Source organism: Macaca nemestrina, chromosome 1, assembly GCF_043159975.1.
Source record: "Macaca nemestrina isolate mMacNem1 chromosome 1, mMacNem.hap1, whole genome shotgun sequence".
Taxonomy (NCBI): domain Eukaryota; kingdom Metazoa; phylum Chordata; class Mammalia; order Primates; family Cercopithecidae; genus Macaca; species Macaca nemestrina.
In genome coordinates, this window is record NC_092125.1 from 144480050 (window position 1) to 144716255 (window position 236206).

A 236206-nucleotide genomic window follows, 5' to 3' on the forward strand; every position below is an offset into this window, starting at 1 on the left:
GAGGGGGTCTTGGAGAAACTCCAATCAGCCTGCCCACTGAGGTGGTGCCTCGGGAAATTCAGGACGTTTGCCGCAGAGAAGAGCCCTAGCCTGGCCCCTCCTCCTCCTGGGCGGAACCTGAGATTCAAAGTGCCTGGTGGGAAGCCCTCTAGCAGAGGGACTCTGGCCTTGCGAAAATCCCCGTTTCCCCTCTTTTTTTCCTTTTCACCCAATAAAACCCTGCTTCATTCACCCTTTAAACCGCCTGGAAGCCTAAATTTTCATGTCCATGGGATGGACAAGAACCCCGTCTTTAGCTGAACTAAGGAAAAGTCCTGCCACACTAGGGCTGTCAGAAAAAAATGCCATATACTGGGTGGCTTAAACAACAGAAATTTATTTTCTCACAGTTTTAGAGGGTGGGAAGTGTTCTCTCCTTGGGTTGCAGATGGCTGCCTACTTACTGTGTCCTCACCTGGCCTTTCCTCTTTGCTTTATCACAGACAAGAAGAGAAAAATCTCTTCTTCTTCTGATAAGGTTATTAATTCCATCAGGAGGTCCTTACCTTCATAAGCTAATTTAACCCTAATTACATCCCAAAGAGCCCATCTCCAAATACTGTCACACTGGAAGTTAGGGCTTCAACAGTCGAGTTTGGGGGAACATAAACACTCCATCTATAGCAATCAGGTAACCGTGGGTCATGTTCACCCAAAAGAATTCTAAATTCTTCTATGAATATTTGCCAATCTTATTTGAGTTTAGGGAAATCTTTTATTAGAGTTCTTAATTCAGCTTAATTCAGTACAAGATTTAAACTTTATAGGTCCCTTTATACCTGGATCATGAGAAGAAAGAATCTGTAGAAGTATCCACCAAAATAAGGCTGTTGAGACAAATAATTTGATAAAAGTTTATTGGAAGACAAATATGAGGATAAATCCTGGAAGACACACCAACACAGTTGGAAGTGTTTCAGAGTCTGTTACAAGTTGGAATGCTTTTATAGGAACATACAGGAAAGTTTAGAAGAAGGGAAGAGAACTCTTCATGTTAATATTTTTTACTCAGGGACAGGATGTTGCCATGAATTACAAGACCTCCCCAACGCAAGTACCTTTGGAAGCCTGTTTACTGTTAAAGTAAACTGTCAAATGTGACCTGTATCAGAGGTCCTTGGCATTTGGGGGTTTCAGGAGAGTTGTTGGGAAAAGCTGGAGGTCTGAGTAAGAGGAGGAAGGAGTATGAGAAGGTGTTGAAGCAGAGAAATCAGAAATATAAGGGGGAATAGAGAAAGCTGCATATAGGGAGGTAGATGTAGGCAAGGAAGAGAAGGATTTACTAATAAAATTAGTCATTTGTTACTACTTAATATTTTTCAAATTGCTCATTGGCTTTGACCAATGAATTTGTTAGTGAAGCAGATTTTTATTCAGAATTGCATTTGGAGACTGCTGCCTTTCAACCAAAAATGCTAACCATTGGGCTAGAGAAATTTTATCCTCTTTTTGAAGGTGCCTCTAAAATGAAGTTTTATTCGAGACAAATGTTCCTCAGAGTGGCTTCTGAAGGACCGAGTCATCTGTGGTGCTAAAAATTCCCCACCTCTACAAGCCTATATATCACTCATTTTTCTCCTCAGCTTCCTTAAATGACAAGAGCTAAGCCCTTTGGAGAGCTGGCAACAGGGATCCCTTTCCTGTATGTTGCTCACTTGCCTTGCTCAGGCTGCAAGCCTATTAAATGTTGCCTGATAAAAATTTCTGTTTGGTCTGGTGTTAATTTCTATTTACACAAGAGCCAAGAAATCAGGGGCCAAGCTGCTGTAACAAGATGACTTCATGAGATGGGTGACAGTCTGTAAGAAGGTAATACCTGTGAACCTCATGTCTGCTGCCTCCAACCTGAAAGCTGACCCTCTCCAAATATAGACCCAGTAATCTTTGCTCTCCAGCAGGAAGAACACTAGAAAAAAAAATGTTCTCTGCATGAAACCCAAGCTCTTAGGACAAAAATGTAAATGAAAGGAGATACTCATCTGGTTTTATTGGTAACTGACCCACAGCAAGATTTGTCCTAATGGATGCCAGTTACGTGAGGACTGAAAACTCACCATTCTATGAGGCCAGAAAAGTTCAATACACTAGAATGGTGGACTATCTGTAAGATAACAGAGAATTGAACTGAACGGTAATGCCATGCCAAAAATTATGCAAATTTAATTCATTTAAAAATACTACATATGCTCATGGAACTCTACATGACAGAATCTGCCTTAGGCTCCCGGTTGAAGGCATTCTGTTATAGAACAACAATATCTAGTTTAAAAAATTCACTGGAAAGGTTCAATCAAATATAAATTTAAAAATTTTAAATACATCTATAAACTGATCATAAAATGTGAATTTGAATAGAAACATAGAAAACCTGCCAATACTAAAAAAAGGGTTTAGAATAAATGGAGCAACACACCACGATCTAAAGTGAAAGCAAAGAAGTAAAAATATTAAATATCTATTGATCAATTTTTATTGGCCTACTGTATCCAATACAATGCCAATGAAAATTTCGTAGGAACTTCACAATATGATCCTAGTTTCCATTCAAAAATGGAAGGATGAGCCAAAATAATGTGCATTGGTCTGTTTTCATGCTGCTTATAAAGACATACCCAAGACTGGGCAAATTTACAAAAGAAAGAGGTTTAATTGGACTTATAATTCCACGTGGCTGGGGAAGCCTCACAGTCATGGCAGAAGGCAAGGAGGAGCAAATCACATCTTACATGGATGGTGTCAGGCAAAGAGAACTTGTGCAGGGCAACTCCCATTTTTAAAATCATCGGATTTCATGAGACCCATTTACTGTCACAAGAACAACATGGGAAAGACCTGCCCCCATAATTCAATCATCTCCCACCAGGTCCCTCCCACAATACATGGGAATTATGGGAGCTACAAGATGAGATTTGGGTGGGGACACAGAGCCAAACCATATCACAATGTATTGGAAAAAATTATAGTACCAGATAACACAATAAAATGTAAATTATAATCATTTTAAAGTATAGCACTGAGTATAATAAAAATCAGCAGACAATGGGACTAAATGGATGGTCCAGAAAACATTTCAAGACAAATAAGAACAACTATCTAGCCATTATATATTTAAAAAAATCTATTATACATACCTGACATTAAAATAAGTTCTTTAAATTTTTTAGTCAAAAAAATTTTATCTTATTGTAAATTGACAAAGTATAATTGTACATATTTATAAAGTGCTAAGTAATGTTATGTTCATTAATATGATGTGGAATAATTTAATTAACATTTTTGTGGTGAGAACATTTGAAATTTACTCATCTAGCAAGTTTGAAATATGCAATATACCATTATTGACCATGCAGTGCAACAAATTAAAAAAACACACACACACACACACACACACACACAAAACCTAATTGCTCCTGTCCAAATTAAACTCTTTATCCTTTAACCATCATCTCTCCATTTCTCCCACCATCACATTCTGGTAACCACCATTCTACTCTCTGCTTCTATTAATTCAATTGTTTCAGAGTCCACATACAGGTGGGAATGTGTGGTATTTGTCATTCTTTGCTTGGCTTATTTTGCCAAGTTCCATCCATGTTGTCTCAAATGGCAGAAATGACTTCTTTTTAAGGTTGGATAATATTCCGTTGTGTATATATACCACATTTTCTTTATCCATCCATCTGTTGATAGGCACTTAGGGAGATTCCACAACTTGGCTACTGTGAATAAATGCTGCAATGAACATGGAAGTGCAGACATCTCTTCAATGTACTGATTTCAATTTCTTTAGATATAGACTCAAAAGTGGGATTGCTGCACCATATGCTAATTGTATTTTTTTATTTTTTTTTAGAAACATCCACATCATTTTTGTAATGGCTGTACTAATTTGCATTCCCACCAATAGTGTATCAGGGTTCCCTTTACTCCATATCATCACCAACAATTGTTATCTTTCATCTTTTTGATAATAGCCATTCTGACAGGTGTGAGGTGATATCTTATTGTGGTTTTGATTTGCATTTTTCTGATGATTAGTGATGGCGAGCATTATTTCATGTATCTCTTGGCCATATGTATGTCTTCTTTTGAGAAATGTCTATTTAGTTCCTTGCCCATTTTTAAAATTGGGTTATTTATTTTCTTGCTAGTGAGTTGTTTGATCGTCTTATATGTTTTGGGTACTAAGCTGTTATCAGATACATGCTTTCCAAATATTTCCTCCCAATCCATAGGTTGTTTGTTCACCCTGTTTGTTGTTTCACTTTATGTATAGAAGCTTTTAGTTTGATGTAGTCTTATTTGTCTATTTTTGTTTTTGTTGCCTGAATTTTCTGGGTAAAATAAAAACATCATTGTTCTAATCAATGTCATATCATTTGTCTCACATATTTTCTTCTAGTCATTTTTCAATTTCAGGTTTTATATTTAAGTCTTTACTCCTTTTAAGTTCATTGTTAGATAGTGTGAGATAAGGGTCCAATTTTGTTCCTCTGCATGTGGATATTCAGCTTTCCCAACACTCTTTATTGAAGAAACTTTTCTTTTTCAACTGTGTATTCCCATCACCTTTGTTGAAAATCAATTGACTGTACATGGGTAGGTTCATTTCTGGATCCTCTATTCTGTTCCATTGAGCAAAGTGTCTATTTTTAGGCCAGTACCATACTGTTTTAATAACAATAGCTTTGTAGTATAGTTTGAAATCAGGTAGTATGATGCCTCCAGATTTCTTATAATCATGATTTCCTTGGCTATTTGGGAGTTTTTTGTAACTCAGTGTAAATTTTAGGATTTTTTTCTATTTTTGTGAAATAGACATTGGAATTTTGATAAGAATTGCAATGAACCCATACATTGCTTTGGGTAGCAATCTGGACATTTTAAACATACTAATTCTTCCAGTCCATGAATATGGAGTATCTTTCCATTTATTTATGTCTTCAATTTCTTTTATCAACATTTTTTAAGGTTTTAGTGTACAAGTCTTTCACCTCCTTTGTTAAATTTATTTCTAAGTATTTTGTTTTATTTTATTTTTTTTTTTGTAGCTATCATAAGTGAGATGGTTTTCTTGGTTTCTTTTTCAGATAGTTTGATGATAATATATAGAAATGCTACCTAATTCTTGGATGTTGATTTTGTATTCTGAAACTTTAATGTATTTATTTATTACTTCTGATAGTTTCTTGCTGAAGTTTTTGGGGTTATATATACATAGAATAATTAGCAAACAGCAAAAATCTCACTTTATTCTTTCCTATTTTGATGTTTTTTATTTCTTTCTCTTTCCTAATTGCTCTAGCAAGGTCATCCAATACTGTGTTGAATACAAATGGTGAAAATAAGCATCCTTGTTTTGTGCAAGATCTCAGATAAAAGGCTTTTAATTTTTCATCCTTGAGTATAATGTAAGCTACAGGATTATGGTATACTAAGATATTCTTTATTGTATAGAGTTACATTATTTCTATACCTACTTTATTGAGAATTTCATTATGAAAGGAAGCTGAATTTTATCAAATACTTTTTCTGCATTTAATAAAATGATCATATGGCTTTTGTCTTTCATTGTGTTGATAAGATGTATCACATTTATTGTTTTACATATATGGAACCATCTTTACTTCTCAGGGATAAATCCCACTTGGTCGTGTTGCGTGATACTTTTAATGTGTTGTTGAATTTGGTTTGTTTATATTGTGTTGAGGACTTTTACGTGTGTATTCATCAAGGATATTGGCCTATAATTTTCTTCTCTTGTAATATCCCTGTTCAACTGTGGTATCAGGGTAATGCTGGACTTGTAAAAAGAGTTTAAAAGTATTCCCTTCCCTTCAATATTTTGGAAGAGTTTGAGAAGAATTGGTATTAATTCTTCTTTAAATGTTTGGTAGATTGCAACAGTAAAGACATCACATCCTAGGATTTTCTTTGATGGGAGACTTATTATTGCTGATTGAATATCCTTACATGTTATTGGTCTATTAAGGTTTTCTATTTCTTCATAATTCAATCTTGGTAGGTTGCATGTGTCTAGGAATGTATCCATTTCTCCTAGGTTATCCACTTTTTTGGCATATAGTTGTTCATGGTAGTCTTTTCTGATCACTTGTATTTCTGTACTATGAGTTGTAATGTCTCCTCTTTCATTGTGATTTTGAGTCTTCTCTTCTTTTTAGTATAGATAAATATTTGTTGATTTTATCTTCTTTAAAAGCCAATTCTTAGTTTTATTGATCTTTTATATTGTTTTTCTAGTTTCTATTTTATTTATTTCTGCCTGGTCTTTATTAATTCCTTCAGCTAACTTTGGGCTTAGTTTATTCTGCTTTTTCTACTTTCTGGTGGAGTAACATTGAGTTGTTTATTATAGATTTTTTTTTTTATATAGTTTCTGTTTCTATAAACTTTTCTGTTAGAACTATTTTTGCTGGATTCTATAAGCTTTAATATGTTGTGTTTCCATATTTATTCATCTCAAGATATTTTTAAATTTTTCTTTTAATTTGATCATTGACCCATTGGTTGTTCAGGAGCATGTTGTTTGATTTCCATATTATTCCTGTTATTGACTCTAGTTTTATACCATTGTTGTCTGAAAAGATACTTGGTATGATTTAAAATTTCTTAAATTTGTAAGACTTGTTTTGCAGCCTAATGTGTGATCTATTTTAGAGATGATCCATGTGTGATTGTGAAGAATATGTGTTATGTTGCTGTTGGGTGGAATGTTCTGTATATGTTTATTAAGTTAACTTGGTCTAAAGTATTATTCAAGTCCCATGTTTCCATATTAATTTTCTGTTTGGATGATTTGTCCATTGTTGAAAGTGGAGCACTAAAGTCCTCTACTGTTATTGTATTGCAATCTTTCTCTACCTTCAGATCATTTAATATTTGCTTTATACATTTAGATGCTTTGATGTTGAGTGAATATATAATCGACCCTTCAACAATACAAGGGCTAGGGACAACTTCTCACCACACAATCAAAAATCTATGTATAACTTTTGACTTCCCCAAAACTTAACTACTAATATCCTACTATTGACGAGAAGCCTTACCAATAATATAAACAAATGATTTACGCATATTTTATAGATGTATTATATGCTGTATCCTTATAATGAAGTAAGCTAGAGAAAACAAAATGTTATTAAGAAAATCATAAGGCCGGGCGCGGTGGCTCACGCCTGTAATCCCAGCACTTTGGGAGGCCGAGGCAGGCGGATCACAAGGTCAGGAGATCGAGACCGCAGTGAAACCCCGTCTCTACTAAAAATACAAAAAATTAGCCGGGCGCGGTGGCGGGCGCCTGTAGTCCCAGCTACTCAGGAGGCTGAGGCAGGAGAATGGCGTGAACCCGGGAGGCGGAGCTTGCAGTGAGCTGAGATCAGGCCACCGCACTCCAGCCTGGGCGACAGAGCGAGACTCCATCTCAAAAAAAAAAAGAAAAAAAAAAAAAAGAAAATCATAAGAAGGGTGAACATAGTGGCTTATGCCTATTATTCTAATACTTTGGGAAGCCAGGATGGGAGGATCTCTTGAAACCAGGAGTTCAACACTAGCCTGGCCAACAAAGCAAGACTCCTTCTCTACAAAGAAAAAAAATAACTGGATACAAAGGTGTGTGCCAGTAGTCCTAGCTACTTGGGAGGCTGAGGTAGGAGGATCACTTGAGTCCAGGAGTTCAAGGCTGCAGTGAGCTGATTATGTCACTGTACTCCAGCCTTGGGAATGGTAAGACCCTGTCTCTTAAATCTTTTTTTTTTTTTTTTTTTTTTTTTTGAGACGGAGTCTCACGCTGTTGCCCAGGCTGGAGTGCAGTGGCGCGATCTCGGCTCACTGCAAGCTCCGCCTCCTGGGTTCACGCCATTCTCCTGCCTCAGCCTCCTGTAGCTAGGACTACAGGCGCCCGCCACCGCGCCCGGCTAATTTTTTGTATTTTTAGTAGAGACGGGGTTTCACTGTGGTCTCGATCTCCTGACCTTGTGATCCGCCCGCCTCGGCCTCCCAAAGTGCTGGGATTACAGGCTTGAGCCACCGCGCCCGGCAAATCTTTTTAAGAAAATAATAAAGAAGAAAAAATTTATTTACTGTTCATTAAGTAGAAGTGGATAATCATAAAGATCTCCATCATTATTGGAAATACTTTTTCTTTCTTCCTCTCTTGCTGTCTTTCTTTGAGTCTTCATGAATTTATGTGGTAGTATGTATTGAATCATTTCTGTTTTTGTTTTGTGCGTCTACTATAGACTTTTGCTTTGTGATTACTATGAATATAAAACATTTAACTTATAACAGTCTATTTCAAGCTGATAACAACTTGGATTTCATGCAACAACTCTAATTTTACTCACCCCACCATACACACATTTTGTTTTGGATGTCAGAATTTCCATCATTTTGTAATATGTATCCCTTGATCATTTATTTTAGCTATAGATGCTATTAATCGTTTTGTTTAAAAATAGCTCACATGCTTCTCCTAAGTAAGAAGGTGGGCATCTTTTCTCTTGCGTGAGACCATGGGGAAGGCTTTTTGGCTGAGTGGAACCACTGTTTGGCCTCCTGAGTTAAGCAAAACTAGCTATTATTCTTCACCAAAATGCACAGAAGAGGGTGTCTCCCTGCCTAGGCAGGTCTTCAGGATCCGCTCTGATAACAGGGTTGAAGAGGAGCCATCTAGGGAGTCGAGCCAGTTTGAACTTCCCACTGGGCTTCTGAAAGCAACCAAATCAGGTTTGTGCATGGGCTACACTGGTTCCCGATAACTCCAGTTGGGCATCACAGCTGGCAGAAACACAGAGGTACACCAAAGACTGCAAGCTGGTCACTGTGAACTTCCCACCGTGCTTCTGAAAGCAAGCAGCTCAGCTTTATGCATGGGCTCTGCTGGTGGCTGATATCTCCAACTGGGCATCACAGCTGGCAGGAACACAGAGGTACCACCAAAGACTGCTACTCCCAGTGTTTTCCATGTGGTTAGACTGGAGTGAGCTTCTTGGAAAAACTCTCGGAATGCTAGGGAAGCTGACGGACCACCTCCAATTTTCTTTTTCCTCTGTAAAAACCATGGACCCAGGCTGGACGCGGTAGGTCACTCCTGTAATACCAGCACTTTGGGAGGCCGAGGTGGGCAGATGACGAGGTCAGGACATCGAGACCATCCTGGCTAACACGGTGAAACCCCATCTCTACCACAGATACAAAAAACTAGCCGGGCGAGGTGGTGGGCACCTGTGGTCCCAGCTACTCGGGAGGCTGAGGCAGGAGAATGGCGTGAACCCGGGAGGCGGAGCTTGCAGTGAGCTGAGATCGCGCCACTGCACTACAGCCTGGGCGACAGAGGGAGACCCCGTCTCAAAAAAAAAAAAAGGGGGGACCCAAGGAATTCCCTCTTTGTGGTATTGTACTTACTGACGTGAGGGAATAGGAGGGGCAGCATGGTCAAAGTGAGGCCATTTTTCTTACCCTTCTAATTCAGTTTTACCGACCCTCAGGTGTTTTAGGCTTGTTTCTAAGTACTGTACTGGGACTTTCACAAACATCTTGCAGTCTGTGGTTAGTTGCTTCTTGAAATTTCTGAAGGGGAGAGTGAAGCCTGAAATATATTTCATCATCTCCCTGATCTCATTTCTCAAAATAAATTCTTGATGAATAAAAGTTTCCATGATTACTGGGTATATACCCAAAGGATTATAAATCAATCTAGCATAAAGACACATGCACACATATATTTATTGCAGCACTATTTACAATAGCAAGGACTTGGAACCAACCCAAATGTCCATCAGTGATAGACTGGATAAAGAAAATGTGGCACAGATACACCATGGAATACTTGATAGGTACAGCAAACCACCATGGCACATGTATACCTATGTAACAAAACTGCAGGTTCTGCACATGTATTCCAGAACTTAAAGTAAAAAGAAAGAAAACACACACACAAAAATAGATTTCTTTAGTTCAAGGGCATTAAGTAGAAATCTGTTTTCAGTTTCATTAGCTCTGGTGGTAGACATCAAGTCTCCATCTTGGAATTAAATGTCTTATGAATGTGTAAAGACAGAAAAAAAAAATTTTGGTGAACATTTTCTTGAATAACTTTGTGTTTCTAATGTGATAATCTGTATGTTATCTTTAAACCACTTAAAGTATCTTTGGGCTGAAAAAGGAAGACAGACAAAGATCTGTTTCAGTTCTGAAATTCTACGATATCACACTTCAAGCTTTTTCCTTAAATAGCCTTAAGAGCCCTTAAGACACTTTTTTTTTCCCCTGAAGTCAATGGAGATGTCATATCTTTTATCCATTAAGGATCTTTTTAAATTATCCACTAGTTATCCAATACCAAACTTTATGATAATTGTCAGTAACCAATTCACTATCAATTTTAGATGTATACAGTGTGACAAGACATGAAGTAAAACTCTTCTCCCAGGGCTCATAACCTGCCTTGGAAGGCAAACACTGAAGGCTGCCCTAAATTTCTTTTGTAAATAGTAATAATATTGGAATATTCACACAAAGTCACTACTTTAAAGACAAAAAAAAATTAGGGTGGTCTATAAATTATGTAGGCTTGTTAAAACAAATATTGCTGCCGTAGAAAGAAGGTAGGATCACTAGTGGAAACAAGGGTGAGAAAGAACAGTGGAGAAAGAAGAGAGAAATCTGCATTCAAAAATCAATTCTACAACCTACTAGTTGCTTCACCTCAGAAAGTTACTTACCTTTTAAGCATCATTCTTCTCACATATTTGTTGTGAGAATGATGAAAAAATATATGAAAAACACTTATTATAACTGGGTTCTTTTACCTTAACACTGAAATAACCAGACTCTTAATACAGAATTTTTAAAAAAGAAGTGTCCATGGTATAGAAATGGCTTAGGATTGAACAGAAAGACAAGCAACACCTGTCCTAAAGCAAGATGCTATCAGCTTGAATTCCTTTGAACTCTCCATTCCAGTCACAGCTGGGTTGAGAGGAGATATTGAGAAGATGAGTCAGTGTATCAGATGCATCTGACACAGTTCACCCCTTCAGCACTCTGATCACTGTGCCCGCCCTACATTAAATTCAGTCTACCAAGTCCTGAAGTTCATAACCAGCTACAGTTCTACAAAAAACTTAATACACAGGAGTTGGTGGCACATACCACAATTTGCTCCTGCAACTTCAATCAAAGGCAGAATTGACATTCATCATATCCCTCCCCTACCACTCATTTTATATTTCCTTCCCTTTGTCATCACAAGAAGTAGACATCTCATTTAAACTATTTTAACAACATTAATCTTATTTCTTCTAACTATATTTTTGTACCCATATTTCAAAAAACTAAAAGAGTGGAATTGGAATATTTCTAATACAAAGAAATGATAAATGCTTGAGGTGAAGGATATCCCAATTATCCTGATTTGATCATTGCATATTTTATTTTTGTATCAAAATATCACATGTAACCCATAAATGCATACTATTATGTATCCAGAAAGAATAAAAATTAAGAAAATGCACATTGACTTGTGTGCATAATACACTCTTCTTCATGGCAAACCTAAAAAGAAAATATAACTTGAAAATACTTTAGTATTTAACATTTTGAGTACTATGAGGTCAGCTTATTCCCTTATAAAAGAGGAATAAGCTCCATATAGCACGTTCTGTTTATTTACTGATGTTTTTAAAGAGTGCACACATCTTTAATGCTTGCTTTTCATAACAGCTGTATTGTCATAGCACAGAGTCAGACTAATCCCACGAAGTCTGTTCAGTGGCATGTTATGATCAACTAGAATTTGTTTCACTTTGTTGAATATAGTCAGGAAAATAATTTTAGTTAGGAAAAAAATATTTCAAGATTTTTTTGTAATAACATTAGCTTATAAGAACCAATGATCAGTATTTATCCAATTCGGTATAAAATCTAATAAGGAAGTCGTTTTTAGAACCTGCTTTATTTATTTAACATTTCACTTTCTATGTGCCTATTTCTATTTCAATTAAGTCTTCATAATTTATTTTGGATACAATTGTCATATTTATTTTCACACATTTTTATTTGTCCAAGTACTCATGAGAGAATGGATCAAATTCAGCAAACAGTTTGATGATTCTCATAAGATTTTTATTATTTAAAGAGTGCCAGTTGAGGCGAGGCGCCAAGATGGCCGAATAGGAACAGTACCGGTCGGCAGCTCCCAGCCAGACCTATTCGGAAGGTAGCTGATTTCTGCATTTCAACTGAGGTACCGAGTTCATCCCATTGGGACTGGTTAGGCAGTGGATCCAACCAACTGAGGGCGAACAGAAGCAGAGTGGGGCGTCGCCACACCTGGGAAGTGCAAGAAGCCAGGGACTTCCCACCCGCAGCCAAGGGAACTATGCAAAGAGCGGGGAACTGATAACCCATGGACACATTTATTAACATTCCTTCCTCCTCTGGATGAGAAGGCCCACGAGTATCTGTAAGCTCAGGCATCCAAACACTGTTATTAACATAAACCTCAACCGGGGGTTCCAACCATGTGACAGCCCTAATCAAATATAGTGTCGATGATCAGTTAAACCAGCTGTTTAATTTGTTACAACAAACTGTAAGAAAAAGAAATTTCCCATTTTGTATTACTCATATTCTAGCACACCCTAATTTACCATGGCCTTTAGCTAAAGCAAATGAACAAGCTGACTTGCTGCTATCACCTGCATTCATGGAAGCACAAGAACTTCATGCCTTGACTCGTGTAAATGCAACAGGATTAAAAAATAAATTTGATATCACACGAAAACAGGCAAAAAGTATTGTACAACATTGCACCCAGTCAGATTCTACACCTGCCCACTCAGGAGGCAGGAGTTACTCCCAGAGGTCTAAGTCCTAATGTGTTATGGCAAACGGATGCCATGCATGTACCTTCATTTGGAAAATTGTCATTTGTCCATGTGACAGTTGATACTTATTCACATTTCACATGGGCAACCTGCTAGAGAGGAGAAAGTACTTTCCGTGTTAAAAGACATTTATTACCTTGTTTTGCTGTCATGGGAGTTCAAAAAAAAAAAAAAAATTAAAATGGACAATGGGCCAGAATACTATAGAAAAGCATTTCAAAAATTCTTAAATCAGTGAAAAATTACACATACAACAGGAATTCCCTGTAATTCCCAAAGACAGGCCACAATTGAAGGAACTAATAGAATACTCAAAGCTCAATTGGTTAAACAAAAAAAAAAGGAAAAGACAGTAAGGAGTATAACACTCTCCAGATGCAACTTAATCTAGTATTCTATACTTTAAACTTTGTAAACATTTATAGAAATTAGACCATCACCCCTGCAGAACAACATCTTACTGGTAAAACGAACAGCCCACAAGAACGAAAACTGATTTGGTGGAAAGATAATACAAATAAAACGTGGGAAATAGGGAAGGTGATAACATGGGGGAGAGGTTTTGCTTTTATTTCCCCAGGAAAAAAAGAGCTTCCAGTTTAGATACCTACAACTTACAGATAAAGTTGTCAACCACCAAGAAAGCAGAGCCACGGACTTGGGCCCAATTAAAGAAGCTGACACAGTTAGCTGAAAAAAGCCTAAAGAACACAAGGGTAATGCAAACTCCAGATAATATGCTGCTTGCAGCCTTGATGATTGTATCAATGGTGGTAAGTCTCCCCCCGCCTGCGGGAGCAACTGCAGCTAATTATACCTGTTAGGCATATGTCCCCTTCCCACCTTTAATTAGGCCTGTCACATGGTTGGAAACCCTGGTTGAGGTTTATGTTAATAGTAGTGTTTGGATGCCTGAGCCTACAGGTACTCGTGGGCCCTCTCACCCAGAGGAGGAAGGAATGTTAATAAATGTGTCCATGGGTTATCAGTTCCTCGCTCTTTGCATAGGGCCAGCTATCAGTTGCCTAAAAGGCTACCGACAACATTGGCTAGCTAAGATTCCAGGTCATAATCAAAGACCAGTATCCTGTCATTTATTTTCTGGATGAAGCCCAGATCATTCACAAAGTTTGGTTCAATTGGAACAGTGTAAGGCCAGAAAACAGAGGTGTCAACAACCTCAATATTGGTCAACGGATTTAGAAATATTGATTTGGAAGGATCGCATCGCTGATCACGCTGTGGTACTGCAAAATAATTCCTATGGAACTGTTCTTGATTAGGCCCCTAAGGGGACCTTTGCAGTTAATTGTACCAATCAGAATGATAGATGCAAGACAGGACTAAACCAAGAACTATACTATCAAAGAGATGACACCATTTACACTGAAAAACCTGCTCATTTTCCCGTGATTTGGACCAATTTTGGTATGGCCAGCCCACATCCAAAAATGATAAATCCAATCACAGACCCTAAACATCCCGAATCATGAAAGTTAATGATGGCCCAATCTCATATTCAGGTTTGGAAAAACAATATTATATTAATAGAGAAGGTGGGAGACATCCTCAGTTTTCTTCCAACCAAACAATACCCATTCAGAGTTGTGTCAAGCCTCCTTTTATGTTAATGGTCAGAAATATTAATATTCGACCTAATTATCAAACTATTACTGTCAAAACTGTCGCCTTTTCACCTGTATTGGTTGCACATTTGGTGTAAAAACATCTGTGTTGCTGGTGAGGGCTAGAGAAGGAGTTTGGATACCGGTTTCCCTCAATAGACCTTGGGAAGTCTCTCCTTCCATTCATATCGTCACAGAAATGTTAAGGGAGTGTTTACCAAAACAAAAAGATTTATTTTTACCCTTATAATGGTCATTATGGGCCTTATTACAGTCAAAGGTACTGCTGTGGCTGCTGGAATTGCTTTACACTCCTCTGCTCAAACTGTGGAATATGTACATGATTGGCAAAAAAAACTTCCTCAAAATTGTGGAATTCTCAGGTCAAAATAGTTCAAAAATTGGCAAACCAAATTAATGATCTTAAACTATCATTTGGATGAGAGCTAGGCTCACAAGCTTGGAATATCTTTTTCAGTTACAGTATGTCTGGAATATGACAGATTTTTGTATTACACTCCAAGCCTATAATGAGTCTGAGCATCACTGGGACATGGTTAGATGCCAGCTACAAGGAAGAGAAGATAATCTTACTTTAGACATTTCAAAATTAAAAGAACAAATTTGCGAGGCATCAAAAGCCCATTTAAATTTGGTGCCAGGAACTGAGGCAATCGTGAAAAGTGCTGATGGTCTTAAAAATCTTTTTTATTTTATTTTAATTATACTTTAAGTTCTAGGGTACATGTGCACAATGTGCAGGATTGTTACATAGGTATACATGTGCCATGTTGGTGTGCTGCACCCGTTAACTCGTTATTTACATTAGGTATATCTACTAATGCTATCCCCTCCCCCTCCCCCCACCCCACAACAGGCCCCAGTGCGTGATGTTCCCTATGCTGTGTCCAAGTGTTCTCATTGTTCAATTCCGACCTATGAGTGAAAACATGTGGTGTTTGGTTTTCTGTCCTTGCCATAGTTTGCTCAGAATGATGATTTCCAGCTTCATCCATGTCCCTACAAAGGACATGAACTCATTCTTTTTTATGGCTGCATAGTATTCCATGGTGTATATGTGCCACGTTTCCTTAATCCAGTCTATCATTGATGGACATTTGGGTTGGTTCCAAGTCTTTGCTATTGTGAATAGTGCCACAATGAACATACGTGTGCATGTGTCTTTATAGCAGCATGATTTATAATCCTTTGGGTATATACCCAGTAATGGGATGGCTGGGTCAAATGGTACTTCTAGTTCTAGATCCTTGAGGAACCACCACACTGTCTTCCACAATGGTTGAACTAGTTTACAGTCCCACCAACGGTGTAAAAGTGTTCCTATTTCTCCACATCCTCTCCAGCACCTGTTGTTTCCTGACTTTTTAATGATCACCATTCTAACTGGTGTGAGATGGTATCTCATTGTGGTTTTGATTCACATTTCTCTGATGACTAGTGATAATAAGCATTTTTTAGTGTGTCTGTTGGCTGCATAAATGTCTTCTTTTGAGAAGTGTCTGTTCATATCCTTCACCTACTTTTTGACGGGGTTGTTTGTTTTTTCTTGTAAGTCTGTTTGAGTTCTTTGTAGATTCTGGATATTAGCCATTTGCAGATGAGCAGACTGCAAAAATTTTCTCCCATTCTGCAGGTTGCCTGTTCACTCTGATGGTAGTTTCTTTTGCTGTGCAGAAGCTCTTTAGTTTAATTAGATCCCATTTGTCAATTTTGGCTTTTGTTGCCATTGCTTTTGGTGTTTTAGTCATGAAGTCCTTGCCCATGCCTATGTCCTGAATGGTATTGCCTAGGTTTTCTCCTAGGGTTTTTATGGTTTTAGGTCTACCATTTAAGTCTTTAATCCATCTTGAATTAATTTTTGTGTAGGGTGTAAGGAAGGGATCCAGTTTCAGCTTTCCACATATGGCTAGCCAATTTTCCCAGCACCATTTATTAAATAGGGAATCCTTTCCCCATTTCTTTTTTTTTTTTTTTTTTTTGTCAGGTTTGTCAAAGGTCAGATGGTTGTAGATGGGTGGTATTATTTCTGAGGGCCCTGTTCTGTTCCATTGGTCTATATCTGTTTTGGTACCAGTACCATGCTGTTTTGGTTACTGTAGCCTTGTGGTATAGCTTGAAGTCAGGTAGTGTGATGTCTCCAGCTTTGTTCTTTTGACTTAGGATTGTCTTGGCAATGCTGGCTTTTTTGGTTCCATATGAACTTTAAAGTAATTTTTTCCAATTCTGTGAAGAAAGTCATTGACAGCTTGATGGGGATGGCATTGACTCTATAAATTACCTTGGGCAGTAGGGCCATTTTCACAATATTGATTCTTCCTATCCATGAGCATGGAATGTTCTTCCATTTGTTTGTGTCTTCTTTTACATCATTGATCAGTGGTTTGCAGTTCTCCCTGAAGAGGTCCTTCACATCCCTTGTAAGTTCAGTTCCTAGGTATTTTATTCTCTTTGAAGCAATTGTGAATGGGAGTTCACTCATGATTTGGCTGTTTATCTGTTATTAGTGTACAGGAATGCTTGTGATTTTTGCATGTTGATTTTGTATCCTGAGACTTTGCTGAAGTTGCTTATCAGCTTAAGGAGATTTTGGGCTGAGATGATGGGGTTTTCTAAATATACAATCATGTCATCTGCAAACAGGCACAATTTGACTTCCTCTTTTCCTAATTGAATACCCTTTATTTCTTTCTCCTGCCTGATTGCCCTGGCCAGAACTTCCAACACTATGTTGAATAGCAGTGGTGAGAGAGGGCATCCCTGTCTTGTGCCACTTTTCTAGGGGAATGCTTCCAGTTTTTGGCCATTCAGTATGATATTGGCTGTGGGTTTGTCATACACATAGCTCTTACTATTTTGAGATACATCCCATCAATACCTAGTTTATTGAGCATTTTTAGCATGAAGGGCTGTTGAATTTTGTCGAAGGCCCTTTCTGCATCTATTGAGATAATCATGTGGTTTTTGTCATTGGTTCTGTTTATATGCTGGATTATGTTTATCAATTTGTGTATGTTGAACCAGCCTTGCATCCCAGGGATGAAGCTGACTTGATCCTGGCAGATAAACTTTTTGATGTGCTGCTGGATTTGGTTTGCTTCTATTTTATTGAGGATTTTTGCATCAATGTTCATCAGGAATATTGGTCTAAAATTCTCTTTTTTTGTTGTAGCTCTGCCAGGCTTTGGTATCAGGATGATGCTGGCCTCATAAAATGAGTTAGGGAGGATTCCCTCTTTTCCTATTGATTGGAATAGTTTCAGAAGGAATGGTACCAGCTCTGCTTTGTCCCTCTAGTAGAATTTGGTTGTGAATCCATCTGGTCCTGGACTTTTTTTTTGGTTGGTAGGCTATTAATTATTGCCTCAATTTCAGAGCCTGTTATTGGTCTATTCAGGAATTTAACTTCTTCTGGGTTTAGTCTCGGGAGGGTGTATTTGTCCAAGATTTTATCCATTTCTTCTAGATTTTCTAGTTTATTTGCATAGGGGTGTTTATAGTATTCTCTGATGGTAGTTTATATTTCTGTGGAATCAGTGGTGTTATCCCCTTTATCATTTTTTATTGCATTTATTTGATTCTTCTCTCTTTTCTTCTTTATGAATCTTGCTAGCAGTCTATCAATTTTGTTGATCTTTTCAAAAAACCAGCTTCTGGATTAACTAATTTTTGAAGGGTTTTTTTTTTGTGCCTCTATCTCCTTCAGTTCTGCTCTGATCTTAGCTACTTCTTGCCTTCTGCTAGCTTTTGAATGTGTTTGCTCTTACTTCTCTAGTTCTTTCAATTGTGATGTTAGGGTGTCAATTTTCGATCTTTCCTGCTTTCTCTTGTGGGCATTTAGTGCAACAAATTTCCCTCTACACACTGCTTTAAATGTGTCCCAGAGATTCTAGTATGTTGTATCTTTTTTCTCATTGGTTTCAAAGAACATCTTTATTTCTGCCTTCATTTCCTTATGTACCCAGTAGTTATTCAGGAGAAAGTGGTTCAGTTTCCTTGTAGTTGAGCAGTTTTGAGTGAGTTTCTTTATCCTGAGTTCTAGTTTGATTACACTGTGGTCTGACAGACAGTTTGTTGTGATTCCTGTTCTTTTACATTTGCTGAGGAGTGCTTTACTTCCAATTATGTGGTCAATTTTGGAATAAGTGGGATGTGGTGCTAAGAAGAATGTATATTCTGTTGATTTGGGGTGGAGAGTTCTGTAGGTGTCTATTAGGTCCGCTTGGTGCAGAGCTGAGTTCAATTCTTGAATATCCTTGTTAACTTTCTGTCTTGTGGATCTCTCTAATGTTGACAGTGGGGTTTTAAAGTCTCCCATTATTATTGTGTAGGAGTCTAAGTCTCTCTGTATGTCTCTAAGGACTTGCTTTATGAATCTGGGTGCTCCTGTATTAGGTGCATATATATTTAGGATAGTTAGCTCTTCTTGCTGAATTAATCCCTTTACCATTATGTAATGGCCTTCTTTGTCTCTTTTGATCTTTACTGGTTTAAAGTCTGTTTTATCAAAGACTAGGATTGCAACCCCTGCTTTTTTTTTTTTTTTTTTTTTTTTTTTTTTGCTTTCCATTTGCTTGGTAGATCTTCCTCCATCCCTTTATTTCAAGCCTATATGTGTCTCTGCACGTGAGATGGGTCTCCTGAATACAGCACACTAATGAGTCTTGACTCTTTATCGAATTTGCCAGTCTGTGTCTTTTAATTGGAGGATTTAGCCCATTTACATTTAAGGTTAATATTCTTATGTGTGAATTTGATCCTGTCGTTATGATATTAGCTGGTTATTTTGCTCATTATTTGATGCAGCTTCTTCCTAGCATTGATGGTCTTTACAATTTGGCATGTTTTTGCAGGGGCTGGTACCAGTTGTTTCTTTCCATGTTTAGTACTTCCTTCAGAAGCTCTTGTAAGGCAGGCCTGGTGGTGACAAAATCCCTCAGCATTTGTTTGTCTGTAAAGGATTTTATTTCTCCTACACTTACGAAGCTTAGTTTGGCCAAATATGAAATTCTGGGTTCAAAATCTTTTCTTTAAGAATGTTGAATATTGACCCCCACTCTCTTCTGGATCTTCTGCCGAGAGATCCGCTGTTAGTCTAATGGGCTTCCCTTTGTGGGTAACCTGACCTCTCTCTGACTGCCCTTAACATTTTTTCCTTCATTTCAACTTTGGTGAATCTGACAATTATGTGTCTTGGAGTTGCTCTTCTTGAGTAGTATCTTTGTGGTGGTCTCTTTATTTCCTGAATTTGAATGTTGGCCTGCCTTGCTAGGTTGGGGAAGTTCTCCTGGATAATATCCTGAATAGTGTTTTCCAACTTGGTTCCATTCTCCCTGTCACTTTCAGGTATACCAATCAGACATAGATTTGGTCTTTTCACATAGTCCCATATTTCTTGGAGGCTTTGTTCGTTTCTTTTTTCTCTTTTTTCTCTAAACTTCTCTTCTTGCTTCATTTCATTCATTTGATCTTCAATCACGGATACTCTTTCTTCCACTTGATCAAATCAGTTACTGAAACTTGTGCATGCGTCACGTAGTTCTTGTGCCATGGTTTTCAGCTCCATCAGGTCATTTAAGGTCTTCTCTATGCTGTGTATTCTAGTTAGCCATTCAATTCAATGCCAGACAAAAGTTCAGTGAGGATTTTGGAGAAATTGGCCACCCATTCTAAAATGTATACGGAAATGCAAGGCCAAAAATAATCAAGAAAATTTTGAAATAGAAGAGCCAGAGTAGTTAAGATAGGATGGCATTAGTGGAAACATAGACTATTAGGTCAATGCAACAACTTACTGGGGAGCCTGGAAACAGACTTAAGCATGTATGGAGAGATAATTGCAACTACAAGTAAAGACAATCTCAATAAATGGTGGTGGGCCAATGTAATTTTCATATGAGAAAGAAATAAAAACTGATTCTTATTTCCCAGCAATCATAAAAATAAATTCCTGGTGGAGTGTAGATCACAATAGCAAAACAAAAGAATTTTTTGGAAATTATCAGTGTTTATGTTTATGTTATGAAAATATCAAAGCATATGTTTATGCTTTCCAGATTAGGATATTGGACAAAGGATACTAATAAAAAACAAAAAGTGATCCATTTAACTACATTAAAATTAGATCTCCTGTTTATGGAAAGACATTATTAACAGATCAAAAGATATACAAAAGATTAGAAATACATTAGCTAGATAGAGATAATCTCAAATTCATAATATATGAAGCCATCTCCAAATAAAGTAACAAAGAAAACACAAAACCCATTAGAAAAGCAAGCAAGAATCTCAAAATAGGCAAATCAAAGGCAGGATATCTAAATAAGCAAATAACATGAAAATGTGCTTACCCTCCCTCATTAATTGTCAGTGATTAGAAATATTCTTTTAAAACTAAACCTACAATTAAAACTAGATACACACCAGAATGGCACTGCTGGTAAAGGCAAAAATTGGGACAATCATATTGAAAAACTTTTAATATTCTGGCCAGGTGTGGTGGCTCATGTCTGTAATCCCAATGCTTTGGGAAGCCAAGACTAGTGGATTGCTTAAGGCCAGAAACTCATAAGCAGCCTGGGCAACATCGTGAGATCCTGTCTCTACGAAATCTAAAAAATAAATAATTAACCAATAGTCCCAATCTTCTGTAACCTATGATCATGCCACTGCACTCCAGCCTGGGTCTGGGTGACAGAGACTTTGTCTCTGAAAAAAAAAAAAAAGGCAAAAAGTTGATATTTGATATAATCTACATGAAATGAAAAATGCATATCGTATACTTGAATAACTTCAGTCCTAGGTATAGGAAGTAAAATATTATCAGAGAACCCAACAGCTTAGATGAAATTAAATCAGAATGTTGAGCCAAAGAAGCTCAATATAAAATATCCTGTTTAATTCAATTTATATAAAGACAAAAAAAAAAAAAAAGATAATGGTGCTAACACCATAGGGTCAGATAAAAGTTTCTGCATTGGTTATCTGTGAGCTGCATGAAAAATTACAAATCAGAAAATTTGAAAACTTAGGCACTTGAAATATCAAATCAAAGTTTCTGAAGATCATAAAAGTCCAGATGTGGTTTAGCTGTGACCTCTGCTTTAGGTCATCTCACAGGCTACAATCAAGGTGACAGCAATACCACACCCTGAAATTTTTTTTACTTAGTTTGGAGTTTATAATTTACTATGATAAATATAAATTTCTTAATCTCTACATAATAAATGGAAAATTTTGTCCTTGAACCTATTTCAGAAACCACCAAAACCAGCTGTTCAGCATGATCTGTTATCATCTTGGCATCACTATGCCAGTCTAATGCTAGGCGGTACAGTTTGCAGAAACCCACTTCCGATACTTTCTATGTAAACAGGTTAGTTTAGTGAGCAAGGGAACTCTCAGGAGATTTGAAAGGCAGAAGCAGAGCCAATGGCATTATTCTTGGGTAGTTATGGCTTCATACACATTAGGTTCAGATATGGAGCTTGGCAGATAGACATATCCAGTTCCACTTGGGCTGTCAGATGGACCTTTGGACTTCTCCACAAGCTCCAGCTTTCCTACCCCCAGCGGTGCTGCAGGCTGAGGTGCTTAGTGACTGTTTATCCCACCAAATGTCTCCTTATCAGACCTTCACACCCCAGTTCTTCCATGCATGTTCGTCTTACATTCTCAAAATTCCTACATGAAACACATTCTTTCCATAATGATTGATGGTGGCTTTGTTTCCCTGACCAAATCCAGATTGATCTCCCAATATTATATAAGGATAAAATTCTAATAGAGAATGATTTCAACATTTATGAAAGTGTTCACTGTTCTGCGCCCCTACACTTTTCCAACAGTACAAGCACTGGACAAAAACAGATGAGTCATCTGACTAGAAGATGATGTCTATAAAGCCATGGTCTGACAATATTGATTTAGACCATTTTTATTCTACATAGATACACAATACTATGTAAGTTCTTTGTATATCCTGTCATCGTGAACAGACATTTTATAAATGTGTATGAAATATCAAAACAGGCCAGGCACAGTGCTCATATCTGTAATCCCAGCAGTTTGGGAGGATGAGGCAGGTAGATTGCTTGAGTCCAGGAGTTTGAGACCAGCCTGGACTATGTGGTGAAACTCCATCTCCACAAAAAAATACAAAAAACAAACAAACCAAAAAAATGCTGGGTATAGTAACACGCAGCTGTGGTCCCAGCTACTAGGGAGACTGAGGCAGGAGGATCACTTGAGCCCAGCTGCAGTGAGCCGTGGTTGCACCACTGTACTTTAGCCTGGGCAACAGAGTGAGACCCTGTCTCAAAAAAAAAAAAATCAAAACAGAAATTAGGTGATGTATTAATGATGACAACATAAAAGATCACACATTCACACATTATAACAAATTTTATGCTCTGAAAACATTTTTAGAAAGAGCATATATTTACCTATATTTGGGAAATGTGTCTTGATATTAAATAATTGAAAGTGTTACATTTTCAATGTTCAAAATAGGCTAAGACTTTTATGTACCTTATCTTATATCACTCTCACTAAACTATATGAATTGGATATTGATGTGCTCAATGAGAAGACGACAAAATAAGTCATGGAGTGCTCACAAAGCTGAGGAGTGGCAAAGTTGCTTTCCATTTGTGATATGACAGCACCTCCCTCTAGTGGTGACACCATGCTTTTCCTCCATATTCCTGATGTGACAAAGCTCAAAGTCACAGATTTGATGCCCTTTATTCTTATTTTTTGCTTCCAAATCATTTATCCTCTTCCTTTAGCTTTTTCTTACAGTATGAACACTAGACAAAAACAGTTAAGTCATTTGACTAGTATATTGTGTCAATAAATCATGGTCTGACAACATTTATTTTTATTTATTTTCCAACTTTTAAGTTCAGGGGTACATGTGCAAGCATTGTATAGGTAAATTCATGTCACAGGGATTTGGTGTATAAATGATTTTATCACCCAGGTAATTAGCATAGTACTTGATAGGGAGTTTTCAACCCTCACTCTCCTCCCTCAACCCTCAAGAAGGCCCTGGTGTCTGTTGTTCCTTTCTTTGTGTCCTTATGTAATAAATATTTAGCTCCAACTTATAAGCGAGAACTTGTGGTATTTGGATTTATGTTCCTGTGTTAGTTTGTTTAGGATAATGAACTCCATCTATGTTGCTGCAAAGGATACAATCTCAATCTTTTTATGGCTGCATAGTATTCTGACAATACTTATTTAGACCATATTTATTTTATACAGATCCAAATGCTATGTAATTTATTTTATGTCCTCTCATCCTGAACAGACATTTTATAGATATATGTGAAATATCAAAAGAGACATTAGGCAAAGTACTAATGATACCAACATAAAAGATAACATTATTACATATTTTGTGCTCTGAAAACATTTTCAGAAGAAGCATACATTTAAATATTAAGTTTGGGAAATGTGTTTTAACACTTAATTAAAAGTGTCACTAAATTTTCAAAGTTCAAAATGAGCCTTTAATAATGTGTTAAGACTTTTATGTACATTATCCCAATTCAGCCTCGCAAAACAATATAAATTAGGTATTGATGTGCTTATTGAGAAGATGATGAAATGAGGCATAGAGAACTCACAAAGCTGATGACTGGCAGAGTTGCTTTCCATATGCTATATGCCAGCACCTTTCTCAAGCGTCGACACCATGCTTTTCCTCCATATTCCTAATTTGACAGAGCTGGAAGTGACAGATTTGATGCCCTTCTTCCTCTTCATTGTTGCTTCCTGGGTAACTTACCCTCTTTCTTCAGCTCCTCAACCAGAAAACCACAAAACAACAACAAAACAAACACATAAAGTGAAGCACATGTCATTAGGCTGTACTACTCAAAACTCCCTTGCACCAGGCATCCTGGATCTCCCAAGCCCTTTATTTACTGAATATTTTAACAGTTGACCCTTTCTCTCCTTACCACTACTCTTGTTGATCTTTGGGCCCTTTCAGATATGGTAGACAAGCTTCTCCCCAGCCTGTCAGTTCCTTGACCTCCTAATAGCTGAAAGTCTTTTCCATCATCTCACTTCAGCCTGAAACTTTTCCTTACCAGTAACTAAACCTCTTCCATAATCTCAATATCAAGTGTCCCACACAATCAGTCCCTCTCATGACAGCCTGCTTCATGCTGATAGGTCGAATGGTCAATTCTCCATTCTCATTTTATTTTATGTCTCAGCAATATGACAAAGATAATCATCCCCCATCTTCCTAGATTCTTGTGAACTTTAGAAACTATGAGAGAATAAATGTTTCCGTTCCCTACATTTGGAGGGTATTTCTTATGCAATATAAGAAAATTAATATAGAGACTTTTACTTGACTTGGAAGAGCATAGATTGTTATGGTCTGCTTTTTTTTTTAGACGGAATCTCGCCCTGTCACACAGGCTGGAATGCAATGGTACAATCTCGGCTCACTGCAACCTTCGCCTCCCAGATTCAAGCGATTCTCCTGCCTCAGCCTCCCGAGTAGCTGGAATTATAGGCACATGCCCCCACGCTGGCTAATTTTTTGTATCTTTAGTAGAGATGGGGTTTCACCACGTTGGCCAGGCTGGTCTCAAACTCATGATGGCGTGATCCGTCCGCCTCGGCCTCCCAAAGTGCTGGAACTACAGGCGTGAACTACAGGCTATTGTCTGCTTTTTGTCTTTACATAAACTGAAACATACACCATGTTTTGCTTTATAATTGACTTCCTTAATATGTATTAAAATATATGTGAAAACTTTTGGGGGTTCTGTAATAATATTTCACTAAAGATACTTAGGAGTGGAAGTATTCAGTATATAGTATGCATTTTTTTCACCTCATAGTACACAATATCAAATAGATTTTTAATATGATTGTCAAAATTTATACTCTCATCAGCAATATTAAGACCCCCCAATGCTCCATATTCTTGCCATCATTTAGATATGTCAGCCTTTTGGATTATAGTCATTCTAGTGGGTGTATGTAGATTTCATTCACAGTTTAATTTGATTTTCCTTGAGAATAAAAGACAGTTACGGAAGTTGAACATCTGTTCATGTTTGCTGTTCATCAGGATATCCTGTTTTGGGTGAACTTATTTAAGACTTTTACTTCTATTTTTTTGTTGATTTGAAGACTGCATTACATATGCTAATTATATGTATATAATATGTTTTTAATCTTTGATTTGCCTTTTCAATCTCTTAATTATGTCTTTGTCAGTTCTCAATTTTAATGTAGTTAAACATATTGACTTTTTTGTTTACACTAATATTATAGTTCTGTATCATGTTTCCCAATCTGGAGAAATAATGTCATTGACTTTTTCTTTTTCTAAAATTTTGATTGTTTTATCTTTCACATTTAGATCTATAATCCACTTGGAATTGACTTGTGTTTAATGTCAGGAGGGTAAGAACAAGGTTTTATTTCTTTCTAACATGTGTATAGAAGGCCTAACACCATTTATTGAGAAGATTCTCCTTTCACTATCATTACCATAAATCAACTCACTATATGTATAAGTCTGGCGATTACATTGAATATATAGATATATTTGTGGGAAAATTAGACTCATAAAATAGTCTTCCAATCCATAATCATGACATGTTCCATCATTTATTAGCCCTTTTTATTCTCTCAGAAATATTGCATAGTTTTCAGTGTATAGTCCTTGGCATATTGTGTTACATTTATTTCTATATTTTGTTAGATAAGTAACTTACTTTGAAGCATAAATACACATATAGAAAAGTGGACACATCATAAATATACAGCTCTGTGGATTTGAACAAACTAAATATATTCAAATGCCAGCACCCAAAGAAAATTCAGAATATAACAGTTGCCATGAAGTCCTCTTCATGCTCTACCACTTCCTCCTACACCCATCAAGACTACTATCCTGCTTTGGTACTTTAGGCAAACGGAATCTTAGAGTACATATTTCTTAGTATCCAGTATCTTTTACTCAATAGTAAACATGTAAGATTGGTAGATAGTTTTGTGTTTAGCTGTAGGTCAATTATTCTCATTGCTCTATAGTATTTATTATATGAATATATCATGAATTATTTATCACTCAACTCTTGATGAACACTTGAGTACTTTCACTTTTACGTCTAACTCTGGTGTCCGTGGTTACGCAGAGTTTTCCATTATATTCCTATGTCATTTGGTAGTTTTCCAGGGCCAGCTGAGATGATGCTGCATCACTGACGAATCCTTTCCAATAGGACTTTCCCAACCATAATGAAGAAGACCTCTCAGTTTGGGGTTGGTAGTTTAACATAAGATAGAATTGGACATGGTGCCTCATCTACCCTCACTCCCAAATGTAAGACAATTGAGAAAGCACATTTAAGTGTAGTAGATTTAGTTAAAGATGTACGTGTTGGAAGTTTTCTTCCTAAGATTTCTCTGCCCATCATAATTTTGAGGGTAACCACAACCCTTCATTTCACAATAGCCCAGCCGACTTCTACCTTGCTAGTTTCAATCTGTCCTCTCCCATATTCTATCCCTTTCCCTCTACTCACTATCCTGTTTTTCGAAACCAACAAAATTTTTTAACAAAGCAATTTAACAGTCATTTTTTCTTGCTTAGGTATCTGCTGATACTTAAATTCTTGGAGCTATACCTCTTCTCCAATAGGCATTTCAAGTTTGTTTCCAAAAACATACATTTCCCTCTGTATCAGGAATTTTGGAGCCTGACATTAATATTAAACAATGAACCTTATTTTTTGCATTTTTATAATACATTATCCAAATAGCCATTCTGCTACAAGTGAAAAGGAAATTCTATGGAAAACCTATGGGAGTTCCACATAGTGCACAGACACCATTGTTTTGGAAACTTTGTGGCAAAATATGTCACAACAGAGGCATGAGCTTAAATCAAAGTAGGCATTTTGAGAGCCCTGAGGTTTAGGTGAATTTTTAGCAGAGCATCAGCTGCACATGCCATGAAATGTCCTGGCAGTTGAAACACAGGTAGCCCCAGTGGAAGAATGTTGGGTCTGAAGGCAACTGCAGGTACTTCAGGTACAGTGGTTTATTTAATCCTCAGCAGACGGCTCTTATGAAGAGTTCTATAGATTTATTAAGATAAAGTTATTGTTCTACAAGAACAGAAAAGGAGTGGGTCTTAGAAATAAGCCTATTATGTAAGTAGCTATTCATTGATTTCAGTTTTAATCTCAATCACAGTCACAGGAAACATTTCTGGCTGCCTTGGATTGACCAAAGAGCTTTTCTTTGGTCCAGAAACCCTTTATGCAAGACCATATACAATACTGTTTTAAACACAATGACTGGAAGTGCATGCAACTTGCTGGGGACAGAGGAGAAACACCTTTCTTTTGCAGTTGTTTTCAATAGCAAGTGTTTAAGGCACCACTTCTTGAAATCTTTTCACAAAGAGGCTGGTCATTTTAGGAAGCTGGGGATTTGCTGGGTACACAGTTTCAGTTCCACAAGATGGAAAAGTCCTAGGCTGTTTGTTGTACAGCAATGTGAACACACTTAACACTACTGAACTGTACACTTAAAACTGGTTATGACGGTAAAGTGTATGTAATATGTAAAGTTCGTTAGAGAAAAATTTTAAAGGAAAAAAGTTAATGCATCAACAAATTGATTGTGAAATTTAAATTTGAATTTAAATGTAGAAAACTACCGAATAATAATGAGACTAAAAAAGAGGTTTTTATACATACAGCAAGAAGCCATGATTGAAAACGAAGACAGTCAACTAAAAATGGCATCTATAAATCAGTGTATATTTGACACACATCCAGTCCAAATCCAGTGCTGGTGCAACTTCAAAACGTGATCCTAATTTTCACTCAGAAAAATTGGTTAATAATAGGAGCCAAAACAATGTATTGGAAAAGAATTAGCTCCAGTGTTAAAACACAATATAAATGAGTCATTTTAGTGTAGTGCTGAGTTTGCTAGAATAAACAGAAAATAGAACAGAATAGATTATTGAGAAACAAATTTAAGTGTATATAAGAACAACTGTCAGGCTATATTTTTTTAGTTCACACATAATAATTGTACATATCTATGGGACATAGAGTGATATTTTGACACATATATATAATGTGTAATGATCAAATCAGAGTAATTGGCATATTCATTGTGAGAAACCATTTTAAATGGCCCATTTTCAAGACACAATAAATCTAAGTACTGGCAGGTAAATGGAACAAATCACATGGCTCATGCACCTAGAAGGTCACAATAAGCAAACAGAATGTAGATGAGGCATCAGTACATAAAAGGGAAGAAAGTTTTGTTATTGGGAAATCGAAACTTAAGTGGGAAAGGGGAAGGAGTATAACCTTATAAGGGGGATAATGAAACTTAGGCGATGTTTGGGAAGATTTTAACCCCATAGTACTCAACCAACAAGGAACTGGGGAAGGGACTTGCATGCTAGGAGATAAATTACCTGTTGTAACTGCCCCATGTGTGCCTGTCTACCAGGTGCCTGATCTTGCAACACCATTATTAAAAGTCTCACTTTCGCTGTTCTTCATGCCTCTAAGTCCATTCTTTAGGTTTGGACGGGTGAGTGTGTTTCTCACATTCATCACCTCAAACATTTATCATTTCTTTGTGTTAGATAGATTCAAAATCCTCTCTCCTAGTATTTTGAAAATATATAATAAATTATTGTTAACTATATTCACCCTACAGTACTATAGCACACTAAAACTTATTCCCCGTATCTAGCTATAATATTGTATCTGTTAACCAACCTCTCCCTACTGTCCTCTCCCCTCTAGCTTTCCCAGCCTCTAATAATCACAGTTCTAATCTCTATTTCCATAAGCTCAACTTATTTTAGCTTTCATATGCATGAGTATTTCTCTTTCTGTGCCTGGCTTATTTCATTTTGATAATGTAGGCTCATCCGTGTTGTCATGAATGACAGGATTTCATTTTTTATGACTGAATACTAATCCATTGCATAGCTACACTACACTGACTTTATGCATTCATTTGCAGATTGATATTTAGGTTGATACAGTATCAGCTATTTTGATTAGTGCTGCAATAAACACGGAGTGAATATATTTCTTCTGCATACAAATTTCCTTTTTACCTTTTATTTTAGGTTTCTTTTAGGTTATGTGCAGTTTTCTTATATAGCTAAACTGCATGTCATGGGATTTTAGTGTACAGATTATTTCATCACCCAGGTAATAGGCATGGTATGCAATAGGTAGTTTTTCAATCCTCTCCCTCCTCTCAACCTCCACCCTCAAGGTGGCCCCAATGTCTGTTGTTTCCTTCTTCCCTTTGGATAAAGACTTAATAGTGGAAAAAACTGAATCATATGGTAGTTCCATCTTTTTAGTTTTTTTTGAGAAAGGTCCACACTGTTTTTCATATGGCTTTACTAATTTACTTTCCCACTAATAAGAGTTCTCTTTTCTCCTCATCTTTATTAGTATTTAGCATTTTTTATAATAGCCATTCTAACTGAGGAGAAATGATATACCATTGTGGTTTTGATTTGCATTTCACTGATGATTAGTGAGGTTTAGCATTTCTTTAAATTTTACTTTAAGTTCTGGGATACATGTGCAGGACATGCAAGTTTGTTACATAGGTATATATGTGCCATGATGGTTCGCTGCACCTATCAAGCCATTATCTAGGTTTTAAGCCCTGCATGCATTAGGTATTTGTTCTAATACTCTCCCTCCCTTGCCTACCACCCCCCAAACAGGGGCCAATGTGTGATGTTCCCCTCCCTGTGTCCATGTGTTCTCATTGTTCAACTCCCCTTATAAGTGAGAACATGTGGTGTTTGATTTTCTGTTCATGTGTTAGTTTGCCAAGGATGATGGTTTCCAGCTTCATTCATGTCCCTGCAAAGAACAAGAACTCATGCTTTTTTATGTCTGCATAGTATTCCAGGATGTGTATGTGCCACATTTTCTTTATCCAGTCTATTATTGATAGGCATTTGGATTGCTTACAAGTCTTTGCTATAGTAAATAGTGCTGCAATAAACATAGGTGTGCACGTGTCTTTATAGTAAAATAATTTATAATCCTTTTGGTATATACCCAGTAATGGGATTGCTGGGTCAAATGATATTTCTGGTTCTAGATCCTTGAGGAGTAACCACACTGTCTTCCACAATAGTTGAACTAATTTACACTCCCACCAATAGTGTAAAAGCATCCTATTTCTCTACATCCTCTCCAGCATCTGTTGTTTCCTGACTTTTTAATGATCGCCATTCTAACTGGCGTGAGATGGTATCTCATTGTGGTTTTGATTTGCATTTTTCTAATGATCAGTGATGACGAGCCTTTTCTCATAGGTTTGTTAGCCACATAAATGTCTTCTTTTGAGATGTATGTGTTCATATCCTCTGCCCACTTTTTGATGGGGTTGTTTTTTTCTTGTAAATTTGTTTAAGTTCCTTGTAGATCCTGGATACTAGACCTTTGTCAGATGGACAGGTTGCAAAAATTTTCTCCCATTCTGTAGGTTGTCTGTTCAATCTGATGATAGTTTGTTTAGCTGTGCAGGAGCTCTTGAGTTTAATTAGATCCCATTTGTCAATTTTGGCCTTTGTTGCCATCGCTTTTGGTGTTTTAGTCATGAAGTCTTTGCCCATGCCTATATCCTGAATGGTATGGCCTAGGTCTTCTTCTAGGGTTTTTATGGTTTTGGGTTTTACATTTAAGTCATTAATCCATCTTGAGTTGATTTTTGTGTAAGGTTTGAGGAAGGGGTCCAGTTTCAGTTTTCTGCATATGGCTAGCCAGTTTTCCCAGCACCATTTATTAAATAGGGAATCCTTTTCCCATTGCTTGCTTTTGTCAGGTTTGTCGAAGATCAGATGGTTGCAGTTGTGGGTATTGTTTCTGAGGCCTCTGTTCTCTTCCATTGGTCTATATATGTGTTTTGGTAGCATAATATGCTGTTTTAGTTACTATAGCCTTGTAGTATACTTTGAAGTCAGATAGCGTGATGCCTCCAGCTTTGTTCTTTTTGCTTGGTATTGTCTTGGATATACAGGCTCTTTTTTGGTTCTGTATGCAATTTGAAGTAGTCTTTCTAGCTCTGTGAAGAAAGTCAATAGTAGCTTCATGGGAATAGCACTGAATCTGAAATTTTACTTTGGGCAGTATGGCCATTTTCATGATATTGATTCTTCCTATCCATAAGCATGGAATGTTTTTCCATTTGTTTGTGTACTCTCTTATTTCCTTGAGCAGTGGTTTATAGTTCTCCATGAAGAGGTCCTTCACATCCCTTGTAAGTTGGATTCCCAGGTACTTCATTCTCTTTGTAGCAATTATGAATGGGAGTTCACTCATGATTTGGCGCTCTGCTTGTCTATTATTGGTGAATAGGAATGCTTGTGATTTTTGCACAATGATTTTGTATCCTGAGATTTGCTGAAGTTGCTTGTCAGCTTAAAGAGATTTTGGGCTGAGATGTTGGGGTTTTCTAAATATACAATCATGTCGTCTGCAAATAGAGACAATTTGACCTCCTCTGTTCCTCTTTGAATGCCGTTTATTTATTTCTCTTGCCTGATTGCCCTGGCCAGAACTTCTAATATTATGTTAATTAGGAGTGGTGAGAGAGGGCATCCTTGTCTTATGCCAGTATGCAAAGGGAATGCTTCTAGCTTTTACCCGTTCAGTATGCTGTTGGCTATGGATTTGTCATAAATAGCTCTTATTATTTTGTCATATGTTCCATCAATACCTAGTTTATTGAGAGTTTTAGCATGAAAGGGTGTTGAATTTTATTGAAGGCCTTTTCCACATCTATTGAGATAATTATGTGGTTCTGTTAATGTGATGGATTACGTTTATTGATTTGCATATGCTGAACCAGCCTTGCATCACAGAGATGAAGCCAACTTAATCTTGGCGGATAAGCTTTTTGATGTGCTGCTGGATTTGGTTTGCCAGTATTTTATTGAAGATTTTCACATCGATGTTCATCAGGGATGTTGGCCTGAAATTTTCTTTTTTTGTTGTGACTCTGCCAAGTTTTGGAATCAGGATGATGTTGGCTTCATAAAATAAGTTAGGGAGGAGTCCCTCTTTTTCTATTGTTTGGAACAGTTTCAGAAGGAATGGTACCAGCTCCTCTTTGTACCTCTGGTAGAATTCAGCTGTGAATCTGTCTGGTCCTGGGCTTTTATTGGTTGGTAGGCTATTAATTATTGCCTCAATTTCAAAAGTTGTTATTGGTCTGTTCAAGGATTTGACTTCTTCCTGGTTTAGTCTTGGGAGGGTATATGTGTCCAGGAATGTATCCATTTCTTCTAGATTTTCTGGTTTATTTGTCTAGAGGTGTTTATAGTATTCTCTGATGGTAGTTTGTATTTCTGTGGGATCAGTGGTGATATCCCCTTTATCGTTTTTTATTGTGTCTATTTGATTCTTCTCTCTTCTTTTATTAATCTGGCTAGTTTCTATCTATTTTGTTAACTTTTTGAAAAAAACAGCTCCTGGATTCATTGATTTTTGAAGGGTTTTTTGATTCTCTATCTCCTTCAGTTCTGCTCTGATCTTAGTTATTTCTTGCCTTCTGCTAGCTTTTGAATTTGTTTGCCCTTGCTTCTCTAGTTATTTTAATTGTGATGTTAGGGTGTCAATTTTATATCTTTCTTGCTTTCTGACATGGCCATTTAGTGCTATAAATTTCTCTCTTAACACTGCTTTAGCTGGGTCCCAGAGATTCTGCTATGTTGTCTCTTCATTCTCATTGGTTTCAAAGAACTTCTTTATTTTGGCTTTAATTTCATTATTTACCCACTAGTTATTCAGGAGCAGGTTGTTGAATTTCCCTGTAGTTCTGCAGTTTTGAATGAGGTTCTTAATCCTGAGTTCTAATTTGATTGCACTGTGGTCTGAGAGACTGTTTGTTATGATTCCCAATATTTTGCATTTGCTGAGGAGTGTTGATTTCAGAATAAGTACTACGTGGTGCTGAGAAGAATGTATATTCTGTTGATTTAGAGTAGAGAGTTCTGTAGATGTCTATTAGGTCTGCTTGGTCATGAGCTGAGTTCAAGTCCTGAATATTCTTGTTAATTTTCAATCTCGTTGATCTGTCTAATATGGACAGTGGGCTGTTAAAGTCTCCAACTATAATTGCGTGGGAGTCTAAGTCTCTTTTTAGGTCTGTAACAACTTGTTTTATGAATCTGGGTGCTCCTGTATTGGGTGCACATATATTAGGATAGTTAGCTCTTCTTGTTGCATTGATCCCTTTACCATTATGTAATCCCTTTATTTGTCTTTTTTGATCTTTGTTGGTTTTAAGTCTGTTTGGTCAGAGACTAGGATTGCAACCTCTGCTTTTTTTTTTTCTTTCCATTTGCTTGGCAAATTTTTCTCCATCCCTTTATTTTGAGCTTCTATGCGTCTTTGCATGTGCAATGGGTCTCCTGAATACAGCACACCAATGGGTCTTGACTCTTTATCCAATTTGCCAGTCTGTGTCTTTTAATTGGGGCATTTACCCCATTTACATTTAAGGCTAATATTGTTCTGTGTGAATTTGATCCTGTCATTATGATGCTACCTGGTTATTTTGCACATTAGTTGATGCAGTTTCTCCATGGTGTTGATGGTCCCTATATTTTGGTATGTTTTTGCAGTGGCTGATAACAGTTTTTCCTTTCCATATTTAGTGCTTCCTTCAGGAGCTCTTGTAAGGCAGGCCTGGTGGTGACAAAATCCTTTAGCATTTGCTTGTCTGGAAAGGATTTTATTTCTCCTTCACTTATGAAGCTTAGTTTGGCTGGATATGAAATTCGGGGTTGAAGATTCTTTTCTTTAAGAATATTGAATATTGGCACCCACTCTCTACAGGCTTGTAGGGTTTCTGTAGAAAGATCCACTGTTAGCCTGATGGGCTTCCCTTTGTAGGTTACCTGACCTTTTTCTCTGGCTGCCCTTAATGTGTGTTTCTGTGTTTCAACCTTGGAGAATCTGATGATTATGTGTCTTGGGGTACGAGGAGTACGCAGTGGTGTTCTCTATATTCCCTGAATTTGAATGTTGGCCTGTCTTGCTGTCCTCCTGGATTATATCCTGAAGTGCATTTTCCAACTTGGTTTCATTCTCCCCATCACTTTTGGGTACACCAATCAATCGGTCTTTTTACAGTCAATTTGGTCTTTTCACAGTCCCACATTTCTTGGAGGCTTTGTTCCTTCTTTTTTATTCTTTTTTTTCCTCTAATCTTGTCTTCAGACCTTATATTAGTAAGTTAATCTTCAATCTCTGATATCTTTTCTTCCACTATTGATTTGGCTATTGATACTTTTGTAAGCTTCAGGAAGTTCTTGTGCTGTGTTTTTCAGCTTCATCAGGTCATTTATGTTCTTTTCTAAACTGGTTATTTTAGCTTGCAGTTCCCATAACCTTTTATCAAGGTTCTTAGCTTCCTTGCATTGGGTTAGAACATGCTCCTTTAGTCCATAGGAGTTTGTTATTACCCACCTTCTGAAGCCTACTTCTGTTAATTTGTCAAACTCATTCTCTGTCCAGTTTTGTGCCCTTGCTGGAGAGGAGTTGGGATCATTTAGAGGAGAAGAGGCATTCTGGTTTTTGGAATTTTCAGCATTTTTGTGCTGGTTTTTCCTCATCTTTGTGGATTTGTCTACCTTTGATTTTGAGACTGGTGACCTTTGGACTGGGTTTTGTGGGGTGGGGGTTGTTTTTGTTGATGTTGATGTTACTGCTTTCTGTTAGTTTTTCTTCTCACGATTAGGCCTCTCTTCTGCAAGTCTGTTGCAGTTTGCTAGAGGTCCACTCCAGACCCTGTTTGCCCAGTATCACCAGCAGAGGCTGCAGAACAGCAAGGATTGCTGCCTGCTCCTTCCTCCAAAAGCTATGCCCCAGGGGGGCACCAGTCTGATGCCTGCCAGAACTCTCCAGTATGAGGTGTCTGTCAATCCCTGTTGGGAGGTCTCTCCTAGTCAGGGACCCACTTGAGGAGGCAGTCTGTTCCTTAGCAGAGCTCGAGCATTGTGCTGGAAGAACCCTCCTTGTCAGTATCTGCTGCTCTCTTCAGAGCCAGCAGGCAGGAACATTTAAATCTGCTGAAGCTGTGCCCACATCTGCCCCTTGCCCCAGGTGCTCTGTCCCAGGGGGATGGCAGTTTTTTATCTATAAGCTCCTGACTGGGGCTGTTGCCTTTCTTTCAGAGATGCTCTGTCCTGTGAGGAGGAATCTAGAGACGCAGTCTGGCCATAGCTACTTTGCAGTGCTGTGTTGAGTTCCACCCAGTCCAAATTCCCAGCCTCCTTAGAACTATCAGGAGAAAAACCACCTACTCAAGCCGCACTAATGGTGGATGCGCCCCTGTCCCCACTGGGCTCCATTTTCCCAGGTCAGCTTCAGACTGCTGTGCTGGCAGTGAGAATTTCAAGCCAGTGGTTCTTAGCTTGCTGGGCTCTGTGGGAGTGGAACCCACTGAGTAAGACCACTTAGCTCCCTGGCTTCAGCCTCCTTTCCAGGGGAGTGAATGGTTCTGTCTTGCTGGGGTTCCAGACACCACTAGGGTACAAAGAAAAAAATATTCCTGCAGCTAGCTTGGTGTTTTCCCAAACAACTGCCCAGTTTTGTGCTTGAAACCCAGGGTCCTGATGATGTAGGCACAACAAGGAATATCCTTGTCTGCAGATTGCAAAAACCATGGGAAAAGCATAGTATCTGGGCTGGATAGCATAGTCCTTCAGGGCTCCCCTTGGCTGAAGGAGGGAGGACTCTGGCTCCTCTCACTTCCCAGGTGAGTCAATGCCCCCACCCTGCTTCTCCATGGGCTGCACCCACTGCCTAATCAGTCCCAAGGAGATGAACAGGGTACCTCAGTTGGAAATGCAGAAATCACCTTCTGTGTTGGTCTCACTGGGAGCTGCAGACTGGAGCTGTTCCTATTTGGTCATCTTGCCAGATCTAAGACATGTTGAGCATTTTTTATATACTTGTTAGCCATTTGTATGTCTTCTTTTGAGAAATATCTATTCAGATATTTTGCCCATTTTTTAAAAAAGATTGTTTGTTTGCTTTTGAGTTGAGACCCTTGTATATTCTGAATATTAGTCCTTTTCAATTGAATAGCTTGCAAATACATTATCCCATTACATAAGATGCCTCTTCATTCTGTTGATTTTTTTCCTTTGCTGCACAAAAGCCTTTTAGTTTAACAGTCTCATTTGTCTATTTTTGCTTTTGTTGAGTGTGCTATTGAAGTTTTACCCATCAAATTTTTTCCTGGACAAATGTCTGCAAGTGTTTTCCCTATGTTTTTCTGTAGTAGTTTTATAGCTTGGGGTCTTACATTTAAATATTTAATCCATTTTGAATTGATTTTTGCATATAGCATATTAATATCCATGTTTCCCAGCACCAGTTAAAAACATACATTCCCCAATGTATATTGCTGGCCTCTGTGTCAAAAATAAGGTGACTTTAAATATGTAAATTTTTTTCTGAATTCTCTATTCTGTTCCATTGCTCTTATGTGTCTGTTTTTACTGTCAGGTCATTTTTCATAAAACTAAAACTCAACCCATTTCACATAGGTGACATGAACAGAAATTCCTCATGGGTAAAAGTTTGAAATCTTCCAATGCGCAATCTTGGGCTACATATTTCAGTGTTCAGTGCTCCATTCTTCCACTCCTCTCCAGACCTTTGCTTTTATGCTTTGAGTGTAAGTCAGTTTTACCCACTAGAGTAAGTCCAGTTTAGGGTAGTGGCTGTGTCTAATTAATCTTCATACACTTCTCAGCACCTACTACAGTGTTGTGCATACAGTATATTTGCTCTCTATACACACACGTGCATATGGTTGTTTTTCTAGCTTGCAGGTCCTATTTCTATTTGATATGAGACTCAGTGACCCCAGCTGAATCACTGAATCCCTCTTGCTATCACTCTACAGCCAGCCACATAGAGCTCTTTGTGTGAAAATAAGCTTATTATCAAAACATTCCACACCTGAAATTGAGTCTGTTCATTGGATGCTAATATTGAGACTGCTAGGCATATATACATTAATTATTGTGTCATGTAATAATACTAAACTGTGAATTAATTTGATCCGTGACTATCTACTAGAAGGATTCCCTAGACTGCAAACCAAGTGAACTGAAAAGTGAGGAAATGATGCTTCCTCATCCCCACCATCTAAATGAAAAATTCCCTAGAAAATGTTTCCCAGCTGTCTGACATAAAACAAAAGGCACAAAAACTGTCCCCAACACATTGCACTAAGCAGAAAAGAGTAGTTTTCTTAACATCTAGTCTATTTCCCAGAAATGAAGAGCTTATCCCTGCTTTCACTTTCAATTTGGGGCAGTTTTGGTAGTTTGAGTCTTTCTGAGAATTTGTCCATTATGTCTAATTTAATGTGTTGGCATACAGTTTTTGATAGCACTACCTTAAAATCTTTTTTTATTTTTGTAGGTCAGAAGTAATGTCCCCTTTTCATTCTCGATTTTAGTAATTTGAGTCTCCTGTTCTTCTGTTGGGTTTTTTGGTTTTGTTTTGGCCAGTCTAAAAAAACAGTTTTGTTTTGCCAATTTTGTTGATCTCTTCTAAGAACAGCTTTTGGTTTTATTGATTTTCTCTACTTTTGCCTTCTATTCTCTATCTCATTAATTTCTACTCTTAATTTCCAGAGTTCTTTATTATTTTCTTCTTTCTTCTAGCTTCAGATTCAGTTTGCTTTTCATTTACTAGCATCTTAAGGTAAAAGATTAGGTTATTGATTTGAGTTCTGATATTTTCTTACTAATTGCTCTAGAGCTTATCGTATATATAATTTATGAGAATGTATCTCACATTTATGCTAAATCAGTTCCAATGAGACAATTTTTACTCTTGTAAGTCTAAAATACTAGTTTTTCTCACTTTTTTGATATTATTAAATGCGTTAAATATATGTTCAAGCAATATATTGTTATAATTAATTCATACAATTTTATGTCTTTTAAAGAAGCTGAAGGGGAAAGTATAAATGTATAGAGCTTGTTATATTAAGTTACAGTTTCAGGTTCTCTTAATGTATTCCTGGGGGTTCAAGTTAACATCTGCTGTCATTTCTTTATTCCAATGCAGCTTTGCTCCTACTGTCCTCTCTTGTCCTGTTCTTGTTAAGTATATCACGTTTCTATATGTTATGGGCCTGAAACACAATTATATACATATTGTTTTATATAAGTGTCTTATAAAAATTAGTTAAAAAGAGAAATAAGAAGAAACATGCATTTATACTGTCTTTTATAACTATATAATTATCTTACTGGGGCTCTTTGCTTGTCCATGTGGATGGGTATTGCCATCTGGAGTCATCTGCTTTCTGCCTGAAAATCTTCTTTTATTAATAGTATTTCTTGTAAAGTCAATTATCCAGTAGCAAATTTTATTTGTTTCCAGGCTTGAATCTCCCCCTGGTTCACACTCTTTTTCAAAAAAGTCAGTTTCTGTGGGAAAAGCTTTGGAGCTCTGATTTTATGGACTGCCTCTCTCTCTCTCTCTCTCTGGAAAATATCTCTGAGCCACGACCCATTCGACTGGGCAGAGGTGATGGCTTCTGCTCTTTTCCAATTGCCCCTCCCAACATGGAAAAACCACCCTACAAGTGAACCAGAGTGAGGGTGACAGGCCAGGGTTTCTCATTCTGCCATTCCCGAGCTAGAGCTGAAATCTTCTTGCAAAAATTATAACTGAGAATATTATTAGGTGAAAGAGATCTGACCTGACTCTATCTTACTTCTAACCTCCAAGCTGTCCTTGTTCAACCCTGAGCATAGGCCGAACTGACATTGGAAGGACTTTAGTCAGCCCTTTCCCAAAATAAAACCCCTTCTTCCCTGAGGACTAGACTGACTTTGCGAGACTAACAAATCAGTCATGAGATTAGAAATTATGGTCTGGGAGTCATGCAGCTAGAGGCCACAAGATTCCAGACCTCTCCAATTGCCATCCAGGTCAATAAACTGGTTCATCTGGTCTTGTGGCCCCCATCAGGAACCAACTCATGCAAGAGGACAGCTTTGATGCCCTGTGATTTCATCCCCAACCCAGCCAATCAGCACTCCCCACTTCCCAACCTCCTACCCGCCAAATTATCCTCAAATGTCCTCCAAATGTTTCTGAGGGTCTCCACATTTTCAGGGAGACCGATTTGAGTAATAATAAAACTCGAGACTCCCATACAGCCAGCTCTGTGTGAATTAAACTCTTTCTCTACTGCAATTCCCCTGTCTTGATAAATCAGCTCTACCTAGGCAACAGGCAAGGAGAACCTGTTGGACAATTACAGAACCTCTGCTCTATGAGTGGGACTGGGAGAGGTTGGGAGCCCTTGACTTCTGGCCACACTCACCAGAAATTTCGTCTTTACAACTCACTATTGGAGGGGATGAAAAATTCTGGTGGACTAGCACTCCTGATGGGATATGTTATCCCTGCTTAGAATGTGAGAGAAGAGGCAGTCCCACCTTCTTTCCATAGCCCCCAGTAGTGGACCTTTTGTCAACTCGAACTGAAAATGAGGATGAAAAGGCCTGAGGGTCAAGTGCCACAGACTCTTGTTATTCCTACCAGAGTTGTAGGAGTGCTCCTTCAATAGATGTTTCATTGTGACGTATGCTTCCAGGACAATTTGCAGAGATTTTAAATGGTTCAAATAATTTTGACAGATGTAAGAATGTTATGCTCTAAGAAGTAAAAGACTTTAAAGTAGTTTTAATATAAAGGAGCTACAGTGTTAAGGAAGGATAGAAAGAGTTTAGATAAAATTATTTTATAAAATGTGAATGAGAAAAGACACTATATCTGCATTTTATATACATCTAATATATAATTGTAATGTGTAAGTAAGAAACACTTCGCTGGGCCTGGTGGCTCACACTTGTAATCCCAGCACTTTGGGAGGCCAAGGTGGGTGGATCTCCTGAGGTCAGAAGTTCAAGACCAGCCTGACCAACATGGAGAAACCCCATCTCTACTAAAACTACAAAATTAGCCGGGCATAGTGGTGCATGTCTGTAGTTCCAGCTACCTGGGAGGCTGAGGCAGGAGAATCGCTTGAACCTGGGAGGTGGAGGTTGCAGTGAGCCAAGATTGTGTCACTGCACTCCAGCCTGGAAAACAAGACTGAAACTCCATCTCGAAAAAAAAAAAGAAAGAAAAAAGAAAAAAAGAAATGCTCACACAAGGTTGGGTCTGGTGGCTCACACCTATAATCCCAGCAATTTGGGAGGCTGCGGCAGGGGGATCATTTGAAGGAAGGAGTTCAAGACCAACCTAAGCAACAAAGTGAAACCACGTCACTATAAATATATTTTTTTAAATGAAATGTTCACTCAGGCTTTTTACTATTTTATTTGTTTTTGCTGCAAAATAGAGATAATGCCACTTATTCTGTATGTTAGAAGTTTTTATTGAATTAGACACAAAATGCTAACAGCTCTTAGAAAACAATCTATAAAAATAAAATCACACTATAATGAATTTAAAAATAAAAAACCTGTAAATAAAATATTTCCACAAGTTTTCACTTAGCAAACAAGCAGCATAGTGAAGTAGTTCAAGAAGGTATGGGATCATGAGTGCCTGGGTTCAGATTAGTTACAGTGCTATGATTTTAGACAACTAATAAAGTCTTTCTGTGCTCAGTTTCTATAAAACCATGAGGAAATATTATGAGTTTTCAGTTGTGTGATTCATGTAAAGCCATCAGTACTGAGCCTGGAACATGAGTACAACACATGGAGCCCCCTCCTGACTGTGTGCTGGGCATTAACTGCCAGGGGCTAGGCATTCATGAGAGGGCTAAACATGCCCTTTCCTTATGTACTGCACCTCTCAAAGAATAGGCAGCTCCATTGTGAGTGTGTCTATTATTTTAGGAAATTGTATCTGAAAATTAACGTGATGCCTCCTCATTCTAAGATTCTCAAACTGACTCAATCCATGAGACACGTATCATTGTATTCAAAAGCTAATGGACATTTTGTTAGACAACAAATGGTTTCTAAGGTTTCCAACAACAACCAAAACAAACAAACAAACAAAAAAATAAACTTTGAAACTTTTGGTTGAGCAATCATTAAACCCTCCCACTGGCACACTCCAGTAATTCCATTTATGGTAGTGGAGTCAGTGACTTGAACGAAGTACTTTCAGTTTCATATTACTCTAAATCCATTACAAATCTGCTAAATTTCTAAATATTACATAACTGAGGAAATCCCAGACCTACAACGTTGGAACAGTGAAATATTAGTCCAAGGATCCAGTGAGAGACACAGAAGTGCTAGAAGCCACTCCTCGTGAACTAAGGAGAAAAAGAACAGGTAAGAACTTTTGCTACTTCTCATTAATCAGCTTTCTCTCTAGCTCCAAAGGATCTCAGCTCAGGGATATGGAACCTATAATGTTGTGGCAGGGATGGGAAGGAATTTATAAAAGTCAGTTCGTTTTCTTAAACATCACCAGAACCAAATTAGGCTGCAGATGAGCCTGAAGCAGGACACAGGTCAGATGAAATCCTGGTGTTATCAGGGACAGCATGGCCCTAAGTGCCACTACAGTGCTTGTGTTGCCTACAGCACCAGTAGACAGGGGCAATCAAGACTCCCTGGGTTCAGATTAGTCATAGTGCTATGAGCTTAGATAACTGATAAAGTCTTTCTGTGCCTTGGTTTCTACAAAATCATAGGGAAATACTTGTTATGAGATTTAAGTAGTGCAATTCATGTAAACCAGTCAGCACTGAGCCTGGAACATGAGTACAATGCATGGAGCCCCCTCCTGACTCTGTGCTCGGCATTAAGTGCCAGGGACTAGGTGTTCATGAAAGTGTAAAACATGCCCTTTCCTCACTTATTGCACCTCTAAAAGAATAGGCAGCTCCATTGTGAATTGTCTCTTGTTATAGGAAATTATATCTAAAAATTAATGTGATGCCTCCTCATTCTACAACTCTCAAACAGCTAATCTTGAGATACATTTCATTTTTTTCAATACCTAATGGACATGTTCTTAAAACAATAAATGGTCTCTAAGATCTCTTCCAACAAAAAACCTTGAAACTTCACTTTAAACCCTCCTACTAGCAGAATCCAGAAATTGCGTTTATGGTTATTGAGTCAGTGCCTTGAAAGAAGTACTTTCAGTTTCATTAGGCTCTGAAGCCATTACAATTGTTGCTTAACTTCTAACTATTTGATCACTGAGGAAAATCCAGAAAGCTACACAACACTGGAGGGGTAAAATAAAAGTCTAGCGATCCAGTGAAAGAAAAGAGAAGTGACAGAAACAACTTTACCTGGACTGAAGAGAAAAGCACAGATCCTATTGCTTCCTCTCCAGCTCTGAAGTACCTCAGCTCAGGGACGTGGAGCCTATAACGTTGTGGCAAGGTTGGGAAGAAATTTATAAAAATCAGTTCCTTTTCTTAAAAATGACCAGGACCAAATTAGGCTGCAGCTGAGCCTGACGTGGGACACAGGTCAGATGAAATCCTGGTGTTATCAGAAGCAGCATGGCTCTAAGTGCCACTACGGCAGACAGGAACTAAACTGAGAGTTTGAAATGCACTAGGATAGTCTTTCTCTTTGTTGACATTGTCTGTGTTGACTAGGGACATGATTACATTTCCACTGTTAGTGATGGAGCTTGCTGAATCCTACTTCTATGCAGCTAAGAAATGGAAAGAGTTACAAATGGGTTCTTTTCATGAGAAGGAAAGAAGAGCAAATGAGAAGCAGAGTAAGCACCCCACTGACACGGTTAAAGACAAAGAAAAAACTGAAACCCATCATGAAAGCAGTATACTTTTTATTACGCTTTTGAACTTTGTTTCAGAATGGATTACTTTCTTTAGAAATAGTCCAGACTCACTAATTTCCTAGTGCCCACTGATGCCCTGTCGCTTAGAAGTGAAATTCAACCCCACTGCTTCACTAAAGTGCTTCCAATTTTGTTTTCTTTTAGTAGAGAGTGGAGCCTAACGTGTGTCCTCTTTAATTCTCCTGTAATGCATCTCTAGAGAAAATATCTTTGCTTACTTTAACCTCTCCATGCACTCAGACTACTTTGATCCTGCCTTCTGGAAAGTCTTCCCCTGAATTCCTTGTCAAGACACTAGTCTCATTCATGGCCTTCCGGTCTGTCTGTCTGTCTCTCTCTCTCTCTCTCTCTCTCTCTCTCACACACACACACACACACACACACACTCCCAGCCCCTTAGCTTCCTCTTCTCCACTCCTACTATTCCTCCTCTTTCTGTTTCTCTTTCTCCTACCCTACCAAATGGAAAACAGAACAAAACAGAAATCCTAAAGCTGCATCGCTGGAAATATATTTTATTTGAACAACTTCCTAGGTAGCTCTCTTTATCTGCCTCTTGATCTTTTAATTCTTATTGCATTTTCTGGGGAGAAACATTCAGTATTTGCAATTTTGAATTAATACCCTCACTGAGTTAGAGGCTACCTTATCGTGACTCTAATGAAACTGAAATTTCATGGCGCATTTTGGGAGGCCGAGGCGGGCGGATCACAAGGTCAGGAGATCGAGACCATCCTGGCTAACACGGTGAAACCCCATCTCTACTAAAAAATACAAAAAATTAGCCGGGCGCAGTGGCAGGCACCTGTAGTCCCAGCTACTCCAGAGGCTGAGGCAGGAGAATGGCGTAAACCCGGGAGGTGGAGCTTGCAGTGAGCAGAGATCCGGCCACTACACTCCAGCCTGGGCGACAGAGCAAGACTCCGTCTCAAAAAAAAAAAAAATTCATGGCACTTCTCTTGGACACGCCCCTTCAGAGCCCTCCGAAGGTTCCCTAGCCATGTATTTCACATGTTTGTATAGTTCTATAAAGTTTACAAAAGTATGTTACATTGTTTCCACTTCCAGAATGGCACTGTGAGAAGCTTTGTCAATCCTCATTGCAGTGAAATAAGCATAACCAGTTGAAGATGGAGGAAGGAACACATTTAAAAATCTTTGAAAATTATTCTAAGGGTAAACATCAAACTATGAACACTGATTCACTGTGTTGGATGTCTATTCACTGTAAGAATTAATAAGTAAATCAATATTGAATTCCTTACAAATAGCTGGGATGCAAAATAAATCCTCTAAATCCTATTCTATCTTCCATTAATTGACTAGTGAAAATATTTAATAAGAATCCAAAAAGAAAGTTTTCTACAATAAATTAAATGAAATATTTGGGTTGTGAGAGTAGTTGAGTGTTGATAAGTCACTGTCATGCTAACATTTTTTGTAATGAGTTACTTTGACTATACTTCCATAACTTTCTCAAATGATACAGATTTTGCCTCATCTCTCTTGCTGTCACACACAAAACTTTTGGCCATACTGGGAAATCTTATTATTATCCCTTATAGTTGCAAAACACTAGAAATTTTCATTTATTTCACCTCCTCTCTTGCAGACAAGGGAACACCCTGGACATGGCATCAGAGATCCACATGACAGGCCCAATGTGCCTCATTGAGAACACTAATGGGCGACTGATGGCGAATCCAGAAGCTCTGAAGATCCTGTCTGCCATTACACAACCTGTGGTGGTGGTGGCGATTGTGGGCCTCTATCGCACAGGGAAATCCTACCTGATGAACAAGCTGGCTGGAAAGAAAAAGGGTGAGTGGCATGAGCAAAGATCTGCCAAGTCCCTTCTGTCCATCTACACAGTCAGCATCCATTACAAGGGTGTGAGGAGAGAAAGAGATGAGGATGATTACTGAAAGCTAACTTTCCATTCACAGTCGGGCTCCTTATCTTCATGCTATTCCAGGGGATAAGATTCAATTCATTAATTATTCCATGATACCTTAGTTTCCCTTTCAAAAGCACAAATAATGCCTTTCCTGAAAGGAGTAAGACGGTAATAAAAATAATTAGTGTACAGAAAAATAACTATAATAAACTATACAATGTTTATTATAATTTTTATGCAATATCAGAGAGTTTACAGTGATCTTTAAGGTTGAAAAAATGTTTCAGTCTGTATTGGATATTCTTTTCTATTGTTGTAAAAAATAAACATAAAATTTAGCCTCATAACCATTTTTAAGTGTACAGCTCTGTGGCATTAATGACATTCACACTATTATACAACTGTCACCTCCATCCATATCTAGAACTCTTTCATCTTGCCTAACAGAAACTCTGTACTAATTAAACAAAAGCTCCACATAAACCCATTGCTTGCCATCATTCTACATTCTATCTCTATGAATTGGACTACTACAGAAACCTCATATAAGTGGAATCATTCAATATTTGTCCTTTTATGACTGGCTTATTTCAATTCATATGTCTTCAAGGTTCATCAGTGTGTTAGCACATGTCAAAACTCTTCCTTTCTAAGGCTTAGTAATTGTACGTGTATACTAATTTGTTTATCTCTTCATCTGTCAATGGCCACTTGGATTGCTTCCACCTTTGTCTGTTATAAATAAGGCTAATAGGAACATGGGTGTCTGAATATCTGTTCAAGTCCCTGCTATCACTTCCTTTAGGAATATATCCGGAAGGGGAATTGCTGGCTCATGCAGTCATTCCATGTTAACTTTTTTTTTTTTAAGAAATCACTATACCATTTTCCACAATTACTATACTGTTTTACATTCCCAACAGAAATGTACAAGGAAATGTACAAGAAATGTACTCTGCATCCTCACCAACATTTTTTATTTTCAGTGTTTTTTTTTTTTTTTTTGATAGTGCCCATATGAATGGATGTTAAGTAGTATCTCGTTGTGGTTTTGATTTTCATTTCCCTAATGACTAGTGATATTGAGCATATTTTCATGCGCTTATTGGTAACTTGAATATCTTCTTTGGGAGAATGTCTATTCAAGTCCTTTGTTCATTTATTAATCTGGTTTTTATTTGCGTTGCTTTGTAAATTTTTTTATATTTTCTAGATATCAATCCCTTATCATATACATGTTTAGCAAATCTTTTCTTACATTCTATGTGATGCCTTTTTTAACTCTGTCCGTAGTGTCCGTTAATACACAAAAGTTTTAAATTTTGCTGAAGTCCCACTAATCTATGTTTTCCTTTATTGTCTATAGTTTTGGTTTCTTATTAAAAAAAAAATCACCAAATCCAATATGTAAAACTTTTACCCTTTGTTTTCTTCTACAACTTTTATAATGTTAACTCTAATGTTCAGTTATTTGATCCATTTTGAGTTCATATTTGTAAGTTATAAGGTAACAGCCCAACTTTTTGTTTTTTGTTTGTTTTTTTTTTTTTTTGAGACAGAGTCTTGCTCTGTTGCCCAGGCAGGAGTGCAGTGGCATGATCTCGGCTCACTGCAAGCTCCACCTCCCAGGTTCACGCCATTCTCCTGCCTCAGCGTCCCGAGTAGCTGGGACTACAAGCGCCAGCCACCATGCCCAGCTAATTTTTTGTATTTTTAGTACAGACGGGGTTTCACCTTGTTAGCCAGGATGGTCTCGATCTCCAGACCTCGTGATCCGCCCACTTCAGTCTCCCAAAGTGCTAGGATTACAGGCATGAGAAACTGTGCCCGGCCAACAGCTCAACTTTTTAAGGAGATACCTCATTTCCTCAACATCATTTGTTAAGGAGACTCTCCTTTCTTCATTAAATGATCTTGACACTGGTACTGGAAATCATCGACCATATGTGTCAGAGTTTATTCATGGGCTGTCTTTTCTATTCCATTGGTTTATATGTCAGTCTTTATACAGGTACCATACATGGTTTTGTAATATGTTTCAGAACTCAGAAACTGTGAGACTCCAACTTTGCTCTTCCTTTTTAAGATTATTTTCATCATTAGGGGATCTCTGGAAATTTCATATGAAAGTTAGGATGGATTTTCTATTTATACAAAGTAATTGGAATGTTGGTAGGGATTACATCAAACCTGTACATCACTTTGGGTAGTAGTGACATCTTAAGAATATTGAGTCTTCCAATCCATAAACACAGGATGTCTTTCTAATAAGTTATGTCACCTATAATTTCTTTAAAGGATGTTTGAAGTTTTCACTCTACAAGTCTTTCACCTGCTTGGTTAAACTTATTCCTAGGTAGTGTATTCTTTCAATGCTGTTAAATGGGATTGTTTTCAAAATTTCCTTTTCTTTTTGTTTGGAAAGGAAATTAGAATTTCCTTTCTAATTCTATTTTTTACACTAGCAACTGATTTCTCCACATTGACTTTGTATGCTACAACTTTGGTGAATTGTTTTAAGAGTTCTAATCTTTTTCTGTGGAATATTTAATGTTTTCTACAAATTACATATTATCATCAGCAGACAGAGATAATTTTACTTTTTCATTACCAATTAGGGTACCTCCTTTATGCTTTTCTTGTATAATTACTCTGGATAGGACTTGCAGTGTTCTGTGGAACACAATTAACAAAAGTAGGCACCCTTTCTTGTTCCTGATATAGGAAAAGCTATGATGCTTCACCATTAAATGTGAAGTGAGCTGTGGATTTTTAATATATGGCCTTTATTATGTTGAGGTACTTTCTATTTTTACTTTGTTGATTATTTTTATCATGAAAGTCTCCTGAATTTTTCCATGCATTAGATATTCGAATTTCCTATTTCTTTGATTGTAAGTAAGTAAGGTGAATAGTGATTGTTGTTTCGGTTCTCTCTCTTAACCTTAAATATGTTACCTTTTCCTTCAATTGCCAGAACTGCCTGTTACTAGATCTTCATCTCTGGTCTCCTCTCTCCCTTGCAGGCTTCTCTCTGGGCTCCACAGTGCAGTCTCACACTAAAGGAATCTGGATGTGGTGTGTGCCCCATCCCAAGAAGCCAGGCCACGTCCTAGTTCTGCTAGACACCGAGGGTCTGGGAGATGTAGAGAAGGTGAGACTCAAGGATCCAATTGTGGAGTGAGCCCCTCTTCTCTGAATATTTTATGCACCATTTAATTGTTTATTAACCATTAACTATAGGCTGTAATATGTGGGGTTTAACACAGATGCATAAAGGGAGCACAAATAATCCCAGTATCATGAGTCTTATCCTGCAGAGAACTTTAGTTAAGAATTTGGTTGCTAAAGCCTCGTGACTTTGTATTTAAACTTAAATTCTGTCACTAATTCAGTAGCCTGAGAAAATTGACTTATTTTAGCCTCAGCATTCCAACCTTCAAAATGTATGGAAAAGACCTATGTTGGCCACATAGTATTATTTTGAATATTTAATAAGATAATACATTTCAGGTGTATATTAATTACTTGATAAAATAGCAACTAATAGTATCAATCTTATATGTGAATTTTGTTATTGAAAAAAAAAGAGAAAATTTTAAATTTAAATTGTACTTCAGGCCTTAAAATGCCCACCAACCTTGAATTTTAATTTTGCAATTATCTGTTGATGATCATTAGACCTAGTAAGAATCATAGTAACCCAAAAACACTGGTCAAAAAACTACCCAAAGCCACATCCTACTGAGAATAATTTTTGAATTGTCTTCCTTTAATAGGTCATTAGTGTTAAAAAAAAACAAACAAACAAACAAACAAAAAAAACCTCTAACATATGAACATTGTTTTACTACTGTTACTCTGGAAAGTGCTGTGACGATGAAACTTGCTCCTGACTCCAGTGTGTCTTGACTTCCAGGGTGACAACCAGAATGACTCCTGGATCTTCGCCCTGGCCATCCTCCTGAGCAGCACCTTCGTGTACAATAGCATGGGAACCATCAACCAGCAGGCCATGGACCAACTGCAGTATCCTTTGTGACCCAGAACAGCACCAAGGTCAGAGGGGACACCTGTAGTCATAAACAAGCTGCCTGACTATGAATCCTCATGAATCAAGCTCAAGAGGAGAAAACAAAAAATAATGCAAGTACGAGGAGCGATCCCATGTATCCACTTTAGAAATGACATTTAGGTTAGGAGCAAAGGAAAATGGAAGGTTTGGGAATGTGTTGAACTAATATGGGATGAGGTCCCTGTTCATTTTGTCACATTTCCTTAGTTAGCTACTCAGCTATGTGACAGAGCTGACACATCGAATCCGATCAAAATCCTCACCTGATGAGAATGAGAATGAGGATTCAGCTGACTTTGTGAGCTTCTTCCCAGACTTTGTGTGGACACTGAGAGATTTCTCCCTGGACTTAGAAGCAGATGGACAACCCATCACAGCAGATGAGTACCTGACATACTCCCTGAAGCTGAAGCAAGGTAACGGAGAGCTTCAACTGATAAATGAGGATGAGAAAACAAAAGAAATTATCATTTTTCAGTTTACTATTGCTAGTTTTCCCAAATTTGCAGTTTTCTATGTCTTCTGCTGGCTATTCCTAGAGAGATTAATGCTTGTTGAATATCCAGATTAATAGATGTTATTTTAAATTACATTTGTCATTGTTCTAGAACAAGTTTCTTGTTCTTTCACCTTTGTGTATGCTGTGATTAGGTTAATTTTATCTCCCTGCATAGGGTTTGTGATCTTCTACTTAGCCATAGAGTATGGAGTACAATAGATATTTTTTAAAAGAACATAGACTAAAACATGAACCGTATGCTAGTCCAAGCACTGGAAAACTACAGCCCAAGACACATCATGGCCAATCCTGCCTGCCAGCTATCTTTGTAAACAGGGTTTTCTTGGAATAATGCTACGCCCATTCATTTACATATTGTCTAAAGCTGTAGTCATGCTCCAATAACAGAGTTCAGTACTTGGAAAAGAGACCACCCAGCCTGAAGAGCCTAAAATATTTACTATTTGGCCCTTTACAGAAACACTTATATTAGGCAATTTTATAATTTTTTTACGTTTCTCTAGGTACCAGTGAAAAAGATAAAAATTTTAATCTGCCCCGACTCTGTATCCGGAAGTTCTTCCCAAAGAAGAAATGCTTTGTCTTTGATCGCCCCGTTCACCGCAAGAAGCTTGCCCAGCTTGAGAAACTACATGATGAAGAGCTGGACCCCGAATTTGTGCAACAAGTAGCAGACTTCTGTTCCTACATCTTTAGCAATTCCAAAACTAAAACTCTTTCAGGAGGCATCAAGGTCAACGGGCCTCGTAAGTCCCCTTCCTAGTACTTCTGCTCATTGTTTAAAACTAGAGGAGCATAGAATAACTTCCACCTAGTTTAAGCTTTGAAAAATCCCAGTCTACTGCTATATTTTGTTAAATTCTAGATGGCACCAATGTTTGTAATATATATTGTTACTCAAATTTCCAGTCTAGGAAAAGGCCAAAGGAAAAAAAGTTCTACTGCTTAAAATTGCCCTATGTAAACACAACTGTAAATAATTTAAATAGGGAAAATTTAAAAGTCAATTCACACGGCTGTAATTCAAGGACTTATATCTACATGTACTTATTGGCTAGCACACTGAAAAGCACATATGCAACATTTCCAGCATTACAGAAAGCGCTTTTGAACAATACTGTGATAAAATAATCCAAATGGAGGACTCCTTTTTATTGGAATAGTGTCATTTGTTTCATACATATTGATCGAATGCTTACTGAGAATAGACTGAAAATATAGACATAAATGAAATAGATATGGTTCCTGCCCTAATGGTGCTTGGGGTTAAAACGGATGCAAACATTCAATTAAGTCTATGTAATCTAATACAAGAACTCTCAAATGTTGGTATGCATACATATCTTCTGAGGATCTTACGAAACAGAAAAGTCTAATTCAATAGATCTTGGACAGGGTCTGAGAGTCTGTATTTCTAGCAAGCTTCCAGGTGATACTGAGGACATTGATGCTGTGAGAAAAATAGGTGGTATTTGACATGCTCAGAATTACACGGAATAGAGACTTTCTTTACCACAAGAAACATTATCATTTGTTTTCCATATGCAGGTCTAGAGAGCCTGGTGCTGACCTATGTCAATGCCATCAGCAGTGGCGATCTGCCCTGCATGGAGAACGCAGTCCTGGCCTTGGCCCAGATAGAGAACTCAGCTGCAGTGCAAAAGGCTGTTGCCCACTACGAACAGCAGATGGGCCAGAAGGTGCAGCTGCCCACGGAAACCCTCCAGGAGCTGCTGGACCTGCACAGGGACAGTGAGAGAGAGGCCATTGAAGTCTTCATCAGGAGTTCCTTCAAAGATGTGGACCATCTATTTCAAAAAGAGTTAGCGGTAATTTTTGTCTCAAATTTACACGGTTTAGGATCATGGAAGCCAAAGTAGGAAAAGGAAAGAAAACGAGTATTTATTCTGATAGAAGTAATTCCTCCCAGCTTCCATAATGGTGAAAACAACAGATTTGTAATCGCATCAATCAGAAGCACCAATTGTATTATTACAGACCCAAAGTTCTAAAACATTTTTTCCTGAATAATTTTCCCTTTACTTATGCATATAACGGACAACCAGAGATTCTAATAAAATTACCTGCCCACTCTTCTCAGACTGATTTGATATTCTAGCCAAACACAAAGAAAATTTTTATCCTAATTATCTTGAACACGCTTCTGATCAGCCACATTTATTCCATATGAAATCATCAGTCCAATATGCAAAAGCAGAGTTTTCCTCTAACGGTTGACATAAAGCTGTCAATCTCAGCCCTGAATCTCACCTCCAAAAAGAAAGCGACTTCAGTAGAAAGTGGGGTCAGGAGGAAGAGTGTGCTCCTGCTGAGGAGTCTGTCAGTTTCTCCAGAGTCATTGACTTTTTATTTTCAGAAGTCTTTCCCAAAATTCTGAGGTCAAGCTCACACCCTTTTCCCTGTTACTCTTTTTACTTCCTATTTTTACATTAAAGGCCCAGCTAGAAAAAAAGCGGGATGACTTTTGTAAACAGAATCAGGAAGCATCATCAGGTCGTTGCTCAGCTTTACTTCAGGACATTTTCAGTCCTCTAGAAGAAGAAGTGAAGATGGGAATTTATTCAAAACCAGGGGGCTATCGTCTCTTTATTCAGAAGCTACAAGACCTGAAGAAAAAGTACCATGAGGAACCAAGGAAGGGGATACAGGTAACCAAGATTTATCTGTCAGTTATGGAAATCTGCTGACCTGCCTCCTACAAACACCAAGGTGACCAAGTCTTGTTGCACACAGGTGTGCTTTTTTGTTTGCATAACATTCATGCTTTTATTCAATAACAAATGCAAAGAGACTGTTATACCAAATATGTCCTAGGTGCTCATCAAACAGAGTACAGTCAATTAACTATTGAGTTATAAATTCAATTACCAGATGAAGCACAAAGTTATTATTGTCATCATTACAGCTGGGCTTTTCCTGTTGCGAGAGAGAGGAACCTAATGATGGCTGCTTAGACAAAAATAGTAATTCATTGATTTAGGCTGCAAACTGGCTTTACAGGACAGGTGGGTCTAAGGTTTCAAATCCCCACAGTTTCCTCCCTCCCATCCTCCCTCTATCTGAGTCACTCTGATATTTGCTTTCTCAAAGATGGCTTCATTCCCCAGCAGGCTCAGCCCATCTGGGACCACAGCATTACCAGTTCCAAACTTAGAGCCCTTAATCTAAACAGGACAGAGACCATCTTTTTCCCAGTATCTATATTAGCCTACTAAAAATGACTGCTAAGTAGGATGCTCTGATCAGCTTGCCAGGAGCATGTGCCTATCACTCGGACAGGGAATTTGGTCACCAAGAACAACAGGGTCAAGAGGAAGAATTCCCAGAGGAAAGGATGGCAGGAAGACGAACAGGAACACCTGCTTCCAGCCATTTCCTACTGCTCACTCTGTGTTCTCTGGGTCCTAAGGCTGAAGAGATTCTGCAGACATACTTGAAATCCAAGGAGTCTATGACTGATGCAATTCTACAGACAGACCAGACTCTCACAGAAAAGGAAAAGGAGATTGAAGGTAAGGAGTGAGTTAAGAGATTAGATGGCCTCAAAAGCTCTAAAAATTGAAATAACTTGACTAGATAAACATGAGACGGTTTAACTAGAGCAGGATCCACAAAGGTGTGTCTTATTTGCTGAGGTCGTCTCTGAGTAGGGCATCTGCAGTCAACAACAACGACAGGTAAGTGTAGAAGGAAGAATGAGGCAACAAGATAACCCCACACAAATTTTTCTTCTTCCTTTTCCTCCACAGTGGAACGTGTAAAAGCTGAGTCTGCACAGGCTTCAACAAAAATGTTGCAGGAAATACAAAGAAAGAATGAGCAGATGATGGAACAGAAGGAGAGGAGTTATCAGGAACACTTGAAACAACTGACTGAGAAGATGGAGAGGGACAGGGCCCAGTTGCTGAAAGAGCAAGAGAGGACCCTCGCTCTTAAACTTCAGGTATCTAATTGCATCACCTCGAGGTTTCTGTGTTTCTGTTTTCTGTCTATTCTCCCTGATCACAAACTTAGTGTGGCAGGGAGAACATGAAGTCCAGGGGAAGGACCCTGCTTGCTTGCTTGTACTTTTCAATTCCTGTCTGTCCGGCCTGAACTGGCTACTGCCAAGTCTGGTCACTAAAAGATTTTTATTTGCAGTTGTGTAACATTCAGTCATTTATCAGTATATCCTTCAATTCAAGGCAGCTATTATCTGCCAGGCATTATTAAAATATCTGTATCTTGGCCGGGCGCGGTGACTCACACCTCTAATCCCAGCACTTTGGGAGGCCGAGGCAGGCAGATCACGAGGTCAGGAGATCCAGACCATCCTGGCTAACATGGTGAAATCCCGTCTCTACTAAAAATAAAAAAAAAATTAGCTGGGCGTGGTGGTGGGCACCTGTAGTCCCAGCTACTGGGGAGACTGAGGCAGGAGAATGGCATGAACCCGGGAGGCAGACCTTGCAGTGAGCCGAGGATCGTGCCACTGCACTCCAGTCTGGGCAACAGAGGGAGCCTCCGTCTAAAAAAAGAGAAAAATCTGTATCTCTTCTTAATACCATATGAAGAAAGAACTATATCCTTATTACTTAAAAGAAGAAACAAACATTCCAAAAAGAATAAATAATTAAGTTCACACAGCTAGTAAATACATTGGAGCTGTCTTCATCACTTAGTGGAATCCACAATGATTATTTTTTTCTGTGACACCTAGTAGGAAATTAAATTTATGAAAACCTTTATGAGCAGAAAGGCTCCTAACCCTCACACCTGTGTGATACTCTGCTAATTCTGACCACTTTTTATGTCCTGCTCCCAGTTTGTTTTGAGTTGTGAGCTATGTGCAGAAACTCAGTGTCGTCAGTCTGGCACTCGGATTTCTTACCTATCTTCGGCTACCCCTGACACCAAGGTGTGGCAGCTTAGATCAAATTTCCTAATGCATGATTCATATACCTTATGAGATTTTGAGGATACTTTGCTTATTTCTGTGTTATGTCATATACATAATAGTGTAAGGAACATGGCTGTGCTTTGATCAAGGATAAGCCAAAGTACGATGTTTATACCTTGCATGACTCAGTGAGTCTAGAGCACAGGCATATAACTCCACTTGTCATCATAGCCATGTAGACATAACATAGAGAAGCTCACCACTATAGCCATAACATAGGGAAGGCCATCACTTGGCTCTAAGCCACTATTGTCTATAAAAGGTATAATTCCCTGTTGACACTGTGCAGGTGCTGGTGCCCAAAGAGAAAGCCAAAACTGTCCGTCTTTGCAGACAGACAGAGGGGAACCAGGACACAGCTCAGCCCACTCATGCCTAGAGAGAGAGAGAGAGTTAAGCTGCTGACCTGGAAGGCAGGGGAGAGCCGGCTGCATAGCTGTGTGGGGGGCTGCGGGGCTAAGCAGCCAAGGCAGGGCAGACAGTGTAGACAGCTAGTGTGAGAAAGCTGTTGATAAGAGCTGGTGCTGAATAAAATCATATTCACCTGCCTACGGCCCCCCGAATGGTCTTTCTTCTCATCTGCCCACGCCCTCCCAACCTCAACATGACCTGTGGCATAGTCGTGAACCTGACAAATAACATATGTATAGGTAGGTATGTAAAAGAATGCATAGATAAGAGTTGAAGCCAAACATATGATCAAAACTGCCCACCAAGCTATATACAATTAATGGGGGGAAAATCAAGGCTGGTAATTTAGGTTCATCAAACATAGCAAAATGTATAAGCTAAAACTCTCTCTTAGGTAAAGGAGTCCCAGGAGAAGAAATCCTGAGCCTGGATGCCCAAGCAAAAGTATAATGAAAATTAAGGCTAGAGAATATTTTAAGAGAAAATTAAATAACAAATCATTGAATATGGAAACCAGATAGAATATTTCAATTTGCCTGATGCTACACTTTACTCAGCCTCCGTTTGTCCCTTTTTAGGAACAGGAGCGACTGCTAAAAGAGGGATTTCAAACAGAAAGCAGAAAAATGCAAAATGAGATACAGGATCTCCAGAAGAAAATGAGACAACGAAGGACATGTACCATAAGCTAAAGACCAGAGCCTTCCTGTCACCCCTACCCAAGGCATAATTGAAACAATTTTAGAATTTGGAACAAGCGTCACTACGTTTGATAACAATTAGATCTTGCATCATAACACCAAAATTATAAAGGCATGCAGTACAGTGATCAAAATCATGTTTTTCCTTTAAAAAAAAAAAGACTGTAAATTGTGCAACAAAGATGCATTTACCTCTGTATCAACTCAGGAAATCTCATAAGCTGGTACCACTCAGGAGAAGTTTATTCTTCCAGATGACCAGCAGTAGACAAATGGATACTGAGCAGAGTCTTAGGTAAAGTCTTGGGAAATATCTGGGCATTGATCTGGCCAAGTCTACAATGTCCCAATATCAAGGACAACCACCCTAGCTTCTTAGTGAAGACAATGTACAGTTATCCATTAGATCAAGGCTACACAGTCTATGAGCAATAATGTGATTTCTGGACATTGCCCATGTATTATCCTCACTGATTATTTCAAGCTAAAGCAAACTACCTTATACAGAGATCTAGAATCTCTTGATGTTCTCCAGAGGAAGGTGGAAGAAACCATGGGCAGGAGTAGGAATTGAGTGATAAACAAATGGGCTAAAGAAGAAAACTTTTCTTCTTGTTCAGTTCATCCAAATTATAACTTCAATGGGACACTTTAGACCATTAGACAATTGACACTGGATTAAGCAAAGTTACATAATGTCAAATACACACTGTATTTATGATAATGTATAATTTGCAAAGATGGACTTTAAAAGATGATGTGTAGCCAAACTGAAATAATTCAATTACTTATTGTTTAGAATGCTAAAGCTTATGCTAGTCTTTTCTAATTCTTAACAGTCATACTTGAAATCTTGCTGAGTTTCCCCAGAAGAGAATATGGGATTTTTTTGACATTTTTGACCCATTTAATAATGCTCTTGTGTTTACCTAGTATGTGTAGACTTTATCTCATGTGTCAAAAGTCCTAGGAAAGTGACTGATGTTTCTTATAGCAATTAAAAATTATTTTTGAACTGAAAATACAATGTATTTCACTAGGCTTCTTATTTCTGATTTTCTTTTTTTGCAGTTCTTTTTATCAGAAAATAAGGTTTTAGTCTATAGCAATAGTTGGCAATCTTTTCTGTAAATACCAGATAGTAACAATTTATGGCTTTGCAGGTCATACAGTCTCTGTCTGAAGTACTCAGCTCTGCATGTAGTGCAAATGCAGCCATAGAAAATACAAAAACCAATAGGTGTGGCTATGTTCCAGTCAATTTTTACTTTCAATAACCAGGTGGCACCCATAAGCCATCGTTTGCAGAACTCTGTTTTACAGAAACATTGGTCAAAGTTTTACATACCTGCCTTGTGTTACTCACATGTATAAAAATCATATGGATGAAATTATATATATTAGAATCTTGAAAAAACTATGTGGTTATTCAAAAGAACATAGTAAGAAAAAAAGCAGGGAAGCAACTAATGCCATTAAATCCACATTAATAATCCTGTCTTTCCTAATTGCTTTGCTTAGAGGCCTTTTGTTACCTTGAACTACCTCTAATTCAATCACATGGCAAATGCCTCCTTTCACAATAGAGCGTGGGGCTGCCGAGCACTGTTTCTTCGTTGAACTGAAACTTCATAGAAGACCAGATGAGACCACAGAATACTAGATGAAACATTCATGTAGATATGCTTGATATTTTCTTCCAAGCTCCATTGCTACAAAGGTGTAAATAAAATACATTTTTATGAGTTGAAGTAACTTCACAGTAGAAAATAATAACTCTGCCTTCAAAAGCAAATAATGGTTTCTTTGTTAATCAATAAAGCATCAGAAAACGAAGAATTAGCAAAATTGAGTTACTTCCTCCCCAGTTTGGTAGCATTAATATTTAGACCAAATTCTGGCCGGGTGCTGTGGCTCGAACCTGTAATCCCAGCACTTTGGGAGGCCGAGGAGGGCGGATCACGAGGTCAGGAGATCCAGACCATCCTGGTTAATACAGTGAAACCCCGTCTCTACTAAAAATACAAAAAAATTAGCCGGGCGTGGTGGCGGGCCCCTGTAGTCCCAGCTACTCAGGAGCCTGAGGCAGGAAAATGGCGTGAATCCGGGAGGTGGAGCTTGCAGTTAGCCGAGATCGCGCCACTGCACTGCAGCCTGGGCAACACAGCAAGACTCCATCTAAATATATATATATATATGTGTGTGTGTGTGTGTGTGTATACACATACATACACACACACCACATTCCAAACCGTCTGACTTGGTTAGTACTTTTCTCTAACATATGCCAAAATAGAATCAAGCTCTCTCCAGGGAGGCATGTTGCTTTCCTATCCTTAGGCCCTCCAATGGTGTGCAAGGATGCAGGCTACGGTGAGTGGGGCCAGGCAGTCATCAGCCCCCTGGATGGCATGCTTGGGTCCCACTAGCAGGTGACCTGGGCCTGTTGTCAGACTTCCTGATGTGTGCACACGCCTGCAGCAGCAGTTGAGGCAGCATAATCCCCAGGCCCTGGGCAGCATGTTTGCGTGGTGGGTGGTGTGAGAGCCTGTCCTCAGGACACAGAACAGTGTCTGGGCAGACCAGCTCCAGAACCTTTGGAGGCACATGCAGATGCTTGGTGGCCCTGCTTCGGGTGGAAGGTTGAGAGGGTTGCTGTCAGTGGCAGTGGCCCCAGGCAAGTGGCTTTCAGAAACTGAGGAGTGTGCATTTGGGCCCCCTTTGTCCAGGGGGCAGCCTCCCTGCTGTGGTGCACTGCCTGTTCCTTACTGCACCACTGGATTCAGCCCACGGGACAAAGTTGCAGCGCGCTGGATGGAAATGAAGAGATGTCAGCAGGGCTCCAGGGACGTGGAGATGCTGGGGCTGTTGGGCCCCAGAGCAGGACACAGTCTGGTGGGGGCTGGGCTCTCAAAATAGTGCTGCCGGGTAGCTCCTTGAGTCTTGGCAGTGTTCCTTACCTAAACCAATGGAGGCCGTTTGCCTGATTGCAATGGAAAGCCAAACAAGGAACACAAGGGTTTTGTAGAGGGAAAGGTTTATTTTTAGTCGACTAGCAAGGAGATGGGGAAAATGTTCAGATTTGTCTCTCAGATCTGGGGGTTGAGGCAGGTCTTATAGACAGAGGGTAATGAGGTGTGATCTGACTGCATTGCACCATGAGGTGATGTCAGGCCTGGATCTGATCAGATCACAGATTAAGCCCTGAGGTGTCCCCTTCTTAAATCAGCCCTGCTCCCTGGTCCAAGCACTTAGGTTTCACCGTGGTTGCATGCTGAGTGTGTGTGGGCATGCCCACGTAACATAACTGGAAACCAAGAGTCCGTGGCAACTGTAAAACAATGCATTATTTTATTACACAAACTTGAACCACACTGGGCTGATTCTGCATTTCAAATCCCCTTTTTTTCATTGTTCATTTCTCAATCTTGAGGGAGAATGGGCGACAAGCACTCTAGTACTTCCTGTTGATTAGGGCACGGGCCTTGGTTAGAGAAATAAAATTGTTTAGCACGGTGTTGTACGACCTCCCTGATATCAGGGTTATGTTTCAGAAGGAGTTGTTTGATTCAATTTTAGGAAAATGCATAAAGTGTTAACAACTTAAACATTATTTCTTCCAGAGAACAGAAAGAATGCTCAGGTTTTATAGCCAAAGTTCCCATGCAGGTTCCCAGTCAGGTCTGTTCATTCAATTGAGAATTAAATCTCGAAACCCACTTAGTTCTGATTGGTCAACCCAGCTGAGTTCTAATTGGTCAATACAGCTAAGCCCTGATGGCAGAGGCAGGAGAGCTGAAAAGCCCCAAAATAATAAGGTATGTGTTTTGGGTGAACTCAGAACGTGTGTGTGACCCCTTGTTAGCAAATGGCCTCTTGGCTCAACTTTAAATGTAAGCCCAGTTAGCCACTCAGGATGCATCTTGAAAGATGGGCTCAAACTTGTTGGCAGACAGCATTGCATTTCATCACAGCATGGAAGTGATTAGCTACGTGCTTCAGGTTTATGTGGTATCTTCTAGGGACTCTGGTGGCACAGTAGTGGCCAATTGAGCAACTAGAGCCATTTACTTACAAAAGGCACTCAGGTACCTGTTAGATTCTAATCAAAGCCTCCTAGGTTATGTTGATTCTGGTTCCTGTCTGGAATAAATTTAAAGTTTCATGGGTTAGGTCAGCATGATCCAAGTCTCTTGCAGATATTTGTTAAAACAGGCTAGAAGAGCTGGGCGCAGTGGCTCACACCTGTAATCCCAGCACACAGGGAGGCCGAAGCAGGTGGATCACCTGACCAACGTGGAGAAGCCGCATCTCTGCTAAAAATACAAAACCAGTGGAGCGTGGTGGCGCATGCCTGTAATCCAAGCTACTCAGGAGGCTGAGGCAGGAGAATCGCTTGAACCCGAGAGGAGGAAGTTGCAGTGAGCGAGATCCCACCATTGCACTCCACCCTGGGCAACAAGAGTGAAACTCCATCTCAAAACAAAACAAAACAAACAAAAAAATAACAGGCTAGAACAATTTGAAAGAGTACCCAAATGATTAGCCCAAATAGAAGGATCATTAATATTTGTAGGATGGAACACAGAAGGTATCCTAGACTAGAGACAAAAGCCAGCTGAAAATAGGTGGGAATTGTACATTCAAGCCAGGAAGTCCAGCCAGGAGGCTTTTTGAAGTCTCCCTTTCAGAGATTTGGTTAACTTTAGGATCGTAGATGTTTCCAATTCAATGTAGCTGGATGTATTTACCCAGGTGCAGCAGTAAATGTTAGCAACAGCACCAACATCACCCTGTACAGCAAGGAGAGAGTCTAAGACAATGTCGTTGTCTAGGACCACATGAGCAAGGGAGTTTGGGATTTCTGCTGTGCTCTGATGGTTTGGCCAGTGGAACAGGTCATTCTATTAACAGTACAAGAAAGATTTCTGACCCTATATTCATTCCAAGCAGGGCATAGTCCAAACTCGGACCCCAGTAACCTTCCTCATCTAGCTGCTTTGCTAGAGTTAATCCTTCTGGGTAAATCACATCCTTGGTAATATCCCCAACTATAATCTAAGAGATTGTCATTAGTGTTCAGTTGTGTCTCCAGGATTCTCAGGTAGCTCCTCAGGTAGCAGTGGTGAGACTAGCTGAATAGATTAAAAATTGGGTTATTCATTTCTGTAGCCAAATCTCCTGGTGAGGATAACTTAAGTATTATTTTTGCCTTTTGGGAGAAGGAAATATGGGCCTGAGAGGTTTCTAAGAAGTCTCTTTAGGCTGAAGTGCTTCGTCACTATTTCTTCATCCCACCAAATATTCCCTTATCAGACCTTAAACTCCCAGCTCTCCCATATCCTGTTTGTCCTATATACTTAAAATTCCCACATGAAACACCTTCTTTCCATAATGATTGATGGTGGCTTTGTTTCCATGACCAAATCCAGACTGATTCACTGACATTTTGTATAATAATATAATTCTAATAGAGAATGATTCCAACATTCCCGAAAGTGCTCACTGTTCTGTGCCCCTACACTTTTCCCACAATATGAGCATTGGGTAAAAACAGATGAGTGATTAGACTAGAAGATGGTGTCTATAAAGCCATGGACTGACGACATTGATTTAGACCATTTTTATTCTATACAGATATACATCGCTATGTAACTTCTTCATATATTCTCTCATCCTGAACACATGTTTTATAAATATGTATGAAATTTCAAAACAGGCCTGGCATTGGTGCCTTATGCCTATAATGCCAGCACTTTGGGAGGCCAAGGCAGGTGGATCGCTTGAATCTAGGAGTTTGAGACCAGCCTGGGAAACACGGCAAGACCCCATCTCTACAGAAAAAAAAAAAACAAAAAAATTAGTCAGAGGTTGTTGGGCATGCCTGTGGTCCCAGCTACTCAACAGGCTTAGGGAGGAGGATCACTTGAGCTGCAGAGGCAGAGGTTGCAGGGAGCTGAGGTTGCACCACCGCACTCCAGCCTGGGTGACAGAGCCAGACTCTGTCTCAAAAAAAAAAAAAAAAAAACCCAGAAATTAGGAAACATAGTAATGATAACAACATAAAAGATCACACAGTCACACCTTATTACAAATTTTATGCTCTGGAAACCTTTTTAGAAATAACATATATTTAAATATCATGTTTAGGAAATGTGTTGATATTTAATACTTAATTGAAAGTTTTACTAAATTTTCAGTGTTCAAAATAAGACTTCTATGTACATTATTTCATTTCAGCCTCACTAAACAATATGAATTGGATATTGATGGGCTCATTGAGATGATGAAATAAGGCATAGAAAGCTCACAAACTGAGGAGTGGCTGAGAGGCTAGCATCTCCCTTTGGTGGCGACATCTTGCTTTTCCTCTATATTCCTAATGTGACAGAGCTCGAAGTGACATAGATTAGATACCCTTCTTCCTTCTTATCTTTGCTTCCAAATCGTTTATTCTCTTTCTTTAGTTTCTAAATCTTCCAGAAAGCCACAAAACAACAATACACATAAAGTGAAACACATGTTATCAGGCTATATTACTCACGACTCCCTCTCTCTAGGCATTCTGGATCTCCCAACCCCTTTATTCACTGAATATTTTAGCAGCTGACTCTTCCTCTCTTTATCACTACTCTTGTTGTTAATTTTTGGGGCCTTTCACATGCGGTAGACAAGCATCTAATACCCCAGTCTCTCAGTTCCTTGACCTCTGAGAAAGTCTTTTCTATCATCTCACCTCAGCCTCAACATTTTCTTTACAGTAACTAAACCTCCTCCATAATCTCACTGTCAAGCATCCCACACTGTAGAGGACTACGTGCTCACAAACAGGGTGTTCCCGATAAGTCCTGCTCTCGCAAACGAAGCAGGGCGTTCCCGACAAGTCCTGCTCTTGCAAACGAAGCAGGGCGTTGGGGGCCTGTTTATATGCAAATATCTTGAAAATCCGGAAAGTCAGGGAAAGGTCAGAAAAACAACAATGTGTCTTGTGACTTGGCAACATTCCACAAACGACTGTATAAAATAAAGGACAGCGCGCCATTTAAGGCGGCCGCCATGTTTGTCTTGTCTTGTGTTGTCTTGTGTGTTCATTCCTTTGTTTAGGAAACACGCGGACCCCAACACCACACAATCAGCCCCTCTCATGACCTGCCTGCTCCATGTTGATATGTCAAATGCTCGATTCTCCATTCTCATGTTATGTCTCAGCAATACGACAAAGATAATCATCCCTTCCTTCTTCAGGCGTTTCATATTTCAGGCTGCTTATATAGCACACAGTCTTTGTTTTTCTCTATCTCATTGACCATTCTTTTTCAATTTACTTTTCTGAATTATTTCTACTTCTTAATTTCTAAATATCATAGCTCTTCAGTTTTTGAGCCCGTTTTTTTTCTTTAATCCACTCTCTTGGCTTCGGCAAATCTCTATTTAACATGTCCAAATTTACATCTCTAACTTCACTGCCTGTTTAGCGTTCCCACGCTGATGTCCAATAAATATCTCAAGTTTTACATATCAAAACTCTGATTCTCCTGTGATCTTAAACTTCATCCTCCCACAGTCTCCCCTATCTTGGCAAATATATTTCCTTTAACCCCATCCTTGATCCCTATTTTCCTCTCTGTCCTCAAGTTCAATTCAATAGCAAGTCCTGTTACCTCTAAATTGGAAATACATCTAGAGTTGAATAGAACCTCACCCTTTCTAGTCTAAGTCTATGTTGTCATTCACCTGGAATTCCACACTGGACTCCTAATTTGCTGTGTTCACTTTTGCCCTTCTAAATCTACTCCAGTCTTAGTGACTTTTACTTTTTTAAAAGTAAAATGAAAAACAATATACATAAGGAAAAATAACCAAATTATAATCTTACAGTAGATGATTTTTGAGAAGTACATCTGTCTCGCACCATCATGTAAGGAACTAAATCAAGGAACTAAATTTTGCCAAATACCCTCAGAATCTTAGTTATAGCATCACCCAAATTTCCACCTTGCTAGCCCATGTGCTTTATTGCTTGCTGACTCTCTCTGTGTGTCTCCCTCTTTCTCACTAGCTTACACACTCTTTTACTCTCTCTACCCTTTCTTTTTTATCTCCCTCTCTCTTTCATGGCTTGCTCACACTGATGAAGGAAGTTATCATGGCAGAAATTTCACATGGCAAACAATTGGGGATGACCTTTAGTTGATAGCCATAAAGGAACTGAGGACCTTAGTCTAACAACTTAATGATAAAATGAATCCTGCCAATGACCATGAGACTGAGTTTGGGGAGTGGATTCTTCCCCAGGAGGCACTTTGATTGCAGCCTGTGAGAAACCACAAAGAAGACACAGCTAAACCTTGTCTAGAATCTTGTGAACTTTAGAAAATATGAGACAATCAGTGCTGTTTCAAGTCACTACATTTGGGAGCATATTTCTTATGCAATAGCAGATACTAATACAGAAATGTTATCTGACTTGGAACATCACAGATTGTTATTGTCTGCTTTTTTCTTTATATAAACTGAAATATATACTATGTTTTGTTTTTTGTTTGACTTCTTTAACTCAATATTATGTGTTAAAATTCATGCAAGCTTTTGGGTTCTACAATAATATTTCACTACAGATAACTAGGAGTGGAATTATTAAATATATAGTATGTATTTTTCACCTTATAGTAGATAATACCAAATAGTTTTTTAATACAATTGTCACAATTTATACTCTCACCAGCAATGTGTAAGAATTCCCAATGCTGCACACTTTCATCATCACCTGGATAGGTCAGCCTTTTGAATTGGAGTCATCCTAGTGGGTACTTGTAGATTTTATTCACAGTCTAATTTGCTTTTCCTTGAGAATGAGAGATAATTAAGGAAGTTGAGCCCCTGTTCATGTCCACTGTTCATTAGGATATCTTCTTTGGGATGAGACTGTTTAAGACTTTTCTTCTATTTCTAGTGAATTGTCCTTTTTTTCTTGATTTGAAGACTGCTTTATATATTCCATTCATGTGTATATACATATTTAATTTTTTTAAACTTTAATCTTTTTTTAATCTTTGTCTTTCAGTCTCTTCATTGTATTTTTGGTTAAATAGCAGTTCTCAATTATAATACAGTTAAAGATATTGATTTTTTTATTTAAACTGAATAGTTTTGTATCACATTTCCCAACTGGGAAAACCTGAAAATAATGTCTTTGATTTTTTTTCTGAAAGTTTGATTGTTTTGATTTCCACAACTATATCTATAATCCATCTATAATTGATTGGTTTTTAATGTCAGGAGGGTAGGAACCAAGTTTAATTACTTTTTAACATGTGTATAGTAAAGACTTAATGACGGCAGCCATGGCTCATCTAGAGTGGTTGCTGCCGTGACACTTGCTGCACTGGGGAGGTGTGGCCAGGACTGCATACTCCATGGAGCTGGTGGGAGCCAGAAACAGGTGGAAGACCTGCCTGCTTCTGAATTGGTAGGGTGGGAGCCTCACGTTCCCTAGGTGCAGCTGCAGCTGCCCAGCCATGGCTTCAAGCCTGGACATCCCTGTGCTCTTGGGGACTGGGAGGAGGCATGAGCTCCAGGTACAGCTACAGCCACCCAAGCCACAGCTGCAGACCCAGGCATCGCTGCACTCCCAGGGGCCAGGGAAGTCCCCCTTGCCCCTGCGGGCTTGGAAATGCCTGCTCCTGCTTCCAGGCCTCTCCCTGCTCTTGTGCCTGCTCTGATCTGGAGCAAAATTGAGGCCAAGACTGAGTATTATTGCAACCTGGTCGGGTGTGCACACACTTAGGGCAACCCTGACATACTAGCCTCTGCTGCCTTGTGCACCACCAAGCACCAGACTTTGTGCCCCACCAAGCACCAGATGGAGACTGAGGCAGGGCTGAGGGCAGCTCAGTGCTGGCTTACAGGCACTCTTTGGCAGGAACAGCCTGGGTTATATAAGCAACAGCAGGAGGCAGACAGGCTCTAGGGTAGAAGCAGGTAGGCCCTTGGTGAAGCCCCACCTTCAAGCCAGGGAAGGCCTGAAGCCTGGAAGCTGGGCTGCCAGTCCTGCAGACCAGAGTGAGAACTTATGTTGCTTTTTCCAGGCCCACCCATGGCCACTCATGGACCAATCAGCACACACTTCCTCCCCACTGAAGCCCATAAAAACCCTGGGCTCAGCCAGACTTGAGATGACAGAATGACCTGCCTGTGGAGAGGAGCTACCCCCTCCAGGTTCTCCTCTCTGCTGAGAGCTGAGCAGACTTGGGACTACCAGCTGCAGCAAGGAGCTACCTACTCCAGGGTCTCCTCTCTGCTGAGAGCTGAACACTCATCAGGACATCCCAGTTGTGGAGAGAAGCCACCCACTGTGGGTTTCCTCTGAGCTGTTCTACTTCTCAATAAAGCTCCTCTATGTCTTCCTTACCCTTCATTTGTCTAGGTACCTCATTCTTCCTGGAAACAGGATAAAAACTAGGGACTCGCCAAATGGCAGAACTGAAAGAGCTGTAACACAAACGGGGCTGAAACACCCCCCTTGCTCACCATGTTGTGGGCAACAAGAAGGAGAGAAGAGAGAAGGAGAGAAGAGCTGTGGCCCCTTGGGGATCCCAGACCTAGAAGTTCCCCAAGCCAGGGCTGTGATAACCTCTCTGGAGCTCAACACTTCCTGGTGACTCCAAGCTTCTGGCACCACCACATTCCCTGGTACCAGCCGTGGAAACTGCTTGTGGTTCACCTGGTCCAGTTTCATCCTCTCAGGGAGTCAGCGCCCATGCCAGTCCCCGGAGCTGCCCACCCTGCCACAAAGCATGCCTGGCTATGAGCAGTGGCTGGACCCCAGGCTCACTCACTCACACACCCCTCCCCACTCAGCTCACTCTTGGCAGGCATGAGATCCAGGAGCGTAGCGTAAGCCAAGTGCAACCTGCCAGGCTGAAGGAGTGGAACAAGTCCAGTGAGCCCAAGAAAAACTCAGGCAAAGGATCCACTGGCCACAGAGGTTTCCAGCTGGTGAAGTGATAACCCAAGAATCCCGTGATACTAACACCATTTATTGAAAAGATTATCCTTTCACTATAGTTTCTATTAATCAACTCGCTCTACGTATGAGTCTTGCAATTACATTGAATCTATAGATAAATTTGTGGAGAAATGAGATTCATAAAATAATCAGTCTTCCAATCCCTAATCATGACATGTCCTACCATTTATTAACCCCTTTAATTCTCTCAGAAATACTGCATAGTTGATGGTGTACAGTTCTTGCATATTTTGTTAGACTTATTTCTAGATTTTGTTAGATGACTTAAGTAAACTACTTTGGAGCATAAATGTACATGTAGAAAAGTGGACACATCATCAATATATAGCTCCATGGATTTGCACAAATGAAACATATCCAGAATGCCAGCACTCAAAGAAAATTCAGAATATAACAGTTGCCATGAAGCCCTTCTCATGCTTCCAAGCAGGGTCTACCACCTCCTCCTACACCCACGAAGATTACTATCCTGTTTTGGTACTTTATATAAATGAAATCATAAAATACGTATTTTTTAGTATCCAGTACCCTTTACTCAATAGTAGATTGAGTAAATGTAAGATTGAGTAAATGTAAGATTGGTCAATATTTTTGTGTTTAACTGTAGGTCAATTATTCTCATTGTTGTGTAGTATTTATTATATGAATATATCATAAATAACCTATTCAACTCTGTTTTTTTGAGAAAAAGTCTCACCCTGTCACCCAGGCTGGAGTGAAGTGGCACTATCTCTGCTCACTGCAATCTCTGCCTCCCAGTACAAGCAATTCTTGTGCCTCAGCCTCCCAAGTAGCTGGGATTACAGCCATGTGCCATCACACCTGGCTAAGGCTAATTTTTGTACTTTTAGTAGAGACAGGGTTTCACTGTGCTGCCCAGGTTTGTCTCAAACTCCTGGCCTCCAGTGATTCACCTGCCTCGACCTCCCAAAGTGCTGGAATTACAGGCATGCACCCCCACATTCATCCCCACTCAACTCTTGATGAGCATTTGAGTACTTTCACTTTTATGTCTATTATAGTAGTGTTATGAGCATTCTTGTGCACATCTTTTAGTTCACAAATGTTCAGTTCCTCATGTGTGTGTATTTAGAAATGGATTTCTATAAATGCATATGTTCAGCATTAGAAGTTTCATAGCAGTTTCATAGCAGTGCTAGGTCATATTTACATGAGTAATGTATGAACATTCTAGGTGCTCCACAAGCTCATCAAGCCTCAGTATAGTTTGCCTTTTTTCCACTCGGCAGATGTGTAGTGGTAACACATTATGGTTTTTCATGACTCATATATTTAATAATTTTTATGACTCAACAGTGTTATTTACAGACCACATTCATATAATCTTATATTTCTTTTGTTAAGAAAAATTATTTTATCTATGTATGGATGTATCTCTTCTTTTTATTTTTCTCTTCCCCTTTATTTTTCCCATTCTTTCCTTTCTCTCTCCCTCCTCCCTTCCTCCCTTTTCTCCCTCCCTCCTTTCCATCTTCCTTTTCTCCTTCCTTTCCGTTTAAGAAAAATTTTAAGTTCAGGAGTACATGTGCAGGTTTGTTACATAGACAAACTTGTGTCATGGGGGGTTTTAGTACAGATTATTTCATCACCCAGGTATTAAACCTAGTACTCATTAGTTATTTTTCCTGATCCTCTCCCTCCATCCCACCCTCCACTCTCTGATAGGGCCCAGTGTGTGTGCTCCCCTCTGTGTTCTCATCATTTAGCCCCCACTTACAAGTGAGAACATGGGGTAATTGGTTTTCTGTTCCTGTGTTAGTTTGCTAAGGATAATGGCCTCCAGCAATCTCTTAATATTCTTTCCCACATAATCATTTGTATGTGTGCATATGTGTGTACTTGAATAGCTGTTTAATATGAATACAACATTTGTGCTTTTTCATTGAAACATATGGAGGCAGGCCAGGCATGGTGGCTCAAGCCTGCAATCCTAGCACTTTGAAGTGCCACGGGAGATGGATTACTAGAGCCCAGGAGTTCAAGACATCTTGGGCAACATGCCAAAAACCCTTCTCTACAAAAAATACAAAAATTAGCCACGTGCCTGTGGTCCCAGTTACCTGGGAGGCTAAGATAGGAGGATGATTGAGCCCAGGAGGCAGAGGTTGCAGTGAGCTAAGATCATGCCACTGTACTCCACCTAGGTGACAGAGCAAGACAAAGAAAAGAAAGGAAGGAAGGAAGGAAGGAAGGAAGGAAGGAAGGAAGGAAGGAAGGAAGGAAGGAAGGAAGGAAGGAAGGAAGGAAGGAAGGAAGGAGGGAAGGGAGGGAAAGAAAGAAAGAAAGAAAGAAAGAAAGAAAGAAAGAAAGAAAGAAAGAAAGAAAGAAAGAAAGAAAGAAAGAGAAAGAAAGAAAGGAAGGAAGGAAGGAAGGAAGGAAGGAAGGAAGGAAGGAAGGAAGGAAGGAAGGAGAAAAAGAAAAGAGTTTTTAATATTTCAATTTGTCTAAGATCATCCCTATTTTTTGCCACCACCTCATCTCTAGCTCATCTTCCAGTGCTTATCTCAAAGCCAAACCATGAATGAGTCTCCAGGACATTCTGACTTCCACATGAGACATAACAACAAACTTAGAACAGTGCAAGAATTGTAGCATGTGCCTCCACTCCCTTCCCTGAGAATTCACTTTCAGAGCTGACTTTATTTGCTAATGCATAATGGACTCATTTGCTCTGCTAAAATCAAGTATTGGAGCAAAAACAAAATACTCACTCAAATAGCTAAACTGCATGCCCTCCCAAAAGAAAGAGTAGGTTAAGCAGACATTTCCCTCATACTTCTATGACGTTTGGGTGGTTTTCCAGGGCTAGCTGAGAAAATGCTGTGTCACTGACTGATCCCTTCCGATACGCCTTTTCCAATCATGATGAAGAAGACCTCTCAGTTTGGGGTTGGCAGTTTAATCTGAGATAGAGCTGGACATGGTACCTCATCTAACCCTCACTCCCAAATGTAAGACAATTGAAATAGCACATTCGAGTGTAGGAGATTTTGTTAAAGATGTGGGTGTGGAAAGTTTGTTCCCTAAGATTTCTTTGATCTCCAGGAGGTTGAGGCAGGAGAATCACTTGAACCCAGGAGGCGGACGTTGCGGTGAGCCAAGATCATATCATTGCATTCCAGCCTGGGCAACAAGAGCGAAACTCCATCTCAAAAAAAAAAAAAAAACAAAAAAAACACTTCGATCTTGTAACCTGGAGGAGAACCACAAGCCCTTCACTCCACAATAGCCCAGCCCAGCCCACTTCTACCTTGCTAGTTCCCATCTGTCCTCTCATGTCCCATGTTCTATCCTCTTCCCTCTACTCACTACCTGGTTTTTCAAAACAAACAAAATTTCTTTCACAAAGAAATTTAACAGTCATTTTTTCTTGCTTAGGTTTCTGCTGATACTTAAATTCTTGGAGTCCCATCTCTGTTTCAACAGTCATTTTAAATCTGCTTACAGACACACATATTTCCCTTTCTATCAGAAATTTGGGGACCAGATATTAATACATTTAATTTTTTTTTGGCTTTTTATAATATGCCAGCCCAATAATCATTCTGCTACAAGTGAAAAGGAAACTGTATAAAACCTGTGAGAGTTCCAAATAGTGCACAGTTGGTTTGGAAACTCTGCAGCAAAATAGATCACACACACAAAAACAACAACAACAGCAGCAACAAAAAACAGGCATGCGGCTTAAATTAAATTGTGTATTTTGAGGACTCTGAGGATTTAGGTACCATGGTTTTATATTTTTAATCAGGCTCTTCATTAGGAAAAAGAGCTAATGCATGATGGGATTAATACCTAGGTGATGGGTTGATAGGTGCAGCAAACCACCATAGCACAGATTTACCTGTGTAACAAACCTGCACATCCCGCACATGTACCCCAGAACTTAAAAATAAAAATTAAAAAGTTTAAGCTCTTGTTCTGCTAGAACTGAAAAGGAGTAGATACAAGTTTCTATACAATAGAAACAAGTCTATTATGGGGCCAAGCACAGTGGCTCAGCATCTGTAATCCCAACACTTTGGGAGGTCAAGGCAGGAGGATCACTTAAGTACCAAAGTCCCATTTGTCTATTTTTGCTTTTGTTGGGTGCACTGCTGAAGTCTTACCCATAGAATATTTGCCTAAACCAACGTCCTGAAGCGTTTCCCCATGGTTTCCTCTAGTATTAATAGTTTTATCGTTGCCCAGCACCATTTATGAAGAGGGTGTCCTGTATGTCTTTGGACTCCTTGTCAAAAATAAGTTGGCTATAATATGTGGATTTATTTCTGATTTCTCTCTTCTGTTCTGCTGGTCTATGTGTCTGTTTTTATTGTCAGGTCATTTTTTAGAAATCCAAAATTTAATCCATTTCACATAAGTGACATCAGGGTAAATTCCTCATGAGTAAAAGTTTCAAATGTTCCAATTTGTAATCTGAGGCTACATATTTTGGTGTTCAGTGCTCTTCTCTTCCTATTCTCTCTAATCCTTTGATTTTATAATTTGGGTGCAAGTCACTCTTACCCACTGGAGTAAGGAGTAAGAGTGACTCACTGAGGGCAGTGGTTGTGTCTAATTAGTCTTCATACCCTCAGCATCCAGCCCAGTGCTGTGCACACAGAACGTTGCTCTCTTTACGCACACATGCATGTTGTTGATTGTTTTCCTAACTTGCAGGTCATGTCCCCATTCTATACAAGACTAAGCAACCCCAGCTGAATCAATGAATCTCTGCTGCTATGTACCCTAGAGCATGCTGCCTGGAGTTCTTTATGTAAAAAGCAGCTTACTATAAAAACATACCATACCTGAAATTCAGAGTCTGTTCATGGAATACTAATATTTGGGGCAATCTTTGAAACACTAAGCATACATACATAAATTATTGTATTGTATAATAATACTAAATTATGAATTAATTTGATCTGTGACCATCTATTAGAAGGATACAAGGATTCCATAGACAGCAAACCAAGTAAACTGGAAAGTGGAAATGTTGCTTCTGCCTACCTACCATTTAAAAGAAAAAGCCCCTAGAAAAATTTTCAAGCAGTCTCATGTAAAAACAAAATGCATAAAAACTGTTCCCACCTCATTGTAATACACAGAAAAGAGCAGTTTTCTTAACATCTAGGCTATCTCCCAAAAATGAAGAGCTTGTCCCTGCTTCCACTTTCAATCTGACATGTGTCCAAAATAAAAATTGTTTCAAGTTGTTCTGAATCGATATCAGAAATCCTTCACTCACAACAAAAAGTGGAAGAGAGCCTGAGACTTTTCATTTATAAGTACTAATCAGACTTTACAGTTACAAAGAGTAAAGGGAGAGACATATAGCACCAGAATGTTTCAGTCCACCTTGGCAGAATATAGAACCACCTATGAACCCAATTTGATCCTCTTAAACACACCGATTCATCATTTGAAGAAACCTCAAATCAATCAACTGTCAGGGCCTTGTGGCCTGATAAACTGGTATTAAAAAGCCATTAAACAGCTGGTTGCAATGGTTCATCCCTGTAGTTCCAGCACTTTGGGAGGCCGAGATGGGCAGATCACCTGAGGTCAGGAGTTTGAGACCAGCCTGGCCAAAGTGGTGAAACCTCGTCTCTACTAAAAATACAAAAATTATCCAGGCATGGTGGCACACACCTGTAATCCCAACTACTCGGGAGGCTCAGGCAAGAGAATCGCTGGAACCCAACAGGCGAAGGTTGCAGTGAGCTGAGATTGTATCCTGGGCTACCGAGCTAGACTCCGTCTCAAAAAAAAAAAAATTTAAAACTCATTAAACATATTTAAACTGTATTTACTGGTCTTTAAAATGCAAATAATACTACCTACATCATAAGCAGGTACTGAAGAATGGAATTAACTAATAACACCTGTAAAGAATTTAGCACAATGTCTACGAAATGCATTTTACTTCTTATTGTAACACTAACTCAGGCTTCATTGCCTCAAGGAAGCCTATATACTATGAGATAAAAATGTGGTAAAGATAATTATCTAAATATATATTCTTTTTGAGCTGAAATGTTTAAACAGCTTATTTAGAAAACATGTCATTTTATACCTATTAGTGGAGGTAAGATTAAAAATCCTGATTCTACCTGGTTGGGGAGGAGGTGAAAGATGTGATAAACACTTGAAGGAGTGGGAGGGACTGCATATATTTACAGAGGAAAATTCTACAACATATCTCAAAAATCTTGAAAACGAGCATAACGTTTAACCAACATGTTCACTTCAACAGTTTTGATTTATTCAATTAACAAATACTTATTAAAGGCTCATTATGTGTCAAGCACTGATTTGAGGTGCTACAGAAGATTGAGCAGTTAGACAAAAAATATCTGCCTTCAAGGGACAAAACATTCTAGCAAGTAATAAACAAAAATATAAAACATATAGAATATCAAATAACCACAACTTTCATGCAGAAAAGTGAAGCAGAGATAAGGGAGCGAAAGAGCTGGCAATTTAGAGTATAGCAATTTGACACAGGGGATGAGAAATAACATCAATGAGATGGCAGTTCAGGGAAGACCTAAAGTAGTAAGGAGGAAAGTCACCTGGATATCTAGAGAAACAGCATAAGTAGCAATAGGAACAGCAGGTGTATAGGCCTAAGACATGAACATGCCCAGCATGTTTGAGAGAGGCCAGGAGGGACATGTTACAGAATGGGTATATCAATCCCATAAACCTTGTAGTCTCTTATGCAGATACAGGTTTTATATTACTTAATACAACATGCTATAAGCCTGAGATGAGTCCAGGCCTCCTTTGAACTGCCCAGCACTGCCACAACTGGGATGAGAAGAGAGTTTGACAAGATGAGTCAGTGTCCAAATGCATCAGTGCATCAGATGCATCTGATACAGTTCACCCTTCATCATTCTGATCACTGTGCCCTATATTAAACTCAATCCATTGTCAATACTTCATGTTAGTGACCAGCTGCAATTTATAAAGGACCTAACACACAGGAGTTAACAGCACACACCCCAGACTTCACTCCTGCAAATTGTATCAAGGCCATAATTGATACTCATCGTCTCCCTCCTCTACCATCCATTCCAGATTTTCCTCTCCTGATCATTGCCACAAGCAGTTATCCCATTTAGACTTTTTTTTTTAAGTTGAGCTGTGTGCTTAAAGCACTCCTTCTATAAGACTAACACAAAAAGAAAACATGACTTGAAAGATACTGAATTATTCAACAACTTCAATAAACTCAGCTTATTCTCTGGTGAAAAATTGAATGATTTCCATAATACAAGACAGAATCTAAAATAAAAAAAAAGAAAGAAAAATGAGAGAGGTACATGGAATGAGTACCACACAACACAGTCTACTTACTTATAAATGATTTATTAAAAGTGCATGCAAAGAAGTTCCATAACAAGATGGCCAAATAGGAACAGCTCCAGTCTGCAGCTCCCAGAGTGATCAATGCAGAAGACAGGTGATTTCTGCATTTCCAAATGAGGTACCTGGTTCATCTCATTGGGACTGGTTGGACAGTGGGTGCAGCCCACAGAGGGTGAGCTGAAGCAGGGCCAGGTATCACCTCACCCAGGAAGCACAACAGGCTGGGGGATTTCCCTTTCCTAGCCAAAGGAAGCCGTGACAGGCTGTACCTGGAAAAAACGGGACACTCCCGCCCAAATACTGTACTTTTTCACACCAGGATATTATATCCCGCAGCTGACTCAGTGGTTCCTGTGCCCACAGAGCCTTGCTCACTGCTAGCAAAACAGTCTGAGATTGACATGAGAGGCAGCAGCCTGGCAGGGGGAGGGGCATCCACCATTGCTGAGGCGTGAGTAGGTAAACAAAGTGGCTGGGGAAGCTCGAACTGGGAAGAGCCACCACAGCTCAGCAAGGCCTGCTGCCTCTGAACAAAAGTCAGCAGAAACTTTTGCAGACTTAAACGTTCCTGTCTGAAGCTCCAAAGAGAGCAGTGGTTCGCCCAGCATGGTGTTTGAGTTCTGAGAACGGACAGACTGCCTCCTCAATTGGGTCCCTGACCCCGATTTAGCCTAACTGGGAGACACCTCCCAGTAGGGGCTGACTGACACCTCATACAGGCGGGTGCCCCTCTGGGAAAAGGCTTCCAGAGGAAGGATCAGGCAGCAGTATGCACTGTTCTGCAATATTTGCTGTTCTGCAGCCTCCACTGGTGATACCCAGGCAAACAGGGTCTGGAGTGGACCTCCAGCAAACTCTAACAGACCTGCAGCTGAGGGACCTGACTGTTAGAAGGAAAACTAACAAACAGAAAGCAATAGTATCAACACCAAAAAAAAGACATCCACACCAAAACCCCATCTGTAGGTCACCAATATCAAAGACCAAAGGTAGACAAAAACCACAAATATGGGGAGAAACCAGAGCAGAAAAGCTGAAAATTCTTAAAACCAGAGCACTTCTTCTCCTCCAAAGGATCACAGTTCCTCACCAGCAACAGAACAAAGCTGGACACATAATGACTTTGATGAGCTGACAGAAGTAGGTTTCAGAAGGTCAGTAATAACAAACTTCTCTGAGCTAAAGGAGGATGTTCGAACCCATCAGAAGGAAGATAAAACCCTTGAAAAAAGATTAGATGAATGGCTAACTAGAATAAACAGTGTAGACAAGATCTTAAATGACCTGATGGAGCTGAAAATCATGGCAAGAGAACTACGTGATGCATGCACAAATTTCAACAGCAGATTCGATCAAGTGGAAGAAAGGGTATCAGTGATTGAAGAGCAGATTAATGAAATAAAGCGAGCAGACAAGTTTAGAGAAAAAAGAGTAAAAAGAAACAAACAAAGCCTCCATGAAATATGGTGAAAAGATCAAATCTATGTTTGATTTGCATACCTGAAAGTGACGGAGAGAATGGAACCAAATTGGAAAACATTCTTCAGGATATTATCCAGAAGAACTTCCCCAACTGAGCAAGGCAGGTCAACATTCAAATTCAGGAAATACAGAGAACACCAAAAAGATACTCCTTGAGAAGAGTAACTCCAAGACACATAATTGTCAGATTCACCAAAGATGAAATGAAGGAAAAAATGTTAAGGGCAGCCAGAGAGAAAGGTCAGGTTACCCACAAAGGGAAACCCATCAGACTAACAGCAGACCTCTTGGCAGAAACTCTACAAGTCGGAAGAGAATGGGGGCCAATATTCAACATTCTTAAAGAAAAGAATTTTCAATCCAGAATTTCATATCCAGCCAAACAAAGCTTCATGAGTGAAAGAGAAATAAAATCCTTTACAAACAAGCAAATGCTGAGAGGTTTTGTCACCACCAGGCCTGCCTTACAAGAGCTCCTGAAGGAAGTGCTAAACATGGAAAGGAACAACTGGTACTAGCCACTGCAAAAACATGCCAAATTGTAAAGACCATTGATGCTAGGAAGAAACTGCAACAACTAACAAGCAAAATAACCAGCTAATATCATAATGACAGGGTCAAATTCACACAGAACAATATTAACCTTAAATGTAAATGGGCTAAATGCTCCAATTAGATGACACAGACTGGCAAATTGCATAAAGAACCAAGACCCATCAGTGTGTTGTATTCAGGAGACCAATCTCACGTGCACAGACACACATAGGCTCAAAATAAAGGGATGGAGGAAGATCTACCAAGCAGATGGAAAGCAAAAAAAAAAAGCAGGGGTTGCAATCCTAGTCTCTGGTGAAACAGACTTTAAACCAACAAAGATCAAAAGAGGCAAAGAAGGCCATTACATAATGGTAAAGGGATTAATTCAACCAGAAAAGCTAACTATCCTAAATATATATGCACTCAATACAGGAGCACCCAAATTCATAAAACAAGTCCTTAGAGACCTACAAAGAGACTTAGACTCCCACACAATAATAAGGGGAGATCTTAACATCTTACTGTCAATATTAGACAGATCAACAAGACAGAAGGTTAACAAGGATATCCAGGACTTGAACTCTGCTCTGCACCAAGCGGACCTAATAGACACCTACAGAACTCTCCACCCCAAATCAACAGAATATACATTCTTCTCAGCACCACATCTCACTTATTCCAAAATTGACCACATAATTGGAAGTAAAGCACTCCTCAGCAAATGTAAAAGAAAAGGAATCACAACAAACTGTCTGTCAGACCACACTGCAATCAAATTAGAACTCAGGATAAAGAAACTCACTCAAAATTGCTCCACTACATGGAAACTGAACAACCCGCTCCTGAATGACTACTGGGTACATAATGAAATGAAGGCAGAAATAAAGATGTTCTTTGAAACCAGTGAGGACAATGACACAATGGACCAGAATCTCTGGGACACATTTAAAGCAGTGTGTAGAGGGAAATTTATAGCACTAAATGCCCACAAGAGAAAGCAGGAAAGATCTAAATTGACACCCTAACATCACAATTAAAAGAACTAGAGAAGCAAGAGCAAACACATTCGAAAGCTAGCAGAAGGCAAGAAATAACTAAGATCAGAGCAGAACTGAAGGAGATAGAGACACAAAAAATCAGTGAATCCAGGAGTTGTTTTTTGAAAAGATCAACAAAATTGATAGAACTCTACCAATACTAATAAAGAAGAAAAGAGAGAAGAATCAAATAGATGCAATAAAAAATGATAAAGGGGATATCACCACCGATCCCACAGAAATACAAACTACCATCAGAGAATACTATAAACACCTCTACACAAATAAACTGGAAAATCGAGAAGAAACGGATAAATTCCTAGACACATACACCCTCCCAAGACTAAACTAGGAAGAAGTTGAATTTCTGAATAGACCAATAACAGGCTCTGAAATTGAGGCAAAAATTAATAGCTTACCAACCAAAAAAAGTCCAGGACCAGATGAATTCACAACCGAATTCTACCAGAGGTACTAAGAGGAGCTGGTACCATTCCTTCTGAAACTATTCCAATTAATAGAAAAAGAAGGAATCCTCCCTAACTCATTTTATAAGGCCGGCATCATTCTGCTACCAAAGCCTGCCAGAGACAAAAAAAAAGAGAATTTTAAGCCAATATCCCTGATGAACATCAATGTGAAAATCCTCAATAAAATGCCAGCAAACTGAATCCAGCAACACATGAAAAAGCTTATCCTCCATAATCAAGCCGGCTTCATCTCTGGGATGCAAGGCTGTTCCAACATACGCCAATCAATAAAAGTAATCCATCACATAAACAGAACAAACAACCAAAACCACACGATTATCTCAATAGATGCAGAAAAGGCCTTTGACAAAATTCAACAGCCCTTCATGATAAAACTCTCAATAAACTAGGTATCGATGGAACATATTTCAAAATAGTAAGAGCTATTTATGACAAACCCACAGCCAATATCATACTGAATGTCCAAAAACTGGAAGCATTCCCTTTGAAAACTGGCACAAAACAGGGACGCCCACTCTCACCACTGCTATTCAACACAGTGTTGGAAGTTCTGCCCAGGCCAATCAGGCAAGAGAAAGAAATAAAGGGTATTCAATTAGGAAAAGAGGAAGTCAAATTTTCCCTGTTTGCAGATGACATGATTGTATATCTAGAAAACCCCATAGTCTCAGCTCAAAATCTCCTTAAGTTGATAAGCAACTCCAGCAAAGTCTCAGGATACAAAATCAATATGCAAAAATCACAAGCATTCCTATACACCAAGAACAGACAAACAGAGACCAAATCATGAGTGAACTCCCATTCACAATTGCTTCAAAGAGAATAAAATACCTAGGAATCCAACTTACAAGGGATGTGAAGGACCTCTTCAAGAACTACGAACCACTACTCAATGAAATAAAAGAGGAAACAAACAAATGGAAGAACATTCCATGCTGATGGATAGGAAGAATGAATATCATGAAAATGGCCATACTGCCAAAGGTAATTTATAGATTCAATGCCATCCCCATCAAACTACCAATGATTTTCTTCACAGAATTGGAAAAAACTACTTTAAAGTTCCTATGGAACCAAAAAAGAGCCCACATTGCCAAGACAATCCTAAGCAAAAAGAACAAAGCTGGAGGCATCACACTACCTGAATTCAAACTATCCTACAAGGCTACAGTAACCAAAACAGCATGGTACTGGTACCAAAACAGAGATACAGACCAATGGAACAGAACAGAGACCTCAGAAATAACACCACACATCTAAAAACTGTCTGATCTTTGACAAACCTGACAAAAACAAGCAAAGGGGAAAAGATTGCCTATTTAATAAATGGTGCTGGGAAAACTGGCTAGCCATGTATAGAAAGCTGAAGCTGGATCCCTTCCTTACACCTTATATAAAAATTAATTCAAGATGGATTAAAGACTTAAATGTTAGACCTAAAATCATAAACATCCTAGAAGAAAACCTAGGCAATACCATTCAGGGCATAGGCATGGACAAGGACTTCATGACTAAAACACCAAAAGCAATGGCATCAAAAGCCAAAATTGACAAATGGGATCTAGTTAAACTAAAGAGCTTCTGCATAGCAAAAGAAATTACCATGAGAGTGAACAGACAACCTACAGAATGGGAGAAAATTTTTATAATCTACCCATCTGATGAAGGGCTAATACCCAGAATCTACAAAGAACTTAAACTAATTTACAAGAAAAAAACAAAAAACTCCATCAAAAAGTGGGCAAAGGATATGAACAGACACTTCTCCAAAGAAGACATTTATGCAGCCAACAGACACATGAAAAAATGCTCATCATCACTAGTCATCAGAGAAATGCAAATCCAAACCACAATGAGATACCATCTCACACCAGTTAGAATGGCAATCATTAAAAAGGAAACAGCAGACGCTGGAGAGGATGTGAAGAAATAGGAATGCTTTTAAACTGTTGGTGGGAGTGTAAGCTAGTTCAACCATTGTGGAAGACAGTGTGGTGATTCCTCAAGGATCTAGAACTAGAAATACCATTTGACCCAGCCATCCCATTACTGGGTATATACTTAAAGGATTATAAATCATGCTATTATAAAGACACATGCAGACATGTGTTTATTGCAGCACTATTCACAATAGCAAAGACTTGGAACCAACCCAAATGTCCATCAATGATAGATTGGATTAGGAAAATGTGGCACATATACACCATGGCATACTATGCAGCCATAAAAAAGGATGAGTTCCTGTCTTTTGCAGGGATATGGATGAAGCTGGAAACCATCATTCTGAGCAAACTGTCACAGGGACAAAAAATCTAATACCGCATTCTCTCACTCACAGGCTGGAATTGAACAATGAGAACACTGGGATACAGGGTGGAGAACATTACACACCAGGGCCTGTCTTGGGGTGGGGGCAAGGGGAAGGATAGCATTAGGAGAAATACCTAATGTAAATGACGAGTTAATGGGTGCACTAAACCAACATGACACATGTATACCTATGTAACAAACCTGCACATTGTGCACATGTACCCTAGAACTTAAAGTATAATTTTAAAAGTGCATGCAATCCTTTGTCTTTACTTTTCATAATAGCTATATTTATGAAAGCATTATAGCTTTCATAAAAGCTATAATGTCATAATAGCTACTGTCCACAAACACTGTTCAATAGAATGCTGCAAATATCCAGAACATATATATTCCACTTTATCCCAGAAACATTGCTTTCAGGTGTCAAGAAATGAAAACATTTACAAACTTTCATGGTTTTCTATAATACCTTCAACTCATAATAATCATTAATTGATTAGTATTTGTCCAATCTCATGAAAAACTTATAATACTAGAGTAGTATTTTGGGGTCTGTCTTTTTCCCAAATATTTTTATATTTTTTATTTTGATTAATTCATTTTACTCTATTTTGAATACAGATGACACATTTGTCTTTTTTTGATTTTGGCATTTTTCCAAATAGTCACGTAAAAATGAATAATATTCAGCAAGTAGTTTCATGATTCTTATGAAATATCCATTATTCCAGGAATGTCAGTTTCAATCATAACCTCATGTAGAGCAAGCCTCAGTTAAAATACAATAATTGCCACTATTCATTCAAAATGATAACAAATATTCTTCAAGACTTTGATAAGTGCTTTTATTTGATTTACATTGAATTAAAAAAACTCAAGCCTTCATATGCTCCGTGGAGTCTTTAACATATTTTGAGAGTTCTTCTATATTCATTCAGTTGGATTATCATGCCTTGTAAATAAATTTGTCCTTGTAAACATTATTTACTAACTAAATACCACATGCACACTTTTGGTTCTGAGATATACTAACTAAGATCTCTTAATAGTTTGAACATTTTAAAATTCGTGAATAATGTTTATTATCTCAGCGACAAATGCACAAGTAAGTAGTCCCAACACAGAGTGCTGCAATCCCTCACCTTAAAAAGCTTCAAGAATGACACCAAAGGATTCCACCAGTCCTGAATCAACCGTCTACCATTTCCCAGTAGATAGGCGGAGAAAATCAGATATTAACTATTAATATTTGCTTCTTAAAGGCACATATCCATGTTACACTTGCAAGAACAGGTCTAAAGAGTCTGTTACATATTGTTTTCCCTCCCAGAAGGAGACACAGAATTCCAGCTGTTAACTATGCAGCCATGAAAAGGAACGAGATCATGTCCTTTGCAGGGGCATGGATGGAGATGGAAGTTGGAAGCCATTATCCTCAGCAAACTAACGCAGAAACAAAAAGCCAAACACCATATGTTCTCACTTATAAGTGGGAGCCGAATAATGAGAACACATGGACACATGGTGGGGAATATACACACTGGGACCTGTTGGGGGGGTTTTGGGAAGGGACAGCATTAGGAAGAGTAGCTAAGGTATGCTGGGCTCAGTAGCTATGTGATGGGATGATCTGTGCAGGAAATGACCATGGCACCCATTTACCTGTGTAACAAACCTGCACATCCTGCACATGTACCCCTGAACTTAAAATAAGAGTTGAAATATTTAAAAAATTTAAATAATAAACTAGAAAAAAAAGTGTATGGCCTAAGAAGGACTTTACACAAATATACTGTGGCTCTGTAAAATAATTTCTCTTTTTTAAGAAACACACAATGAATTTTTTAGGTATAAAGAGCCATTATATCTGTCACTAACTCTTGAATAGTTCAGAAAGAAAGAAAATAAATTTAAAATAATAACATTTGGGGAACTGAGGAAAAGATTGTACAGAAACTTTGTACTATTTTGCTGCTTTTCTCAAGTCTAAAATTATATCAAAATAAAACTTCATAAGACATTATAAAGCTGAGAATGCTCCCTTTTGTCCTCAGTGTGTTGACTGTGTTTATGAGGAAGGGGTATCAAATTTTATCAAATGCTTTTCCTGGGTATATTGAGATGATTATATGGTTTTTGTCTTTCATTCTGTTGACATGGTGTTTTATATTAACTCATTTTCACATGTTAAACCATACTCGCTTTCATGGGATAAATCCCACTTCATGTAAGTCTTGGTATATATTTCTGGGATTTGGTTTGCTAGAATTTTATTGAGGATTTTTGCATCCTTTTTCATAAAACATAATGATCTACACTTTAATTGTGATGTCTTTTGGTTTCATAGCATTGTAATATTGCCTCAAACTGAATGGGAAATTGTACTCTTCTATTTTTGGTCAAGTTTGTAAGAAACTTGTATAAATTCTTCTTTAGCTGTTTAGTAGAAGTAGCCAGTGAAGTCATTTGGGGCTGTAATTTTCTTGTGGTAGTTTTATGATTAATAATTGATATGGTTTAGCTCTGTGTCCCCAACCAAATCTCACCTTAAATTGTAATAATCCCCATGTGTCAAGGGCAGGACCAGGTGGAGATAATTGAATCACAGGGTGGTTTCTTCCACACTGTTCTCATGATAGTGAGTGAGTTCTCGTAAGATCTAATGGTTTCATAAGGGACTTCCCCATTTGCTCTGTTCTCATTCTCTCTCCAGCCTTATGCCATGATTGTAAGTTTCCTGAGGCCTCCCCAGCCATGTGGAACTCTGAGTCAATTAAACCTCTTTTCTTTACAAATTACCCAGTCTCAGGTATTTTACCATAGCAGCACAAAAATGGACGAATACGTAATTCAATCTCTTTACTTGTTACTTTTACTCAGATGAACTATTTCTTCTTGAGATAGCTTTGGTAGTTTGTGTCTTTCTAGGAATTTGCCTATTTTGCATAATTTAATTTGTGGACATACTGTTGTTCATAGTATTACCTTATAATCTTCTTTATTTCTGTAAGGTCAGTAGTGATGCCTCCTGTTTCATTTTCAGTTTTAGTTTTTTAAGTATTCTGTTGTTTTTCTGGATTGTTTCATTTTGTTTTGTTTCATTTTGGCCAGTCTAACTAAAAACTTTGTCGATTTTGTTGATCTTTTCTAAAAACAGCTTCTGGTTTTATCGACTTTCTCTACTTTTTTATTCTATTCTCTATTTCATTGGTTTCTACTCTGTTAATTTCCAAAACTTTTCATTTTCTTCTTTCTGCTTGCTTCAGATTTAGTTTTTTGTTTTTTTTTTTTAACCAGTGTCTGAAGGTAAAAGACTAGGTTATTGATTTGAGACCTATTATTTTTTAGTAATTGTTCTAGGCATTATGATATACATAACTTACCAAAGGATGCTTGAAATTTATGCTAAATTAATTCCTGTGAGATCCTGAATTATTATACTAATAACTCTATAACTATTGGCTCTTCCCTCTGTTGGTACTATTATTATTACATATATTAAATCTATATATGTTACAAATTCAATAATACACTGTTATGATTATTAAATCACAGTATTTTATGTCTTTTAAGGAAGCAGAAGGAAAAGGTATAAATTTATAGAGTTTTACATTTTTATTTTCTTACTTACAAGTTCTCCTTATTTCTAGAGGTTCAAATTAACATCTGCTATTGTTTCTTTATTCCAATATACCTTTGCTCCCACCTTTTCTCTTTGTGTCACTCTTGTTAAGTATAATACATTTCTATATGTTATAGGCCTTGAAATATACTTATATACATACTCTTTTATACAATAAAGTACTTATTTTTTAAAAATAAGTTATAAGGAGAAAGGAAAAAATATACATTTATGCTATCTTTTGTAATTACATAATTCCCTTACTATTTGTCCAGGTGGATTTGTATTACCATTTGAAAAGGTAACTTGCTTTCTGCTTGAAAATCTTCTTTTAGTATTGCTCATAGAGTAGACCAGCTAGCAATAACCTTTCTCAAGTATCAATGCTTGAATTTTTCCACATGTTGTTTCAACCAAAGTCGGTATTTTGGGGAATAGCTTCCAAGCCCTTTGATTTTATGAATGGCCTCTTTTCCTGGGCAAAACCTCTGAGCCATGGCCCCTTGTACTGGACAGGGATGGGAGCCTCTGGTCTTCTTTGCTTGTCTCTCCAAGCATGGAAACTCCACCCTACAAGTGAACCACAGTGAAGGGATCAGGAGGTGTTCTCAGGCTGAGAAGCCTGGGTTAAACCTTTTACTCTATGACTGGGGTGGGGGAGGTTGAAAGCCCTTGACATCTGGTCATGCTCACCAGGAATTTAGTTTCTACAACTTGGTGTTGGAGGGAATGAGAAATGCTCATAGACTGCCCCTCCTAATGGGATATTTTATCCCTGACGGGAAGATGAAAGAAGAGGGAACACAGGCTTCTTGGTCATATCCACCTGTAGTGGAACGTTTGACAATCTGCATTGAAGGTGGGGAAGAAGCAGGCTGTAGAACAAGTACCATGGACCCTTGCTATTGTTACCATAGTTGTAGGGGTCTTCTTGAATAGATGTTTTGTTGTTTGATATATGTTTTTAGGACAATTTGCAGGATTTCAAATGGTTCAAATGATTATGACAAAAGTAACAATGATATACTCTGAAAAAAATAAGTTAAAAGACTTTGGCGGGGCATGGTGGCTCATGCCTGTAATCCTAGCACTTTGGGAAGCTGAGGTGGGTGGATCACTTGAGGTCAGGAGTGTGAGACCAGCCTGGCCAACATGGTAAAACCCATTTCTACGAAAAAACACAGAAACCAACCAGGCATGGTGGCATGTGCCTGTAATCCCAGCTGCGTGGGAGGCTGAGGCAGGAGAATCACTGGAGGCGGAGGCTGCACTGAGCCAAGATTGCAACACTGCACTCCAGCCTCCAGCCTGGGGGACAGAGTGAGACTCCATCTCAAAAAAAAAAAAAAAAAAAAATACTTTAAAGTAGTTTTAATAATGACGAAGCTAAAGAGTTCAGGAAGAATAGGAAGAGTTTGAATAAAATTATTTCATAAAATATGATCAAGAGAGAACAATATATCTCATTTCATATATACCTAATGTATACTTTTTAATGTGTATGTAACTAACAAATAAATGCTCACAAGGGTTTTTTACAATTTCTTGTTTTTACTGTAAAATAGAGTTTATACCACCTATTCTGCATGTAAGTAGTCACGAATGAAAGAGACACATAACATATGAAACTCTTAGAAAACAATTTATGAAAAATCAAATTACAGTATACTAAATAAAAAGAGGAAAGTCATCTATAAATTAAATATTTTTACAATTATTCACTCACCAAACAAAGGCAGCACAGTAAGGTGGTTCAAGAAGAGGGTTTGCGATCAAGACTCCCTGGGTTCAGATTAGTTATAGTGCTATGAACTTAGACAACTGATAAAGTCTTTCTATGCCTTGGTTTCTAAAAATCATAGGGAAATACTTGTTAGGAGATTTAAGTAGCGTAATTCATGTAAACCAGTCAGCACTGAGCCTGGAACATGAGTACAATGCATGGAGCCCCCTCCTGACTCTGTGCTCGGCATTAAGTGCCAGGGACTAGGTGTTCATGAGAGTGTAAAACATGCCCTTTCCTCACTTATTGCACCTCTAAAAGAATAGGCAGCTCCATTGTGAATTGTCTCTTGTTATAGGAAATTATATCTAAAAATTAATGTGATGCCTCCTCATTCTACAACTCTCAAACAGATCTCTAATCTTGAGATACATTTCATTTTTTTCAATACCTAATGGACATGTTCTTAAAACAATAAATGGTCTCTAAGATCTCTTCCAACAAAAAACCTTGAAACTTCACTTTAAACCCTCCTACTAGCAGAATCCAGAAATTGCATTTATGGTTATTGAGTCAGTGCCTTGAAAGAAGTACTTTCAGTTTCACTAGGCTCTGAAGCCATTACAATTGTTGCTTAACTTCTAACTATTTGATCACTGAGGAAAATCCAGAAAGCTACATAACACTGGAGGGGTAAAATAAAAGTCCAGCGATCCAGTGAAAGAAAAGAGAAGTGACAGAAACAACTTTATCTTGACTGAAGAGAAAAGCACAGGTAAGAACTCCTATTGCTTCTTCTCCAGCTCTGAAGTGCCTCAGCTCAGGGACGGACGTGGAGCCTATAACATTGTGGCAAGGATGGGAAGGAATTTATAAAAGTCAGTTCGTTTTCTTAAAAATGACCAGGACCAAATTAGGCTGCAGCTGAGCCTGACGTGGGACACAGGTCAGATGAAATCCTGGTGTTATCAGAAGCAGCATGGCTCTAAGTGCCACTACGGCAGACAGGAACTAAACAGAGTTTGAAATGCACTAGGATAGTCTTTCTCTTTGTTGACATTGTCTGTGTTGACTAGGGACATAATTACATCTCCATTGTCAGTGATGGAGCTTGCTGAATCCTGCTCCTATGCAGCTAAGAAATGGAAAGAGCTACAAATGGGTTCTTTTCACCAGAAGGAAAGAACAGCAAAGGTAATGCAGAGTAAGCAGCCCACTGACAGGGTTATAGACAAAGGAAAAACTGAAACCCAGCACCAAAGAGGAGGAAGATTCATGAAAACAGCATTTGTTTCAGATTGCTTCTCTAGAAATAATCCAGGCTAAAGAGTTTCCTCTCCTTTCCTTCCTTTTTTTTTTTTTTTTTTTTTTTTTTTTTTTTTAAGAGAGAAAGAGAGAGAGAGAGAGAGAGAGGGCGGTGGCCTAGTTTTCCTATGCGGAATTTCCTCTGGAGAATTTACAGGAGAATTTCCTGTAATGCATCACTACTAAAGCCAGTATCTTTGCCGCCCTGCTAGTTTTTTTTGTATTTTTAGTAGAGACGGGGTTTCACCATGTTAGCCAGGATAGTCTCGATCTCCTGACCTCGTGATCCACCCACCTCGGCCTCCCAAAGTGCTGGGATTACAGGCTTGAGCCACCGCGCCCGGCCTATCTTTGCTTACTGTAACCTCTCCCATGCACTCAGACAACTCAGATCCCACCTTCCGGAAAGGCCTTCCCTGAATTCCTTGGCAAAACAATAGCCTCATTCATCACCTTGTCTGACAGCTCCCTTGTTGGCGCTTTCTCTTTCTCTCTCTCTCTCTCATCTTTCCAGCCCTTTGTCCTCCTCCTCCCCACTTCTGTTTCTCCTCTTCCCATTTCTCTTTCTCCTACTCTACAAAATGGAAAAACAGAACAAAACAGAAAACCTAAAGCTGCATTGCTGGAAATATATTTTCTTTTAACAACTTCCTATGTAGCTCTCTTTATGTACCTCCTGGTCTTTCAATCCTTATTTCATGGATTTTTTGTTTGTTTGTTTTGTTGTTGTTGTTTTGTGTGTGTGTGTGTGTGTGTGTGTGTGTGTGTGTGTGTGTGTGTGTATGTGTGTGTTTCTTAGGAACATTCAGTATTGGCAGTTTTGCATTTATACCCACACTAGAGGCTACCTTATTGTGACGCTAATGAAGCTTAAGTTTCAGGGCCCCTCTCTTGCATGTGCCCCTTCAAAGCCCTTGGAAAGGTCCCTAGGCATGTGTTTCACATGGTTATGTAGTTCTATAAAATTTGCAAAAGTATGTTACATTGGTTCCACTTCCAGAACGGCACTGTGAGAAGCTTTATGGATCTTCATTGCAGGGAAGTAAGCATAACCAGTTGAAAATGGAGGAAGGAACACATTTAAAAATCTCTGGAAATTGTCTTAAGGGCATACCTCAACCAATGAAAAATTTACTCATGGGGTTCTTTATTCACCATAAGAATTCATGAATAAACAAATCAATATTGAATTTCTTACATATAGCCAAGATGTAAAAAAAATTCTCTATGTCCTATTTTATCTTCTATTTATTGTCTAGTGTAAATTTTTTAATAAGAATCCAAGGGAAGGTTTTCCACAATAAGGTCGCAAGAGTAGTTGACTGTTGATAAGTTGCTGTCATACCAATATTTAATCTGATGATAATATTTCCATAATTTTTTAAAATGATACAGATTTTCCCTCATCTCTCTCACTGACACACACAAAACTTTTGGCCATCTTGCGGAATTTTGTGACTCTATCCTCTAAATGCAAAAGACTGGAAATTCTAATTCATTCCAACTCCTCCCTTGCAGAGAAGAGAACAACGCCCTGGACATGGCTCCAGAGATCCACATGACAGGCCCAATGTGCCTCATTGAGAACACTAATGGGGAACTGGTGGCGAATCCAGAAGCTCTGAAGATCCTGTCTGCCATTACACAGCCTGTGGTGGTGGTGGCAATTGTGGGCCTCTACCGCACAGGCAAATCCTACCTGATGAACAAGCTGGCTGGGAAGAATATCGGTGAGTGGCATGAGCAAAGCTCTGCAAAGTCCCTTCTGTCCCACCACACAGTCAGCATCCATTATGAGGATGTGAGGAGAGGAAGCTGGCGCTGGGAATGATAGGCTAACTTTCCATTCACAGTTGGGCTCCTTATCTTCACTCTTCTAGGGGTTAAGAGTCAGCTCGTGACTGTTCTGAAGGTAGTGAGTTATCTCAATTGATTGTTCACCATGAGTTACAGTTGAACTCCTTGTTCTACTCTTTCCCCTCACCCTTCTCACTACTGACTGCACTTGGCTAGTCTTTTTTTTTTTTTTTTTTTTTTTTCTTTTTCTTGAGACAAGGTCTTGCTCTGTCTCCCAGGCTGCAGTACAGTGGCAAGATCTCAGCTCACCACAGTCTTGACTTCCTGGGCTCAAGCAATCCTCTCACCTCAGCCTCCTGAGTAGGTAGGACTACAGGTGCATGCCACCACACCCGGCTAATTTTTGTTTTTTTTTTGTAGAAACAGGGTTTCACCATGTTGCCCATGCAAAGAACTTTTTAATCTTCCCCAAGAGAAACTCTGTGCCAATTAAACAAAAGGCCCAAAAACCCCCATCTCCTACCACAATTCTACATTCCATCTCTATTAATTTGACTACTCTAGGAATGTTATATAAGTGGAATTCATTCAATATTTGTCCTTTGGTGACTGGCTTATTCTAATTTACATAATGTCTTCAAGGTTCAGTGTGGTAGCATGTGTCAAAATTCTTCCTTTTTTTTTTTTGGCCGGGCGCGGTGGCTCAAGCCTGTAATCCCAGCACTTTGGGAGGCCGAGAAGGGTGGATCACGAGGTCAGGAGATCGAGACCATCCTGGCGAACACCGTGAAACCCCGTCTCTACTAAAAAATACAAAAAAAAAACTAGCGGGGCGAGGTGGCGGGCGCCTGTAGTCCCAGCTACTCGGGAGGCTGAGGCAGGAGAATGGCGTAAACCTGGGAGGCGGAGCTTGCAGTGAGCTGAGATCCGGCCACTGCACTCCAGCCCGGGCTACAGAGCGAGACTCCGCCTCAAAAAAAATAAATAAATAAAAATAAATTTTAAAAAATTCTTCCTTTTTGGCCAGGCACTTACGCCTGTAATCCCAGCACTTTGGGAGGCCAATGCAGGCAGATCACCTGAAGTCGGGAGTTCAAGACCAGCCTGACCAATGTGGAGAAACCCTATCTCTACTAAAAATACAAAATTAGCTGGGCATGGTGGCACATGCCTATAATCCCAGCTACTTGCGAGGCTGGGGCAGGAGAATCGCTTGAATCTGGGAGACAGAGGTTGTGGTAAGCCAAGATTGTGCCTTTGCACTCCAGCCTGGGCATAGAGTGAAATTCTGTCTCAAAAATAAAGAAAGAGAGAAAAAATTCTTCGTTTTCAAGGCTAAGTAACTGTATGTGTATACTAATTTATCTGTTCGCCTGTCAGTTGACACTTGGGTTGCTTCCACCTTTTGGCTATTATAAATAATGCTGATAGGATCATGGGTGTCTAAATATCTGTTCAAGTCCCTGCTTTCACTCCTTTTAGGTATACACCCAGAAGCGGAATTGCTGGCTCATATAGTCATTCCACGTTAAATTTTTTAAGGAATTGCCATATCATTTTCCACAGTGACTGCACCATTTAGCATTCCCAACCGAAATGCACAAGGGTTCTAATTTCTCTTCAAATTCACCAACATTTGTTATTTATTGTGGGATCTGGTCAACAGACTGCAATGCAATGGGGCTCTCTCTTTGTTCCCAGGTGGATCGGCAGGTTGAGAAATAATAAACACACACAAGATAGTGAAAGCTGGGTCCAGGGGGGTTACCACCTTCTGGTCCTGGGATGCCGCCAATGCACTGGATACGCCAGCATTTATCATTAAGTTTAGTGAGGGCGGGGGTAGGTTAGTGAGGGATTTAGGGCCATTTGATTACGAGGTGAGATGGTCACATGGGGATGTGATTTTTTTCTTTAACATAACATCTGTATGCAGAAGTACAATATACAGAGATAAGAATTTACAATATAGTGCGCACATCAGTAATTTCTAACAGAGCCTTAAAACAAAACACAGTCTTTCCATAACCTATGATTAGCAAGATAATAATCAGCAGTAACAGTTGCAGCAAAAGCTGGTTACAAACAATCCATAGAAACAAGATGTGAAGCTAGACAACTCATTAGACCAGAAATTCTCAGAAGGGAGTATGCCTTAACCCTAAAGAGGCCCAGAAGAGCCGTGGCAAGATGAGGGCGTTTATAGCCCCATCTTATCCATATGGACAGGCGCCCCTCATGCATCCATTTATAGGTTCTCCACAAGGGTCACATTCCATTCCCAGAGCTATGAACATCTGCTTTTCTGGGATAGGAATCTTGGTGATGTTAAACCTCCCTGACTGCACGTCCATTCATAGGCTCTCTGCAGAGGGAAGCACATCACGTGCTGTTGGCTCATTCTGGCAGTCCAACCTGGCATTGTCTTTACACAATCCTGCATGCAATTTTGTATTTACAATGATCAGGAGCATTTCATCTTTTATTCGGTAGCAATAGTTTCAGGGGGTCTCCCTACAGTTATTTTAATTTTTTTTTTTTTTTTTTTTTTTGAGACACAGTCTCACTCTGTCACCCAGGCTGGAGTACAGTGGCAAGATCCCAGCTCACAGCAACCTCCACCTCCTGGGTTCAAGCGATTCTCCTGCCTCAGTCTCCCAAGTAGCAGAGATTACAGGTGCCTGCTGCCATGCATGGTTCAGTTTTGTATTTTTAGTAGAAATGGGGTTTCTCCATGTTTGCCAGGCCAGTCTCAAACTCCTGACCTCAGGTAATCCACCTGCCTTGGTCTCCCAAAGTGCTGGGATTTTAGGCTTGAGCCACTGCGCCTGGCCCTTTTCAATTTTTTTGATAGTCACCATACTAATGGATGTGAAGTAGTATCTCACTATGGTTTTAATTTGCATTTCCCTAACAACTAGTAATGTTGAACATCTTTTCAGGTGCTTATTGGCCGTTCTTTAGAGAAATGTCAATTCAAGTTCTTTGTTTACTTTTTAATCTGTTTGTGTTGCATTGTAGGAATTCTTTATATTTGCTAGATATCAATTCCTTATCAGATACATGTTTAGCAAATGTTTTCTTCCATTCCATGTGTTGCCTTTTTTATGCTGTTGATAGTGTCATTTGATACACAGGAGTTTTTAATTTTGATGAAGTCAAAGTTATCTGTTTTTTCCTTTCACTGTCTGTTTTTTCCCATTTGTTTTCTCCCATGAGTTTTATAGTTTTAGCTCTAATGGTTAGTTCTTTGATCCATTTTGAGTTACTTTTTGGATTGTGTAAGCTAACAGTCCAACTTTTTTTTTTGTTTTTTGTTTTTTTTTGGCATGTGAGCATGTGAATACCCAGTTTTCCCAATGTCATTTGTTGTAGAGACTCCTCTTTCTGCACTGAATGATCTTAGCACCCATGTTGAAAATTATTTGACTATAGATATGAGAGTTCATTTCTAGGTTCTCTACTCCATTGGTTGATAATAGTGTTTAAGCCAATACCAAACTGTGCTGATTATCCTGGTTTTATAGTAAGTTTCAGAACTCAGAAACTGTGAGCCTCTGACTTTCTTCTTTCTTTTTGAGATTATTTTGACAATTTGGAGAACTCTTGAAATTTCATATGAAAGTTAGTGTGGATATTTTTTATATTTTTATTTATTAAAAAAGTCATTGGAATTTTGATAGGGATTGCATTGAATCTGTATGTCACTTTTACAGGATGTCTTTCTAATTATTTATCTCTTGCTTAATTTCTTTTAAGAATGTTTGGCCAAGTGCAGTGGTTCACACCTGTAATCCCAGCACTTTGGGAGGCTGAGACCAGCAGATCACTTGAGCTCAAGAATTTGAGACCAACCTGGACAACACGATGAAACCCCATCTCTACAAAATATACAAAAATTAGACAGGACTAGTGGCACATGCCTGTAGTCTCAGCTACTGGGAGGCTGAGGTGGCAAGATTGCTTGAGCCTTGGAGGTCAAGGCTACAGTGAGCAGTGATCACAGTCCAGCCTGGATGACACAGTGACACTCTGTATCAAAAAAAGAGTTTTGTAATTTTCATTATACAAGTCATTGCCCTCTATGGTTAAGTTTTTTGGGTTGGTTTGTTTGTTTGTTTGTTTTGTGACAGAGTCTCACTCTGTCGCCAGGCTGGAGTGCCGTGGAGCAATCTCAGCTCACTGCAACCTCCGCCTCCTGGGTTCAGGCAATTCTCATGCCTCAGGCACCCGAGTAGGTGGGATTACAGGCGCCCACCACCACACCCAGCTAACTTTTTTTTGTATTTTTAGTAGAGATAGGGTTTCACCACGTTGGCCAGATGGTTTCGATCTCCTGACCTTGTGATCCACCCACCTTGGCCTCCCAAAGTGCTAGGATTACAAGCGTGAGCCACTGTGCCCGGTCAATTTTATTCTTAAGTAGTTTGCCCTTTTGGTGGTATGTTTAATGGGATTGCTTTCAGAATTTCCTTTTTGGATTGTTCATTGCTACTGTATAGAAATGCAGCTGATTTCTACATGTTAATTTTGTATGCTGCAACTTTGCTGAATTCTTTTTATTAGTTCTAACAGTTCTGTGTAATATTTAACGTTTTCTACAGAGATCATATCATCAATGAATACAGATTATTTTACATCTTCCTTTCCAATTTAGATGCTTTCTGTTTCCTTTTCTCACCTAATTATGCTGGATAGGACCTTTAGTACTTTGTGGAAAAGAAGTGGCAAAAGTGGGCATCCTTTCCTTGTTCCCATATTAGAGGAAAATTTTCAGTCTTCACCATTGAGTATGAAGTGGGCTATGAATTTTTCATATATGTCCTTTATATTTTTATATTGTTGAGGTAATTTTTTTCTATTTCCCTACCCTTCTTCTTTTTTTTTTTTTTTTTTTTTTTTTTTAAAGACAGAGTCTTGCTCTGTTGCCCACGCTGGAGTGCAGTGGTGCTATCTCGGCTCACTGCAACCTCCACCTCCTGGGTTCAAGTGATTCTCCTGCCTCAGTTTTTTTCTATTTCTAACTTGTTGATTGTTTTTATCACGAAAGGTCCTGAATCCATTTATATACTGGATATTCAAATTTTTCTATTTTTCTGATTATAAGTAAGGTAAGTACGGATTGTGGTTTTGGTTATCTCTCTTAACATTAATTATGATGCTACATTTGCCTCAATTTCCAGAAGTACCTGCTATTAAACCTCCAGCCCTTCTTATTCCATCTCTTCTTTACAGGCTTCTCTCTGGGCTCCACAGTGGAATCTCACACCAAAGGAATCTGGATGTGGTGTGTGCCTCACCCCAAGAAGCCAGAACACACCCTAGTCCTGCTTGACACTGAGGGCCTGGGAGATGTAAAGAAGGTAAGGGTCAAAGATTCAATTTTGGAATAAGCCTCTCCTCTCTGAATATTTTAAGCACCATTTAGTTTTTTCTTAAAGAAGTATTTGCATTTAACTATAATTTGTCTTTTCATTTCCGTGTACATGTCATAAGGCCAAACTTAGCAAAAAAAAAGTTCATAAGACAGAATCCTAGAAGAGCATGTTGGTCAACACACAGTATTCTACTAACTGTAGGTTGTAAGCTATGTGAGTTAACACAGATGCATGAAGAGAGCACAAATAAATCCAATGTCTTGAGTCCTATCCTGCAGAGAACTTATAATTCAGTAGCCTGAGCAAATTTAAATTATACTTCAGGCCTTAGAATGCCCACCAACCTTGAATGTTTATTTTGCAATTATCTGCCAATGATCATAAGAGGACCTAGTGAGAATCAGCTGAGTAACAATTATTTTGTTTGAATTTGGGTTCTTTTCCTGGGTCATTAGTCTTAAAAGAAAACTCTAACTTATGATATACTTATACTACTGTTACTCTGGAAAGAGCTGTGACGATGAAACTTGTTCCTGACTCCAGTGTGTCTTGACTTCCAGGGTGACAACCAGAATGACTCCTGGATCTTCGCCCTGGCCATCCTCCTGAGCAGCACCTTCGTGTACAATAGCATGGGAACCATCAACCAGCAGGCCATGGACCAACTGCAGTATCCTTTGTGACCCAGAACAGCACCAAGGTCAGAGGGGACACCTGTATTCATAAACCAGCTGCCTGACTGAATCCTCATGAATCAAGCTCAAGAGGAGAAAACAAAAAATAATGCAAGTACGAGGAGCGATCCCATGTGTCCACTTTAGAAATGACACTTAGGTTAGGAGCAAAGGAAAATGGAAAGTTTGGGAATGTGTTGAACTAATATGGGATGAGGTCCCTGTTCATTTTGTCACATTTCCTTAGTTAGCTACTCAGCTATGTGACAGAGCTGACACATCGAATCCGATCAAAATCCTCACCTGATGAGAATGAGAATGAGGATTCAGCTGACTTTGTGAGCTTCTTCCCAGACTTTGTGTGGACACTGAGAGATTTCTCCCTGGACTTAGAAGCAGATGGACAACCCATCACAGCAGATGAGTACCTGGAGTATTCCCTGAAGCTAACACAAGGTAACAGGGACGTACCATTGATAAATGAGGATGACAAAACACTGGAAATTATCATTTTTTAGTTTACTATTGATAGTTTTCTCACATTTATAGTTTTCTATATCTCTAGCTTGCTATTCTTAAGAATTAATGCTTGCTATTAGCAATCGAAAAGGTTTTTTGAAAAAAGGAAAAAAGGAATGAATGCTTGCTGAATATCTAAATTAATAGATTAGATTTTAAATTATATTCTCCCGTGTTCTAAAATAAGTTTCTTTTTCTTTCATTTTCCCCTATTGTATAATTTAGGTAAATTTTATCACCTTATGTAGGGTTTGTGATTCTGTATTTACCCATAAAATATGAAGGCAATGGATATTTATTTAAAGAACATAGATTAAACATGAACAGTGTACTAGTCCAAATGTTGGCAAACTGCAGCCTAAGACAAATGATGGCCAATTCTGCCTGCCAGCTGTCTTTCTAAATGAGGTTTTTTGGGAAGAATGCTCTGCCCATTCATTTACATATTGTCTAAAGCTGTTGTCACGCTCCAATAACAGAGTTGAGTACTTGGAAAAGAGACCACCTAGCCTGCAGAGCCTAAAATACTTACTATTTGACCCTTTATAGAAACACTTATATTAGGCAAATTTCTTTATTATGTTTTTCTAGGTACCAGTGAAAAAGATAAAAATTTTAATCTGCCCCGACTCTGTATCCGGAAGTTCTTCCCAAAGAAGAAATGCTTTGTCTTTGATCACCCCGTTCACTGCAAGAAGCTTGCCCAGCTCGAGAAACTACATGATGAAGAGCTGGACCCCGAATTTGTGCAACAAGTAGCAGACTTTTGTTCCTACATCTTTAGCAATTCCAAAACTAAAACTCTTTCAGGAGGCATCAAGGTCAACGGGCCTCGTAAGTCCCCTTCCTAGTACTTCTGCTCATTGTTAAAACTAAAGGATGGCCAGGCATGATGGCTCACACCTGTAATATCAGCACTATGGGAGGCCGAGGAGGGCAGATCACTTGAGGCCAGGAGTTTGAGACCAACCTAGCCCACATGGCAAAACCATGTTTCTACTAAACATACAAAAGAAATTAGACAGGCATGGTGGCACATGCCTGTAATCCCAGCTACTTGGGAGGCTGAGGCAGGAGAATTGCTTGAACCTGGGAGGCAGAGGTTGCAGTGAGATGAGATCACGCCACTGCACTCCAGCATGGGTGACAGAGGAAAAAAAAATATGAAAGGAGCATGGAATAACTCCACCTAGTTTTAGCATTGAAAAATCCCAATCTACTGCTACATTTGTGTTAAACTCTAGATGACACCAACATTTCTAATAGATTTTGTTGGTCAACTTTCTTGGTGGGATAGGATAGGAAAAGCAAAGGAAAAAAGTTTTATTACTGAAAATTGCCACAGTAAACTGGGCCTGTACTGTACAGTAGCCATTAGACAAGTGGGACTATCTAAATGTAAATGTAAATCAATTAATATAAGGAAAAATTAATATCAATTCACATGGCTATATTTCAGGGGCTTATATTTACATGTTCTTAGTGGCTAGCTTACTGAACAGCACATACAGAACACTTCCATCATTACAGAAAGTTTACTTTGACAATGCTGTGCTAAAATAAACCAAATGGAGGACTCCTTTTGACTAGGAGAGTATCATTTGTTCCATAAGTATTGATCAAATGCTACTGTGAATAGGCTGAGGATACAGTCATAAATGAAATAGCTATGCGTTCCTTTTCTGATGGTGCTTGGGGCTGAAATGGATGCAAACATTCAACTAACACAGGCCTATGTCATTTAGAACAAGGATTCTCAAATGTCAGTATGCATACATATCATCTGGGGATCTTACCCAAAGAGAAAAGTCTAATTCAGTAGATCTGGGACAGAGGCTGACAATAGGCATTTCCAGCAAGCTTCCAGTTGATTCTGAGGACCTTGATGCTGTGAGGAAAACAGGTGGAAATTGACGTGTTCAGAATTACACAGAATACAGAATTTTCTTTAGTACAAGAAACATTATCGTTTGTTCTCTATATGTAGGTCTAGAAAGCCTGGTGCTGACCTATATTGATGCTATCAGCAGTGGGGATCTGCCCTGCATGGAGAACGCAATCCTGGCCTTGGCCCAGATAGAGAACTCAGTTGCAGTGCAAAAAGCCATTGCTCACTACGACCAGCAGATGGGCCAGAAAGTGCAGCTGCCCACGGAAACCCTCCAGGAGCTGCTAGACATGCACAGAGTCAGTGAGAGGGAGGCCACTGAAGTATTTATGAAGAACTCTTTCAAGGATGTGGACCATCTGTTTCAAAAGAAATTAGCGGTAATTTTTCTGTCACGTTTACATGAATTTAGATTTTGGAAGGTAAAGTACTACTAAGAAATGAAATTGTTATTTATTTTGAGAGAAATAATTATTCTAGATTTTAAAATGGTGACAACTAGCTCTTGGTAATCATAATAATCAGAAAAAAACAATTTTATGACTTCAGACTCAAAGTTTAAAAACATTGCTTATCAATAAAGGGTCTTCCCTTTATTAAATTCATGTAACTGACAATCAGAGCTTCTAATCAAATTACATGCCCACTCTTCTCAGACTGATTTGATATTCTAGCCAAATGCAAAGAAAATTTTCTTCTTAGTTATCTTGAGCAGGGTTCTGTTCAACCACATTTATTCCATATGAAATCATTAGTCCAATATGCAAAAGCAGAGTTTTCCTCTAACAGTTGACATAAAGCTGTCAATCTCAGCCCTGAATCTCACCTCCAAAAAGAAAGCGACTTCAGTAGAAAGTGGGGTCAGGAGGAAGAGTGTGCTCCTGCTGAGGAGTCTGTCAGTTTCTCCAGAGTCATTGACTTTTTATTTTCAGAAGTCTTTCCCAAAATTCTGAGGTCAAGCTCACATCCTTTTCCCTGTTATTCTTTTTACTTCGTGCTTTTACATTAAAGGTCCAGCTAGTAAAAAAGCGGGATGACTTTTGTAAACAGAATCAGGAAGTATCATCAGATCGTTGCTCAGCTTTACTTCAGGACATTTTCAGCCCTCTAGAAGAGGAAGTGAAGATGGGAATTTATTCGAAACCAGGGGGCTATCGTCTCTTTATTCAGAAGCTACAAGACCTGAAGAAAAAGTACCATGAGGAACCAAGGAAGGGGATACAGGTAACCAAGATTCATCTGTCAATTATGGAAATCTGCTGACCTGCCTCCTACAAACACTAAGGTGACCAAGTCTCGTTGCACACAGGTGTGCTTTTTTGTCTGTATAACATTCATGCTTTCATTCAATAACATATGCAGGGAGACTGTTACACCAGATATGTCCCAGGTGCTCATCAAAGGAAGTGCAGTCAGCGGGTGCAGTGGCTCAAGCCTGTAATCCTAACACTTTGGGGGGCAGAGGCAGGCAGATTGCTTGAGCTCAGGAGTTTAAGACCAGCCTGAGCAACATGGCGAAACCTGTCTCTCGTAAGAATATAAAAATTAGCCGGGCACTGTGGCACATGCCTGTAGTCCCAGCTACTCAGAAGGTTGAGGCAGGAGAATTGCTTGGGCCTGGGAGGTTCAGTGAACCAAGACTGCACCATAGCACTCTAGCCTGGGCAACAGAGCCAGACTCTTTCTTTCAAAAATTAGTTAATTAGGCCGGGCACAGTGACTCATGCCTGTAATCCCAGCACTTTGAGAGGCCGAGGCAGGCAGATTATGAGGTCAAGAGATCAAGACCATCCTGCCCAACATGGTGAAACCCCATCTCTACTAAAAATACAAAAATTAGCTGAGCGTGGTGGCGGGTGCTTGTAATTCCAGCTACTTGGGAGGCTGAGGCAGGAGAATCACTTGAACCCAGGAGGCGGAGGTTGCAGTGAGCTGAGATCGTGCCACTGCACTCCAGCCTGGCAACAGAGCAAGATTCTGTCTCAAAAAAAAAAGGTAGTTACTTAATTAGAGAGTGTAGTCAATTAACTATTGAGTTATAAATTCAATTATCAGATTAACCACCAAGTTGTTGTCATGATCATTACAGCTGAATTTTTTTCTGTTCCAAGAGACAAAAACCCAATGATGGTTGCTTAAAAAAAAATTGGTAATTCATCGTTTTAGGTTTCAAACTGGATTTAAAGGACATCTGGATCCAAGATTTCAAATAATGTCATGATCTGTCTCTCTGCCTGATGTCCTCCCTGCATCCCCACAATTCTCTCCCTCTCTTCCTCCCTCTATCTGAATCACTCTGACTTGCTCTCTCAAGGAGGGCTTCATTCTCCAGTCAGCTCAGCCCATATGGAACCACAGCATTAAATTTAGAGCCCTCAATTTGAAAAGAACAGGGAATCTTATTTCCCAGTATCTATATCATCCTCCTAAATAAGATTCTGCTAAGTAAGGTCATCTGATTGGCCAGTTTGGAGCATGTATCTGGCCCTGTGATAGGGAATCTTGACCACCAGGCACACCAAGAGGAAGAATTCTCAGAAGAAAAGATGGTTGACAGACGAACAGGAACACCTGCTTACAGCCATTTCCTACTTCTCACTCTGTGTTCTCTGGGTCCTAAGGCTGAAGAGATTCTGCAGACATACTTGAAATCCAAGGAGTCTGTGACTGATGCAATTCTACAGACAGACAAGATTCTCACAAAAAAGGAAAAGGAGATTGAAGGTGAGGAGCAAGTCAAAGGATCAGCTTATCCTAAAGCTTTTCAAATTTTAAATAATTTGACTGGATAAACCTAACTTCCATAAACTAAAGCAAGACGTGTCTTACTTATTGAGGTCATCTCTGAGTAGGTCATATGCAGTCAGCAGCAACAATGGCAAGTAAGTTTATAACAAAGAATGAGGTAATAAGATAACCCCACACAAACTTTTTTTCTTCCTTTTCCTCCACAGTGGAACATGCAAAAGCTGAATCTGCACAGGCTTCAGCAAAAATGGTGGAGGAAATGCAAATAATGTATCAGCAGATGATGGAAGAGAAAGAGAAGAGTTATCAGGAACATGTGAAACAACTGACTGAGAAGATAGAGAGGGAGAGGGCCCAGTTGCTGGAAGAGCAAGAGAGGACCCTCACTAGTAAACTTCAGGTATCCAAATGCATCACCTTGTTGTTTGTTTTTCTGTTTTCTGTCTGTTCTTCCTGATCACAAACTTAGTATAGCAGAGAGAACATAAAGCCCAGGGGAAGGATTCTGCTTGCTCACTTGTACCTTCTTGTTTCTGTCTATCTGACTTGAAGTGGCCACTGCCTACATGTGGTCACTAAAACTTTATTTGCAGCATGTCACATTCAGTCCTTTTTTAGTATATCCTTCCACTTATGACTCTCATATACTAGGCATCATAAAAATGCCTTATCTATATCTCTTGCTTAATACCATATGAAGTGAGAACTTCATCCCAATTACTTAGGAGAGGAAACAGAGGTTCAGAAAATATTAAATAACTTTTATAGTGTCACACAGCTAGTAAATATCTGACCCATCTTCATCACTTCATGGAATCCACAGTAATATTTTTTCTATCCCATCTAGTATGACTTTGGCTCTAAGATAACTTTTATGAGCAGAAGGACTCCCTAACCCTCACACCTGTAGGGCAGTCTACCACTCCTGTCTGTTTTCTGTGCCCTACTCACAGCTTGTGTTGAGTTGGGAGCTATGTGCAGAAATTATATATGTTAAGTCTGGCACTTGGATTTCCTTGCCTATCTTCTGCTACCCCTGCCAACAGGGAGTAGAGACTTAGACCAAATTTCCTGATCTAAGATTCATATACCTCATCAGATTTTGAGAGTACCTTATTTCTGTATTATGTGTATATATAATAATATGTATGTAAGCAGGTGTTTTAAAAAGTCTATAATGCATAGGGAAGACTTGAAGTCAAATATATTAAGATTGACCACAAAGGTTTTGTAATAGGGGGAAAAAAGCAAGAACTCTTTTGGCTATAGAAAACCCAGGAATGCATGTGGAAACTAGATAGCTTATAGAGATTTACTTAATGTTACACTTATTTAGTCTCCATTTGTCCCTTTTTAGGAACAGGCCCGACTACTGAAGGAGAGATGCCAAGGTGAAAGTACCCAACTTCAAAATGAGATACAAAAGCTACAGAAGACCCTGGAAAAAAAAACCAAGAGATATATGTCCCATAAGCTAAAGATCTAAACAACAGAGCTTTTCTGTCACCCTGACCCAAGGCATAACTGAAACAATTTTAGAATTTGGGACAAGTGTCACTATATTTGATAATAATTAGATCTTTTTTTTTTTTTTCTCTCTTGAAAAGTTTATTAACATAAGTAACAATAAATCATTCAACTTTTCGGTCTTCAGGAAGTTTCAGTTTTAAGGATTAATTTCGGAAGTCCTCATGTAAACAAATCAGGCATGAATAAAGCCCTTATAATGAACTTTTCAAATAAATTTTTAAAATATCTTTTTTCTTGGGATAACAATAAGAGTATTAAACATGATAGTACTAACTTTTCTTATTTTTATTAAAATTAGCTCTTCAAGATTGTTATTAACAAATCTTGATTTTTATTACTGTGCTAGGGCAAGATTTTAATCACTAAGTTCTTCCTCATCACTGAAATATGTGCTTTTCTTTATCCTTGGGCGTCTTGAATCATCTGATGTTGAGGGGCCTCCTGAACTGGGTTTCCATTTTTTTTGTTCTTCTTCAATTTTGGCTTGCTGGAATGCTATGGCCTGACTGAGGCTGTCAAGAGCAGGATCCTCCCCTTCATCTTCACTTTCTTCTACTTCCTCAATTTCTTCTTCTGGTTCAGGAGCTTTCTTTTTTTTCTTTTTTTCTTTCTTCTTTGGAGGCTCATGTTCTCCAAGCATATTTTTCGGACAGGCGTAACTTAAGTGTCCACTTTCCCCACATTCATAACACTTAGATTTATCAAAGTAGTTTCGCCTTCGGATGAACTCAGCTGCTCTTCCATTGTCAATAGCAATGCTTGCTTTTATCACTCTGCCAAATAACTGTTTGTTGTTTATTGCCCTGGTACAGTTTTGTGCAGAGTCTTTATCCAAAAATAAAATAAATGTAACCCCTTTACTCTTCCTGGTATCTTTATCTTTCATTATGGTAACCTTTACAACTTTGCCGTACTTGGAAAATATCCGGTACAAGTCATTGTTTGTCAGGGAAAAGGGCAAGTTGGATACATACACTGTGCTCTTACTTGGAGCCAATCCACCACTCATTTCTTCACGTGGGTTGGGCCTGGGAGACCAGAAGAGTGCGAGCCCTCAGCTCAGCTGGGGCTCAACCCCGACTCTTCGTAGCCGCTCGCAGCGGCCTTGGCATCACAAGTCCTGGGAGGGGTCAGGCGCGGGGACCAGATGGTAGCAGCCACGGTGCCTCTTCCCGGTTGTTTCAGATCCGGGCCCCGAAGGCAATAATCTTGCATCATAACACTAAAAGTTTACAAGAACATGCAGTTCAATTATCAAAACTATGTTTTTTCCTTAAAAAGATTGTAAATTGTGCAACAAAGATTGCATTTACCTCCGTACCAACAGAGGAGGGGTCATGAGTTGCTGCCATTCAGAAGTTTATTCTTCCAGATGACCAGTGGATACTGAGGAAAGTCTTAGGTAAAAATCTTGGGACATATTTGGGCACTGGTTTGGCTAAGTGTACAATGGGTCCCAATATCAGAAACAACCATCCAAGCTTACTAGGGAAGACAGTGTACAGTTTTCCATTATATCAAGGCTACAAGGTCTATAAGCAATAATGTGATTTCTGGACATTGCCCAGGGATAATTCTCACTGACAGATCTCAAGCTAAAGCAAACCACCTTATACAAAAATCTAGAATCTTATATTTTCCATAGGAAGGTAGAAGAAATCATTAGCATTGAGTAGGAATTGAATCATAAACAAATGGGCTAATGAAGAAATATTTTCTTTCTTCTTCAGTTCATCTAGATTATAACCTTAATGTGACACTTTAGACCTTTAGACAGTTGACACTGAATTAAATAATCACATCATAATAATTATTCACTGTGTAATTTTAGTGATGTATAACTTGCAATGATGCACTTTGATGATAGAGAATATGTCAGAAAATTGAACTAACTTAATTATTTGATTGTTTTAATCCTAAAGCATAGGCTAGTCTTTTCCTAATTCTTAAAGGTCATACTTGAAATCCTGCCAATTTCCCCCAAAGGGAATATGGAATTTTTTTGACTTTTTTTTGAACAATAAAATAATTATCTTGTTATTACTTAGTATATGTAGACTTCATCCCCATTATCAAAAGTCCTAGGTAAGTGGTTGACATTTCTTACAGCAATTACAGATTATTTTTGAACTAGAAATAAACTAACCTAGAAATAAAATAAGTTTCACTAGTTTTTTTATTTCCTTTTTTTTTTTTTTTAGTTTTTCACCAAAAAATAAGGTTTGAGTCTTTATAGCTGTGGTTGGCTAACTTTTCTGTAAAATACCAGATGGTGATTATTTATGGTTTTGCAGGTCAACTGTCTCAACTACTAAACTCTGCATATAGTACAAATGCAGCCATAGACAATACATAAGTAAATGGGTGGGGCTATGTACCAATAACCCTTAATTTTCAAAAACAAGTGGCACACACAAGCTATAGTTTGCAGACTTTTGCTTTATAGAAACATTGGTCAAAGTTTCATTATATACCTGCCTTATTTTACATACATTTATAAGAATCATAAGGATTAGATTGTATATGTTAGAATCTTAAATAATTATGTAGTGTTTCAAAATATTACATGATGAATCCCGAGAGGACCCACAGACCCTCTGAAGGAAGCCGACTGCTCCTGCAGGACCCAGGAAACACTCCAAATATTCTGACTGCCCCAACTGCAGAAGTGGGAAAAGGAGACTCTCCTCACTGGAACACAAACCCCCACTGGAGAAGCTGAAGGTCTGTGTGCAGGAGAAGTTTCTGACTTTAGCTGAAGCTGAGTCAAGTTAGAGAGCCAAGCAAAATACAGGGGTAGAGGAAGCAGCTGGAAGGCCCTGGGAGCTTGCTGGGTCCCCAGCAGCCCATTCCTGCCTGACACTATGGGGATCTATCAGGAGGTCAGCCAGAGGAGCCTCTCGCCAGAACTCAGGGAAGTCACAAATCCAGCATGCAAACTTCACAGGAGGGTGAAGAACAAAAGTCCTTTTCTTTCTCAGCTGGGAGGTGGAAAGCCTCAGGCAAATTTTCAAGCCCCCTTGCCCTCTGCCTGGAAACAGACTCAGGGCTGTTGGTGGGTGTGGGGGAAGTGGGAGTGAGACCAGCCTTCCAGTTTGCATCAGAGCTGGGTGAGGCCTGTGACTGCCAGCTTCCTCCACTCCCCTGACAACCTGCATGACTCAGCAGAGGCAGCCATAATCCTCCTAGGTACACAACTCCAGTGACCTGGGAATCTCTCTCCCACCCTCCACAGCAGCCACAGCAAGACCCACCCATGGATAGTCTGAGCTCAGACACTCCTAGCCCCGCCCCAACCTGATGGTCCTTCTCTATCCACCCTGGTAGCAGAAGACAAAGGGCATTTAATCTTGGGAGTTCTAGGACGCTGCCCACCATCACTCCCTCTCCCACTGATGCTTTCTGGAAAGTGCCACCTCCTCGCAGGAGACCAACAAGCACAAAAATAGAGCATTAAATCACCAAAGCCAAGGATCCTCATGGAGTCCATTTCACCCTCCACCACCTCCACCGGAACAAGGGCTGGTATTGTAGCAGGATGAGCTGCAAACAAAACTCCTCAGACACTGAGTTAAAGAAGGAAGGGCTTTATTTGGCTGGGGGCATTGGCAAGATTCCTGTCTCAAGTGTTGAGCTCCCGGAGTGAGCAATTCCTGTCCCTTTTAAGGGCTCACAACTCTAAGGGGGTGTGTGTGAGAGGGTCATGATCGATTGAGCAAGCAGTGGGTACATGACTGGGGGCTGCATGCACCAGTAATTAGATCGGAACAAAACAAGATAGGGATTTTCACAGTGCATTTCTATACAATGTCCGTAATCTATTGATAACATAACTCATTAGGTCAGGGGTTGATCTTTAACTACCAGGCCCAGGGTGTGGCACCGGGCCATCTGCCTGTGGATTTCATTTCTGCCTTTTAGTTTTTACCTCTTTTTTCTTTGGAGGCAGAAATTGGGCATAAGACAATATGAGGGGTGGTCTCCTCCCATATTTCCCCCTTTTGAGACTCTCACTCATTTTATTAGTGGGAGTTGTCACTTTCATTTTCACTACCCATGTCTTCTTGCAAGACAGATCGATAGTGATTCATATAGTATACTTGTGCTGAAGCATTTTGGTGAACTAAGGTAGTGATGAAGCTTTTTATCATTTGAAGAAGTGCAGGTATCAAACAAGGGAGCAGTAGGTAGGTTCCTATTATTATTATAACTCCTATTAAAAGAGTTTTAAATCCTCCTAGTGCTGGGAACCATTTTCCAAACATGTCCCCAGGATCAAATCCATGCCACACTTGCATGGGCACATGTGCCAGTTTTGTCATATCTCTAACTATGTCTTCAACTACTTGCCCTTGATCATCTATTTGTAGACAGCAATTAGTAAGGTTAAATTTCCCACAGACCCTTCCTTCAGCTGCTAGCAAGTAGCTGAGAGCCAGTCTATTTTGATAGGTATTATTTCTCATCTGAGTTTCTTGCAGGGCCAGAACAGTGAAGGCTTTGCCAGTTTTATTAGTGATTACTTGTAAGACAACTTTTAACCATATGATTTGGTTGATCATATAAATGGGGGTCCGGTATCCCCATGAGCTGTCTTGTGCCCAAGTAGCAGGGCCATAATATTGTATGATTCTCTCAGGGAGCTATTCACCATCTTTCCACTTTCCTATAGCTATGCTTCTCTTTTCACGGGACGCATAGACAGGGAAGCCCAGGAGTTCACCTGTTTTTATGGGCAGTAGGAAGAAAGATGGTTTAATAGTGCCAATAACACAACTACCTGCCCACTAGTCAAGTAATCTGGCATAAGCTCTATGCCTACATATCCAGTATAATCCAGTGGGTGCTGTCCATTCCCGGTGGGACTCTAGGTGGGTCCACACAGTTTGCAACTTTGGAAATTTGCTAAATGGATTCCTCTCTGTTTGATTTGAACTCCACCAAGTGACTGTTTTTGTGGTACCATTATACAGTTTCTGTCTCAGACAACTAAGTCGTCCTACGGGATGAGTGAATTCTTTTTCTTCTCTAGCTATGCAATATTGTCCAATAATTGAGGCTTTTAGGACCCAGAAATTATCAGGTTGATTCTTTTCAGCTGGAATTCATCAGGAACTGGGTCTGTAGGTACTAATTCTCGAGCTTCCCATGGCCATTGATCTCCCATTACAGTTCCTCCACATATATAACATGAAGTGATATTGAGAGACTGGGCTACATGCTTGGCTAATTGCAAAAACACATTTCTTGTTTTTCCTGGAATTTCTAGTACTGGTACATTTAGTTCATCATAGAAAGTTTGAAACACTGGTTCCGGAGAGCATTTGTAAACTTATCCTCAAACCAAGATATAGTCCGGCCCCATCGATTCCTAAGGTCACACGCTCCCCTTTTTTCCAGCGAGGATCAAGGGGATTGTTTATTACTAGCTCTAAGGGGTTACATTGTCCCTTAGTACAGGAAGGGCCATTTTTTCCTTTCTGAAGGTGAACTGGATCCTTTTCATTTTTTATCCAAGTGGCCCAAATGACACAAGACTAGTATCCACATTCATTTCCACACAGTCCTAATTCATGACAAATGTACCTATTTTCGGTCATATAGCCTTTCTCCCAACTAAAAGAGCCACATCCCTTTCCTAACTTATTGCTATTAATAATGGCACAGGCATCAAATTTCAAGATTATCGTTTGGGCACCCCTTTTTCTTCTGTTCTGGCTAATACTTTACTTGCATCATTTATGAGTCCCCACCAGTCTTCAGTCCTTAATCTTACTTCAAAAACTGTGGACATGGGAGGCTCAGAGGGGTCATAACATACATACCTTGTACTGAGTGTCATTATATAAACATATTCCTTTTAAAGTTCCTAGGCATTCATAGTAACTATAGAACAGAAAGATTGTTTTAACTAGTTGTCCTACCTTGGTAACCTCATGTATACACTGAGAGCAGTCTTCCACGCGGGGAAAATCAGTGGAAGTTTTCACTATACGAGTCCAAATTATAAGGAAAATGAGTCCTACGATGATTCTCCTCATGTTTCAGCCATGCGTAGACCAGTCAGCTTCTGGGTGTGACTGGAGCAGGGCTTGTCGTCCTCCTCAGAGTCACTTTGCAGGGGTTGTCCGGGCTCAGTTTTGCCTCCCAGGTTTCATCGGCTGCAGGTTTCACATGGCTGTGGTGGATCCAGGTTGGGATTCCTTCTACCTTTACAGCCGTGGGGGTGGTCAGGATGATGGTCTAAGGTCGTTTCCACCGTGGCTGCAAAGGGGCTACATTCCAGTCCTTGATCCACACACGATCACCTGGAGAGAAAGGGTGAACTGGGGAGAATAAGCTGATGGGACATCTCTCATTTACCCAAGTTGAGATTGTTTGTGCAATTTTTCCTAAAGCCTGTAGCTGTCGCTGTAATTCAATTTCACCTAACTCTCGGGGAGTGCCTGGAAGCCCCCATAGTATAGAAGGAGGCCTATGATACAGTATTTCATAAGGGGAGTAGCCTGTTTTCTTAGAAGGAGTGCATCTAATTTTAAACAATACTATAAGAAGGGCCTTTATCCACTTTAATCCTGTTTCCTGACATATTTTCCCTAAACTATTTTTGACAGTCCGATTCATTTGCTCCACCTTTCCTGAACTTTGAGGTCGGTAGGTGGCATGTAGCTTCCAAGTGATTCCTAATGCTTTTGCTGTCTTCTGTACTAACTCAGTCACAAATGCCGGCCTGTTATCTGAGCTGATTCGTAAGGGCAGTCCAAACCTAGGAATAAGATCTCAGAGAAGCACACGGGTTACCTCATAGGCCTTTTCAGTTCGTGTTGGATAAGCCGCCACCCACCCAGAGTAAGTACACACAAGAACCGGCAAATACTTGTTACCTTCACATTTTGGCATTTCTGTGAAATCCACCTGAAGATCCTCGAAAGGAGCCGCTCCATAAGCTTGTATGCTGGGTGGAACACTGGGGCCTTGCCTCGCATTGTACTGTCGGCAAGTAACACACTGTTGTGCTACTGCTTCGGCAAGGGCTGGCAAGTGCGAGATGTAGAAGTACCGACCTAACAATTTTTCAAGTGACTCTTGACCTAGGTGAGTGGTTTCGTGCATGGCCAATACTACTGTGGCTCCCAGCAACTATGGCACAGCTATCCTCCCATCTGGCAGTCTGATCCATCCTCCTTTTATTACTTGCCCCCCTTCTGCTTGGAAGAAGTCTTTTTCTTCCTTAGAATAGGTAGGTACCAGGTCAGGTGTTTGAGGGAGTAAGGGGGCTACTACTGATGCCTGGTAAGGGGTAGATGCTGCTTTTCGAGTTTCTGAATCAGCTCGAGAGTCTCCTAAGTCCACTGAGATGGAGGCTTGCTGGTGTCCCCTGCAGTGCATGACTGCCACCGCCTGAGGTTTCCACACTGCCTCTAATAATCGTAGAATTTCTTGTTGATGTTTTATGTCCTTTCCCCCAGAGTTTAACAGACCCTTTTCCTTATATAATGCTCCATGCACTTGGAGGGTTAGAAAGGCATATCGAGACTCAGTGTAGATGTTTACCATCTTACCTTCACTGAGTTCTAGAGCCCGAGTTAAAGCAATGAGCTCAGCCTTCTGGGCTGAAATGCCCTGTGGCAACGGTTTGGCTTCAATGACAGTATCCAAAGTTACCACCTCATATCCTGCCCATCTTTCTCCTTGTGGGTTAATGAAGCTGCTCCCGTCCACGTATAACTCCCAGCCTACTGATGTTCATGACTGGTCCTGAATGTCAGGTCTGCTAGAATGAATTGAGTCCAACACCTCAACACAGTTATGCTCAACTGGGCTCTCTGATACTGGGAGCAGGCTGGTGGGGTTTAGGGTGTTACAGACTTCAACAGTTATGTGGGAATTTTCACATAGCAAGCTTTGGTACTTGGTTAATGTAGCATTTGTTAGCCAATGATGTCCTTTGGTATTCATCAAAGTTACCACAGCATGGGGAGCCTTTATATTCAAGTTTTGCCCAAGGGTTAGTTTATCTGCTTCTTGTGCTAACAGGGCTGTTGCTGGCAGGGCCCTTAGACATGGTGGCCAGCCTTTGGAAACCCCATCTAGTTGTTTTGAGAGATAGGCCACTAGCCTTGGCCAGGGCCCCACAGTCTGGGTTAAAACTCCAACTGCCATTTTTTCTCTTTCTGACACAAAGAGTGTAAAGGGCTTTGTCAAATTGGGTAGTCCTAGGGCTGGGGCCAACAAAACTTTTTCCTTTAACTTATAAAAGGCTTGCTGTTGTAGAGACCCCCATTCAAAAGGCTCCCGGTCACCCTACTTTGTAACCCCGTACAAAGGTTTGGCTAGTACTGCAAAGTTTGGAATCCATAATCTGCAAAACCCCACAGCTCCTAGGAATTCCCTTACTTGCCTTCTGGTTTTAGGTTCCGGTAGGCTGCAGATGACCTGCTTTCTTTCTGACCCCAGGCTGCACTCCCCTTTCTGAATAGTGCATCCCAGGTAGCGTACCTGTTGTCTGCAGATCTGAGCTTTCTTCTTGGACATCTTATACCCACAGTCCTCCAGGTGCTGAAGCAGGGCATCAGTCCCTTTTGCGCACCTAACTGCCATGGAGTGTCCCAGCAGAAGGTCGTCCACGTACAGGAGCAAGACGCAGCCTAGGTCTTTAGCAGGAAACTTTTGCAGGTCTCGAGCCAGGGCCTCCCCAAAGATAATAGGGGAGTTCTTGAACCCTTGGGGAAGCCAGGTCCAAGTGTACTGAGTAGTGGCACCTGACTCCCGATCTTCCCACTGAAAGGCAAACAGCTTCTGGCTCTCAGGAGCTATTCTGATGCTAAAGAAGGCATCTTTTAACTCCAGACAGGTAAACCAGCTGTCCTCAGCTGGCAGCAGCCCTAACAATGTGTAAGGGTTAGGAACTGTTGGGTGCAGAGTCACTGTAGCTTGGTTGACCAAGCGCAAGTCCTGTACTGGCTGGTAGTCCTTGGTCCCTGGCTTAGGGACAGGCAGGAGGGGGGTGTTCCACGGAGACTGGCAAGGAACTATAATTCCATAGGCTTTCAAGCACCTGAGATGAACCTGGATTCCTTCGAGAGCTTCTCTGGGAACTGGATACTGCTTTTGTCTAATTGGTTGGGTCCCAGGCTTAACTTCTATGAGTACGGGGGCTTGGTTGACCGCCAGTCCCGGAGGGTTATCCTCTGCCCATACTCGGGGCCATCACTTAGCCAGAGCTGGTTTTATCTCTTGGCCTGGCTTGGTTAGACAAAGTCTCCATCTTTTTTCCCGGGGGACCGTAAGGGCGATGATAACTCTGTTCCCGGTAACTTTAGCTGTAAAGAGCCCTGTTTTGTAAAGGAGATGGTGGCTCTCAGCTTGCTAAGCAAGTCTCTTCCCAGCAAGGGCAAGGAACAACCAGGCATGTACAAGAACTGGTGAACTATCTCATGTCCCCCCACCGAGCAGGCCCGTGGTATACAGAAAGCCTGCTTACTGGAAACTCCTGTTGCTCCAATTATATCAATGGGTTTCCTGGATAAGGGGGCGACCGGGGTGGTCACTACTGAATGTTCAGCACCAGTATCGACCAAAAACTTAATGTCCTTGCCCCCAGTTGTAATCCTGACCGTGGGCTCCTTGGGGGCATTTGAGCCTGGTCCCCTTCAGTCCAGTAACCCTTCAGCCAGATTTAACAAAGCTCCCTCGTCTTTATCTGAGGTATTTTGTTCCAAACCATCTTGCTTTTCCTTCAGTTGGGGACACTTATCTTTTCAATGTCCTATTTCCTTACAATAGGCGCATTGGTTACATTGCAAGCATGCGCGATTAAACTAGGTATTCTTCCCTGAACCCCTCTTTCCCTTTCCTTTTGGTGGAATTCCCTTTAATGGCCACGGCCAGTAAGTTAGCGTTTCACCTAGCCTGGCATTCACCTTCCTTACGGCTTTCTCTGTGGCTTGTTTCATCTCTATTCACAAACACTTGATTGGCTATTTCCAGTAACTGTGAGGTATTCATATCCACAAACCCAGCCTGTTTCTGCAATATTCTTCTGATATCATCTGCGCTTTGACTAACTAAGGCCATGTTAATCATACGCTGATTTTCACAGCTATCTGGATCAAAAGGAGTTTACATACCGTAAGCCTCACACAGTCTTTCATAGAATTGCGCTGGACCCTCCTCTTTTCCTCGGATGACCTCAGAGACCTTATTTACATTTGTAGCCTTTTGAGCCCCTTTCTTTAGACCTTCTATTAATGCCTCACGGTACCGTCTTAGCCTCTCCATGTCTGGTCCCTCGTTCGGGTCCCATTGGGGGTCTGTTCCTGGCAGTTGAATTCTTATATATTCTTGGGAGTTTTGGTAATCAGCTGGGACGTGCTCCTCTAGTCACTTAGTTGCCGCCTGGAGCACTCTTCGCCTTTCATCTGTATTAAAGAGATACATGAGCAGCTGGTGGCAATCAGCCCAAGTAGGATTATGAGTCTGTATAATAGTTTGGAGCAAGTCAACTAAAGCTTGAGGCTTTTCAGTGTAAGATGGAGTATTATTTTTCCAAGTGAGGAGGTCAGCAGAGGTGAAAGGTTGAAAGGCATGCTACCCCAGTATATCGCTGCTCTCTCAGGGGCATTTGGATTCCAGTTTTGGGCTGCAAGTGAGCTGCCAAGGGAGGAGTTTCTCCCGCAGCTTCACTTCCTCTCTTGTCTACTCTGGGTGGTCTAGGGGTGTGGTCATCTGGTGGAGGTGGAGGTGCTGTGGGCTCAGGGGTGGGGAGCCCTACCTCCTGATAAAGAGGGGGTATTGCTGGTACCAGTTCCTGCCATGATTCTTCTGGTGTTGGGTCGGACAGGACTTTTTGGTGCTGACTTCCCTCGGCAGGTGGAGCAAGGACCTTCCTTAACTAACTGTCCCTTTGCTACTAGTACTGCTTCTGCCTGTCCTCTTAACCACTGTGAGGGGTTCAAAACTAGCTGTAACAAAGAATCTATATATGGGAACTGATCTGGGTACCCTGACTAACAGGTTACCCTGTGCCGTGCCTTCACGACAAGGGACCTGTCCAGGCTTCCTTCTGATGGCCAACCCACCTCTAATGCTGGCCAGTCTATCTCACACAAAGTTCTAAGTTTTCCCAGTGTCATGATGACTCCACAGTCTCCCTTAAATCCCTTTTTGAAATTTTTCAACATAGTTCCTAGTGGGGTGGGCTTACTTTGTGCCTGACCCATGTTTCCTCGAGACAAAACACCATGCTCACACCACACACACAACACAAAACAAAGAATGGGTAAAAAGGGCACACACACACTTTTACAGTTCATGCCAAACCAGAATCAAAAACTAAAATCAGAATATCAAGAAATCTAAGCCAGGTCAAAACCAAAACCACAGTATCAAGCAATCCAAGTCAAGTCAAAAACCAAAACCAAAGTGCCAGTACAGACGCACCGTGGGTGATCAGGCCACGCTTCCACTGAAATGGAGTAGGCAAGTTCCCAAGACCAGTCCTGTCAAGCAATTTAAACCAAGTCAAAACCAAAACCAAAGTGCCAATAAAGGCACGCTATGGGCGATCAGGCCACGCTTCCACTCATATGGAGTAGGCAAGTTCTCAAGACTAGTCTTACCAAGTTTCAGAAGTCCAGACTCCAAGTACCAGTTCCTTCCTGGTGTTCAGCCACTGCATTGATCCTCCATGGTGGCCTGCTACACACTGCTCTGGCGAGGCATCCCACAGGGGCAAATGCCTACCCAGGAGTGCTCTCAGGATCCGCATCGCTCAGGCTGGTCAGAGTCCCCCGCTGGGATGTTCCATAGGGCAGGCTTAAGCCACCTAAGGAGCTGCCTTGACCATCCACCAATCACCTCACTTCCCGGTCAGGGAACCAAGAAATGTAGCAGGACAAGCCACAGACAAAACTCCTCAGACACTGCGTTAAAGAAGGAAGGGCTTTATTCAGCTGGGAGCTTCAGCAAGACTCACATCTCCAACAACTGGGCTCCCCAAGTGAGCAATTCCTGTCCCTTTTTAAGGGCTCACAACTCGAAGAGGGTCCATGTGAGAGGGTCGTGATCAATTGAGCAAGCAGGGGGCACATGACTGGGGGCTGCATGCACAGCTAATTAGAATGGAACAGAACAGGACAGGGACCTTCACAGTGCTTTACCATAAAATGTCTGTAGTCTATAGATAACATAACCTTAGGTCAGGGGTCGATCTTTAACTACAAGACCCAGGGTGTGGCGCCGGGCTGTCTGCTTGTGGATTTCATTTCTGCCTTTTAATTTTTACTTCTTCTTTCTTTGGAGGCAGAAATTGGGCATAAGACAATATGAGGGGTGGTTTCCTCCCTTAGTATCCATGGCTGAGAGACCCATAGATGGTCCACATCACAGGACTCTGTACAGACAACTCCCAGTACCAGCCTGGAGCTGGGTAGACACACTGGCTGGCTAGACTCAGAAGAGAGACAACAATCACTGCAGTTTGGCTCACAGGAGCCATACCCATAGGAAAAGGGGGAGAGTACTACATCAAGGGAACACCCCATGGGACAAAAGAATCTGAACAACAGCCTTCAGCCTTAGACCTTCCCTCTGACAGAGCCTACCCAAATGAGAAGGAACCAAAAAACCAGCTCTGGTAATATGATAAAACAAGGCCCTTCAACACCCCCCAAAAATCATCCTGGTTCACCAGCAATGGATCCAAACCAAGAAGAAATTCCGATTTATCTGAAAAAGAATTCAGGAGGTTAGTTACTAAGCTAATCAGGGAGGGACCAGAGAAAGGTGAAGCCCAATGCAAGGAAATCCAAAAAATGATTCAAGAAGTGAAGGGATAAATATTCAATAAAATAGACAACTTAGAGAAAAACAATCCACAATTCAGGAAACTTTGGAAACACTTTTAGATGTGCAAAATGCCCTGGAAAGTCTCAGCAATAGAATTGAACAAGTAGAAGAAAGAAATTCAGAGCTCAAAGACAAGGTCTTTGAATTAACCCAATCCAAAAAAGACAAAGAAAAAAGAATAAGAAAATATGAACAAATCCTCCAAGAAGCCTGGGATTATGTTAAATGACCAAACCTAAGAATAATGGGTGTTCCTGGGCAAGAAGAGAATTCTAAAAGCTTGGAAAACATATTTGGGGGAATAATCGAGGAAAACTTCCCCAACCTAGCTAGAGACCTAGACGTGCAAATACAAGAAGCACAAAAAACACCTGGGAAATTCATCACAAAAAAATCTTTACCTAGGCACATTGTCATCAGGTTATCCAAAGTTAAGACGAAGGAAGAAAATCTTAAGAATTCAAAGTTAAGACAAAGGAAAAAAATCTTACCTGGTGAAACAGAAGCACCAGGTAACCTATAAAGGAAAACCTATCAGATTAACAGCAGATTTCTCAGCAGAAACCCTACAAGCCAGAAAGCATTGGGGCCCTATCTTCAGCCTCTTCAAACAAAACAATTATCAGCCAAGAATATTGTATCCAGCAAAACTAAGCATCATATGTGAAGGAAAGAAAGAGTCATTTTTAGACCAAAAAAAAATGCTGAGAGAATTCACCATTACCAAGCCACCACTGTAAGAACTGCTAAAAGGAAGTTAAATTGTGAAACAAATTCTGGAAACACATCAAAACAGAACCTCTTTAAAGCATAAATCACATAGGACCTCCAAAACAAAAATACAAGGTAAAAAGCAAAAGCAAAAAACAAAACAAAACAAAAAACAAAGTACACAGGCAACAATGAGCATAATGAACACAACGATTACCTCACATTTCAATACTAACATTGAATGTAAATCACCTAAATGCTCCACTTAAAAGATACAGAACTGCAGAAAGGATAAGAATTCACCAATCAACTATCCACTGTCTTCAGGAGACTCGCCTAACACATAAGGACTCACATAAAGTTAAAGGTGTGGGAAAAGGCATTTCATGCAAATGGACACCAAAAGCGAGCAGAGGTAGCTATTCTTATATCAAGCAAAACAAACTTTAAAGCAACAGTGGTTAAAAGAGACAAAGAGGGACATTATATAATGATAAAAGGCCTTGTCCAACAGGAAAATATCACAATCCTAAACATATATGCACCTAACACTGGAGCTCCAAATTTATAAAATAATTACTAATAGACCTAAGAAATGAGACAGACAGTAATACAATAATAGTGGAGAACTTCAATACTCCACTGACAGCACTAGACAGGTCATCAAGATATAAAAACAACAAATAAATAATGGATTAACTGTACTTTGGAACAAATGGACTTAACAGATACATACAGAAAATTTCTTCCAACAACCTCAAAATACACATTCTATTCAACAGCCCATGGAGCTTTCTCCAAAATGGACCACATGATAGGCCATAAAATGAGCCTCAATAAATTTTAAAAAATTAAAATTATATCAAGCATACTCTCAGACCACAGTGCAATAAAACTGGAAATCAACTCCAAAGGGAACCTTCAAAACCATGCAAATACATGGAAATTAAATAACTTGCTCCTGAAAGAGCATTGGGTCAAAAACAAAATCAAGATGGAAATTAAAAAATTCTTCAAACTGAATGACAATAATGACACAACCTATCAACACCTCTGGGATACAGCAAAGGCAGTGCTAAGAAGAAAGTTCATAGCCCTAAACACCTACATCAGAAAGTCTGAAAGAGCACAAACACACAATCTAAGGTCACACCCCAAAGAACTAGAGAAACAAGAACAAACCAAACCCAAACCCAAACCCAGCAGAAGAAAGGAAGTAACCAAGATCAGAGAAATAAATGAAATTGAAAAAAAAAAATTACAAAGATAAATGAAACAAAAACCTGGTCCTTTGAAAAGATAAATAACATTGATAGACCATTAGCAAGATTAGCTAAGAAAAGAAGAGAGAAAATCCAAATAACTTCAGTAAGAAACAAAACAGGAGGTATTAAAACTGACACCACTGAAATACAAAAAATCATTCAAGGCTACTATAAACACCTGTACGCACATAAACTAGAAAACCTAGAAGAGATGGATAAATTCCTGGAAAAATACAACCCACCTAGCTTAAATCAGGAAGAATAAGATACCCTGAACAGACGAATAACAAGCAGCGAGACTGAAGTAGTAATTTAAAAATTACCAACAAAAAAGGTCCAGGACTAGAAGGATTCACAGCAGAATTCTACCAGATATTCAAAGAATTGGTACCAATCCTTTCAACACTACTCCACAAGCTAGAGAAAGAAGGAACCCTTCCTAATTCATTCTATAAAGCCAGCATCATCCTAATATCAAAACGAGGAAAGGACACAACCAAAAAAGAAAACTACAGACCGACATCCTGGATGAACATAGACGCTAAAATCCTTAACAAAATACTAGCTAACCAAATCCAACAACATATTGTTACGGGCGGGTCTTTGTTCTTAGAGCTCCCAAGATGGGGTGGGCCACTCCCAAGATGGCAGCAGACCTTTTGTTCTCTGACCTGGGGTTCTTAGCCTCACAGATTCCAAGGAATGGAACCTTGGGCCATGTGGTGAGTGTTATAGCTCTATTAGAAGCCGTGGGTCATGGAAGAGAACCGTGGAACCCAGCAACTAGTGTTCAGCTCAAATAGGACGAACCCTGGGCCCTTAGCCATACAGGAACAATGCCGAGTCCAACCAGGCTCAACCAGGAGCGGCAATGGGCGCCTCACTGGATGTTCCTTGTACGCCGATTTTGCTGAGAGTTTTAATCATAAAGGGATGCTTGATTTTGTTGAATGCTTTTTCTGCATCTATTGAGATGATCATGTGATTTTTGTTTTTAATTCTGTTTATGTGATGTATCACATTTACTGACTTGCATATGTTATATCATCTGTGCATCCTTGGTATGAAACCTACTTGATCATGGTGGATTATCTTTTTAATATTGAGATATAGGACTAGCTGGATTTCCTAGGTCAACTAAGAATTCCTAAGCCTAGCTGGGAAAGGTGACCACACCCACCTTTAAACATGGGGCTTGTAACTCAGCTCACACCTGACCAATGAGGTAGTAAAAAGGGCTCACTAACATACAAATTAGGCTAAAGCAGGAGGTAAAGAAATAGTCAAATCATATATCGCCTGAGAGCACAGGGGGAGGGACAATGATCAGGATATAAACCCAGGCATTCAAGCAGGGAGCAGCAACCCCCTTTGGGTCCCCTCCCACTGTATGGGAGCTCTGTTTTCACTCAATTAAATCTTGCAACTGCACATTCTTCTGGTCCATGTTTGTTCCAGCTTGAGCTGAGCTATCGCTCGCCGTCCACCGCTGCTGATCACCGCCGTTGCAGACCCGCCGCTGACTTCTACCCCTCCAGATCCAGCAGGTTGTCCAGCAGCAGAGTAAACAGACAACCCACAGAGTGGGAGAAAATCTTCACAATCTATACATCTGACAAAGGACTAATATCCAGAATCCACAATGAACTCAAACAAATCAGTAAGAAAAAAACAAAGAAACCCATCAAAAAGTGGGCTAAGGACATGAATAGACAATTCTCAAAAGAAGACATACAAATGGCCAATAATCATATGGAAAAATGCTCAGCATAACTAATGATCAGGGAAATGCGAATCAAAACCACAATGCAATACCATCTTACTCCTACAAGAATGGCCATAATCAAAAAATCATAAAACAGTAGATGTAGGCATGGATGCAGTGAACAGGAATGCTTCTGCACTGCTGGTGGGAATGTAAACTAGTACAGCAACTATGGGAAACAATGTGGAGATTTCTTAAAGAACTAAGAATTGAACTACCAGCAATTTGATCCAGCAATCCCACTACTGGGTATCTACCCAGAGGAAAAGAAGTCATTATTGGAAAAAGACACTTGCACATGCATGTTTATAGCAGCACAATTCACAATTGCAAAATCATGGAATCAACCCAAATGCTCATCAATCAATGACTGGGTAAAGAAACTGTGGTACATATATACAATGGAATACTATGCAGCCATAAAGAGGAATGAATTAACAGCATTTACAGTAACCTGGAGGAGATTGGAGACTATTATTCTAAGTGAAGTAACCCAGGAAAGGAAAACCGAACATCGTATGTTCTCACTAATATGTGGGAGCTAAGCTATGAAGATGCAAAGGAATAAGAATGATACAATGGACTTTGGGGACTTGGGGGGGAAGAGTGGGAGGGGGGCGAGGGATAAAAGACCACAAATATGGTGCAGTGTATACTGCTCAGGTGATGGTTGCACCAAAGTCTCACAAATCACCACTGAAGAAATTACTCATGTAACCAAACACCACCTGTACCCCAGTAACTTATGGAAAAAATAAATAAATATCACATGATGAGAAAAAAGCAGGAAACCAGTTATGCCATTCAATCCACATTAATAACTCTTTCCTGATTGCTTTGGGGCCTTTTTTTTTTTATCATGAACTCCCTCCTCTCCCATCAAATGGAAATGCCTCTTCACAGTTGAGCATGGTGCTGCCAAGCAGTATTTCTTCACCTGAACTGAAACTTTATTAGGGGACCAGTAAAGACCACAACATATAGATGGTATGTTTTTGTAGATAGGCTTTGATATGGTTTGGCTGTGTTCCCACCCAAATCTTATCTTTAATTGTACTCCCATAATTCCCACGTGTTGTTGGAGGGATGCAGTGGGAGATAATTTCAATCATAGGGGCGGTTTCCTCCATACTGTTCTCATGGCAGTGACTATGTCTCACGAGATCTGATGGGTTTATCAGGGGTTTCTGCTTTTGCATCTTCCTCATTTTCTCTTGCTGCCACCATGTAAGAAGAGTCTTTCACTTCCTGCCATGATTCTGAGGCCTCCCCAGCCGTGTGGAACTGTAAGTCCAATTAAACCTCTTTTTCTTCCCAGTCTCAGCTATATCTTTCTCAGCAGCATGAAAACAGACTAATACATACTTTATCTTTTCTTTTTCAAGCTGTATTGCTACAAAGGATTAAATAAAATACATTTTTTATCATTGAAGAAACTTCACAGTAGAAAAATTTCACTCTGCCTTCAAAACCAAATAATAGTTTCTTTATCAACCATTTAAAATAAGAAAATTGAAACTCAGCAAAATTAAGTTACTTCCTCCTTAGTTTGGTAGCATGATGTCCCTACCCGATTCCATATCATCTGACTTCTGATTTAGGGCTTTTCTTTAATATCTCCAGGAATCAAATAAAGCTCTCTCTCCAAGGAGGCATGTTGCTTTCACCAGTGCTCCTCAATCCTGATAGGCATTAAAATCACCTTATTAAGTATAAAGATTCCCTGGCCCCTACCCTTCCTCTGACTTTCTGACATAGTAGGTCTGAGAGTGTCATTGAGTGCAACAATGACAAGAAAATGGCAATGCAATGCTGTGCTTTTCTTGCATCGTTCCTGGATCTACAACCAGGAATATTGACCATTGGGAGCCTGATTAAGTTGGCTCTGGAGTCCTTTTGGAATGACCCTGTAGCTTTCTCTATCTATATGACAAGGTGCTTCAAGTTTCCCTTATTCATTTCCTGCCTGTGTGCTGAAGCTACCACAGCTTAAGGCCTACAATTGCTGGCCTGTATGGTATGTGTCTCTACGCCAAAAAATATTTTCAGTTTACAGAAGTATTTCTTCTCTTGTTTGAGTAGTAAGTTGCTAGTTTTCCTTCTCTGAGTTTAGTGAAAGGAAATACAAGCTCCTCTGATCTATAGGGAAGGAGACATCAAATACTGAGATCCTGACAAAAAAAAAAAAAAATATATATATATATATATATATATATATATATATATATATATATATAAGAAATCCCTCAGTGAAACCTGTCCAATCAGTCTTATAAATGACCAGGCTCAAGAATCAACTAAGCCAAATAAAGTGATTCTACCAAAAAATTTTTTAAAAACATAAAGATTTAAGAAATACTTTTAATCTTTGATGCATTAAATAGTAAAACTGAAAATCAACATTTCAACATTCTGACAACTCTATGTATGTAACTTCTACAACTCACACAAATGGACTAATTTCTGAAAAAAGCACAAACAGGCAACTAAAACTCACCCAAGTTAAAATAGATAACCTGAACTCTCATATAATTTCTAAAGCAACTGAAATGGAGTAAAAAAGTTAAGAATCTGAAAAACAAATCTCCACATCCAGATGGTTCCTCTTGACTGGCAAATCCTACTAAGCATTTTTTTAAATAATACCAATTCTTTTTTTTTTCTTTTTTTTTTTTTTTGAGACAGAGTCTCGCTCTGTCGCCCAGGCTGGAGGGCAGTGGCTGGATCTCAGCTCACTGCAAGCTCCGCCTCACGGGCTTACGCCATTCTCCTGCCTCAGCCTCCCTAGTAGCTGGGACTACAGGCGCCCGCCACCTCGCCTGGCGAGTTTTTTTTTTTTTTTTTTTGTATTTTTTTAGTAGAGACGGGGTTTCACCGTGTTAGCCAGGATGGTCTCGATCTCCTGACCTCGTGATCCACCCGTCTTGGCCTCCCAAAGTGCTGGGATTACAGGCTTGGGCCACCGCGCCCAGCCTTTGAGACGGAGTCTCGCTCTGTAGCCCAGGCTGGAGTGCAGTGGCTGGATCTCAGCTCATTGCAAGCTCGGCCTCCTGGGTTTACGTCATTCTCCTGCCTCAGCCTCCCAAGTAGCTAGGACTACAGGCGCCCGCCACCTTGCCCGGCTAGTTTTTTTGTATTTTTTAGTAAAGACGGGGTTTCACCGTGTTAGCCAGGATGGTCTCGATCTCCTGACCTCGTGATCCACCCATCTCAGCCTCCCAAAGTGCTGAGATTACAGGCTTGAGCCACCGCGCCCAGCCAATAATACCAATTCTTAATAACTTCTTTCAAAAAATACAAAAGGGAACATTTCCCAATTCATTATATGAGCACAGCATTATCCTGATAACAAAATTAAACAAAGACAGTACAAAAAAACTACAGACCATTATCCCTCATAAACATAGATGCAAAAATCCTCGACAAACTATTAGCAAATCAAATCCAGCAATATACAAAAATAATGCACACCAATCCAGTGGGATTCATCCTGCGGATGTAAAGTAATTCAAAAATCAACTAGTGTAATTCACCACACTAAATGTCTAAAGAAGGGAAAAAAAATCACATGATTATATAAATAGATAAAGGAGAAGCTTGATAAAATATGACATTCATATGAAAACTCAGCAAATAGGAGAGGAAATGAAATTCTTCAAACTGATAAAGGGCATCTGCAAAAACTCTACAGCTAACATCATACTTGATAAAAGGCTGAATCTTTTGCCCCTCAGATCTAGGAACAATGCAAGAATGTTCACTCTCACCACTCCCACTCAACATTACACTGGAAGTGTTAGTACAATTGGAAGTGTTAGTACAACTTGGCAAGAAAAGGATATAAAAGGCATATAGATCAGAAAGCATCAAATAAAACTGTCCTTATTTGCAGGCAACATGATTGCCTATGTAGAAAATCCCAGGTAATCTACAGTGAAACTCTTAGAACTAATAAATGAATTTAATACAGTCAAAAGATACAAGGTCAGCACATAAAATCAACCTTCAACAGTTTCTGTATATAAGCAAAGAACAACTGGAAACCAAAGTTTTAAAAATGATACTATTTACAACACCTACAAAAAAAAGGAAATAAATAGATATAAATCTAACAAAGCATCAACAGGATCTGTATACTAAAAACTACTAAACTATACTACTAAAATATACTAAAAGACCAAGAGACTGTCAGGATGGATCACAATTCCTGTATCTGCTTAGATTCCATCACCCTGTAGTTCTTATAATGTTCCTTCTACTCACAGTAGAAAAGAAGGTTCAAGACCTTTTTTCTAGAATTAGCCTTAACAAAGACTAACTTTAATGTTCTCCCATGTCTTATTATATAGATTTCCCCCCCAGTCTAACTCTAAAACAGTCCTTTTAGGAAGTTAGTTAAGACTACATAGAAAACAACAATTGCTTAGGCTAGAGGAATTTATTCATTGAAGATATTTGTTATCTATAAGATACTCCGCCAAGGACTAGGAAACGTGGTTGTGTTTCTCTCTTAAAGAGCTAAAAGTCTATGCTGAATACATATATTAAATAAATGAAAGAAAGTTAAATACCCAGGAAATTGACGGGAGAGCATATCTATGATTTAGGGAGTTAATCTAATCCCCCTATACCAAGATAGTTCACACAGCTCTTTAGTGTGTCTTAGTCCTATTTCACCTTATCAGTCAATTCGAGAAAAGAAAGAAAGAGGGAAAGGAAGGAAAGGGAAGGGAGGGGAGGGGAGGGGAGGGAAGGGAGGGGAGGGGAGGGGAGGGAAGGGAAGGGAAAGAAAGGAGGAAGGAAGGAATAGAAAGAAAGAAAGAGAAATCCAGTCAGGCATGGTAGTGTGTGCCTGTAGTTCCAGATACTCGAGAAGCTAAGGAGGAAGGATTGCATAAGGCCAGGAAGTCGAGACCAGCCTGGACAACAGAGCAAGACTTGCCTCTTAAAAAAAAAAAATGTCCTTGAAAATCTCTAAGGAGGCTGAGCATGGTGGTGCATGCGCGTAATCTCGGCACTTTGGAAGGCTGAGGCAGGAGGATTGTTTGAGCCTAGGAGTTCGAGGCTGCCATGAGCTATGATCCCACCACTGCACGCCAGCCTGGGCAACACAGCAATGAGACCCTGTCTCTAAAAAATAAAAAACAAATTTAAACAAATAAAAATTGGGAGAAGGGAGACAGCAAAAGAAAGAACTTATTACTTTGACCCAAACACAACCTTAAAATAATAATAGATACGAGCCTTGGCCATGTTGCCCAGGCTGATCTTGAACTCCTGGGCTCAAGCCAGCCTCCCACTTCGGCTTCCCAAAATGCTGGGATTACAGTTATGAGCCACTGCACCTGGCCCCAAACACAACTTTAATAGAGCATCAGGCAGTCAGCATCCCTCCAGTTGAATGTACTGGATAAGTGAAAGAAATTAAGAAAGCCATGAGCACCACCTAGTGACCAGAATTTTTATTTTTCTCACAATATTTTATCACTACCTTATTTTACTGATGAGTTTGTTTAAACTTACTGCCTGTCTCCCCTCCCTACTAGAAAATAAGGTCCAGCGGGCAGGGTCTTTGTCTTTTTGTTCCTCACGGCATCAGTAAAGTCTAGAAAGGTTGCCAGGCACATATATATACAATAAATAATTTTTTTTAAATGAATGAACATCTTACATACACTTTATTATCCCAACTCCATTCCTAACACTTCTCCCTGAAAGTTTACCATTTAATTATTAAACATCATATTATTTCACGAGTTTGATAATTATGTATATTCTTGTGCTATTTATAATAGAATCTTCTCCCTCTACTCCCCACAAAGGATTTAATCAGTATCCCCTCTTTAAAGACCTAGAGAAGCTGGTGTTGATCAATATTCCTAACATTGCTCTAGGGATCTAACTGGCATGAAGCATGTAGCACTAACTTTGGCCCAGCATTGTGAACACTTCTGCAGTAAACATGGGGGTGAAGACATCCCTTTGATATACTGATTTCCTTTCTTTGGGGTATATACCCACTAGTGGGATTCCTGGATGATATGGTAGCTCTGTTTTTAGGTTTTTGTTTTGTTTTGTTTTTCAGGAACCTCCAAACTATTCTCCATAGTAGCTGTACTAATTTACATTCCTACCAACAGTGTATGAGGCTTCCCTTTTCTCCACATCCTTGCTAGGATTTGTTATTGCCTGTCTTTTGAATCTAAGCCATTTTAACTGGGGCGAGATGATATCTCATTGTAGTTTTGATGTGTAATTTGAATATTTTGAACCAACCTTGCACCCCAGAAATAAAGCCTTTTGGTTATGGTGGATTAGCTTTTTGGTGTGTTGCTGGATTTGATTTGTTAGTATTTTGCTGAGGACTTTTGTGTCTGTAGTCATCAGGGATGTTGGCCTGAAGTTTTCTTTTTTTGCTGTGTCTCTGCCAGGTTTTGATATCAGACTGATGCTGACCTCATGTGTTAGTAAGGAGTCCCTCCTGCTTGATTTTTCTGGAATAATTTCAGTAGGATTATTGACAGCTCTTCTTTATACATCTGGTAGAATTTGGCTGTGAATCCATCTGGTCCACAGGTTTTTCTTGTTGGTAGGTATTTTATTACTGATTCAACTTGGAGCCCATTATTGGTGTGTTCAGGATTTCAATTTCTTCCTGGTTCATTCTTGAGAGGCTATATGTTTCTGGGAATTTATCCATTTCTTCTAGGTTTTCTAGTTTGTGTGCATAGAGGAGTTCATAATAGTGTCTGGGTATTTTTTTTTTTTTTTCTGTAAGGTCAATGGTAGTGTCACATTTGTCGTTTCTGATCGTGTTTATTTGGATCTTCTTTTTCCTTATTTATCTAATAGTCTTCCAATCTTATTTATTCTTCCAAAGAAACAACTTTTGGTTTCATTGATCTTTGTATGGATTTTGCACCTCAGTTTCATTCAGTCAGCTTAATTTTGGTCATATCTTTTCTGTTGCTAGCTTTGGAGTTGATGTGCTCTTGTTTTTCTAGTTCCTGTAGGTGTAATGTTAGGTTGTTCGTTTGAGATCTTTCTAACTTCTTGATGTAGGTGTTTAGCACTATAACTTTCTTCTTACACCTGCTTTAACTGTGTTCCAGAGATTCTGATATGTTGTATCTTTTTTTTCACTAGTTTGAAAGACTTTTTTGATTTCTACCTTAATTTCATTGTTTACCCAAATGTCACCCAGGAGCAGACTGTTTAATTTCCATGTAATTGTATAGTATTGAGAGATATTCTGGGTTTTGATTTCTGTTTTTATTGTGCTATACTCCTAGAGTGTGGCTGGTATTATTTCAGTTTTTTTTCAGTTTGTTGAGAATTGCGTTATGGTTGAGCATGTGGTCAACCGTAGGGTATGTGCCATGTACAGATGAGAGGAATGTATATTCTGCCGCCAAACTGATTTGTAAAGTCAAAATTCATTTTCCCCTTTTAAAAATTTTTCAAAGACTGTAAAGATTATCTGACTGATTCAAATCACAAATTCTAACAGTTAAGTTGCTATCAATCCAGCCAAACGTGTATGTGGATAGACAGACAACAGATAAATAAGATGCATATTTACCCTGATCAGCCTTTCCATGGATTAAGTGTACAATTTCTATTATCTTTTTGAAATAGTTGAACTAATGTCTGTATAGCTATTATTATCTGGCTAGGAAACATTAGTTTAATATTCTGATACACACACATAAATATTGCATTTAAAATAGTTACATGAGACTGAAAACTGAACATAATTCTTTAGAGCAGGATTATAAGGTGGAAAAGTCTTTAGGAACTTACAAACCCACACTTAGTTGTCTTGTTTCCTAGAGCAGGTCCTTCTTAGTACCACTGTAGTGTTATAAGATAAAGGAAAATGTAGTCCTGCCTCCTTGACTCTTAGTACCTAGAAGTCACAGATACCTCTTCAGCAGCATTTTCAGATAATGAGGCATTGCTACTGTCATCCAACTTGTTTTCCTCCCTCACTCCTCTATTGTCACCTGGAAGACTCATGTAAAAGTAAAGCAGAATGCCTTTGGGAATCAAACTAGAATAGTAGTCAGTAAACAATTACAGGCAAACTGTGACTACACTTCAGGAAACAAATGTAAAAGAGTTAAGCAAAATTGAAGTTGATTTCTTTAACCACAAATATAGATAGTTGGTCCAGAGCTGGAGTGGTGGCTCCATGATGTCAGGGCTCAGGATCGTTCTCTCTCATTCTATTGTACTAGATCATCTGATCATCTTGAACTTGTAGATTCCATATGGTGGTCCAAGAGGGCTGCAGGCATCTTAGACTTGTACCCAGCACCCAAACTGGCAGGTAAACTGCAAAACCAAGAGAACAAGAAGGGCCTACCACTCTTTTAAGACATTTCATAGCAGCTGCACATACAGCTCCCATTTATATGCCATTGGTCACAATTTGGTCATACAGCCAACCTAGCCATAACAGAGGATGGAAATGCATTCTTTGTATCATGCACCCAGGTACACTGCTGAAACTTGGGGACTCTATTACTACAGATTTAAAAAGGGATTGTGACCCCAAAAAAAGTTTTTTTAAAAAATAGAAGACAGTATCAAATAGTGGGGGATAAATAGCAGCCCCATCCTAAAGTTTCTCTTTCCCTTTTTTGTAACGACCAATGTTACAGTACTTATTAAGGACTGAGTACTCTCCTAAGTATTGTTGGTTTTGTTTTGGTTGTTTGATTGATTCATTAAATCCTTACAATAACACTCTGGGTAAGGTTCTATTATTTACGTTTTACAATTGAGGAAATTGAAGCACAGAGAAATGAAATAACTTGCCCAAGGTAACACAGCTAGAAAATTGCAGAGGTGGAATTTGAACCAGGCAATTTGACTTATCCATTATGCTATACCACCTTCTCTCTGCTATATTTCAATATATTTTTAGTTCTTTAGATGAGGCAAGGAAAAAGGCCTAATCTACATAATTTTTTATTCAGAAAATAAGGGTAATTTTTTATTCAGAAAACAAGGGTATAAGGGTAATATAAGGGTAATATTAGGGTATAAGGGTAATTTTTTTTATTCAGAAAACAAGATATAAGGGTAATATACCTATTAGCTAGTAATGTCTTTTTCTTTTTCTTTCTTTCTTTTTTTTTTTTTTTTTTTTGAGACAGAGTCTCACTCTGTCGACCAGGCTGAAGTACAGTGGCACAATCTCGGCTCACTGCAACCTCTGCCTCCCAGGTGCAAGCGATTCTCCTGCCTCAGCCTCCTGCGTAGCTGGGATTACAGGCGCGCGCCATCACGCCAGGCTAATTTTTTGCATTTTTAGTAGAGCCGGGGTTTCACCACGTTGGTCAGGCTGGTCTCGAACTCCTGACCTGATGATCCACCCACCCGCCTTGGCCTCCCAAAGTGCTGGGATTACAGGCGTGAGCCACCCTGCCCGACCAATTAGCTAGTAATTTCAAGGACTCACTTATAGGGCCTTTTTCTACATTCAGGGCCTTTTCAACTCCTATTTCCCTTTCCAGAATCATTTTTGCAAGTCTGCTTCCTTATCATTCAATTCTGAATTCTAATGTCACGTCCTCAAAAAAGACTTTCTGACCATCCTATTTAAATTTACAGCTATCTCCACCCATCATTTTTTCTTTCATAGCACTTGTCACCCTCTAAAATCATTTTTTATACTTACTTGTCTATTGCTTGTCTCTCCCTACCAGAATGTAAGGTTTAAGACACATGTTTTCTCTACCTCATTCTTCCCAGTTGCCTCAGCATCTATGTATGCAATTCGTATTTGGTAAATATGAGAAAAATAAAAATACCCCTTGGTGTCACCAACGGAACTGACACTTCAGTGTTGTTAGGAATTGGCTGTGGTGTTCCCCTGTTAAAACATAACAATCTCACAAAACACTAACATTATACTGAGAGGTGACAATGTGCTAGCAGCCCTCACTCTCAGCGCCTCCTTGGCCTCCGGCCTCGGCGTCCACTCTGGCAGGGCTTGAGGAGCCCTTCACCCCGCCACGGCACCGTGGGAGCCCCTTTCTGGGCTGGCTGAGGCCTGAGCGTCCTCCCTCTGCTTGTGGGGACGTATGGAGGGAGAAGACGCGTGGATGGGAACTGGGGATGCGCTCGCCGTCAGGTGTGAGTTCCCGGGCCCCCGCACAGGCGCGGGCTCTGGCTCAGCATCCCCCACACGGAGCAGCCACCGGCACCACAGGCCCAGGGCAGTGAGGGGCTTAGCACCCGGGCCAGCAGCTGCAGAGGTTGCGCCCGGGCCCCAAGCAGTGCCGACCCGCCAGCGCTGCACTCAAAATCTCACCGGGTTTAGCTGCCTCCCGGCGGGGCAGGGCTTGGGACCTGCAGCCCGCCATGTCTGAGCTCCCCGCCATGTCTGAGCTCCCCATCTGCGGTGGGCTCCCACCTCCCCAACGGGCGCCGCCCCCTGCTCCGTGGTGCCGGGTCCCATGGACAGCCCAAGGGCTGAGGAGTGCAGGCGCCGCTCCCAAGGGGCGGGCAGCTCTGCCTGCATCCCTGGTGCAGGATCCACTAGGTGAAGCCAGCTGGGCGGGGATGGGGAACTTTTATATCTAGCCAGAGGATTGTATGCACATCAATCAGCACTCTGTGTCTAGCTCAGGGTTTGTAAATACACCAATCAGTACTCTGTGTCTAGCTCAAGGTTTGTGAATACACTCTGTATCTAGCTAATCTACTGGGGACTTGGAGGACTACCACTCTATGATTGTGTCTGGCTCAAGGATTGTAAAGGCACCAACCAGCACTCTGTCTAGCTCAGGGTAAATACACCAATCAGTACTCTGTGTCTAGCTCAAGGTTTGTAAATACACCAATTGGTACTCCCTATCTAGCTAACTCTGTATCTAGCTAACTAGCACTCTGTGACTGGGTGTCTAGCTCAAGGATTGTAAACGCACCAATCAGCACTCTGTCAAAACGGACCAATCAACTCTCTGTAAAGTGGACCAGTCAGCTCTCTTTAAAATGGACCAATCAGCAGGATGTGGGTGTGTTGGGGTCCCTGCCTGGGGTGGTGGAGAATGAAAGAACACACAAAAGACAAAGACACACAGAGAACATGGCGGCCGCGCTCAGAGCCTCTGCCTCACTTTATTTATACTCCATAAACCCCACGTCAGCAGAAAGAATGCAATGCAAAACAAACTTTCTTTTCCCAGATGTAACCTTCTACTCAGTTCTTTGTTTCTATGCTCTTCCTTATCTGCCCGCCTTCTTGGCGCCTATGGGAGTTCATTAAAAGTTCAATTGGAGATACTGTCCTTGAGCCCTATCTATTCTCAGCATACTGTTTTCAAAGGCCCCTGCATGGGTGGGGCCAGATAAGCAAATAAAAGCAGGCTGCCGGACCAGCAGTGGCAACCCAGGTCCACTTCCACACTGTGGAAGCTTTGTTCTTTTGCTCTTTGCAATAAGCCTTGCTGCTGCTCACTCTGTGAGTCCATGCTGCCTTTGTGAGCTGTAACACTCACCAGCAAAGGTCTGCAGCTTCACTCCTGACAGGGAGACCACAATCCACCAGAAGGAAAAAGCTCCAGACACATCTGAACCTCTGAAGGAACAAACTCCAGACACACCATCTTTAAGAACTGTAACACTCACCGTGAGGGTCTGCGGCTTCATTCTTGAAGTCGGTGAGACCAAGAACCCACCAAGTTCGGACACAGTACCAGGTCATTCTGTGATCGTAATGAAGTGAGACAACAAACAAGATCACACTATTTTTGCCTAACCAGATTTTTAAGAAGGTCACTGTGGAAACTACAAAAATATCAAACTATCCTCCTCCCCCAGCTAATATGATTGTTGCTTCTTTACTGATTACAGCTTTAGCCTTGCACTTTTCCTCCCACCTAAAGGTAAGATGTAGTATGATCCCCAATGGCAGCGGACCCCACAGCCACTGCGCACTGAGACACTCCACAGCCAATCCCAAGCCACATCAGGATCGCCCCTGCCTGTACACAATAATTTCTCTATGCACCTAATCATCTTCTGAAACTCCCTGTACCTAGCTGAAGAGTATATTCCTTTAATCAATGATTACTTTTGTTCCCTCCTTTAGAACTGAAAAACAATGCTAAGGCCTCTCCCACTCCCTCTAGCCTCTCATCCTCTTAAAATAGAAGAGGAAAAAAATCCAAACATAAAACTCAATTTTTAACAAAAACTCTCCTTTCGCTGACACTGCCCTCCCCAAATAAGTCACCAGTGGGTTCCTTCCTTGTTTTCCTAGAGACTTTTCTTTTTTGCATTTTAGTGTCATTTTTCTTCCTCCTTCAGTCTGACATGTCCCTTTCATTCTTAGTTTGCTGATCAAACTCATATTAAGGAAAATAAGTTCCTTTCCGCTTTTTAACCCCTCACCCCCATCTCAAATGACAAATGCATCTAGGAATCCCTTTTCACACTCACTCTGGCATTGCCCTCTCTCAGGAACCTTCCAAAGTTATTCTAACCCGACCCCTCCACTTGTACAAGCCCAGCGGCCCCATAGCTTGCCCATCCTTGCAAACCAGTACTCATCCTATAACCTGCCCCAACCCGATCAATCCCATATATCCGATTCCAGCCCTGGGCCCAAATTCCATACCCATATCCAAGTCCGCGCCCCACTAACTCCAGTCCCGCACCTATGCTTGCCTGAACCAGCACGTGATCCCGGCCGACTCCACAGCCAATGAGTTCCCCGAGTCCACACCCATAGCCAATCCCCGGCCACGTCCAGGCCCGCCTCCATCTTATCCCCTTCCTCACTCAAGCCCAACCCGCGGCCCCCACCCCTTCCCTCCTCCATTTCCATCCGGTCCGCGATCGCGGCGGACCCCACAGTCAACGCGCGCCGTGAGTCACACTCCACAGCCAATCCCTGGCCACATCCGGGCTCGCCCCCGGCCCGCCCCATTGTTCCCACAAGCCCGGAACCCACCAAATCCCGCCCCTCCCCTCCCAAAAAAACACCCCTTATCCAGTCTTTTCCAGCCTAGAGATCACAGCGTAGCCCTCGGCCAAAGCGCGCACTGAGTGCAAACCCCAGAGTCAGTCCGTGTCCCGGCTCCGCCCCCCGCGTCCGAATCCCGCCCAGCCAGGCCCTCAAGCCCAGGCGGGTCTCGAGCCTGGAGAGGCGAGGTTCCCGCACCAGATAGGTGAGTGGGGCGGGCGCGCGGAGCGGCTCGGCGCGGCGCTTCAGTGCGGACTGACGAGGGCCTTTCCGGCCTGCGGGGCGAGGGGACGGAGGCCGGGCTGCTTTTGCCTGAGTCACGCGAGAGCCGCCTGCTGGGGCGGCTGCAGGGAGTCGGCCCTGGATTAACAGTTTGAGGGGAAGGCGCCGAGGTGACTGGCCTCCAAGAGGGATCCCCTAGACCCGGTCACCGTCTTGGCGCTTTTACTCTTGATTTCGCTGTTTGGGCTTTTAGAAGGTAGTCTGAGAAGAGTGACTTTGGGACTCTTAATTTAAAAATCCAAAAGACGCTGACGCCTATAATCCCAGCACTTTAGGAGGCCGAGGCGGTCGGATCATGACGTCAGGAGATCAGTTAGCCATCCTGGCTAACACGGTGAAACACCGTCTCTGCTAAAAATACAAAAAATTAGCTGGGCGTCGTGGTGGGCGCCTATAGTCCCAGCTACTCGGGAGGCTGAGGCAGGAGAATGGCGTGAGCCCGTGGGCGGAGCTTGCAGTGAGCCGAGATTGCGCCACTGCACTCCAGTCTGGGCGACAGAGCGAGACTCCGTCTCAAAAAAAAAAAAAAAAAAATCCAAAAGGAGGATACCAAGGCTGTTAGGTTGCCTTATAAATGAAGCTTAGCAGAATCCAACATCTGTAGTTAAAAGAGAAAAGTAGTCAAGTCTGTTGCTTTGGGAGTCAAGTGGCGCAGAAATGGCCTTCCTTCGCTTCTCCCACGCGTGGCTCCTTTGCGGCCACCTGAGGAGGACTGGGGCTGCAGGTCAGCCCTTAGCAAGTCTGACCTCGGGAGCTAAAACCGAATTCCTGGTATCACCCAGGCAGCCACACTGCTTTCCCTCTGGAGAAGTTTATAGTTACACGAATCCCATTTTCGTAGAACAGGTTTTCAGCAGTTTCAGGCTGGTGTCTCCTTAAATCATGTGCTGCCCAACTTTGGCCAATTCTTTCCGCTGTTCTAAAGACGTAGCTTTGAAGTCCATCCTTCCACAGTACTCCCCCGTCCAGGACTTTGTTCACCGCCTAGATTCCCTGTGTTGTCTCAGTGAACCTTATAAACATTCTAGAAGCAAACTAACAAGGTAGAGTATGAAAGGAAAATCAGTTTTCCAGTGGTCGGACTCTTGTAACAGTGTGGGCGGCGCATTATTAGCTGTAGCCCTTTTTGCCTCATGTTAATCTTGCTTGAACTTGCAGTTAACACAGATGTTCTGGGCTTTGTCAAATTAAATCTCTTCCTACCTCTCCTCCCCATGTGTAAAGTATAAATTGATCATTTGGATTTAAGTCTGGAGCTTTAAGCTTCATAAGATTTATTTTGACTGCCTTGTCTGCCTTTTAGCCTTATATTCGGCCCTCAAAAATTCACCAGCTTTCTCAGCTTCAGGCCACCCCCAAATCTGCCAAGCATGCCCTCTGAATCTTCATTTTAAACAGTCTAACCCATTGATAATAATTCAACAGTTTCATTTGTATAGATCGTGCGTTTTGGAATGTGGACTTTATGCATAATATGCTATAATTAGGTCACATAGATCATCCTGATTCATAAGTTGCCAGGTTTTCTTCACAGAAGTTGTTTTTAGGGAGAAAAATACAATGAAAATATTGTTTAGAATTAAGAGCCATATACCTTTTTATTTTCTTCTATCTTTTTGGTGACATCTAAATTTAATGTATTTATCTCATTGGTGAATATATATATGCAGTGTTGATTGCATTAGAAAATGCTGCTCAAAATGTGTTTACTTAATAAAATACCTGGTACCTAGAGAGTATGGCTCACCCAGTCTGGGGTGAAATCTCCCAGAAGCTGCACTCCAAGCTCACTTGCTTTTATTATTAGCACATTACCTCCATCATGCGGTGTACTTCCTGGCAACTGACCCAGCTCTTCCTTTCTCTTCCATTGACCAAAGTTTCAACTGTTCTCTTTTGGGACAGTTGTGCCATAATCAGCAAATTCCATTGTATCTTTATGTCTTTAGAGGGTTCCCTCTACCTGCTTGCTTTAACTCAAACCTTATTAATTTATTCATCTATTGTGAAAAATGGAGAAACTGAGGCCCAGCAGGAGTCCATAACTTGACTACAGATAGACACTTCTTAAGATTGAATTCGACTTTAATTTCTTAATGTGGTGAATCACATTAATAGGTGTCTTATATAAACCCAACCCCCCTTGGTCATGATGTATTATTCTTCTTGTATACTACTGGGTTTGATTTGTTAGCATTTTATGTAGAAGTTCTATTTAGTTTCCATAGATTAGGTCTCTTTTCTCTAAGGTTTGATAACTGTTAGACGAAATGCCATCCACTGATATAGCAGCCTTATACTTAAGAGGCTTAAGAGAACAACATTCTCAGAGTAAAACCTTATGAGAAATAGAGAACAACAGTCTCAGAGTAAAACCTTATGAGAAATATCTATTTGCCTGAATGTTTTTAGAAAACTGGGTTTTCTTTCCACTTCCAAGTAGCAGTATTATTATAATAGAGTTTCATTGCCTTAATCTTCCTCCATTTACCCATGATGGATATCAATTTCCTTACAGGTAGAGAAGCAATTCAGAATGCATGCCTATCATGCCACTGGAATCCACTAAAATGGCTTGCGGGAATTGTTGGAGGAAGTACCTTCAGAATAACCTAAGATTCACTTTATAGTCTTTCTATTTATCAAGGACCTACTATCATTCATCTTTTCAAATAACTTTTTAAATAATTGTTCCTAACAACTTTAATTTACTGTTACAAATTGTGCTTTTACTAGTGACTGTTATCCAGAGGATTCTGAAATTTGAGTCGTTCCTAGGTTGAAATACTCTGGATTTTATGGCTGCTAGAAATGGAACTTTCACTTACTGAAATTTAATGCTCTTGACTAAATTAAAGCCTTGGTTTCTGAATTAAGAATATTCTTACAGGCCGGGCGCGGTGGCTCAAGCCTGTAATCCCAGCACTTTGGGAGGCCGAGACGGGCGGATCACGAGGTCAGGAGATCGAGACCATCCTGGCTAACAGGGTGAAACCCCGTCTCTACTAAAAAATACAAAAAACTAGCCGGGCGAGGTGGCGGGCGCCTGTAGTCCCAGCTACTTGGGAGGCTGAGGCAGGAGAATGGCGTAAACCCGGGAGGCGGAGCTTGCAGTGAGCCGAGATCGCGCCACTGCACTCCAGCCTGGGTGACAGAGCCAGACTCCGTCTCAAAAAAAAAAAAAAAGAATATTCTTACAGCTCTCTAGTTTGAAATGATGTGAATATAAATTTGTATAAGGAAGAATACATTTATTAGAATGCTTCCAGTGATGAGAGATTATATCATAGAAAGAAAACTTGAAAGAAAGTAAGCTCACTTATCAAAAATGTTTGCTTGGATTTTACGTAAGCTTATGATATACCAGCTGGCTGTAAGTGTCTGATAATGATGTACCCATCATATATTTATTCCTCTTCTCAACTTTTCTTTTATTTAATAGCATGTTTTTGGCCCAGAGGAGCCTCTGCTTTCCTAGTGGTAGAGCAAAATTCCTGAAGACAATTTCTTCTTCCAAAATCCTCGGATTCTCTGCTTCTGCTGTAGGTATTGCTTACTTACAGATAAATTATTGTACATATTCTGCACTGTCCAAAAAATACGTAATTCTTTATGTAATTCTTCAGATGCTTTTTTACAAATATTTTATTGAAATGAACATTTCTATTATATATGATGGAGGTGTCTCTTGTCGTTGACTAGAATTAACATTCACTGAGCAACTGCTTGCCTGTCTGTGGATCAGGCAATGTGCTGGTCATTATATATTCATTACCTCATTTTGTCTTCACAAAAGTGTTCAAGTTATGAATGTAAGTCCAGTGGCATGGGAAAAAAGTAGGAGAGGATATCTCAGGAGGACTGCTCAGGGATGGGAAAAGGTTTAAAAACCATAACCACCAAATACAATGCATACATCTGCTTTAGGAACTTTATTCAGTCAACCAAAATGCATTTTTTAAAGACAATCAGAGAGATAAGAATGTGGACTGGGTATTAGATGATAACAAGAAATTATTGTTGGTGAGGTGTGGTAATGAAATTGCAGTTATATAAGCGGCAGTACTTTTGAGATAATATGCCAAGTATGTAGGAGTGTAATGACTTAAGGTCTAAGATTTGCTTTAAAGTTACTCAGCAATTAAAGAAAAAAAAAAGGAGGCAAAATCTTGAGAATTACTGAATCTGGGTAGTGTGCATATGAGTGTTTTATATTAGGTTAAAATATATGAAATTGCTACTTTTTGTATGAAAATTCCATTTTTGGCATATGAAGTGCCATTTTTGTCATACATGGTTGAATATTGGCAATTTTGTGTTCAACCTAATTCTAATCTCTCAGCTGGTTTAAAATTTTCTCAGTGGTTCAAAATTTTCATAAAAAGCATCATCAGTGTCTTCTATATGTAAATCCTATGAATTCTACCTCATAACTGTTTTGAATTCTCTCCTCTTTAATGCCACCGTGACCACCTTTTTCAGACCCTCTCCCAACATAGAAGTTGGTTGAAGCCAAGGAAGTGGGTGTGCTTCGCCAAGGTGGTCATATGAAACCGTGGCACTAAAAGGGCATTTGTGTGCAGAATCCTCATTTGTGGAACTTTTATTAGACTACGTATGCCAGGGCCCACCATTATGCATTCTGATTCTACATATCTGAAATGTATTTTGAAAAATCTTTCCAGGTGATTCTGATGTATGTCCCAGGCAAGAACCACTAACAATGCATTATTCAAACTTGTGGACTATTTGGGATAGCACTAAATCCTCTCCATGCCTAGCAGTGGAATGGTTGGGTTGTGTGGTAGCTTTATGTTTAATTAAGTAACTGCCAAAGTGTTTGTATCATTTTAACTACACTGAAAAACTGTCTATAGTTCATCAGAGGCTTTGCATTTAAAATAATTGCACAGGGATAAAGAGATAAATATTCTTCCTATTGCTGGGCAAATGAAAAACACTGGCCAGTGTTACAAAAGCAACAGTGATAAGTTTAAATTAAGAAAGAGTTGTCAGAACCAGCCAGGTAAGTTACTGTGAACCTACTTAGAATATTCGTTTCATTCACATCATCCTTAATGTCATTGAAAACCTACCGGGAAGGTTACCTCCAAGTGAGGGAATAGAATGGAGGATAGACTGTGCTTTCCTGTATTACTTGCTTTTTTACAAAAACATTTTACGTATTCTCTAATTTTAAAGACTGTTTTGAATACTAAAGGAAAAATGTAGGTGAGGCACGGTGGCTCACACCTGCAGTCCCAGCACTTTGGGAGGCTGAGGCCAGTGGATCGCTTGAGACAAGGAGTTCAAGACCAGCCTGGGCAACATGGCAAAACCCCATCTCTATTAAACATACAAAACATTAGCTGGGCACACTCCTGTAGTCCCAGCTACTTGTGAGGCTGAGGTGGGGGAATCACCTGAGCCCAGGAAGTTGAGGCTGCAGTGAGCTATGTTTGCACCACTGCTCTCCAGTCTAGGTGATAGGAGTGATATGCTGTCTCAAAAAAAAAAAAAAAAGAAAGAAAGAAAGAAAAGAAAAACATGTACTGCTATACAACAAGAAGAGAAAAAAAAAAGAGAGAGAAACTCAGAATGAAAATCTTTTTTGGTCCTGTCTTTTAGCACCTAGATCTTAAAGAGTTAGAAATTGGAAGGTAATTTTATATTATCCTCTAGTGCCAGAGTGCCAGTGAATGTTGATGGATAGATGACTGATAGAAAGAGAAGGAAGGAAAGAAGCAAAGAAGATTTCACAAATGAGTTTTGACAAATGTGTGACATGCGTCCATGCTGAATAGTTTCCCTAGGAAGTCTTATATAAAGAAGAATTTGTGAGGATAAGCAGTTGATAGATTATTAATGAAAGAAGAATAGAAAACCAGATGGAATACAAATTGCAATCTGGGCCAGGTGTGGTTGCTCACGCCTGTAATCCCACCACTTTGGGAGGCCGAGACTGGCAGATCACTTGCGGTCAGGAGTTTGAGACCAGCCCAGCCAACATGGTGAAACCCCATCTCTACTAAAAATACAAAATTTAGCCGGGTGTGGTAGTGGGCACCTGTAATCCCAGCTAGTAGGGAGGCTGAGGCAGGAGTATCACTTGAACCCAGGAAGCAGAGGTTGCAGTGAGCTGACAGCGGGCCACTGCACTCCAGCCTGAGTGACAGAGTGAGACTCCGTCTCAAACAAAACAAAAAAAATTGCAATCTGAAGGACTAAACCTGAAATGAAGGTTAGTCTAACAAAGGGTGACATGTGATAGAGGGGGTGTCAAGAGAGTATGTGGGAACTCCCTGTACTTTCTGTTCAATTTTGCCACGAACCTAAAATTGCACTAAAAAATAGCCTGTTTTTTTTTTTTCTTCTTTTTTTGAGACGGAGTCTCACACTGTCGCCTAGGCTGGAGTGCAGTGGCACAATCTCAGCTCACTGCAACCTCTGCCTCCCGGGTTCACGCCATTCTCCTGCGTCAGCCTCCCGAGTAGCTGGGACTACAGGCACCTGCCACCACACCTGGCTAATTTTTTGTATTTTTAGTAGAGATGGGGTTTCACCGTGTTAGCCATGATGGTCTCGATCTCCTGACTTCATGATCCGCCCGCCTCGGCCTCCCAAAGTACTGGGGTTACAGGCGTGAGCCACCGTGCCTGGACCTAAAATGGTCTATTAATTTTTTTTTTAAGAGATTCTAAAATTTAAATGTCCACCAGAGAACCACAAAAGCAACACTGGACAAAACCTTTTCCTTAGGTCTGTCCTTCCTTAGAAGTCAACCCTCTCTCTCTCTCTCTTTTTTTTTTTTTTTCCATACAGAGTCTTCCTCTTGCTGCCCAGGCTTGAGTATAATGACACAATCTCAGCTCACTGCAGCCTCTGCCTCTCAGGTTCAAGCGATTCTCCTGCCTCAGCCTCCTGAGTAGCTGGGACTATAGGTGCCCACCACCACTCCCAGCCAATTTTTGTATTTTTTGTAGAGACGGGGTTTTGCCATGTTGGCCAGGCTGGTCTCAAACTCCTGGGCTCAAGCGATCCACCCTCCTCAACCTCCCAAAGTGCTGAGATTACAGGCATGAGTCACTGCGTCCACCCCAACCCTCTCTTTTGACGTAAAAGTATTACCTTTTGTACATTTAGTCCATACCCAACATTTCTTTGCCTCCTTTAGTGCAGAGTTACTCATCCTACTTGTATCTAAGAGAATCTTTTCTACTTTCTGAGTGGGCACTAGTTTTGGAGTGTATATATTGTATGCCATGAACTATATTTTTCCGCTTATGGCTTTGCCTCATTTAATTACCATAGCACTTACGTGGGGCAGGTATTCATTTTCCTGCTTAGCAAATAAGGAAACTGAATTTCAGAGACATCAGGTAAACTGCCTACTTCACACACTAGGAGTTTTGATGTTTACTTTTGAACTAAGATCTATCTGGCTTGAAAGCTCTTTGCATTAAACAACCTTGAACAACATACTTAGAACATAGGTGTATTTTTAGCATCAGAACATGGCGTGTGTGAGGGACTGAGCACAGACTTGCCCAGATTCAGACTTACCAATCTTCCTGTTTCGTGTGCCCAGCAGAAACAACCTGTTTCTCAGCCTCAAACCCAAACTTCCAGTTGCCCTGATTGGTTCAGCCTGACTCTGTCCAACTCTGATTTAATTATAGCTGTCATTGGGGGGACTGAGATTACACAGTGTAGGCAAGCCAAAGGGCCCCAGGCCTATTGATATGGGTGAGGACAATACTCACACACTCCCTTCACTTACTCACTTTTCCAAGGTCTTGACTTAAACCCAGTTTTTTTTGAGAGAATAAATCAGACTTTTTGTTCTCTGCTTGCCCTGACTCCATTTCTGGCATTCCAGCCATGTGTTTACCTATGTTATCAGCTCTCAGGTTTAGAGAAAGCCTTGTTTCCAATAAGCTTGTTTCTCTGAAGTAATTGTTAAAAGATAATTTTCGGAAAAAGGTTAAATCATGACTCATACAAATATAAAAATGAGCATGTGCCAAAGATTTTTATTTTACTCATGTGATATAAGGTAACCAGACAGAAGTTATAACCAGTACAGAGGGAAAGTCACAAAGCACAAATTTATATGTAGTAAAGGAATTGGATTGCAAATGAAGGCAAATCTGTTTTTTCTACAGGGTGGAGGGAAGGTAATCAAACTGCTAGAACCAGAGTTTGCATGCCTATCACTTAGCTTCAATTTACAAAAGTGCAAAATAACTCAAAGGCAAATTCTAGCCCCGCAAATATCAGCTCTAAAGCTGTGCTGTGGCCAGTGCATAGTTTTCTACTGAAGTACAATTTTTCCCCAAATATATTATCTCTCAGAGGGAGTCCAAAGTGTTTCCCTTTCACTCAGCAGATCTGTTCAGTCAACAGATGTTAAAATAGTTACAGCATATCAGGCACAAATAATTCTTTATAAAATAAAGTAACAAAATATATGTTGTTTCAAAGTTCCAATTAAGACCAGCCATGGTAGCTCACCCTTATAATTCCAACACTTTGGGAGGCCGAAGCAGGCGGATCACTTGGGCTAGGAGTTCGATACCAGCATGGCCAACATGGTGAAACCCTCTCTACTAAAAATACAAAAATTAGCCAGGTGTGGTGGCGCATGCCTGTAATCCAAGCTACTCAGGTGGCTGAGGCACAAGAATCACTTGAGCCTGGGAGGCAGAGGTTGCAGTGAGCCAAGATTGCACCACTGCACTCCAGCCTGGGCGACTGTGTGGGACTCTGTCTACAAAAACAAACAAACAAAAAAGCTACAACAAAAGGGTTCCTGTTAATTATACACACTTTTGAGCTTAATATAATTGCATTTTTTCTTTATGTATCTTTAAGCATCTTTCCCTGCTTTACATTTCGACTTCTGAGTTTTACTTTCATTTCTTCCACCATTACAGGAATATTCTGTTTTCCTCTGCCATCTAGTGGTAAAAGAAAGTAATTTTCCTGGTTTTTTGAATGGATAGTCATCCCTTAAAAAGCATCCAGATTGTGCAGTAGTGCTAGCGACTTCGCAGTTCAGTCCTCGTACCCGACAGCCGCCACTGGTGCTGAGTTGCTAGGAAGCCCCTGTCAGCGAGCTCCTTGGAGCTTGAACCCATTGTCACCCCTCCGACTCACCGGCAAAAAAAAAAAAAATGGTTGAAGCAGATCGCCCGGGAAAGCTCTTCATTGGTGGGCTTAATACGGAAACAAATGAGAAAGCTCTTGAAACAGTATTTGGCAAATATGGACGAATAGTGGAAGTACTCTTGATAAAAGACCGTGAAACTAACAAATCAAGAGGATTTGCTTTTGTCACCTTTGAAAGCCCAGCAGATGCTAAGGATGCAGCCAGAGACATGAATGGAAAGTCATTAGATGGAAAAGCCATCAAAGTGGAACAAGCCACCAAACCATCATTTGAAAGAGGTAGACATGGACCGCCCCCACCTCCAAGAAGTAGAGGTCCTCCACGAGGTTTTAGAGCTGGAAGAGGAGGAAGTGGAGGAACCAGGGGACCTCCTTCACGAGGAGGACACATGGATGACGGTGGATATTCCATGCATTTTAACATGAGTTCTTCCAGGGGACCACTCCCAGTGAAAAGAGGACCACCACCAAGAAGTGGGGGTCCTTCTCCTAAGAGATCTGCACCTTCAGGACTAGTTCGCAGCAGCAGTGGCATGGGAGGAAGAGCTCCTCTATCACGTGGAAGAGATAGTTACGGAGGTCCACCTCGAAGGGAACCGCTCCCCTCTCGTAGAGATGTTTATTTGTACCCAAGAGATGATGGGTATTCTACTAAAGACAGCTATTCAAGCAGAGATTACCCAAGTTCTCGTGATACAAGAGATTATGCACCACCACCACGAGATTATACTTACCGTGATTATGGTCATTCCAGTTCACGTGATGACTATCCATCAAGAGGCTATGGCGATAGAGATGGATATGGTCGTGATCGTGACTATTCAGATCATCCAAGTGGAGGTTCCTACAGAGATTCATATGAGAGTTATGGTAACTCACGTAGTGCCCCACCTACACGAGGGCCCCCGCCATCTTATGGTGGAAGCAGTCGCTATGATGATTATAGCAGTTCACGTGATGGATATGGTGGAAGTCGGGACAATTACTCAAGCAGCCGAAGTGATCTCTACTCAAGTGGTTGTGATCGGGTTGGCAGACAAGAAAGAGGGCTTCCCCCTTCTGTAGAAAGGGGGTACCCTTCTCCACGTGATTCCTACAGCAGTTCAAGCCGGGGAGCACCAAGAGGTGGTGGCCCTGGAGGAAGCCGATCTGATAGAGGGGGAGGCAGAAGCAGATACTAGAAACAAACAAAACTTTGGACCAAAATCCCAGTTCAAAGAAACAGACAAAAAAAAAAAGTGGAAACTATTCTATCATTACTACCCAAGGACTGCTAAAAGGGAAAATTGTGTTACCTTTTTTAAATTCCCTGTTAAGTTCCCCTCCCTAAGTTTTATGTTCTTGTGAGGAAAAAGGTAAAACATGTTTAATTTTATTTGACTTTATGACACTGCTTTTCAACAAGCAAATGTTAAATGTGTTAAGCCTTGCTGTACTAGTAACTTTGTAACTTCTAACTTTCCAAGTAGAAGTGTCCCTAAAGACCACTTCCTATCTGGTTTTTCCCAGTAAATGAGGCAAGCAATTTTAAGATCTTCCATAAAACATCTAGCCATCTGAAATGGAGAGATGAATTGTTCTGCCTATACAAGCAAGCTAGCTATTAAGAGGGTCGTTGGGGTATGCTACCCATAAGATTTCATGGTGTTTTCCAACGGAAATCTCAATGTTCTTAGTATGCAAAACCTGAAATCAGATGCCTATGTAAGGAAATTGCTATTCACCCAGTAAACCCAAAAAAAGCAAATGGATAATGCTGGCCATTTTGCCTTTCTGACATTTCCTTGGGAATCTGCAAGAACCTCCCCTTTCCCCTCCCACAATAAGACCATTTAAGTGTGTCTTTAAACAACTGCAGAATACTAAATAAAAAGTTTGGCCAGAACCAACCATGAAGCTGCAAAGGTGCTTGGTCTGTTTCAAATTTTTGCAACTCTAGTGTCTCACTTTTAAAGGAACAGTTTGATTGCAAAGGAGAAAATAGTTAAGTAATAAAGTTATCTCCAACTTCCGAAAGGCTTATGACTTCTAAAAAGTGAATCTATCAGCATTCCACATCAGATTTAAAGCATCAAATGCCTATGAAACAGCAAAGATGGTTGAGGATTATGCTCATTATGGTTGTGGATTGCTGCTGATTGATTCACAGTAGATAAAGCTGGCAGTAAGAGAAATCAAATGCTAAGAGTTGTTGAAGCAGAAGGCGGCTGATTGTCAGTAAGTCAGTACAGTTGCATAAGCAGTGCTGTCAGAATTGGTTTGGTGCAGGCAATAGATTTTGCCTTCAGGGGTTCCTGTGGATCTCAGGAAGGCATCAGTGTTGATTAACACTCATAACTAAGGAGTGAGTGGTAGTTACTTAAAACGAGTAATTGACCAAATGGAAAAGGGGAAGTAATTAAGGAAATTGGTAAGTGGAGGAAGTTCTTGTGGTCCTTTACATAGATTTTACAGCTTTGGGTTTCATTTTGTTTAGCTAAAGTCATGGGGACAACTCTTCAATTTAGAGCTTAAAAATGGTAGCTCTATCTAGTGAAGTGTCTGTCAGTAAGTGAAACATTTTTTGGTGGTGGCTTATCCAGAAACAGTTTAGTTGTAGAATACAACTTATGAGTGACATCTGGAAAGTAACAACCATGCTAAGATGGCAAACACACTGGAAACAATTGGGCCACTTGGCTTTCTTTTGCTGTATTGTTTTATAAGCCTACTTTACCTCCCAGTCTTGGAAACAAGTTTTAGTTTATTGCTTTGGACACTAGAGCCAATAGTATAATGTTCTCAAAGGAAACAGACTTGAGTTGTTGGATTGGAGGAACTAATTGAACTTCTAATTTTTTTTTTTTTTGTCGTTAACTATGGCACTGTCATGTTTTAACATTTGCAGCTAAGGATAGTAAGTACAACATTTTTAACTTTCGTTTGACAGACTACTACTAATCACAGACCACTAGGGTAATGACCAAATTTATGTGGTTGTTGCACTTCCCAACCCTTCCATATTCTTATAATTACTTGGGTTACAGCTTCTGTGAGGACCTTTTGGCCCTTGAGATATCCTAAATATTTAAGATATTTAGATATCCTAAATATAGTATAGGATATAGAGATTATACCAAATATGAATGAATATTGTTCAAGGAGTATGTTAAAATGACGAGACACCAGTTTTGATAGTTTACTGACCTAGCAGATGTGTGGAAAAAGAATCAGATCTTGATTCTTCTGGGTCTATACTGGTTGTAAAACAATGATATAGAAAATGTTTTCCTTGTTTAACTGGTAGTTGAACATAGAACTTGGGTATTATAGATCACTTCTCACTTTTTGGAATGTTTTCTATTGAAACTTTAACATGGCAAAAAAAAAAAAAAAATCCAAAATCTATGAGATAATTTTGTTAAAGTTGGCTTGCTTGGGGAGATGCTTGGTCCAGAGAGAGAAAAGAGGGCATGATTTCAGAATACTCTGGCAGCTTTTTAAATTCAGCTTTATCAAGTTACAGTAAACTGTATCCGTTTAGAATTACAACTCAATGGTTATTTTGACAGATGTATATGCCATGAAGCCACTGTCACCATCAACATGCACAATACTTCCGTCGCCCCCAAAAGATTCCTCAAGTTCCTTTGCAGTCCATCCCTCACGCTGCTGATTTGTCTTTGTCACCATGTATTAGTTTGCTTCGTGGTGTTGTTTAGTACTTTATATAAATGGGATTGTGTAGCATGTACTTTTTTGTTTATGGTTTCTTTCACACACATAATGACTTTGAAATTCACCAGGTTGCAGTGTATTAGTAGCTTATTCCTTTTATTGCTGAGTAGTATCCCATTATGTGAATATGCCATTATTTGTTTTTCTACTTGCCTGTTGATGGACCTTGGGATTGTTTCCAGTTTGGGGCTACTGTGAATAAAACTGTTAGGAACATTTGTGTACATGCCACTGTGTAGACGTAGGTTTTCCTTTCTCTTGGGTAAATACTTAACAGTAAAATGGTTGGGTTGCATGGCAGATTTATGTTTAATATTTAAGTAACTGCCAAACTGTTTGTTTTCCAAAGGGACTATACCCTTTTATATTCCCACCAGGGTTGTGTAGAGTTCCAGCTGCCCAGCATTCCTGCCAACACTCAGTGTTCAGCCATTCTGATGGGAATCTAGTGGTATCTCATTGTGGTTTTATTTTCATTTCCCCAGGTGACTAATGCTTGTAAGCATCTTTTAAGTACTTTTTGGCCAGTTGTATATCTTCTGTGAAGTTGTTGTCAAATCTTTTGCCCACTTTTAATTGGATTGTTTGTCTTATTGAGTTGTAAAATTTGTTTATATATACTGTATTAAAGTCCTTTGTAAGATACATATTCGTAAATACTTTTCTTTCATTCTATGGCTCAGAATCTGGCAACTTTTTAAGAGATATTTGAGCCCACTGAATGATATATAGATTTTATAGTTTTTTCAAGTCAAGCCATAATAATAACTAACGTTTTTTGAGTGTTCATCTTACAGTCCCTCTATGGTCATGAAGGTGGGAGATGTGACTCTATTTAGTCTCAAGTAGATAGTACAAACTGAGATAGTGGGTACAAATGGAGATGAAGTAAAGCCCTGTGATGTTCAAGTTCCTGGTTTCTGTTACCCTTCAGTCTGGCTGGACCTCTGCCTTTCCCATGGTAACATGAGCGTTCTAATGAATTCTCCCTTTTCACCTAAATTGTTTCAGATTGAGTTTCTGTCACGCAACTAAGAGATCTGATTACTATAGCTTTGGAACTTCTAAAGCATTTTATGCACTTGCCTCTTCCCCACTGTTCAACCTGAAGCATGTACTCTGCCCTTTAGCAAAAATCACAGCTCCGCCAGGTGTGGTGGCTCATGCCTGCAATCCCAGCACTTTGAGAGGCCAAGGCAAGAGGATTGTGTGAAGCCAGGAGTTTGAGTCCAGCTTGGGCAAAGCAAGACCCTCTCTACAAATGAATGTTTAAAAAAAAAAAACAAAAAAAAAAACAAGGCTAGGCATGGAGGCTCACACCGGTAATCCCAGCACTTTGAGAGGCCAAGTCAGAAGGATCACTTGAACCCAGGAGTTTGAGACCAGCCCGGGCAACATAGCAATATTCTATCTCTACCAAAAAAAAAAAAAATTAAGAACAAAATTAGCCAGATCGTGGTGTCATATACCTGTAGTCCCAGCTGTTGAGGAGGCTGAGGTGGGAGGATGACTTGAACTTGGGCAGTTGAGGGTGCAGTGAGCCATGATTGTACCACTGCACTCTAGCCTGAACAACGGAGCAAGACTGTCTCAAAAAAATAAAAATTAAAATTAACCAGGCATATTGGCACACATATATCATCCTAGCTACTTGGGAGGCTGAGGTGGAGATCACCTTAGCCAGGAGGTTGAGGCTGCAGTAAGCTATGAGATGGTTGCACTGCACTCCAGCCTGGGTGACAGAGCGAGACCCTGTCTCAAAAAAAGAGACACCACAACTCCACCCGCAGAAGTAATAAAATCTCATGGAAGCATGAGCAGCCAACACAATTATATAGCAGGAAAGAAAAAGCAAAAAAGCTAGGAAGGAATACAACAAAGTTTCTTTTTAAGATCTGTATTTAAACAAAGACACTTAGGAAGTGGTACAAGTGCTAAGGAATGAATTAATACTAAATGTCATCAGTGTGATGGTTGGAACATCAAAATATATATAAGATATATATTATACATACATGTGTATATTATATACATATGTACATATGTGTATGTATTATATATACACATATCTATATATAATACAGTTATGCTTCACTTAAAAACTGGGATACATTCTGTGATCATAGAGTGCACTTACACAAACCTAGATGGTATATAGCCTGCTACACACCTAGGCTATATGGCATAAACGATTGCTCTTTGGCTACAAATCTATACAGCATGTTACTGTACTTAATATTATAGGCAACTGTGTAACATCATGGTATTTGCATATCTAAACATAGAAAAGGTACAGAAAAATGCAGTGAGATAAGAAAATGGTACATCTGTGTAGAGCACTTTCCATGAATAGAGCTTGCAGGAATGGAAGTTGCTCTGGGTGAGTCAGTGAGTGAGTAGAGAGTGAATGTGAAGGCCTAGGACATTACTGTACACTACTGTAGACGTTATGAACACTGTACTTATGCTATATGAAATTTATTAAAACTTTTTTTTGCCGAGTGCAGTGGCTCATGCCTATAATGCCAGCACTTTGGGAGGCCGAGGCAGGTGGATCACCTGAGGTCAGGAGTTAAAAACCAGCCTGGCCAACGTGGTGAAACCTCGTCTCCACTGAAAGTAGAAAAATTAGGAAGGGCACGGTGGCTCACGTCTATAATCCAGCACTTTGGGAGGCCAAGTAGGGTGGATCACCTGAGGTCAGGAGTTTGAGAACAGCCTGGCCAACATGGTGAAACCCCATCTCTATTAAAAATACAAAAATTAGCCAGGCCTAGTGGCAGTTTCCTGTAATCCCAGCTACTCGGGAGGCTGAGATAGGAGAATCACTTGAACCCGGGAGGTGGAGGTTGCAGTGAGCCGAGATTGCGCCATTGCATTCCAACCTGGGTAACAAGAGTGAAACTTCGTCTCAAAAAAATAAATAAATAAATTTTTTAAATACAAAAAGTTGCTGAGCATGGTGGCACACGCCTGTAGTCCCAGCTATTCAGGAAGCTGAGGCAGGAGAATCACTTGAACCCAGGAGGCAGAGGTTTAGTGAGCCAAGATCGCACCACTGCTCTCTAGCCTGGGCAACGGAGTGAGACTCCGTCTCAAAAAAAACAAAACAAAACGAAAAATCTTTTTTCTTCAATAATAAATAGAAGACAAATTCACCTACTGTAACTTTTTTACCTTATAAGCTTTTTAAATGTTTAATTTTTGACTCATAATAACACACAAACTATACAAAATATTTTATATCCTTATTCTATAAACTTTTTTCTATTTTTAGAAATTTTATTTCATTTTTTCACTTTTTTTGTGTTAAAAACTAAGACACATATGTTAGCCTAGTCCTACCCAGAACTGGATCATCAATATCGCTGTGTTCTACCTCCACGTCTTGTCCCAGTGGAAGGTCTTCAGGGGCAATAACATGTATGTAGCTGTCATTGCTATGATAACAATGTCTTCTTTTAGAATATCCTGAAGGACCTGCCTGAGGCTGTTTTACAGTCAATGTTTTTTTTTTTTTTTTAGTAAGGGTACACTCTAAAATAATAATAAAAGGTATGGTATAGTAAATACATAAGCCAGTAACATAGTTGCTTGTTATCAGTATCGAGTACTATGTACTGTATGTAATTTTATGTTCTAGACTTTTATATGACTGGCACTGCAATAGGTTTGTTTATACCAGCATCATCACAAACACATGACTAATGCATCGTGCCACAATGTTACAATGGCTCCACTAGGCAAGTAGGAATTTGTTTTGTTTTGTTTTGTTTGAGAGGGAGTCTGGCTCTGTTACTCAGACTGAGGTGCAGTGGTGTGATCTCGGCTCACTGCAATCTCCGCCTCCCGGGTGCAATTCTCCTGCCTCAGCCTCCAGAGTAGCTGGGACTACAGGCGCATGCCACTGTGCCCAGCTAATTTTTGTATTTTTATTAGAGACAGGGTTTCACCATATTGGCCAGGCTGGTCTCGAACTCCTGACCTTGTGATCCACCCGCCTCAGCCTCCCAAAGTGCTGGGATTATAGGCATGAGCCACTGCACCCGGCTGCAAGCAGGAATTTTTACCTCCATATAGTCTTTTGTTTGTTTGTTTTTGAGATGGAGTCTCTCTCTGTCACCCAGGCTGGAGTGCAGTGGCATGATCCCAGCTCACTGCAACCTCTGCCTCCTGGGTTCAAGTGATTCTCCTGCCACAGCCTCCTGAGTAGCTGGGACTACAGGCACTTGCCACCACGCTTAGTTAATATTTGCATTTTTCATAGAGACAGGGTTTTACCATGTTCGCTGGGATGGTCTCAAACTCCTGACCTCAGGTGGTCCGCCCACCCCGGCCTCCCAAAGTGCTGAGACTACAGGCATGAGCCACCATGCTCAGCCTGCTTCGTATAGTCTTATGGGACTACCATCATATATGCGATCTGTCATTGACTAAATGTGTTGAGGCAGCACATCACATGGCTCTGTTGTATATATAATGTAAAGCTTCAATAAATGTTCATCAAAAGTGAATGTGTTTAGTTTGATAGAACCAGATGACTATAACATTGAGGATATTATCTTTCTTGTGATAATTAGTAGTTTTGTTACAATAGAGTACTCACCTTCCACATCAAACTTTAAAATGAGGGGGAAAAGAGCAGAGACCATATTATTAAAATGCACAGTAGAAACACCAAAATGCAGGGCTGCATGCTGTGGCTCATTCCTGTAATATCAGCACTTTGGGAGGCCGAGGTGGGCAGATCATGAAGTCAGGAGATCGAGACCATCCTGGCTAATGTGGTAAAACCCCATCTATACTAAAAATATGAAAAATTAGCCGGGCATGGTGGCACATGCCAGTAGTCCTGTGTCCGGAATTTATTCCTTCCTGTGGGTTCTTGGTCTCGCTTACTTCAAGAATGCAGCTGTGGACCCTCACAGTGAGTGTTACAGCTCTTAAAGATGGTGTGTCCGGAGTTTGTTCCTTCAGATATGTCCAGAGTTTCTTCCTTCCAGTGGGTTGGTAGTCTCGCTGACTTCAAGAAGGAAGCGGCAGACCCTCGCAGTGAGTGTTACAGCTCTTAAAGGTGGTGCGAACCCAGAGAGTGAGCAGCAGCAAGATTTATTATGAAGAGTGAAATAACAAAGCTTCCACAGCATGGAAGGGGACTTGGGTGGGTTGCCTCTGCTGGCTGGGGTGGCAGGTTTTATTCCCTTATTTGGCCCCACCCACATCCTGCTGATTGGTCCATTTTACAGAGTGCTGATAGGTCCATTTTACAAAACGCTGATTGATGCGTTTACAATACTTTAGCTAGACACAGAGTGCTGATTTGGTGCATTTACAATCCTTTAGCAAGACCCAGAGCACTGATTGGTGTGTTTTTACAGAGTGCTGATTGGTGCATTTACAATCCTTTAGCTAGACACAGAGCACCAATTGGTGCATTTATAATCCTCTAGCTAGACAGAAAAGTTATCCAAGTCCCCACTCAACCCAGGAAGTCCACCTAACTTCACCTCTCAATCCCAGCTACCCAGGAGGCTGAGTCAGGGGAATCACTTGAACCCAAGAGGCAAAGGTTGCAATGAGTTGAGATCGTGCCACTGCACTACAGCCTGGCCAACAGCGAGACTCTGTCTCAAAAAAAAACACCAAAATGCATTGCAAGACAACAAGACACTGGAAATAACAAATGCCCAGCAACAGGGGAATGAATGAGTAAAATATGGTACAAAAACAATCAAAAATATACATTGTAATTAAAAGTGAAATTTTTATGACTCAGAAAATTCATAAAATACTTAAGATACAGTACTTTGTTAAGAGACAATTTAAAATATTTTTTAAATGACATATGATTGCAACTACAAATCCCTACTTCATAGATCTAAAAGACAGTAACAGTTTGGGCCCCCCAGCATCCAGGCCCCCCATGAAAGGGGTGCTCACTTCTGCTCTTCGTGGTCCTGAAGTATGATATCCATCTGCTTCCCAAGCCTGCTTCTCTGTTTTCTCCTCTCCCCTCTCCAACCATGAGCTTTGCGTTTTCTATGTCTGGCCTTTTCTTGCACTTATTATTACTGTTACTAATATTAAACTTTTTGGCTGTAACCTTGGCTTCTCTGGATGAAGACTTGTTTCACAGCCCATACTACACAGATATCCACAGCCTCAATTCCCCCAGTTCAGGCCATCATTTAGGACGACTTTTTCTGTACCTGTCCCATCTCACCTGCCTCAGATCTTATGAGAAGAGTCCTAAAAATATATATAATTGAAACTTTGATGTACTAGGGTCTTAAGATCATGGGTTCAACATATACTATTAGTGTTTTTCATCTGTCCAAACTAGACTTAATCTTTTCCTTACCTTTGTCAAGATTGCCACCTGGTGGTGAATTTCTAGAACTTCATTGTTTTAGCTTCAAGTTAGCAAAAGTAAGGTTAAAAGATGCTACCTTTGATTTCACTAGCAGTTTTGCGTTAATAACATGAAATATAGACCTTTAATCGCCCTGGTAGCCAAAGTCATATAACAGGGTTAGCGGATCCAAAAGTTATACAAGCCTTATAGACATTCCCTTACTTGCATGGGACTCATGCCCTGATTTCCCCATAGGATTCCAGGTTTATTTTAATTACCTGATACTGGATCTGCTCTGAAAAGTAGTTCTTACTTAGACAGTGAGCGTTTGCATCTGCTGCTGAATCTTGGTGACTCCAAACATTGTATAGTGTCTTGTAAACTTTCACCAGTGTGTTAGTTCCCTCAGGTTGCCTTAACAAAGTACTACAAACTAGGTGGCTTATTAAATAACAGCAGTTTATTCCCTCAGTGTTCAGGAGACTAAAAGTCTCAGATAAGTATCAGCAGGTCCGGTTCCTTCTGAGGGCTGTGAATAAGACTGTTCTATACCCCTCAACCCCACTATCATCTGGTGATTGCCTGGAAATCTCTGCCTTCCTTGGCTGGCAGGAGCATCACCTTAGTCTGTGCCTTCATCGTCACACAGGGTCTATGTCTATGTCCAGATGTCACCTTTTTGTAAGACCACCAGTCATACTGGATTAGGGTTCACGCTAATGACCTCATCTTAACTAATTACATCTGCAGTAACCCTATATCCACATAAGATTACATCCAGAGGAATTGGGAGTTAGGACTTCAACATATGAAACTAAGGGGGGACATGGTGCAACCCATAACAACCATGTATCTCATTATACCGCCAGACTTCATTTCTGCCATGTTGTTTTTCACAATTATTTGCTGCTCTTCCCTGCTGGACAGTTACATTTCCTTGCCGCACTGATGGGAAGCTTAGCCGTGAAATTGCTCTACCCAATAAAATATGAAAAGAAGCGATGTGTGCACATCCTAACAGAATCTTTTAAGAGCCTCTTCCTTCTGCCATGAAACAGGCAGTGTTCCAGGTGGAGGCTGTTTCATCAGCCTATGTCTCAGAATGACAGTGACACAGACCAGGGCAGCAGCTGAACCTCAGTGGATATGTAGTATAAGCAAGAAAACCTTTATGATTTTAGGCCACCAAGACTTTGGGGTCATTTATCACTGAAGCATAAATTAACTTTAGCTGACTGACACAGCTAACTGACACTATAATTTCACCCTGTAATGTGAGTGAGGTTTTTTAAAAAAATTCATCAGATAATTATTAAAAACTTGCTATGTGCTAGGCATATAACTATATGTTGGCCACTGTGATGGTGTCGCCTTGGCTATGCCATGGTACCCAGATATTTGCCAAACATCAGTCTAGGTATTGCTGTGAAGGGGTATTTTAGATGAGATTAACGTTTAAATCAGTAGACTTTCAGTAAAGCCAATTACCATCCATAATATGGGTGAGCCTCATTCAGTGGAAGACCTTAAGAGGAAAAGACTGAGGTCCTCAAGGAAGAGGGAGTTCTTCTGACTCCAGTTACAGCATCAGTTCTTCCCTGAGTCTCCAACTTGCTCTGCAGATTTCAGATTTGCCAGCCCTCACAAACACATAAGCAAATTCCTTAAAATAAATGTATGTATAGCTCACATTTATTTCAATGTTTCATATTAGAAGTGTTTCAGTCTTTATTTAGAAGTATAGCAACGTTTTTGTGACCAGAAATATGCTGTAGAAACTGAACTCTTATTTATCTCAATTAGCCTATGGTAAAATTGGTCATGCTGTATATCATTTTGCTTAAAGTTGCAGTTTCCAAGAACCTATATGACACTTTTAAGTGATGACTTGCTGTACTGCATTTAATGGAAGCACATAGGAGAAGCACCTGACCCTGACTCGTGGAACCAAAGAAGGCTTTCAGGAGAGAATGCAGTCAAATTTGAGAACTGCACGTGGCAGGTGGAATACGAGTTAGCCAAGTGCAAGGAAGGGTGGTGGGGACCAGGAATTGGACTGAGTAGAGAACATACATTCTCAACAAGGGCATGACCTACCCCAGGAGAAGAAAATGGATGCTTGGCAGACAAGATAAATGTTAGCTATCACACCGTTTTGTCACCATCCAAAGCTCAATCCTACCTGACAAAATTGCATTCCTCTTAATATTTAATTGAGGGGAGGGAAGATGACTAGGAAAAAAATTCTAAGAAAGTCTCCTTAGGTGGGCAATGATTAAAAAAAAAAAAAAAACATTGAGAAACGTTGGTATAGAAAGAGCATTTGGGCATAGCAAAGATCACACATGAAACTACTGAAATGAGAGAGAACATGGACTATTTGAAAAATTAGAATGGGTGTGGCATAGAATTGGGAGGGAAGAGGAAGCAGGAGGAACAATGAGAGAAGAGGCCGGTCTAGAAACAAATTTTAAAGAAAATTAAACCTGAAAGTGCATTTCAACCTCAATTACCTAAATAATTTTAAGTAAAGTTGGACTTTGCGTCTAAATTATCTACAGCACATCATCCTCACTTTTTTATGTATAAATCATCCTTTGTGTTTGTGGTCTCTACTGAATGAATTAAGCTTTAAACATTGTTTTAGAGACAGAAAAGAGCATTTGTTAAGATATATGTTTCTATCTATCATGCTAGAACTTGGTAGTTGTACAACTGTTGTCTCTGGAATGGCATCAGGTTCAGGTGGGTAATTATAATGCTATTCGAGCAAGCGTTTTAACTTCTAGAGAATTTTCATGTGATTTACTTCACTGGAGTTTCAAAGACTAAAAATATGAGACTAAAAAAGGTATTTTTCTTGGTCCCATTATTTAGAATAGAATGAGAACAATGGTCTATTTAATAACCATGATCGTTATCTTCTTCCCAGATTGAATTAAAATTACATTAATATTCTATTAGAAAATTCTTTGAAAAAAAAAATTCTTTGCAAAAAATTCTTTGCTGTCAATCATTTTTTTATTTCTACCAGCTTGTTAACAATGAACTCAAAGCTAATTCAATACTTTTGAGAGATAGTATAAAACTCAATTTTAGAATCTAAAGAACTAAAAAATTGTATGCTATGTGATAATTTTAATTCCTATTTTTCTACCACAACCTTAGCTTGCTTGGTATAAGTAAGCTCATCCTAAATTTATAATATACTTTTAAGAGGCAGCATTCTAGTAATAATTTTAGAAGGTCTTATTATATAAAAGACAGTATAAAATTATATAATAGTTCTGAGTATGGATTCTGGAGTCAGACTGTCTGGGTTCAGATCCTGAGTTGAACTTGCTTGGGTTTAAATATTACTGGCTTTCATAAACTTGAGCAGATGTGAAAAGCTGTGTGATGTTAACCTCTCTGTACCTCTGTGCCTCATAGTTTGAACTATGTAATACGACTACTACATATTTTTTAAATATACGTTAATAATGAGGTAATTATGTAAAGCACTTAGAACAGTACCTAGTACATACTCAGTACTCAATAATGTTAGCAATAATTACGGAACCCCTTAGTGAGCAGCTTTAAAACCATTTGTTGAGTCTTTCCTATATGTCATACAAGGAACTTACTTGTGAAACTCTTAGTACGTCTTACCTAAAATGATCTTCAGAGCATGGCTGAAGATATTTTTTTGAACTGACTTTTAAAATATTATTATTGTTCTCTTTACTACATTACAAGCCTTCAAACTGATTAGCTTTCTAGGGTAGGATGATACTTTTTGTCCTTAGGTGAGAAGATGAACATCTAAATTTCATTTTTAAAAAAGCATTCCTTCCAGCCAAGCATGGTAGCTCACACCTGTAATCCCAAACTTTGAGAGGCCAAGGTAGGAGGATCATTTGAGGCCAGGAATTTGAGGCCAACCTGGGCAACACCACAAGACCCTGTCTCTATAAAAAATACAAACAAACAACAACAAAAACAAAATAGTTTGACACAGTGGGATATGCCTATAGTCCCAGCTACTCAGGAGACTGAGACAGGAGGATTGCTTGAGCCTGGGCAGTTGAAGTTGCAGTGAGCCAGGATCACACCACTGCATTCCAACCTGGGCAACCATGTCTGAGAAAAAAAAAAAGGCATTCCTTCAGTAGTAGGTGGGAGATGAATTCCTCTTCAGAATTTTGTGTTGGAATCTAAGATTTATCTTTATGGAACTACTATTTACATGGGAACAGTAGGGGAAAGGAAGAAAAGTGACCCATGATTCACTGGCATTTTAAAATTTTGACTAAGGCAATTCCTTGTCAATATTTATGTATTTCAGAAAATGTCATTGAAATTCACAAATGCAAAACGGATTGAAGGACTTGATGGTAATATGTGGTGAGTATCTTAAAATAAATAATAATAATTTAGTGAGGTTTTCCTACATATTTGCACATCTTTAGATGGGAGTTTTTTTGCCCCATCTATAAATAAAGGTCCTCATTTAATTCATCCATTAAATGAAAATGGAAGGAAGTTAGCAATCCATATACTGAATTGTTCATTTGGCACATGTGCTATGCCCTGTGCTGGACACTGGACATATGGGATAGAAAAGGACAATGCTAATGCCCTCATGGAACTTACCTTCCAATCCAGGAACTTTTCTTATTAGTTCTGTTCTCTAATAGTTGATGAAAGAACTTAGCAGCAGCTGGAATTGTTGAGAAAATATATATATATGGTTAAAATATGGGTAGCATGAAACTGAGGTTTGTAAGGGACATTGGATTCATAAATTCAGCCATCATTCTATTTGGTAAACTGATTTTGTGGGTGGTAAATTTTTGTTGGAAACTCGTTTTTTAAAACCTATAGGACTAAACTAGGGTCTTATTTGTCAGTTTTGTGATAAGACTATAAGATGTAAAAAAGCAAACTTTATAATTGTAGAACTTATTAATGTTAGTATTTTTTTCAATCTTAGGATTGAATTTACCAAATTGGCTGCAGACCCTTCTGTTGTGAATCTTGGCCAAGGCTTTCCAGATATATCCCCTCCTACATATGTAAAAGAAGAATTATCAAAGATTTCAGCAATCGATAGCCTGAATCAGTATACACGAGGCTTTGTAAGTATATCAAGACCATATGGGGCGTGAGCTTTTATTTTATATTAGGGTGTGTGTGTGTGTGTGTGTGCGCATGTGCACTTCTGTCATTCATATGTAAGTGACTTCCTGGGACCAGCTGTCCCATCCTAGCAACACAGAAACTTCTGCCCTTGCCCTATGTCCTGGGATGAGCCTTCCTCTACTTCCAGCTCTTCTACACTTTTCTTTTGGCCCTTACTTTACTGTTGCTCCAAGATAGGATCCTATGGCAACAAGATAAGGAACAATATTCTCTTGAGATATGTCTTTTCTATCTCATCAACATTTATGCAGCCTCAGCACTGACCCTTTATTTAATATACTCTATACCCAACTAGTTACCTTTTTCCTCCCTGTCCCAGCTCACTCCCATCCTTCTGTAATTAAATGCCTAGGATAGCCAAAGATTTTCTAAATCAAATGTACCTTTGAACTGTAGACTTATATCTGTTGTGCCAAGAGCCATGCAGTTATCATATGTATGACCACTTGTCTTTTCCTTTCATGATATTGTGGGAAATGGGGAGGGGAATGGTATAGGAGGAAGCCTTTTTGGCTTTTATAGTGGTCTAACTATAAAAATCTATAGAAGGATTTTGCTTTGGGAATAGCACAGGGAAAAGCAGTGAAACTTACCTGTGTCACAGGGTTTGACACTGGTGAGAATCCCTGCTCTTCATAGACTCTCAATCCCTGGCCCACCCTACAGACCTCCATCTCAGACCTACTCAACATAACTCACTCCCCAGTCTATACAAATCCATAATGAAAGGCTAGAAATAAACCAACAATAGAGAAAATTAATGAAACCAAAAGCTGGTTCTTTGAAAAGAACAGTAAGTAAAAGTTTTACCTAGATTGACCAATAAAAAAGAGAAAACTCAAAGTACCATATGAAGAATGAAAGAAGGAATATAATTACTGATCATGCAGACCTGAAAGCAATAATAGGATAATATTAGGTATAATTTTATGTTAATACATTGACAACTTGGATGAAATGAACAGATTATTTAAAAGATACAGGAGGGGTGCAAGCAAGATGGCCGAATAGGAACAGCTCCAGCCTCCAGCTCCCAGCGCCAGCGACACAGAAGACGGGCGATTTCTGCATTTTCAACTGAGGTACCGGGTTCATCTCACTGGGGAGTACCAGACAATTGGTGCTGGTCAGCTTGTGCAGCCCGACCAGTGAGAGCTGAAGCAGGGCGAGGCATCACCTCACCTGGGAAGCGCAAGGGGGAAGGGAATCCCTTTAGAAACTGAGACACACAACACCTGGAAAATTGGGTAACTCCCACCCTAATACTGCCCTTTACCAAGAGTCTTAGCAAACAGCACACCAGGAGATTATATCCCACACCTGGCCGGGAGGGTCCCATGCCCACGGAGCCTCCCTCACTGCTAGCACAGCACTCTGAGATCTAACTGCAAGGCAGCAGCGAGGCTGAGGGAGGGGTGCCCGCCATTGCTGAGACTTAAGTAGGTAAACAAAGCCTCCGGGAAGCTCGAACTGGGTGGAGCCCACCGCAGCTCAAGGAGGCCTACCTGTCTCTGTAGACTCCACCTCTGGGGACAGGGCATAGCAAAAAAAAAAAAAAAAAAGGCAGCAGAAACCTCTGCAGATGTTAATAACCCTGTCTGACAGCTTTGAAGAGAGCAGTGGATCTCCCAGCACAGAGGCTGAGATCTGAGAACAGTCTGCCTGCTCAAGTGGGTCCCTGACCCCTGAGTAGCCTAACTGGGGGACATCCCCCACTAGGTGCAGACTGACACCTCACACAGCAGGGTACACCCCTGAGACGAAGCTTCCAGAGCAAGAATCAAACAGCAACACTCGCTGTACAGCAGTATTCTATCTTCTGCAGCCTCCGCTACTGATAACCAGGCAAACAGAGTCTGGAGTGGACCTCAAGCAATCTCCAACAGACCTAGAGCTGAGGGTCCTGACTGTTAGAAGGAAAACTAACAAACAGAAAGGACACCCACACCAAAACCCCATCAGTACGTCACCAGCATCAAAGAAAGACCAAAAGCAGATAAAACCACAAAGATGGGGAAAAACCAGGGCAGAAAAGCTGGAAATTCAAAAAATTCAAAAAATCAGAGCACATCTGCCCCTCCAAAGGAACGCTACTCATCGCTAGCAACAGATCAAAGCTGGATGGAGAATGACTTTGACGAGTTGAGAGAAGAAGGCTTCAGTCCATCAAACTTCTCAGAGCTAAAGGAGGAACTACGTACCCAGTGCAAAGAAACTAAAAATCTTGAAAAAAGAATGGAAGAATGGATAACTTGAATAGTCAATGCAGAGAAGGCCATAAATAAACTGACAGAGATAAAAACCATGACACGAGAAATACGTGACAAATGCACAAGCTTCAGTAACCAACTCGATCAACTGGAAGAAAGAGTATCAATGATTAAAGATCAAATGAATCAAATGAAGTGAGAAGAGAAGTCTAGAGAAAAAAAAGGAAAAAGAAATCAGCAAAGCCTCCAAGAAATATGGGATTATGTGAAAAGACCAAATCTACGTCTGATTGGTGTGCCTGAAAGTGATGGGGAAAATGGAACCAAGTTGGAAAACACTCTGCAGGATATCATCCAAGAGAACTTCCCCAACCTAGTAAGGCAGGACAACATTCAAATTCAGAAATACAAAGAACGCCACAAAGATACTGCTCGAGAAGAGCAACTCCAAGACACATAATTGTCAGATTCACCAAAGTTGAAATGAAGGAAAAACTGTTAAGGGCAGCCAGAGAGAAAGGCCGGGTTACCCACAAAGGGAAGCCCATCAGATTAACAGCAGATCTCTCAGCAGAAACTCTACAAGCTAGAAGAGAGTGGGGGCCAAGAAAAGAATTTTCAACCCAGAATTTCATATCCGGCCAAATTAAGTTTCATCAGTGAAGGAGAAATAAAATCCTTTGCAGACAAGCAAATGCTTAGAGATTTTGTCACCACCAGGCCTGCCCTACAAGAGACCCTGAAGGAAGCACTAAACATGGAAAGGAACAACCGGTACCATCCATTGCAAAAACATGCCAAAATGTAAAGACCATCAATGCTAGGAAGAAACTGCATCAACTAACAAGCAAAATAACCAGCTAATATCACAATGACAGGATCAAGTTCATGCATAATAATATTAACCTTAAATGTAAATGGACTAAATGGTCCAATTAAAAGACACAGACTGGCAAATTGGATAAAGAGTCAAGACCCATCAGTTTGCTGTATTCAGGAGACCCATCTCACATGCAGAGATATACATAGGCTCAAAATAAAGGGATGGAGGAAGATCTACCAAGCAAATGGAGAACAAAAAAAGCAAGGGTTGCAATACTAGTCTCTGATAAAACAGACTTTAAACCATCAAAGATCAAAAGAGACAAAGAAGGCCATTACATAATGGTAAAGGGATCAATTCAACAGGAAGAGCTAACTATCCTCAATATATATGCGCCCAATACAGGAGCACCCAGATTCATAAAGCAAGTCCTTAGAGACTTACAAAGAGACTTGGACTCCCATACAATAATAATGGGGGACTTCAACACCCCACTGTCAACATTAGACAGATCAATGAGACAGAAAGTTAACAAGGATATCCAGGAATTGAACTCAACTCTGCAACAAGTGGACCTAATAGACATCTATAGAACTCTCCACCCCAAATCAACAGAATATACATTCGTCTCAGCACCACATCGCACTTATTCCAAAATTGATCACATAGTTGGAAGTAAAGCACTCCTCAACAAATGTACAAGAACAGAAATTATAACAAACTATTGCTCAGACTACAGTGCAATCAAACTAGAACTCAGGACTAAGAAAATCAATCAAAACCACTCAACTACATGGAAACTGAACAACCTGCTCCTGAATGACTACTGGGTACATAACGAAATGAAGGCAGAAATAAAGATGTTGTTTGAAACCAATGAGAACAAAGATACAATATACCAGAATCTCTGGGACACATTTAAAGCAATGTGTAGAGGGAAATTTATAGCACTAAATGCCCACAAGAGAAAGCAGGAAAGATCTAAAATTGACACCCTAACATCACAATTAAAAGAACTAGAGAAGCAAGAGCAAACACATTCAAAAGCTAGCAGAAGGCAAGAAATAACTAAGATCAGAGCAGAACTGATGGAGATAGAGACACAAAAAACCCTTCAAAAATTCAATGAATCCAGGAGCTGGTTTTTTGAAAAGATCAACAAAATTGATAGACTGCTAGTCAGACTAATAAAGAAGAAAAGAGAAAAGAATCAAATAGACACAATAAAAAATGATAAAGGGACTATCACCACCGACCCCACAGAAATACAAACTACCATCACAGAATACTATAAACACCTCTATGCAAATAAACTAGAAAACCTAGAAGAAATGTATAATTTCCTGGACACTTACACTCTCCCAAGACTAAACCAGGAAGAAGTTGAATCCGTGAATAGACCAATAACAGGCTCTGAAATTGAGGCAATAATTAATAGCCTACCAACCAAAAAAAGTCCAGGACCAGACGGATTCACAGCCGAATTCTACCAGAGGTACAAGGAGGAGCTGGTACCATTCCTTCTGAAACTATTCCAATCAATAGAAAAAGGGAATCCTCCCTAACTCATTTTATGAGGCCAACATCATCCTGATACCAAAGCCTGGCAGAGACACAACAAAAAAAGAGAAATTTAGATCAATATCCCTGATGAACATCGATGCAAAAATCCTCAATAAAATGCTGGCAAACCAAATCCAGCAGCACATCAAAAAGCTTATCCACCATGATCAAGTGGGCTTCATCCCTGGGATGCAAGGCTGGTTCAACATATACAAATCAATAAACGTAATCCAGCATATAAACAGAACCAAAGACAAAAACCACATGATTGTCTCAATAGATGCAGAAAAGGCCTTTGACAAAATTCAACAGCCCTTCATGCTAAAAACTCTCAATAAATTCGGTATTGATGGAACGTATCTCAAAATAGTAAGAGCTATTTATGACAAACCCACAGCCAATATCATACTGAATGGGCAAAAACTGGAAGCATTCCCTTTGAAAACTGGCACAAGACAGGGATGCCCTCTCTCACCACTCCTATTCAACATAGTGTTGGAAGTTCTGGCTAGGGCAATCAGGCAAGAGAAAGAAATAAAGGGTATTCAGTTAGGAAAATAAGAAGTCAAATTGTCCCTGTTTGCAGATGACATGGTCGTATATTTAGAAAACCCCATCATCTCAGCCCAAAATCTCCTTAAGCTGAGAAGCAACTTCAGTAAAGTCTCAGGATACAAAATCAATGTGCAAAAATCACAGGCATTCTTATACCGGTAACAAACAAACAGGGAGCCAAATCATGAATGAACTTCCATTCCCAAAATTGACAAATGGGATCTAATTAAACTAAAGAGCTTCTGCACAGCAAAAGAAACTACCATCAGAGTGAACAGGCAACCTACAGAATGGGAAAAAATTTTTGCAATGTACTCATCTGACAAAGAGCTAATATCCAGAACCTAGAAAGAACTCAATCAAATTTACAAGAAAAAAACAACCCCATCAAAAAGTGGGCAAAGGTTATGAATAGACATTTCTCAAAATAAGACATCCATACAGCCAACAGGCACATGAAAAAATGCTCATCATCACTGGCCATCAGAGAAATGCAATCAAAACCACAATGAGATACCATCTCACACCAGTTAGAATGGCAATCATTAAAAAGTCAGGAAACAGCAAGTGCTAGAGAGGATGTGGAGAAATAGGAACACTTTTACACTGTTGGTGGGATTGTAAACTGGTTCAACGATTGTGGAAAACAGTGTGGCAATTCCTCAAGAATCTAGAACTAGAAATACCATATGACCCAGCCATCCCATTACTGGGTATATACCCAAAGGATTATAAATCATGCTGCTATAAAGACACATGCACACGTATGTTTATTGTGGCACTATTCACAATAGCAAAGACTTGGAATCAACCCAAATGTCCATCAGTGACAGACTGGATTAAGAAAATGTGGCACATATACACAGAAAATGTGGAATATTATGCACTTATAATAAAGGATGAGTTCATGTCCTTTGTAGGGACGTGGATGCAGCTGGAAACCATCATTCTCAGAAAACTATCGCAAGAACAGAAAACGAAACACCGCATGTTGTCACTCAGAGATGGGAATTGAACAATGAGATCACTTGGACTCCGGAAGGGGAACATCACACACCAGGGCCTATTATGGGGAGCGGGGAGGGGGTAAGGATGGCATTGGGAGTTATACCTGATGTAAATGATGAGTTGATGGGTGCTGATGAGTTGATGGGTGCAGCATACCAACATGGCACAAGTATACATATGTAACAAACCTGCACGTCGTGCACATGTATCCTAGAACTTAAAGTATAAAAATAAATAAATAAATAAATAAAATTTTAAAAAATAAAAAAAAAAGATACAAATTACCTAAACTGACACAAGGAGAGATGAAAAATGCAACTAGCCCTATGTCAATGAAAGAAAATGAATTTGTGGCCAGGCACAGTGGCTCACACCTGTAATCCCAGCAATTTGGGAGGCTGAGGTGGGTGGATCACGAGGTCAGGAGATGGAGACCATCCTGGCTAACATGATGAAACCCCGTCTCTACTAAAAATACAAAAAATTAGCCAGGTGTGGTGGCGGGTACCTGTAGTCCCAGCTACTTGGGAGGCTGAGGCAGAAGAATGACGTGAACCTGGGAGGCGGAGCTTGCAGTGAGCTGAGATCACTCCACTGCACTCCAGCCTGGGTGACAGAATGAGACTCTGTCTCAAAAAAAAAAAAAAAAAAAAAAGAAAATGAATTTGTAATTAAAGTCTTCCTGCAAATAAACTGCAATACCTAGATGGCTTATTAGTGAATTCTACCAAGCATTTAAGGAAGAACTATTAAGTTGGTTCAAAAGTAATTACGGTTTTTCCATTAATTTTAATGACAAAAACACAATTACTTTTGCACCAACCTAATAATACCAATTCTGCACATTCAGAAAATGGAGCAGGATGGAAAACTTTTACTTATTGATCAACAATTTTTGTAATTTGAAAAATAAATGCCTAATGGTTCTGTCTGACCTTTTTTTTTTTTTTTTTTTTTTTTGAGACGGAGTCTCGCTCTGTCGCCCAGGCTGGAGTGCAGTGGCGCGATCTCGGCTCACTGCAAGCTCCGCCTCCCGGGTTCACGCCATTCTCCTGCCTCAGCCTCCCGAGTAGCTGGGACTACAGGCGCCCACTACCGCGCCCGGCTAATTTTTTGTATTTTTAGTAGAGACGGGGTTTCACCGTGGTCTCGATCTCCTGACCTTGTGATCCGCCCGCCTCGGCCTCCCAAAGTGCTGGGATTACAGGCGTGAGCCACCGCGCCCGGCCCTGTCTGACCTTTTAATCAGGGGTTTTGTATCAGGGTAATGCTGGTCTCATAAAATTAGTTTCAGCATTACCCTGATACAAAAACTGATTTTAAAAATGCCAGAGAAAGAAAGAAAGAAAACTCCAGTTCAATATCTCTCATGAACATAGAAACAAAAATTGTGAAATTTTAGTAAATCAAATCCAGATGTGTGCATGCGTGTGTGTGTGTGCCCCTGTGTATAAAGATATAAAAAGTAATACATCCTGACCAAGTAAGGTTTACCATAGGAATACAGGGTTAGTTTTAATATCCAAAAATTAATCATTGCAATTATGCTATATTATCAGAAAAAAAAGATCATCTTACGTAGTATATATAGAAAACACATCTGACAAAATTCAACTCTCATTTATAATAAAAGTTTTCAGCCAATTAGGAATAGAATGGAGCTTTCTCACTCTCAGCAAAGGAATCTATGAGAAACCTACAGATTACACCTGTAATGCACATAATGTAGCAAGATTGAAAAGACAGCAAAGATGTCCACTCTGACCACTGTTATTCATCAGGGTACTGGAGTCCTGTGAGATATAAAGATACATAGATTAGAGAGAAGAAAAATGTAAACTCATTTTCAGAAAACATGACTATGTACATAGAATATCCTAAGGAATTCTAAAAGAGAAAAAAAAGCCTGCTATAACTAATAAATGAATTGAGCAAGGTCACAGGACACAAAGCCAATACACAAAAATCAGTTGTATTTCTATATATTAAAATGAACAATTAGAAAGTAAATTTTTTTAAATACTATTTATAGTAGTATCCCAAAACACAAAACATTTAAGAATAAATTTTTTAAAATATATCCAAGATCTGTACAATGAAATCTATAAAACATTACTTAGAGAAATTAAGCAATACCTAAATAAATTGGGAATGATGTTCATGGATTGAGAGACTAAATATTGTCTGTCAGTTTTCTCAAATTGGTCTATAGCGGGGTTTTGCAATCTATGGCCTATGGGTCCAATCTGTCAGATTTTGTAAATAAAGTTTTATTAGAACACAACCATGCCCACTTATTTATTAATACGTATATTCTAGTTTTTGTAAATACATAGGTATGTACATGTCTATGTGTTTTTATATTGGTATAAGCACTGAGAGTGGTGTTGCACTATCACCAGGCTATGGACATCGGTCACCTCAGGGGGATGGGAATGAAATAATATTGAGGAGGGATTGTAATTTTTTACACATCTTTGCCTAGTTTTACTTATTACATGAAGCATAAATTATTTTTGTATTTAAATTTTTAATTTTAAAAACACAAACATTTATCATTCTAAGAAATGTGTATAGTGTTTACAGTTGCTTTTCAGATCTCCTTTTGCTAGAATTCGTTAGACCTGCTATTAGAGTAAAATTCAAAGGGACTCAGTTTATTGCTCCAGAGCCCAAAGTGCTTTCAAACAAAGGCACATGACCTGCATTTGCATTCTTACTCTCAGGGGATAGAAAATCAGGATGGTACTTCAAAAGCAAAATGAGGAGGTAGATGCTGGACGGAAAGCAACAAGAAATATTGACTTAAATACCAAATAAAACAAGGAGAGGGAAAGGGAAAGGAAGAAAGAAAAGGAAAGAAGGGGAGAGAACCTAGAAGAGAACTTAGGGAGAGCTAATCCAGGAGTCTTCAGATCCCCTACTTGCCTCAGACTATACCTTCATAATCCCTTCACTTCACCTATGAAAGTAGTTACCTTGGATAACCACTGCTCTCTTGACTATCAATGTGAGTAGCGTCTCACTTCCTTCTAACATTTGCTATCACATCAACACTAGTGTTCGTGTCTTTGGTGAATTTGTTTTTGTTCTCTCTCCCTAGTCCATTGGTTGGTGTAATCATCTCTCCATCAATCAGGAAGAGCCAAGGAGGGGGTGTACAGTTAACGTGGGGTTTTTTTACTTATTTTAACTGGGAAACAAATCCAACTCTTTTCAATATGATTTAATTACTGTCAAAAAATATGAAAGGTTCATTTTTATTCAAAGCAAATACTTTGAAATTATATAATCCCAAATCCTTTATTTAGTAAGAAGTTTTAATCATTAGCAAGCCTTCATGACCAATAGTGTGGGAATCCTCTAAATGCAGTAAATTTTAAAAAATTCATTGCCATTAAAAAATATAAATTTTCTTTGGGTAATTATAAACATCAAATCCAAATTTTAAAAATTCTTACATTTTAGAGCCATATTACCTCAAACAATAGGTCCCATATTTAAATTCAAGGTTTTGTTCTTATTTTTAATCCAATAGGGCCATCCATCACTTGTGAAAGCTCTGTCCTACCTGTATGAAAAGCTTTATCAAAAGCAAATCGATTCAAATAAAGAAATCCTTGTGACAGTAGGAGCATATGGATCTCTTTTTAACACCTTTCAAGCATTAATTGATGAGGGAGATGAAGTAAGTATGTTAACATTATCATAATACCTATGTTGAATCAATTATCATTTGTCCCACCTTTGAATCTTTTGTTTATATTATGCTGTTTTCTCTTTTTATTTTTAATTATGTTTTAAGTATAATGCATGTACAATAAAGTTCACAAATCTTAAATGTACAGCTGGATAAATTACTGTGTAAATTTCTGTGTAACTACAACCAGATAAAGATAATACATTTCCAGTACCCAGAAAGCTCCTTTGTTCCTCTTCATAGTCTATATTCTCCCAGAGGTAACTACTCTTCTGTCTTCTATAACCATAGACTTGTTTTGACTGCTCTTTTACTTGATAGGAATAGAATTATACAATGTATATATACTCTTGGGTCTAGATTCATTCATTTATTTTTGTGTCTGTCAGATTCATCCATTTTCTTGCATATAATTTATTCTTATTTTTATAGCCTATTTAAATAAGGGCAGATGGAAGGGACTAACACTGCTGGGGAAAAAGAATCTTTTGTTTTCATTGCTAAAATAACCTTTAATCTTAACTTGGTCTACAAGTTTTTGATTAATGTCTTTGTGTGCCCAGTAATTGTATAAGCCATCTCATATGAAGATTTTTTTTTTTTCTTTTTTTTTTTGGAGACAGAGCCCCGCTTTGTTGCCCAGGCTGGAGTACAGTGGTGCAATCTTGGCTCACTGCAACCTCCACCTCACGGGTTCAAGTGATTCTCCTGCCCCAGCCTACTGAGTAGCTGAGATTACAGGCGTCCGCCACCAAGCCCAGCTAATTTTTGTATATTTAGGAGAGATGGGATTTTGCCATGTTGGCCAGACTGGTCTCAAACTCCTGACCTCAGGTGATCCATCTGCCTCAGCCTCCCAAAGTGCTGGGATTACAAGCGTAAGCCACCACACCTGGCTGAGGATGTATTAATATGACAGGAAGGTAAAATGATTTTGCTATTTAGTACTGTGATGTATAACCAACTTTTGGCACCTACCTCAGTCATCTCTACCCGTATTTCCCATTATCATTCCAATACCCTTGCTTTAATACTTTTTGCCTCTTTCATTTATTCACAAAATACAGAGGATCCAATATATGCTAAGCACTGTGAGATAGAAGATTTTTTTAAAGATAGATTCTGTGCAGAAGGAATTCTCTGACTAGTAGAGAACACAGACTTGCAAATGGATTAAGAGGAACATTGTGTGTTAGCCAATAGTGGAGAATGTATAACTTACAGTAGTGACAAAAGGAAGAGGCAATCACATCTGCTAAGTCTGGAAAGCTCCAGAGAGATATTGCTTACACTGGGACTGAAGAACGAGTATTTATCCTGATCTATATTGTTAACTTTCTTTGAACTCTCATAGCCCTTTATCATACCACTTTTAGGAAAGATGCTGCTATCTGCTTTGTGTTATGTTATTCTTTTGCAACTTTGATTCCCTCCACTGTGCCAGACAAGATGTTTAAGGAAACATGTTAAGGAAGTTCACAGTTTCATATACATAATCTCCTTTAATCCTATAACATAGTTTTGTCTCATACTTCAATGTTGTTAATCCTTTGTTGCTTCTTTCTCTGCACTATGTTGGGAGTATTGTAAGGCTTAGCCCTTAGCCTTCTTTCCTCTATTCTTTCTTCCTTCATCAACTTATCTAGTATTTTGAAACCGCATACATGTCACTTACTATCATACTGACCTATTTATTGTTTCTTTATCGCATTTATTACTATCTGAAATTATCTAATGTCCTTATTTGTTTCTCTGTTCATTGTAAGCCTCTCTCAGTAGGATGTAAGTTCTAGGAGAACTTTATAGCTTTATTGCCAGCACCTAAAATAGTGAGGACTCAATAAATACTCTCAAAAAAAAAAAAAAAAAAGAGAGAGAGAGAGAGAGGAATTGTTCACATCATAAAAGTGAAGAAATCAAGGTGAAGAGTAGCAGGTATATTCCTCCCACTCCACTGCCCTGCCTCTCCAATTTATTTTCCTTTATTGTGCTCTCACTTTGTATTGAGTTTTATATTTCCCACTAGAGTCACAAAGATAGGTTGTTTTAGTCCCTGAGAACTTCACAGATGAGGCTGGGTGTGGTGGCTCAGGCCTGTTATCCCAGCAGTTTGAGAGGCCCAGGCAAGCAGATCACCTGAGGTCAGGAGTTCAAGACCAGCCTGGGCAACGGCGAAACCCCGTCTCTACTAAAAATGCAAAAATTGACCATGCTTTTGAGAAGAGAGAAACATTTCTACTCTCATGATGATGCTTTTAAATTAGCACTTTATACCAGGGAACATTACAGTGTTCTCTTTCCACATAGCCTGCTGTCTGTCACTGCTTATACATCACTTACATTCTAGATTTTATTTTCTAATTTGAAATATAAAGAAATGCTTAATCGTTTTGGCTGGAATATCTCTTTGAGAATGTGATAGTCCCATTCTCCAGGTAAATCTACCTCTGCATATATGAAATTTTATATGCAATTTCAAATACTCCCACTGCATGCTTATTTATAGATCTCCCTAAGATACCAAGGAGTCCAATTAAGACTACCTGGACAAGTTTGTCTCCGAGGTCTCTTCCCCTCAGATGTTAGCTCCACAAGGGCAAAGCCTGCCTTTTTCACTGCTGTATCCCAACACATAGTACAGTGCCTAGTCCATAGTAGGTACACAGTATTATTAACATGAATAAATGATTGATAGGTTGTGATCTTATTTGCTTTTATTGCAGGTCATACTAATAGTGCCTTTCTATGACTGCTATGAGCCCATGGTGAGAATGGCTGGAGCAACACCTGTTTTTATTCCCCTGAGATCTGTAAGTTTGCCAGTAGGGTTCATATGGCAAAGTTTCAAGACTTAAGAAGTCTTGAAAATACCAGTTACTTTGTTATGATAAAGTTTCTACTTTGATTGCATTTGGAGATTTCCTGTATGTCTCTGTTTGTCTAGTTGTCTTTTTAAAATATTTTCAACATAAGTAATACGCTAAGGTGAGTCATAAAATCATCAGCTAACCTTACAATATCAGACATGTTAACCATAGTTGTAGCTAGTTCCTGTGAAGGAATAGTAACAGCAGTTAATGTTGACAGGGCTTATTTTTCCATTTAACAGGTGTGAGCATAAGACTTAAGTCTTCTTAGGCTCTTAAGCAGAACTACAGCCTAGTTATTTCTGTTTATCTTCTTTGTTAGTCTTTTTCTACTTTTTTTTCTGTTCCTACTCCAGGGAAGCATTTGTTGGTAATTTATTCAGTTTCCTTTGCCATGTCTTTCTTTGATGTTTTTTTCTTATTATATTATTTGTTTGTAAGACAGTAAACATGACTTAATTGAATAAAATTATATCTTCATTCTTCATGCTTAGAAACCTGTTGATGGAAAAAGATGGTCTAGTTCTGACTGGACATTAGATCCTCAAGAACTGGAAAGTAAATTTAATTCCAAAACCAAAGCTATTATACTAAATACTCCACATAACCCACTTGGCAAGGTAAGCAAGTCTCTTATCTCCTTACACAGTCTTCTGACCTATCATTTTCTCATATGTTGAATAATTGACTGTGCTCTTTCCTTTATTATGTGTAGGTGTATAACAAAGAGGAACTGCAAGTAATTGCTGACCTTTGCATCAAATATGACACACTCTGCATCAGCGATGAGGTTTATGAATGGCTTGTATATTCTGGAAATAAGCACTTAAAAATAGGTACCGACTATAATATAGAGTCACAAATCTAAATGTGTTTGGGCACATATGGTAGAACTGATTGGAAAGTATCCCAGACCAAATCTAAAATAGTCTTTGTAATGGGTATCTGTCTGTATGAACACTTAAAAATAGTATTTAAATGAGCAATACTTTAGTGAATTGATGAATAGTTCAAAGGACAAAGAATAAGAGATTTTGGATCATACTATAAAGCTATGATACCAGAGAAGTAGTTCTTTGGCCCATATCCCCGGCTTCTTAGCAGAAATCCAGCAATTACTTGGTACATAAGACACAGGGAGCTTTCTTGTGCCTGAAGAGGTTCTAGACGGTGTGTGCTCAACAACTTAACAAAATGCCAAGTCAACAGAAAGAAATTACAGGGGTAGTCAGGTATGCTGCTTGGCCCTTGCTTGAGATTTAGCTATTGCTACTGGGCTATCTCATGAATGTCGTAGTGTCTGCTGCAGTAGTCCAAACCATGTGAACTATAGGATTACAAACTGGGCTGCAACTTTTGGGTCTTCGAACCTCCCTTTCCTTTGCCTGGAAACACTTTTCCTCCAAATATCCACCTGGCTCCAAATATCCTTTGCCTCCTTCAGGCCTTTGTCCAATGTCAGTTTTCATGACCATCACATTGAAAATAGATACACCTCTCCCTCCAACATTTGCTTTGTCCTTTTTCTATTTTGTTTTGTTTTTCCCTCTATAGTAAATATAAGAATCTATATATTTTACTTCTAAACCACAGTGATGGAGAGGTTTTGTTTATTTTAGTCTCTTCTGCATCCCCATTTTCCATAGAATCTTGTACACGGTAGAGAATTAGAAAGAAATTGTTGAATAAATGAAGACGAAAGATGAAAAGATTAAGGGAAGGATGACTAAAAAATGGAGCAGAAATAGATATATTTTAAAATTTAGACCAGGTACAGTGGTTCACGCCTATAATCCCAGCACTTTGAGAGGCTAAAGTGGGTGGATTGCTAGAGTCCAGGAGTTCAAAACTGGCCTGGGCAACATGGAGAAACTCCATCTCTACACAGAAATTCAAAAAATCAGCCAGGTGTGGTAGTCTGTGCCTATAGTCGCAGCTACTTGGGAGGCTGGGGTGGGAGGATCCCTTGAGCCCGGGTACCACTGGCTCACTGCAACCTCCATCTCCTGGGCTCAAGCAATCCTCCCAGCTCAGCCTCCCAAGTAACTGGGACTAAAGGCACAGACCACCACACCCGGCTAATTTTTTTTAAGAAAAATAAAAATAAGAAATGTAATGTGCTAATATATTAAATTGTTGCATTGTTACATGTGCCATAATTACTCCTATAGTATATTACAAGTTGCTATAGATGTGGGAAGAGAAAGCAACTGTTTGAGGGGAATAAAAAAGGAGTGGCCAAAAGATAGAGAATTAGCTAAACAGAGAAATAGAAACTAAATTCCTAAAGCATAAACTAGCATGTACTTAGACAAGGAGGTGTAAAAGATCAAGATACACTTAAGAAAGGTAAATGATTATTGAAATTTTAAACACAAAGAAGAAAGGTAAATAAGTTTTGTGGTTTTGTTTGTTTGTTTGTTTGTTTTTGAGACAGAGTCTTGCTCTGTCACCCAGGATGGAGTGCAGTGGCGCGATCTCGGCTCACTGCAACCTCTGCCTCCTGAGTTCCAACGATTCTCCTGCCTCGGGCTCCCGAATAGTTGGGATTACAGGCACGCGCCACCATGCCTGGCTAATTTTTTTACTTTTAGTAGAGACGGGGTTTCACCATGTTGGCCAAGCTTGTCTCAAACTTCTAACCTCATGATCCACCCGCCTTGGCTTCCCAAAGTGCTGGAATTACAGGCATGAGCCACCGTGCCCGGCCTTATTTTTTATTTTTATTTTTTAGGAGACAGGGTCTTGCTGTGTCACCCAGGCTGGAGTGCAGTGGCACAGAGCTCACTGTAATCTCAAACTTTTGGGTTCAAGCAATCCTTCCACCTCAGCCTCCCAAGTAGCTTTGACTACAAGTCTGCACCCCCTTATCTGGCTAATTTTTTTTTAATTTTTGTAGAGATAGCATCTCACTATGTTGCTCGTACTGTTCTCAATCTCCTAGACTCAAGCAATCCTCCTGCCCTGGCCTCCCAAAGGGCTGTGATTACAGGCATAAGCCATAGAACCCAGCCTCAGTTTGATTTATGAGGGTGTATTGTAGTAACTGGCATAGATCAGGGTGGAAAAGTAGGGTGATTCTAAAGGACTTTGAATATGAGATAAAGAGTATAAACTTTGTTGAGGAGGTCAGGGTTCTGAAACTTACTTTAGTGGTAGATCACCATGAGATCACAGTGTTCTATATCATGAAATAGTGATATTGTGAATTCCATCCTGAAAGTAATAGCAATTTTCCCAACAGAAATTCAACAATTAGAATCCAATATAAAAATCACAATTCTGTTCATACTTGTCCACAACAAAAAGCTATTGAAATAAACACATTTGAGTTTTTCGGATTTTTCCATTAATATGCATTTACTAAATGCTCATCTGTTTCACTATTAGAGCATCCACTATCAGATAAGTGGTAGTATTTGCTATAAGGCTTAAGAAAATTGTGTGGAAGAAAACTTAACATTGATTTTTTAAAATTTTGCACATTAATTTGATTACCAGAGTGCCAGTGACCTTACTTTGAGAACTATTGCAAAAGGTGTAACAAAACAGGAGAATTGGTTCCATGACTAGATGTTTTTTTACAAAGATGAGAGCCAGTCACAGAGGAGGGTCTTAAGCAAATCAGATAACCTAGCAGTGGAGATGGTACATGGGGGCTATTTAGAAATTATAGAGTATAGCATTTGAAGGTGGAAAGAAAGCAAGCATGATACTAAGATCTCTAGCCTGAACTACTCAGCAGTGATAAGGCCTTTAACCAGAGTAAATATGGAGAGGAGCAGATTTGTAGGGAAGGGCTGAGCAAAGGGAATTCCTTCTCATGCTTTAAACTTGCTGAGTTTGGGTGTCTATGGGACATAGAAGAATAGATATCTGGGGACAAGTGGAATTATACGCCTGATCGTCAGAATCAAATTATAATGGAATGTATTTTTGGCAGTCATCAAAATGTTGGTGGTTGCTGGACACATGGAAGAGAATGAATTTTCTCAAGGGGAATATATAAACAGAGAAGGCAGCCAGAGATTTGCAGGGTGTGGCACCTTACTACATCAAAATGTTATCATGTGTTAAATTGCATCAGAGTCCACCATCGCCCATCCTGTTGGTGACCTTGTCTCAAGTCATTTGAACTGTTTCCCAGTGGAAAATCAGATTAACATGAACAATTACTTTCTTGTTGTAATTAACTCAGTGTAGCAATATTCATCCCAAAAGATCACTTTAGATCATCTTGAAATTTATTATTTAGATCTACTCATTTTAAGCCCTTCAGGGTAAAGCGTAACTAATAACGTTATTTACTAAAGATATGCAAGATGTATATTTTGAACTTAGATTTTTTTTAGTTGTAACAGCCCATAAAGTTTAAATAAGATCAAAAAATGGATACACTATTTCATTATTTAGAAAGTGCAATTTGTTTGCATTAAAAATGAGGTATTCTATCACATACAATAGTCTTTGTTACATTAAAGATGCAAAATGGCTACAAAACAGCTATTACATCAATTTGCAAAGTGCACCAGTAGTCCTTTGCAAAGTGCACCAGTAGTCCTTTAATATATGATGTATCCTTTACTTTAAAGGAAGTGATAATCTGCATTGTACATAGTTTAGATTTTCTCGGGTCAAATAGAAAAGTGGGGCATGTGTCATAGCATTCTTTTGGAGTATTTTGGAAGACCAGAAATGTCTCAAAACTAGAAGGGATATAATTATTTATATCAAATTTTAAAATATTCCTTCTTCAAGTGGACATTCTAACTATTTTTCTCATTTATCTTTTTGGGTTTTGTTATATTCCACAGAGAATACAATTATAACTTTTCTGATTTATATACTTTTCCTACTGTTTCAAATTTAGCAGGTATTTCAGGGTAGACTGAAATTACTTACACATTGTTTTGGAAATTCCTGTAGCTGCCTTACATTTTAGTAGGCACTTTACTTGCTTAAGAGCAGATTATTTCAGAAAGCAGAAGCTTAGATTCCCAGAGATGTGCATTTATTTTCCCTTTGTGTGTACCAACACTCTAAGAACAATACAAGATCCCCCACTTGTGCTTCTGAAAAACAAGTGGAAAAACTTGTGGGTTGCATGGGAAGAACTTCAAAACTAAATTACTTGAGGAATCCAAAAAGCAGTATTGTGGGTGGCATTGGCAGAAGAGTGACAGAATGGTAATTTACCAGTTATTACCAATGTCTAGCAAAATTTACAAACTCTTGCATTTTAGACCTCCAGACCTTTGTTACCTGCATTCTCTTAGCCCAGAATATCTTCATTCCCTTTCTCTGCCTGGCTATGGCCTATGTGGTCTTCTATGTCTCAGCTTAAGAATTACTGGCTGCAGAAAGCCACCCTCAACACCCTCTTCTATCCTTGCATCACCCTCCATGCCTCCTGCTGTTACAGCATTTATCACACTGTATTACAATTGTCATTGTATGTGTCTCATGTCCCACTAGACATTAAATTTTTTGAAGAATTGCATCTTATTCATTTTTGTTTCCTCTAGACCTTAGTCCCTAGCACCTGGTGGTTGCTAATGAATATTTGATGTATGAATGAATCAATGTCTTTATTAAAGATGTTAATCAACTTGAAAACCATTATACAGCCAATTCGCATTATTCTTGAGTTCTGTATTTGCAAATTTGCCTACTCCCTAAAATATATGTGTAACAAAATCAATACTCACAGCACTTCATTTGAAGAGAAGGGGAAATTTGAGTCACCCTACACACATTCCCAGTCGAGGTCAAACAAGGCAACACTCTGGTTCTGTTTCAATTCACACTATAAGCAATTGTTCTCTGTACAGTGATTTTGCTGTTTAAAATGGCCCCCAAGCCTAGTGCTGAAGTGCTGTCTAGTGTTCCTAAGTGCAAGAAGGTTGTGATGTTCCTTATGGAGAAAATATGTGTGTTTGATAAGTTTCGTTCAGGCACAATGGCCACGAGGATATTAAAGAGTGATAGCTAAAAGGTACAGGGCTTCTTCTGGTATGAAAAAAGTGTTCTGAAATTGGGTATGGTGATAGTTGCACAGGTCTATAGATATACTAAAAAATCACTGAATGGCATACCTTAAATTGGTGAATTTATGGGATTTATATCCCAATAAAGCTGTTAGCAAAACACACACACATACACACACACACACATGCACACATGATTACTGGGTCCCACCCCCAGAGTTTCTGATTCAGTAGGTCTGGGATGAGGCCCAGTGATTTGCCTTTCTTACAAGTTACCCAGTGATGCTGATATTGCTAGTGTGAGAACACATTTTAAGAGCCATTGCTCTAGGAAGCCTGGAGAAATACACTCAGAAAATAGGCAAAATAAAGGGGCCTAAACAATAATCAGGATCACAACCTAAGCCCTGCCACTGGACTATTATACTGAACCTGCAGCCACTGCTAACACTGAACAATGAATGCTCCAGCTCCTGTGACAGCTGCCACTTAAGGCAGTATGGAACACTGCCTGCTGGTACTCCTGACACTCCTGCCCCAGAACTAATTTAAAAATTTTTAAATCTATTTATATATTATTTTGGTGCAACATTACAGTGTTGTAACCTTTTCATCTGTGTTTTACCTTAAAGTTACATTATCTAAAAAAAAAAAAAAACTAGAAATAACTATACTGGCTAAACTATAATACACTTATTTTCATTGAATTTATGTATCTTTGTTATGTTTTTAGATTATACTAAATGTAGATTAATTGGAAAACAATTATTTAACCTTTTTTCCTCCTCTGTTTAGCTACTTTTCCAGGTATGTGGGAGAGAACAATAACAATAGGAAGTGCTGGAAAGACTTTCAGTGTAACTGGCTGGAAGGTAAGATGAGTAAGAATTTAATTGCTTAAAAATAGGCCTGTATATTATTTATTTTTTTGTAGAGTGTTTTGTGTTTTAAATGCTGGCCAGGCATGGTGGCTCATGCCTATAATCCCAGCACTCTGGGAGGCTAAGGCAGGAGGATCACTTAAGGCCAGGAGTTCAAGGCCAAACTTGGCTACATGGTGAGACCCTGTCACCATGGCAGGGTGGTGCATGCCTGCAGTCCCAGCAACTTGGGAGGATGATATGGGAGGATCACTTGAGCTCAGGAACTTGAGGCTGCAGTGAGCTGCACTCCGGCCACTGGGAGACAGAACAAGACCATCTTTAAAAAAATAATGAAATAAATAAGTAAACAGATAAATGAATAATTGCATACATATTCAGTTTATATAGCTTTTTATACCTGGTGATCTTTGCTTATCTCTTGACTTATTTTGCTTTCATGTTGAGTTTTATCCTTTTTGAGACCTAATTATTTCTTTAAAAGTAAGAAAAATTAGGTCATTTTCCCTTTTATAAGTGATCAACTAATGACACCTTTTTCTTTGCAAAAAAGTGTTCAGATTCCTGCATATTAATATAAAAGAAGAAAAAATAACAGTAGCTAATATTTTGGCAGGTTCTAAATGTTTTACATATACTAATTTCTTTCATTCTCATAACCGCACTATAAGGTGGGTATGGTTAGTATCCTCATTTTACAGATGACAAAGCTAAAGCACAGAGAAGTTAAATGACTTGCCTAAGATTACCCCGCTAATAAATTCAAGCCAGTACAGGAAGTCTAGCTCCAGAATTCATGCACTTAACCACTGTATTATTTATTACAATAATTTATCCAGTTAAAACCCAAGTTTCTTCCAGCCTCATCTCTCCTGAACATGGGTAAAAAGCAGGGAGCATTGACCAGGCATGGTGCATACGCCTGTAATCCTACCACTTTGGGAGGCCGAGGCGGGTAGATCACCTGAGGTCAGGAGTTCTCGGTCAGCCTAACATGGTGAAACCCCATCTCTACTAAATGCAAAAAAATTAGCTGGGCATGGTGGTGCATGCCTGTAATCCCAGCTACTTGGGAGGCTGAGACAGGAGAATCGCCTGTAGCTAGGAGGCGGAGGTTGAGTGAGCCAAGATCCAGCCATTGCACTCCAGTCTGGGCAACAAGAGCAAAACTCTGTATCAAAAAAAAAAAAAAACAGAAAGAGGGAGCATCAAAAATTAGGCCTGCAGAATCAAGTCTATATGTTTTAATTATGAGTACCTTAGGTCCTCATTCAGAGTTACTTTAATCTGTAATTTGAACAAGCTTTGTTACCAGTTTTTAATCTTCCAGAATATGACTCCATTTGGAAGCTGTTCCTTGAAAAGAACACCATCGAAATGATTCTAAGTATTAATACTATACTACTTTCATAGTGTGAACTTTTTTTTTTTGAGATGGAGTCTCACTCTGTCACCCAGGCTGGAGTGCAGTGGTGTGATCTCAGCTCACTGCAACCTCTGCCTCCTGGATTGAAGTGATTCTCCTGCCTCAGCTTCCCAAGTAGCTGGGATTACAGGTGCCCACCATCACGCCCAGCTAATTGTTTTGTATTTTTAGTAGAGACAGCATTTCACCATGTTGACCAGGCTGGTCTTCAACTCCTAACCTCAAGTGATCCACCCACCTCAGCTTCCCAAAGTGCTGGAATTACAGGTGTGAGTCACCATACCCAGCCAACATTTTAGGATTGTATATATTTAACAATTGCACTAAGTTTAAACTGCTGTCTCAGATTTGTTATATACAATTAGATTTTCTGATATGTTTTATCTTCTCCTTTCCCAGCTTGGCTGGTCCATTGGTCCGAATCATTTGATAAAACATTTACAGACAGTTCAACAAAACACAATTTATACTTGTGCAACTCCTTTACAGGTAAGTGTTATAGTAATTCAGGGTAGAAGGATGGTCTTTTGGTGAAGGTATTACTTTTATATTGCATATTTGAATTGACTTAGTTCTCTTTCTATCCTTCTGTTGCAGGGCCTTCTAATATAATTTGGAATTTGGGGAGCAGATACATATTCACTGTTATCAAGGATGGTTTGAGTGTTTTTTTAAACACAAGTTTAGCTATGTTAAACATTGCTGGCAGGAATCTAAAGTGCTACAACTCTGTGAAGGACAATGGCAACACCAAGCAAAATTACACATGTGTTTGCCATATGAAAGCAATCCATCTTCTAAGAATTTACCCTAAAGTTGTGTTTTAGTCCATTCTTGCACTTAGGTAAAGAAATACCGAAGACTTAGTAATTTATAAAGAAAAGAGGTTTACTTGGCTCCCGGTTCTACAGGCTGTACAGAAAGCATAGTGGCTTCTGCTTCTGGAGAGGCCTCAGAAAACTTACAATAATGGTGGAAAGCAAAGAGGAAGTAGGCATGTCTTACATGGCTGGAGCAGGAGGGACAGAAGTGGGGAGGTACAACACACTTTTAAACAACCATATTTCCCAATAACTCACTATCATGAGAACAACATCAAGGGGATGGTGCTAAACCATTCATGAGAAACCACTCCCATGATCCAATCACCTCCCAACAGGCCCTACCTCCAACATTGAGGATTACAATTGGACAAGAGATTTGGATGAAGACACAGATCCAAACCATATCAAGCTATCTGCACATGTAAGAAGTTATGCACTTACCTGGCTATTCATTGCAGATGATTGAGGATAATCCATAAGCATCTACACACAATTGATTACATAAACCATGATCTATCCAAACATTGAAATGTTATATGACCATATTTAGTTTTCTATTGGTGCTGTAACAAATTACCACAAACTTAGTGACTTAAAATAACACAAATTTATTATCCTACAGTTCTTCAGCTCAGAAGTCCGAAATGGGTCTTAAAGAGCTAAAATCAAGGTGCTGGCATTGCTGTGTTCCTTCTGAAGGCTATAGGAGAGACTCTGTTCCATGCCTTTTCCAGCTTCTAGAGGTTGCCTACATTCCTTGGCTCACAGTCACATCAGTCCATCCTCTGCTTCCGTCAACACATTTCCTGTGGCTTCAACCCTTCTGCCTCCCTTTTTTCCTTATAAGTACCTTTGAGATAACATTGGGCTCAATGCATAATCTACCCAGTTAATTAAGGATAATCTCCGTAATTTCAATCACATCTGCAAAGTTCCTTTCACCATGCAACGTAACATATTTACAAGTTCTGGGTTTTAAGACCTAGATGTCGTTGGGACCCATTACTCTGTCTACTGACTACCGAAGAGAAAAGAAACAAGAAAGAAAATGGGAAAATACTATAATTACTGTACTGAGATAAAAAAGATTTCCAGAATACATCATAAAGTAAAAAAGAAAAACTATTTAAATATTATTTAATATTTAATATTTTTATATATTTATTATGGAAATAGGGATTTAGTTACCATCATTCTATGGATAATCAAAATGCTGAAAAAAATAGTATTTTTCTAGAAGGCAGTTAAAAAGGCAAAAGAACCAGGCACAATGGCTCACACTTATAATCCCAACATTTTGGGAGGCCAAGGCGGGCAGGTCACCTGAGGTCAGGAGTTCGAGACCAGCCTGGCCAACATGGCAAAACCCCATCTCTACTAAAAGTACAAAAATTAGCTGGGCATGGTAGTGAGCACCTGTAATCCCAGCTACTCAGGAGGCCAAGGCAGAATTGCTTGAATCCAGGAGACAGAGGTTGCAGTGAGCTGAGATCGTGCCATTGCACTCCAGCCCGGACAACAAGAGCAAGACTTCGTCTCAAAAAAAAAAAAAAAAAAAAAAAAAAAGATGTTGATAGATATGAAGAAGAAAGATAAAACAGGGAAGAGGAAGGATATAAAGTTCCGGGTGGGAGATATACAGTGTTAAACAAGGTAATCTTTGAAAGCCTCCCTGAAAAGGTAACATTTGAACAACTAACTGAAGGAGATTAAGCAGCCACATAGTTGCCTAGAGAAGAACCCCTCTGTACAGAGAAAACAGCAAGTGAAAAGGCCCAGTGGTAGACAGCCTGGCTGGCATGTTAATATCAGAGAACAGCACAGAGACTGGAATGGAATGATCGAGAGAGAAGAGTAGGAAAAGCTAAGACCAGAGAGGTAGCTGGAAGTCCAATGGAGCTGGGCCGTGCACGTCACTGTAAGGACTGAGTGAGATAGGAAGTCACCAGAGAGTTTTGAGCTCAGGAGTGACTTGGTCTGGCTTGTGTTAGCAAATGGACTCTGACTGCCTCATTGAGTGAGAAAGCTGTTACAGTGATCCAAGAGAGAAATGCCAGTGCATTGAACCAAGATGGGGATGGTAGAAGCAGTAAAAAGTAATTGGACTCTGAATATATTTTGAAAGTAGAGCCCACATTATTTGTCAATAGGTTACATATGGGGTATGAGAAAAAGAAAGGAGTCCAGGATAATGCTGTAGTTAGGATGGATGTTTTTGTCTCCTTATACTTGGAATTTTCTGAGGCAGTATCTCCTATAGTAAATGAACAAGTTGCCAAGAGAAAAAAAAAAGATATAGCTAAGAATGCAGAACATCTTTTTCTGAACCCTCTTATTCTCCATTTCAGCTAAGTGCTCTGTTTTGTCCTGGGACAACCATGTTTGGTTCTCGGAAACCACAGATTTCTAGGCTAAGGCAATCAATCCTTGTTTTCCAAGATTTTGTAGTACTGGAGAATTATTACTAATTCTGTTTTACTGCATTCTTTTGGCATAAAATCTTCTCTGTGATCTTGCCCCCCTCTGTCTCCAGTCTCATCTCTTGCCACACAGTCTCTCTTACCTGCCTGATCCTTAATGTCTTAATTGGTCTGAGCTGCAATAACAAAGTGCCATGAACTGGGTGGCTTATAAACGACAGAAATTTATTTCTCACCGTTCTGGAGGCAGCAAAGTCCAAGATAAGGTACCAGCAGATTTGGTGTCTGGTAGGGACGTGCTCCTTCATGGATGGTGTCTTTTGCTGTGTCCTTATGTGGTGGAAGGAGCAAGCTAACCCTCCTTTGTAAGGGCACTAATCCTGTTCCTGAGGGCTCTACCCTTCTGCCTTCATCACCTCCTAAAGGCCCCACCTCCTAATACCATCACCTTGGGGTTTACGATTTTAATATATGAATATGAGAGTAGACACAAACATTCAGTCCACTGTACTTAACAACATTGGCTTTTTCCTTGGCCCAGTTTGCTGTCCTGGCTCTTGAAGAAAGGTAGAGGAATTACTGTAGATGTTCCAGAAACTCATTTCTAGTCCCTCTTACACTTTGACCACCTTCCTGGTATATGAATAATTCCAGCAAGGATTTCCACACCTATGGAGAATAAGAAAGGCACATTTCTCCTTTGCACAGTAGGTCAGCTTTCATTTCCACTCTGTCCCCAAATATAATGGTGAGAGGCTGACTACTCTCTGGTTGTTCTTCTGACTTAGATTTAGCAAGTCATTCTACAACTCACCTCAGCAGAAAATATCTTAATGTCTTTTTGTTTCCAAGCAAGCCATCTTTATATAACAGCTCTTTTTCAATTTGAATTTTCAGGACTCATTCTCAGTTCTTTACATGAGATTTAATCATTTAGGTATAACTGATTCCTCCATTAACCTATAGAGTTTAATATAGGTTCACAGGAATTCAACTGTTATTTCCTGAGTGACTTCTTTGCCAATAATTTTACTCAGATCATCTTTATTATACCAATAAACTAAGCAATAAATAACATTACCATATTCCTTTTCATATTTTTTAATTCTGACAAACAGGAAGCCTTGGCTCAAGCTTTCTGGATTGACATCAAGCGTATGGATGACCCAGAATGTTACTTTAATTCTTTGCCAAAAGAGTTAGAAGTAAAAAGAGATCGGATGGTACATTTACTTGAAAGTGTTGGCCTAAAACCCATAGTTCCTGACGGAGGATACTTCATCATCGCTGATGTGTCTTTGCTAGGTTTGTAAAGGCTTTTATTATTTCAACTATATGGAAACTTATGTGTGAAATTATATCAGAATTATGGAGAAAAGATTGGTGTCAAAGCCATAGCAGCATTTTATCTGTGGAGAAGGATGGATTTTTGCAATGTCTACACTTTCTATAATTATCTTTACTTTTAGGTCTTTTATCTTAAATGTTACCATTGTTAAATGGTTATGGAGTCAGTATTGTTCTAGTTAGTCTATTAAATGTAGGATTTGCTGTCACTCTCTTCTGGTGTGTAATTTTAAAACACAAGTGTGTGAAATAATATTATATACTCAGTGTTCATTTGAGTAAAATTGTAGTTTCCTTTTTACTTAACAAAATGTACTATTTCATTAGAAAAAAATCTAGAAATTTTAAAGCTATCAGGGAATATTTGCCATTTTAGAATGTACTGAAATAAAATAAATGGGAGAATAACACTTATTGAGGGTCTACTTTGTGTCATGTACTCAAAATACCCTTTTGAAGAAAACATTAGCTCCATTTTTGCAGGTAAGAACATTTAGAAAGTTTTAAATAGCTTCCCTGAAGTCACGGAGCTAGATTCTAAATAGTTCTGTTTCCAAAAAGCATTGTTTTTTATATTACCTAAAGCTGTTATGTGTAATTCTGACATGCCCTACAAATCTAAAGTCAGAAGCATGATAACGTGTCATACATAACTTTTCTTTAAAAAGAAATTAATAATAGTAAATCTTGAAGCCTAATTTATCATGACAGAAATTACAGCCATTCTAAATATAGCTTTAAATGTTTTAAAATTTTATTATAATGAAGTTATATGCCTATGAACTTGAAAAACTGAAGTGTTTTATTTATACCAAATTGTATAAAGCTGGAAAGAGTAAAGGAAATTTTCAATTTTATAACAAAATACTGATTATATTTTTTAACTTTATGTCCTTCACATAGGAGTTTGTTTCATTTCATTTTGTTTGGCTTCGCTTCGTTTTGTTTTGTTTTTTGTTTTGTTTTGTTTTGTTTTGTTTTGTTTCAGGCAAGGTCTGGCCCTGTCACCCAGGCTGGAGTGCAGTGGCGTGATCTCAGCTCACTGCAACCTCTGCCTCCTGGGCGCAAGCCATTCTGCCACCTGAGTCTCCTGAGTAGCTGGGACCACAGGCACGCACCACCACACCTGGCTAATTTTTAAATTTTTTTTAGAGACGAAGTTTTGCCACATTTCCCAGGCTGGTCATGAATTCCTGAGCTTAATGAGTGATCCACCTGCCTTGGCCTCCCAAAGTGCTGGGATTACAGGCATGCGCCACTGGCTGAGTTCTTTCTTACTATAAGCATTTTATGCTAGCAATTTTTCCTTGTAATAGTTCATTATCATCTTAGCAAATTTCAGAAAAGTAAGGTGTTACGATTTTCCTATAATTTGGTCTTCAGGTCTGTCTCTCTGGAAAGTGGCTATAAACTCTGGCTGTTCCCTGATGAGGCTCCAGGGGAGGTCCTAGATGTTTGCAGTGTGCCTTTCATGGGCTACTTGTTTATCCTAGCAGATGGCCTGATGTTAAGTGTCTGACCCATGATCAGACATCCCTGGAAACTGGTTTATACTGGCAGACACCCTTGTGGCTCTCGTCTGACCTGTATCCAGTTTATTTCCACAGAGATAGCCACTCTCTAGGAAGAGGAGAGTTAGGTTCCAGTGTGTTGGTCAGTTGGGACACAGAGGAGGCAGCAGGCCTCCGGGACCAATGGGAAGTGAGGAGCGGTCCAGGATATACACACTTAACCAGCAGGTGGGGAACAGAGAGAGAGTGGGATCTGTGGGCCAAAGCCTTTTTGGGGGTCCAGGGTGTTACCCAAGCAGGTTTTCTGCAGAGAGTTCTGACAGATGGGTTTAGAGCAAGCAGGCACAAGCTCACAGAGTCAGGCTGTGATTGAGAGGTAGGTGGTCCCTGTGGCATGTCTAGGCAGTCCATGAGGAGGGTGGGGGTCAGTGGGCGAGTCAAGTAGGTTGTATCTAGCTGTCCTACAGTGAGGTGCTTGCCAGGAGGTGGTTGTCTCAGGCAGATATCTGAATCAACTACACTGAGGAACTGTGAGGAGGAAGAGAAGTGGAAATTGTGTCAAGGGTGACTAAGCCATGCTTCTGGTATAAGAAAGACCAACTTATATTCACAATGGATGCCAAAGCAACATACAGTCATAAGAATTCATTACACAATGTTTGGCTCAAACTGAAACACTATCCTTCCTTTCACATTAACTTATTTCTTCATTTGTTGTGAGAGAAGAGACTTTGGCAAGCAAAGGTTCCTGCAGTCCTATTGCCATAGAGCTGTATTTAACAGGCTCCCAAGCTCTATGCTTATATAAAAACCCTTAAGATGCTCTAGACTCTGAGATTTGGGAAGTGCTTTTTCTATATTGAGTGTAAATGTGCAGTTTATTTTATGAAATGATAAAAAGAAATGTTAGCACAGTTGTCATCACTTATATTTTTGCCTTTGAATCATAAATCCACAAGATTTCCATTTGAATTATTATTTTTTTAAAAGAACAAAATTTATATTTTATATGCTTCCAAAAGGAATGTGAGCCTACTCATATTAAAAGTTTTCTATGCAGTAATATATAAATATAAATGGTTGTATCTAAATCAAAAATCAATGACACATGGCCGGTGCAGTGACTCTTGTCTGTAATCCCAGAACTTTGGGAGGCCAAGGAAGGAGGATTACTTGAGCCTGGGAGTTCACCACCAGCCTGGGCAACATAGCGAGATCCTGTCTCTTAAATTAAAAAAAAAAAAAAAAAAAATCAGTGACACATAGGAAGGGAAGAAAGCAAATATATCAGTCACCTAGGTTGACATAGTATTGTAATTAGCGTTAACTTGAGACTAAACTTCCTGACAGTAAAGGCAAATAGAAAAATGAAATTAGTTATGTAGTTTTTGAATAAAAGGAAACTTAGCTTTTTAGATAAGAACAATTATTTCCTGGAACTAAACTCTTCCAGATAGTAAACTGGATTTATCACATTGTGACATTAACTATCAAAAGAACAGTGATACAACTCAGAATATTACATTAAGCTCCTAATTAATTTCCATTTCTTTCCTCAGTCAATCCATTCTATATGCAATACTAATTTAGGTCTTAGATCTTGAATTATTGTGGTGATAATAGGAGCAAAAAAGATTTTGGTTAGGAAAGCTTTTCTGATAATGAAAACAAGATTTTTTTATGGTCTTCCTTCACTCATGTGGAAAAATGTTAATATCCACAAAACCTTCCTATATATAAAAAAATTTATGTTTTGTTTTACTCTTTCATCTGCTTAATTTGCAATGTGATAATTCTTCCAGATACTAAAAGTTGGCCCATAAACTAGAGATAAAAACAAAAACTCTTATTTAATCATGGCTTGAGAATAAAAGTAAACCATAATATTCATGAAAATAGTAATTATTTCCCTTTACAATTAATAGCAAGGGCTGACTAGTTAATATTTATTGAGAATTTATGATATAGTATGAATTACATTAGGAGCTTTGCAAATATATTCTCACAAAAGCCATATGAAATTGGTGCTATTATATCACTATTGATAGAGAAGAGGAGATAATCAAGTAATTTACTGAAGTTAATCAACTAATAAGTATCAAAGCTAGCCTCTGAATCCAGTAATTAGAAGACAAGATTTCAAATGAGATTATTAGTTTTTCTAGTGAAATAATAGGATCCAAAATTATGGAGGAGATAGTAAGAATGCAAAAACAAATTTCGGCCTTCATAAATCACTTAAATATGCTCACACATTTGATTTAAACTCTTACCATCAATAAATAAAGACTTTATTTAGTTCCCATGTCTAGCTGAGGCATTTCAAAAGAAATAGATTCCAACTTCCTTCTGTCTATAAAACCTTTATAATTATATTTATTGCCTTCTTTTCCTTTTTCAGCATCATGGTATTACATTACTTTTTTCTGGCAGGGCACCATGGCTCATGCCTGTAATCCCAGCACTTTGGGAGGCTGAGGCGGGCGTATCACTTGAGGTCAGGAGTTTGAGACCAGCCTGACCAACATGGTGAAACTCCATCTCTACTAAAAATACAAAGATTAGCCAGGCGTGGTGGTGCATGCCTGTAATCCCAGCTACTTGGGAGGCTAAGGCAGGAGAATTGCTTGAACTCAGGAGGTGGAGGTTGCAGTGAGGCGAGATCGCACCATTGCACTCCAGCCTGGGCAACAAGAGCAAAACTCCATCTCAAAAAAATAAATAAATAAATAAATTCTTTTTGTCTAAGCTCTACAAGAATAAATGAGTAGTACAGTGTCAATTAGAGTTAGTTAATAATCTCCTTCTACTCCCTTAGGTATTCACTCCTTTCTCTGGCTTCCTATGTACCTTCAATACACTGCTGTTGTATACCTGTCACATGCAATTTTTAGGTACTTTACAATTAGACTAAGTTTTTTAGCTGGTATTTTTGTTAGGGCCAAACCTGAATTACATATAAATACTTTGAAATAATAATTTAACTTCCTTATCTGTAAACAGAGGATTATAATTACCTCTCAGAATTGTGGTAACAACTAAATGAGATGATCATGTAACATGCTTAACCAATAATAAGTGTTCAATAAGTTGCAGTATGTTGTTAGCATTATTACTTGGAAATTTTATGTTCTCCTTAACACTTAAGGGGAGAATGGAGATTAAAATATCAGGTAAAAGGATAGTAGGGCTTTGTTTTAAAAATACAGGTGAACCTTTCTTCAGTGTCAAAAGTTTTACATGATTAATTTGAAAAGAACCACTAGTATTTAATGTATAGAAGAAAGAAGATATCTGCCTCAATTTGTTTTGAGCAATACATTATAAAATTTCATCAGTGACGATAACCATCAACATTAGTTGCTTTAGGGCATTCAAGAAGATCAAAGAGTATAAGTCAATAAAGTTGAAACAATATGAAATGTGGATTGCTGAAACTGAATGCCAGAGATATATCTTGCCCAGACCTTAAAGCAAGATTGAGGCAAGAGCGAGTAGGAGTATATATTTGACTTTTTCACAAATTTAAAAAAACAGTATAATATATGGAAGTAAGAGATGAAATATAACAGTAGCATTTGGAAGAGCTAAACAGATATCCTGTATCTATAAATAATGAATAATATTAATTTATTCATTCAACAAATATACTTTTTGTCACTTATATGCTAGACACTGACCTAGGGGTTGGGAATACAATAGGTTACAAAACAGAGCTTTACTTTTATGGAACTTATAGTCTAATAGGCGGCTATGTGGAGATATAATCATTACTGATAAATACTTATAAATTTAGCAGTTATTTCCTTAGTAATATGGAAAGGCATCCCTCCTCTGCCCTTCACCTTTTCTACTCTCTTCCTGTGCTGAAAGCGTGTATAAGCCTAATCACCCTGATGTATATGTGAGTACTGCCTTAGACTATCAGTAAAGCTCTGTGAATTCACTTCCCACCCCACCGTGCAGTGTGAGACTCTAGCATATTCTGTGACTATGTTCTGAGAAAATTTAAATAGGAGAAAATGTTGAATCTTGATAGACTGAAATGAAATACATGTTGCATCAGATTAAACTCATAGGCCACCTAATTTTCATTGTGGTTTTAGATCCAGACCTCTCTGATATGAAGAATAATGAGCCGTATGACTATAAGTTTGTGAAATGGATGACTAAACATAAGGTAATGTTTATTGTCCTTTACAAGATTGTATTATATTTTATAGTTAATTTATGAAGGAAACCTACTAGTATGCTTTGGAATCGATCAAATATAATGTTGTTATATGATACTCCACTTGTGGCTTTTAAAAGCATTTTTCTTTTTGGAAATTATTGTGACTATTTAAAAGTATCTAGTTGCCTCTAGTGTCTATAGTACCAAAATTAATATTTGAAGTGTAAGTAATTTTCTTATTATATGTTTCTATTTTTCAGAAACTATCAGCCATCCCCGTTTCAGCATTCTGTAACTCAGAGACTAAATCACAGTTTGAGAAGTTTGTGCGATTTTGCTTCATTAAAGTAAGTTCCTTGCTCTATTGAAAACACATATATAGTATCCTCCTTTCCATTTGTAAAGCACTATTTTCTTCTGTTTCTAAAAATGATATGCTCATATGCAGGTTTTAAATTTTGGCTTATGGTTTTAAAATTAACTGCTTACCACAATAAAATTTAACACTTTTTGAAAGAAGACAACATAATACAGACCCCTTACCGTGTAATATGACAATTTCCAGCATTCACTGAAAAATTACTAGACATAAGAAAACAGAAGAAAATGTGATCTGTAGCAAAGCAAAAAATAAGTTAATAGAAATAGGCCTAAAGGTGACCCAAATCTAGAAATTAGCAGACAAGGACTTTAAAGTAAACATTTGAAGTATGTTTAAGAAATTAGATGAAAACGTGGTTATAATAAGTGAACAGAGAAATTCAAACTATTAAAAAAAAAAAAAGAACCAAGTGGAAATTCAAGAACTTAAAAGTATAATATCTGCTATGAAATACTTATAGGGATAACAGAGTATTGAAGGTGTCAGAAAAAAAAAAAAAAAACAGCCAGAGGTCAGATGTAGTGGCTCATGCCTGTAATCCCAACATGTTGGGAGACCAAGGCGGGAGGATTGCTTGAGTCCAGGAGTTCAAGACCAGCCTGGGAAACGTAATGAGATCCTGTCTTTATAAAAAAAAATGTTTACTTAGCCAGGCTTGCTGGCACATGCCTATGGTACTCGCTACTCAGGAGTTTATGGTACAAGGATCGCATAAGCCCAGCAGGTCCCCGTAGAAATGTTAACTAACTTCTTATCAGAAACAATGGAGACTAGAATACAACGAAATAACATCTTCTGAGCACTGACATAAAAAAAAAAAAAAAAAAAAGCCTAGAATGCTATATCTAGGAAAATATCCTTTAAAAATGAAAATGAAGTAGATATCCCTGAAGAGTGAAAGTTGAGAGATTTATCACCATCAAACTTCTCCTCCTTTTTTAAAGGGTTCCAAGTATGTTACTGCTGTTTTTAAAATGTAGTTGGTACTGAAAATAGTTTTACTAAGATCAAGACACTTTATCAACTCACTCATCTTTAAACCTAATCAGAATAACATAAACACTGTTTTCAACTTTTAGAGACAACCGATAGACAGACTATGCCAGACTTGCCCAGAATAGAATATAAATATTAACAACCTAACAATGTAAACATTCAATTGACTGAAATTTTAAAGAACGGTAACGCTATTAATATCCATCATCTTACACTGGATTGAGAAATAGTGGTATATTATTTGAAATTTTAAACAAAACTAACAGAAGAAAGAAGTAACATAGGACTTCCAGTTTTAAAATGGTAAACCCAGCCCTTCCCTAATCGCTTTTTAGAAATTATTTAAAAACAACTAAGACAATAGAAAACAAATTCCCCAGTGTTTAAGGAAAGGTTGCTAAATACTGTGAAGGTGATAGTAGAGGGAAGATACCTAGAAAGGATCCTGCTTTTACATCTTCAAATTACAGACAAAGCCAGAAGGCAGCATACTCATTATTGAGAACAATAGAAGCAGTTGATGCACTGGCAGCAGGAACTTCTCTAGACCGTTTGGCATCATGGAGGAAACAGGGCAAAAACATACAGTCATGTCGTCCGGAAACTATGTGAGGTAGGTGGAAAGGAGACTCTGGTTGGTCTATAGATTTCCTCATTTACTCCTGTCATTTTGCTAAAAGCTATGTTGAAGCAATGCGGAAGAGATGTATTAAATTGGGGATAACCAATTTAATTATTTGGTAAGAAATCTGGTCTAAAAGAACTCCCGCCCACTGAGTTAAATTTTACTTTGTAAATTTTCAACTATATTAAATTTTACTATGAGACAAGGAGAATTTCTGCTCTTTTCTGGTGCTGCCCCAGCTTCTCCCTTATACAAATCAGCAAATCTATCTTCAAATCACGGACAAAGCCAGCAGGTAGCATGCTTATTGCCCAGAACAATAGGTATAGTACATGCTTTGGCAGTGGAAGCTTACAAAGAGAATTCAATAAAAAATGATTAATAATCAAAGGGGAGGGTCCAGGTGTGGTGGCTCACACCTGTAATCCCAGCACTTTGGGAGGCCAAGGCAGGAGGATCATTTGAGGTCAGCAGTTCACAACCAGCCTGGCCAACATGGTGAAACCCCATCTCTACTAAAAATACAAAAAATTGGGGTGGGTGTGATGGCACATGCCTGTAATCTCAGTTACTCGGGAGGCAGAGGCACGAGAATCACTTGAACCCAGGAGGTAGAGGTTGCAATGAGCTGAGATTGCTCCACTGCACTCCAGCCTGGGTGATGGAGTGAGACTCTGTCTCAAGAAATATAATAACAATAATAATAATAATAAAAGAGGAACCAACTGTGAATCTATATAGGACACTGTAAGGAAAAGAGAAAGGTACAAGGAAAAACAAGTGTTAGAGAATATTTGCCCAAAAAAAAATGTTGCCATAGAGCAAATAAAATTAGTGCTATTTCAAATTTAAAACCTTTAAAATGAGAAATTAAAGCAGAGATTTTACGAATTCAGGGAAGATAGAGTAAGATATTATAAGATGATCAAATGGGAGCTATCAGAGTTCAGGTAGGAAATTGAAAAGAAAAAATAAAGCTATTGGAAATTATGGTGACATTATTTGCTAAAATAATGAACACTAAAAGAACACTAAATACTTCTGTAAGGACATTAAGGATGGAGATAAGTGAACAAAAGGAAGTGGAAAGGAACAAATAATTTTTAAAATATTAGGCAGAAAAATGATTTATGCAGAGGAAAAATAAAATACGTAGAGTTGCTAGAAAAAAATAAGAGCAGAACAAATGGAACCTGGAAATAATAATAATTGTCATACAATTATTAACACTGAGATATACCTCGCTTGATATATTGGGCTTCAAAGACAATTCCTTTGAGCACCTAGATAATAAGGTCAAGGCCTCCAGAGGGGCCAGGAGAGGAGGATCAGGGTGGACCCAGACTCTTCTTACATCAACAGTCAATATTGGCAAACAGTGTGGAAGTAGCTGGAAGTTTCTAGGGAAAGTGGACACACCTAACTCCACCTCTTAGAAAGGCTAAAAATAAAACAATGACAAAACCATACTAAGAAAACAGAGACTGAAAGAAAGCAGTTTGAATTCAGAGCAAGATAGAAGTGATAAAAATAAATAAATGTAAGGCAAAAATAACACTTTGTAATATTATGGGTAAGATCCTTAGTAGTTGTTAAACTTATAAAAGTTGTCAAACTTATTTCATAGTAAGAGAAATGAAAATTAGAATTGCAAAGAAATTTTATTTTATCTCTTAGATTGGAAACAGCCAAAACAACTAAAAAGTTTCATAAAACACTCTCACAAATTGAGAGTGGGAGTATAATTTGTAAAATCTCTATGGTGGTTAGTTTGAAAATTTCTATCCAGATGTGATTTCCCATGCCCTTTGACCCAACAATTCTACTTCTACAAGTTTCTTGTGGATTTACTTGCACATTTTGAATGACTTGTATTCAAGAATTTTCACTGAGGCATCATTTGTAATAGCAAAATATTGTCAACAACAAAATTATTCATCAGTGGGGGCCACTTGAATAGCTACATTTACATCAACCTAAATGCCCATCAATGACAGATTGGATAAAGAAAATGTGGTACATATACACCATGGACTACTATGCAGCCATAAAAAAGAATGAAGTCGTGTCTTTTGCAGGAACATGGGTGGAGCTGGAGCCCATTACCCTTAGTAAACTAACACAGGAACAGAAAACCAAATATCACATGTTCTCTCTTATAAGTGGGAGCCAAAAATAATGAGAACTCGTGAACACAAAGAAAGGAACAACAGACACTGGGGCCTCCTTGAGGATGGAGGTTGGGAGGAGGGAAAGGAGCAGAAAAGGTAACTATTGGTACTGTGCTTAACACCTGGGTGATGAAATAATCTGTACAACAAACCTCTGTGACATGAGTCTACCTATGTAACAAGCCTTCACATGTACCCCCAAACCTAAAATAAAAGTTAAAAATAAATAAACAAGAATAATAAAAAATATACAATTTTAAAAAGAAAGATAGATGAAAATCTCTGGAAAAATACATAATGAAATCCCAGTGTTGCCTCTGGAGAGAAAAACTGGGTGACTGAGGGAGATAGGTGGGAAGCTGACCTACTTTAAAACAAATATTTTGAAATGCTCTCAACCTAAAAGTTTCAAGAACTTTTTTCTAAACTATTTCAGAGTAAGTCGTCAACTTAATTACTGATGATGCTCCTATCACCCCCATATACTTTCTTGTGTATTCTTCACAAACAAGACATTGTCCTCCCAAACCACAATATAACCCTCAAAATCATGAAGTTAACGTTGATACTCCATCTAATCCTCAGATCCAACATAAATGTCATTCATTGTCCCAATAATGTCCTTTTTATAACAATTTATGTAATTAATTCAGGCTAGAATCATGCATCACATTTAGTTGTCATGTCTCCTTCAAGCTAGAATGGTTTCTCAGTTTTCTTTGACTTTCATGATCTTGATACTTTTAAAAATTATCAACGAATTGTTTTTAAGAAAGTACCTCAATTTAAGCTTGATGTTTCCTCATGCTCAGATTCAGGCTATGCACTTCAGCAGGAAACCACAGAAGTGATGATGTTCTATCCTCTTCATTGTATCAGGTGGCACATGATTTCAATTATTCCTATTACCAGTGATGTTAACTTTAACCACCTGATTAAGGTGGTGTTTGCCAGTCTTTTCTAGTATAAAGTTACACTTTTTCTTGTTAAATAGTAAATATTTTATAGTAAGGTATTATGAAAATATTCCATATCTCATTAAGCAATTTATTTATTAACTTATTCATATGTATCAATGTGGACTTCTGGATTTTTATTTTATAGTACAGTTGGCTAAAATTTATTATTATTATTACTTATTTTGATACTTAGATTTTCCCAGATTTGGCCACTAGTCATGTAATTACTAATTTAATCAATACTTCTGTATGGGATCAATCTCCTGTCAAAGCCACTGTGCACCCCTCACCTTCCCAGTCCCTGAGAGGATACCCTTTTCCCCGTTCAGGCTTTGACATTTTGTGCCAGGCTGCTACATTACATCTTCACCCTGCCTGGGCTTTATCACCCATGCCGACCTGTCCTGTCATCCTCCTGGAGAGGTGCCCCCATCTAGGTCTCCAATACCCCATACCAGGCCACCACTGTCATCTACTACACAGAAGCCCTCCTTGCCCCTCTTGGGCACTGACACCATATGCCAGATGCCTGCCTCACCTCATCCAGGCTCCAGGACCCTACATGAGGCCACCCTACCATACAGGTGCCTCACTTACCCCACTCAGAGTCTGACATCCTATTGCAGCCAGCACTATCACCTCATGACACCTGTGCTGGCCACCCTGCTCACTCCACTCTGGCTGCAGTGTCCTGCACTAGGGTTGCCAAGGCTCTTCCAGCCCTATACATAGACAGCCGCTTTGCTCAACCTCACCTATTGGCTTTCAGACTGAATCATTCTGGTGGAGAGAGAAGACAAAGAAAAAGAAGTAGAGAAACAGAGGATGAACAACAGAAGGCTGGATTTTTTCTGCTTACACCTGTCTAATTTTATGCTATATGTATGAATCACCTATTCAAAAAATAAACTATTTTTCAATAATTACAACTAGGAAACCTTGAAAACAAGGGGCAGAGTACTGTGAATGAACTAATTTTTTTGTTCAGAGCAAAGTATAGGTATAGTAGATAATATGTGAAGTTCACAAATAAGGAAATAAAAGGATAAACACATTATTAGATTTTGGTGGTAGCCATTAGAACTAAAACGAGAAATTGCCATAAAAGGTTATCTTGAAGTTAGAGGGAGTCATAGGAAGGAGTGGAAAGGGGGTGGAGCAGATAGCTATTATTTTTCCGTGTAAACTCTTCTGTACCCTTTGACCTATTTCTGTAATTATAATTCATTTGGTTAACTGTTTTCCTGTTTTGGGTTCTGCTTTTGCTTTTTCACTTTGAAAATTTTTCTTCACTTGACATCAGATATTCACTTAAATCTTCATTATGTTGTATATTTAAATATTTGCTTCATCTTGAATTTATGTCTATCTGTAATAATGATGATTATTTCATTAATTTACAGAAGGACAGCACACTGGATGCTGCTGAAGAAATCATCAAGGCATGGAGTGTACAGAAGTCTTGATATGTGCAGAATGGATTAATGTTTGTTAGATGACCTAGTATGGAATTGTTACTTAGTGCTGCCACCTGCTGGATGTTAAAAGGTATTTCGGTACAACTGGAATTTAAATATTTACATTGTTTTTCCAAAGCAGTTAACCCAACTCCTAACAATATTCAGGGGATCTGACCTTTTTTTTCAGTTGAAATGTATTAACACATCTTCCATGATCATTTTTTAAGAGAGTCAGCATAACATAGTGGATAAGAACTGTGAGATGTTTAACCTCTCAGTAACTTGGTTCCTTCATTATAAAATGGGAATAAAATCAGTACCTGTTTCATATGAAGGTCATTTCTGAGAATTAAATGGACTAATGTATGCAAAAGCCTGGCAAACAATAAACACTCATCTGACTTTAGCCGGTTTCATGTTTCCACCATTGTGTAAAAACTCCCAACCAGTTCCACCCCTCTACCATATGTATTTTGTTTTGTGTACCCACCTGTAGTTCCTCCCCTTCATTTACCAATGGCCTTGAACTCTGTTCAAGTTTTGCTTCATACCCCGAGTACTGCTATTATTTGCGGTGGCTTCAGGTCCACGTGGAGTAGCCAGGCTTTCCATACTTTGACCTCCTCACCTCTGGTGATGTTCACCTCCACTGCACTTCAGCCATCCACTGCCTTGGTCACTCCCTGAGGCTTTTATCATTCACGTTGGCTTCACCTTTTGAGATCACAAACTCATCATCTCCCACTATAATGACCTATTCTTCCAGCTCATTATTGCTGTCTTGTGCACATGCTCTCCCTTTTATTTCTTTCTCTCTCTATTCCCCCACCCCGCCTTCCATCTCCTTCTCCTCAGCTCTTTTCAAAAATCACTTCTTGGCCAGGCGCAGTGGCTCATGCCTGTAATCCCAGCACTTTGGGAGGCCGAGGCGGGTGGATCACTTGAAGTCAGGAGTTTGAGACCAGCTTGGCCAACATGGTGAAACCCCATGACTACTAAAAATACAAAAAAAAAAAAAAAATTAGCCAGGCGTGGTGGCATATTTCCATAATCCCAGCTACTTGGGAGGTTGAGGCAGGAGAATTGCTCAAACCTGGGAGATAGAGTCTACAGTGAGCCAAGACTGGGCCACTGCACTCCAGCCTGGGCAACACAGTGAAACTCCATCTCAAAAAAAAAAAAAAAAAAAATCACTTCTTTAAACTTACTACAATTTCAAATCCACTATTTCACAAAAAATTGGTCTATGACCTTCTTTCATTAGACTCTACTAGAATCCTTGTTGAAGACAGAGATTCTGGTCATCACCCAGACCTAGTGAATAACAATTTCAGGATGTAGCCCTCCAGGTGATACTTACACACATGAAAGTTTGATCATTACTGCTGTAGTTTGTAGAATCCTCCATTTTATTTCTATCCATTTCCTTAAATCTTTACTCCCTTTCTCATCTAGCCTTGACTTCATTGTCCATCACTTCAGCCCAGATGCTTTTGCTGCCTTGAATTATTTGCACCATTGTTCTATCTCAGCTGGTCAAAAAGAGAGAGGGGTTGGAGCTCCATGCCTGTACCTGGGCTGTACATTGCACAGTTGGGCAGGTTCTAGCAACCATGAATTCACATCACTGACACAAACTAAACATAATTCTATATTCCCCTACCTTTTACCACAGCAGCAATTCCTACCATTCTCCTATATTTATGTTTTGTTTTGAGACGGAGTCTCATTCTGTTGCCAAGGCTGGGGTGCAGTGCCACAATCTCAGCTCACTGCAACCTCCGCCCCCCAGGTTCAAGCAATTCTCATGCCTCAACTATCCATATAGCTGGGATTACGAGTGTGCACCACCACACCTGGCTAATTTTTGTATTTTTAGTAGAGACAGATTTCACCTTTTTGGCCAGCCTGATCACAAACTCCTGGCCTCAAGTGATTCGCCTGCCTCAGCCTCCCAGAGTGCTGGAATTACAGGTATGAGCCACCGCACCCAGCTGATTCTCCTATTTTTAATAACAAAAATATTGTACCTCCATTCTCACCTCAAAGCCTACCACCAGTAGCATGATTAAATCATAGCAAATGACTTCAACCCCACTTCTGTGAAAAATATATTGAAAAAAACAAGCTACCAAACCAGCACTTCCAACTAGGATCATACCAATAAGCCTGTGACTTGTCTGCATCATCATCCATCCTTCCTTCCCTCCAGTTATAATGGTCATTCATCCTTTGACTTGTCCAAGGCCAACTAGGTTAGGGGTGGCAGTAGAGTAAGGAGGACTTGGTTAAAAATTACCAGGCCCAGCCATCTAGAAGGAAGCTCAGGACCCCAAAAGCCAACAATTCTGTAGCAACAGAAATCCCATGGCAAATGTTTAGCCTGTCCACTCTTGTTGGGAACTTGACAAAATATTCACCAGGATTTAAAGCAGCTTTTTGCAGCCCTGGGCTTGTCTAATGCTAATTCCACTGCCTGTGCTCCGGATCTTGTTTCCTCACACACTCTCAGAATTGGCTCAGTCTATGCTCTTGGACTTTCAATCTCTACTGGTTCCCTTCTTCAGAAGTGGGACATGTTCAAATCTCTGCCATCCTAGAAAATTCTTTCACTGATTGATTCTATCTACTAACCTCCTATGTCTTCCTATTCAGGGCAAAATTCCTTCTATCTTTCCTCTCTGTCTTCCTCCTCCCTCCTTTCCTTCTTTCCTTTGTTCCTATCTTCTTTACTTCTTCCCTCTCTGCCTCCCTCCTTCCCCTACTTTTTCCTTCCCTCCTCTCTTTTCCCTTTTTCCTTCTTCTCCTTCCTTCCACAAGTATCACTTGAACCCCTACTATGTGCCAGGCACTCTTGTAGGCACTTAGTATACATCAGTGAACAAAAATTAAAGATTCCTCCTCTAGGGCTTTTCATCTAGCCAGGGGAGGGAGATTAAGTCATAAACATAATAAAATATATTATATGTAAATTTATACCTAATTATATGAAGATAAGAAGTAGAGCAGGATAAAGGGGGATGACTGTTACAGAAGCAAATTGAAATTCCAATAGTGTGGTCAGAAAAGGTCTTATGGAGGCGACATGGAAGCAGATTTAAAGGAGGGAAGGGATACAGGCTTGTGCAGGTCTTGGGGAGAACATTCCCAGCAGAAGGACTAGACAGTGCAGTGCTTCTAAGGCAGGAGGGTGCCTGGCATGTTTGATGAGTAGCTAAAAGTCTGGTATGATTGGATGGAATAACCAAGGGGGAGAGTAGTAGGTGTTACATCAGAGAAGTAACATAGGACCTCAAGGACTATTGTAAGGATGATGGCTTAATCCAGAGAATCAGGGTGTTGTTCCGTTCTTTTTAATATGTAAAATAATGCCAGCTGGGTGCCATGGCTCATACAGGTAATCCCAGCACTTTGGGATGCTGAGATAGGAGGATCACTTGAGGCTAGGAGTTCAAAACCAGCCTGGGCAACATAGTGAGACCTTATCTCCACCGAAAAGAATTTTAAAATTATCCAGGCATGTTGGTGTGCTCCCATAGTCCCAGCTACTTGGGAGACTGAGTGGGGAGGATTGCTTGAACCGAACCCAGGAGGTCGAGGCTGCAGTGAGCTGTGATCACACCACTGCACTCCAGCCTGGGCAACAAAGCAAGACCCTCTCTCAAAATAATAATAGTAATAATGTCTGTTGCGGCATTGTAAATAATTACTCCAAATGGGAAACAACCAAAATATCCATCAACAGTCTAATAATTTAGGGGGTCTATTCATACAGTGGAATATCATATAGCAATGAAAATTAACAAAGAACAGCTACACACAATAACATGAATGAATTTCATTGACATTGTTGTCATAGGGTTTCTGCACAGTGCCTTCAAAGAATCAGCTAGCACTCTCAGTAGACAGTATTCTGTAATGCTAGAATCTAGTGCTGCAATCATTGAAGCTTTGCATGTCAGCCTCAACCTCGGGGCTTCTGGAATTTCTGTGTGCACCCTAGAGTGAGGGTTTCCACAGTTTGGTCCAACAGCCCTAAGACTACCATGGGAAACTCCATGTCTGGGCGATTCAAGAGACAGGATCATTATCTTTTTCATTGAGCTGTGATGTGGAGACCTGAGCTGTGGAGCGGGAGGAAATAGATTTTTTTTTTTTCAGTCGCAAGATTTAATAGAGTGAAGACAGAGCTCCCATACAAACGGAGGGGACCCAAAGAGGGTAACCGTGCTGGCTGGAATGCCTGGGTTTATGTCCTGATCATTGCCCCTCCCACTGTGCTCTCAGGCAATAGGTGATTGGCTATTTCTTTACCTCCTGTTTTTGACTAATTAGCATTTTAGTGAGTTCTCTGATTGGTCAGGTGTGAGCTAAGTTGCAATCCTCATGTTTAAAGGTGGATGCGGTCACCTTCCCAGCTAGCCTTACAGATTTTTGGTTGGCCTAGGAAATCCAGCTAGTCCTGTCTCTCAGTCCCCCCTCTCAACAGGAAAACCCAAATGCTGTTGGGGAGGTTGGCCGATGACAGCTCTAACTGCTTCCTTCTGAATTGGGACATAGTAGGGGTCGTGCAGTTGAGATTTCCTCGGGAGGGTGCCTTCAATGTCATTAACATCGGAGCATGGGCTAGCAGGCCAGTCCAGGGGTCCACGGTGGATCTTAGTGATGGACTACATCTGGGCCTCCATTTGAAGAATGATTTGTAGTTTTACAGCTTCGATCCTGGAAGAGACAAACTTAACAAGTAGGTTAAAGATACAGGAATTGAAATGTATGGCCTGCAGTGCAGGGGATTATTTCTTTGGCACACTTTACAGACCCTGACTATCTGCTTGATAGTTTTGAAAAGGCCTGGACCAGTAAATAACAATTTGGCCATCTGATGGGTGCTATCAATGCCTAAGTGAAAGGCTTGGTGAAGGGTTTAAATAATTCCCATTGGTTAGCTGCAGGCAAAAGTATTTTTCCTTCTTCGGTGGCTAGCCATCCTGAGGGGAGGAAACTATGTCCTCGTGAGGTTCCCCATTCTATTTCTTCTTCTGAGTACTGGGGCTTGGTTTCCCAGAGGGGACTACCTCATACTAGGGGTCCTTCTATAAGCATTTCTAATGGAGGGTCCTGCCTTGCGGCTCTTTTGGCTTCAATATCGGCTTGTCAGTTCCCTTCTATTTCCCTTTCCTTTCCTTTTTGATGACCCCAGCAGTGTAAGACTGCCACCTCTTTAGGTTTCTGTATAGCCAATAATAATCTCCTAATGGCTTCCTGATGTTTGATAGGTGTTCCCTCAGAAGTTAGGAATTCCCTTTCTCTCCATATTGCTGCATGGGCATGTAGGACTAGGTAAGCATACGTAGAGTCTGTATATATATTTACCCTTTTTCCTTCTCCTAATTCTAGTGCCCGAGTGAGGGCTATTAGTTCTGCCAGCTGAGCACTAGTTCCTAGAGTGAGGGGATTACTTCCAAGTATTCCATTATCACTGACCACTGCATACCCCACGTTTCAAAGTCCTTTTTCTACAAAGGAATTTCCATCAGTATACAAGTTGAGGTCGGGATCAGTCAAGGGAACCTCTAGAAGGTCCCCTCAAGTGGCGCAGGTTTGAGCAATTACTTGTTGACAGTTACGTTCCATTTTTTTCTTCACTGTCTGGAAGAAATGTGACTGCATTAAGAACTGCGTAGTCACAGCACCGGTCCTTCAAGTAATAGAGCCTGATACTTACGCAAATGGTTGTCTGACAGCCACAAGTCTCCTTTAGCAGTGAGTATGCCGTTCACATCATGAGATGTCCACACAGTCAGATCTCTTCCCTGTATCATTTTAACTGCTTCAGATACTAAGACGGCTACTGCTGCCACTACCAGTAAACAATGAGGCCAACCCTTTGCCAATACATCAATTTCCTTACTCAGGTATGCCACAGGTTACAAGCTGGTCCCTCAGACCTGTGTAAGGACTCCTAGAGCTATCCCTGTTTTTTTCTGTGACATATAAAGAAAAGTCTTGCCCTGTTGGCAAGCTTAACACTGGGGCTTGGGTTCGGGCCTTCTTTAGGGCCTGGAAAGCCGCTTCTGCTTCAGGTGTCCATCTTACGAAATGGGTATTGGCTTTCTGAGTTTTCTTAATTAGTGAATATAATGGTCTGGCTATTTCGCCATACCTGGGAATCCATATTCAGCAGAAGCCTATTATGCCAAGGAAACCTCTTTGTTGCTTTAGAGTTTTGGGATGAGGATAAGCCAGTATAGGCTGGACACATTCCTCACTGAGGGCCCTGGTGCCTTTGGATAATTTTGGCCCTAAGTATTTAACCTGCTATGAGCAGAGCTGAGCCTTTGGTTTGGAAACCTTGTAGCCACAGGTGGCGAGGAAATTTAAGAGTGCTTGGGTGGCTTGATGGCACAAGGTTTCTGAACGGGTGGCTAAAATTAAATCACCACGTACTGAAGGACAAGAGTGTCCAGGTATGAGAACTGGCTCAAGTCTTGGGCTAATGCCTGGCCAAATAGATGGGGGCTATCCCTGAATCCTTGGGGTAAAACAGTCCAAGTGAGTTGAGACATTGGGTTCGAAGGATCTTCAAAGGCAAACAAGAATTGAGAGCCAGGATGTACAGGGATGCAGAAAAAGGCATCCTTAAGGTCCAGGACTGTAAACCACTCTGCTTCCTCTGGTATTTGGGAAAACAGAGTATAAGGGTTAGGTACAGCTGGGTATAGAGGAACAACAGCCTCATTGATAATCCTGAGATCCTGCACTAACCTCCACTGTCCGTTGGGTTTCTGTACTCCTAAAATTGGAGTATTGCAGGGGCTATTGCATGGTTTTACTAGGCCTTGGGCTTTTAGGTTCTTAACAATCTTTTGGAGTCCTTGTTGGGACTCGGGTCTAAAGGGGTACTGCCTTTGGTAGGGAAAGGAGGTGGAATCCTTTAGTTTAACTTGAACAGGACAGGCATTCTTTGCTCATCCATATTGTCCTTCTGTTGCCCAGACTTCAGGATTAATTCCTTCCTTAAGCAGGGGACAACAAACATGTGTTCCTTCTCCTATGTTCAGGTGTATAATGGCCCCTGCTTTTGCTAGAATGTCTCTCCCTGACAAGGGAGTGGGGCTTTCAGGCATAATTAGAAAAGCATGTGAAAAGAGTAAAGCTCCCCAGTCACAACTTAGGGGCTGGGAGAAGTATCTCGTGACTGGCTGTCTTAGGACCCCTTGGATAGTGACAGATCTGGAGGACAGTTGTCTGGGACAGGAGAGTAAGACTGAGAAGGCCAAGCCTGTGTCCAGGAGACAGCTTACCTCCTGGCCCTCAATGATCAAGCATACTTGGGGCTCTGTGAGGGTGATGACATGGGCTGGCGCTTGCCCCAGGCACCCTCAGTCCTGCTGCTGGATCATCTGGTTAGTGGCTTCTGACTCAGGGGACCTTTGTCTCCTGGGGCAGTGGGCCTTCCAGTGATTCCCTTGACATAAGGGGCATGGACGAGGGGGAGGCTTACTTCTACTTTAACAATCTTTTTTAAAGTGTCCATGTAGACCGCACTGGAAGCAAGCCGTATTAGGCATTTGGTTTGCCCAACTGTTCTCTTTTCCCGAGCCTCTGAAGTCCACTTGCCTGAGGGCCATGACTAAAATGGTGGTCTTTTTTTTTATCCTGTTCCGCCTGCTCCTCCTGATCTCTATTATAAAAAACCAAGGTTGCCAAGTTCAATGGGGTTTCTAAGTTTTGCTCCAGGCCTAAGATGGACTTCTGAATTTTTTGTCTACAGCTGACTGAGTGATAAATTTATCTTTTAAGATTAGTTGGCCTTCAATAGAGTCAGGTGACAGGGAGGTATGCTTCCTCAATGCCTCCCTCAGTCTCTCCAGAAAGGCAGTAGGATTTTTTATATATATATATACACACACACAGACACACACACACACACAGTTTAAGTTCTAGGGTACATGTGTACAACGTGCAGGTTTGTTACATATGTATACATGTGCCATCTTGGTGTGCTGCACCCATTAACTCGTCATTTACATTAGGTATATCTCCTAATGCTAATCCTCCCCCCTCCCCCAACCCCACAACAGACCCCAGTGTGTGATGTTCCCCTTCTTGTGTCCAAGTGTTCTCATTGTTCAATTCCCACCTATAAGTGAGAACATGCGGTGTTTGGTTTTTTGTCCTTAAAATAGTTTGCTGAGAATGATACTTCCAGTTTCATCCATGTTCCTACAAAGGACATGAACTCATCATTTTTTATGGCTGTATAGCATTCCATGGTGTATATGTGCCACAATTTCTTAATCCAGTCTATCATTGGTGGACATTTGGGTTGGTTCCAAGTCTTTGCTATTGTGAATAGTGCCACAATAAACATACATGTGCATGTGTCTTTATAGCAGCATGATTTATAATCCTTTGGGTATATATCCAGTAATGGGATGGCTGAGTCAAATGGTATTTCTAGTCCTAGATCCCTGAGGAATCACCACACTGTCTTCCACAGTGGTTGAACTAGTTTACAGTCCTACCAACAGTGTAAAAGTGTTGCTATTTCTCCGCATCCTCTCCAGCACCTGTTGTTTCCTGACTTTTTAATGATCGCCATTCTAACTGGTGTGAGATGGTATCTCATTGTGGTTTTGATTTGCATTTCTCTGATGGCCAGTGATGATGAGCATTTTTTCATGTGTCTGTTGGCTGCATGAATGTCTTCTTTTGAGACGTGTCTGTTCATATCCTTCACCCACTTTTTGATGGGGTTATTTTTTTTTTCTTGTAAATTTGTTTCTCCCATTCTGTAGGCTGCCTGTTCACTCTGATGGTAGTTAGTTTCTTTTGCTCTGAAGAAGTTCCTTAAATTAGATCCCATTTGTCAAATTTGGCTTTTGTTGCCATTGCTTTTGGTGTTTTAGACATGAAGTCCTTGCCCATGCCTATGTCCTGAATGGTATTGCCTAGGTTTTCTTCTAGGGTTTTTATGGTTTTAGGTCTAACATTTAAGTCTTTAATCCATCTTGAATTAATGTTTGTACAAGGTGTAAGGAAGGGATCGAGTTTCAGCTTTCTACATATGGCTAGCCAGTTTTCCCAGCACCATTTGTTAAACAGGGAATCCTTTCCCCATTTCTTGTTTTTGTCAGTTTTGTCAAAGATCAGATAGTTGTAGATGTGTAGTATTATTTCTGAGGGCTCTGTTCTGTTCCATTTGTCTATATCTCTGTTTTGGTACCAGTACCATGCTGGTTACATTTTGGTTACTGTAGCCTTGTAGTATAGTTTGAAGTCACGTAGCGTGATGCCTCCAGCTTTGTTCTTTTGGCTTAGGATTGACTTGGCAATGCGGGCTCTTTTTTGGTTCCATATGAACTTTAAAGTAGCTTTTTCTAATTCTGTGAAGAAAGTCATTGGTAGCTTGATGGGGATGGCATTGAATCTATAAATTACCTTGGGCAGTATGGCCATTTTCACGATATTGATTCTTCCTATCCATGAGCATGGAATGTTCTTCCATTTGTTTGTATCCTCTTTTATTTCGTTGAGCGGTGGTTTGCAGTTCTTCTTGAAGAGGTCATTCACATCCCTTGCAAGTTGGATTCCTAGGTATTTTACTCTCTTTGAAGCAATTGTGAATGGGAGTTCACTCATGATTTGGCTCTCTGTTTGTCTCTTATTGGTGTACAGGAAGGCTTGTGACTTTTGTACATTGATTTTGTATCCTAAGACTTTGCTGAAGTTGCTTATCAGCTTAAGGAGATTTTGGGCTGAGATGATGGGGTTTTCTAGATATACAAACATGTCATCTGCAAACAGGGACAATTTGACTTCCTCTTTTTCTAATTGAATACCCTTTATTTCTTTCTCCTGCCTGATTGCCCTAGCCAAAACTTCCAACACTATGTTGAATAGGAGTGGTGAGAGAGGGCATCCCTGTCTTGTGCCGGTTTTCAAAGGGAATGCTTCCAGTTTTTGACCATTCAGTATGATATTGGCTGTGGGTTTGTCATAAATAGCTCTTATTATTTTGAGATATGTCCCATCAATACCTAATTTATTGAGAGTTTTTAGCATGAAGGGCTGTTGAATTTTGTCAAAGGCCTTTTCTGCATCTATTGAGATAATCATGTGGTTTTTGTCTTTGGTTCTGTTTATATGCTGGATTATGTTTATTGATTTGTGTATGTTGAACCAGCCTTGCATCCCAGGGATGAAGCCCACTTGATCATGGTGGATAAGCTTTTTGATTTGTTGCTGAATTCAGTTTGCCAGTATTTTGTTGAGGATTTTTGTGACAAAATGCCATGGTTTTCAGCTCCATCAGGTCCTTTAAGGACCTCTCTGCATTGGTTATTCTAGTTAGCCATTTGTCTAATCTTTTTTCAAGGTTTTTAACTTCTTTCTGATGGGTTCAAACTTCCTCCTTTAGCTCGGAGAAGTTTGATCATCTGAAGTCTTCTCTCGACTCGTCAAAGTCATTCTCTGTCCAGCTTTGTTCCATTGCTGGGGAGGAGCTGCATTCCTTTGGAGGAGGAGAGGCACTCTGATTTTTAGAATTTTCAGTTTTTCTGCTCTGTTTTTCCCCCATCTTTGTGACTTTATCTACCTTTGGTCTTTGGTGATGGTGACGTATAGATGGGGTTTTGGTGTGGATGTCCTTTCTGTTTGTTAGTTTTCCTTCTAACAGTAAGGACCCTCAGCTGTAGGTCTGTTGGAGTTTGCTGGAGGTCCACCCCAGACCCTGTTTCCCTGGGTATCACCAGTGGAGGCTGCAGAACAGCAAAGATTGCTGAACAGAAAATGTTGCTGCCTGATCGTTCCTCTGGAAGTTTTGTCTCATAGGGGTACCTGGCTGTGTGAAGTGTTAGTCTGCCCCTACTGGGGGGTGCCTCCCAGTTAGGCTACTTGGGGGTGAGGGACCCACTTGAGGAGGCAGTCTGTCCGTTGTCAGATCTCAAACTCCGTGCTGGGAGAACCACTACTCTCTTCAAAGCTGTCAGACAGGGACATTTAAGTTTGCAGAGGTTTCTGATGCCTTTTATTTGGCTATGCCCTGCCCCCAGAGGTGGAGTCTACAGAGGCAGGCAGGCCTCCTTGAGCTGCGGTGGGCTCCACCCAGTTTGAGCTTCCCGGCCACTTTGTTTACCTACTCAAGCCTCAGCAATGGCGGGTGCTCCTCACCCAGGCTTGCTGCCGCCTTGCAGTTCGATCTCAGACTGCTGTGATAGCAACGAGAGAGGCTCCATGGGCATGGGACCCTCTGAGCCAGGTGCGAGATATTATCTCCTGGTGTGCCATTTGCTAAGACCATTGGAAAAGTGCAGTATTAGGGTGGGGGTGACCCAATTTTCCAGGTGCCATCTATGTCACTGCTTTGCTTGGCTAGAAAAGGGAATTCCCTGACCCCTTGTACTTCCCGGTGCCTCACCCTGCTTCGGCTCACCCTCGGTGGGCTGCACCCACTGTGCTGCACCCACTGTGCTGCACCCACTGTCCAACAAGCCCCAGTGAGATGAACCCGGTAGCACAGTTGGAAATGCAGAAATCACCCGTCTTCTGTGTTGCTCACGCTGGGAGCTGTAGACTAGAGCTGTTCCTATTCAGCCATCTTGGAACCGCTTCTCCGGCAGTGGGATTTTCTTCCCTTCCCTGTGTTATAGTGGACATCATTGAATAATTCATAGGCTTCTTCCTAGTTTTCCTTAGTCCTTCTAGCACGCAAGTTAGCAAATGTCTGTGGCACCAATCTCCATGTTCTGATTCTGTGTCCCAATGAGGGTGTACACTGGGAACTGCCTGCTGGCCTGTAGGGAATCATTCTCTTTCCTCTGTTGTCATCCTATCATTGACCTGACTGAGATACCAGAGATCGCCAAACTCTGGGGCTGCAGTTATGGCAGCACTTCTCTCATGTGGGGTTAGTGTCTGATTTAGCAGTAACATTATATCTCTCCATGTCAGATCAAAGGATTGTCCTAACCCTTGTAAAACATCAATATAGCCATCAGGGTTATCTGAGAATTTACCTAGGTCTATTTTAATTTGCTTTAAATCTGAGAGAGAAAAGGGTACATGCACTCTGGCTGGGCCGAATTCTCCTCCTCCTACTGCTTGGAGGGGGCATAATCGGGGAATACTGGCACTCTTTAGTTCATAGTTTACCCCTTTGTCTATCTCCTTTGGGACCATTTGGGTTGAAGGTGGGTCCTTATTAGTTGGGGAAGGAGTCGGGGGACACTGGGGTAGGGAGGGCTACCTGACTCTAAGGGCTTCCTGTAGAGCATAAATCACACTTTTTACATAATTGCGAGTTGTCTCTTAATGAAAAGAAAGTTTGTACATATGGCACTTCACTCCATTTGCCTTCTTTTCTACAAAAGAGGTCTAGCTGTAAGATGGTGTTATAATTTATACTTCCCTCAGGAGGCCAGGTTTCTCCCCCTTGAAGAGGATATTGTGGCCAGGTAGTACTGCAGAAGAATATAGTCATTTCTTTCTTAGCATCTGAGGGTCAAATTGGTCCCAATTCTCCAGAATACATCTTAGGGGCATTTTTGCCTTGGGGGGAACGTTTCCCATCTGAAAAATGAACATAGGGATGCCAGCACCCCTAGTCATTTTCTGATGAGCATTAGTCCTAAAGCGTCCTCTATGGTCCTAATGCTTATTCCTTTCCAGAGTGCATAACCACCCATGGACCTCTGCTTATCGGATTAGTTATGCTCACCGATGTAGCTGTCCTGCACCCCTTTTCCGGCCTTTCTTGACCACAAAGAAAGGGGTCTGGGCTGCTGGATTCTAGTGGTCCTTTACCAGCGTGCCGAACATTGCCTTTGTGCTCAGGGGTGAGTCCTAGAGCTGGGCTGGCTTCCCGAGTATTTCATAACAACCCAGCTGCCCCATCAAGATGCATTCCCATAAACAACAGTTCTTAAGCAAATTTATTTCAGAGAGGGTATAGGTAACATTTTGAGTCAGGAATGAGATAGTCTTTTTTGATTCTGTAAGTACTTCAAGGCTTGGCTGAGTGCAAAGAGCTCACACATTTGAGGAGACCATCTTTCTCCTCCATCTTTCTCTCTCTCCTCCTTCTCTCTCTCGCCTCCATCTCTCTCTCTCCTCCATCTCTCTCTCTCTCCTCCATCTCTCTCTCTCTCCTCCATTTCTCTCTCTCTCTCTTCTGTCTCTCTCTCTCTCTTCTCTTAGCCATTACAAACTTGGGGCCCTGGCAAGTGTGGTGGGAAACAGGTCCCACATAACTGCCCATGTTGAAAGCTGTATACCTAAATTGGGAGGGACACCAGGGATAAGACTCCCTGGGTTTATCATCTAGAGGCCTAAGGATGCAGCATAGAGCTTCCTCAGATTCCTTTGGAGATACAACTTGCTAGAGGAAATGGAAGTCTGAACCATTAGTACCTAGAAGGCAGGGATCAGAGGAAGTAATTCAGAGGTAAGGAGAATTTTGGGGCTACACTTTCAAGAAAGTCATGGTCAGGATCCAGGAGGTATGGGTCAGAAGGAAAGTTAGGGGCACATGCATGGGCGACTGTAGAGCAGAGAGTTCTAGCTGCAACATGATCTCAACCAGCCAATGCCAGGAGTTTGAGACGACAGATTTCTGCCTCTAGTCAGCCCTCAGCTTCTCCAAGAAAATGGAAAGTAGAAGCTGGCTCCAGGCAGACCAACCAGCCAATAGGTACCCTGTATTTTCCTCCAATTCTAAGTAAGGAAGGATGGAACAGAATAGCAAGCGAAAGTGGTCCAATATTACACACTGCTTTGGAGGTCCCTTCATGGTCTCCAAATGTTACCGGGAGGTCCTTGCTCCCAGAGCTCCCAAGATGGTGGCGGGCCACTTCCAAGATGGCGGCAGGCTGCTTCCAAGATGGTAGTAAGCCTCGTGTTCTCTGACCTGGGGTTCTTGGCCTCATGGATTCCAAGGAATGGAATCTTGGGCCATGCAGTGAATGTTATAGGTCTATCAGAAGCTGTCAGTCAGTGAAGAGAACCATGGAACCCAGTGACTAATTGTTCAGCTCGATTAGGATGAACCCAGGCACTTAGCTACGCAGGAACAATGGCAAGCCTTTAGCCCAATAGGGAGCAGCAATGGGCAGGCGCCTCGCTGGATCAGGAGCACAGCAGACACCCTGCCGGATCCAGAGGGATGGAAGTCAGCGGCAGGTCTGCAATGGCGGCAAGCAGCAGTGGTGGACAGCAAGGGAAAGCTCAGCTTGAGCTGTAACAAACACAGACCAGAAGAGTGCAGTTGCAAGATTTAATAGAGTGAAAACAGAGCTCCCACACAAAGGGAAGGGAACCAAAGGTGGTTGCCTGGAAATGGATTTTAAATATGAGGTCTGTGTATGAATAGTGCAATATTGAACAGAGCAATTTTTTTTCAGATATAAGAGGTTAATTAAGGAAAGGCTCACAGACAGACCCATAAATGAATGGGAGGAGGACAGAGAAAGGGATGAAGCCCAGAAAGAGTGTGATTTCATGTGAACTCCCAGCATTGGCCTGACTGCCAGGGGAGGGACCTATGGAGTATAAATTATGCCTCAGAGGGTGTCCCTCCTTGTGAAGGGAGCTGGGCTTTTGACTCCTAACCCTGTCAGTCAATGGCCTCAGCCAAGGGGAGTGGGAGGTGGAGTAGCCACAGGCACATAAAATCCCCAGACCCTGCTGCTTTCTATACAGACTGACTGACTCCAACACCAGGTCACAGGTGCCAGCCTTTAACCACAAATCACTTAGTTAAGATTGAGCACAGTGAGCTGGCAAGAGACCCTGGGGGATCTGGATGGCTGCCAATAGTACTGGTCATAGCCTATACCTCCAATACCGCCTGTTCACCACCAGGCACCAGTTGTGGGTCTTTCATTGCATTCTGCCATAAGAGAAAATTAGTATCTTTTGAAAGTTCTGGGTTGGCTTTTCTACAGACATACTTCCTTCCTCCAGTGAGTAGAAGTGGATGTCCCTCTGCAAGACTGAGCAGCCTCACAATTAAAGATGACCTGGGACATTTGAAAACATGGAAGGCATACTTTTGGCTCTCCTGGACTCTTAGTTGAGGGATTTCCTGAGACAGGCACTGGCAGACAGATGCAGAGAGTGGATTCCCAGAGGCTAACTTTGGATAGCCAAATATTTCATAGAATTTATCCAGAGATTTCTGAAGTCCATTATCCTCTTCTTTGATCTCTGATTGGCCTTTCACAGAAAGGTGAAATCAAAAGTTCTTGGCTGGGTGCGGTGTCTCATGCCTGTAATCCCAACACTTTAGTAGGTAAAGATGGGTGGATGACGAGGTCAGGAGATCAAGACCATCCTGGCTAACACGGTGAAACTCTGTCTCTACTAAAAATACAAAAAAATTATCCAGGCGTAGTGGCAGGCACCTGTAGTCCCAACTACTCGGGAGCCTGAGGCAGGAGAATGGCGTGAACCCGGGAGGTGGAGCTTGCAGTGAGCCGAGATCGCGCTACTGCACTCCAGCCTGGATGACTGAGCAAGACTCTGTCTCAAAAAAAAAAAAAAAAAGTTCTCAGTGGTCCCAGAGTCATTTCGTTCAGTATTTAGGCTACTGGTGTCTGGATCCACATCAGAAAAGCAAGGAAAAGAATGGAATTTCACAGAACTAAAAGCCTTGCTGTTGGCCTCTTGGCTGGGTCTCTGCAGGACATAATCCCTCACATACAGGCTTATGGCAGGTCCAAAGTACTGCTCTCCTCTGACAGGGTGCCTGGGGTGGCTTCCTGGCAGCCATAGTCTGCCCTGCAACAGCAAGAGCCCAGAACTTGGAAACGGAGGTGCACCATCTTTGTAAACCAAGGAAATTTTTAAACTGTGACCTAATATTACTGGGACTTGTCTCCCTACCTTATGCCTTACAATCCATTCTCCCTACAGACCAAAATAAGCTTTCTAAAATGAAAATGTGATTACTTGACATATACTAATTAACAATATTCATGTTGCAAGGCATAGAAAGCCTAAGTCATGTGGTTTTAAATATAATAAAAGGTAATTTTCTGTCCCAACTGGAGATTTAGGAGTAGAAGAGTTTCAGTTACAGCTTGATACATGAATCTGTTTATAATCTGTCACCAAGCTCCATCTCACAGTTCTGTCTTCTCTGTGTGTCAGTGCTATCTTAAGATTACTCCTGTAGTGATAGCAACATGGCAGCAGCAGTTTCTAAGCATCACATAGTTACTCCAGCAAACACAGTAAAAGAGGACACTTTCTCAGAAGCTCCAGCACATGGAATACTGTGTCTTATTGACCCATCCCTGAACTAATCACTGTGGCCAATGGGATTAGGTTTGCTAAACATCTTAAGCCAAACGTCTTAAGCCAGACGTTGCTAAACGTCTTAATTTGAGGCCAATTCCACACAAACTACATTGGTTGGAAGAAGGGTCAGAATAAAGATAGGAGGAAATAGGTGAGCAAACATCTGAAGTCAGCAGTCCCCAGCCTTTTTGGCACCAGGGACCAGTTTTACAGAAAACAATTTTTCCACGGATGGAGAGGGATAGTTTTGGCATGAAACTGTTCTACCTCAGAACATCAGGCATTAGTTAGAATCTTATAAGGAGCTTGTAATCCAGATCCCCCGCATGTGCAGTTCATAATAGGGTTCATGAGAATCTAATGCCACCACTGTAAAGGAGGCAGAACTCAGGAAGTAATGCTTGCTCACTTGCTGCTCACCTCTTGCTGTGCAGCCCAATTCCTAACGGGTCACCAACTGGTACCAGTCTGCCACTCAGAGGTTGGGAACCCCTGTCTGAAGTGATTTAAAATGCTTCATTAATCTCTATTGCTCTTGATATAAAGGCTGCTCTTTCCTCATCAGGGCCTGTACTACCCTGCGTGATATCGTCTCTGTCACCCCTTTGGGCTCATCTTTCTCAGTCATTCTTTCCTGGTGTTCAAACGTGTTTTTTTTTTTTTTTTTGGACAGAGAGAGAGCGGGGGCCTCATTCTGCCACTCAGGCTACAGTGCAGTGGTGCAATTATAGCTCATTGCAGTCTTGACTTCCTGAGTTCAAGCAATCTTCCCACTTCAGCCTGCCAAAGTATTAGGATTACAGGCATAAGCCACCATGCCCGGCCCTCAAGCTTGCTTAATTTAGGTGCTGTGATGGTTAATGTTTTGTGTCAACTTGGCTAGGCCACAGTGCGTAACTGTACGATAAAATGTTATTCTGGATGTTTCCAGGGGGATGTTTTTAGATGAGATTAATATTTAAATCAGTAGATTTTGAGTCAGGCAGTTTGCCCTTCGTAATTTAGATGGGCCTTACCCAGTGAATTGAAGCTCTAAATAGAACAAAAGGCTGACTTCCCCTGAGTTAAAAAGAATCTATCAGCAGATGGCCTTCAGACTTGAACTGCAATGTTGGCTCTTCTTGAGTCTCCAGCCTGACAGCCCACTCTGCAGATTTCAGACTTGCTTGTCTTCATAATCAGGTGAGTCAGTTCCTTAAAATAAGCCTTTTTCTATACATCTACACATCGTATTAGTTCTATTTCTCTGGAGAACCCTGACTAATACAGGTACATTAGCAAAAATGAAGTTAAGTTGTCTATAAATTCTTGAAGTTAGGTAAGAAATCATTCTACAACATCATACTACACAATAATAAGAGATATAGACTTCACACTGTAAGCAATGATGAACCTTTGAAGATCTTATATGGAATAGAGAGTATATAATAAAAACTATGGTTTGGCTATTGAAAAACCAATAATATCTACCTTCCTCTTTACTTCTACTATTAAGGCTAAAATAACCAAAGTACCTAATTTCTCCACTTCCTTTGCAACTAGTCAAAAGTGCTCAAGGAGGGCTTCCCTTTATGGAAAAAGGCAAAGTCTTCTTGAGACTTTTTAATCCTTTTTGTCCTTTTCACCCTCTACCTTCTTCCTGCCTAGAATGTAGAAGCAAGGCCTGGAGGTGAAGCAGTCATCTTGAATTCATGCCACAACTAGCATGAGGGTGAATGTCTATATAGTAAGGATGGCAGAGCAGAAAGACGAAAAGAGACTGGAACCCTGGAAGCAATTTGAAGCCACTGTACCTATCCCCACATTTGTAATGGATGAGACAAATAAACCCCTATTTGTTTAAGCCACTGTAGTACAGTTTTCTGTTATTTACAGAGGAACGCATTATGATATAGATTACATGGTACAAAGATCAAATTTCTCTTCTAGAAGATAAGTTGACCTGAGGAAAAGTCCTGTAACGCACAGAGAGAAGCCAATCAGAAGGCTCCTGCAGGAACCCAGGAAAAAGACAGTGAGGCCTTAAAGGATTTAGTATGAGAAAAAGGTAAATTATCACAATTTTTTGTCAAGTTTGTAAATTTTTCCATAATTCTTATGATTAAAATAATTATATAACCACACACTTACCAAATATTAAATTGAAAATTATTTCCAGATAAAACAAAGTCTACTTGGTCTCAGTTGGATAAACTCAAGAGTAAAACAACAAAACAAAAACCTCGACCATGTTACTGAGACATGAGAATTTCATTTTATTGCTGCTCTGAGAATACGTCTAATTACTCAATCATGCCAATTAAATAGGAAGTTCACCTGCTGACAAACAGCTATCTTGGGATATATCAGAATAAACCATAGAAATAATTGGATTTTCTAATCAATATTAACTTCATCATATTATACACTTGCCAGTTTCCTTTATATTTAGCAACGACGTTTGTTTCTTATGTTTAGCCTTTCATTTGTGACAACAATCTCATGGTTAAGAAGATAAAGACTGGGAGCAGTGGCTCATGCCTATAATCCCAACACTTTGGGAGGCCGAAGTGGGTGGGTCAACTGAGTCCAGGAGTTCCAGACCAGTCTGGGCAACATGGCGAAAACCTGTCTCTACAAAAATACAAAAGTTAGCCAGCCATGGTGTTGCACACCTGTAGTCCCAGCTAATTGAGAGACTCAGGCTGTAGGATCACCTGAGCCCAGAGAGGTCAAGGCTGTAGTGAGCCATGATCGTGCCACTGCACTCCAGCCTGGGTGACAAAGTGACACCCTGTCTCTCAAAACCAAAAGAAGATAAAATATTTTTTTTCTTTTTGACCATGAGAGCAGTCATCTCCTTCTGAAGTATTTTTTTATATAAACTCTAATTATCCATTAACAGTATAAACATCCAGAGGGGGTAAAGATGGCTGACTAGATGCAAGTAATATGCACTTCCTCTACAGAGAGGAACCAGAACAGCAAGTAGATGCATTACAAACAGACCATCTAGGAGAGAATGCTAGGATTCACCAGAGAAGAGACAGGAAACACCAGAAGTAAGTAAGGATAGGCTTTGAGGCAGCTTGCCCAGCTGGGGACTGACTGAGAATCGAAAGAGGCCCCTGGACATGAGAAAACAGTAAGGGAGAAAATCCCAGGGCTCCGAAATGGGTTTTTACAATCTTGGCTATGGGAGAAACCCTTGGCCCAGTAGGGCCTTGGGCCCGATATATGAAGCTGCTTAAAAATTGCATGGAGACCTTCTTCCAGAAAGGAAACCCACACAGAATCCCACAGGCATCTAAGCCTAGGGCTGCCTCAGCTAGGTGCCATTTTGACAGGTTAGATACTGGGGATCTACAGATACCGCTGTGGCCACCGCACTGATCCAGGGAAGGAGAGGGGGGATAGGTGCTCCCACATACCCCTACGAGGGTCCCTACGTCACTGCTGCAGGCTGCTGAGACTGAGATAAGAGCAAGCCATACTCCCCACAACTTCTTGCCTATGCTGCTCAACTGGGAGGCACCCCATCCTCTCTGGTCCCAGGCCCAAGATGCCATTTTCAGAGTTTAACACCAGTCTGTGCCCTCCACTTGGGTTAAGTTCAGGCCAATGGGATTGTAGCCACCACCCAGCCAAGTAGAATCAGGGAAACCAAGCTCACCTACACATATCTAGGACAATACCCACTGCCCTGCAGTGGGCTGCTGTGAGACAAGCAGACCTCAATCCCCATAGCTTTTTGCCTACATTGCCTGCCTGGAAGTGACCTTACCCTTCCCGGTCACAGGCCCAAGGCACCATTTGGAGAGTTTAATGCAGAGTCACACCTTGCTCTTGGCCTGAGTTTGAGTTGACATGGTAGCAGTTGTCACCTGGCCAGGGACAGCCAGAGAAACCAGGCTCTTCAATGCACACCTGGGACAATATCTAAAACCTCCCTGCTATTTAATTCTGTGAGACATAGACTCAAGCAGACCACACTCCCCACAGCTTCTTGCAATGCTGCTCACCTGAGAGGGGGCCCCACCTTCTCTGATCAAAAGCCCAGAGCTGGCACCATTTTGAGAGTTTAACACTGGGTTGTACTCTATCCTTGGGGTAAGTTCAAGGTGATACAGCTGCAGCTGCCACTGAGCCATGGGAGAGACAGGGGAGATCAAGATCTCCTAAGCACATTTAGGAGAATACCCACCACCCTGCTACAGGCAGCTGAGGGACTGGGAACTTGCCTGTTCAACCCATTGCAGCTTTCTGCAGCACTAGTATGGACTGCTTGGCTCCCAGTGGATTGTTGCACCACTGCAACCACCATCACCCACATCAAACCAGCTGACCAGGCACCTAAGAACCTGTCTACACACCTAGTCTACTGTTCCCACTACTCGCTGTTAAACAAGCCACCTGGCCTGGAGGTCTAAGAATCAGGACCCACTAACAGCAAAAGCCAGTGTAAGCTGCTCTGGGACCTAAAAACAGGCACACTCACCCCATAGCTGCCACCATTAAGTCCTGAAGACTGGTTTAGTTGGTGTCCAAGTCCCCAGTTGATCTTCACTACAACCTAAACTAATAGCTGTATCCTATGTCACTGAGGAAATCACAGATACCACTGACCCTGTATGCTGCCTAAAAAGTCGCACAGAAATCACATTAGTGCAGGCACCCAAAATCAAAGTCAAAGCATTTTACTCAATCAACAACATATATATTTTTTCAGGAAATAATTATCTCCTGCAATTTCAAAAAACTTGAAACAAGCAACTGCTACACTACATGCACAGATATCTATGGAAGGATACAGGAAACATAAAAAAGCAGGAAACTATGTCATCACCAAAGGACCACAACAATTGTCCAGCAACAGATCCCAATCAAAAATAATTCCTTGAAATGCCAGATAAGGAATTCAAAATACTTATTTTAAAGAACTTCAATGAGATGCAAGAGAAACCTGAAAAACCTATACAAAGAAATCTGAAAATCAATTCAGAATATGAATAAGAAATTTACCAAGGAGATAGACATCCTTTAAAGAAAAAAAAGCAGAGTGCCAGGCACAGTGACTCATGCCTGTAATCCTAGTACTTCAGGAGACAGAGATGGATGGATCACTTGAGCCCAGGAGTTCCAGACCAGCCTGGGCAACATGACAAAACCCTGTCCCTATAAAAAATACAAAAATTAGCTGTGCATGGTGGTGTGTGCCTGTAGTCCCAGCTACTCAGGACACTGAGGTAAGAGAATCACCTGAGCCTCGGGAGTCAAGATCACACCACTGCACTCCAGCCTGGGCATTGGAGTGAGACCTTGTCTCAAATTAAAAGAAAAAATAAAGCATAAATACTGGAAGTAAAAAATTCATTGAAGGAAATAGAAAATACATTCAAAAGCTTCAATGATAGACTAGACCAAGCAAAAGAAAGGATCTCAGAACTTGGCTGCAGTGAGCTCGGATCACACCACTGCACTCCAGCCTGGGCAACAAGGCAAGACCCTGTCTCAAAAAAGGAAAAAAAAGACAAAAGTAAGAGGAAAAAGTATAACAAAGAATGAATAAAGCCTTTAAGACATCTGGGACTACATAAGGAGACTGAACTTATGAATTATCAGTATGCTCAAGGAGGAAGAGAGATCTAAAAGTTTAGAGAACCTATTTAAGGAAATAATTGATGAAAACTTCCCAAGTCTATTAAGAGAGTTACATATCCAGATATAGGAGGCCTAGTGAATGCCCAGCAAATACACTGTAAAAAGAATTTCATGTGGCATATTATATTCAGAATGTATAAAGTGAAAGTGAAAGAAATAATTTTAAAATTAGCATGAGAAAAGTGCCTAGTCATCTATAAAGGATCTCCCATCAGCCTAACAGTGGACTTTTCGGCAGAAATCTTATATGCCTGAAGAGGATGGGATAGCATTTTCAAAATGCTGAAAGAAAAACACTATTAGCCAATAATTTTTTATTCTGCAAGAATATGCTTCATAAATGAAGGAGAAATAAAGTCTCAGAAGAAGAAGCAGGCAAAAAAAAAAAGAAGAAGAAGAAGAAATAAAGAAATAAAGTATTTCTCAGATAAGCAAATTCTGAGGGATTCTGTTATCACTACACCAACCCTACCGAAAATACTTAAAGGGGTCTTAAGCATGGAAACAAAAGGTTGATATTTACTATCATGAAAATGCATTGAAAGATCAAACTCACAGTTCTCATAAAACAATCACATAAAGGAGGAAGAAAAAGGAATGAAATGGCAACACAAAAGAATTTCATCAAACCGCAAAGACAAAAGGAGAAAAAGAAAAACCAACAAAGCATTTATAAAAGAACTTGAACACAGTTAACAATATGACAGGAACAAAGCCTCACATATTGTTACTAATCATGGATGTAAATGATTAAATGTTACACTTAAAAGATACAGGTTGGCAGAAAGGATTTTTAAAACATGATCCAACAATATGCTCCCTAGAAGAAACTCAGTTACCCATAAAGATACCCATAGATTAAAAGTAAAGTAGTGGAAAAACATACTCTACACAAATAGAAATGAAAAGCAAACAGGAGTAGCTATACTTCACATCAGATAAAACAGGTATTAAATAAAAACCAGTAAAAAGTGCAAAGAAGGTCATTATATAATGATAAAGGGGTTAATTCAGCAAGAGGATATAACAATCCTTTGTATATTTGCACCCAATATCAGAGCACCCAAATTCACAAAGCAAATATTACTAGACCTAAAGAAAAAGATAGACTGTAATACAATAATAGTGAAATACTCTAACACCCCACTCATAGCACTAGACAGATCATTGAGACAGAAAATTAACAGAGAAACACTGGAGTTAAATTGGACTTTAGACCAAACAGACTTAACAGATATTTACAGAACATTGTACCCAACAACTATAGAATACACAGTATTTTATCAGCACATGGAACATTCTCTAAGATAGACCACAAAACAAATCTCAACAAATTTTAAAAAGTCAGAAGCATATCAAGTATCTTCTCAGACCACAGGGAATAAAGCTAGAAATCAATGCCAAGAGGAACTTCAGAAACCATACAAATACATGGAAATTAAATAGCATATTCCGGAAGGATCACTAGGTCAACAAAGAATTGAAGGTAGAAATTAATTTTTTTAATAAATGGAAATAGAAATACAATGTACCAAAACCTGTGTAATACAGCAAAAGTAGTGCTAAGAGGGAAGTTTATAGTATTAAATGCCTACATCAAAAAAGTAGAAAGATCATAAATTAACAGCCTAACGTCACACCTCAAGGACCAGAAAAACAAGAACAAACCAAACCCAAAGTTAGTAGAAGAGAAGAAATAACAAATATCAGAGCAGAACTAAATGAGAGACAAAAGAAAATCAACAAAATGAAAAGTTGGTTCTTTGAAAAGATAAACAAATTGATAAATCATTAGTAGAATCATTAGTAGACTATGCAAGAAAAGAAGAGAGAAGATCCAAATAAACACAATCAGAAATGAGAAAGGAGACATTAAAACTGAAACCAAAGAAATACGAAAGAGACTATTTTGGATAACCATATGCTTACAAACTAGAAAACCAAGAGGAAATGAATAAATTCCTGAAAACACACAACCTCTTAAGACTGAACCAAGAAGAAATAGAACGCTTGAACAGGTCAATAATGAGTAGTGAGACTGAGTAAATAATTTAAAATCTCCCCATTAAAAAAAAAAAAAAAAAAAAAAAAAAAGCCCAGGTCCAGATGAATTTTCAGCCAAATTCTACCAAACATACAAAGAACTAACGTCAATCCTCCTGAAACTATTCCTAAAAAAATTAAGGATAAGGGAATTCTCCCTAGCTCATTCTACAAGGCCAGTATTACCCTGATACCAAAACCAGACAAGGACATAAAAAAAGAAAATGACAGATCAATATTCCTGATGACACAAAAAGCCTCAGCAAATCCTCAGCAAAATACTAGCAAATCAAATGCAACAGCACATCAAAAAGATAGTACATCATGACCAGGTGTGATTTTTCCCAGGGATTCAAGGATGGCTAAACATAGGCAAATCAATAAAGATGACATATAACATAAACAGAATTAAGGACAAAAACCATATAATTATCTGAACAGATGTAGAAAAACCATTCAATGATATTCAACACCCCTTCATAACAAAAAATAAACTAGGCATAGAAGGTACATAGTTTAACATAATAAAGGCCATATACAACAAACCCACAGCCAACATCATACTTAATATGGAAAAGTTGAAAGCATTCCCTCTCAGAACTGCAACAAGACAAGGATGCCCACTTTCAGCAATTTTATTCAACACAGTACTGGAAGTCCTTGCTAGAGCAATCAGACAAAAGGAAAAAAAGGTAAAAGGCATCCAAAATGGGAATGAGGAAGTCAAATGTTCCCTGTTTGCCGATAATATGACCTTACATCTAGAAAACCCTAAAGAGTCCACCAAAAAACTCTTACATTTGATAAATGAATTCAGTAAAGTTTCAGGCTACAAAATTTACATACAGATATCAGTAGCATTTCTATACACCAATAATAATGTAGCCAAGGACTAAATCAGGAAGGTAATCCTATTTACAATAGCTACAAAAATAAAATATCTAGAGATACAGTTTACCAAGGAGGGGAAAGATCTCTATAGGGAGAACTAGAAAACATGGATGAAAGAAATGTAGATAGGACGGCTGGGCATGGTGGCTAATGCCTGTAATCCCAGCACTTTAGGAGGCTGAGGCAGGTGGATCGCTTGAAGTCAGGAGTTCAAGACCAGCATGGCCAACATGGTGAAACCCTGTCTCTACTAAAAATACAAAAATTAGCCAGGCATGGTGATGAATGCCTGTAGTCCCAGCTACTCAGGAGGCGGAGGTTGCAGTGAGCCGAGATCGTGCCCCTGCACTCCAGCCTGGGTGACAGAGAGAGACTCTGTCACAGACACACACGCGTGCACACACACACACACACACACACACAAGACGGTACAGACAAAAGAAAAGCATCCCATGCTCACAGAATGAAAGGACTGATATCACTAAAATGACCATACTGCCCAAAGCAATCTACCGATTCAATAAAATCCCTACCACATTACTAACATCATTTTTCAAAACTTAGAAAAAAATTATAAAATTCATATGGAACCAAAAAATATTTGCCGAAATAGCCAAAACAATCCTAAGTGAAGAGAACAAAGCTGCGGGCATCACATTATCTGACTTCAAATTATACTACCAGGCTATATTAACCAAAACAGCATGTTACTGGCATAAAACTAGACACATAGATGAATGGAACAGATCAGAGAACCCAGAAATAAAGCTACAAACCTACAACAAACTGATCTTTACAAAGTCAAAAAACATATACACTGGGGAAATGACACTCTATTCAGTAAATAGTGCTGGGGAAAACTGGATAGCCATACACATAAGAATGAAAGTGTACCCCTATTTCTCAGCACATACAAAAATTAACTCAAGATGGATTAAAGACCTAAACATAAGACCTGAAACTAAAAATCCTATAAAAAGGAGATACTTTTCTGAACATTGAGTTATGCAAAGAATGTATGACCACATCCTCAAAAGCAAACACAACGAAAACAAAAATAGAGAAATGAAACTTAATTAAACTAAAGTGCTTCTGTGACCAGGCATGGTGTCTCACTCCTATAATCCAGGCACTTTGGGAGGCCGAGGTGGGCAGATCACCTGAGGTCAGGAGTTCGAGACCAGCCTGGCCAACATAGTGAAAACCCATCTCTACCAAAAATACAAAATTAGCTGGGTGTGATGGCACATGTCTGTAATCCCAGCTACTTGGGAGGCTGAGGCAGGAGAATCGCTTGAACCCAGGAGGCAGAGGTTGCAGTGAGCCGAGATCATGCCATTGCACTCCAGCCTGGGCGACAAGAGCAAAACCCCACCTCAAAGAAAAAAACAAGTGGGCAATGAACATGAACAGACATTTTTCAAAAGAATACATGCAAATGGTTAACAGCCACATTAAAAAAATGTTCAGCGTCATTAATCATCAGATAAATGTAAATTAAAACCATATTGAGATACCGTCTTACACCAGTCAGAGTAGTTATTATTGAAAATGTCTAAAAATAACAGATGTTGGTGAGGATGCAGGGAAAGGGGAATGCTTACACACTGTAATGCAATCTTTATGGAAAACAATATGGAGATTTCTCAAAGAACTAAAAATAGAACTACCTTTCAATTCAGCAACCCCACTACTGGGTATATACTTAAAGGGACAGAAATTATTGTGTCAAAAAGATACCTGCTCTCCTATGTTTATCACAGCACTATTCACAATAACAAAGAGATGGAATCAATGTAAGTATTCATCATGGGAGGACTGCATAAAGAAAATACGACATATATGTGTGTGTATATATATACATATATCTGTATATATACATATATCTGTGTGTATATATATATACACACAGATATATGTATATATATACACACATATACACACCATGGAATACTACTCAGCCACAGAAAAAAATGAAATCATGTATTTTTCAGCAACATGGATGGAATTGGAGACCATTATCCTAAGTGAAATAATTCAGAAACAGAAAGTCAAATGCCACACATAAGTAGGAACTAAACAATGAGTACACATGGACACACAGAGTGGAATAATAGATATTGGAGACTACAAAAGGTGGGACGGTGGAAGTGCGGTGAGGGTTGAAAAGTTACCTATCGGCCAGGCACGGTGGCTCACGCTTGTAATCCCAGCACTTTGGGAGGCCGAGGCGGGTGGATCACCTGAGATTGTGAGTTCGAGACCAGCCTGATCAACATGGAGAAACTCCAGCTCTACTAAAAATACAAAATTAGCTGGGCGTGGTGGCACATGTCTGTAATCCCAGCTACTTGGGAGGCTGAGGCAGGAGAATCGCTTGAACCCAGGAGGCAGAGGTTGCAGTGAGCCGAGATCATGCCATTGCACTCCAGCCTGGGCGACAAGAGCAAAACCCCACCTCAAAGAAAAAAACAAGTGGGCAATGAACATGAACAGACATTTTTCAAAAGAATACATGCAAATGGTTAACAGCCACATTAAAAAAATGTTCAGCGTCATTAATCATCAGATAAATGTAAATTAAAACCATATTGAGATACCGTCTTACACCAGTCAGAGTAGTTATTATTGAAAATGTCTAAAAATAACAGATGTTGGTGAGGATGCAGGGAAAGGGGAATGCTTACACACTGTAATGCAATCTTTATGGAAAACAATATGGAGATTTCTCAAAGAACTAAAAATAGAACTACCTTTCAATTCAGCAACCCCACTACTGGGTATATACTTAAAGGGACAGAAATTATTGTGTCAAAAAGATACCTGCTCTCCTATGTTTATCACAGCACTATTCACAATAACAAAGAGATGGAATCAATGTAAGTATTCATCATGGGAGGACTGCATAAAGAAAATACGACATATATGTGTGTGTATATATATACATATATCTGTATATATACATATATCTGTGTGTATATATATATACACACAGATATATGTATATATATACACACATATACACACCATGGAATACTACTCAGCCACAGAAAAAAATGAAATCATGTATTTTTCAGCAACATGGATGGAATTGGAGACCATTATCCTAAGTGAAATAATTCAGAAACAGAAAGTCAAATGCCACACATAAGTAGGAACTAAACAATGAGTACACATGGACACACAGAGTGGAATAATAGATATTGGAGACTACAAAAGGTGGGACGGTGGAAGTGCGGTGAGGGTTGAAAAGTTACCTATCGGCCAGGCACGGTGGCTCACGCTTGTAATCCCAGCACTTTGGGAGGCCGAGGCGGGTGGATCACCTGAGATTGTGAGTTCGAGACCAGCCTGATCAACATGGAGAAACTCCAGCTCTACTAAAAATACAAAATTAGCTGGGCGTGGTGGCGCATGCCTGTAATCCCAGCTACTGAAGAGGCTGAGGCAAGAGAATTGCTTGAACCGGGGAGGCGGAGTTTGCAGCAAGGGGAGATCACACCAATGCACTCTAGCCTGGGCAACAAGAGGGAAACTTTGTCTCAAAAAAACAAACCAAAACAAAAAAAAGTTACCTACCTATTAGGAACAATGTTTACACTATGGGTGATGAGTACATTCTCAAAGCTCAGACATGCAATATACGCAAGTAAAAAAATCTGCACTTGTATCCTCTAAATGTATTTTAAAAAGTCAACCCCTTTCCCATTTAGAAAGAAAAACAGTGCAGCTCCCTACCAGCACTCATTTAACTTTACATAAGCACGCTCTTTGAGGCTGAAGCAAATCTGACCAATTTTCAATGTGAAAATAAAATATAAAAATTGTTAGTGATTTCTAAACAGAGCTAACATTAGAATTGCCTGAATCATCAGAATCGTCTATTTCAGAAAAATTGGATTAATCAAAGGAATCTTTGTCCAATAGCTGTTGGAGAACAATGTTAACCTCATGATAGGAATGCTACACTTTCTAGGATTTGATGTTTTCGGAGATCAAGAATTAATGGAAATACCACTACTAAAAACAGAATGCTATGAATAGAATGATGTCTTTTGTTTCCAAAGTCAATATACTAGAGGAATGTGAAAATAATAAATGCATGATATTTTGTGGCAAAGTTATCTCCAGTAAACACTCCAGCCACAAGCGCCACCAGTGAGTATTTTTAGGGCAAACAGGAAAAAGGTTAAAAAGTATAAACTTCTGGCTCAAGCCTGTAATCCTAGCACTTTGGGAGGGGAGGTGAGGCGGGCGGATTGCCTCAGAGCTCAGGAGTTCGAGACCAGCCTGGACAACATGGTGAAACCCTATCTCTACTAAAATACAAAAAATTAGCTAGGCGTGGCCGCAGGCGCCTGTAGTCCCTGCCACTTGGGAGGCTGAGGCAGGAGAATTGCTTGAACCTGGCGGAGGTTGCAGTGAGCTGAGATCATGCCCCTATACTCCAGCCTAGGCGACAGAGTGAGACTCCATCTTCAAATAAATAAATAAATAAAAATAAAGTAAAAACATCCTACTTTAGCTGAAACCTCAGTACTATACCTTCTAAACATCATAAGTCCATTTTCTGTATAAATTCCAGTAATGACTTATCATCAAACCACTTCTATAATTATTCTTGAAGTATTCTGCTCACCCATACATACATGAAAGAATATAAAACTCACAAAAACTGTTCAGTTTTCTCAATTTCTTCTCTCTGGAATATCTTTCTCCCGGTAAAACAGTAGTGTCATGCTCCATACTGAGAAGTGATCATTTCAAAGGCTCCTGACGCTTGGCTGCTCAAAACCCTTCAGTGACTATCTCAGTCAGAGTTAAAGCTAAATTTGTCACCACCAACTTCTAGCCCCTGCATGATCTGGCCCCTGTTCTTCTCCAACCTCATCTCCTGCTACCCTCCTCTTCCCTCAACACACTCTGGCCACTGGCCTCTGCCAATCCCTGAACCCCAGGCATGCTCCAGCTTCAGTCCTTTGCCCTTGCAGTTCCCTCTGCCTGGAATGCTTTTCTGCCAGCATGCACCTAACTACCTCAGATCTGTACTCAATTATCACTTGAGGAGAACTCATCTGTAAATCCTGGCTCTCTCCATTTCCTTTTCCTGCCTTATTTTTCTTCTTAGCACTTATCACTATCTAACCCACACTATGTTTTTCTCATTTAATTTACTGTCTATCTCCCTTCCCAATATGTTCCATGAGGATAGGGATTTCTATTGTTCTTTTGACTGCTGTCACAGAGTCAGGCATATGGTAGACCACTCAATAAATGTTTCTTCAATGAATGAATTTCTGCCAATTGAGGTTGGCCCTTAGAACATCATTATTGTTATTGTTGTTTCGTTTTGTTCTTAACCTTGGGTCTCTTTTTGGTCAATGTCGTTCACTTATTAATACTTTCCTGAAATGCCAAACATTGCTCCTACAACTGCAAATACAATGAGCATGTCTCAGAGTCACATAAGCCAGGTTGCTAAAGCATCTTTGCCTGGGGCTTCAGCTCATCAACAAAATGGGACTCTGTCTGACCTCTTGAAGCCCAATGCCAGGATACAGGACTCAGAACTGCACTTAGCTCCTGGTGCTCCAAAACAACTAGATTCAATAGAATAGTGGCATATTTAAGCCATGTTGTGCCTACATACATATCCATATGCACATACATACACACACGCACAAAAGCTTGGAATTTGCTATCTTAAAAGTCAGGAATGGTCAAAGACAATCTTAAATGTATATTAATATGAGAAGGGATAAATATATGAAGGTACATCTAAAATATGTCAGGCTAAGTAGAAGTTAAAATGAATGAGGAGGAACTTTCTGTACAGCCAAGAAATTATCTCAAAGAAATATTAGGAGGAAGAAAAACTTACATAATAACATCTTAAGCATATGACCTTAATAATATTAAAATAAATGTATATTATTCTATATTCCTGTATTCTATATATCTATTAACAAATAAGTGAAAGATACAGTAGCTACTAAGTGCAAAGGAGAAAAATAAAATAGAGAAGGAATATATGAAATGACAGGAGAGGTACTGAAATGCGTTTTAGCAATGTTCTCATAGCGTTTTATATAAATAAATGAAGTGTTCAAAAATTTTTAACTGAATAAATAAAAAGTCAAAAAGGCAGGAATGGAACATCCCTCTTCCTTTTGCTTGGTAAGAAGATATTTCTAATCAGGGTTTCTGGTTCTGGGTCTAAAATGATATTGAGTGGATGCCTCAGTCAGCCCCTGCTGCCCAAATAAGGAAAACTGGGCACTTTTTAAGGAAATGGGCATTATTTTTTAGAGTATAAATTAGTGCATCTCTGGCAGGCAATTTCACAATATTGAACAAAATGTTATCTGCATATGCCCTTTGATTCCCTGATTCCATGGTATTTACCCTTCAAATATATAAATGTTCACAAAAATGTTCACAACAGCATTTTTTATAACACCAAAACACTGGACCGGGCGCGGAGGCTCACACCTGTAATCGCAGCACTTTTGGAGGCCAAGGCGGGCAGATCACCTAAGGTCAGGAGTTCAAGACCACGCTGGCCAACGTGGTGAAACCTGTTTCTACTAAAAATACAAAAATTAGCTGGGCATGGTGGCATGCGCCCATAATCTCAGCTACTTAGGAGGCTGAGGCAGGGGAATCGCTGGAACTGGGGAGGTAGTGGTTGCCGTGAGCCGAGATCACACCACTTCACTCCAGCCTGGATAAAGAGCGAGACTCCGTCTCAAAAAAAAAAAAAAAATACTAACAGTCCCTTTGCTTGCTTATACAACTGCAACATGGTAGTGTCACCTAAGCTGTAAATATCTCTTTCTTCTGACCAAGCTGTTCATGTGGGAAGGAGCATGGGAAATTGAATGACTAGCTGTATGGATACAGCACTGATGCCCCAGTCCTGTTTTCTGGCATAATCTTTTGTTCAGGAAATGGGAGTAGCTGTCTACAATGCTCGATGAAAGATCTTAAGAAGATGCATAATCTTTCTCTTTCCTTATTTCATGATAAATTAAGTGAACTTACCTATTTCCATGTTACTAAGTCCAAGTACTTTTGAGTTGCAAATAAATGTACGCAAGGGTATGAGCTATCACAGCCTAATTTAGTTGTTTGAAAGCAAGACAAAACTAAATTCTCATTAACTTGAAGTGTGGCTCATATTGCATTACTCTGAAACAAATCTGAGGAAAATTTGAAATAACCAAATATATCTAGTTTTTTTAGATGTTTAGATTTGGAACCATTTACCTTTGTGGGGAATGTTCAGGATCTCTACCGTAAAAGCAAACTGCTATTGACCTTGGGTCTGGGGAAAACAATTTTTTTAGCATTAGTTTCTACAAAACAGAAAAGAGAGTAGAAAGATGTAACTAACCCCTCATTTGCAAAATAGACAATAATGTAGGCTACAACCACAGTTTAACATATCTGAAAGTGTAAACATGATAACTCATAGATATATTTAGAGTGAACATTTGATAAGAGTGCCATCAAAGTAGCTTGGTTAGTCAAAATACTGAATTAAAACAGATGAATGCAGCCAGACGCGGTGGCTCACGCCTTAATCCCAGCACTTTGGGAGGCTGAGGTGGGTGGACCACTTGAGATCAGGGGTTCAAGACCAGCCTGGCCAACATGGTGAAACCCCGATTGTACTAAAAATAAAATAAATAACCGGGGATAGTGGCACACACGTGTAGTCCCAGGCACTCAGGAGGCCGAGGCAGGAGCATTGCTTGAACCCAGGAGACGGAGGTTGCAGTGAGCCAAGATCACACCACTGCACTCCAGCCTGGGCAAGAGAGTGAGTCAGACTCCATGTCAGAAAAAAGCAAAACAAAACAGATGAATGCAAAAAGCAGCATGAACTTTTATGCAGCTTTTATACTACATTTGATGCTAATTCCATAAAGTCATTTAATTCAGTGGAAGATGGCTATCCCATTGTGTGTTTTAATAGCAAATGTACATTCAAGTCAACTTTTTTTTAACTTGAAAAAAACCCACCCCAATAAAAGTACCCTTTGTATTTTATGGTGAACCAAATACCATCTCTAAAACTGTGTGTGTGTGGCGGTGGCTCACGTCTGTAATCCCAGCACTTTGGGAGGCCGAGGCAGGTGGGAGGTCAGGAGTTCAAGACCAGCCTAATATGGTGAAACCCCATCTCTACTAAAAATAGAAAAATTAGCCAGGCATGGTGGTGCATGCCTGTAGTCCCAGCTACCTGGGAGGCTGAGGCTGGAGAATCACTTGAACCTGGGAGGTGGAAGTTGCAGTGAACAGAGATGGCGCCACTGCACTCCAGCCTGGGCTACAGAGTGAGACTCCATCTCAAAAAAAAAAAAGAAAAAAAAGGCCGGGCGCGGTGGCTCAAGCCTGTAATCCCAGCACTTTGGGAGGCCGAGACGGGTGGATCACGAGGTCAGGAGATCAAGACCATCCTGGCTAACACGGTGAAACCCCGTCTCTACTAAAAAAATACGAAAAAACTGGACGGGCTTGGTGGCGGGCACCTGTAGTCCCAGCTACTCGGGAGGCTGAGGCAGGAGAATGGCGTGAACCCGGGAGGCGGACCTTGCAGTGAGCTGAGATCCGGGCACTGCACTCCAGCCTGGGCGACAGAGCGAGACTCCGTCTCAAAAAAAAAAAAAAAAAAAAAAAAAAAGTCCTTGGCACATGGATTGGTTTTAACATCGAAATTGAACTGAGATGTTAGGGACCTTCTGTATATCATTCCCCTATTCTTTTTTTTTTTTGGAAATGGTGTCTGGCTCTGTCACCCAGGCTGGATTGCAGTGGTGCAATCTTGGCTCACTGCAACCTCTGCCTCCCAAGTTCAAGTGATTCTCCTGTCTCTGCCTCCTGAGTAGCTGGGTTTACAGGCACACGCCACCACACCCAGCTAATTTTTTTTTTTTTTTTTTGGTATTTTAGTAGAAACGGGGTTTCACTGCCTTGCCCAGGCTGGTCTCGAACTCCTGAGCTCAGGCAATCCACCCGCCTTGGTCTCCCAAAGTGTTTGGATTACAGGCGTGAACAACTGCACCTGGCCCCCCTATTTCAAACATAAAGGTTGCTTCCTGTTTTATATTATAACTAAAGTTACACATTTTCCATTTTTAGCATTTACCTTGCTTCCAATTTTTTTTCTTCTTGCTTCCAATTTTATATTATTATAAAACATGGCATATAACATGGCAATGGACATTTTCATGAACATAGCATTCCATATTTTAGATTATTTCCTCATTTCAGTTCTCAGAAGTGGAATTACTGGTTCATGAAGCTTTGACAGCTGAATCATTTTTGGAGTATTGCAAACTTGCTTTTCTAAAAAGGTTGTATCAATTTATAATGTTGTGACCATTGCAGCACAGTAATAAGAGAAGCAGTTTTATTTTCTCATCACATGACCACACTTTATAATTAGTACTTTCAGAGTTTGAATTTACGATTCAAATGATATTATATAATCTGCAAAGAGGTACCCATTTTACACAATAAGGCTTTTAGCATGTGATATTCATGGAAGCAATAAAAATGTAATACGAAAATTCATTCTTTAAGAAAGTAACAAGTCACGTGAATATGAACATGCTCCACCTTCTCATTTTCCCCCAGTAGCTCAACAGGGCACTTGATTAACAGGACTTTAAAGGCAAACCCCATGTAGATTAAAATAAGTGTACTTGAACCTGAGCACGGTGGCTCACACCTGTAATCCCAGCACTTTGGGAGGCCAAGGCAGTTGGATCACTTGAGGTCAGGAGTTCCAGACTACCCTGGCCAATATTGTGAAAACCTGTCTCTACTAAAAATACAAAACTTTGCTGGGCATGGTGGCAGGTGCCTGAAATCCCAGCTACTGGGGAGGCTGAGGCTGGAGAATTGAAATGAGAAAGTTGTTATTTTGTGGAAAATATTAACTACAGGATGTATGATAAAACAACACTAAATAGTGTTGCAAAACTTTTGAAGTCACATACTTAATGTAAAATCACATCTTCTTGGAAAAAGATATTAATTTTAAAAGTCACAAGCTATTAATGTGAAACCTTTAGCGTTTTTAAATTTTTCTTATTTTCTTTTGTCATCCATCCCCTGGCCTCCCACTCCACTTACAAGTTTTGCTGTTTTTATGAGAGTAGTTTAGGTCTAAAAGGAAACCACTGTTCGCTGAAAATTGAATTGAGAAGTGAATTAATTTCTAGCAATGTTCCTCCCCAAATCTGTAAGGAGACAACAGTTAATATTTTCTATTTCTAGATTATTAATGTTTTAAGACTATATTCTACCTCCCAGCACTTGGAGAAACTGCTGGCTTTTCCCAATGAAAAGCTGGATTTATTCTCACCTGGAAGACAATCCACCAATATTGGGAAACCAGATATATTAGTCAGGGTTCCCTAGAGGGACAGAACTTATAGGAGATAGTTCTATTTATATTTCATATATATAAATATATATAAATACATATAGTTTTTTATGTATTTATATTTATATATAATGTTATAATATACATTATTTATATTTATAACTATATATAAAACTATATATAACTACATATATGGGAGTTTATTAAGTATTAACTTACATGATCAGAAGATCCCACAATAGGCTGTCTGTAAGCTTGAGGAGCAAGGAGAGTCAGTCTGAGTCTCAAAAGTGAAGAACTTGGAGTCCGATGTTTGAGGGCAGGAAACATCCAGCATGGGAGAAAGATGGAGGCTGGTAGGCTAGGCCAGTCTCGCCTTTTCAGGTTTTTCTGCCTGCTTTATGTTCACTGGCAGCTGACTAGATTTTGCCCACCAGATTAAGGGTGGGTCTGTCTTCCCCAGCCCCCTGACTTAAATGTTAATCTCCTTTGGTGACACCCTCACAGACACACCCAGGAACAAAACTTTGCATCCTTCAATCCAACCAAGTTGACACTCAGTATTAACCATCACAAGTCCACCCCTTGTCAACTTGAACCCATACACATCTCCTGAGATCATACATAATCTTCAAATAAAGACAATAATAAGGTCATAATTACCCCTAACATAATACGACTATCCTTTGTACAACCGGAAATGCACCAATCCCCAACTCAAAAACTATTACATAAAGTTTACTATACTTAAATGCTGCTATGAAGTCAATAAATCTTATGTCACATGATAAAGGAAAAGGAAATAAAATGAGGATATTTTCTTAGTACAAGTGTATACACGCACAAACATGTTTTTTAACAAAAGGAGGAGGAAATATTCATGAGAGTTCTAGTCCTTGTTGCTGCAGTTGGTCATGTGGTCATAGCTGGTCTTGTTGACTACATTCTTCTACTACCCATTCGATATTTCCTTTGCCTTCAGCAAGCACCTCAACAGGTCATGGTTTCTTTCCTAGTGGAGTGACCCAAACCTTCATTCCTGAGGGGTCTGGACCATTTGTAGTCCTCCCTGGATTGAGCTGTTGGAGTTTTCCATTGACCTTTTATCACAGGGCATGGTAATACTAAGAGATGCCCTAATGGATCTCCTGTATTCCATGCATACTCTTCCTTACCTCTGTTATGGAGTAGTAGATTGATTTAATCTTGATAGTCCGGGTCAATCACCACAGCCAACACTGTAACTCCCTTCTTAGCCTGTTGACTTAAAGGTAGGAGGAGCCCAAAGTGTCCAGATGGCAATCTTAACTTCCAGTTTAATGGTGTCATTGTCGTGTCTCCTGGTGGCAGCGTTCCTCCTTCTGGAACTAAGACCTCTAGGCCAGCAGAACGTAATGTCGCAGGAATAGGAAGCAAAATTTTTGCTAATGGATCACTAGGGGTGATGATGAGTGGTACCACTTCCACTTCCTCTCCTTGATTCCTGGACACATGAATCCTGGCTATGGGAAAAACAGTACCATATATTGGACACTGATTCAGAGCATACACCGCCTTCTGGAGAACTTTGCCCCACCCTGGCAAAGTTTTGTCACCTAGTTGGCATTGTATTTGTGACTTCGAAAGGCCATTCCACCATTCTGTCAATTCAGCTGCTTCAGCATGATAGGGAACAAGGTAAGGCCAGGGAATTCCATGAGCATAAGCCCACTGCTACACTTCTTTAGCCATAAAGTGAGTGCCTTGGTCAGAGGCAGTGCTGTGTGGAATATCATGACAGTGGATAAGGCATTCTGTGAGTCCATGGGTGTTAGTCTTGGCAGAAGCATTGCATGCAGGATAGGCAAATCCATATCCAGAGTAAGTGTCTATTGCAGTGAGGACAAACCTCTGCCCTTTCCATGATGGAAGAGGTCCAATATAATCAACCTGCCACCAGGTGGCTGGTTGATCACCCCAAGGAATGGTGCCATATCAAGGGCCCAGCGTTGGTCTCTGCTGATGGCAAATTGGGCATTCAGCAGTGGCTGTAGCCAGGTCAGCCTTGGTGCGTGGAAGTCCATGTTGTTGAGCCCATCCGTAACCTCCATCCCTGCCCCCACGGCCACTTTGTTCATGGGCCCATTGGGCGATGACAGGGGTGGCTGGGGAAGGAGGCTGAGTGGCATCCACAGAATGGGTCATCCTATCCACTTGATTATTAAAATCCTCCTCTGCTGAGGTCACCTGTTGGTGAGCACTCACATGGGATACAAATATCTTCACAGTTTTTGACCACTCAGAGAGGCCCATCAACATACCTCCTCCCCACATTTCTTTGTCACCAATTTTCCAGTCATGCTTCTTTCAAGTCCCTGACCATCCAGCCAAACCATTGGCTACAGCTCATGAATCAGTACATAATTGCACATCTGGCCATTTCTCCTTCCATGCAAAGTGTGCAACCAGATGTACTCCTTAAAGTGCTACCCCCTGGGAAGATTTGGCTTCACCGCTGTCCTTCAGTGATGTCCTTCAGAAAGGGGCTGTAGTGCCGCAGCTGTCCACTTTCAGGTGGTGCCTGCATATCGTGCAGAATCGTCTGTGAACCAGGCCCTAGTCTTCTCTTCCTCTGTCAGTTGACCATAGGGAACTCCCCATGAGGCCATTTATGCAGGCTAGGGGAAAGAAGGCAGGGTGGCAGGAGTAGAGGCTATGGGCATTTGAGCCACTTCCTCATGTAACTTACGTGTGCCTTCAGGACCTGCTCAAGCCTGACCACATATATACCACTTCCGTTTGATGATGGAATGCTGCTGTACATGACTCACTTTATAACTAGAAACTCACTTTATAACAAAAAGCACCCAGTTCATGATAGGCAGTTCAGGTCACATGGTGACTTCATGACCCATAGTCAAACGATCAGTTTCCACCAAAGCCCAGTAACAAGACAAGAGCTGTCTCTCAAAAGGAGAGTAGTTATCTGCAGAAGATGGCAGGGCCCTGTTCCAAAATCCTAGAGGTCTCTGCTGTGATTCACCTATGGGGGCCTGCCAAAGGCTCCAAACAGCATCCCTATCTGCCACTGACACCTCAAGCACCATTGGATCTGCTGGGTCATATGGCCCAAGTGGCAGAGCAGCTTGCACAGCATCCAGGACCTGTTGCAGAGCCTTCTCCTGTTCCGAATCCCACTCAAAACTGGCAGCCTTTCAGGTCACTCAATAAATGGGTCAGAATAACACACCCAACTGAGGAATGTGTTGCCTCCAAAATTCGAATAGGCCAACTAGGTGTTGTGCCCCTTTCTTGGTTGTAGGAGGGGCCAAATGCAGCAACTTACCCTTCAACTTAGAAGGAATATTTGGTCAGGCACCATACCACTGGACTCCCAGAAATTTTGCTAAGGTAGAAGATCTCTGAATTTTAGTTGGATTTATTTCCCATCTTCTGGCATGCAAATGTCTCACCAATAAGTCCAGTGTGTTTGCTACTTCTTGCTCATTGGATCCAAGCAGCATAATGTAATCCACATAATGGACTAGTGTGATATATTGCAGAAGCAAAAAGCGATCAAGGTCTCTTCAAATAAGATTCTGACACAAAGCCGGAGAGTTGATATACCCCTGAGGCAGGACAGTAAAGGTATATTGCTGGCCTTGCTAGCTGAAGGCAAATTGCTTCTGGTGAATCTTTTGGACAGGAATGGAGAAAAAGGCACTTGCCAAGTTGGCTGCATACCAGGTACCAGGAGATATGTTAATTTGCTCAAGCAATGAAACCGCATCTGGTACAGCAACTGCAATTGAAGTCACTGTTTGGTTAAGCTTGTGATAATCCACTGTCATTCTCCAAGATTCATCTGTCTTCTGCACAGGCCAAATGGGAGAGTTGAATGGGGATGTGGTGGGAATCACCACCCCTGTGTCTTTCAAGTCTTTGATGGTGGCACTAATCTCTGCAGTCCCTCCAGGAATGCAGTATTGTTTTTGATTTACTATTTTTCTAGCTCTAAAGGCTTCCATTTGGCCTTTCCCACCATAATAGCCCTCACCTACCAGTCAGGGAGCCAATGTGGAGGTTCTGCTAGCTGCTAAGTATGTCTTTGCCAATTATCCATTCTGGCCTGGGAAATGACCAGAGGATGAGTCCAGGGACCCACTCTAAGTCAGACATGAGCTAAAACTCCATTAATTAACTGATCTCTATAAGCCCCTACTTTAACTGGAGAACCACATGTGACGTTTTGGGTCCTCTGGAATCAATGTCAGCTCAGAGCCAGTGTCCAGTAGTCCCCGAAATGTCTGATCATTTCCCTTTCTCCAGTGCACAATTACCCTGGTAAAAGGCTGGAGGTCTCCTTGGGGAAGGGTGGGAGAAAGATTCACTGCATAAATTGTTGGTAATGTAGTGGGATCCTTCCTCAAGAGGACCTGGCCTCCCCTTCATTCAAGGGGTTCTGGGTCTGTAAACTGGCTCAAGTCTGGAAATTGATTGATGTGCTGTGATTCTCTGTTTTTATAATTCAAATTAGTCTTCAGTCCATTCAACCTGAAAGTTTTCTGCTTATATAAATTAAGTAGGAATGCAGTAGGCTTCCTAACAATTTCACTTCTAGGAACACCGTGATTAATTAGCCAATGCCAGAGCTCTTCACAAGTCAGACTATTCTGATTGCTGCTTTGTCTCTGCTGTCCATTACGGTAGCTATGCCCACCTTGCCTTTGATGGTTGAGTGCCACCACTTGGTCCCTACCACCTCGGGATCCAATTATTCCCATCAAATTTAAATTTTGTAGCTGGGGTCTTGCAGTTCCCACTGTTAGATCTGATATACAGAGAAGAGCAATTACAGAGCTCTTCAAAGATGCAGGTGCTGCCCTCACAAATCTATTTCACAAAGCGTTGGTCTAAGGGTGTATCTTCTGGACCCTCCCAGCTGGGATGAGTGGGTCTAAAGTGACTAATCCACTCCACCATCCCAATCTCCCTAAGCCTTTGGATCCCTTCCTCTACGTTAAACCAAGGGAGATCAGACGTTTCCAACTCGCTCACAGTGGGCCATATTCTAGTCCATCTTTCAGCTAACCAAGCATATAAACTATTAGAACCTTTTATAACTCCCTGAACTGCAACATTAAATGTAGAATCCCTACTTAGTGGGCCCAAATCAATAAATTCAGCCTGATCCAACTCTATGTTTCTTCCACCGTTATTCCATACCCTTAATATTCATTCCCATGCCTGTTCTCCAGACTTCTGTTTATATAAATTAGAAAACTCAAGCAGTTATTTTCAAGCATAGCACACCTCCTCATGGGTCACACTCTCAACCTCATCTCTAAGGGCCCTCCAGGACTTTAGTCTACTTATAGGTCTAGAAGCAAACAGGGGTGTTGGGGGTGGCTCTTGAGGAGAATCAACTTTTTTTTTTTTTTTTTGCCTGGCAACTGCCTTAGGGGAGGCCATCACCGTAGCTTCAGGCAGCACAGGGTTCATCTCCTCAGACAAAGGTGGAAAGGCTGATGGTAGCATGAGTCAGGGAGAGGATGTTGCCACTACTAGGGATGGAAAAGCTGATTCTTCTGGCAAACAAGGTTCATCAGAGTTTACAAATTCAGTGTCCCCAGCTTCATCAGGGTCCTCCCACACATCCCCATTCCAAGTTGCAGGGTCCCATTCTTTCAACCTCCTCACTTTAACAGTAGACACTTGGCAAGGCTGTGCATGCACCTTTCATTGCATGTCAGTCACTCACATAAGAGCTTGTGTCTGTTTTTCCATAATTTCAGCTATTTCTCTATAGGACATAAAACTCACTAGGGCTGGGCACAATGGCTCACGCCTGTAATCCCATCACTTTGGGAGGCTTAGGCGGGCGGATCACAAGGTCAGGAGTTCAAAACCAGTTTGACCAACATGGTGACACCTGTCTCTACTAAAAATACAAAAATTAGTTGAGCATGGTGGTGTGTGCCTATAATTCCAGCTACTCAGGAGGCTGACACAGGAGAATCGCTTGAACCCAGGAGACAGAGGTTACAGTGAGCTGAGATTGCACCACCTCACTCCAGCCTGGGCGACAGTGCAAGACTCCGTCTCAAAAAAAATAAGACCCTCACTCAGGGCAATCTTAGCCGAATCTGCTTCTGAAGCTAGGAGGCAGAATTCCTAAGTTCATTATTTTCTTTCATCACCTTGTCCACTGAACTTAGGAGCAACCAACCAGTTTCATAATGTTCCTTGGTTCTCCACATATGGTCAAAGGTATTATGCACAGAGCCACTAAACTCCTTGCCTCTCATAAGCAGTGAATCCGGAGTGTCAAATGCATTCATTTTGTGTAACTCTCTAAACAGTGCACACCAAGGACTATCAGTGTTCTCCACCCTATTAGAAGTAGAGTCCTTAGCATTTTTAGTTGTAATCATATTAAGCAGTCAACTCCAGAAACCCCCAAACCAATGAAAGAACTCCATCCTTCATATTCTGTTCCTCTAGAACCACTCCTGATACTAAAATCTGTATTAGTCAGGGTTCCCTAGAGGGACAGAACTAATTATATATACATATATGTATACATATACACATATATAGGAGTTTATTAAGTATTAACTTACATGATCAGAAGATCCCACAATAGGCTGTCTGCAAGCTCGAGGAGCAAGGAGAGCCAATCACACCTCAAAACTGAAGAACTTGGAGTCTGATATTTGATGGTAGGAAGCATCCAGGACAGGAGAAAGATGTAGTCTGGGAGGCTAGGCCAGTCTCGCCTTTTCAGGTTTTTCTGCCTGCTTTATGTTCACTGGCAGCTGACTAGATTGTGCCCACCAGATGAAGGGTGGGTCTGTCTTCTCCAGCCCCCTGACTCAAATGTTAATCTCCTTTGGTGACACCCTCACAGACACACCCAGGATCAATAGTTTGGCATGCTCCAATCCAATCAAGTTGACACTCAGTATTAACCATCATACCAGAGTTTCAAATAAAGAAACAAATACAACAGTTAAATTCAGGATCACATCACACATGCAAGTACATTTAGCAACAGGATATGAGCCAAGCACATTTCAGTTTAGGGAGCAAATGATCCAACAAACTCAAGTGTCCTTGTGCAGACAACTGCCTAGAATATTTTGGATCACAGCTGCCCCATAAAATCAAGTCCACATGATGGCTGCAGTTACACTGCTTGTGGAATCTATTTCTTGATCTTAAAATCTCTATAGTTCCGCATATTGCGTTGCTATTAGGAGATA

General features: G+C 40.0%; 5 protein-coding genes across 12 annotated transcripts; 4 read left to right on the forward strand and 1 right to left on the reverse strand.

The window, feature by feature from the left end:
• Positions 1-19164: 19164 nt before the first annotated feature.
• Positions 19165-130939, reverse strand: LOC105482812 (zinc finger CCHC-type and RNA-binding motif-containing protein 1). 7 transcript variants are annotated; one of them, XR_011616034.1, is made up of 6 exons: positions 130742-130934; positions 129751-129827; positions 98066-98346; positions 97148-97239; positions 38682-38821; positions 19169-24399 (listed from the first exon to the last, which is right to left on the reverse strand). XR_011616034.1 is itself a non-coding variant. In XM_071083583.1 (3 exons), the coding sequence occupies exon 1, from the start codon at positions 102524-102526 to the stop codon at positions 101873-101875; it is 654 nt and encodes a 217-aa protein (XP_070939684.1). In that variant the 5' UTR covers positions 102527-102720; the 3' UTR covers positions 49353-57773; positions 97148-97239; positions 98066-101872. The 7 variants fall into 7 exon arrangements, 2 of the variants coding, with proteins under 2 accessions (XP_070939684.1, XP_070939648.1); XR_011616050.1 differs by lacking the exons at positions 97148-97239; positions 98066-98346 and having other exon boundaries at positions 19167-24399; positions 130742-130937; XR_011616058.1 differs by lacking the exons at positions 38682-38821; positions 97148-97239; positions 98066-98346 and having other exon boundaries at positions 19165-24399; positions 130742-130938.
• Positions 41813-56076, forward strand: LOC105482810 (guanylate-binding protein 1). The gene is made up of 11 exons (XM_011743156.2): positions 41813-41999; positions 45110-45318; positions 48421-48548; positions 49314-49423; positions 49689-49885; positions 50493-50735; positions 51538-51818; positions 52446-52658; positions 53420-53522; positions 53760-53953; positions 55939-56076. The coding sequence occupies exons 2-11, from the start codon at positions 45129-45131 to the stop codon at positions 56050-56052; spliced, it is 1773 nt and encodes a 590-aa protein (XP_011741458.1). The 5' UTR covers positions 41813-41999; positions 45110-45128; the 3' UTR covers positions 56053-56076.
• LOC105482811 (guanylate-binding protein 3) lies at positions 86206-102377 on the forward strand. Its single transcript, XM_011743158.2, has 11 exons — positions 86206-86453; positions 88502-88713; positions 94016-94143; positions 94719-94828; positions 95092-95288; positions 95943-96185; positions 97339-97619; positions 98251-98463; positions 99861-99963; positions 100194-100387; positions 101345-102377. Exons 2-11 carry the CDS (start codon positions 88524-88526, stop codon positions 101471-101473), a joined length of 1788 nt encoding a protein of 595 aa, XP_011741460.2. The 5' UTR covers positions 86206-86453; positions 88502-88523; the 3' UTR covers positions 101474-102377.
• Positions 130940-131198: 259 nt separating the features above from the next.
• On the forward strand, positions 131199-194093 carry LOC105482814 (kynurenine aminotransferase 3). 2 transcript variants are annotated; one of them, XM_011743163.3, is made up of 13 exons: positions 131199-131294; positions 154942-155000; positions 155590-155734; positions 165496-165645; positions 168381-168467; positions 169019-169144; positions 169240-169360; positions 175307-175383; positions 177218-177307; positions 181181-181367; positions 187027-187100; positions 187355-187441; positions 193631-194093. In XM_011743163.3, the coding sequence occupies exons 2-13, from the start codon at positions 154945-154947 to the stop codon at positions 193691-193693; spliced, it is 1263 nt and encodes a 420-aa protein (XP_011741465.1). In that variant the 5' UTR covers positions 131199-131294; positions 154942-154944; the 3' UTR covers positions 193694-194093. The 2 variants fall into 2 exon arrangements, with proteins under 2 accessions (XP_011741465.1, XP_011741464.1); XM_011743162.2 differs by lacking the exon at positions 131199-131294 and adding an exon at positions 134815-134913.
• On the forward strand, positions 134815-144904 carry LOC105482813 (RBMX like 1). Its single transcript, XM_011743161.3, has 2 exons — positions 134815-134913; positions 140308-144904. Exon 2 carries the CDS (start codon positions 140548-140550, stop codon positions 141721-141723), a length of 1176 nt encoding a protein of 391 aa, XP_011741463.1. The 5' UTR covers positions 134815-134913; positions 140308-140547; the 3' UTR covers positions 141724-144904.
• Positions 194094-236206: the final 42113 nt, after the last annotated feature.

What these genes read in the sequence shown, in the direction of transcription:
- LOC105482810 (XM_011743156.2), top strand. Translation starts at nt 45,129, where the DNA reads ATGGCATCAGAGATCCACATGACAGGCCCAATGTGCCTCATTGAGAAC. An exon ending in GCTGGCTGGAAAGAAAAAGG is followed by an intron (nt 45,319 to 48,420) that starts GTGAGTGGCATG and finishes TCTCCCTTGCAG; the next exon opens with GCTTCTCTCTGGGCTCCACA. An exon ending in CATCAAGGTCAACGGGCCTC is followed by an intron (nt 50,736 to 51,537) that starts GTAAGTCCCCTT and finishes TTCCATATGCAG; the next exon opens with GTCTAGAGAGCCTGGTGCTG.
- LOC105482811 (XM_011743158.2), top strand. Translation starts at nt 88,524, where the DNA reads ATGGCTCCAGAGATCCACATGACAGGCCCAATGTGCCTCATTGAGAAC. An exon ending in CAGGCCATGGACCAACTGCA is followed by an intron (nt 94,829 to 95,091) that starts GTATCCTTTGTG and finishes TTAGCTACTCAG; the next exon opens with CTATGTGACAGAGCTGACAC. An exon ending in TTCCCTGAAGCTAACACAAG is followed by an intron (nt 95,289 to 95,942) that starts GTAACAGGGACG and finishes ATGTTTTTCTAG; the next exon opens with GTACCAGTGAAAAAGATAAA.
- LOC105482812 (XM_071083583.1), bottom strand. Translation starts at nt 102,526, where the DNA reads ATGAGTGGTGGATTGGCTCCAAGTAAGAGCACAGTGTATGTATCCAAC.
- LOC105482814 (XM_011743162.2), top strand. Translation starts at nt 134,815, where the DNA reads ATGTTTTTGGCCCAGAGGAGCCTCTGCTTTCCTAGTGGTAGAGCAAAA. An exon ending in TCAGTGTAACTGGCTGGAAG is followed by an intron (nt 175,384 to 177,217) that starts GTAAGATGAGTA and finishes CTCCTTTCCCAG; the next exon opens with CTTGGCTGGTCCATTGGTCC. An exon ending in CGCTGATGTGTCTTTGCTAG is followed by an intron (nt 181,368 to 187,026) that starts GTTTGTAAAGGC and finishes TTGTGGTTTTAG; the next exon opens with ATCCAGACCTCTCTGATATG.
- LOC105482813 (XM_011743161.3), top strand. Translation starts at nt 140,548, where the DNA reads ATGGTTGAAGCAGATCGCCCGGGAAAGCTCTTCATTGGTGGGCTTAAT.